The following is a 235656-nucleotide window of genomic DNA, read 5'->3' on the forward strand; positions in this document are numbered from 1 at the left end:
TTGGTAGTTCCTTGCTTTGCTGACAAGAAAGAGCCACAGAATTCAGCTGACAAGAATTCTGCATCTCTTTATTTCTATGCACGCATGTCCAGTTTAGGGACCACAAATGCATAACATCGATGGCCTTAACGATGAACTACAAACAGTGCAAAATGGTCCTTAAAAATCATTCTTGGAACCAAGCATGTCACTCACGTATCTACCTTCGCTGCGCTACGAATCCCAATCCCCTAAAGAACGCGTATACCAGCTGATGAGCAAATTTGAGCACTCTGTGCTTTTGTGCACTAAGTATCGCTTCCTAATAGCCCTTGTCGCTGCATTCAATAGTTAATTTTGTCAAGTGAATCTTGAAACAACCTACAGCATAAAAGAAAATTCTTCTTAACAGGAAATGACCCCGACAAGTATACTGATAACTAATTAATAATCCATTAAATAGTATGCTTAATATTTTATTCAGTGAACTTTAAAGTTTGGATCTCATAATTGAGAATCTCCGAATATTAAGTAGCTAAAATACCTCGTTGCAGGACGCTAGTGAGGTAAAACGTTATACAAAATAGAATACAGGAAATTGAGGTTAATGAATTTATTTTGTGGTCATCTCCCGCTTACTCTGCTATTTTGTTCCTTATATTATTATCTTGTTCGTTATTAATACCAGAATAAATTTAAATAAGATCTAATCGACTTGTTATATTTAAAAAGAAAGATTATGATTTAAAGTTACCGTAAAAGAATAAGATGAGCGCAATAGCGTATAACGGTATTTCAGAAACCTCCTTGCTGTTAATTGGGAAGTGGCACGCCTTTTCTTCGATAAGGTTTTGTTTTATTTTCAATAATATGGAAGATCGTTGTTCTGTGACACTTAACTAAAGCAGCGCGTTTGATAAGTGCCTGCCTGACATTCTAGACTCTTCTTAAAAAACAACAACTTACAAATAAGCTAAAAAAATCCTTTCAATTACCTAGCATTATCAAACAGTTCGTTGTAACGAAATGAAAGGAGCGACCCGGCTAAATAGTAATCGAAACTCTAAAAAACGGAATTTTTATACCACTAGATACATTAAAAGAATTTGATTTTTATGCTGATTTTAAATATATACGTTTCATCAAGTGTAGTCTTACCAATCAAAAGTTACGAGCCTGAAAATATCTGCTTTATTTTTGAAAAAGGGGAAAAAACCCTACAGTCATAGAATCTTAACGAAAATCACACCATCATATTCAGCGTATCAGAGAACCCTAATGCAGAAGTTTCAAGATTCTATCTGCAAAACTGTGGAATTTTGAATTTTTTGCCAGAAGAAAGATCACAGATGCGTGTTTTTTTTCAGGGGTGATCTTATCGACCCAGTAGTCCTAGAATATCGCGAGAGGGCTCATTCGAACGGAAATTAAAAGTTATATTGTCCTTTTTAAGTAAAAAAAAATTGAAGGGCAACTAGGCCCCCTCCCACGCTCATTTTATTCGGGGGGCATATATGAGGGGGGTCGCTTCTCCTCAATAGGTCGCTCTTGCGCTAAAGTTTTATTTTTTACTTCTAAAGCAGGGTATTATTCTAATTAAACAGCCTTTGTGATTCAGGAGTCATTCTTAAATAACTGGAACAAAAATTAAACTTAGGTTATTATTAGTTAAAAAAGAAAAATTAATGCGCAAATTTCAATTAATTATTCGTGTACGGTGAGCAATCTTCAGAAACTACATTAATTCAAAAAAGTTCAGAAATTAAATAAAAAAAAAAGTTTTTTTAACTGCAAGTAAGGAACTGAAAGTACAATTATTAAAAATTAAAAACAACAGAAATTATTCCGTATATGAAAGGGGATGTCTCCTCCTCAGCGCCCTGCTCTTTACTCTATAGTTTGACTCTTTCTTATAACTCTACTTTTTAAAACAATACAAAACTTTGGGGTAAAGAGCGGGACGTTAAGGAGAAGTCAGTCACTTTCATATACGGAATAATTTCTGTTCGTTTTAAGTTTTAATGTCGCTCCTTACTTTCAGTTTTAAAAAACGTGTTTTTTTATTTAATCCACAAACAGAAAGCTGAAATTCGTAATGCATTTACACGCGCTTAATGCGTTGTATATAAGTGTTTTAATGTCAGTACTTTTCCTATTTGAATATCTAATTTTATAAAATATTAGGTGAACTAAAGATAATTAGGTTAATAGTTACTTCTCAGGTGTTTTTGGCAGTAGTTAAATCTAGCAAATGTGTGGTATAAAACCGTTTAAGCCTTTTGGAAATCCATATACACCATTTGAGGCCCGGATTTTGGTAAAAGGGGAAGGGCAAGAATCTCCTCGTTAGTGAAGTAATTTAATAAAAAATATTTTGAATGTTGCGAGTATAGTTTTTCTTTACCAGTGATTCTTCAAAATTTTGCACTGAACAATTTATTGTTTAAAGTAAGTGGGAATAAACGATAGCTTTTATTTTTGAAACAATCTTATCACACCGAATTTGTGATAGAACATTCCTTATTGAAGCATTGACTAAAGAAGAATAACTTTACCGTACACTGTGTGAGCTAAGTGAGCGGTAAACCACTTTGGATAAATTTTTATTCATTTTAAGTGTTGATGCTACTCTTCACTTTTAATTGAATAAAATATTACGTTTTAAGTATAATTTTTGTTTCTTCCTAATGTATACTCAGAATTATGTTTTACATATCACCTAAATATCTGTCATCCTCTTCAACCCTCGCTGTTTACGATAAAGTTATCTGTTGCATAAGAGTGTTTTGAGAATAAGGACTGATTGAAGCGTCTTTTCCTTACACAATGAAATAGGATAAATTATATGAGCAGGGGCACATCTACAGTATTTTCATTGGGAGGGGGGCAAGAGGGGTCCATATCCGTAATAAAATATTACGTTTTACGTATAATTTTTGTTTCTTCCTAATGTATACTCAGAATTATGTTTTACATATCACCTAAATATCTGTCATCCTCTTCAACCCTCGCTGTTTACGATAAAGTTATCTGTTGCATAAGAGTGTTTTGAGAATAAGGACTGATTGAAGCGTCTTTTCCTTACACAATGAAATAGGATAAATTATATGAGCAGGGGCGAATCTACAGTATTTTCATTGGGAGGGGGGAGAGGGGTCCATATCCGGATATTCAAGGAGCATGGGCTATATAATATTTGTTTCTTCACATTATTGGAGGGGCAACGGCCCCCTCCCTTGTTCCTCCAAAACGACACCCCTGAATATGAGTTACGCTGACGTCCAATACCAAACCTAGACTCTTTACGCATGTCTTAACTCCTGGTCTGTTCGATATTTAAAAACTAATACTTTTTGTTAAAAAATACTCTTTCCACAATAAGAGGAGCCCTTTCCAGCACCCATATTACTCGTTTAGTCTAACTATATAGGCTACCTCCAAATATAATGAGTTCTGGGGTTGCATCCCCCGCCCAATCTGTGTTTATCAGCCGAAAGTATCATTGGAATACTTGGGGCAGAAAATTGACCCCGAAGACTTTAGAATTCTCCCCCATACTGATGCTTCCCTAAATAAGGATACACTCATACTTCCAAAATAATAGCTGGTGCATTACTTTGCAAATACGATACGACCACTAATATTACAAAATAAACATTTTATAATATCTATTTATTGTGTATAGATTGTAAATTATATGCTTTTATAGACAAAAAAAAATACTGTGCAGCAATGTGATCAGGGCAGGATTTAAAGCTTTGACGCTTCATGGCCCAAGCGTTTTTGCCGCTCCCCGAAAGTTCGGGGATAGGGGAAGCACTGAACAGAACGCAACTGATGAGCACAGTAGAGAGAATATATTCTCTTTACTGTGCTGATGAGCCAAAAGTAATGAAAGAGAGAAGTGATACCGAACTCTCAGCTGTTGTTCTTGTCTCTGGGAGACATCTGACAGTTAATAAGTGACCACGGAATTCCTGTCTTGTTTTAAAAACGTTTTTCTGTGGATAGGCAGTGCGGCGGCGGAGTACACCTGACACTTTGACGACAAATCCCATCAGTCCAGTTTTGTTAAGAAAAATTCACTCAGTGATAATTTATTGCGCCCCTGGGCCCGAACCTAGTGGGCTTATTGGCAAATCTCAGCATATTGATAGTTTTGACCATGACAGACTTTTTAGTAAATCTGACATCGTTTTCGAAGGGTTTCAGGCTTATTTTTGGGTCTGTTGCTCTGGATCTTACAGAATGCTGTTGCACTGGATCTTATTATTATTTTAGTCAACATTGCTGAATAAGTAAAAGTGTCATTTAGTGAATAACTGGACGTGGCAGTTAATTGATGTCACAAATATCTGAATAAAAACTGTTTTTTAGTTTTGTCATTTTTTCTCAATTTCTTTCTTCGGAAATCACTTTTATTGCTTCTAGTAATTTATAAAATAAGTTGCCACTTAGATTTTACATAAGTAGAGACCAGGTACGACATTAGCTTCTTTAGTTCAAAGAATATAGACTTCTTTAAATATTAAAAACAAAAACAAAGTTAATTGTCAATAAATGCGAATACAAGTAGAGATTTATATGAATTCTCCATTGCAATAAGTTGTTAAAACTCTTAGAATTTTTCGCCTTTTTCTTCTTTGTTTTCTCGGTATGAGACTAGGAAACGAATCTCGTCAATACAAAACAGCTTTGATATCTTTACTTCGAATTTCGCTAATCAGCCATTTTTGTTTTTAAAGTGATGTATTTTCTATCTAACTTAGCAAACATAGGTCACTCTTGGGGAGTTTTCCAGCCAAACTGCCAGTCTCTAAAGGCTTACCTGCGTTATTATGGATGTAGTCATTTATTTGTGGTCATAAGCTAAGTGGGTTATCTTTTGAGGGACTGGCAGCTCTGTTAAATACATCACATCCATATATACGTGAGTCGGTCCTTCTATTCGTTTTTCTTGGTAATGATCTATTTTCCTGTTATGAGTCTATGATTTATTAATTCCTAAACATTTTGACGTGTCTTACTCATTTCTGCCTAAAGGTCCAAAGAATTTCTTCTTAAAAATTAATTTTCAAGGAATTTTTAAATACTTTGACTCCAATCACTATTTGTAAACGTTTCGGGTATTTCTAACCATTGCATTTTTTCCCTAAATTGCGTTGAAATATAAACTGAAATAAACGATCCTCCCCGATTGACAATGCTATCCATCGTACGCAATCTCTTTCTGGACTCGGGTGAAAAACGTGATTTTTTAACGTTACCAGGTTCGTTGAGCGGCGTAGTCGAACGTAAAAGATAAAATAGAAAACATTTACTAGAATATAACATTAAGTTCAAGACTTCTATAAGCTTGATAGAAACGTCTAAATTTAAGCACTTTATCAAACAGTTCGTGGTAATGAACTGTAAGTAAGGAGCGACCCGGCTCAATAGTAACCGAAGAATCAGATTTTTATGCTGATTTCAAATATATAAGTTCTATCAAGTTTAGTCCTACCCATCAAAAGTTACGCGCCTGAGAACATTTGCCTGATTTTGAAAAAAAAGGCGAAACACCCCCAAAAGTTATAGAACCTTAATGAAAATTGCACCAGCAGATTCAGCGTGTCAGAGAACCCTACTGTAGAGGTTTCTAGCTCCTATCTGCAAAAATGTGGAATTTTGTATTTTTTGCCAGAAGAAAGATCGCGTGTTTATTTGTTTTTTTTTCCCCAGGGGTGATCGTATCGACCCAGGGGTCCTAGAATATCGTGGGAGGGCTCATTCGAACGGAAATTAAAAGTTATAGTGTCCTTTTCAAGTGATCAAAAATGGAGGGCAACTAGGCCCCCTACCACGCTCATTTTTTCCCAGACACCTGATCAAAATTTTGAGATGGCTATTTAGTTTAGCATGGTCGAAAATATAATAGCTATGTCTTTTAGGATAACTTAATCCCCCAAAGTCCCCGGGGGAAGGGCTGAAAGTTATGAACTTTACCAAATGTTTACATATAGTATTGGTTATTGGGAAGTATACAGACGTTTTAAGGGGGGGGGGTTCTGGTTCTGGGGGAGTCGGGTGATTCGGGGGTTACGTGGGAAGTTCTTTCCATGAACGAAGTTTTCATGGGGGAAGGGACATTAATATGAAGGAGGCGCCGGATTTCCCAGCATTATTTAAAAAAACGATCAGAAATTAAATAAAAAAAGTTTTTCAACTGAAAGCAAGGAATAACATCAAAACTTAAAACGAACAGAAATTATTACGTATATGATTGGGTCCACCCCTAGTCAATACCTCGCTCTTTAAGCCAGAGATTTTTTAGTAGTTTCATAGGAGCTATTTATTCTAATTAACGGCCTTTGTGATTAAGGGGTTATTTTTAAAGAATTGGAACAAAATTGGAAATTTAGCGTAAAGAGCAAAGTATTGACTAGAGGGCAAACCCCCTAATATACGTATTAAAAATATATGAACATAGAAGTTATTTACTAAAGTTAATTCGTATATTTATTACTGATAAAAATGTTCGTAAATAAAATTAAACAACTTTCGAGAAAACCATTTAATCAAATAAAAGTAAAACGAATATACAATTTTTTTTATTATTCATGTACGGTGAGCCAAAATAAAAACGTGCATTAATTCAAAAACGTTCAAAAATTAAATAAAAAAAACAGGTTTTTTAACCTGAAAGTTAGGAGCAACATTAAAACTTAAAACGAACAGAAATTATTCTGTATATGAAAAGGGCTGTCCCCTCCTCAACGCCTCGCTGTTTACGCTAAAGTTTTTATTGTTTAAAAAAAAGGTTGTGAGAAAGAGAATAACTTTAGCGTAAAGAGCGAGGCGTTGAGGAGGGGACAACCCTTTTCATATACGGAATAATTTCTGTTCGTTTTAAGTTTTATTGTCGCTCCTTACTTTCAGTAAAAAAAACTTGTTTTTTTCAATTTAATCTGTTTAAAAATGCGCCAGCTAAATCAATGCGAGAGTCACTTGGATTTCAGAAAACTATTTCTGTTTGTAAGGGCCACGAGCTTACTAGTAACACTAAAAAAAACATTTAGGCCTCTTCTATATTTCCTTACAAATTTGTTTACTTTTTCTAAGATTATGCTCGTGCAGTACAGCAGAAGACGCCTTAGGAATTATTCTCGAAGGGGGGAAGATTTGCGAACACAGCAAATTTTCGACATTTATAAGACAATGTGGAACAAAACGCAAAGCTATGATATTTCGGGGATAGAGTATAGACCCTTTTACCCTGCGCAAGTGTCTTTATAGCCTCACAACATATATATATATATATATATATATATATATATATATATATATATATATATATATATATATATATATATATATATATATATATATATATATATATATATATATATATATATATATATATATATATATATATATATATATATATATATATATATATATATGTGTGTGTGTGTGTGTGTGTGTTAGGACGTCTAATAATTTCTCTAACATTCTTCATAATATTTTGCTTTTGAATATAGTATATTCGGACTTTCCATGTCAATTCATGAGCTAAATCGATTAGTCCTACACAATACGCTATTTTTTATCGTTTCATAAAATAAGCCGTTCAGAAGGCAATCATCAACTCCAATTTCTTTACTTTAGATATAAAGTAGATGAGTTATCATTTGTATGATCTTAACTGTCGTAACACGTCTTAGTGATATCCCCCCAAAACAAGAAATAATCATAGGCAGCGCAATAGTGTTGCCTAAGTAAAGAGCGATGTGAGCACAATGTATTATGTATTTATTTTTTGTTTAGACCAGAGCACTTCGTATCGAGGGAGTGTTCGTAGAAACTTCGAAAACGGGCTCATTCGATTGGAAATTGAAAGAGCTAGTGCCCTTTTTAATAGTTGAAAGTGATTGGAGGGCAACTAACCCGCCCCCCCCCCATTTCCCCAAACAAATTCAATCAAAATTTTGGATAGCCATTTTGGTTAACATAGTTGAAAGATCACCCCCCCCCCCCCCAGGCCTCAGGGCAAGGGTTATAAGTTATGCCCTGCGGGCGTTTAAAGTTTGTAGAAAGCGTGTTCGTATAAACTTCGGAGGGAGCTCATTAAGTTAGTAATCAAAAGTTCTAGTGCCTTCTTTAAGATTCAGAGTGATCCAAGTGTGGATACCCCCCCCCCCACACACACACACACACTTCGTATTTTCCCGAAATGCATCTGATAGAAATTTTGAGATGGCTGTTTGTTGTCGTAGAAACTTTGAAAAAGGCTCATTCGATTGGAAATTAAAAGGGCTAGTGCCCTTTTTAATAGTCGAAAGTGATTATAGGAGAACTAACCCCTCTTCTACGCCCACCATTTTCCCAAACACATCCAATCAAAATGTTGAGATGGCCATTTTATTCAGCGTAGTTAAAAGGTCTGGAAATTATGTCCTTGGGGATGACAACCCCCCACAGCCGCCAGGGCAGGGGTTGTAAGTTATGCTCTGGGGACACATAAAGTTTTTATAGAAAGGATGGTCGTAGAAACTTGGGAGGGGGCTCATTGGATTGGAAAGGGCATATTAGGTTTATAAATAAAAGTTCAAATAGGGATAAAATCCTTTTAATAGGCAGTGATGATGATAACAGTGATAGAAATTCACAAAAATACCAGATATTTCGGTCACATAAGCAGTGACCGTCATCAGTAGTAAAACTAAACTAAAACAATTTAAAACAATTATTAAAATCTGATAATTTATTAAAATCTGATAGAGTAAAGTTCAATTTACCCAATGTAGTTAACCTCTGTCCAAGTGTTATATAATTGAACGCTAATGAACCGAATCCAAGAAATTATGTCGTTGGGGATGGCAACCCCCCACAGCCCTCAGGGCAAGGGTTGTAAGTTATGCTCTAGGGACAAATAAAGTTTTTATAAAAAGAGTGGTCGTAGAAACTTTGGAGGGGGCTCATTGCATTGGAAAGGGTATATTAGGTTTATATAGAGCGATCGTATAAACTTCGGAGGGGGCTTATTGGATTGCTAATCGAAAGTCCCAGTGCCCTCTTTAAAATTCAGAGTGATCCAAGGGTGGATACCCCCCCCATACCTTGTATATTCTCGAAATGTATCTGATAGAAATTTTGAGATGGCCGTTTGTTGGCGTAGAAACTTCGAAAAAACCTCATTCGATTCGAAATTGAAAGCGCTAGTGCCCTTTTTATAGTCAAAAGTGAATGTAGGGGAACTAACCCCTCTCCCTTGCCCACCATTTTCCCAAACGCATCCAATCAAAATGTTGAGATAACCATTTTGTTCGGCGTAGTTAAAAGGTCAGGAAATTATGTCTTTGAGGATGACAGCACCCCCACAGCCCTCAGGGCAAGGGCTGTACGTTATGCCCTGGGGGCATATACAGTTTTTATAGAAAGGACGGTCGTAGAAACTTCGGATGGACCTCATTGGATTGGTAATCAGAAGTTCTAGCACCGTATCATAGGCAGCGCAATAGCGCTGCTTAAGTAAAGAGCGATGTGGGCACAATGCATTATTATTTTTTATTTTTTCGGTTTTAGACCAGAGCACTTCATATCGAAGGATTTGCCGTTGAAACTTCAAAAAGGGCTCATTCAATTGGAAATTGAAAGGGCTAATGCCCTTTTTAATAGTCGAAGGGATTGGAGGGCAACCAACACCTTCCCATGCCCACAATTTCCCCAAAACAGTTGAAAGGTAGGAAATCTTGTATTTGAGGATGACACCCCCCCCCCTACAGCCTCAGGGCAAGGGTTGTAAGTTATGCCCTGGGGCATATAAGGTTTATATAGAAAGTGTGATCGCATAAACTTTGGAGGGGGCTTATTGGATTACTAATCAGAAGCTTTGGTGCCCTTTTTTGAGATTCAGAGTAATGGGAGATTAATGGATACCCACCCCCCTCCACCACGTATTTTCCCAAAATGCATCTGATAGGAAATTTTGAGATGGCCAGTTGTTGTTTAAGAAACTTAAATGGCCATTTGTTGTTTAAGAAAGAGCTCATTCAATTGGAAATTGAAGGACTAGTGCTCTTTTTTAATAGTCGAAAGCGATTGGAGGGCAACTTGACCCCCTCCCAGGCCCATTTCCCCAAACACATCCAATCAAAATGTGTACATAACCATTTTGTTCAACGTAATTGAAAGGTTTGGAAATTATGTCTGAAGATTACAACCCCCCCCATAGCCCTCAGGGAAAGGGTTGTAATTTATGCTCTGGGGGCATATACGGTATGTATAGAAAGTGTGATCGTATAAACTTCGGAGGGGGCTCATTGGATTGGTAATCAGAGGTTCTAGTGCCCTTTTTAAGATTCAGAGCGATCGGAGGGTGGATACCACCCCAAACACATCGATTCAAAATTTCGAGATAGCCATTTTGTTCAGTGTAATTGAAAGGTCCAGAAATTCTGTCTATAAGAATGACACCCCCCCCCCCACAGCCCTCAGGGCAAGGGTTGTAAATTATGCCCTTGAAGCATAAGTTTATATAGAAAGGGTGATCGTAAAACTTCGGAGGGGGCTCATTGGATTGGTAATCAGAAGTTCTAGTGTCCTTTTTAAGATGGAGAGTGATCGATGGGTGGATACCCCCTCAAACCTCGTATTTTCCCGAAATGCATCTGATAGAAATTTTGAGATGGCCATTTGTTGTCGTAGAAACTTCGGAAAAGACTCATTCGATTGGAAACTGGTCAAAGGTGATTTAAGGGCAACAAGCCCCCCCCCCCACGCCCGTCAATTCCCAAAACACAACAAATCAAAATTTTGAGATAGCCATTTTGTTCAGCGTAGTTGAAAGCTCTGAAAATTATATCTTTGACAACCCCCATACCTTCTCAAGACCAAAACATAATTTGCACTTAACTAAAAATAATGGCTTTGGATTGTCAGTTTAGTATACATATACTGATATTTATTCCTTAAAGTTTAAATAATTTTTTTTATTTATTAAAATTGAAGAAGTTAAAACATTAGAAACGTAATTAAGAGTCAAAAGTAAATTGAGGGACTTCAGCCCCCCCCCCCCCCAAGCCGATTATTCCCCAAAACATACCCGATCGAAACTTTAAGAGAGCTATTTTGTTAAGCATTGTTGAAAGGTCATTGGGGATGTCAACCTCCCCGCAGTCCTCAGGACGAGGGCTGTAAGTTAGGCAATTCGTTCATTGTTTACACATAGTATATGGTATTGAGAAAGGTATGCATGCTTGAACTTTACTTTCCAAGAAGACAAAGGATATTCAGGTGAGCCTTTCAGTGAATATTGAGGGGAGTGCTGAATTAAATCAAAACACATTATGTGTAGGCTATATGAATTGTCAAAAGGGTACAATATAGGAATAACTGAGTATATTGATTTGGAAAATAGAGGAAATAATATGGGAGATGATCAAAAAGGCAATATTTGCATGCTATCAATACTACTATAACTACCACACTACTCCATTTACAGTAAAGAGGACATTCAAACTAAATCAAAAGACGCTACATGCATGCCCGTTGTCAAAATAGCGTATCTCAAGAGTTGATTTGGGTATTAATTGGAAATTTCAGAGACTAATCAAAGGGGAAGACCATGTCGCCAAAAGGCAATATGCGCACACTACTGCTAATACTACTGCTACTGCTACATTTACTACTACTAGTTCTATTGCAACTACGTGTAGGGCTATGAGCATTGAGATGAAAATTTGAATAAGCATCTAAACGTACAGGTCACCGAAAGGATATATCAGCTATATCATAGCAATGGCTAATTGTATTAAGTTTAAACTTTCAGGACTCACGGAGAGGGATGATCAACTGACCAAAAGGCAATAGGTTAATACTATTACTGCTAGTAGTACTACCGCTATTCATACTTTTACTAGTAATACCAATACTACTGGTGTAATTACTATAACAACCAAGCCTAAGGGCATGAAGGTGAAATTTTAAAGAATTTTTTTTTTGGGAGGGGGGGGAGAGATGAACTAAATCAGAACACGCCCTCTGTATACAGGTTGTCAAAAGGGTGTAAAAGCAACATCTTAGGAACAATTAGGCGTGTGAAGTTGAAACTAACAGGGCTTGTTGTGAGGGATGTTGAGAACTAACCAAAATAAAATATTTGCATCCTTATGCTTCTGCTTCAACTCATACTACTGTTACTGTTACTAGTATTACTACTTCTATTGCTACTACTGCCACTAAAGCTTAGGCTACAGCAATTAACTCTATAGCTACTATTACTACTATTAAAACTAAGGATATTAAGGCGCTAAATTTGGGATACATAGAAGCTGTATGGAACTAAATCTAAACACACTATCTCCACACAGGTTGTCAAGTGAAAGCATAAGAAATCCTTCAAAAATAGCTGATGGTTTCTGTTAGACTGAACCCATTACCATGTGCTGACGGTAAAATTGAAGAAACCAAAAGGTGCTACGCGCAAGTTGCTACTAACGCTGCTACAACTATTACTATTGCACAAGCTATAGGTATTCAGGTGAAGCTCTTAAGGAATTTTTAAGCGGATGTTGAACTAAGTCAAAACAAACTATGAGCATGTAGACTTTCGAAATTGGTGCCAAAGTAATGTCTGAAGAACAACTTTCATTATTAATTTAGACCTTTAAGGGTGAGCTGTGGTGAATTATGAAATTGCCAGGTGGCATTATATGTGTACTTTGAATACTACCACCACAGTTAAAGGAACTAATGAAACTAATGGTTTTAAAACGAGAGTTTTAGGGGACATTTAGGATTTTCAATTAAAGGAAAAAACTATATGTATTCAAGTTTCCAAAAGGGCATACAAGCAATAGCATATGCAGCACCACTCTATAATAACTAGAAATATCATTGAAATTTTAAAGGAGCTAATACAATTCAAATTGAAAGTTCTGGTGCCCTTTTTGAAACAGCCATTTTGTTCAGCATAGTAGTACCGTCCAGCAACTATGTCTTTAGGGATATTAGGCAAGTCAACCCCCCACAGTTATTCAATTGGCCCAATATGCTTTAAAACTAAATGTAAAATAAATCAAAAGGAATTGTGTTTATGGTTGCCAATACGACACCTCAGCAATATATTGAGAACGACTTGGGCTAATAAGTTGAAACTTTTGGAGACACTACTATTATTACTTCTGCTCTTACAATTTAAATAATAAAAAGAGTGTAAGTGTATCCAGGTTGTCAAAGAGAATAGATAGAATCTTTTTGGAGTGCATTAAGTTTTTTTTTCAGGTCAACTTCAGAAGCTATAAAATTAAATTAAACAATACTGTTTGTGTCAGGATTAACAATTATTGAAAAAATTTATCCGACATACAAATAGCAACCCATAATATGGATTCTTATAGAAAAAAAAAAACGAAAAGATATAATATATTATTTTTCGCAAGAAAAAGACTGTCAATAAAAAAACGAACAAAAATTAATCTAAAAAACTTTTTCCACAAAACAAGTTTTTTATAAAAAAAGTAATGTAAAGAGCTCAACTAAACCAAGAATGAGCAGAAATAAAGTCAAATAATCTTCCAAGCGTAAAACTACCACAAAACACTAACAATAAATAAATGAAACTAAAAAAGAACAGAAATTACAATAAATAGCCAAGTCAAACTCAAAACGAGCAAAAATTAACATGAGTTGGACTGATAAACCCTATGCCTTCTCAAGACCAAAGCACAATTTGCACTTTACTGAAAACAAAATACGTTTGAGATGCCTTCACATTTCTTACTTTCATAAATAAAAAATTATCAAAACTTTTAAGGAATAAATGTCAGTATATGTGAATTAAACTGACGATCCATGGCCTTTTTTTTCAGTAAAGCACAATTGTGTTTTGGCCTTGAGAAGGCATGGGAGTTATCAGCCCTAATCATGTAAATTTTGCTCGTTTTGAGTCTGACTTGGCTATTTATTGTAATTTTTGTTCGTTTTGAGTTTTATTTATTTATTGATAGCGACTTTTTCGTGGAAAAGTTTTTAAATTAATAATAATAAAAAATGCGATTAAAAAAGGTAAGATAAAATTAAAAGAAACAATACATCTTCATTCCCACTCCGCTGTTTTGTTTTATTATGTTAGACGGTTTTGGTTCTAACCCCCTCCCCCCTCCTTAGCAATAGATTTAATTAAAATTTCAAAATGCAGAAATCTTTGTGCGAGCTTAATGCAAACCCACCAATCTTTCCAGTATTTAACTTAAGCTTGGTACATTATTTTTGAGGATTATCATGGAATGTTATCTTTTTAAAGCTTTTCAAAATAGATTATATTGCATTTATCTTATTTAAATAGATTATGAGAGTGCATTTATCTTATTTAAATAGAGCGAATCATGGCTTCAATCTAACGGCTATAAAAATAACCAAGATGGGAAGAGGATGAGATTTATCCAGCCGTTTCATGCTGAAGAGATGTATCTTCTCTCAGTTCTTAAGAATTTCATACAACACAAAAAAAGGATGCAGTTTTATCCTTTACCGATATTAAATTAAAAAAAGTTTTTTCAACTGAAAGTAAGGAGCAAAATTAAGACTTAAACGAACAGAAATTATTACGTATGAGGGGGTTCACGCCATCGTCAATACCTCACTCTTTATGCTAAAGTTCGAAATTTATTCCAATTCTTTAAGAATGACCCCTGAATCACAAAGGCTGTTTAATTAGAATAAATAGCTTTTTTGAAAGTACTACAAAAACTTTTTGAAACCTCTACAGTAAGGTTCTCTGATACGCTGAATCTGATGGTTTCATTAAGATTCTATGACTCTTAGGGGTGTTTTCACCCGTTTTTCAAAAATAAGGCAAATTTTCTCAGGTTCGGAACTTTTGGTGGGCAAGACTAAACTTGATGAAACTTATATATTGGAAATCAGAATAAAAATCCGATTCTTTTGATGTCTCTATTGGTATCCGTTTGTTATAGTTTCAGTTACTATGTAGCCGGGTCGCTCCTTACTTACAGTTCGTTACCACGAACTGTTTGATAATTACAAGAGTAAGAAAAATCTAAAGTAGATACAGAAAATGCTTTCATTAGTGTATTTTAACAAAAAATACGGTTCTTTCAGGACTAATAGGCAACGGCAAGGGAGTCTGAAAAGTATTCACGGTGTGTATTGCACAATACAAATCAACAGTTCCTCTAAAAAAAAAAAATTAAAGCTGAACTGTGGTTTATCCTTTTAAGAGATAACTTTCCAAACACTGATTTATCTTCTGAAGAAGAATGAATCCAACCAAGTTCTATTCCATTTGAAGGAATGGTTTCGAAACTAACTCTTTTTTTTTTAATCAGGTATGAGCTATTGCGCTGAGCGTTTTCCGCACCTTTTTATGGAAAATCGATCAATATAAGTCTATACAGTAATACAGTCGGTAGTCAAGCGTTCAACGTATTCGGTACAATTCAAATAAGCAGCCACCTAAAAGGTCGTTTGACTCCAGGTACTAAGTGTGTGATTGAAAGCGCTTTCATAATTTGTCCCAGTGAAGGAGAGGAGGCTAATAGGCCTATATGAGCCCAAGCTTGTTGGATCGCCATTTGGTTCTTGTATAGGAATGACATGGGCAAATTTCCGTCTTTACAGGAAGGTTTCTTAGCGAAAATAATACAAAAAAGATCCTTCTGAACAATTGCTGGCGCATAGGACGTCAAAATGACGGTTCAGTTGCTGGGTCTTTTTACAAGGACAAGTACCAAGCTTTTTACCCACCTTGCTGCAGCGGGAATCCATCCTTGGACCCCGTATTACCAAGCAGAGCATCAATTCACTGTGCTACCACAGGGTCCTAGCAAAAATACAGTCGGGAAGCATTGACAAACGTCCAGCTGATTCGGCACAGCAGGATATGCTTGGTCCCACTAAGAAGTATTAAAAAGTAAGCATAGGTCCGTCAAATATGACCGTTGACACACTAATGGGATAATAGGGATCGTTTACAAACATGACCACCAATAGCTAAGGAAAACAAAAAAAAATGTTAATTTTCCTGCTTTGAATTCTAATTTTAGAGAACTTTGGCTTACAGAAGGACGTTAATAGGATTTGACTCAAGAAGCGGAAAAACTACCAAAAACTTTGACAATTATGGCTATATCGTAGCGCTTGACCGGAAAATCATACTACTTGTAAAATATCTTGTGAATCTAAGACTTTTCGCTCTTTTTTACTGTTTAAAATTTTCACACAGGAACACAAGACCTCACTATTTCACTATTTTGCAACAGAGCTAATACAAGATTATTTTATATAAGAATATAAGATCATTAATGACCATTAACATAAGATCATTATCTTACAAAGAAATATAAAATAATTTTAAGGGATGTATTAAAGACAAAAAGAAAGAATTTATAAGCACTTGCAGCATATAACTTAATAATGTGGGTCTATTTTGGTTTAGAGTTACATGAAATTATACTCGGTAGTCCTTGAGCTAGATGTACTGAAATATTTATAGTCACACTCGCAAATGGTCTCTTCAACTCCTACGGATTAAATGCGTCTCAGCAAACAGGAGCAGTGGACCTCCTTCTCAGGAGGAGTCCTGAGAAGGGTTTAAAGAAAATAACAGCTTGTTTTCAAATTAGCTCTGAGATAGACCCTTTGCTTTTGAATACAGCGATACTATCTGTATTGAAATGAATATTGATACATGAGTCCTCGTATTTGTTCATAGCTTAATTTGGTTAAGAAAAAAGAAGAGCAACGAACCGCAACAATTACAAATAAAACATCCAATAACAGTATTTTTCAGGATTTATTCAAAAAACAAACAAAACAAAGTTTAAAGTGATGAACACTGAGTTTTGAGTTATAACAAAAAGATCTATAAGCTTCCATATTCATGGTGCCCCTTTCCAAGGCTAAAGTTCCGAAGAAAAATTTATCAAAGCTTTATTTATTTGCTTTTTAAAATTATTTTTCCTTTTGATTAGCGTTTGAAGTCCAGTTTATGTCCTGACACTGACTATGCAATATTCTTTTCTTTTTTTTTCTTTTTTATCCACCAGCCGTCATTTTACTTATTTAATTACCTACGAATAGGCTTATTTCTCTTTTTGCTTGAAAAATTACCACGACTTAACCTACAAGAAAAAACGGAGGCACAAAGCCAGCTCTGATTATCTGAAGGAGGAAGTGCTTGGGAATAAAGAATGGAAATTAACTTTGTTTGGCATGGCAAATTCACCTACAACAGTCTCTAGGGGATGGTTATTTATCTTAGAAGATTCAACAAAAATTAATGATTGAATTGGGCAAAGCAGTAGCAAAACACCACGCACTATCAATGTTTATGACAAATCCCAGACGTGTATTTAATTAATCATAAGTTCCGGAAGCGTTGAAATAGACTCTCCTAAAACTCAGCATTCGAAACTTGCGACCTTTAGATGCAGCAACCTGAATAATTAAACATTCGCTAAACCTCTGAAAACGGTTAAGAGAGTAAATTTAAAGGCCGCTGCTTCGGTGGCTATAGTCTCCCATCACTAGCTGTCTGTACATTGTATTCATCTTTTCCAATACGATGAATGTGAGCACGGTATGGGGTCCCAAACGGGCATAATATGGAGTGAATCCTTTCCAAAGAGAAAATATGCCTTCATTTTTGACAACTCTGCCAAGGACGTCAATAGCACCTTTGTATTCGGGTTTACCATCAATCATTTTCATGTTTTGGAGTCTGGAATATAAATAAACGTTAAAAAAGTACTTACAACTTATTTCTAGAAAATAGAAAATAATTCTTTGAAGATCTATTCAACATTGAAAATACAATTTCCAATTCGCAAAGTTTTTTTTTACAAAATAGTGAGGCCTTAATACATTATATTTTCATAAGTCACAAAAGGTTTAAGCTTACGTCAAAAGCTGTTCACAGTAGTATTAAAATACTATAGATGATAGCAAAATAGTTAACTGAATACATTTAACCTTAATATTTCATATTCCGAAGGTGGTTTTGTAATATTTAGGCTTTTTTTCTAATTTTCAAGTTTTTCTACGATCTACCATAAAATCAGTAAGGAGAGTTACCGGAATTGCACCATCCTATTCTACCTTATAAATACCAAAGAAATTAACTGAAGCGTGGAGCATTTGATAATTACTCTTATTGCCAAATACTCTTCTTCTAGATTTTTTTCATTTGAACCACACATGAATAAAGTGCAAAACTGTATTTCAAATCCAGCAGAAATAACTATATTCTATATAGGCTAGTCATTCTACATGAAAAAAGGGTCAAACCTGGAAAAGATTACAACACGAATGATTTTTACACCAAAATGTTAAAAAAAAATCTGGATAAAAAAAAACAACGCAAGAAGTCTGCAAAACCTGAAACCGGGAAATGGCCAAATCGCAATTAAAGGTCTGAAGTACAGTCCAAAAATGGAAAATAAATGCTTTAACTTTGAATGGGCTTATAAGGGTATTTTACTACACATTTCGATCTGCTATATCAGCTACAAAATTACTTTAGACTTCATTTTCACCCAAAAAACCACATAAATGCCAAATGTCACCAAAAAAAGCCAACAACCTAAGCTATATTATGGTGCTATCTGTGACAACTAGACGGTTTACTTGAGACAACATTTCGAAAATGTAGATGTTGTCTTTGTTGATACAGATGTGGACCTTCGCCCAAACACTGCTGTCATAAGAAAAGAACATAAGGGATCTCTGGCCGAGAGACCCACTTCGCACTTTCTATGCCTTTTCGGTTAACAAGGACCAACCTATTCTTGTCAGCATGTTCTTATAAGCATGTTTTTCTCTTACTGAAAAATTAACTTATCTTGTGAAAAATCACAAATGAACAGCTCAAAAATTGGAAAAAAACTTATGAAACCATGAGATATGAGATAAATTTGAAAAGAAGGTAAAATTGGCTTTTTTTTGCCACGTTGATTATGGAGAGATATGATGCCTTATCACAACACTTAGGAAAGGTTCTTTGATCTCTCAAAAAACAAGTAAAACTTCAATATAATGCTATGCAGTTTTAATTTCTAAGTTGGGTTTTACAAAATAGGGGTATGCTCTTCTACATAAAAAAATATACACTTTCAATATAATTACAACCTTTCGCATTTGCAATAAAACGCAGAAATTATATTAATTAAAAAAAAACAGAGGGAATTTGGACTAAGTACTACAGCCAAAAGATAAGAAAAGTCCGAAATCTTGCTGTATCACTAAGTGTAACCTACATTCTTATAGAGACTAAAAAGACGATGATTAGCGAATCAAAGATATAAAAAAAGAAGGTTTTTAATCACATTTGAACAACCATGAATTTAAAAATTGGACTGATAATTGGACTGAAAAAAAGAAGGTTTTTAATCACATTTCAACAACCATGAATTTAAAAATTGGGCTGATAATTCGTGTGTTTTTATCCATAAATATTTGTAATTATTCATACTGATTCATTTAATATCATTATTTTTAGACTGAACAATTTTGAACCAGGATAGAAGAATTGCCACCGAGAGCCAGGACCGGACCAAGGGCGAAAAACTCCTCCCAGGACCCCTCCTTATCACAGCATCCTTGAACTGAAAAAAAAAATGTCGCAAAAAAAACTCTAACGTTCAATATTTGCTAGTTCTATAAAAAAAAACAACTTCTGAACTAAACATTACAGTAACAAAATTCAAACTTCATTACATTCCTTTTTTTGTATTTTCTCTTCTAGTCAAGCAAATACGTAAGATTTTTTTCAGGGGGCAAAATCATAACTTTTTTTTTAGCAGGGTCTATGAAAAAAAAAATATTATTAATGTGAATAAGAAGTGCCCAGAAATTCAAAAAATTTGGAATTCTTTGGGGCCCGGCTCTCAAGAATCAAAAAGGCATAAAAGGGTTGGGATGCAATAAAACTCGAAACACAAAATTGATAATTTTGGTGCAACGGTCTCCTTCTATGCTTGGTGAGCCCACAGTTCAGAATATTCCTTCTTCTTGACTAAATAATGTGAAAATTATTACTTCATTAAATTTAGAAAGTTTCAACTTATTGAACTAATAGACTCGCTTCAAACTTAACTGCATCCAAGCCGCCATTCCCCTTCCTAATGCCTGGATATAGTCCTTGGCTATAAAGAAAAGTTTGTTTATTTTACACGTTAATATTATTTTTTGGACTTATAAAAGACACTCAAGATAACAAGAAAAAAATTCTGAAACGTAGGCTCTAAATCAGTGGTTCTCAACCGGTTATGGGCAATGCCCCCCCCCCCCTTAGTGATACATAAATTTTGTCATCCAAAATTTTGCGTGTATTTACCTGAAGGAAGCTTAAAAGGTCATTAACTTGGTATTGTTTTGGGTCGTCCTCTAGGCTTATTTTATACTAATAAAAAATATTGTCTGAATACAGCACCTTTTATACAATGTATGCCGTCATTGTAATACTACAATGTATCTTTATTGCTCTTTAAATGCATGTGAATGTGACGTTATTCACATGAAAAATGTTTTTTTTTCAAAATTAAGGCTCTAAAGCAGCGGTTCTCAAAGTTATTTAGTCCCTGTACCCCTTTTTACCCACAAAACATTATAGGTACCCCTTCTGAGGACCAGTACTAAGTAAACTGCCGCTTAAAATATAAAACAAATTTTAAAGCCTTAATCTTTTGAACTCAATTAGGCATCGTGTTTAAGTAAAAACAAAGAAATATTTTTTACAAACATTTTCATTTAAAAACAAACACACACAAAATTTAAAGAACAAAAAGCGCTTACTTTCAAAGAAATTAGTGAGAAGGATGAGCTTGTTTCCCTTTACACAGTTTATCGAAATGGGCTTCTGACTTAGTTAAATACAATCTTAAATCATCTTCAACATTGAATTTGTTTCTAGATTTGCTTTTAAGATAACCGACAGCTCTCTGTATTCCTTCCCAATACCGATCCAGAAATTTAACAATGTAGTACCAGCAGTCAAATGTTTATTTTTCAGTGTGGGATTACATGAGACTTCAGTGAGTTGCTCCTTTGGAAAGGTAGTGTCAGGTTAGTGTCCATAGCATCAGCATTAAATGGGTCACGGATTCAGTCTAACTACTTCTCAAAAGGTGGAAAGTACTCTCTTATGCGGATCTTCAATACATTCAAATGCTGGCTCATTTGGGTCTTGAGTGCAGTGAAATCAGATATGTTTTTCTAATTATCTTGCAAAAATGGATGTAATCTTTCAAACGGCTCGCAGTTGTTATTTTCTGTTTGTTTTTCTTAGCGAGTGATCTTTTTTACCATTGCATCAGTTTTTTTCTACATAAAAATATCAGAAACACTGCCCTGCATGGATAAATTCCAGATGTTGAAAAAAATATCCTTTAAATTCCAGTTTTTCAAAAATATCCCTTAAATAAGCCAACTTCAAAAGCTAATCAAAATCAGTAAGTACAGAAGACAGATGGGATTTGTAATTGGATTCTCTGTGGAGTCCAAGTACATGGGACACAACATTTCCCCGAGAAAGCCATCGTACCTTAGTATGTAGCAATAAGTTAACCCGGAGACTCCCCATTTCCTGGCACAGAGTTTTAAAGTAGCGAGATTTTTGAGGCCTAGTTTTTATGAAGTTCACAATTTTAACACTCTGATCAAGAACATAGGTTTATTAGGGAGGTTCTTAGCCACCAAAACCTCTCGGTGAAGTACACAATGAGTGAATTTACACTCAGTTGAAACCTCATAGCATTAGCACCATCCATACACACTGACACACAGTTTTTCCACTCGAGCTGGTTTTCGGGAAAAAAAAGAATCTAGTAACTTGAAAATATCTTCACCTTTTGTCGATGTTTTAAGTGTCTTACAAAATAAAATATCTTCAAAGTTTTCATCTTGAAAAATACCACGTACAAAAAACGATCAGTTAGGTTATGCCAGCGACATCCGTGGTTTCATCGAGTTGTATACCAAAGCAAGTACTACCTCGAATTACTCCCGACAAGTTATTCTTTTATGTCACAGGCCATGTCACTAATTCTCCTTGAAACTGAATCATTTGACAATGTAATTGTCTAATTCTTTTTGCCTCGTTTTCTCCAAACATGCAAGAAATAATTTCTGCTGCGGCAGGGAGAATTAGATTTTCACCAATAGCATGGTTTTTACCAATCGAATGACTAACTTGTTAAGAAGCTTTTACAGCACTTTCATTTTGTTCTGCGCCAGAAAACTGTTTTTTGATGCTTTTCCTACTTTTAAGATATTCCAAAAGACGTTCGAAGTACTGTAGTTCCTTTTTTTTTTTTTTACTAAATTCAAATGTTTGCTTTCAAAATTTGTTTGATTTCATAGATTCGTTTGATAAAATTTCAGAACAAACAACGCATTGTGGATTAGGTTCATCTGAGCTTCCAGTCCAAGTAAAACCTAATTTCAAGTACAACTCGTCATATTTTCTTTTTTTACTTTTAGATTCATTTGCCAGTTGTTTTTTTCTTTGGCTGTTCATTAGTAACAAGACGTTCAGGACTACTTTCATTCTGTGGAGTTGATGGTCTAGAACTTTTATTCAGATTTTCATGAGGCTTTATCTTTAGGAGCCATTTATCCACTGTTAATTTTTATTGTAAAATTCACTTGCATACCTGAATCAATACACTAACGTACTGTTAAAACAGGACTGAGTGTCCGCAGGTTAACACAACACACCACAAAAATAACACAGTACTGAGAGCGAGCTTGTAATAACAGGCAATACTACTGCAGTGCAGTGACACAAGAGACTGGACGGCCTACATAGCCACTCTGATGACCAAGCCTTAGTGGCGTGCGCACGTATACATGTCCCCACTAAAATCGCTCAAGAGGCAGAAAGGGACAATTCTGACAACTTTGCCAGTCCTAGAGTTAAAGGTTTTTTTTGTTGGCTGGCCGCGTACCCTCTAAAAATCTATGCGTACCTCCAAGGGTTACGCGTGCCACCGTTTGAGAACCACCACTAAAGCATAGTCAGTCGATGAGTACACGTCCTGTCCATGACCCACGAAAATATTAAAATGCCCCAATGGTACGGCCAGCGCCCCACGTTGGGAATTACGGCTCTAAATCCTTTCCAGACAGTTTCATTGATCTAACTCAACTACTTTTCAAGAGGGTAAAACACAGGTAAATACTTTAAATCATAAATCAATTCGCTGGCTGTTAGATATATTGACCTTTCGATCTGTCATTCAACGCTCTTTCCAAATGCAATAATAACTAACGTCGCAAATTCCTTTTCAAACCTTTCGTTGCTAGAGACAAACTACGAACCCCCTAAAATCTTTAACTTGGCCTATATATATCAAATTCTTTTTTATTTCGGATTCTTCTTTCCTTTATGGCATTTTTATAAAATAGACTATATCGTATTGACATTTCGGCCTAATAGTAGAAAAAAAATCTCTCTATTAGAAGGGTACGTGAAACTTTCCTGAAAAACAAAAAAGAATCTTTCCAGTTATGCTGAAATAAAGTTATAGTGTAGCCTATAATAAGGGTAATCAAAACACAATCTGGAATTCATCTATAGTGATGAAAATTCAAAAGATAAAAATTATACCTTAGACCTTTAAACCAAAATCGAATAAGGGCTTAGCAATGTCTGGCTTTAGCACACCATTGTTTTTACCATGTATCCCCCTCCCCTACCTGAGGAAGCTTTTTTCAGATTGTTTTTTGATTTCCGATATTTATTGACTAGTGTATCGTACTAAAAATTTAGTTGGATCAGAGGAAAATTTCTTCCCCAGAGAGAATAACAAAAATATAGTTTCAGAATCCCTGAGAGGTTTTTAATGAAATTAATTAAAAAAATACTTTTTCAACAAAATAAGTTTTTTAAAAAAAGTAAAGAACTCCAGTAAACCAAAATGAACAAAAATAGACTAAAATAATCTAATAAGAATACAACTATCATAAATAAGTATCAGACAATTAATGAAACCCAAAATAAAAAGAAATTAAAATAAATAAGACTCAAGATTAGAACAAGGAGAAATTATTATGAGTACGATTCTAAACCACAAAACTTTCCGAAAGCCAGAATATAATTTGTATTTTGCTGAAAAAAATTCTTTTAAAATTTTTCACTTTTCTAACTTTAAGAAAACAAAAATCAATTAAGATAATTATCAATTATTATCAATATCATAAATTATCAATTAGGAATAATTATCAGCATATGTATATTAAACTGACAATGTAGATTTTTTCAGTAAATTCATTTGAATGCTAAATCAAAACGAACTATGAGCATGTAGATTGTCAAAAGGGTGACACAGCAATATCTCAAGAACGACTTATATTATTAAGCTGGACGTTTAGGGTAAGTTGTGACGGATTTTGAATTAGCCAGGAGGTTCTAGGCGTTTTTTTTTTGTTTTTTGTTCCTAGGGGTGATAGTATCGACCCAGTGGTCCTAGAATATCGGGAGAGGGCTCATTCGAACGGAAATTAAAAGTCATGAGCCCTTTTTAAGTGACCAAAAAAATTGGAGGGCAACTAGACTCCCTCACCCGCCACTTTTTCCCAAAAGCGTCTGATCAATATTTTGAGATAGCCATATTGTTCATCATAGTTGAAAGGCCCAATAACTATGCCTTTGGGTATACCATGACAAAAAGATAGAAGTTTGGGAGAATTCGTTTAGAGTCATAATTGTGGAAAACCTTCTGGGGTTTGTCGTCTTTGGTATCTATGGCGAATGCGAAACTATACAAGATGACGAATGACTCGGAACACCTAAAGCAAAAAGCATGGAACAAGCGACAGAAGAATCACATTGAATTGAAACAAAAATCTTGCTCAACGAAATCTACGATTACAAAAAAAAAATAATAATAATACCATAATTACAATGGAACGAACGAACATGTTATTTTAGCGTCTGTGAAGCTTAAACAGGAAGCAATAATTGATTTCACGCCTTAATTCAATTGAAATCAGAGTGAGAATCAGCCCCAAGGAAATTTTAAACATCTTCTGGACAGCGTTTGTGCCGCTTTGTGATGAGAACGTGATCAATTTGATTTCGTGAAGTCCTTACAGGTGATGTCCAATTACATTTGTGTATATCGTGGTGCGAAAACCACGCTCCTCCAACAATTTGGCCTCGGCTGACGCAGCCATTAATTACAGCACTCCATTGTCATTTATCGCACCAAGACCGTGCCGACCAGTCACTTCTGGAGCATAGCTGTGATAACTAAAAAACTTTGGCATTAAACTCATCGCACAATACAAGATTTTCGTGGAATCATCATATTCATTCGTTGGGGCGTATGCAGCTATGATTGTAAATTTAGTCTAGGAACAAGCAAAACCAACTTTTAGCATCCTTTCATCACTTGACATAAACTCGAGCATCGACTTCTTAGCTGATTCGCTTACAGTTAGGACAAATCCAGCTTCACGTCTTCTTTCCTTTCCTGAGAAGAAGACTTCATTTAGAAGACTTCATATAATTGAACATTGTATGAGTGGATGGTCTTAATTACACCCTCAAAGCATCCAGGCTGGGTATCAGGATTAATAGCCCTTACATTCTAAAACGCAAGATGGGAAGATTGTTTCGCTATTAGAAAACGCGTCTGGGGGTGGTCCATGGTCACCATCTTTGAAGTCAAATTAATCGTTGTCGATTCGAAACTCATTTTTACGGGGATAGGTGATTAGCCCATTCCCAATCCTCCTGCTTTCATGGCTTGGGATAGGCTGCTCCCAAGGGCCCCAAAAAGAAATAATAGCCAATTGAGCCAAAATGAAAATTACTTTTACACGACGAAACAAGCCTGCAGTTTCAAAGGAAGAAGACATTCAGACCCAAAATTTAAATTTGCTTAGTATGGGGATAAGAAATTATAAAAACAATAAACAAAACCGAAACTTTAGTCCTAGCAAGAGGTGAATCAAACAATTCACTGGAATTTGATGTTGGTGACGAAATTATGGGAAAGCGTCTCTCTGACAATCAAAACAAGATGAAGAAGAAAAAGAATGAATCACACAATACAACTAAAGTTTAACCAACAAGAATCAAAATATGAAACGTTTAAAATCGCATTGGTTCAATTCTGTTTTATAGCAGGAGCAGTAGCTAGCCAAAAAAATTATATGAAATTTTCATTGCTGAAACAACAAAAAAATGTTTGCCATTAGTAAGGAAAATTGACTAAAGCTTGAAGATATGGTATTTACGGGATGAGGGAAGGCTATTTATTCTCTAATTCCCATGTTAAATGTTAGATTATAATCTGGATTTTCAAGTGTTGTAGTTCAGAACAAAGGTCCTTAAAATACTTAAGATTCGAAGCAAAATAAATGATTTGAATTCTAACCGTTAAATAATAGATTCGACGCATGATGATCCTTGCGTAGACACCTTTGTCGAATTATTAATTTAATTAATAATATACATAATTTTCAAAAAATTGAGGATTAGCTTCGTAAATATAAAGACCTATGGAGAAAAAGTTCAGAATTTGATAGAAATTTCTGATGCTATATGCATAAGTATTTTTCAGATTTAAACAAAAGTGCATGTTATTCCTATTGGCTATATATTTTTAAAGAGATTTCAGGAATTTTTCTGGCTTGCAATATACGTTGCTTGAAAAATTTCCCATACAAGGGCTTGAAATTAAATTTTACCAAAGATGCGCACGTGAGGACTGTCATAGTATATAAACCAACCAAATTGTTTCATATTCAGAATTCAAGTACTGTATTTACCTTTGAATCTTCTGTGCTTTCAGAAAAGGACAAATTGTATTCTAATATTCAACGCAGGAAGTGAGGTGGGAGGAGGGATAGATAACCTTATTTTCAAGATTTTGTTCTTGCTCTTCAATATAACGAAACATTTTTCTTCTTTTTTTGTAAAAACTCCGATCCAGGCATTGATTTTTCATAGGGCAATTTAATTTCTTGTGTAAAAGAGTGTTGTTGCTATAAAGCTAAAGGAATCTAAAATTTAAGAGAACATGACGTCATACCGAAAAAGATATAACATCATAAAAGTAAAGAATTAATGACGTCATCAACGATATATATATCGACTCCTCTGCATATGGTACCCAGTTTAAGTGAAGCTCACCAATTGAGAAAGTAAAATAGTATTAGAGATGTATTATCAAGATATACTAGAAATGTCACCCTCGCGTTTAGGTACAAGTGAATATGCTTCCCCCCATAGGGTAAGAGAAGAAAGAGTTCATAAGTTGAGTGTAACAGGTTCTATTCCAGAAATAAGCGAATCAACATCTCGCAAGGGAGCAGCAGGTTTCAATGTAAAAGATCCTCGGGCAACTAACACTTCAGAAAAACTCAGAATCATCAAAAGAAGAAAAACGAAACACATAGAACAGCTTTCATCATCTCTCTTCAAAAAGAAATATGATTTTGTTTTTCCAGAACGTGCAGTCTTTCCATCACGTTCCAGTAGGTGGGTTGAAGGTTTTAGAAAAACTGACCAACAGAAGATACTCATGAAAAAACTAAGGGATATAGACTTTAGGAAAGTAGAAGCAAATTTTTTGCAATGTGGTAAATCGGAAGTAGATGTTGGATTGCCGCTGGAAGTGATAATCTACAGAAAACTTCGGGGTTTAAGCTGTACTCTTGACTTCAAAGATTTCTATGACTTGGGAAATGTTGGCTTTCTAATTGCTGAGCATCCTGAGTCGGGTTCCGACTTCAATTCAAGGAATAATTATGGAATCCGAACGCTTTCAGAAAGAAAAAGGAAACTCTTTTGGCTGAGTTTGAATAATACACTTAAGCGTATAATGGAAAGAGGTGTCGTCTTCGATGATCTAGATCTGGAAAGTGTGTATTGTACTACAAGCAATCGTCCACTAATCACAAATTTTGATTTTGCTCGAAGTCTTTACAAAGGAAGGTCTCCGACAGACTATCCCAGTTGCTTGATTTTGAGGCTCAAGCGCCGATTCTCAAGACAGTGGAATTAGCCATGTTTCAACTCAATTTTAGCGCCAACCTGTTCCCAAACCTTTATGTTGTTTTTGCCAAATAACTGTTTCGGAAGGAAACTTTCGTCATAGAAAAAATGCTAGTCGTCGGTGAAATCGAACTAAAATCTTAATAAGTATTTTCAGAAAGGAACATATTTAGAAATTGCTTAAGTTTTCGTCGAAAATTAATGCAGGCTGACACTAACATCAAAATTGGCCTAGGACAAAATTGGAATGGCATAATTAACCACCTATTATACTTGCCAGTTACTAAATTTGTATTTTTTGTGCATGACCACTTGCGTTGACAAGTCCCAGTGGACAGATTTTGTTGCTAAAAATTATTTTACGTAATTAATGTGTGCTTTCTTGTTTTTTGAATAAAAGATCAATCTAGACCTGAAGTCCAAATTATAGTAAGAATAGAGAATGAAAAAAAGGGATTACATAGCTTTTGAACATTTTGCACCCAATACAAGTATCTGTTAGGTTTTTTCCCGTGTAGTTGAGGCTATACATGAAGCCTACGAGGATTGCAGACACACCTCTTTATCTATAAAAGAGGTCATTTCATGAATTTGCGTTGCATCCTTCCGCTTACTTTACTCAGGCCTTAGATCCTCGCAAATAGCTATCAGATGATGTCATTTTCAGTGTTCTTTTTTTCTGTAACAATTTTTTAGACTATTATAGCCCACAATAACACCCAGGGTTTCGAAATTATTTTGCGATATTTTTTTCTCGCTTCAATGGTTTAGTTCTCTACTCAGGAAATAGAAAGATAGCAACGCACACAGGCAGAAGGCAAATCACTTTGAAATACAGAGGAAAGACCCTACTTCCCCAGCTTTTCAGCTAATAAAAGACTGGCTTTTCTACATTTTTTTTTTGCCTCTCCACTCGCTATGTCCACAACCGTTTGCGGCTAAGGCCTTTGGCTCTCGCACATCGTGACATCAAAGTTCTAGTTTTTCAGTTAGTTCGTTTATTTTCAATGTATATTTTTTTGATTTTTATACTGTATGTCTGTTCTCATGGTTCATAGCTTATGTGCATTCTCATGTTCTGTACAAACTTTCACATTTCTACCTTGCATAGTTTAGCTGTGAATTCAGTGAACAAAAAAGAAAATATATAGAACTTGATCTCAACATACTAGTATGCAAGACGTAAGTTACCACACGGTAAGTTACCACTGGGTAACTTACCTGGCAATGGTAAGTCTTAGGTCAAACTTACTGGTAAGTTTCATAAGTGGTAGGTTTAAGTTTTTTATGAACAAAACCTGTTCATTATTTTCGGTTTTAGTACGAATTTTCTGGGCAAAAATATATTTTGTTCTCTTTACTTTTCACCCTCCCAATTATAACACTACTAATAAGAATTCAAAAAATATAAAAGTTTTTTCTTTTATAACTTTAATAAATAAAATAATATTTAAAACTTTGATTACCAAATATCAGTATATGTATATTAAACTGAAAATGCAAATTCATTTGTATTTTTTTCAGTAAAGTGCAAATTATGTTCTGGCCTTGGGAAGGCAGAGGAGTTTTGAGCCCTACTCATTTTAATTTCGGCTCGTTTTAAGTTTGACTCGGTTACTTATTGTAAGTTCTGTTCGTTATGGGTTTCATTTATTTATCGATGCTGATTTGTGGTAGTTTCACGGTTGGTAGATGATTTGATTTTATTTTTGCTCGTTTTTGGTTTAATGGAGTTCTTTACTTTTGTTTGAAAAAATTATTTTGCAGAAAAAGTTTTTTTTAATTAATTTCTGTTCGTTTTATACAGACATAGTCTTTTCAGAGAAAAAGAAAATAATTCTTTAAATCTTTTCGTTTTTTTAAGACCTTATAGTTTGACCTTCTATTTGTATGCTGGAAAAAATTTTCAGCAATTTTTAACAACATACACCCTTTTAAAAATCTGGAGACAAATAGTAGTGTTTAATTTAGTTTCATACCTTCTCTAATTGACCTGAAATAGAAAACTTGATGCCATTCGCAAAAGAAAATCTGTTTACTTTCTTTGATAGCTTGGATACACTTACGATATTTTGATTTGGTTAAGTTTTAAGAGCAGAAGTAGCCCTAAAAGTTTGAACATAATACCCCCAATCTTTCTTGGGATACTGCTGAAATGCCTTATTGAGAATTGGTATTAACACAGTGCATTTTGATTTAATCTTAAGGCAACATTTAGTTATTAAACATAATGTACAAATGGTAAGGTGGGGGTGGGAGTGGGACTATTTGCCCTTCAGTCAATTTCGACTATTAAAAAGGGCATTAGCCCTTTCTATTTTCAATCGAATGAGCCCTTTTCGAAGTTCCTAAGACAACTTCTTCGACACGAAGCGCCCTGGTCTAAACCAAAAAAAAAAAGTAATAATACATTGTACCCACGTGGATCTTTACTTTAAAAATGTCAAACCTTCCAATCACTTTTGACTATTAAAAAGGGCAATAGCCCTTTCAATTTTCAGTTGAATGAGCCCTTTTTGAGGTTCTACGACAACGCTTTCTATAAACACCTTATATGTCCCCTGGGCATAAATTACAACCCTTGCCCTGAGGCTGTGAAGGGGTTGTCATCCTCAAAAACCTAATTTCCAGAACTTTCAACTTCGTTAAGCAAAATCGTTATCTCAAAATTTTGATTGGATGTGTCTGGGGAAATGGTGGGCGTGAGAGGGGCGTCAGTTGCTCTCCAATCACTTTCAAATATTAAAAAAGGGACTAGCCGTTTCAATTTCCAGTCGAATGTGCCCTTTTGAAGATTCTACGACAACGCTTTCAATAAAGACCTTATATGCCCCCAGGGCATAACTTACAACCCTTGCCCTGAGGGCTGGGGGGGGGGGGGTTGTCATTCTCAAAGACCTAATTTTCATAACTTCCAACTACGTTGAAGAAAATCGCTATCTCAAAATTTTTGGTTGATGTATGGGGGGAAATGGTGGGCGTGAGAGGGGGGATAGTTGCCCTCCAATCACTTCTGACTATTAAAAAGGGCACTAGCCCTTTCAATTTCCAATCGAATGAGCACTTTATGAAGTTTCTACGACAACACTTTCTATAAGAAAAACCTTATATGCCCCAAGGCGTAACTTACAACCCTTGACCTGAGGGCTGTGAGGGGGTTGTCATCCTCAAAGACATAATTTCCGGACCTTTCAACTACGTTGAAAAAACTGGATATCTCAAAATTTTTGTTTGGATGTGTTTGGGGAAATGGAGGGCGTGAGAGGTGGGGTTACTTACCATCCAATCACTTTTGACTATTAAAAAGGGCACTAGCCGTTTCAGCTTTCCAATCGAATGATTCCTTTTTGAATTGTCTACGACAACGCTTTCTATTTAAAAAAAACCTTATGTAGGCACAACTTACAACTCTTGCCCTGAGGACTGTGGGGGGAGGTCATCTTCAAAGACATAATTTCCAGACATTTTAACAACGTTGAACAATAAGGCTATCTCAAGATTTAGATTGGATGTATTTAGGGAAATGGTGGGTATTAGAGGGGTGTTAGTTATCCTCCAATCACTTTCGACTATTAAAAAGAAGACCCTTTAATTTTCAATCGAATGAGCCCTTTCGAAGTTTCTACAACATTACTACCTATAAAAACCTTATATGCCCAAAGGGCAAAACTTACAACCCTTGCCTCGAGGGCTCTCAGGGGGATATCATACTGAAAAACCCAGTCTATAAAACTTTTAGATATGTTGAACACAATTGCCATCTCAAAATTTTGATTGAATCTGTTTGAGGAAAAAGTCGCCGTGAGAGGGGGGTTAGATGGCCTCCAATCAAATTTGATTACTAGAAAAGGCTCCATCCCTTTCAATTTCCAATCGAATGAGCTTTTTCGAAGTTTCAATGACAGCCCCTTGTGTAAAAACCTTATATGCCCCCAGGGCGTGACTTACAACCCTTGCCCTGAGGGCTCTGGAGGAGTGTCCACCTCAAAAACATAATTTCTATCAGAAAATCAACTACGCTGAACAAACTGGCTATTTCAAAATTTTGGTTGGATGTGTTTGGGGAAATGGTGGGCGTGGAAGGGGTGTTAGATGCCTTCCAATCACTTTTGACTATTAACAAGGGCACAAGCCACTCCAATTTCCAATCGAATGAGCCCTTTTTGAAGTTTCTAAGACAACTCCTTCGATACGCAGTGACGTAGTATAAAGAAATAAATAAATAAATAATACAATGTGCCAATATTGTTCTTTACTTAGGCAGAGCTATTGCGTTGTTTATGATTTGTGCCGACAATGATTTTTATGTTTGGAAAGAACCTTAAAGAACAAATGGAATAGCACATATTTGCGTATTGTCGACTTCACGCAATCTGACCAGGAAAATTGCGGAGGAAAAAAGGAGGAAGTGATGGCACGGATGGGCAGCAATGGTCATGCGGCTGAATTTTTAACACGACATAGCCAGTAGCCTACAAATACCTAAACAAAGCTGTTGAGGGTAAGATATCGGGAAAAAACTATAATGCTCAGTTGCTGGCAATTACTGGTTGTTACCTTATATTCACAAAACTATTTTATTTTTTTGGGGAGGTGGCTTTCGATATCCCCTTGCACATGGCTACATTCCACTAGAATTTAAAAAAAAATCAGAGGAAAATGTTTTAGACTTTTCAGGTCCCCTCTCTGGAAAAGAACTTTTTTTAGAAGTTAAGGGCCAAACCAAATTTTTACAGACTTGATAAAATTGTTGCCATAAAAAAGGTTCTAAAAAGGATTTGCGACATTTTTCTCGCGACACGGTCTCGCTGAAATTAGCGATCTCAAATTAAAGTTACAAAAATCACGGTTTGCTTTTTACTAGGCTGCAGTTACTGCTACAACTACGAAACGAAGAAAGACGGAAGGCACCAAAGTGACAAACACATTTCTAAGGAAATAAAAGAAGTAAAATAAGACCATAAAAAATTTGGTGCCATCCAGGATCAAAACTAACGTCCAGATTGTTGGTGCTCGACACATGACCAGCGCCAGGAAAGTACATATATTTCTTTGTATTTCGTATTCAAACAACAGTTTTAATCGCAAGCAAGCTGTATTTTCAATATGGGGAGGAGGAGTTTTCAAAATGGGAGATTGTGAGCCTCTAGTCAAGGATTTTCGGCCTTGATGGTTCTAACGGTCTACTTTTTTTTACCAGTCATTAACATTGGTATGCTGATGTTTAAATGGCGTTGTGTTAGCCTATCTCATGGATATAATGAGATATGAGAAAAGAAATACAGTAAGGTGAGCCCATGCGTTTCATCACGTGGCGGTAACCCTCTGAATAGCCTCCCAGACAGCGTTGGGGGTTCTGAATCCGTTTCTTTATCTAAGTCGCAGGTCAAAAAGTTTACTTTTAGTCGAGACGTAGGGTGAAAGTGGTTGCCTTGTAAAATTCGGGATTTAGTTGGGTTTTTTTTCTTGTTATTGTTGATGACGTGACTTAAATAATTAATTGAGCCACTGTGCACTGATTATTTGACCTTCTAGTAGTGGCTATGTTTATTTGTTTGTTTTTTTTATTTTTTTATTTTTTTTTTTTTTTTAAACTGATGGAAATAAAGGAATCTTTCGGCCTATAACTAATTAGCTTTCTATACGTATAAAAGGGAAAGAACATAGATGAGGACTTACTATAATTTATAGTAATAAAACTAAATTGAAAAATGTGCTGGTAAGGAAATTTATAATTTTTGCAAGATAGCAGAGTACTGATTTTTTTTTTTTTTTTTTTTTTTTTTTTTTGTGTGTTAAAACAAATAAGATAAAATGTTAAAAATTAATACTGTTTCATCACGTGGCGGTAACCCTTTGAATAGCCTCCCAGACAGCGTTGGGGGTTCTGAATCCGTTTCTTTATCTAAGTCGCAGGTCAAAAAGTTTACTTTTAGTCGAGACGCAGGGTGAAAGTGGTTTCCTTGTAAAATTCAGGATTTAGTTGTTTTTTTTCTTGTTGTTGTTGATGACGTGACTTAAATAATTAATTGAGCCACTGCGCACTGATTATTTGACCTTATAGTAGTGGCTATGTTTATTTGGTTGGTTTAATATATATATATATTTTTTTTTTTTTTGTCCTTTTCCTTTGTAAACTGATGGAAATAAAGGAATCTTTCTGCCTATAACCAATTAGCTTTCTATATGTATAAAAGGGAAAGAACATAGATGAGGACTTACTATAATTTATAGTAATAAAACTAAATTGAAAAATGTGCTGATAACGAAATGTATAATTTTTGGAAGATAGCAAAGTACTGATTTTTTTTTTTTTTTATTTTTTTTTTTTTTTTTTTTTTTTTATAGTTTTAAAACAAATAAGATAAACTGTTAAAAATTAATACTGTTTCATCACGTGGCGGTAACCCTTTGAATAACCTCCCAGACAGCGTTGGGGGTTCTGAATCCGTTTCTTTATCTAAGTCGCAGGTCAAAAAGTTTACTTTTAGTCGAGACGCAGGGTGAAAGTGGTTCCCTTGTAAAATTCGGGATTTAGTTGTTTTTTTTCTTGTTGTTGTTGATGACGTGACTTAAATAATTAATTGAGCCACTGCGCACTGATTATTTGACCTTCTAGTAGTGGCTATGTTTATTTGGTTGGTTTAATATATATTTTTTTTTTTGTCCTTTTCCTTTGTAAACTGATGGAAATAAAGGAATCTTTCTGCCTATAACCAATTAGCTTTCTATACGTATAAAAGGGAAAGAACATAGATGAGGACTTACTATAATTTATAGTAATAAAACTAAATTGAAAAATTTGCTGATAACGAAATATATAATTTTTGGAAGATAGCAAAGAACTGATTTTTTTTTTTTTTTTTTTTTTTTTTTTTTTTTTTTTTTTTTTAGTTTTAAAACAAATAAGATAAACTGTTAAAAATTAATACTGTTTCATCACGTGGCGGTAACCCTTTGAATAGCCTCCCAGACAGCGTTGGGGGTTCTGAATCCGTTTCTTTATCTAAGTCGCAGGTCAAAAAGTTTACTTTTAGTCGAGACGCAGGGTGAAAGTGGTTCCCTTGTAAAATTCGGGATTTAGTTGTTTTTTTTCTTGTTGTTGTTGATGACGTGACTTAAATAATTAATTGAGCCAATGCGCACTGATTATTTGACCTTCTAGTAGTGGGTATGTTTATTTGGTTGGTTTAATTTTTTTTTTTTTTTTTTATTGTTTTTTTTTTTTTTTTTCCTTTTCCTTTGTAAACTGATGGAAATAAAGGAATCTTTCTGCCTATAACCAATTAGCTTTCTATACGTATAAAAGGGAAAGAACATAGATGAGGACTTACTATAATTTATAGTAATAAAACTAAATTGAAAAATGTGCTGATAACGAAATATATAATTTTTGGAAGATAGCAAAGTACTGATTTTTTTTTTTTTTTTTTTTTTTTTTTTTTTTTTTTTTTTTTTAGTGTTAAAACAAATAAGATAAACTTTTAAAAATTAATACTGTTCCAGTAAAGTACAAATAATACTAGCCTTTAGAGGGCTTGAAGACAGACACGTTTATTTATGGTTATTTTGTATCCTTTTTATGTTTGTCATCCATTGTTGATTGTAATTTCTCTTTAGGACCATACCCTAAATAGTCCCTGGATAATAATGAGTCAAATGAGGTACAACAGGCCTATATATTCAGACTATGGGAGGAAAGGGGAAGGTTGTTGGGAAGGTACAAACAACCTCACTTTGGGCCCTTTTATCATACAGATCTAATATCCTTGTACGACTTTGATTTCAACAGGGTGTAAAATGTCTACTCTTTCAATCGAACTGTATCTAAGGAGCCTCTGTTTTATTTAGATTAGTTGAATAATTTGGGACCCTTGCCTCTGGGATTACAAGGATTATGTCTTCTCTGGAAGAGCCTTTTTTGTACCTTTCCACTGTTTTCGCTAACACAGATACATTGAAGAGTTACCATATACCACACATGATCCGGCACCATATGAGGTTCCAGAGGCATTGGGCACAAGGGGCGTTTAAAAGGCGTCAGGTTGCCGTCCGATCGGTCCTTGAAAAAAGTACCATAACTTTTAATTTGCGGTCAAATGAGCCCTCCCCAAGCTTCCATGGCCATCGATTCTTTCTACACAATGAGCCCGAAAAAGAAAAAATAAAAGACGAAAAACGTTGGAGAGACTTTTTATTTAGTCAACGCTATTATATTGACCATCATTATCTGCAATAAGACCCATAGTTTCGGAAAAAAGGCTCCTAGCGAAATGATAGGAAACTTATAGTTCTTTGACAACTTGAAAAATACAAAAAAAAGGTGGAGGGTGACTTACCTAGTTTTGGCAATATCAACTGGCATAGATGCGGCTGTTGTGACGAGACCAGAAATCATGGAAGCCCAGAAATGAAGCACAATATTTTCCTTGAAGTAACCTATAAGAATAATGAAAATTTTCTTAGAGAGATCTGCGTCCAGAGGTCTCAAAACCCGCGACCATCTGCATACTAGGAAAGTATTCTACCTCTGTGCTATGTCATCGCATAAAATTGTCTACAAAAATCCTTTATCACAAAAAAAGAAAAAGAGAAAAAATAAATAAAAAAAATTCAGGAGCCAAATTAAAAATTCACAGTGATGGAGATGGAAACGTGTTAAAGAAGCTGCAAATTTAATTATGTAAGGAGGAAGAGGGGTGGGCAACACTAAGTAAATATGCAGGTGTATGGAGTTTATAGGGATCCAGTCCCTGTTGATTAATTCAAAAAAAAAAGTTTTCGTAAAGTTTTTAAAAGAAAAAGTAAAGAGTCATATCAAAACCTAAGATCAGCAGAAATAAAGACCTATATAATTGAAACTTAAAACGGGCAGAAACTTCTATCAATTAATAAATAAAATCTAAAAACAGAAATTAAATTAACTACTCACATCAAACATAAGTACATAAGTACTAATCATATCATAACATAAGAAAAATTTAGTACTAAAACTTTTTTTTTCTATTCCTAGCACACCCCTAGGACAACTTGCTTTTGCAAGTTCATGGACAGGCTAGAATATTTAGTTGAATGACTTTGTTTTTCATGTATTATATATATAAATATATGCATTTTTTAAGTTTAATTTTTATTAATAAACTTAACATAAAGATAACAGATACTTCTAGAGTGAAATAAACGGATCCGAAAACGAATAATAATTAAAATGAATATCAAATCAAACTTAATCAAAACAGGAATCACCGCAAACACGAGTAGGGCCATCGCACCCAAAACCTTCTAAAGGCCAAAGCATCAATGATGTTTTACTGTAATTCTTTAAGATTAGGGTTCAATCGAGCTTATTTAATGCAAAAAAGGAGATAAACAAACTTTAAATACACTTGCTCTGCGTCAAAATGTACGTTGAGATCTATAAACATAAAAATATTCTTTACTAATATGCAGTATGGCTCCCACTTCCCTCTTCGACACAACCTTACGCCTCAGCAATAAATAAAACAATTAAATCTTAACACCACGGTTCCTCCCACCCTGCACAGACCTACAACCACGTTACTTAGGTAAAGTAAAAACAACAAATTTAATATTCAAAGTAAAATAAATTAAATGTAAAAATCAATCTAAACTAGCATTAACTTTTCGACATTTAACTAAATAATTCTTTAAATTATTCTTGAAAGACCTAAGGGAGCTCCTAAATATCAGCTGTTGTTGAGGCATATTCTACACTTCTATAATGAAAATGATTGTTTTTTTTTCATGAAAACAAATTGTATTTCGGGGAGTGTGTTTTTTGTTTGTCATGACATGAAAAACAACAAAGCAAAAATAAACAATATCATGGCTGGTCAAGGTTTACAAATAAGAGTAGGGCTACTTCCCCTCCCTCTCAAACCGTCTAAACGGCTCGAGTGTCATTTGTGTTTTATTCAGTGTGGTTTTTGTTTTCAAAACATCGTCAAAAAAATAAGAGATATAAAAATCATTATAATAATCAAGATTATGGGAAAGAGCTAATGAAAGTAGACTAGCCTGTTTAATATATTTTCAATGTATAACGTATTAACAATGATATTAATTCCTGGAAGTCTAAGAAAATTTGAATTTTTCAAAATTAGAATTATAAAAGAGGAAATGTTTGAAATATATTTGTTTTCAGCAAAGCGCAAATGACGCTATGGACTTTAGAGGATTCGGGGGGAATTAGCACAACTCTTTTTTTGTGGTAATTTCTGTCTGGTTTAAGCTAGAATTGATTATTTATTTTAATATCTGTTTGCGTTATTACCCGTTTATTCATCTAAATCTGTTATCTTTGTGTTTCTGTGTTTCTTTATGTTATCTTTATCTGTTATCTTTATGTTTGATGTGATTAATAATTTTCCTTTCGTTTTGGGTTTCATTTATTTATTGATAGTAATTTCTGTCCGTTTTAAGTTTAGACTATCATAGGGCTTTATTTCTGTTCTTCTCAGTTTTTAATATGACTCTTTACTTTTCTTTTTAAAGCTTCTTTCTATTAAAACTTCTTTAAACAAATTTTATTTGTTTTTAAATAACAATTTCATTGTTGGTTAGTATGATAAGCAATTGCGCTGTTTCGTCACTTTTTTTTTTGCTTTAGAACCAAATGTTGGATTGTAACTTAAATGTTGTACAAAAGTTTTGCTGTACAGAGGTTTTCAATCAACAGTAGTTTTGTCGAATAAATATTTAATAACAGTTTTACTAACATAATTTTGGGTGGGCGAAGAGTAACCCCTGAAGAGGAACTCCCGAGAACCCCCTGAAGATTTCAACTCATTCTCTCAAGCTGTTCCTGAGATAATGCAGGCATGATATTTTGATAACCTGGGTACACATGGTTTCTTTCGTTCTGCATCGTTACTTCGGAGGGAGGGGACGTAGTCCAAGAGGGGCTCATAATACAAAGAATTTTAAGCAGATTGAAGACCAATCTTCGGACTCTTCCCTTTGGCCTCTCCCCTCAAGTCAAGTTCTGAGGTCTACTCACCCTCCAAACACTCCCTAAAACTTTCAGCTTGATCCCCAAAGCCGTTGACAGAATATTACACAAACAAAGTTTTGATCACCTTGCAACACATAGCGTCTTTTGATTTACCTTACTACTTAACCGTGAATAGATTATAGGTCTACCAGGTGATTAAAGTTCAAAGGCGTTTAGATGGATTGTAGATAACATATTTTTGGCCCTCGCCCCTTCTGCCCCTCCATCCCAATCCAAAATATTTTAGATGCGCCATATTGATATTCTCGTACATATAGTCTTTGGATTAACCTCGCTACTTAGACGTAAACAAATTCTAGCTCCCATGGACACTTTTAGCACAGAAGCATTGATGGATCAAAGACAACAATTGTGGCTATCTCCACCTCCCAAACACAGAGTTAGAAGTCCTCTTGCCTCCCCCCTGTAAGCTTGAACTGCACCCCCCCCCCCCAATCAGTTCCCAAGATATTGTGAATGTGCTATTCTGATAGACTTGATACGCATACTTTCTTAAGATTTACCTCTGTCCCCTCCCCAAGTCACAGTTTGAGGTTTACTTGACCCTGAAATACTTCCTGAAGGTCCCAGCTCGATCTCTAGATTCTTGAGATATTGCAGATACCTTGTTTTGCTAACCAGAGTAAATATAATGTATTTTGAAATATGTTACTACTTCACCATGAATTCGGTGTGCAACTACATAATGTGGCTTTATTTGGGCATATACTGCGTATATCATTATCAGATAGTCATATATGCACCGCTTCCTGGGTAGTAAAAGCCAGCATTGTGAGGTTGAATTATCTTGCCTGCATAGCTGGGAGGACCTTGTATTAATTGGGTCTTTAATTCCCTCAAGGCATTGCCATCATTTAATAGCCATCCATCAACTTATCGCAAAAAATTATATTTTCAAGGTTATCTCAAACAGTATTGAAGCACCAGAGCACTAAATTAACAAGGCAAGGTTACCGTATGTTATTAGAAATTTACTTCAAATTCTGACTAATGTAGTGCAGAGATTCTTTAATTCCGCATTTTGTCCACTCTAATACTTGTCACAGTCAAGCGTTAAACTTTCCCTAGGTTCAATATACCTAGAAAATCGAAATTTAAATTGTTTCAATTTTTATTCCGATGAAGACCACAACGTGTAGTGTGTACTTTAATATTACAAACATAAACTGATTTAAATCACACAGTGGCAGTATTCCACATTACACTCCTCAAGGTGCATATTCGGAAACATCTTTATTATGAACTACAGATCAAAAGCGGTGAACAAAAAAGTCCCGCTGAGTGCAACTTCTTGGTTGTTAAGTGACTGTTGAAAACCCATATGATGAGGATAAATGCATTTAAAAAGCAGTTCGACTTATGCCCTTCTTACGTAATAACCCTTTTGTGTCGTAACAAAACGAGTTTGCAATCTAATTAAAACGCCAGAAAGTGAACTCTTTCAGTGTTTCTAATTATCTAATTATTTTTTAAACCATATTTCTTTGAAGGAGCAGAAGAAGATGCACTACATAATGGTAAGTCTCAATCCACTCCCTTACGTCTTCTAGCATCTTATCCTGGAAGCTAAAAGTATTTGGTTTATTCTCCACACTACAATTTGATAAAAGTGTAAAAATAAATACGATCCACTGGGTGCTATTTTCTTTATGTGTGTGTCGAAAATTTCATTTGTTGAGGATCCCTGACGTGCTTCTTAATGAATTACAGTTGTTTATTTACAACTTGTTTTCGACATAATTAATATAAGGAAACAACGTAACGAAACATACAAAATAAAACAGCAAAATAACGTTCACCTCCCCACCCCTTTTCTGGCATTTTACGAAGGAAGATAACGTTAAAAATTTTAAACTACACTCTGACAGAAGAATGCAAATAAATAAATCCATCGAGTACCCGTTTTGTTATGCGTTTTGAAAAAAAAAAAAAAACATCCCTCATAATTTCCCATAACTAATTCCAGTCCTTTATTTACAAGTAGCAACGGGAACCAAAATTAGTCAACAAAATTAAAATACATCAATTTCTGGGCTACTAGATTTTATCATGGGTTTTAAAGTCATCCGTGCCTTTTTTTTAAATATCGTCGATGGTATAATGGTAAAGTCTACGATCAAAGGATATGGAAAATTAATACCCAAAAAGTAAAGACCAGTGTCAAGGATTAAGCTGTATGGGCCAGTGTTGGATCGCATGTCTAATTGGAAACTCACGACTCTTCACGTTAACCAACAAATCACACATGACTAAACTGAAGTACAACATAAAGGGAGTATATACAAGAAATTTATTAGAATGTAAACATGAACTGGAGCTCACTAGTATAGTAGTTTCTTAAGAGTCACTACTAGAGACACTTATACTAGTTTTCTAACTATGCCATTTTCATTTGTTTCCTCTAATATCTATTGGCTCTATTTTGATAGCTCCACGTAAATATTTTTTTTACAACCAACCTATAGTAAGTTTTGTTGATAATTGGAGAAGGTTTGCTGCTTGTCACAAAAACGTGCATTGAGATCCCAGGGTGAGACTGGAAATCAATCCACTAGACAGAATAACCAGCAACATTGGTGGCTCTCAATTCTTATTGAAACTATGCTAAAACCGGACTTCGTAATATAACTAAATCCCGACTTCGTACAAAAAGAAAATGACGAAGCACTACAAAGAGAAAACAAATCTTGGTTCCCTGTCTGGTGGGGGGGGGGGGAGGGACAAACAGGTGAATTTTATGGCAGCTGGTTTTAAATTATTCTTGGAGGAAGGAGATAGAGGGGAGCCCTAGATATTTTTAGGCATGTTCATAATCATAACTTTTACTTTGAAGGGAGGGGTCAAACTAGGTAGATGAATCTTTTAGATATTGATCTTTTCGTCCACAAGGTTTTAGCCCTTTTGCCTCTAGATTAAAAATTATTTACCCTTAAACTTAAAAGACTCTTACCAGTAGACATGAGTACTTGTTTGGCCTGTGAGTAAGATGCAAGTTGAGCAGCATTGACTACCATTGCTCGGCCCATTGTTGGTATGGCTCCTCTCCAAAGGGTAAAAAGACCTTCTTCACGGACCATTCGCAAAATTGCATCAAAGACATTTTTGTAGTTACGTCTTTCAGCAGCGGGAAGTCGCCCATCAGCAGTCATTCTAATCAGCGATACCTTTTAAACAAAAACGTAATATTAGCGACGCATAAGAAATAGCTTAGTCTTTAAAGAAAGATTGGCAAACTAGCTTTTCAATAATACTGTAGACCTACAGTACTATAAAATAAGGCTAAAATATATTCCATATTACATGTACCGTAAAAATATAAACTACGATTAAAAATAAAGGCAAAACATAAAATTTCTTTTGAAAAATTTGCTCTAGTCTTCACGGGAAATATAAAGTGCTAGTTATCCTTTTAAGCTATGTCAAATAGTCTGTACCACAACATCATCACTGATAATAATACTTTCTCCAAAAATACTGGAATCCTATCATACATTGTTTTGTTTCAAGTTGCAGAATAAACTCATAAAGTATTACACTTCTGTTTCAAATAGCAACGAGCGGTTCAATATTTTAAGGGGGTATAGAGTAGACATGTCGAAAGGCCAAAAAAGTAAATTATGTGAAAATTGATGGGAAATTCCAGGAAATTTGGACAAACAAATTTGTTTTTTTCTGATTCTTATTGTACAACTAGAGGGACAAGGACAGATAACATTTTCTCAAATAGACCTGACCGAACTCCGATTTAATAGAACCAAACTCCGATTTAATAGAAGGAAACGCTTAATTTTCGATAAAAACTGTGATAGTCTTGATACATAATTTCTAAATGGTATAGCTTCCATGTGTGGAGAAATTAAACAACAATCTTCATATATGAAAAATGTTAATCTAGTTGATCAAGGTATACAGACCCCTCAATTACCTAAATAAGGCAAATTCCGAGCAATAGAAATGATAAGCAACATATACAGACAAGGATATAGACAAATAAGCCAGCAAAACTGTATTTGCGACCGGCAATGAAGTACAAACACTTCAAGCAAATTGGCAACCCAGCATCTCAGGAAACAGAAGCTAATGAGCGGGGTATAATTTGCAAAACACAACTCAAAGATTTTCGACAACAAACCTATTGAGACCAAACCATGGCCGTCCCTCCTCTTAAAAAATGTCGTCCGCCACCATTATCAATATTTGTTAATGATGGAAAAAAGTATAGCGAATATTTCCATAACAGTTAATTTAGCCAAGTGGAATAGTTTATTTTTATATGCTACATACACGGAACGTTAGAAATTATGTGTATATTTTGTTCTGTGCTGATCTGTTTCTTTGCTTTTTCTTCTTTTTTTTCTCCTCACATATTTTTTCTTCGTCGAATAGGATTATGTCTAAAAATTTGCAGTCCAGTTTTGTCGTGAATGATTTCATTGCTTTTAATCTATCGTCTTTCTTTTTTCTTCGTTTTTATAGCCGTTGATATTACCGGCGACAAAGCCTTGCGGCTGATAACCGATGGTTTAAGGTATTATATTGTCTGTCAATTTAAAAATCGATCCATATTTAATGCTAGCGTCTTCCTTTGGCTGCTGACTACGACATAAACCTATACCTAAACAATACCTAACTTAAAATTAGCTTCGCACTGAATACTTAAAGATATGTATTCAGTATTCTCCCACTAGGTAGTAGAAAGGCCTCAGGAGGTCCGAACATGACCACGTGGTCATGTCAGCATTTTTAATACTGACAGGGCTCCATATATGGGCATAGCCTCCCTAGGGAGAATGATTGCGTAATCGGTCAATGACCTCTTTTTCCAAGGTCAATTTATTTGATGTTTCTATGTGTAATAACTCCGGAACGAAGGTTGCACATGCGCATTGAATTCTAACGGGAACAATGTTATTGATCTAGGACTCGAGGGGGAAGTGAATTTCCGAGAACTTGATTGCTTAATCAAAGTGTGTCAACAACAACAACATCGACCTTGACATTCGCTGAGAGCGTGCACTTACAACAACAACAACATCGACCTTGGAACACCTGTGCTGTCGACCTCAATTCACCTATCGTGAATCAATAATTCCCCTTAGAAACAACAAATTAATCCCCCTTTCTTGACAGATCAATCAACCAATGACATCATCTGTCAGACTTTAAAAATTTTCGCCTAGAAACGATTCTCCAGGAATAAATCCAAGTCAATAATGTCTTTGCCTCGGAAACGACTCTTTTGGTCGAACTCCAAAGGATATTAATAGCCATAGGCCATGGAAACAATTCTCCAAGAAACATCTTAGCGATGAATTGTTTTAGCGCGGGAATCAGGTTTCTTATTAATTTGAAATGCATTAGCGCAGAGATGCCAAAAACAAAAGGAACACGCTGAATTACGTTTAGGGATTATTTGGGCGAAACTGTTTTAGACAGGTTATGGAACTATTTCGGCGAAACAGTTAGAGACATTTTAAAAGATGATTTTTGAAGAGATTTTAGAAGGGAATTTAATGGTGAAACTCTGTGGTCATTATAATACACAAGTTTCATTTGAACAATGTTGTGAGGTCCTCTAACCCAACCCCAAAGGGTTCCAATCCTCCTACCCCAACCCCGAAAGAAGCCACCGGTCCTCAAAGGCCCCCCAAGCTCCCAAAGGTCCACCGACGCCCCCAAAGGCCCACCCAGACCCCCAAAGGCCATCCCCGGGCCCCCCAAAGGCACATCGGGCTCCCAAAGGACCAACGGGGTCCCAAAGGCCCTCCACCGGTCCCCAAATGTCCCCCAGGCCCCCAACTGCCCCCCCCCCGGACCCCCAAAGGCCCTCCCTGTGCCCCAAAGGCCCTCCCTGTGCCCCAAAGGCCCTCCCCCGGCCCCCAAAGGTCCCCCAGCCCAGAGACGTGCTGTCGGGATGCGCCGGGGGCCAGGAAAGCACCTCATGATGCGCCGCACGGCTGCGCCGCGGGTCAGGACAGCGACGCAGGGGTGCGCCGCAGGGATGCGCCGCAGGAACGCGCCACAGGATGCGCCGCAGGGATGCGCCGCAAAAAAAAGTAAACTCAAAAGTAAAAATTTCGAAATGTTATCCCCCAACCGCCCTCCTCAGACCCCCCCAGGCCCTCCCCCGGTCCCCAAAGGTCCCCCCGAGCTCCCCAAGGACCCCCGGCCCTCAAGGGACCCACAGACCCTCAAAGGCTCTCCCCGAGCACCCGTCTTTCGTTGAGGTGTGTTGTCTGAAACCTATGATTTGGGATGTGTAGTTTGCTACTTCAGGCCTTTCTGAGCTAAGGTTTCCTAGTATTTCCTAGGTGAATGTTGTCTGAAACCAATAGTTTGGGATGAGTAGTTTGCTATTTCAGGCTTTTATGAGCTAGGTTTCTTAGCCTTTCGTTGGTGTGTGTTGACTGAAACTTATGATTTGGGATATGTAGTTTGCTATTTTTGACTTTTCTGAGTTGGATTTCTTAGTCTTTCATAGGTGTGTGGTGTCTGAAACCTATGATTTGGGATGTGTAGTTTGCTATTTTCGACTTTTCTGAGCTGGATTTCTTAGCCTTTCATAGGTATGCGTTGTCAGAAAATTATGATTTGGGATGTATAGTTTGCTATTTCAGGCTTTTCTGAGCTAAGGTTTTCTAGTATTTCGTAGGTGATTGTTGTCTGAAACCAATAGCTTGGGGTGAGTAGTTTGCTATTTTTGACATTTCTGAGCTAGGTTTCTTAGTCTTTCGTTGGTGTGTGTTGACTGAAACCGATGATTTGGGATATGTAGTTTGCTATTTTTGACTTTTCTGAGCTGGAGTTCTTAGTCTTTCATAGGTGTGTGTTGTCTGAAACCTATGATTTGGGATGGGTGGATTGCTAATTTTGACCTTTCTGAGCTGGATTTCTTAGACTTTCATAGGTGTTTATTGTCTGAAACCTATAGTTTGGGATGACTAGTTTGCTATTTTTGACTTTTCTGAGCTAGGTTTCTTAGCCGTTCATAGGTGAGTGTTGTCTGAAACCTATGATTTGGGATATGTAATTTGCTATTTCCAACTTTTCATAACCGGATTTCTTAGTCTTTCGTAGGTGTGTGGTGTCTGAAACCTATGAATTGGGATGTGCGGGTTGCTATTTTTTGACTTTTCTGAGCTGGATTTCTTAGCCATTCGTAGGTGTGTGTTGACTGAAACCTATGATTTGGGATGGTTAATTTGCTATTTTTGACTTTTCTGAGCTAGATTTCTTAGCCTATCATATGTGTGTCCTTTCAGAAAATTATGATTTGGGAGGTGTAGTTTGCTTTTTGGACTTTTCAGAGCTAGGATTCTTAGTCACTCATAGGTGTTTGTTGTCTGAAACTTCGAGTTTGGGATGAGTAGTTGGCTATTTCAGACTTTTCTGAGCTAAGGTTTCTTAGTATTTCGTAGGTGAATGCTGTCTGAAACTTATGATTTGGGATATGTAAATTACTATTTCGGGCTTTTCTGAGTTGGATTTCTTAGTCTTTCATAGGTGTGTAGTGTCTGAAACCTATGATTTGGGATGTGTAGTTTGCTATTTTCGACTTTTCTGAGCTAGATTTCTTAGCCTTTCATAGGTATGTGTTGTCAGAACATTATGATTTGGGATGTGTAGTTTGCTATTTCAGGCTTTTCTGTGCAAAGGTTTTCTAGTATTTCGTAGGTGAATGTTGTCTGAAACCAATAGTTTGGGATGAGTAGTGTGCTATTTTTGACTTGTCTGAGCTAGGTTTCTTAGTCTTTCGTTGGTGTTTGTTGACTGAAACCTATGATTTGGGATATGTAGTTTGCTATTTTTGTCTTTTCTGAGTTGGATTTCTTAGTCTTTCATAGGTGTGTGTTGTCTGAAACCTATGATTTGGGATGGGTGGATTGCTACTTTTGACTTTTCTGAGCTGGATTTCTTAGCCTTTCATAGGTGTTTGTTGTCTGAAACCTATAGTTTGGGATGACTAGTTTGCTATTTTTGACTTTTCTGAGCTAGGTTTCTTAGCCGTTCATAGGTGAGTGTTGTCTGAAACCTATGATTTGGGATATGTAATTTGCTATTTCTGACTTTTCATAACCGGATTTCTTAGTCTTTCGTAGGTGTGTGATGTCTGAAACCTATGATTTGGGGGTGTGTGGGTTGCTATTTTTTGACTTTTCTGAGCAGGATTTCATAGTCATTCGTAGGTGTGTGTTGACTGAAACCTATGATTTGGGATGGTTAATTTGCTATTTTTGACTTTTCTGAGCTAGATTTTTTAGCCTTTCATAGGTGTGTCCTTTCAGAAAATTATGATTTGGGAGGTATAGTTTGCTTTTTGGACTTTTCAGAGCTAGGATTCTTAGTCACTCATAGGTGTTTGTTGTCTGAAACTTCGAGTTTGGGTTGAGTAGTTGGCTATTTCAGACTTTTCTGAGCTAAGGTTTCTTAGTATTTCGTAGGTGAATGCTGTCTGAAACATATGATTTGGGATATAGTACTTCGTAGGTGAATGCTGTCTGAAACTTATGATTTGGGATATGTAAATTACTATTTCGGGCTTTTCTGAGTTAGATTTCTTAGTCTTTCATAGGTGTGTGATGTCTGAAACCTATGATTTGGGATGTATAGTTTGCTATTTTCGACTTTTCTGAACTAGGTTTCTTAGCCTTTCATAGGTATGTGTTGTCAGAAAATTGTGATTTGGGATGTGTAGTTTGCTATTTCAGGCTTTTCTGAGCTATAATTTTCTAGTATTTAGTAGGTGAATGTTGTCTGAAACCAGTAGTTTGGGATGAGTAGTTTGCTATTTTTGAATTTTATGATCTAGGTTACTTAGTATTTCTTTGGTGTGTGTTGACTGAAACCTATGATTTGGGATATGTAGTTTGCTATTTATTACTTTTCTGAGCTAGATTTATTATACTTTCATAGGCGTGTGTTGAATGAAACCTATGATTGGGTTGAGTGGTTTGCTATTTTTGTCTTTTCTGAGCTAGATTTTTTAGCCGTTCATAGGTGTGTGTTGTCTGGAACTTATGATTTGGGATGTGTAGTTTGCTATTTGAACTTTTCAGAGCTATGATTCTTAGTCCGTCATAGGCGTTTGTTGTCTGAAACTTCTAGTTTGGGATGAGTAGTTTCGCTATTTCAGGCTTTTCTGAGCTAAGGTTTCTTAGTCTTTCATAGGTGAATGATGTCTGAAACCTATGATTTGGGATATGTAAATTACTATTTCGGGCTTTTCTGAGTGGGATTTCTTAGTCTTTCATAGGTGTGTGTTGTCTGAAACCTATGATTTGGGATGGGTGGATTGCTACTTTTGACTTTTCTGAGCTGAATTTCTTAGCCTTTCATAGGTGTTTGTTGTCTGAAACCTATAGTTTGGGATGACTAGTTTGCTATTTTTGACTTTTCTGAGCTAGGTTTCTTAGCCGTTCATAGGTGAGTGTTGTCTGAAACATATGATTTGGGATCTGTAAATTACTATTTCGGGCTTTTCTTAGCTAGATTTCTTAGTCTTTCGTTGGTGTGTGTTGTCTGAAACCTATGATTTGGGATGGATGGATTGCTACTTTTGACTTTTATGAGCTGGATTTCTTAGCCTTTCATAGGTGTTTGTTGTCTGAAACCTATAGTTTGGGATGACTAGTTTGCTATTTTTGACTTTTCTGAGCTAGATTTCTTAGCCTTTCATAGGTGTGTCCTTTCAGAAAATTATGATTTGGGATATGTAAATTACTATTTCGGGCTTTTCTGAGTTGGATTTCTTAGTCTTTCATAGGTATGTGTTGTCTGAAACCTAAGATTTGGGGTGTGTGGGTTGCTATTTTTTTACTTTTCCGAGCTGGATTTCGTAGCCGTTCATAGGTGAGTGTTGTCTGAAACTTATGATTTGGGATGGTTAATTTGCTATTTCCGGCTTTTATTAGCTAGGTTTCATAGCCTTTCATAGGTGTATGTTGTCAGAAAATTACGATTTGGGATGTGTAGTTTGCTATTTGAACTTTTCAGAGCTAGGATTCTTAGTCCATCATAGGTGTTTGTTGTCTGAAACCAATAGTTTGGGATGACTAGTTTGCTATTTCAGACATTTCTGAGCTAGATTTCTTAGCCGCTCATAGGAGTGTGTAGTCTGAAACTTATGATTTGGGATATGTAAATTACGTTTTCGGGCTTTTCTGAGTTGGACACTTCTAAATTTTTCCACACACGAAAACTTACACACACACACGTCAAAACTCACACACACAAAAGCTTAGACACACAAAAACTTACACAAACACACACAAAAACTTACACCCACACGCAAAAACTTACACCCACACGCAAAAACTAAAATGCACACAAAAACTTACATCTACACAAAAACTTACACACACAATAAAAATTAAACACACGCACAAAAACTTACACACACACACACAAACTTACACACACACACGAAAACTTAAGCACACACACACACACACAAATACATACACAAAAAAAACTTACATATGCACACTAAAACTTAAATGCACATAAAAACTTACATGCACACAAAAACTTACACACACACACAAAATCTTACACGCACACACAAAAACTTACACACACACACGAACACTTACACTCACACAAACAAAAACTTACACACACACACACACAAACAAATACACACCCACACAATAAAACAAACACACACACACACGAAAAATTACACACACACACCAAAACAGACACACACAAAAACTTACACACACACACACACACACAAAAACTTACACATGCACACGAAAACTTACATGCACACAAAAACTTACATGCACACAAAAACTTACACACACACACACACACACACAAAAACACACAAAAACATACACACAAACACACACGCAAACACTCACACAAACAAAAAAACTTACACACACACACACACACACACACACACAAACTTACACATGCACACGAAAACTTACATGCACACAAAAACTTACATGCACACAAAAACTTACACACACACACACACACACACACACAAAACTCACACACACACACACACACGAAAACTTACACACACATGCCAAAACTTACACACACAAAAACTTACACACAAACACAAAGACACACACACAAAAAAAAAACTTACACATTAACATAAAAAAAAACTCACAAACACACGCACAAAAAAATAAAAACACACATAAACACACCCACACAAAAAACACACACACCCAAACGAAAACATACACACACACGCCAAAAAAAACACACACAAAAACACACACACACACACACACACACACACACACAAACAAACAAACACACACAAAAACTACACACACACACACACAAAAACACAAAAAATCTAACAAAACCACACAATAAAACGTAAACAAAAAGAAAAAATCTTCGACACACAAAAAATTACACACACACACACAAAAAATTACACCCACACGCACAAACTAACATGAACACAAAAAATAACATGCACACACAAACTAACATACACGCACAAACACTTACACACACACAAAAACTAAAACACTCACAAAAACTTACACACACACACACACACACACACACACTTACAAATTCACACGAAAAATGACATTCACACAAAAACTTACACACACACAAAAAAACACACACTAAAACTTACACACATACACTAAAAATCTAACACACACAAAAGCATAGACACACAAACACTAACACACACACACACACAAAAACTTACAAACACACTCAAAAACTAACATGCACACAGAAACTTACATGCACACAAAAACTTACACACACAAAAACTTAAACACACGCACAAAAACTCACACTAAAACTCAAACACTAACACACACACACTCTAACACATACTCACACACACGCAAACTTACGAGAACACACGCCAAAACTTACACACACACAAAAACTTACACACACTTACCATATCACAGTTACATTGTCTTAATTTTTCAAATTTCATTTTGAATTTCTGTCGTGAAATGCAATAGTTGGAATATTTCAGTAGTGACTTGTTGTGCTTTACCTTCTCATAGTTACATTCTCTTGATTTTTAGAAGTTCATTTTGAATTTCTGTCATGAAATGCAAGAGTTGGAAAATTGGGGTCTTAGTCCACCAACCCGAATGGTGGAAATCCACTAACTCAGTATTGGGATCCCAGTCCACCAGACTGAACGGTGAAAGTTCACTAGCTCAGAATTGGAGTCTTAGTCCACCAGTCTGAATGGTGGAAATTCACTAGCTCAAGATTGGGGTCTCAGTCCACCAATCTGAATGGTGGAAATTCACTGTTTAAGTTAGGTTAGGTTAACATAACATGAGCGCTCATGATAACTTAACCTAACCTTTTCCGGCGAGTATGGTTAGGTTAGATTAGATTTAGTTAGGTTAGGTTAAGTTAGGTTAGTTTAGCCAATGTACGGTTCACTTATGTTAGCTTTGTTTAGGTGAGAGACATGTAAAATGTTAGGTTTATGATTAGGTTAGGTTAGGTTAGATTAAGTTAGGTTAGGTTAAGTTAGGTTAGGCTAGGTTAGCCTACGTACGCGCGCGTACGTAGGCTAACCTAGCCTAACCTAACTTAACCTAACTTAACCTAACCTAACCTAATCATACACCTAACTTTTTGCCTGTCTCTCACCTAACCTAAGCTAACCTAAGTGAAGCGTACATGGGCTAACCTAACCTAACTTAACCTAACCTAACTTAATCTAGCCTAAACTAACCATACTCGCCGGAAAAGGTTAGGTTAACTTATCATGAGCGCTCATGATAAGTTAACCTAACCTAACTTAAACAGTGAATTTCCACCATTCAGACTGGTGGACTGAGACCCCAATATTGAGCTAGTGGATTTCCACCATTCAGGCTGGTGGACTAAGACCCCATTCTGAGCTAGTGAATTTCCACCGTTCAGGCTGGTGGACTGGGACCCCAATACTGAGCTAGTGGATTTCCACCATTCAGGTTGGTGGACTAAGACCCCAATTTTCCAACTCTTGCATTTCATGACAGAAATTCAAAATGAACTTCGAAAATCAAGAGAATGTAGCTGTGAGAAGGTAAGCACAACAAGTCACTACTGAAATATTCCAACTTGCATTTCACGACAGAAATTCAGAATGAAATTTGAAAAATTAAGATAATGTAACTGTGATATGGTAAGTGTGTGTAAGTGTTTGTGTGTGTGTAGTTTTGGCGTGTGTGTGTGTAAGTTTTCGTGTGTGTGTGTAAGTTTTTGTGTGTGTGTGTGTAAGTTTTGTGTGTGTGTGTGTGTAAGTTTTTGTGTGTGTGTGTGTATGTTTTTGTGTGTGTAAGTTTCTGTGTGTGTTTGTAAGTTTATGTGTGTGTGTGTGTGTGTGTGTGTGTGTGTGTAAGTTTGTGTGTGTGTGTGTGTGTGTGTGTGTGTTTGTGTGTGTGTAAGTTTTTGTGTGTGTAAGTTTTTTGTGTGTGTGTGTAAGTTTTGTGTGTGTGTGTGTGTGTGTGTGTAAGTTTTTGTGTGCATGTAAGTTTTTGTGTGCATGTGTGTGTGTGCATGTGTGTGTGTGTGTGTGTGTGTGTTTGTGTTTGTGTGTCTAAGTTTGTGTTTGTGTGTGTTTTTATGTGTTTGTTTGTGTGTGTATTTCTGTTTGTGTTTGTTAGTCTCTTTGTGTGTTTTTGTTGTTTTGTTTGTGTGTGTGTGTGTTTGTGTGTGTTTGTATGTGTGTATTTATTAGGGTGTGTGTATATATGTGTGTTTTCGTGTGTGTGTGTATTGTGTTTGTGTGTGTGTGTGTGTGTGTTTGTTTGTGTGTTTGTGTGTGTTTGTTTGTGTGTGTGTGTGTGTGAGTTTTTTTTGTGTTCATGTGTAAGTTTTTTTGTTTTTTTTTTAGTTTGTTTTTGTTTGTGTGTGTGTGTGTGTGTGTGTGTGTGTGTGTGTGTGTGTGTGTGTGTGTAAGTTTTCGTGTGTCTTAGTTTTTGCGTGTGGATATAAGTTTTTGTGTGTGTGTTTGTGAGTTTGTGTGTGTTTTTTTGTGTGTGTGTGTGTGTAAGTTTTTGTTTGTGTGTGTGTTTGTGTGTATGTTTGTGTGGGTGTTTGTGTATTCTTGGGTGGTCGTTTGTTTTGTCGTGTGTGTGTGATGGGCCGTGTGTGTGTGTGTAAGTTTGTGTGTGTGTTTGTGTGTGTGTTTGTAAGTTTTTGTGCGTGTGTGTGTGAGTTTTTGTTGTGTTAATGTTGAAGTTTTTTGTGTGTGTGTGTGTGTGTGTGTGTGTGTGTAATTTTTTGTGTGTGTAAGTTTTTGCGTGTGTGTGTAAGTTTTCGTGTGTTTGTGTGTGTGTGAGTTTTGTGTTTGTGTGTGTTTGTGTGTGTGTGTGTTTTGTGTGCATGTAAGTTTTTGTGTGCATGTAAGTTTTCGTGTGCATGTGTAAGTTTGTGTGTGAGTGTGTGTGTGTGTAAGTTTTTGTGTGTGTGTAAGTTTTGGGGTGTGTGTGTGTGTGTGTGTGAGTTTGTGTGTGTGTGTGTGTGTGGGTAATTTTTTGTGTGGATGTAAGTTTTTGTGTGGATGTAAGTGTTGGCGTGCATGTGTAAGTTTTTGTGTGTGTGTGTGTGTGTCAGTTTTTGTGTGTGTAAGTTTTTGCGTGTGTGTGTAATTTTTAGTGTGTGTTTGTGTTAGTTTTAATGTGTGTGTGTGTAAGTTTTTGTGTGTGTGTGTGTGTAAGTTTTCGTGTTTGTGTGTATTTTTTAGTGTGTGTCTGTGTAAGTTTTTGTGTGAGAGTGAAAGATTTTGTGCGTGTGTGTAAGTTTTTGTGTGCATGTAAGTTTTTTTGTGCATGTAAGTTTTCTTGTGAATTTGTAATTTTTTTGTATGTATGTGTGTGTGTGTGTGTATGTGTGAGTAAGTTTTAGTGTGTGTGTTTTAGTTTTTGTGTGTGTGTGTAAGTTTTTGTGAGTGTGTGTAAGTTTCAGTGTGTGTGTAAGTTTTTGTGTTCTTGTATGGTTTTGTGTGCATGTATGTGTTCGCGTGTGGGTGTATTTTTGTGCGTGCGGTTTTAAGTTTTTGTGTGTGTGTGTGTGTAAGTTTTTTTTTGTCTAAGCTTTTGTGTGTGTGTCTCGTGAATTTTTTTTATGTAAGTTTTAGTATGTGGAAAAATTTAGAAGTGTCCAACTCAGAAAAGTCCGAAAACGTAATTTACATATCCCAAATCATAAGTTTCAGACAACACACTCCTATGAGCGGCTAAGAAATCTATCTCAGAAAAGTCTGAAATAGCAAACTAGTCATCCCAAACTATTGGTTTCAGACAACAAACACCTATGATAGACTAAGAATCCTAGCTCTGAAAAGTTCAAATAGCAAACTACACATCCCAAATCGTAATTTTCTGACAACATACACCTATGAAACGCTATGAAACCTAGCTAATAAAAGCCGGAAATAGCAAATAAACCATCCCAAATCATAAGTTTCAGACAGCACTCACCTATGAACGGCTAAGAAATCCAGCTCGGAAAAGTCAAAAAATAGCAACCCACACACCCCAAATCATAGGTTTCAGACAACACATACCTATGAAAGACTAAGATATCCAACTCACAAAAGCCCGAAATAGTAATTTACATATCCCAAATCATAATTTTCTGAAAGGACACACCTATGAAAGGCTAAGAAATCTAGCTCAGAAAAGTCAAAAATAGCAAACTAGTCATCCCAAACTATAGGTTTCAGACAACAAACACCTATGAAAGGCTATGAAATCCAGCTCAGAAAAGTCAAAAGTAGCAATTCAGCCATCACAAATCATAGGTTTCAGACAACACACACCAACGAAAGACTAAGAAATCTAGCTAAGAAAAGCCCGAAATAGTAATTTACATATCCCAAATCATAGGTTTCAGACAACACTCACCTATGAACGGCTAAGAAACCTAGCTCAGAAAAGTCAAAAATAGCAAACTAGTCATACCAAACTATAGGTTTCAGACAACAAACACCTATGAAAGGCTAAGAAATTCAGCTCAGAAAAGTCAAAAGTAGCAATCCACCCATCCCAAATCATAGGTTTCAGACAACACACACCTATGAAAGACTAAGAAATCCCACTCAGAAAAGCCCGAAATAGTAATTTACATATCCCACATCATAGGTTTCAGACATCATTCACCTATGAAAGACTAAGAAACCTTAGCTCAGAAAAGCCTGAAATATCGAAACTACTCATCCCAAAATAGAATTTTAAGACAACAAACGTATATGACGGCCTAAGAATCATATATCTGAAAAGTTCAAATAGCAAACTAGACATCCCAAATCATAAGTTCCAGACAACACACACCTATGAACGGCTAAGAAATCTAGCTCAGAAAAGACAAAAATAGCAAACCACTCATCCTAATCATAGGTTTCAGTCAACACACGCCTATGAAAGGTTAATAAATCTAGCTCAGAAAAGTCAAAAATAGCAAACTACATATCGCAAATCATAGGTTTCAGTCAACAGACACCAACGAAAGACTAAGAAACCTAGCTCAGAAAAGTCAAAAATAGCACACTACTCATCCCAAACTATTGGTTTCAGACAACATTCACCTACGAAATACTAGAAAACCTTAGCACAGAAAAGACATAAATAGCAAACTACACAACCCAAATCATACTTTTCTGACAACACAGACCTATGAAAGGCTAAGAAATCTAGCTCAGAAAAGTCGAAAATAGCAAACTACACATCCCAAATCATAGGTTTCAGACATCACATACCTATGAAAGACTAAGAAAACCAACTCAGAAAAGCCAGAAATAGTAATTTACATATCCCATATCATAAGTTTCAGACAGCATTCACCTACGAAATACTATATCCCAAATCATAAGTTTCAGACAGGATTCACCTACGAAATACTAAGAAACCTTAGCTCAGAAAAGTCTGAAATAGCCAACTATTCATCCCAAACTCGAAGTTTCAGACAACAAACACCTATGAGTGACTAAGAATCCTAGCTCTGAAAAGTCCAAAAAGCAAACTATACCTCCCAAATCATAATTTTCTGAAAGGACAAACCTATGAAAGACTAAGAAATCTAGCTCAGAAAAGTCAAAAATAGCAAATTAACCTTCCCAAATCATAGGTTTCAGTCAAAACACACCTACGAATGGCTATGAAATCCTGCTCAGAAAAGTAATAAAATAGCAACCCACACACCCCCAAATCATAGGTTTCAGACTTGACACACCTACGAAAGACTAAGAAATCCGGTTATGAAAAGTCGGAAATAGCAAATTACATATCCCAAATCATATTTTTCAGACAACACAAAAATATGAAATGATAATAAACCTATCTAATAAAATTAAAAAATAGCAAACTAGTCATCCCAAACTATAGTTTTAAGACAACACACACCTATGAAATGCTAAGAAATCAATCTCAGAATAGTCAAAAGTAGCAATCCACCCATCCCAAATCATAGGTTTCAGACAACACACACCTATGAAAGACTAATAAATCCAGCTCAGAAAAGTCAAAAATAGCAAACTACATATCCCAAATCATAGGTTTCAGTCAACACACACCAAAGAAATACTAAGAAACCTAGCTCAGAAAAGTCAAAAATAGCAAACTACTCATCTCAAACTATTGGTTTCAGACAACATTCACCTACGAAATACTAGGAAACCTTAGCTCAGAAAAGCCTGAAATAGCAAACTATACAACCCAAATCATAATTTTCAGACAACACAAACCTATGAAAGGCTAAGAAACCTAGCTCAGAAAAGTCGAAAATAGCAAACTACACATCCCAAATCATAGGTTTCAGACACTACACACCTATGAAAGACTAAGAAATCCAACTCAGAAAAGCCCGAAATAGTAATTTACATATCCCAAATCATAAGTTTCAGACAGCATTCACCTACGAAATACTAAGAAACCTTAGCTCAGAAAAGTCTGAAATAGCCAACTACTCATCCCAAACTCGAAGTTTCAGACAACAAACACCTATGAGTGACTAAGAATCCTAGCTCTGAAAAGTCCAAAAAGCAAACTACACCTCCCAAATCATAATTTTCTGAAAGGACACACATATGATAGGCTAAGAAATCTAGCTCAGAAAAGTCAAAAATAGCAAATTAACCATCCCAAATCATAAGTTTCAGTCAACACACACCTACGAATGGCTAAGAAATCCAGCTCAGAAAAGTCAAAAAATAGCAACCCGCACATCCCAAATCATAGGTTTCAGACACCACACACCTACGAAAGACTAAGAAATCCGGTTATGAAAAGTCGGAAATAGCAAATTACATATCCCAAATCATAGGTTTCAGACAACACTCACCTATGAACGGCTAAGAAACCTAGCTCAGAAAAGTCAAAAATAGCAAACTAGTCATCCCAAACTATAGGTTTCAGACAACAAACACCTATGAAAGGCTAAGAAATCCAGCTCAGAAAAGTCAAAAGTAGCAATCCACCCATCCCAAATCATAGGTTTCAGACAACACACACCTATGAAAGACTAAGAAATCCAGCTCAGAAAAGTCAAAAATAGCAAACTACATATCCCAAATCATCGGTTTCAGTCAACACACACCAACGAAAGTCTAAGAAACCTAGCTCAGAAAAGTCAAAAATAGCAAACTATTCATCCCAAACTATTGGTTTCAGACAACATTCACCTACGAAATACTAGAAAACCTTAGCTCAGAAAAGCCTGAAATAGCAAACTCTACATCCCAAATCATAATTTTCTGACAACGCATACCTATGAAAGGCTCAGAAATCCCGCTCAGACAAGTCGAACATAGCAAACTACACATCCCAAATCATAGTTGTCAGACACCACACACCTATCAAAGACTAAGAAATCCAACTCAGAAAAGTCAAAAATAGCAAACTACATATCCCAAATCATAAGTTTCAGTCAACACACACCAACGAAAGGCTAAGAAACCTAGCTCATAAAAGCCTGAAATAGCAAACTACTCATCCCAAACTATTGGTTTCAGACAACATTCACCTAGGAAATACTAGGAAACCTAAGCTCAGAAAAGCCTGAAGTAGCAAACTACACATCCCAAATCATAGGTTTCAGACAACACACATCAACGAAAGACGGGTGCTTGGGGAGAGCCTTTGAGGGTCTGTGGGTCCCTTGAGGGCCGGTGGTCCTCGGGGAGCTCGGGGGGACCTTTGGGGACCGGGGGAGGGCCTGTGGGGGTCTGAGGAGGGCGTTTGGGGGATAACATTTCGAAATTTTTACTTTTTAGTTTACTTTTTTTGCGGCGCATACCTGCGGCGCATCCTGCGGCGCTTTCCTGCGCTGCCTCCCTTCACCGCCTCCCCTCAGGAGCGATCCTGACCCGCGGCGCATCCCTGCGGCGCATCCTGCGGCGCTTTCCTGGCCCACGGCGCATCCCGGCGGCGCTTCTCTGGTCCGGGGGACCTTTGGGGGCCGGGGGAGGGCCTTTGGGGCACAGGGAAGGCCTTTGGGGCACAGGGAGGGCCTTTGGGGGTCCGGGGGGCAGTTGGGGGCCTGGGGGACATTTGGGGACCGGTGGAGGGCCTTTGGGACCCCGTTGGTCCTTTGGGAGCTCGATGGGCCTTTGGGGGGCCCGGGGATGGCCGTTGGGGGTCTGGGTGGGCCTTTGGGGGCACCGGTGGCCCTTTGGGAGCTTGGGGGGCCTGTGCGGACCGGGGGCTTCCTTCGGGGTTGGGGTAGGAGGATTGGAACCCTTTGGGGTTGGGTTAGAGGACCTCACAACATTGTTCAAATGAAACTTGTGTATTATAACGACCACAGAGTTTCACCATTAAATTCTCTTCTAAAATCTCTTCAAAAATCATCTTTTAAAATGTCTCTAACTGTTTCGCCGAAATAGTTCCATAACCTGTCTAAAACAGTTTCGCCCAAATAATCCCTAAACGTAATTCAGCGTGTTCCTTTTGTTTTTGGCATCTCTGCGCTAATGCATTTCAAATTAATAAGAAACCTGATTCCCGCGCTAAAACAATTCATCGCTAAGATGTTTCTTGGAGAATTGTTTCCATGGCCTTTGGCTATTAATATTCTTTGGAGTTCGACCAAAAGAGTCGTTTCCGAGGCAAAGACATTATTAACTTGGATCTATTCCTGGGGAATCATTTCTAGGCGAAAATTTTTAAAGTCTGACGGATGATGTCATTGGTTGATTGATCTGTCACTGAAGGGGGATTAATTTGTTGTTTCTAAGGGGAATTATTGATTCACGATAGGTGAATTGAGGTCGACAGCACAGGTGTTCCAAGGTTGATGTTGTTGTTGTTGTAGTTGCACGCTCTCAGCGAATGTCAAGGTCGATGTTGTTGTTGTTGACACACTTTGATTAAGCAATCAAGTTCTCGGAAATTCACTTCCCCCTCGAGTCCTAGATCAATAACATTGTTCCCGTTAGAATTCAATGCGCATGTGCAACCTTCGTTCCGGAGTTATTACACATAGAAACATCAAACAAATCGACCTTGGAAAAAGAGGTCATTGACCGATTACGCAATCATTCTCCCTAGGGAGGCTATGCCCATATATGGAGCCCTGTCAGTATTAAAAATGCTGACATGACCACGTGGTCATGTTCGGACCTCCTGAGGCCTTTCTACTCTAGTTCAACAGTTTCATTTTCGAATAAAATAGTCTCATCTCTACTCTTTACTCATTCTAGTCTGTTTTTAACGATTTTCATCTGTTCTTCTTTTTGTATTTTTAGAGTTCCTTTGTCTTTTCAACTATTATTGACTACCGATATTACGGTATTGAAGCATTTGTATGCCATCATATGCTGGTGTTGAACTAAGAAGAAGAGTAAAAATCAAATACCTCTGCGGGTGTCCCAATAAAAGCCCCAGTCATCCCGGCAGCCATACCAATCGCAGCTTTCATAAAGAAATTAGGTGGATGTCCATCCTTAGTTGCCATCTCAAAAAGATAAGAATAAACCCCCAATCTAGTAGTTGTGTAAGTAGCTTGTCTCAGCAATCCTGCGGATAAACCAGAATACATTCCAGTAATACCTTCATTTTTCAATATAGATTTGATAACATGAAAACTAGTTTTGTGCTCTTTTGCTGCTCCTCCGACTCCACTTAGCTGCATTCTATTCTTAACCAAGTCCATAGGTTGGACGACACAAGTAGCAGCCATTCTAAAAAAAAACTTAAAATATGTAACATGTTACTTTAACAAACATAAAATTACCCTGTAACAGGGCCGTATCCAAGATTTATTTTTGTAGGGGGGGGATTACATAAGAATTTACTTTCGGCTGGGGGGGGGGGTACAAAAAAACTTTTAAAAACGCATTAAAAACCTGTTTATATTCATGTTTGTGTGGGTAGTTTGTACATTTTTCTTCTTTCTTTTTTTCAAGCTGGCATGTGTCACAACTTTTTAAGCATAAAAAAACAAAATGAAATAAATTAATTTTCTTGTCTTACTTGACTGATACATTCCATCGAATTTTTCTGTAAAGGTGACAAGAGTAAAAACATGGACACTGTCATTCGACTTTCATAGATTTTCAGAAGTGGTGGGCCCTATACTTAAACTTAAAATAAACTTATCGTTTCCCCTTAACCATTTTTTCGATTTTGGACAAAAAGCTGAAACTTTTTTACTACTGAAATTCGAAGATCACCCCTTAAATTTCCAACCCATTCTATTAACCTAATTTAAATTAATTATAGGTGCCCAAGGTCAAATTTAAGGAAAAGAGGAATGAAACTGTCAATTCACTGACTACCTATCCCCGATGGTCAGCCCTTGTTACGCATGTAATTAAAAAGAAAAGTATAAAGTAGTTAGAGGGCATGTACCACATTGGTGATATTTTTTCTAGAATGAGTTCTTTTCTCCGGTTTGAGTTACGAGTTTTTTGCTTAAAATTATAAAAGTATTAGGGTACTAGCACCTTTTTGTCAGTATTACATCATTTAACCATGATGATAAATAAGCACAACTAATAAGTAAATTTGACAGCACTTTTAGTCCGTAAAAATTCAGACTTTAAAAATCTGTTGACTTCCAAAGACAACTCACCCTCACAGGTCAAAGGAAAGGTACCCTTTCTTAAGCTGTTTGGTTCCATATGCTTTCAAATTATTTTTGCCGATTTTTCACCTTTTTTTTTTTTTTTTTTTTAGCACCCACTAAGCCTACTACCGAAAACTGCACAGTTACTTATGGAGATATTTGTCATTCAAAATCGAATTCCCGATTTTTCTTAATTTTTCAAGATATATATATATATATATATATATATATATATATATATATATATATATATATATATATATATATATATATATATATATATATATAATTGTGCAAATTTCAGCTTAACCAATTCAAATGACCCAATGTGATTTTCATTGTCCTTGGTACTTTAAATCAGATCAGGTTGAAAAGATCAAATATTTTGCGCCAAGAATTAATATAACCACATTCTCCTTCCAAAATTTATTGTCCTCGCTGAAGTTCCTAAGTCGACCCTGCTTACCCTAAAAGTTCCACTCCAATTGGAGAAAAACAATGTTTGCCCCATTCACAAATTAATACAACACTTTTTTTTCAAAGTAATTTTTCCACTTTGGATCGTTTTGGCTTAGTATAGATATCCAGTAAGTGAATAGCTGGTCAGAGACAGAAAAAATTGGAGTCTGTTTTGAGCGTCCTGAATTGATACATACCAGTTTTGTCTTCGTTGAGGTCTTAGCTCATCTCAGAATACAAAATCTGCTGGTCATGTTTCCATCGTTGCATATCCATACAGCCAATCTTCAAATTTTTCTTTCCTTTCATTGAGGTATATCTGGTCCTATCTATATGCCGTGTAACATGTGGGCCTATCAGAATAGAAATAACGGTTGGACCCATTTTTGAGCGTCAAAACTGATACTGCCAAAATTAATGTCAAATTTGTTTTTGCATAAGGGTCCACTTGGCGAAGAAACTTTGAATTGTCATTTTCAAGCTGATTGGAGAGATGAAATTAATGTTCCGAATCTTTTAGCATTTTGTTTGGGAACGATCGAAAATTTCCCAAATCGAGTAATTGGGCTGAACAAAAATATTACTTGTCTTAGGTGATCGGAAAAAAATTTAGGGGTCCATCTTTGGGCGAAGCCATTTTTTACATACACAGCTTACGGATATACATAAGTTTCAAAATTTTAAGGAAAAATATCAGTCCTTTTTCTTAGACATACCATTTTTTAGGATACAAAATGTTTTCGCACTTCCATCCCTATCCTTGGACTTAGCATTATGAATCCCCCACGCCCTCCCGAAATACTCCTTGAAATTTTGAAATTTATCGCCAAGCCGTCAAAGGGATATTATATATATGCAATTTTGAAAGCCAGGGTGAATATACTGCCTTTAGATTTACCTTACTACTTTTCCGTGAATAGATCATAAGATCAATGACTGTCTTCTGTCTGTAGTCCCATGTTCACTCACCTTCTTCTCAGAATCTTCAGGAAGTTGCGTCACCGTTCTCAAGACAACAAACTCATAGTACTATGGTATATAGGAGTGCTGCTATTGATGTTAAAAACAAAGATCACCATCTAGTAGTGTCTAGGGTTAATTTAAAGCTGAAATTTCTGAAGGGTAACTACCTCCCGGGAAGTTATTATGCTGGTAGACTCCAGGATGAGAATTTGAAAGAAAAATCTCCAGGAACAGTTGAATACTAAACTTAGAGTTTAAAATTTGATAATATGGAAGACGGTTGGAATAATTTTAGAAAAACAATTTTTTGAAGTTGCTGATGGTGTCTTGGGGATGGGATGAGTGAATATGTCCCTTTGCTTTCTCTTACCTATTGCTCAGCAGGTTTTGTGGATCTATTGAATCTTCACTTTGAGGTGCAGTCAAAATGACCAAAACAAAATTCTATGGAAAGATAGACCTACTAGAAAAACAGCTTCAATCGGGGAAAGCACAAACATGTGCAACTGTTTGCCAGCAGAGGGTATTTAATCGAAGCCATTTATTGGATTCCTCAAAGTGAAGATTCAACAGATGCACAAAACCTGATGAGCAATAGGTAAGAGAAAGCAAAGGGACATATTCACTCATCCCATCCCCGGTGCCAAAAAATATGTAGAGAAATCACATTAAAGAAAAGAAATAAGAGCAGTCATAGTTGCTGAAAATATCACGAAATGTCTGCCAGAATTTCGACTGGTGAATGCAACAGTACCAGCTGGTACTATAAAAGTAATATGTATATTATTCAGGAAAAAAGGTACAAAAATGATCATAGAGTTAGTTGCTCTGGTTGGGGTTGAGACGAAAGTTATTTCTTTGTAATTGGTTTTTAATATTTGAATTATTAATAAGTTTTTAATTGCTAAGACCTTTTTCTTTTTGCAAACAAGTTTGAAACAAAGTTTCAGTTGCTTTGTGTGGTCTCTGTTAAATTTTACTGATGACACATACCGCCTAAAAGTATTTAATTAAACCTAGATTTATCAAGGGAATCTGTTTGTATTACCACAAAAGCCAACTGGGAGGTGAAGATCTTCATTTCGTGATAACAAGGAGGTGAAATTTAAAATCTTAACTTCTTTAGGCTGTCAAAATGATATATAGAGATTGTGTGGTCACAACAGGGCTATTTAAACTTCTTTTTACTGTCAAAAATTTGCTTTCGAGTCTCACTGGCACAGAGGCGAGAAATTCATATTTTTATTTTTTGGCTGTTATAAAATTTGGGCTTGCTTTTTTTGCGAAGCGGGGTGGTTTTTACAACATCGTTGTTTTTTTTTAAGGGATTTGTATAATAGAAAGGAAACGTATGAAAAGTACAAACATATTATTAATTTATGTTTTGGACTTCGGTGAGCAATTAGTGGCCACTTTACTGCTTATTTCCGTCTAATTAAAGCTCTGCTTTATATGACATATCACCTCCTCTCTTCATCCTAAAACATTAAAATAAAGGCCAAACTCTTTAGAAATATCTAAACTTTAATAAAGCTTCGTCTAAGTATACACTTAAAACTGAGCATATGAGTTGAAATACTCCTTCAAAGGTCAGAGTAATCACTTAAGAAAAACAGATTTTCGAAAAATTGTACATAAAAAAGGCAAATAATTATGCGTAAATTTTTTTTTTTTTATCTAACCGGTATAAATGGGTCTCTGAATTCTCAGTTTGAATCAGTGGAATGACATTGTTTTTTTTTCAAACATTTACTGATGAAATGTAAAAAAGTGGAATTTCACATCACTTGAGTTAACACGGAATGCAACTACAATATTACTTCAGAATTTCGCACCTTCTCAATACCAATCAGTCACAAAATATAGTTATGTTTTTGTATAAGGGTTGCATATATTTGTCCATAAAATTGTATTAACTGATATAGATACTGCCGAGGATTTTTTATATTTATTTTGGTACATGCCCTCCAATCATATTTTCTCGATTAGTTGATTATAAATATTAAAACTTTTACAGGAAAGTTCTCTTACTTAATGCTAAATCTGAGCCAAATTTCAAATTTTATTTTTGGGCTCAACAGACATATCGAAATATAAACGTTTGAATTGAATATCTGAAAATCTCAAGATAGACAAAAAAAATAATTAGAACCACAGCTTGAAACCCTTAGGATCTAAATCACTAATCTATACCTATCAAATACAAAAATAACAAACACATAATTATTTGTTTTTTAAGGAGTATTTTGACTCATATACTTAGTTTGAGAGTTTCAGAGTTTTATTCATCAATAAATATAGGTTGGAAATACAGTATTCTTGTTCCCCCTCGAAAGTCTCCATGGCCAGGGATACAAGGGGGATACAAAAAAATACAATACAAGCAAAAAACAAAAAAGGAGAACAAAAGCCAAACAACATATAAAACAACAAAACAACATATAAGATTAAAAAGAGACCATACCTGAGGCCTGGGAGTCAAAGCACAGAGAAGACAACCATACACCATGAAAAAAAAAAACACTCAGGGGACATCAACTCCTCAGAGGAAAAGGAAAAAAAATGCTATTCTGTTTGATTCTTAACTAAATAGTCCTTAAGAATCCTTTTAAAAGTCCCAAGCGGTTGACATCTCTGTACTGAAGAAGGTATGAAATTCCAGACCTGTTGACAAGCACCGAGGGGATTGAAATCTGACCGTATAGTAGGGGTAAGAGGAATGCAGATATTATGTGAAGAAAGAAGGCTATATGGAGCTAAATAAGAAATAGACACAGGAGTTTTAGAAGACATTGGAAGATTGCCATGAAACTGATGAAAGACAAAAGAAGCACAAGAAAGAATGTCAATAGACTGAAGGTTTAAGAGCGGTTTTGGTGAGGAACGGTTGGTGCCCATAACCAGACGCCGTGCTTTATTATGCATGACAAAAATTGACCGCAGTATAGAAGGAAAAGTAAATATCCATACAATGGGGCAATACGAAACATATGACTGAACAAGACAGAAAAAAAGAAGCTTCAGAATAGATCCAGGAAATACGTGTCCGGGTTTTCGAATGATATCCAAACTCCGTGAGACCTTAACCCTAATCATGGCTATATGGTTTTTAAACGAAATGTTCTCATGAAGCAGGATACCAAGAAACGGACCACCTGATTCTCTGGTCTACACAAGGAGCCTTGTGACGCCTGAATGTGTAAGCTTAGGGAAAGCTATACCAATTCGAAAAAAAAATGTGAATTGCTAAAATTCAAGGCCAAGTAATTCGCATCAAATCATGAAATTACTTTCTCATATATTGCCACAAGGTTAGACCTGATATCACATTCTGTCTACCCGAGGGTCCCAAGAGTGGTATCATCAGCAAAAGGAACGAGACAATCTTCATTAGAAGTATATTGAAACACGAACGAACATCGTGATGACACAGCTTGCAGCATGCTAGAGGCCTGGTGTTTTTGACTGCTGAAATTAGATCATTAACATAAATCAGAAATAAAATAGGGCCAAGAACAGATCCCTGAGTGACGCCATAATCTACTTCAGAAGGGCTCGGGAAAGCGGATCAATTGAAATAAGTCAATCAGAAAGATTATTTAAACCAAGAGAAAGAATTTGATCTTATACCAATATGCAATGGTTTCCAAAGAAGAATCCGATGGGTCAAAGAACCAAAAGCTTTACGAACATCAAACAGGAAATCTTGCAAAAATTCTTTTGTATCCAGAAAACTAAGAAGCCTGGATAGCATAGCTTTCTCAAAAGTTTTGCTGAAAACAGATAGGAGAGAAATTGGCCTACGATTAGCAGGATCACTCCGAGAATCACCTTTATACAGCACTACAACCATTGCTCACTTGAGAGATCCAGGGAAAATTTCTATCTCAAAAGACAGATTGACAAGCTTAGCCAATGGTGAAAGAATAGCTGGCAGAATGGCACGGATAACCCTTGAAGGAATTCTCTCTGGCGCTGAAGACGAAGGTATTTTAAGAGTATTTACGATACGAGCTACCTCAAACTCAGAAACAGAGTTCAATGAAATTGACTTTAAGCATGAGGGTCCAAGATTGGCTCTGAAATCGTAACGGAAAGTTGCAGAGCTTGCACAGGAAGCATTCGTCTTCCCTATATTAGCAAAATAAGACCTAAGCTCTAGCTGAACATCCTCATCTTCTTGAATAGTTTTACCATTGACTATAAGCATTGTTGGAATTGAAGGCAGAGGGGAGTAGATCTGAAAACTAAATTAATCATATACCATGTCTTCCTAACATCCTTTCCACAGTGAGAAAATTTCTTATGATAATACTGAGACTTGGCCTTCCGACACAAATAATTAAATATATTCTTATAGGCCTTGAACTGTTGATGATGAGCTGCAGATGATGAAGCCTTGTAAAGCTTCCACAAATAATGTTTCCGTTTCCAGCTGTTATGGAGACCTGGAGCCATACATGGATTCAGTGGTGCTATCCTTTTCGAAGCATGAGGCGCTGGACTCTGATAGCAAACTTCAAGGATACCTTCTTTCACTAAATCATCAGATATCAAAAGAGCGATTAAAATCCAATTCAGAAACCAAAATATCCTATGGCTGATCAGTCAGATGAGAACTAAGTAGACTCAGCTCAGTATCACCAAAACAGAAAATGGGAGATTAGAGGGCGATGCTATAAGCTGCGCTTGATCAACACTCTTATATCGGGAAATAGTGGGAAAATGATCAAAAATATCACTAATCAGCACCGAATTATCAACGACATCTAGTGACGAAAAAATATTATCAATAAGAGACGCACGCGTCTCAGTAACACGGGTTGGTATACAAACTGAAGGTAGGGCTCTAAACTGACAAGACTAACCATTATAAACGTTCACCGAAATATTGAGGTAGGCATCGACCGTAAAATAAATAGATATGGCGGGAGTAGAAATAAAGAAATAGACCTTTTCTTATAAAATTGTGAATTCTGTAATTGAAGCAAAATTTATAAAATTTTAGAAAGTGGAAAGATACGCTATGTTGTTATGAAAAGTGAAATTTTGATTAGTAAATTTTTGAGATTCGTCGAAGTTGACACTGTTTATTAAAACGCTATTTTAAAAAAGAAATAGTGATTAGTTAATGTTTTAGTGCCTGTACTTAAAACCCTCGTTTTAAATGTTTTTTATGTTTTTCTATCTATGTTTTTGTTACATCCCTATAAAAACTAGTATTTAATATTTAATACATCTTTTACGAATATACAAGTTGTATCTTAATTCTCATTTCATACTCTTCATTACTATCCCAATTACTAGGCGATGCCACAAAGTTGAGTGACATGCTAAATGGTTTGACCTATACAAATAGTCACAAAGAATGCATTACCCCCCAAAGATGGTTCAAGACCAATATTTTTTGACAATACAAAGCTTAACTCGCTCGCTATAGTGGTCAGAAATGCAAAGGTGAGAAATTATGAAGAAAATATTAAATATCATATCTTTTTTTATAGATGGAGAACAGCTTTTTCTTCTTTTTTTTTTGGCGGGGTGGTTTTAATAATTGACTATTTTTTGTATAAATATTTTTATACTATTTTAATTTCAAAAGATTTATTTGAACTTTAGCCCTCACCAGATTTTAGATTAAATTTACGACCATTTCCACTACCTACCTACGACACATAATTGTCGAGGTTCCCTTTAAATTGCTGGTATTTCTTTGTTCACAAGTTTATCGAAGCAACCTATTATGCGCCCCCTGCTAAAGAAAATCCTGGATCCGCCCCTGCCCCCCTCTAAGTTAAAAAAGCATGACTGAAGTAATGAATCCCCTCCAGTAGAGGTAGATGTGATTCTGGTATGGTACATAATTTATGTGATTCAGGAACATTCAGGAATTTATGTGATATATCAACAACAAATTCTGAACAAAAATTAAAGTTTGGTTTTATTGCAAAGCTAAGAATAGGAGATAAATTTCAATTTTCGATCTTTTCTTAACATATTATGAATTATTCCTGAATAGAAAAGACCTAACCCACGTAGAAATAATCCAAAATTACAAGCCAAATTGATAGGCTGTAGTACATGACTTTATTACAATGATCATTACCAAAAGCTATGGTTTGTTGAGATGCAGTTTTCAGGCTTAGGATGGTTGTCAAGTAGTCAATCGAGTCTTGAAACCACATTGACAGTTGGTGAAGCTCATGGATTTGGTCATAACTCATAGGCTACTCCTGCCAGCAGTACAAATTGAACATTGGTGCTATATATTGCCTAAATCTTACCATTATTCTCTGTAAATTGGAATTTATTGATAAGATATTTGAAGCAATATCTGTAAGTACCTATTAAATAGACCACATTCTTTAATAGTAAACAAATACTGAAATTATGAATTATTCTAAATTATTAAGAATATGAACCTTAAATAGATATGTCCTACAGCTGAATGAATATGCTTAACAGTACCAAAAACTGGGTTTATAATTGGACATTTTTCTAAGTAATCATAGAAGTAATAGCTTAAATAGTTTTGTAGCAAATTTCTCCTTATAAGTTATTCTCTTCATTATACTCATGGAATAGATATACTTCTTAAATAGAACTACAAATATTACAGTAAAAAATAAATATCGAAATTCCAATACATATCTTTGTTTTGTATTTAATTAGTTTTTGTTTTCATGGTTTTGAAATTGTGTACATAGTACAATAAATAAACAGTAAAATTTAGTAGATTAGTCATAGAAATCAGAAAAAAAGACATACCCAGACAATCCTCCAAACAGAAATTTAACGTAGCTCGGCATTGGCAAGGGTTTGCTTTCAGCAGCCATCTTTGAATTTTTACTGCCTATTGAACAAAAAAAAATTAGCAATATTTAAATGAAGCTTAAGGTTTAATTGGTTACGCTAGAGCAGGGGCGCAATTTCCTATAGAGCAGGGGGCACCTGCCCCCCCCCCGCTGAAATTTAGTTTCTTCAAAATTCTTGTTAAAACTAAGATAAGCCTGTATAATTCAAGCATCTACAGAAACAGGTAAGTTTTCTTTAGTATATCTTTATCTTTATGGTACTATATGGCTCATTTTTTAGTTTTCACTGTCATTTTCACTTGATTTGGGAAAATTGGCTCCAACTTTGTCACCCCCCCCAGGATTTTGACGAAATTACCTCACTGGGCTAGAGGTGGGTAAGAGTATCTCTTTTTATGATACAATACACAACACACATAGGTGGCCATTTTTTCTAATTGTTAAGGCTGGACGGCATGAAAACCGAAAATTAGCTATGCAGAAGAGATTTTACTGTGCAAAAATGGGGCGGTTATATTTTGATGAATACAAACGGGTTTAGAAGGCGGTCCTTAACTTGGCTCTGCAAAATTTGAATAGCAGGGTGTCAAGCTCTCACCTGATTTTCAAAGACAAAATCGCAAAAAAGGTAAAAAGGGGATAGATATGTAGAATTTTGTTTCCCTCTCAGCATTAGCCTCTAGTAAAATTGAGAAAAGACTAGACATTTAAAAAAGAAGAAGGATCAATTAAAGAAACAGGTAAGGACGTTTACTCACTCAAGTTTACGCTGTGTAAAATTCGAGAACACATCGTTTTTTTTTTGTTAGTTTCTTCGTTACTTTAGAAATAAATTTGCGCTATAGATTTGCACATTAGGGGGGGGGGGTAAGTATAGCGGGTCTGCATGCAAAATGTGTTTGGTACAATTATTCTGCATATTAGATAGATAGACAAATAAGTGTATTTTTTCCGTGGGGGGAGGGCGTTTTTCGGGGGGTTAAACACCCTCCCCCTCCCATTCGCTATATTCATTTATGTTATTTTACTGTATTCATGGCCGTATATTTGGCTTTAAAATAGCTGATTCTTTGATTTAGTGTTATCAGTAGTTAGGCTCTTATACTTTCGTTATTGACAAGGATCGTTATTTACTTGTCATTCGTTACTATGAAGAATTTGATTATTTTTTTGTTGTGATTGCTAGAACCAAATTTTCTATCAAAAATGTTTCTGATAAAATATAAAAGGGTCACTCAGTCACAAATTAGAACTTGTATTTTCCTTATTAAGGGTCAAAATCTATTGGCAGGCAGCCAACATTGGAGCAATACACAATTTTTCCATGGTTTTTCTCTATCATACTCTCTTTCCTTTGGTTTCCTTATAATTACTTTATAGTACCAAATTTGAAGGGGGCCATACCACCCCCTTGCCGGTGCCCATATTATTTAGGGTAAACTATTTGACAATTCATAGATTATGCAATTTTTTTATTGTTTACACAGGATTTGTCATTAGGAAACGGAAAAATGTTCGAACTTGGTCGTTTCACAAAATTAGTAAGAGTCTAAATGTGAAACCTCATTGGATGCTTAGGGGCATTTCGAACTAAATAAAAATCCACTGTGTGCATCCTGGTTATATGGAAGCTAGAAATAAAATTTGAAAAATAATTATTTAGAGAAAAAAACGTAAGGATGATTGATAAAATATTGACAATAAAGAATATCGTTATTTTTGGCAAATTACTTGGCAATTTAAACTTATGCAATTTTTTGATTGTTTACACACAGGATTTATCACTAAGAAAGGAGGGAATGTTTCAAACCACATGTGTCCCAAAAGACTAAGGGTGTCAATGCGAAACGCAAGTAAATGTTGAGGGGTATTTTTTAACTAAATCAAAGGACACTATGGACAAATGGCTTATAAAAATGGCGTATCTGTAATACCTTAGGAATAGCTAAGGGTTTTAACTTGAAACTTTCAGGCCCCCTACTGCTGCTACTTTAGCAACGGCTGCGACCATTCATTAATTTGACTGCAACTACTTGCGACTGTGACCACTTCCAATTGCGATTGCTTTCAGGCAATTTTAAAAAGGTTTTTTTTTATCAACACCAGAGCATATAATTTGCATGTGGGTTGTTAAAAATTTCTATCAGCAATAGCCTTAGAAGAGCCGAGGGTATTAAGGTGAAACTTTCAGGGCTTGTTGAAAGGGATGTCGGAAAGTAATTGAGGGGAAGGGGGCTAAATACATGACAACTCAGATTCATATATCTGTTATGGTATGCTTCGCCCCCAACAGACCCTGGGGCAAGAATGAAAACTTATGCAATTTATCGATTGTTTCCATGTAGTATTTATGATTGAGAAGGGGGAAGGGAGGGGGCTATATCCCGAGTTAACAAAAAAAAAGGATGAGGATAGTACGGTGAAACTTCATGACGTTTTAATCATGTTGAATAAAATGGCTAATTTGGATAAAATGTCTTTGGAAGAAGGGTATCTAAAACGGGCATGGGAGGGAAACAAATTGGTATCAATCCCTTTAATTCTTATAAAAATCACTAAAACTTTCAATTTTCAGCTGAATGAGCACCTTCCAAAGTTTCTACGACAACTCCTTCCATGTCAAAAAAAGATTAATAAATTGAAACCTTATTGCTCTTTACTTATATTGCGTTTCAGAAATGTTTAATGAAAACCACCAACCATTTCTTCATTTCAACACAAAATTTAAAGAGGGCTAATTAAATTGTGATAAAATAAATTATTCTGGTACACAAAAACTGATCACAGTGAGTGGAGAGAAACAACACACCCTATAGAAATAAAAAAAACGTATTTCATTAGGCCGAAACAAAACATACTGCAAAACACATTTCATACCCCTTTCCCTACATAGCATGATCAAATAGAAAAAAATGTTAGTTACTTAAAAGAATAAATACTTTGTTAGTATCAATTATTCGGTATGGTATGAAAAAAGATACAGAAAAATGCAATTCATCCTTTCTTCTAACCTAAACACTTTACCAGCAAAATTCTTATTACACTCCGAAAATTTATTTATTGAATTTTTAGACCTGCTTCTAATTTAGCCTAACTTTGTCAAAAAAATTGTGAAAAATAGGGGTACACAAGCATTCTGCAGTTGAAAGTATCCCAACAGAGTTAGCTTTGGGAAAACATTTGAGTAACTATAATTATTCAGCAAAAACATGCTTTATGAATGATTATGAATTAGAAGAATCGTTCCTCTGCAAGGGCACAAGCTTTTTCCATTCTTGGCCTTCTTGAAATCTTTGCCTTTCACGAAATGTTAGTGTCTCCTGAGGTAAAATTCAGTAAACGTCTTCAAGCGGGACCGAGGGGTTAACAACTGGGCATTTTGAGGGACACCTGGAGGCATGAGGCACGCCGGAGGGATGCCGGAGGCATTAAAAATGGACAGGGAAGGAAACCATAAAATATTCCAAAGGGCGCAATATGTAAATATATACAGCTTGCCTGTTATTCGGTATCTGTCGAATATTTCAGCACCTTCAAAAGCGATCTTTTAAAACTTGGAAAAAATCATTTACGGGTTTATTTGGCAAGGAAAAGAACCCCCAAGACTGAAAACAACTGATATGTACCTAAAGAAGAAGAACGGAGGACTGTAAGTTGTTGATATCCATGCAAAAACTAGGTAACCCTACGATGGCACTGATGGTGTCACTTTTTCCTATTACACATGCAGCGTTGCCACCAGCTCAAAAATAAAATTCCGATTTTTCTTCAAAAAAAAATCCCGAAATTTCAAAAAAAATCCCGAAATTTCAAAAAAGAATCCCGGAACATGGTTTTTAAGTTATACAGCATAGGGCTGCGCGGTGATGACGTATAAAGCAAGGTGCGAAATTCAAAGTACCGTGAAACGTGGTTTCTAGTTGTAACTAACAACTGATTGTCAATATTCCTAGTATTATTTCGACGTGAAAACGTTCTGGTGGATTAGTAGGATCTACGACAAATATTTTAGGCCAAAACAATTTACTAAAGTTCCGAAAAAACGTGTCTACGCATCCACATTTCATCGTTATTTGGATTTCCCGCCCAAGAATTGACGTCACGCTTCGTAGCCCTATTCAATATGGCTTGGCCAGCGGTAAAAGTTGCCTTTTATCACGTCTTCACACGTCCCTTTCCCTTTTATCATACCTGCTTTTCTGTTTATTGGCTGTGCCAAGACGCACCCTTGGATCTCAGATTCTTCATTGTACTAAAAAAAAAAGAGGAATCTGCTGCTTTGACACGAAAGAATCCGGAAGAAACACAGATCCCTTTTTCCCAAATGTACTTAGAATCCAACTTTCTTGGTATTAAACCCAGGCCTTTAGGTATTTGAAGAGAAAACTGTAAAGCAACAGTCAGAAAAACTGTTACTACCGAGTTATTAGTAAAACGCGCTAAGTAAAGCAACCAACTAAAAAAAATAACTAGTTTCTCAGATATTTATTGGTACGTTTCAGTAATCATCTCGATAATCACAGCTCAAATGACAACGCTAAGATACTGGACAAATGAGCTTCATTAAATCAAACTAAGCTCGGTCAGCACAAGTATAAACACTAAGTCTTCTACTACTAAGTCTTCTACTGAGCATAACAAGTTTTCCGATGGTATTCCTCGCTTCCGCTGCCCAAGATCTCGGAATGCATTCGAGACTCATAAAATTATATCAAGAACTCAAGCGAATGGGGGACGAGGGGCACACGCACTTGATCTGGAAGGACCAGCCCCGCCGTGGGTAGCCTCCTCGTCCGTAGGAGACATGTTTCAAGATTCTGTTCAGTTCTGGGACCTCATGCACGTCAGTTTTAAGGTTATTTTTGGTTTTTTGTTGATGGGTTGGTTGTATTTTGGTTTTTTTGTTTATTAAGGTTGGTCGATAAAAGGGCTGAAAAAAAGAAAAAAAAATAATTACAAAATTTCAAAAGCAAGAAAGAGTTTATTGTGGTAGGAGGACGCCTAGTCTACGGGAGAGCAAATAGTTTTTTTGTGTTAAAAAATATTAAAGTTGTAAGAGTAAGCCTTTTGGAAGACCACCTTTAAAATTCGAATTCGTATTAGTGAAAATTGAAGGATATGAATTTCAAGAAATGGAAATTAAAAATGCCACCGGAAAAGCGCCTCCTAGAGGGGGAAGGACACCCTGAAACGGGGGGAGCGATAGATATTTGGCAAGAAAAAAGTTAAATGGTAGTGTGCCTTCATGTCCTTTAATACATTGACTGATATGTAATATATTTTTTTTTAAGTTTAGGTGATATGATAATGTATGAAGTTGTCAGATTTATATGTTTTTGTATTAAAATATTCTTGACTGGAGAGGAGGAGGGGAGGAAAAAAAAATAACAACTACCGCTAAAAAATGTTAAACAAAATTGCTTCTGTTGACATACAGGACATAGTATGGGTGGTGGTTATAGTCTTGAGGTCAGATTTAGGTTGAGATGCCATTTTTAACATGATGAATGCGATGCTGACGAGACATCAAAAAAGCGGAACCCTTTCTTCTGGATAAATGAATTCATCTTTGTGAAGACATCTGAGTCAAAGCCAAAGACAATGTTGGTGCCGATTTCCATAGAAACGGGTTCTGCTGAATGCATGACATACAGGCTGGAGTCACGGTAACCCTGGTCTACCAATGCGGCAGTTAATGTGAGATCAGCATTCAGCCGGAACCACTGGCACAGAATTCCTATGTCGTCAGGGAACGGTATCGCCATATTCTGCGTGTCAACAGAGTGGCATCTTCAGCCAGACAAGTAGCCAAACTGTATGACCCGCCCAACTAATACTCTCTTTCCCCTGCCAACCGGTCTGTAAACGCACTATTCACCGATACTCCATTCCGATTTCACACCGACCTCTGCATTGGTTTGTGGTGACTCACGTAGTCCTACTCGTCGGCCCTGGACCATCACCCGTTTTAATCGGTCACTACTCAGCTTCTCAGAACTTTCCCTCAGAAGCCACAACGGCGTGGATTTTTTTATTGGTGTTATGGAGCCGTCAGAAGTCTTGACGAGACAAAACTTAGAATTCTTAATGTTCGTCACAGGCTCACTAACCCAATTTTTCTCAACTTGGTGTTTCACACAGTGAGCAATATTTTGAAATTTACAGCCGACAGATTGTTTCTACAGCTGAATTGTAAGTTTGCAGATTTTTTTCTTTTTTTGCTGTTTTTAGATAAGATTTTCTTAATGTTTAATACTCAATTGTTGAACGCCTGAATGTTTAATACTCAATTGTTCGGAAGCTACCTCAAAAATATAACTCAAAAATAAAGTGCAAATTATTGCCTATAGAGGGGGGGATAGGGGGCTATCATTTTTAAGTGATAATACCTTATTTTTTTTATTGAAAGCAGGGATACCAAAAGGATAATTATTTTTTTTTCATTTAAAGTGGAGACAGAAGAAAATGATATTAAATTCCCTGGGGAATCATTGAAATATTTTGATAGACCTAGGGCCCCCCATTAAGGCTTGTTCATTGTCTTGGATATTTTGCGATTTCTCATAGGCTGCTGGCCTAGTTTGGCTTTTGTGTGTACTCCCTTTTAATTAGATTCTTTGGATATTATTGAATGCCACGGCGAATCTGTGGCTCAGTTTTCGAATAATTTGAGGTATATCTGAATAATTTCGACATTTTTGTTCTTATCTTTGTACCCCTTTACTCATACCCTCATTTTTTTTCAAGGAACACTAAGCTTTTTAACATTATTTTGCGTGCTTGTTTGAACCATATAGTGACTTAGTCAATTATCAAGTAACTTATTTTTCTAATAAAAGCTGAGAGGGTATCCTCTCCCTGTGGTATCCAGCGGGAGGGGGGTAGGGGGGTATTACATTTAAATGATAATATCTCGAATTTTTTTTTATTGAAAGCTGGGATCCCAAAAAAATATATTTTTTTAATTTAAGGCAGAGACGGCATTTTATCAAGGTGGTATCCAGAGGGGGGGAGGTACTGAGCTATCATATTTAAATGATAATACCTCGATTTTTTTTGAAAGCAGGGGTGCCAATAAGTTAATTATTATTTTTTATTTAAAGCAGAGACGGTGTCGTATCAAGATAGTATCCATAGAGGGGGGGCATAGGGAGTTATTATATTTAAGTGATAATACCTTGATTTTTTTTATTGAAAGCAGGGATGCCAAAAAATTGAAAAGTTGACAAAAATTAACAAGATTTTCGTGAGTTATACTTGATACAGCACTTGCATAATTTTATCGTCCAAAGGGAAAGGGACATACGCGTCCAACTCGTTTTTTTTTCTTATTGATGAAGCGGGTTCAATTTGAAGACATTCATTCATAAGTACCAGGCAGATTCACATTAAAACGAATTGGTGTGACGAAAGCGATATCGACATCCCCACCTAACGTTGCGCTCGAGTGACAATGGCGCCCTTGGTCCAGTGCCCAAGTTACATTAAAAGGCCAGGTCATAATAAAAGCTTTCAATTTGGGAGGTTCAAGGAGGAGTCTTTGACAATCTTGTGACCTCAGGGTACTAGATGTTGCAACGTTCTTACGTAACTACGGTGGTTTAAAAAATTCGATCACCCCACAAATGATTACCAAAAATATGCACAAATGTAACATTTGGAATATTACAACACTTTTTTCAAAGCTTTGAAGAAAAGCAAAAAAGGCTAAATACCGAATAATATCCAAAAGAGCAGCCAAAAGCAATAAAAAAAGCAGCAGTTCCACACTTAGCCTACATGAGATATATTCTATAAAGAAGCAAAAAAAATATAAAATGCATTTTTTTAAATTGTAATTAAAAACCAGTTTTTAAGGTAAGAAGTTTTTTTAAGAATCCAAAAGAGCAAAAAAAAAAACAATCAATATCAAATCCGCCCGTTTCAACTGTTTTAAGGGTGACAAGAAAGATATAGGCAAAGGGCATTATGAAAAAACTAAGCTTCTAAGTTCAAAGTTATATTCAAAGTTTTTACCCAGATAACTAGCGAATTTTGTGATACGGTATTTGAAGTTGTATATGCAGTAATGCTCGATGAAAAAACTGCTAATTTTGATAATTATTTATGTTAAGAATACATAACTAATAGATAATTCAATTACTCGTATTATGCAAGGGTTCTTAAACGCCACAGCTATTTCGTTTCTACCACATTTCTACTTCTCTTGATGAACAACGAAGAGGACCAGTTTCTAGCCAGCAACTTGTGAATTTTTGAACTCATGAATAAGCTCGAATCTGTTGTAAATTTAAGCTGTGATTTGAGAAAGAATAATGAAAACATTAATGTTTGCGGTCAACATTGATCACGCCGGCGGCGCGGCACGGCGTGCTGTTTTTGGCCCCGCCGCCGCCGGTCTTCCCTCATCGGCGCGGCGCCGGGGTCTAGTTAAAAGAGGGCTTCTTTGTTCTTCGATACTCAATTGGCTAAAAACTTTTAGGGATTGTTCCTTTATGGAACTGGAACACACATTTTTTCCAAAAGGGAGGGTGGTGTTAGGAAGCCCAGATAAGACCCCTACGTGTTAGGGATTTTAGGGGAAACTACTACTACTACTAACAACTCACCGCAGCACCATTTCGCCTGAGGCCAACACAGCTACGCACACTCCAGCTCCACCCCAATCTATCCAAAGCCTTCCTTTTAAAACCCATCCACGGAACTCCCATTTCCTTTAAATCATTTTTTATGACACCCTCCTAGCCCAAAAGAAGACAACCTGCTTTCTGTTTAGCCCTAGAAGGTTGGCCGAAAAGAACAATCTTCGGTAATCTGTCCTCCTTCATCCACACAAAGTGCCCTAGCCACCTCAACCTTTCTTTCATTATAGCCCTAGAGAGCGGTATTAAACCACATTTTTCGTATAGCCTACTGATTGAAATACGGTCAGTCAGCTGGGTACCCAGAACAATCCTTAAGCAATTTAAGGATTACAGAGAAAAGATACAGACTTTGTAAAAAAGAGAAGTGTCAGAAGAGGAGAATCACCAACGCTGATGTCTTGGTATTGAGGCGGGTATCCCAACACTTTCAGCTGTCTGGACTGTTATTGTACAAACTGGACATGCTACTTCCTCTATCAAAGCCAATTCAAACTAAATTGTTCATGTCTAATCCAAACTCTAAACAGTGTCTAATAATCTACTTTGCAAGACCTATGCTGGTCAAGTCATTTGCAATGTTGAAACGATTGCCTTTTGTTTGATGATTGCCATAGAAGCAGAAAACAAGAACAAGCTGTTCTTACATCATTAAAGTTATACATCATTAATCTCATCAACCAATATTGAAAAGCATTTTACAATTTTTGCTCTGTTCAAAATTGTGTTCCAAATGACACTGCCTACACTATTGACGATATCATTCTGCACTAGAGAAGATGCATGTTTTGTGCTTTTAGTGGTCTGTGGATGATTTGAAATGTTTCCACAATTTTGTGCTTCTGCAATCCATCATCAATTGCAACAACCTCTGAGTACCCCTTCATTTACAACACTTTGTAAAGAAATCACTTTTTTCATGAAGACCCCACAGGGCTAGTCCATAAAAACCACAAAATGGCAATAGCCTGTACACTTGATCTTAACTTTTCTCGGTTTTTAATCCTTTCCTTGTGATTTTGCAAATTCAATTACTGGTCAATTTGAATACTTTTTCCTTTGTGTATTTTGACAAGCATCATAGATTTTATTACTTCAGTACTATGATATTGTCTTTCATCATGATGATTGATTTCAGCGAGAGCATCTTTAAGGTCAGTATATGGCTTCAAAACTAAGCATCCAAGCGTCTGATGTAAGCCTTTAATGGTCTCAGATTTGGCAAATAGGAAGCAGTGTTTATATAATGCACCTTATTTTGAAGGGGTGAATATCAACCATGAATACTTTTGGAGCCATGTACTTAGAAAACGACTACGATTTATCACTATACCCCTGACATTCTGGTTAAAATCGAAGTCCTCTCCTGGTTTCCAGTGCCTATACATTAAGCTGAACTTTTGAGCACCAGAAATCTGGTCACGGTTATCAAAGGACTCGAGACTAATGTCAAGCAAGGTGATTATGAGCACAGCAACTGAGGTGTCTTCTGAATGTTGGTCTATCTCATGAAAGGGATTATTAATGCTTTGGATTAGAAGTTACTCTAATGTCTTAGGCAAGTTCACTTAAAAATTTGGTTTCATTTAAAATCTTTGAACTAAAGCATTTAAATATTTTTCAGAGATCAAAACACAAAATAGAAGATTTTTAAATCCAAAAATCAATAAGTTTTTCGTTTTCATGTGGCTCTGTTATTCAATATTATTCACATTTTTTTTATTCAAAACAGCCACAGACCTTCCTCCTAAGTCCTCTGCCCTTTCTGCTAATTCAACCTTTTTTTACACAAGAGTTCTGGCACCTTTTTTCTTTGGCCATGACCAAAAACGACATAATTCATATTCTTACATTGTATTGAAATTTAACTGTATTTCATAACCTTAAATTCCAAAATGGGTAATTCAAAGAATTTTGGGGTAACTCAAGGTTCAATTCTAGGCCCTCTGTTGCTTTTAGTTTATGTAAATGAAATTAGTAATTCAGTTGGGGATCTGGGGCTGACCACACTATTCGCTGATGACACAGCCTGTACAGTTTCTGGGGTTGATGAGGATAGTGTAAAATATACTTTAACTCTTGTATTTGATAAACTAGTAGCATGGTTTACGGCAAATAGGCTAGCTTTGAATACTTCAAAAATTAAATTTATGGCATATTCACATAGATCACGATCCCTTCCAGGTCTTAAGCTGATTAAATCTTCAATGTTAAGTAGAGAGATATCCCATGCTGATATCTTTTATTACCTAGGTATGCTGTTTAACTCAAATTTAAGTTGGAAGACACATATTAATAGTTTAAGATTGACGCATGGAAGGAACATTATATAGGTATTATGCACCATATGAAATTCGTTTTGCTTCTGGAAGCTATGCGTTCTATTTATGTTGCACTTGTTCATTCTTACCTAAATTACTGCCCACTTGTTTACTTGAATACTTTCAGATCCCATTTTATTCCACCCCAAAGACAACAGAATAAGATGCTTTGTATTTTAAAAGGCTTTCTTCCTTCCCCAGCATCTCTTCCAAGCAAGTCCTCTACAAAGAGTTTATATTCGTTATTGAACATTCTTCCAGTTGAACTGGCAGTTACTTGTCACTGGTTGTTATTCAAAGGTAAGCACAATCTCCTGGAACTACCTAGCTGTTTCTATTCTTTTGATTTGTCCCAATTAAAGTGCCATCTTTGTACCTAACTCGCAATACACGCAAACTACACCAGCCATTGATAATTTCAGAGAAGTCCCGTTTTTCTCTAAGAAATAGTATCGTTGCTGCATGGAACCAACATGAGTATGCTTTTGATTTGTCATTAGGAATTTAAAAAAATATGTTGAAGTCCTTCCTTTTGGATAGTCATTAGTTATTCTACTTTTTTATTTATCAATATTATTAATTTGATGTTTGTTTTGTTTTTGGGTCTTCATTTTTCTCTTGTTGTCCCATTGCTGGTTGAAGAAATTGATTTTTTGTTTGTTTGTTTATTGTTGGGTGGGATGTCTGCTGTGATGTGGTGAGTAATTATTATTATGTCTTTTTTTCTTTCTTTTCTTCTTATTTTAAGTAATTGAACATTCTTTCAATTCAAGAAGCTTTGAGCCTGGGTGGGAATCTAAGAAGAGTCTTTGAGTATTTTGACCACAGGTGACTTATTGTTGCAACTTTCTTAAATTTGGTAATTTTTGTGAGCATTTGGAAATCAAAGCTTAAACTCAATAACTGATATTAAGTGTCCTAATATTTTGCTTGGATTAAAAGTGACGAACTAGGATGAAAATCTCAACATCTTCCTGGAGCTACCTCAGTAGCTCCAGGAAGATGTGAGTAGCTCCAAAAAAGAAATCATCCATATATTCCATTATTTATTACTTTAATTGTTATATCTGTGCAAAACGAGCTTGTCTCTCTGCCAGATATTGGTATACTTTGAATGTTATCTATATATTATTTGAAAATAAATGAACCTGAAAAAAAAAATCTTCTACCCTTCATGACTGCATAATTTTCAGTCATGTTTCATATTTAGCTTGATTATTATGCTAATTCCAAGAGGAAATAGGGGAACTAACCTCAAAATCACAGTTCTGTTTTCTTTGTAGGCCTTAGAAGAAAGGGCTTGGTTCAAAAAATTAACCAAGCCCTCAGAAGATAGGGGACAAAAAATGCAACTATGGTTGTCCAACAATCTGTTCTTGCATACCTTGGCTCATCAATTATCTTCTTCCCTTGTTCAACAAGGATTTTATGACACATATTGTTGGTGAAAATGAGAAACAATTGTGCAAGCTGTTATTTTTCACAGTTTGAGTAACAAGATAAAAAAGTCAAGAGATTTAAAAACCAAGAAAAAAAGTAATGAAATTTATATTATAATTTATAAGGACAATTTATATTATAATATATATTATATATATATATATTCATATTTTTATAGTGTTTCCTTCTGAGTTTTTGAAAAGGCAATTTCATTCCTAGTTTACACTTACTCCTTCTCAAAAGGAAACACTGTAAAATTCTGAAAACAGCTTTAAAAAATTCTGAAATAATTACTTATATCATTCCTAGGTAAATATATACATATTCACATAACTTTGCTAAGACAAAAGTGGATCCATCACTTGATGCCTATTTTTATGCTCTTTCTAAATTCAATAACTGCTTCTGAGGCAAATTCCATCTTGAGCCCTTAATGGGGCCCCAAGATGTAACTTAATGCCTTGTCTAGATCTTTTAAAGTATGATGTGAATAAAAAATTATTTAAAACTAAATAAATATCAAAATTAAATTTTAAACAATACCTTAAAAAATTCTCTATGATGTTTCTATGTCCTGTTAGCAACAAAGAAAAAAAGAAAAAGAGGATGCATTAGTACTACCCATGCAAAAATGCTATTTTCCTTGTTGTTAAAGGTGGGGGCTGTAACTTTCCTATTTAGGGTTTTCAGTAATGGTATTCTAATGGTGTACTTTTTGTTTTCCTGTGATGGCATTTTTGAAAGATTTCATGTCCTTTTTTTTAAAAAGACTTTTTGGAAATTTGTTTTCAAATGCCAGTTTTTTTCACTACACAAGTTTATTAAGAAACACATTTTTAAACTTTTGGTTAGCCTACTATAGGCTGTTCTGAGCCCCTTATAGGGCTGAACATGGAATATGCCCAAGAAGTGATCACTTCCTTGCTAAATCATGTGAAAATGTATAAATTTACCCATTCCTAAAAGTGCTTCACTTTACTTAAACAGCACTCATCCCCCTAATCTGCAGATATATATAGCCTAAACAGATATAATAGCAAAGAAGCAATATCAACAAAATCAAGATTATAAGCCTAGAATTGGGGCTGTTAAGAAGGAAACATGTTAAGTAAACAATTCCTACTGGATAGTATGCAAAATAATGGTAAAAAAGATAGCAAATAAAACTTGGTAAATTGCCTTATAATTTAGCTAAGATGAAAGTGAAAATGTTATTTGATCATTTTCTCTGTGGTGAACCTTGGAACAAAGAAACAAATTCTTCAGAAATCATATGAAACAAGAGGAACTGGCGGAATTCAGTTCAAAAATGACGTATCCAAAGCAGAAAAGACTAAAAGAGCAAAACTGTAGGAAGAGATCCAAGCTTGGCAAGTAAATGGTGAGAGAGATATTGTGATCCAGGGTGACAAAACAGTATCAGAAAACTTTCTACCTTTTGCCTCTCCAACTCAGATGGAACTTTAAGTGGGCAGTCAAAACTTGTACATAGTTTCTCTTTTAGTACATTATTAAATATAAACAATACTTTTGCTAGCAGGGAGCTGGACAACAGTTTTTACAGCCCTAAATCTGAACAATCTAATGGGGGGAGTTGGACAACAGTTTTTTATAGTGATAAACCTTAACAAACCATTGAGTCATCAAGTTTTAAAAGATCATCAACCCCCTCTGATAGTAAAAGCTGTGAGAACCTTAGGTGCATTAGTGTTATCTTCAGCAATGTTGACTGTCTAACTTCTAAGTTTCAAGAAATTAAGTGTGTTGTTGCATCAGATACTTCAGATATTTACACCTTCTAAGAAGTGAAACCCAAAAGGACTACTATTCCTCTGACAGAACAACAGATACAGATACCAGGATACAAAATTGTTAGCAACCTATTCAAGCGGGAAGGAAGGGGAATTGTCCTATACATCTCAGAAACTTTCAAGGTAGGAAATATTGATATTCATTCTGATTATGAGCCTTGTTTAGAACAAGTGTGGATATCAATAAACCTCCTTGGTGAACCAATTCATATTGGTACGATTTACAGAAGTACAACTGTGGAAGTGGTGATTATGTGTCCAACTACTTGGCATCTTAAGCTACACAAGTAACCTTATAAATCAGGATTTAACAAAGAAAGGTGGCTCACAACAATTTTTTGTGCATAACTTTAGCAGTAGGCCTAGATCTATTCTATTTCTCAAGGTTTCACTTTAAGATCTCAAAGATTACAAAAAGTGAGTGCTTTCTCCACAATGTTAAGTCACAAAAGGATACGTACTCTTTTTAAATATTATACAACGTTAGACTACTTTAAAAAAATTTGCGTTCAATTATCCTTTCATAAAGATGTTCACGCGTCTGGTTAGTGGAATTGCGTGATATTTAACCGTTATGCACATAAGCTAGTACAGGATAAACTCCAGAAATAGCTGGAAAGATGAAATTGAACAAAATATTTAAGCTATGACAAGCAATTCAATACATTCAAAGACCGCTGACTTAAGTAACTTGGAAACAATCCATTTATATTAACATAGGATAAAGCGTAGCATTAATTGAGTTGTAAGGATCAAACGGGTAATTTAACTGTGTTCTGTTTTTTTTTTCTTGTGTCACCGATTTCATTTTATTTGTGAAAAGTGGTGAAAGTCTAACCCCTGCGTTTTATACGGAAAGTGTGAGCCTCAGGCTGAACTGTTTAACATGAAATTACCTTTCAGAAACAGCCTATCATTTTTTTTTTCTGGAGCCAACAATGATAGCTTATCCCATAGCCTACAGTATAATAGTTTAATTTTGAGTTTGTAATCAGTTTCAAAGAGGATTATTTGAAGTTTTTATTCTAGGATTCTTTATCCTTGTGCCATGACTCTAGTTTTTTAGTGGAAAGCTCTTTTTAAAAAAGCAATCAAGGAGACAGCAGTTTAAAATTGGAGATAAACGAAAATTTGAAAGTGCTTAATATGCCGGACATTTCCCTCGTTCCATCGCAAAAAAAAAATTCCTTAAAATATTACATTGAAACATTTAGAGATCTGATAAAGGTGTATTTTACTACGAGTTCAAAAGTGGTCTACTTTTACAAGTTGTCTGCTTTTCAGAATTTGGTAGTTTGTTATTTCACAATCTGCAATAGGGGCTGAAAAAGAACCCTAACATCACAAATACCTCCGCGACTTTTAGCTCCCTCACTACCAAATGAACTGCAGCTTACAATTTGCTCCTTTTTTAGCAATGGTATTTTGAAGTCGAACTATGAAGTAGGGGCTCTCATCTTTTGAACTATGAGGGATCATTTTTTTTTCAGCACTGATCAATTATTCTTGAAAAGGTATCAGTTATTTATTGTAAAGAATTAGTTCATAGTATGAACCATTTTCAAAAAGGCCTTAAAACCTGTCTCCATTTGGCAGATTCTGCAAATCTGCATCGCCAATCTGCAAATTTTATTTTAATGGAGACTTCTTTTCCGGCTCCGTATCGGCAGTTTGCAGATACTGCAACCATCGACGTTGCTTTTTCTGCAAGCAGAATCTGCCAAATGTAGACTGGCTTTTACAGTTTTCTCTTGCTGCGGTCCGTTTAAAAAAAACGAACTTAGCTCTAATTTTGTGAAAGACCATTTTATCTAATGTGAAACCGGCATAAGTCCATATTTTGTGAAAAAAAAAATCATCATCCCCCAGCCCCGTCAACCGTTAAGTAGAAAAGTAGGCAAGTTTTGAAGAAAAATGATGAGCATTTTTAGTATATAGTTGACTTATGGCCCCTCCGATATCTTTTCCCCTCTCAGGCTTCCCATCAACAGCTTTTTCTGAAGATTGATTTTAAAAAATTTTCCGAAGAAGAAGTTTTTCAAGGAAGAGTAAAGACCACAATAAATATATCTGCTGAAAGATATCTGAATATATCTAATAAATATGAGGCAATCAAGCCAGTAGCTCTGTAGCCCACAGAGTGAAACAGAAGTAAAAGGGCTAAATAGTTTTACTGAAAAGCCCGCCTGCTGTTAAATAGAAGAAGAAGAATAAATTTAAGATCAGAATGCACAAATATCTGTTAAAATTCAAACTAGAAATGACAAGAAATTAATATTAAAGAATAAATGAAACCCGAGACAAACATAAATTAAATAAACAATCATAGCAAAAAATACTTACAACAAGTACTAATATAAATGAATAAATTACAAGAAATTACTATTAAAGAATAAATGAAACCCAAAACGAACAGGAATTAAATAAACTGTCAGAGCAAGAAAACAAACAATAGGTACTAATATAAATGAATAAATAAATTTTAAAACGAGTGAAACTTAAACTGAACATGCAAATCAAGCTTGAAACGAACAAAAATCACTGCAAACTAAATTTTGGGTTTTGCCTCTTTCCTTCACTGTAAAAGTCTAAAACCTACTGCTTCATTGGCGCTTTACTGAAAATGAATTGTATTACAATTATTTTCTTTTGTACTTATTACAACATTAAAAATAAAGATAAAAACTAGAGTAGAATAAAATTTTGAAGTGATGAACTTTCAGCAATTAATATCATTATATATCAAACATTCAGTTTCGTTTTATTAGTTCTTTCCAAGACTGTTCAAGACAAATATTGTTTCACTTCAAACAAGAGTTTGGATGCTGCCCCCTTCCTTAACTGTGAAAGTCTAAAGCCTACTCCATCATTGGTGCTTCACTAAAAATGAATTATATTACGAATATTTTCTTTTCTTTATCAATTTGTTCCAGATCAGGCCACTTTTTGGGTTTTATTCGTCTAATAACAATAATACCAAAGTAGCGAAAATTTATATGATTTTGATGACATGAGAGAGAATGAGATACAGGAGCTTTCAGACCTAAAGGGCTAGGCACATGTAGCTGATTTCGGGAACCGAATTCAGCAAGGGGATACTCCACGTCGAGTGATTATAATTAATAATGCTAAGAGGCGGGGCTTAGTGACATTTTTCGGTGATTAATCATCATTAATTACGATTAATTTACGATAATCATTAAATACGAGCTCTAAAGCCCTAGCACTTTTCTTGTCTAGAACGTAATTAATGATGATTAATCACCAAAAAACGTCACTAAGCCCGCCTCTTAGCATCATTAATTATAAACACTCGACGTGGAATACACCCTTACTGAAATCGGTTCCCGAAATCAGCTACGTATGCCTAGCCTTTAAACGTACAAATTATTGCACTTAAAATTTCATATACCAAGCTTTCAGCCCAACCTACTTCTCCTCCAAAAAAAGTAATAAAAATATCAGTGAAAATTTCTTTTTCTTCTCATAAGTTTTGTCATAGTGGTTTTAAAAGTTGTTCCGCTTGTTTTACTGTCTGTTTTCATGTGTGACAAATGAAAGCTTTCTGCGTTCGGGACATAATTGATGAATAAATAAAATAATTAAATTAGTTCTAGACTAAACAAAATTCTCTGTTTAATATCTTTTTTAATCTTTCAGCGTATGGAACTCATAATTAAATATTTAGTTCTGCTAAAAAGCCGCACGCGACGGACAGAAGCGTCACTAGCCTTAATATTTTTTGGAGGAATAAAGGATTAAAGCAAAAAGTAATTCATTTTTACCATTCACTAAGGTAAAAGAGCCTGCTTTTTTTGTTAATGGACCTCCTGCCTTATAAAAAAGAAGATCGACTGAGTTGGGTAATATTTTTATCAGTATTATTTCATTTTTGTACTGACTACCGAATAAAACTAATCTTCTTTCATTCATTTTGCATGATTTATTTCCATCAGCCCATTTCTCCAGTAAAAAAATTGAGCCAATTAAATAAGAGAGCTTCGCATCCATATTTTACCGACTGCCTTAAATCATTGGGGGCATCGCACCTCTCCCCAAACCTTACACCCCTGATAGTAGAACAAAATATTTTACAATCTGAATTCTGAGTTTACAATCTGGTTTATCAGTGGAAAGGGCTTCCCATAACTGCTGCTTTTTTCTATGGTTATGATCAGAAACCTCTCTAATGTCCAAGCGAAAATTCGGATGTAGTTAATATTTTAACTTAATTTTGGGCGGAATTGGCAGCGGCGCCGATAACCCAGCTGATTTGGGAAAATACTGTACAATTAAGCCAGCTGATTAGCCTACTGTAATTCCTAACTTTGCACTAATTAAAGGTAATAGGATAGACATTTTTTTTGGGACTATAAAAAAGCCTTGCCTAACCTATAAGGTATATATGCCGGGTAAAATTCTACTTTAGCTACTTTTGGCTATCTTGGAAAGGAGTTTGGTTAGGAAAATGAAACTTTCAGGGATAGATCTACAGGCTAAAGTATGTCCCGGGAAGGTATTTTGAAGTACCTACCTCCACTCCTTCTCTCTCTAAAGGGTCCTGACCTTTGATGACCTTTAAAAATTGGTGTGTTATAAAAAGTGAAACCTTGTAATATAGATCTTCTACTTAAAATGAAGTCCAACAAAATTGTTTCCAGCTTCAAAACTTTGTTCAATCCTGATTTATAGAGTTTTAAAGATATGCAAATACATTTCCTAAATTTTGAAAATTAACATTGATATGGCTTAAAATACTACTCAAATAACAGGAATTGCATTTTCAGAACTAAAGCCAGAGAAAAAAGAAACTGACAACTGAAAATAAATGTAAAATATTGTTTTGTCAAAATTTCAATAGGTATAGACCTGTCATGTAGGCAAATTTAAGGACCCCCTAGAGGGAGAAAGAGTGGAGGTAGGTACTTCAAAATACTTTTCCAGGACATACTTTAGCCTGTAGATCCATCCCTGAAAGTTTCATTTTTCTAGCCTCACCCCTTTCCAAGATAGGTAAAAGTAACTGAAGTAGAATTTTACCATATGCCGTTTTAGCTTAATTATATTGTAGTCTCTTTAGGCCTAGGGTAGGCCAGTGCTGGATCCAGGATTTTTTTTTAAGGGGGGGGAGGGCACAAAACAGGTTGATCCAATAAACTTAGGTTAGGAGCAAATTTGATAAAACTCTACTTTAGCTACTTTTGGCTATCTTGGAAAGGGGTTTGGTTAGGAAAATGAAACTTACAGGGATGGGTCTACAGGCTAAGATAGCCTATGTTCTGGGAAGGTATTTTGATGTACCTAGGCTACCTCCAATCATCCCCCCTTCTATATAATGCAAATTATTGCACATTACTAGTTGTTTTGGCTCACATTTCATCTTATAGGGTAAGACACCCAGTAGTCGGCCACCTGCCTATTCTCGGACATAATCTTTTATACTATTTTAATCACTATTTACAATGAGCCGTTTGTATGTCGGAGTTTAGGCAGAATTGTCACTTGTTAGTAAATTCAAAAATAGGAAGCACTGTGCAAGTGAAACTATTTGAATTAGTAACCTACTTGTTCAGAAATTCTTCAGAAATTTTTTGATATAAATATTAAGTTTCTAGGTGATATAATACAGTAATTAGAGTAGTTTAAATGTCAAAAAGTTTTCAAAGTGATTAAAGTGTCCAACTACTGGGTGTCTTACCCTATTACTATCATAATTATAAATCACTGCTTATCTTAGGCCTACACAACTTCAGCTTTGAACCTTCTTTATTAAAATATATTCCAAAATCCTATTTCCATTAATAGCCATTTAATTTTCTTCCCATAGCTGACGATGGTGATGGTATAGTGGAACCAGGTTTGTGATGTCACAAAACATTGCTTATCATAACCCCTTAAGGGTAGCTTGCAGGTGTGGTGTTGATAAGCCATTTAAACTTTCTTAATTAGTGAAAGGATTTGACAAGAGATAGACCAGTAAAAAGATCTGAATCATGTTTACCATGGTTGCAACAGTAGCTACAACCTAGGCTAGAAGATATTTTTGAGGACTTTAGTGGACAAATTATATCATGGGATGATGTTTTTGAAATCCCCCTTTACTAAAACTCACAATTTCTACTTTAAAACTTTTTTAATATTTCTAAGGCACTAATAGCCTAGATAGAGTGCTAAAAACATCAGAATCAACTTTAGAGGACAAATTATGTCATGGGAAGATGTTTTTTAAATCCCCCAAAATTTTCTAGAATTCTACCTTAGAAGCTTTTTAAATATTTCTAAAGCACTACTAAATAGAGCACTACAAACATCAGAATCAACTTGAGAGGACAAATTATGTTATGGGAAGATGTGTTTGAAATCCCCCTTCACCCCAAACTCAAAATTTTCTAAAATTCTACTTTAGAAGCTTTTTAAATATTTCTAAAGCACTAATAGATAGAGTACTACAAACATCAGAATTGACTTTAGAGGAAAAATTATGCAATGGAAAGACGTTTTTGAAATCCCCCTTCACCCCAAACTCAAAATTTTCCAAAATTCTACTTTAGAAGCTTTTTTAAATGTTTCTAAAGCGCTAAGACATAGAGCACTACAAACATCAGAATTGACTGTATAGGACAATGTTTCATTGGAAGATGTTTCTTCTTTTTTACCAGGTTATTTTTCTTCTTTTTTTTTACTGAAGAATTATAACTAATTATAAATCCCTGCCTACCTTACACAACTTCAGCTTTTAACCTTGTTTGTTAAAATATATTTCAAAATCCTAGGCCTACTTCCATTAATAGCCATTTAATTTTCTTCCCATAGCTGACAATGGTGATGGTATAATGGAACTGGGTTTGTGATGTCACAAAACGTTGCTTATCATAACCCCTTAAGGATAGCCATTTAAACGTTCTTAATTAGTGAAAGGTTTTGACAAGAGATAGGCTAGGCCAGTAAAAAGATCTAAATCATTTTTAGAGGACAAATTATGTCATGGGAAGATGTTTTTGAAATCCCCTTGTCCCCAAACTGAAAATTTCTAAAATTGTAGTTTAAGTACTTTTTACCATGGTTGCAGCAGTAGCTACAACCTAGAAGATATTTTTGAAGACTTTAGTGGACAAGTTATGTCATGGGATGATGTTTTTGAAATCCCCCTTCACCCCAAACTCAAAATTTTCAAAAATTCTACTTTAAAACTTTTTGAATATTTCTAATGCACTAATAGATAGAGTGCTAAAAACATCAGAATCAACTTTAGAAGACAAATTATGTCATGGGAAGATGTTTTCAAAATCCCCCAAAATTTTCTAAAGTTCTACCTTAGAAGCTTTTTAGATATTTTTAAAGCACTATTAGATGGAGCACTACAAACATCAGAATTAACTTTAGAAGACAAATTAGGCTATGTTATGGGATCATGTGTTTGAAATCCCCCTTCACCCCAAACTCAAAATTTTCCAAAATTGTACTTTAAAAGCATTTTCAATATTTCTAATGCACTAATAAATAGAGTGCTAAAAATGTCAGAATTGACTGTAGAGGACAAGTTATGTCATGGGAAGATGTTTCTTCTTTTTTACCAGGTTATTTTTCTTCTTTTTTTTTTACTGGGGAAATGGGTTACCAGAGCATCATTAAGAGATATTTAATGGCTCATTTGAATGGAAATTAAAATTATTAACTTCAAACTGTCCAAATACTGTACCCCCCAGAAAAAAACACCCCTCCCCCCCAGTGGAAATAAAGGCTTTCCAAATTTGAGAATTTTATTTGAGTTTAATTTTTTTATTTCTGTAGGGGGAACTTTACTTGTGTATTATGGGTTCAAATATTACGCTAAAGTTCAAATTTTGTTCAAATCACAAATCCCCAAATCACAAAGCCTGTTTAATTAGACTAGATAGCCCTTTTGAAAGTACTAAAAAAAATCAGTGTAAAGAGTGAGGTATTGACTAGGGGACAAACCCCCTGATATACGTAATAATTTCTGTTTGTTTTAAGTTTTAATGTTACTCCTTACTGACTTACTCCTTACTTCGCAGTCTCTGTGGCAAGAATGTACACTTTTTTGTTATAGTGGATGCCTACATGGCTAGGAATATGCTGGAAAGCCAGTGCTATGTCAATCTTATATAGAGAATCAAGCTGTTCTCTTATCTCCTGCAAATCAGTGTCCTTTGCATTCCAGGTTAAGGTTTTCATTAGTTTAAGAGCAGTCTGAGAATCCGAGAAGATTGCTAATTTGCTGAAATTTAGAGGTATATTTTTGACTGCCTTTAGTGATTCAACTATTGCTGCCAGTTCAGCTGTCAAAACTGAGGAGCTCAGTGGAAGAGGCTTTTGAATCGACAGAGAGGTGTGTGGAATTATTGCTGCTGCGGTAGATTTATTCCCTACTAGGGATCCACCAGTATAAATGTGCAGATGATCTTTAAACTCTGTAGCCTTTTTTCTTAAAAATTCAGCTACAATTAGTTTACGAGGGATATTCTCTTTTTTTCATGCATAAGCTTTAGGCTGAAATTTGGTTGGCAAAACTTCCATGGAGGGGTAAACTTAAAAGAATCAACCTGAATTCTGATATGACCAGGTTGGACAGACTTCTGAAAAAGCTTGCCATGATGCAATCCATGATTTTATTCTGCTGCCTAGTGCTCCCATGACAAAGAGTGAAAATGGGATGCAGCTCTCCTCAGGATTGGATCCTGGTATAATATTTAACAGTGGCTTTGGCTATTCTCTCGCTTATAGGGACAACTCCTGCTAGTTTCCTGGCACAATCACTAGAAGTGTGTGGGTACAAGCCAAGAGCCAGTCAGAGTGCCATGTTCTGGATAGATTCCAATTTCAACATATTTTTTTTTATTGGTATGGCCATAAGCAACTATCCCATACTCCACAAAAATTATATGTTGTAAAGTCTCAGGCACTTTTAAACAAAATCTGTAGTGGGGATTGTTCCTTTTATTCCATTCATGTTCTTCATTTCTTAAAATCAGAGAGTTATTCTTCATCTTAAAATAAAAAAACATTAGTTTTGCAAAATGGGAAGATCAGAATAAGAGGTAAGAACAGTTTTTGAGGTATTCTGTGTTGGGTTGTGTCATTTAGAGTAAGAGACCTGGTGTTGATAGAAATGGGTGTATGGTGTATCCACTGTAGAATTTGCCAACAAATCAGCAATTTCAGTATAGTATATACCCTGAAGACTTGGAAAGTGTTGAAACTGGATGATAATATTTCTCTGTTGAAGGTCAAAGAGAAGGCTCTGAAGGTAATGCAGATATTAGTCCAGTGCTGATTTGTGCACTTATGAAATCAATTGTAAAGCTGACTTTGAGTCTGAAAAGACAATGCACTTTTTTGATAAAGGGGGTTTTGCTTTACCTACTTTAAGTGCCTCAATTATAGCTTTAATCTCAGCAGTCAGGATGGAAGCTCCAATTGGCAGCCTTGTACAAATATTCAAAGAGTAGCTTGGGATTGTTGTGGCTGAAGCAGCTTTGGACCCTTTTACGGAACCATCTGTGTAGATTTATAGGAAATCAGGGTAATCTTATAAGACTTTCTGTCTAAAAGCTACCTTAATCTGAGTGAGGAGAAAACTTGACTTCTTATCCATTATGAGCTCAGTGCATACTTGAATAAGATTAAACTTCCATTTTGGAGGCTGAAGATGTAAAATGCAACTCACTGCATCATTATTCCAGTTGTACACTATTTCAGTGAAAGGAATCCAAGAGCAGATATGCCAGATATTATTCATTGAATAATTATTGCTAAAGGTTTTTGAAAAAAACCCCATGCAATTGACCAATTGCTTGGATTTTTGTGTAATACTTGATTACCAGCATGTTCCTCCTTTCTTAAACAGGCAACATGCGAAATAATGCCCGCATGTTGTGATTGAGGGTATGGTTGTGAAAACAAAAGGCTATTTATATTGCTATATTTTGGAGGGTTTCCAACTTTGCTAAATTTGTTTTGCAACATCCTCTATATGCTTCAATACCATACTCAATCTTTGGCCAGATAAACCTTTTGTAAGAATCAAGCAGGACAGTTGGTGAGCTGGCCCATTTAGTAGCAGCTAAACGTTTTAAAAGAATAAGCCTTTTCATGCAAGACTTTTTAACAAAATCAATAGGGTTTTCCAAGTCAAACCATGGTCCAAATGGGTACCATGAAGTTTGGGAGAAGGGTCATAATCAATTTCATTTCCATTTATCCATATTTTGGGAGGAACAAATCCTTTACTTTTGTAATATATAGTTGCCTTAGTCTTTGATGCTGATACTGAAAGAGGATAAGCCATAGAAAAGGCCCATAGCTCTTTCATCATTTGGTTTAATTCTGTTGCCATATCATTTGCATTGAAGAGCTCCAAATCAAAAGATTGTCAACAAACTCTGCTTTACAAGCATTCCCAGAGCTGAACTTTAAATCTGACAAAAATAAAGTGAACAATGAAGGGATAAGTGATGACCCTTGCGGGAGTCCTTTATGCACTGCATATACATTAGAGTATTTGCTATGGACTCTAACTTTATAATGCCTGTTGGATAGGTTATTGTCTAAAAATTTGATAACCCCACTCTGGGAAGTTAATATTTTTAAGAGTTCTGCAGAGTAAAGTTTTATCAACATTGTCAAAAGCAGCCTCAAAATCCACCAACATGACAATTAAAATCTTTCCTTGCTCTGTGGATTGTCTAATAGCAGCTTCTAGGAGGACTATATTGTCCACAGCGGATTGTCCACACAGTGACGAAAACCTGATTGGGACCTTGGTAGTAACTGGTTAGATTTGACCAACCATGACAGTCTTATGGATTATTTTCTAGTAGAGTATGCTGAAGACTGGTAAAATATAGATAGGTCTATAAGACTCTGCTCTTTTGGTAGGGTTTTCTGGCTTAGGCACTGGTAAAACAATAGCCTGCTTGCATAACTTCGGAAATCTCCTACTCTGCCAAGATTGATTATAAATATGAAGTAGTTTGGTTTTAAAAACGTCACCAGACTCAATTATCCATTTATAACTGATTTCATCTTCACTTGCTGCAGATGAAATATTGGTTTCCCCTAGATTATCATTCAACTCTTTCATTGTCAGAGGCACCAATAAATCCTCCTTTGACTTGCCAGTATCATGGAGTTTGCAGCATAGGAGTTTCATTGTCACCAAAGTCTTAATTTTCCCAAAGCTGACAGCCAAAGCTTCTGCCTTTTCATTTTCAGTATGTAATAATCTGTCACTGGACCATAATGACCGGACTGTGCTGCTTGTATTTTTGTTACTTCCCATCATTTTATTTACAAAGGTATGAATCCTTGTTGAGGGGACATTTTTGTCTAATTCTAAGGAAAAATCATTCCATACTCCTCTTTTAGCTCTGTCTTTATGACCAGAAAATTCTGCTCTCCTCATTGAAATCATTGCTTCTTGGCTAGGGTGCTTTTGAAACCTATTTCTTGCCTTTTTCTTATCTTTGACTACCTTTTTGCAATCATTGTTCCACCATATTTTAGGATGTTTCTTAACTATTGCAAAATTAATTTGGTCAGAAATAAGCCCCATAGTCTTTTCAGCTGCTCTTTCTAAATGGTGTGAAATGAGGATAGCTTGACATTCTAGGTGATCTTCCTCTGTCAATGGCAAATAGTCTGCTTCATTTAAATAATGTTTGAAAAGATTCCAATTAGCTTTCCTTATGTTGAATTTATATCTTGGTGGGTTTGGGGTCGAGGATTCATTTGTTATGACAAAGCAGAGCAGTATGGTCAGTCTGAAGTTCAGGAACTCTTTTAATCTATATCTATGGCTCTAGCCATGTAGGTCCAATTTGCAAATCTATTGTAGAAAAGGAATTTCCTCTAACATTGTAGTGAGTTGGAAGCCTATAAGGAGTGAAAATAGAAATCGGCTTAGGACCAAGTATTAGGATTTCAAGAGAACTTCCTGCTTTGTCTGAAGAAGTACAATTTTCCCATAAGAAAGTATAAGCATTTAAGTCCCCCAGGACAATAGTATTGCCCTCAATCACATGTAATCTGTCATGTGTCAATCACATGGACAATCACATTTAATCTCCTGAATGATATCTGTTATATCATTATTACCCTTCGGGTTATAAAAAGAAACAATTTTCAGTTGTTTCTCAGCCTCTAGATGTAAATAAATATTAACAGCGTCTATATCATGGGGATGCTCCTTAGAAGCAATAAATGAATGGGAAATAAAATGTTTTATAAGGATTGCAACACCTCCAACTTTCCTCCGGGTAGATCTTCCCTTCCTATAAATATTAAAACCTGGTATATGAATACTCCTTAGGCTATGAAGGTTAGTTTCTTGCAAACAAATTATATCTACATGATTAAAAGCAATCTAATTTATCAGCTCATTGAATCTTAAATTATTCAGTGACACAACATTCCATTGAAGAATTTTAAAATTACTCACTGTTTGTGCTTCCTTCTTCCATCTGATCAAATGCAGAAGTTGTATCTCTCTTATCATCCATAGGAGGAGATTGCATACCTTTGCTTCTGGTTCTTTTTGCCAGCTGGAGCTCTTCCCTTTTTTAGAGAGTTGATGGAGAGTTTTTAGCTTTCTACTAACCTTATCCAGTTTTATTGCTTCTTCTTTGGAGCTGCTAGGCATAGCAATATCTTTCCTCAGTTTTCAAAGCTCCCTATTGGCAGATTTCCAGATATTCTTGTCCGAGCAATGGACCTTTGGACTATTGCATGAAGCTTTGTTGTTGTGGCCCAGCTGCTTTTACCTCAATTTATAAATATATTAATTGAGACAAAACAAAATGATATTGTGGTTTTTGCTTTTAACCACTACTTAGACGGCCATTTTTTGACGTCACTTCTCCTAGAAGACATTTTATTGATCAATTGCTACGCTTCATTTGCTGGAATAATTTTAATGTCAATTGCTACACTTCAATTGCTGGAATAATTTTAATGTGATGCATGTAGAATGTGTGGCCAATCAAAAAAATTCTATATTCTTTACTTGGTTGAAAGGTGCATAGCCAATGTCCAGTCATAGCCAGTCATAGTGACAATTGGAGCATAAGAAATCTCTATTATGAGAGTCACAAATCTCTTGAAGAGAGGAATTACAGTCTATAATTTGCATAGCATATCCTCTATGCAATTTACATGGATTGAATAGTCTACACTTTTCATTATTGTCTTGAGCAAAGGTACAATTCTCACATGATGACCATCTGCCTAATGTATACAAGCATAATGGACATGTTTAAAACATTTTCTGATGTTGACTGTCTCACTTCCAGAAAAAAAAAACTGACTCACAATCAATAAAATTTCTTCTAGGAGAAGTGACGTCACGAAATGGCCATCTAAGTAGTGATTAAAAGCAAAACCACAATATTATTTTTTTTTTTTTTTCTCAATTAATGTATATATATATATATAAATTGAGTAAAAGCAGCTGGGCCACGACGACAAAGTTTCATGCAATATTCCAAAGATGGGGAATCAGTTCCCATTATATCGTTAAGTATTTCACGAGAAAATATATTCCTTTAAATACATAATCCTAGAAAATCATCATGTAAAACTAACCACTTTTCTAAATTTAGTAGATTAAGTATGATTTTCTGGTTCTCAAATCCATTCATTTTAACGCTCTTACTGCCAATTCTAGAACCTCACTAGTAACAAACTCCTTTTTTTATATATTGTTCTCTATAATATATTTCGCTAACGCGTTTAATCCGTCTTGTAGTCTCTGTGTATGCACTATATTCACTTTAGCCACGAAGCATAAATGTTCTTCCGACTCAAATTTGCTTAATGATGTAACATCCTGCAAACATTTTGTCCCATTCTAGGGTTAGTCGGCAACCCCTTGTAATTTCCACTGCTACTTTAGGCATCCTAGGTTCCATTTTGCTAGCACTTTCAATATTCAATAGTGTATAAGCTTCCATTACAATATCCTTGATGTTGACACTCTGAGCTCTTTTTTAATACTGAAGAAATATTGCGTCATAACACCTTGAAACAGGTGATCACATTGCACAGGTTCGACGGCTTGAGGGGTTAGTAGCTCCACTTAGAACCCCTTTTCTGCTTGCTATTTATAGCGCCCCGGGTACAAAGGCTTTGCGTGGGACTTCTATTTTCAGCGCTCCCGGGACAAGGGAAGGAAAAATACAGAAATCTGGGTATCTTCCAGAAATTCAATCGAAGTCTAGACTCGTATATGGGGCTTCCATTTATAGTGGGAAGAAGGGAGGATAATACACAGGAACTGGGCTTCTTCCAGATAAAAAACAATAAACTCTATTACAAAAATGGCCATGACTCCTGACAAATGGCGTCTGATGTTGGTTAGTAGGGGAAATATTGTAACACCTGGAAACAGGGGATCTCATGGGAATCTTGCCAGCTAGAAACAGGGACTGGTCGTATTCTGGGGGTCTTCCAGAAATTCAATAGACGTCTAGACTCGTATATAGGGCTTCTATTTATAGAGGGAGGAAGGGAGGATAATACAGTGGAATTTAGCATCTTCAAGAAAAAGAATAGACGTCTAGACTCGTATATGGGGCTCCTATTTATAGAGGGAGGAAGGCAGGATAATAAACAGGAATTGGGACTCTTCCAGAAAAAACAATAAACTTCTTGCCAAAAATGGCCACGACTTGTGACAAATGGCGTCTGATGTTGGTTGCTAGGGGAAATATTGGAACACCTGGAAACAGGGGCTCTCATGGGAATCCTGCTAGCTAAAATCAGGGACCAGTCGTATTCCGGGGGTACTGGCCGGTCGAACTTTAAATGCTTATACTACTGTAGTATTAGTAGTCATAAAAGATCATGGTCGCAGTTGCTAGTAGCGGCAGTCGCAAGTAGTAGTAGTTTTAGAAGAGGTAGTACCACCGTTTAGTATTACTATGCACACTTGACCTTTTGACTAAATGGCAGTCTAAAATATTTGATCGGATGCCTTTTTGGGGAGGGCACCTAAAGAGGACGTGAGAGGGAGGCTGTTTGCCCTTTGATCACTTTTGAATTTTAAAAAAGGCACTAGGACTTTTAATTTCCAATCTAATGAGCCCTCTTCGAAGCTTTCACGAGCACCCCCTCCATATGAAGTGGTTCTTAGAAAAAAATTAAACATCTAAAGTTTATGGCCCTTTACTACAGACAACGCTAGAGCGTTATCTCTGATTATTGAAGGACCAAAGTTGGCCATGAATGGATTTTCTCAAAACAAAATCGTGCTCATAATTACAATTTGAATGATTGAATAACCTCTCGCTAGCCACCTCCGACGTTTCTCAATTGAAAAAAACGAACGAAGTTAATTTAAAAAAAGTAAAGTTTTTGAAAGAAAAGTAAAGAGCAATATTAAATACTAAAACGAGCAGAAATAAAGTCATACAATAATCTTCAAAGAAAGAGATATTGCTCTGAACGAATAGATGGAACCCAAGCAGTGGCGTAGTTTCGTTAAAACTCTGGGAGGGGGCAAAGTTGGAGCCAATTTTCCCAAATCAAGTGAAAATTACCGCGAAAACTGAAAAATGAGCCATATTGTACCATAAAGGTAAAGATATTAAACAGTTCGTGGTAACGAACTGTAAGTAAGGAGTGACCCGGCTGAATAGTAACCAAAATTCTATAAATGGAATTTTGAAACGAATAGATGCATCAAAAAAATCAGATTTTTATGCTGATTTCAAATATATAAATTTAATCAAGTTTAGTCCTACTCATAAAAAGCTACGCACCTGAGAAAATTTGCCTTATTGTCTAAAAAAGGGGGAAACACCCCCTAAAAGTCATATAATCTTAATGAAAATCACATTATAAGATGCAGCGTATCAGAAAACCCTACTATAGAAGTTTCAAGCTCCTATGTATAAAAATGTGGAATTTTGTATTTTTTTTTTGCCAGGAGAAAGATCACGGATGCGTGTTTATTTATTTAATTTTTTTCCAGGGGTGATCGTATCGACCCAGTGGTCCTAGAAAATCGAGGAAGGACTCATTCAAACGGAAATTAAAAGTTCTATTGCCCTTTTAAGTGACAAAAATGGAGGCCGCCTCCCACGCTCTTTTTTTCCCGAAGTCACCCGATCAAAATTTTGAGATAGCCATTTTGTTCAGCATGGTCGAAAAATACAATAACTATGTCTTTGAGGATGACTTAATCCCCCACAGTCCCGGGGGGAAGGTCTGCAAGTTATGAACTTTGCCCAATGTTTACATATAGCCTAGTATTGGTTATTGGGAAAAATTCAGAACTTTTCAGGGGGGATTTTTTCTGGTAGCTGGGGGGGGGGGGTGGATCGGGTGATACGTGGGAGGATCTTTACATGGAGGAAGTTTTCATGGGGGAAGTTACATATCTGTGAAGGGGGCGCCAGATTTCCCAGCATTATTAAAAAAAACAAATAATTTTTTCAACTGAAAGTAAGGACGAACATTAAAACTTAAAACCAACAGAAATTATTACGTATATGATTGGGTTCGCGCCCTAGTCATTGCCCCGCTCTTTACGCTGAAGTTTTTTTGTACTTTCATCAAAGCTATTTATTCTAATTAACGGCCTTTGTGATTAAGGGCTCATTATTAAAGAATTGGAAAAAAATTTGAACTTTAGCGTAAAGAGCGAGGTATTGACTAGGGGGCAAATTCCCTAATATACGTAATAAAAATTTACGAATATAGAAGTTCGTTACGTCAGTTACTTGTAAGTTGCGTCAGATCACAATTTTGAGAAAGTCATTTAGCCAAAAAACAAAAGAAGTAAAATTAATATGCAACTTTCGTTTTAATTATTCATGTGCGGTGAGCAAAAATCAAAGCTGCATTGATTCAAAAAAGTTCATAAATTAAATTAGAAAACAAGTTTTTTTTTTAACTGAAATTAAGGAGCGACATTTAAACTTAAAACGAACAGAAATTATTCCGTATATGAAAGGGGCTGTCCCCTCCTCAACGCCTCGCTCTTTACGCTAAAGTTTGACTCTGTCTCACAATTTTTTTTTTTACACAATAAAAAACTTTAGCGTAAAGAGCGAGGCGTTGAGCAGGGGACAGCCCCTTTCTCATACGGAATAATTTCTGTTCGTTTTAAGTTTTAATGTCGCTCCTTACTTTTAGTTTAAAAAAAAACTTGTTTTTTTATTTAGCACTAAAGGAAACTGACCCGTTTCTGTGGATGCTTGAATTATGCAGGCTTATCTTAGTTTTGACAAGTTTTTTTTAAGAAACGAAATTTCAGCTGGAGGGAGGGGGGTAAACTGGGTATGGGGGGGTCACGCCGAGGTCTGGGAGGGGCAGCCCCCCCCCCCCACCCCATGGCAAATTATGCTCCTGAACCCAAGAAGAACATAATTTAAAATGAATTTTAAGGTGAAACTTCAAACTACGGTAAGTGAAATTACAACAAATAAGGCTGGGGATTTCATCCTTAAAAACCCACCTGTATGTTAGAATGGCTTTTGTGCTTTACTGGGGATGAAACATATTGTGGACAGTTTTACTTTTCATTGCGATAATAAAAAATTAGTTACTACATGGGCCTTGCTACTCAGAATTGTGACTGAATATCCAGATGTTTCTGAAATTTTAAATTGCTACCAAATATTCTAGTTTTTAAATAGAAAGGCCAGAAAAGGCTAAAATGGCTAATACAGCTATACAGCTAATATGGTAAAACTATATCAATTAATAAAAACAAATAGAAATTAATGAAACAAACCGTATTCTAAATGAACATTTTCAAAGAAAAGTAAAGAGCAATAATAAAACTTAAATTAGAAAATTAATGACATATAATCCAGCCAAGTTCAAAACGAAAAGATATTACTACGAATGAATACATGCGACCTAAAACGAGCAGAAATTAAAATGAATAATCGAGTTAAATTTTAGATGAAGTGAAATTGCCACAAATAATTGTAGAGCTATCGTCCCCTCCTAACTGCTAAAATATAATTTATATTGCTGAAAAAGATATAGACCCTAGTGTCTACCATAACATTAAAAAATTGCACCCAGATAGAATTTTAAAAAATTCATTCCATAATTTTTAAAATAATCTGGTGGCGAATCAGTAAATGATTTGCCATTTCATTGATTTGGTTTTCTATTCATTTGAAAGGAATGGATTTCAAACGACGAAGTTCACTTAAAATTTATTGCATATTTTACTAAATGAAAATAAATTGATCGTTCAAATATTCTAATAGATAGTAAAAATAAGAATTCTAGGAAATTCGGGCAATATTTAATTTTGTAATATTATATTGAAGAGAAGAAATAAAATATTAAAATGTATTTCGTTTCCTGCTAAGCACAAGTGACACTCTAGCCTGTAGGGGATTTGGGGGATGGTAGCTCCACTCTTGTTTGCTGTACTTTTTATTAATTTTGAGTCCATCTTATTTAAATAGTCATTTCAATTTCTGTTCGTTTAGCTTTGTTTGTTCATTCATAGTAAATTCAGTTCGTTTCAAACTTGACCTGATTATTCACTTTAGTTTCTCTTTGTTTTAGCTTTCATCTATTCAATCATATTAGTTTTTTTTTGTTATAAGTTTGATCTGTTAAAAGACTTTATATCCTTGGACTTGTTGTGAAATTCTAATATCGCTATTTACTTTTCTTTGAAAGTTCTTTTATGGAGAATTTTTTTTTACTGATATAATAAATATGTTCAAAACAGTAACCAGTCCTTTATGTCCTTTGCTCGAAAAGAGGATTTTAATTCTATTCTGACATTGAACGCCCTTGAGTTCCGTCCGCTATTTTTTCAAAGAGCATGCGCAAGTACTGAGACAAAAATCGAATCATAAGAAAATCTCTCCGGCAATTCAGTTTTCGTGCAAGCAAGCATTCCAGTGGTTAGTTAAAAGTTAGTTTCAATCTTTGATTTCTTGTGGCTTACGTGACGAAAACTGCAGTACATTTTTTCTTTATCTGATGGCAATTTGGAAAAGTTCAGCCAAATCATATTATTGAGTTAGGAATAAAGTGAATACACCGTTCGATGCCTTTTTTTATGCTGATTACGAATATAATAATCATTTCTATTGGAAATGAATTTCAGTCCCCCTCTATATATACCAAATCCTGAATTGGCATATATAGGGGGGGGGGCTGAAATTAATTTCCGATAGAAATGATTATTATAATCTTAATCAGCATAAAAAAAGGCATCGAATGGTGTATTCACTTCAGTCCTAACTCAATAATATGATTTGGTAGAACTTTACCGGTAATTTTTTGCATTTCTATGACAATGAATTTTAATCTTTTAAAATAACCTAATCAAATTCAAAATTTGTTTTAGTGGCCTGGTAGCACCGTTAGGGGAGAAGAATATGAACTGCGAAAAAATTACCGGTATGGTGCAAATTCATGAGATCCAGGTGTCTTACACTTCTTGCTGTATTCATAGGCTACATTGTTTTAGAATTGCACAAGGTAGGCTACTTGAATTAGGTATTTTGAGTAGGCGACCTGCAGCCGTTCCTTCACTCTCCAAAGCGCATTGACCTTTTTTAACCTTTTACAATCTTCATGCTATAAAAGTGAACCTTGAGAAATAAATGTATTGCCGAAATGAGGCACAAACAAATTGTTTTCAGCCTCATACCTTAGCTATATCCTGATTTTAGAGGGTTTAAAGACTTGAAAATCTGTCTCTGAAATTTTGGAAAAGAACCTCAATGTGGCTTAAAATCCTGCTGAATAATAGGAATTGCATCTTCAAAAACTAGTCACTTAGAACGAGTCTGAAAACCGAAAATTAGGGTAGCCTAAAATGTTTGTTGTAAAAATTTAGATGGGTATAAAAGGCTTTAAAACTTATATAGACCTATGATAGCCTATATTCAATCTTCTAAGCACTGGAAATAAGGAAAGGGTAAAGATAGTAGACTAGCTTGATAACAGCTTTAGAGGGTAAATTTGGGATCTTGCTTCATCCATGAACGTTTCATTCCCTAAACTCAGCTAGCCTACACTCCGAGATAGCAAGAAGCCCCTCAACGAGAACTGTACTGAAAATATTCTCGCATAAGTTGGATAGAAAACTCCTGTTTTTTTAAACTTAGTTTTTTTTTGTGAAAATGGGCTATGGGTTGATATTTAAAAGTCTTGGCACCTGGTCTTGATTATACATTTGAAATCAGTAGGCTACACAATTCAATATTTACAAAATGCATTTAGAATCAACCTTTGCCTGGGGGAATTTTCAGAGGGGGCGCACTTGGCCCGTGCCAACTGGTGTACGTGATTCCTGAAAGTGGGGCGTCCCCTCGGAATTTTCATAATTGTTTTAGGCTATTAAGTTACCCTTCTAAAGGAGGCCCTAGACGGTCGATCATTTTTGATCAAACATTTAGCTTCCGTCAATCGATTGACCGTCTAGGAACCTGTTTGACGCTTGAGTCAAGCGTTGACTGTGATTGATAGAAAGTTTGAAATTCAAACTTTGAATGAGTCGATCATTTTGATCAAAAGTACTGTGTTAGATTAGCTTTGGTCGAGATTGAAGGCTCGACTGAAGATTGATTGAAGTACACGTCAATGGATTGACGAAAACTTTTGATCAAAATGATTGACCGTCTAGGGCACACTTAATACACTAGCATTAAAATTGCTTTCGGTAATTTTTTCGGTCCTGAAGGTAAAGAAAATTTTCACTGCAAGTTTCGTCACCAAGTTGAAAAACTGGTTTTGTTTAACTTTAAAAACGAGAACCAGATAGACCCGTTACAGCTGTTTTGTCATCCAATTAATTGTTATTCTGATAAGCCAGCAAGAATGGCAGTGACTAGATATTTTTTGGATTATATCCATACAAAAGAAAAATTTGTATTCATGTATTTGGCCAGGAAATAATTGCAAAAATGAGAAGTCAATCTTTATTATATAGCGCCAAATCAGATATGAAAAAAAGGAAATGTGTTTTTAGGTTTTCCACTCAATGCTCATTCGAAATATAGGCTAATCGCTGACATGATAATTGCGTGCCAGTTCTCACTAATGGGGCGAGGTATAGCCCTAGACTATAAAAATCTTGCTGTTTTTTTTTTCAAATTGGCTTTGTTTGGCATTCGGAACCAACTAATGGGACATAGGTACAAAAGTAAAGCAAATCCACAAAATCAGCAAACTTCTCTATACAGTCTAGGGTTACATCTGGTCCAGTGGGGGATGTTGGGGTGGTTTGGACGTGACGACTATGAATTTTACATTTGGCAAGAACATTGAATGAAAAATAGGTACTGTACTGTTAGCTGTGACCCACGCGAGAAGTGAAATTTGGTTAATGCTAATGAAATAAAACCAAATAGGATGAAAATATAATAGTTTAGAAATGAACTTGGGCTATATATATGCACATTAGGGGGGGGGGGGTAAAGCATAGCAGGTACTGGTGCGTTATATTTTCACTTTTATATATTGTACAAGGAAACCAGTCACGAAAAACCCGCCAGACGGGTTAATTGCAAGAGACCGCTGTACAGAAATGCAATGCAAAGCGTGGTTTTCATTGCGTCTACAATATTTAAACTGCTGGTTTTTGGATTTTAGGGGGAGAGGCACCTAGGTTAGGTTGTATTTAATATATGCTATGCTTTACCCCCCCCCCCCTAATGTGCAAATATATAGCCCAAATTTGTTTCTAAACTATTATATATTCATCCTATTTTATTTCATTAGCATTAACCAAACTTGAATTTTTAGAAGTGTCCATGTAATGCACCAGTACAGCGTAGCATATATTAAGCACGTAACCTAACCTAGGTATCTTTCTCCCCCTAAACCCCCCAAAACAAAAGTTAAAATATTGTAAACACAATGACAAACCACGGTTTGCAATCCAATTCTTTACTGAAAGAAACCTGTTTGTCTAGTTTCTTAAGCATGTTCGCTGTACAATATATCGCGTGGGTCCCAGCTAATAGAACAGTACCGACAAATCTAATGGTGTACTTCTTTTTTTTCTATCTGATTTCTTTGCTTTCCATGCAGCTTGAAACTTATATCCTTAAGTCCCGGGGCCAAGAGGCCCTAATGCACGAACCGTATTCGTGGTCATTTCTATACGTTTTAAGCTTGACTTGGTTGTTCATTTTAATTTCTGTTCCATTTTACGTTTGATTTCTTCACGCACAGAACTGTTTGTTATTTTTGGTTTTGTATGGATTTTGATTTTATTTTCTGTTCGTTTTAGGTTTTATTTATTCATTTATAGTCATTTGTTTAAGTTTGACTTAATATATGATTTTTCTGTTCTTTTTTTGGCTTTAATACTGCTGTTTGCATTTCGTTGAAAAATATTTTTTTTAGAACTCGTCTCTAAACATTAAGTTTACAAATAGGGTAATGGGCATTTCACACATGGTTGAAATTAGTGCCATGCAAGGATCTTGAATCTGCATAAATAAAGGGCCATAGGTCCGTGCCTGTTCCCGTTATTGATTAGAAATCGATTAGATGTATTGCTTAGAAATCGATTAGATGGTCTTTGATCTTTAAAATTCTTTAAGGTCCTAGTGTGACTGCCCTAAATCAAAACTCGCCGAGTACATTTTTTGCAAATTTGTACAGGTCTGTAATATTTTTGAGCTTGCTGACTAAGTCGGAGGAATATAGACTCCAAAAATCATTAAGTATCAAGCACATTTTAAGATTCATATCATAAGATATTTTAAGATTTATTTTAAGTGATATCATACCCTGTTGATATCATGCCCTTGTTCCCCCCAGCATATGTAAATTATTGTTTTGTTCCCCTTCCGCCTAAGGGTTTGAATTAAGCATGGGCACTGTTTCTGTTTTCTGTTCTGTTTTTAATGACCTGTTTTCTATTTACCTGTTCTGTTTCTGTTTTTATAATAACTATTTTGTCCTGTTTCTGTTTTTTTTTCTACCTGTTTTTCTTCTGTTCTCGATTTTATTTTACTGATTCGAGAATGAAATATTAAAAAATTTAGAACTTACAAAATAGTGTTGTAAATCATAATTTGAAATTTTAAAGAAGCGTGGTTACGCCCCATACAGTTTTTGGAATTGGAGCGTCAATATAAAGTAGAAGTGGCAGTAAAATGATGGCACTCAGTGTGTCTAAAATATCAAATGTGCTGCTAGATTATTTCAGCTATGCAAAATTAGGGCTTAGGAGTCAGATGAGAGTAGGTAGGTGTGTAAATGAGAGAACGGTAAAGTTGCAGTTTTGTTCCACTAAAACAACTTATTTTTTGTGTATATTATTCAGTCAATTGAGCAGCAAAGTCTCACAGATACTGTGTAGGTTAAGCAAGAATCAAACAAAGCACTTATTACAGCGGATCCTGGTTCTACTGGTAGTGCTTATTTATTCTACATTATATGTAAAGTAATCCGCGGCTTTAACCAGAAAAATTTTAGTTGAACGGTTTTCATAGAATTCATGCTGCTGGACAACAGTGACTTTCTATGATTACCATATTAAACTATACATGATAAATACCGATTATTAATTGCAAAATTTCTGAAATGTTTAGTCAGAGAGGAGTGTAAATGTATTGAAGTCTTGTCCAGTAGAAATATATGTATTTGCTGGCACGCTCTATTGCGTCAACATAACAAGATATACTTTTTTCAAGATACCAAATATACTTTTTTCTCATGTTAATAAAACAATCTCTAAATATAATCAATAGAAACCCTTTCAAGGAAAAGCCTAGAGTTAAAACAGTGGCCTAACTAACTGATTCTGGCCTAACTGGCCGAAGTCTTATAAAATGCTGATACACCTTTCTCATTCTGCTGGATGCCACCTCTTCCGGCGAATACGGTAATTTTTGCCATACAATACAATAAATTGAAAAGATTGTAACTAAGCAGTATATTATTTTTTGTATTTGTCGCTTAAGTACCAATTATAGACAAGTATTCCCCTAAAAATTAATGCTGTGCCGCAAATGGTCTAAGTTTGCAGTAAACCACAGTTAAGTGCTGTCATTTTTCTTTTTTTTTTGCCGACATGTTTTCTTAGGATATTGTGCAAACGAAACCGCTCAGGGGGGAATTGGCCCCTTTCCTCCTAATTACGCTACTGAGGTGAAAGAGGTCAGATATTTGGCTGGAGGTGCAATTTTCAAAATGGTAGGCTACTAGAAGGTGTTTCTAATTTGGTAAAAAATCCTAGAATCAACCTTGTTTTAAGACAAGCATGATATCATTTTCTAATGACGACTTGGATTCTTCAAGACATCTCTCTGGGTACCCTACGGAAAAAAGGAAGCAAAGAAAGTATTAGGTGCAACTTCTTAAGAGTGTTTTTAAGGGCTAAGGGAATCTCTGCCATAACATTCATATACTATGTTAAAAGGAAGCATACAATTAATATGCACAAAGATAAAGTATATGCGGCTGGAGCAGTAAATAACAAACCCAAACCAACTAAAAAAAATATATCAAGTCAGGCTGCTTCCCTTGAGAAAGCTGCAGATAGTAAAGCAAGTGACATAGATGACAATGGATTAGGGAAATCTGGAATAAGAAGAGCAGAGGTGCGACGGTTCTTTATTTCTAATCTGTCAAAAGAAGCTGCTCTGAGGATGCTCTGCTGCAAAACCCTGTTTAAGGACAAATTGTCAATTTCTGTGTTTGATAAGCCAGATATGAAACAGCTTGTTTAAAAAAACTGGGGGCTTGAAAGCACTACTTGGGGGACGTCCATCGTCACATAAGTTTTGCTGCCAGAAAAAAAGAAGTTCAGAAGGCTGCTTTAAGATCTGCCACTCAGACTAGCTTGACTTTCACTGCTGGTCTGCAAAAGGATCTGGTTTTATAGGTATCACTGTCTTTTACCCCAGGAAGATGGAAAATGAGCAGAGGTTTGCACCGCTATCTTTCAAATTTCAAGAGGCATAAGCATTCTCATACAATTACTAACATCCTTTCAGCAATCCAAGTTCCAATCAGGAAATTTTCAATGACAGATAAGATGTTTCGTGTTGTGACTGATTCTGGGAACAATATCACTGAAGACTGTAGGATATGAGCCCTTTCCTGAACTTCATGTTTTTAATATTGTCTTCATTCATCTGTTGCACGCGTTCTTGGATTTTGGTCCACTCGAAGCTTAGCCAATGACATCCCTGAAGAAGATTGCTTGGAATCATTTGATGAAGTCAAAATTTCGATCCAACTGGTGAAAGTGATTCAGACGGTCTTTCTGTTCGTTGCTCTGAAAACTCCGGAAATGAAGAAACGTTTGCTGAAGAATCTGAATAAACTGATGCAGTGTCTATGAAAGTAATGGGAAAGAAGAGTGGGGAGCTGGGAGTCTGTCAAAAACGAGGTTGCAGCACAGGCTATCTGAAGACACGTTACACTTGCTCAAACATTGATATTCAAGGTTGTCACTACCCCTTTTCCTTTGGGAATGGACCATGAAAACTTGCCTAAATAATACCCACTCGTATTCTTAAAACAAAAGTTTGAAGCAGTAACACTTTCTATAATAAACCAAGTGTATGGGTTGGAGAAAGTATTTTCTGCCGCAAAGCAATAGAAATTTTTGAAATAAGTTATCCAAAAGTGCAATTGTTCTTATATTTGCATCACTTTGAAAACCTATTTAAGAGAAGAGAATACTTAAAGAAAGTACTCTGTGGCAAATGGTCTAAGTTTCTTTGAAATTCAGAATTTGAGAAATTTAATTTTGCATATTTACTTAAGAATGAATTCGGTGGAGGGCCTAGAACATTATTTTCTAGCGCAAAGCGCCGTAAAAATATACGAAGTACACTTAAACTATTAATTTTCCTTTTGATTTTTCTCTCACACACATTGGCTAGGAAGTAACTAATCTTAAAAGATTGTTTTAAGCCATGAGGCAACGAAAATTGTTGACTTGGTGGTAAGAAGTGTCATTTTCCCGTGCATTTTTCTTCTTTAATACATTGTTTCAGATGGCTTCCAAACATCAGGATTGGGGAAGGGGAAAGCATGGTCTGGAGGGGGAGACTGTCCCCTGCCAAAGCAACTATGGGCTCTGCTTAAACACTAATGACTGAGCTGACTGCGCAATTTGACGAAGAAAATTATTGTATTTTCAAAACGTCTCAAATAACTAGTATGCATTTCTGGGAATTTCGAGGAGATTCCGTATAAACATAAAAGCGCATTTTTGTAAAAAAAAGAACGGGAAGATGAAGAAAATAACCATAAAAAAGGATGGTGATGTTGTGTGCATAGACAGTTTTTCAACTCTTTATTGAAAAACTGTTCTTTTTGGTTGAAAATGCTGCAATAGTACTGATAATAAACCAAAACGTGTCATTTACAATTTTTTCTTAAGCTTTAGGTGTTCGAAAAACAGCTGTTTAAACAGCTGTTTTTTGAACGAAAACAGCCGTTTGCTGTTTTTACCAAAAAACAAAACAGAAACAAGTCTTATGTTTTTTTGTTGACCTGTTCTGTTTCATTCAAGCCCTGTTTATTTTTTTCTGTTTCTTCCGAAAAACAGAACAGTGTCCATGCTTAGTTTGAATTGTGTCTAACTATACAATGATCCATAGGTTTTCGAAATTATGTATTTTGTCGTTCTTTTTTTCGAGTAGCCACAGGAAGTGATGTGGATCAAAAAGTAACTGTTTAGTTCCAAAATTTGTATAAGGGTATATGAACTTAATAAGGGTATATTATGGGTAACTTGAAATCATAAATAGAAATTCCAAGTTCATGCGTCGTGCCATACTTGAACTTAATGTATCGCTATGTATTTTATTTTGAAATAGGAAAAGTCACTTTTGTCTTGAAGTATCTTTTACTGTTTGTCTAGGTCTCTTAAATGTGTTATCTTTATTTTCAGCATAGTATATTAAATTCAACATGGCCAAAGTTGGTATTAATGGATTTGGGCGTATTGGTCGCCTTGTACTCAGGGCTGCCTTAGAAAAAGGAGTGAACGTAAGTCTTCTGTCTTATTTCAGGTATTCCCAGGCCCAGTTCATTCAAATTCAGTTAATATTGTCAATTTTAATGCATTCGATGTACGTCTAATGGACATACGAATTTCCATTTTAATGGAAGAATGGATTCTTTGCAAGGAGTTATCCAAGAATTAGATAAAGAACCTCCAATGATTAATTAATTGAAGCAGATAAAAACATGCTGGATTTATATGATATATAAGATATGACTAATTAGGATAAAAAGGGCCATTTTATCCTTTTTTTTAAATCCTGAATTTACTTCTTGGGTACTTATGTGTTATATAATACATACTTGAGAAGGGAAGTTTGGTAAAAGCTAATGAAATAAAACAAAATATGATGAAAATACAATACTTTACTAACAAAATTATGAAAACTACAACAAAGAATTAGGGAAGGGGTGCTGGTAATGTTATATTAGCTGGAACCCATGCGATATAATATAGGCCTATAAAGAAGATGCTTGAGAAACTAGTCGAACGGATTTCTTTCAATAGAGAATTGGATTGCAAACCGTTGCTTGTCATTGCGTTTACAATATTAAAACTTTCGTTTCTTGGGATTTAGGGGGGAAGGTACCTAGGTTATGCTAGGTTACGTATTTAATAAATGCTATGCTCCCCCCCCCCCAATGTGCAAATATATAGCCGAAATTTGTTTCTAAACTATTATATTTTCATCGTATTTTGTTTTATTTCATTAGCGTTAACCAAACTTCACTTCTTGCGTGGGTTCCAGCTAATACAACCTTACCGGGTTGCCGCCCAGAGCGCATTATATTAAATACGCAACCTAAACTAACCTAACCAAAATACCAACTAAATATTGAATTAAAATATAGCTATAATGTAGTTTCCCACCGAGCTGAAGCTAATTGTCTGGTATAAACACCGTGATAACCGGGTAGGTACTTGTTAAGAATCCAGTAAACACGCGGGAAATACCGCGCCGAAATCCCAAAGATGCTTGATGAAAAACAGGTTTTCCTGCATAGTGAGGTAATGCTCACTCCGTGACAAAGATATAAACTTTCGGTTTTTGGGGTTGAAGGGGGAAAAAGGTATCTAGGTTAGGTTACGTATTTAATATATGCTATGTTTTACCCCATCCCCATAATGTGCAAATATATAGCCCAAGTTTGTTCATAAACTATATTTTGATCCTATTTTGTTTTATTTCATTAGCATTAACGAAACTTCACTTATCGCGTGTTTAATTGATTCTTTAACAAGTACCACCGGGTTTTGTCTTATGTTCGTGATACAAGTTCTCGAGTGTGTATATATAACACATAAGAACTACTTCTTGCTCACCAGAGCAACATTACTAGTTGAATTTTCAAATGTTTCTCGACTTTATTCCTGTTATACCTAATTCTTATACCCTACAATTGTGGTATTGAGGGTAACTGGTTTACTAATGATTCCAGCCACTCAATGAAGCTTGTCATATGAAGAGCTAAAAGTCTTTAAAAGCATCGAGGTAAAAATTTAACCATACTCTAAGTAGCCTGTTATAACACTAGTTTTACTATTTCCAGTATTTCTTCAAAAAGTCACTTGGATATGCAATTTGATATTTTACATTTCCATATGTTGATGTTATATTTTTATAATTCAATAAGCCGTGCTTTTCCTATAAATATATGTGTGACTTGAGGTGGGATAATTACGCGTAAGAAGGACCTGAACGGTATTGTTCACAACATATTTTGAAAAATTGATCTATTTATATTTTGACTGAAGAGGTGTCATGAACCTGCTATTTTTATAATGTTTCCAAGCTATCCTGGTTGGTATCTATCCAAGAAGTTCTCCTTCTGTGAAAGTTGAGGTCGAAGTCGGCAAACGTACTGAATTAACATCTATACTCTTGTTATTCCCAAGTAAAAAGAGTATAGGGTCAAAATAAACTTTGATGGGTGTTTTGCTAACACCCTTCAGTCACCTCCAGAGTAATTAAAGGTTTTAGAAAAATGATGTCAGATATCTTCTTTCTGCAATTTCTCTGGAAGGAACTATATGGTTTTGCGGTTCCACATAACCTAGCCCTTTTTGAGGGTTTTGCGCACAGTTGTGCACAGGTTCAGCCTTCAGGGAGAGGGAATCATTGGGTAGGTGTAAAAAATAAGAACATGAATAATTTGACGCCAAAATTTTCCTATGAGACTGTCTTTCGGGTGAATATAAGGAGAAGTCCCCCTCCCAGCCCTTTATATTTAGACAATCATGCTGATAAAAAACAATGATCGCCCCCCTCTTTTCAAAATATTGGCCTATCTTGGCACTTTCAGATGCTTCAGAAAGTTGACCAAGGCTCTAGGCAAGATATGATTGGACTTCGGAAGTTGCTCTAAAGTTACTTATTAATCGATATTATCCGTTATGTAATTTTACTATGTGATAATTTAACCGGGTTAATTGGATTCTAGTATTTGATAAAGGAGATCTGATCAAGCTATTTTGATGTTAAAATATTTCTGAAACAATTTTGTAGCTTGCTTGGGTAAAGGTTAAAAATAAAAAAAAGTTTAAGTTGCGATAAATGGCAACTGCTCTCAAAATAAGTAAAATAAAAAAATAATTGAACCCAAATGAGGTATCAAGTTTTCAATGAGTGTTCATATATATATATATATATATTTACACGAGAGAAAGCTTGCGCCTTAAGCTGAATGTTTTTTGTCCTTTAAGATCAGATGAAGCGCATAGAATATTATTGAAGTCCTTAAAAGTTGCCTTGATTATTAACAAGTTTTGCTAAAAGTGCGAGAAGATTCTCGATTTCATTTTTTTTTCCACTCGACCCTGCAAGGTTGATGAAAAACCTAATACTCAGTAAAGAAAGGCTCATAACTTGTATTATGCTTTAAATTAGATTAAAAAGCTAGTCAACTTAAACAGACTGAAAATTGCAGCAAATATGGATTTAAATAGAATGGGACAACTTTTAAATTAGGACAGCCAAATATTTACCTATATGCAAACTGTCGATTACTCAGAAGTAACTAGCCTGGCAGGGCTTCACTTATTCTATGTGTTTGTTTCACCTAGGTTTCCAAACTTGAGATGGGGTTTAACCTGAAGTTTTTTAGATTTTTTTGCGGATTCACTTAGATGAAAACGAAGCTTTGACAAAATAAGATTAGTGCTATTTAGTCATAATTATAACTTTTGGAAACATACTTTAAAGGGGAGATTGTATAAATGGATGGAGTGATTGGTGCTACTTGACACGAAAGCCATCTCTTTACGTTTGAATACATTTCCTGTCAACCTTCAAGAATTTCCTTCTAACATTTCAGAAAAATCCTATGCGTCTGATCCTACCTTTAACGTAGAAATGATTCTTCTTTTTTATTTCCCAAGTCTATGGACGTAGATAGGGTTCCACCGGTAATTTGGTAGATTTTTTGCACATTTACTTTAAATAAAATAAACTGTGAGAAAATAAAATGTTTGAGCCAGATTTTTTGGAGGTGTGAATTGCCTCTATTTATTCCCTGAATCACCAGCATAAGCATCTACTATGTAAGACAAAGATTTTCAACAGCCCAAATTAACAAAATTTATGTTACTTTTATAGGTTGTTGCTGTCAATGATCCATTTATCAACCTGGATTATATGGTATACATGTTCAAATATGACTCTACCCATGGAAAGCACAAGGGTGAAATTGCTGCTGTTGATGGCAAACTGGTCATTAACGGTAAGGTTTAACCTTTAATTTTCATGTCCAACTACAGTTAGGAAGTTTTGCTAAATTAACGCAGCGAAGAATTATAAGGGCTATTCATAATGAGACTGAGCTAATGCTGAAATTGGGAATTAATTCGCTTACAATCCATTTAAAAAAAGGTATAGCTAGTATCCAGACATAGTTAGAGCCAGAATCGAAGTTTAATTTATTTGAATATTTTGCAAACTCGTTAAGGCTCAGCTAAAGTGGCGTCAATTCAAGGAAATTAGGAGGAGGGGCAAAAAAGTATTTTCCAAAATCCAGGTGGGTGGGCAATTCTATCGTTTTTCAATTTTTCAATTAAAATACCCAAAAAGTCATTTTCAATAAAAATACCGAAAAAAGTATTTTCAAAATCTAGGGGGGCACGCCCCCTACCCCTCCCATTAATTAACGCCATTGTTCAGTCCATTAGAGAACTCCATTATTCCTCCTCATCTGTACAGAAATTAACCGCAATAGTGGACTGAGAATTTATAATTGAAAATTCAGTGATTATAATTTTCCATGGGAACTACTTGATCGAATTGTTCTTAAAACTATATTTTAGGAATCGTAAGCTTTGAATATAACCATTAGCTAAAACTGAGCTCTAAAAATAGCCAAATCTTAGCTTTAGTAAAATTTCAAAATAAATAGGCCTTAAGTAAAGAAATGTTCATAACTTGTATTATGCTTTAAATTAGATTTTTATTAAGGTGGGCCAGTTATCGTCCTATTTTCTTGCTCAAAGCTTTCAATATTACTGTGATTATTCAGTTCCTAAATAGAGTTTATCTCCTGCTCTTAATTTTGAATTCGGAAATCGCTATCCGTTATTCACTACCGTTTGAAACATCGGAGGCAGCAGCACAACTGGAGTCCTTTAAGAATGAGATTCCAGCTACAGTTATCAGAAGGAATACAACAAAACACAGTCTTTTTTCACTTTAGACTAGCACATTTACGCTGAAAGATTGGAACAAAAAAAGTTTTTAGTTTGAAACATTGTGTAACTCAGAAATAATTTTTTTTTTTTTAGAAAATATCAAACGCTGCTTTGTTAAAAATTGTATTTTTAATTATTGCAATGTGAAAATAGACAAATTTAAATTTTATAGAAAGCATGCAACTCATAACTATTAAAGGACGACTTTCTGTGTCATGACAGCCCAAGTGTTTATTGTTAGTCTTGAAAAACCTTCAATTTTTCTAGGTAACGGGATAACAGATCAGTTTTTATTTTTCATTGTTTTTTAGATAAACATTTTTTTTTTTTAACTTCTTTGGATGATTTTTTAACTTGTAAATCCTGAAAGTGCTTGAGATGTGAGTCAATTCCTTGGCCCCTTTGCCAAAATATTTTCTTAGAATAATAACAAACTCAAAGATACAAAAAAGGAGCATTTTCCACGGGTCCGAAAGTGCTTCCATCTACATAAGCCATTGTTGGCCATTTCGGTATTATTCTCTGTATCCTTTTGTGTTTTCAAAACCCGATGAGATGATATCGTATGTGCCTTCTAAACTTCAATGGTTCTTTCAGTGCTAAAGAAATTGGAGCAAACTTGTTGCTTATCCATTGTGTTGTGATATTAAAAAGTTGGTAAGAAAATCGACTTCTAAACAAAAAATAAATGTTTATTGCTTCAGTTTTTATGTACAAAAATCCATTCATAAGATAAACCATCTTGAAAACTTCAGGGGACTGAAATCTTCATTGTTGTGGTACTCATCAGAGAAAAAAAAATGGATAAGGACAATACAAAAACGAGGTGAGATCTAATAAGCAAGAAGAGTTAAGCCTGGACTTTGTGCAAAAATAAACTGGATGCACAAAGTAGGCCCATGGCCCCTGCGTCATTCTCTCTCGCCCCATCAGGTTTTTAGCAGAAATGTAGGCATGTTGCACTTTGTGGACCTGTGCCCCCCCTCCCGTAAGGGGGGAGGTGTAACACCACTCCCTTGGCTTCCAACACCACCAAATTTTTGCACCTCGTTTGACTCGTAATCACACGAGGATCTTCATTCGGTATGGCTGGATATCCAAAGTGGGCCTGAGGCCCCTCCAACACCCCACCGAATTTTTAGCACATAGGAAAGCCTGTCATATCATGTTTGGAAAAGAATCATATAAGAATTGTTTATGCTTTTTACTGGAGGACGAAAGTGAGCCCATGGCTCCTCCAACCCTCTGACTCTCCAGGGTCAGGCTCCTAAAATCGATTAAACTTTCTGATTTAAGGTAGAGTCATGAGCAATAATCGAGGTAGCATCTGTTTTGATAGTGTTGTGTTACAAATCCTCAATATTTTTTTCTTCCTTTCTTGGAATAATTGTTGATTTTAGTTATGTCACTTCTGAACGTGTGCTAAACGATAATACAAGCTACGTTTTAGTGTGAATTATTCCTGCCTTTTAGGTCATGCTATCAGTGTGTTCCAAGAGCGTGATCCAAAGGCCATTCCATGGGGAAGTGTTGGAGTTGAATACGTCGTTGAGTCAACTGGTGTATTTACTACCATTGAAAAGGCTAATGTAAGTAACATTAATCATTTTGGTTGACTCATTTCTTTTTTTTCTGTTTGGAATGTGGTAGATTATCACTGGTTTAAAAATCATTTCTTAAAATTTCATGTACTCATTACTTGAGCCTGTCTTTGAAACTGCAATGGAGGAGTGTTCATCGTTGCATAATCGTTAGGAGACTTAACGCTGTGACAAGTTTCTAGTAGAAGTAGAGTTATTTGTCTTTTTATCTTGCTTCTTTTTTTCTCAGTGAATAAAAAAGAAATTCTAAAAATAGAAAATTAGTCCCTTTGGCTCATGGACTTGCACAACTAAGTTTTAAGCTGTTTAGAAAATAAAACTAGCTCTTTTTCGAACCTCAGTTTTGGGGGCCCAGTACACTTTTTTTTTCATTTTGTCTTGTGTATTATGTAGGAAGAACTTAAGGACATAAATGTTAAGCTTATCGAAAAAAAAAAATGTTACCCTTTGTGACCAAAGTAATTAAGGTGATTAAATATTTTTTTTTCTTTTGGTAGGGGTTCCGAGGGCTTACAGGTATAAGGTTCAAGTCGATAAAAATAAACGTTCGATCCAGTTCTGGGAAGAAGAGGGGAGGGTGTTGTGCGATAGGATCCCCTTGGCCCTAGAGTTTATGGGTGTAATTGTCTAGGCGTTTGAAAAAAATGTCCAGTTTTGGGGCCCATCTTCTGGGAACTAATATTTTCTTGTACATTGGGACCCCTCGAACTTTGGGCTGTAAATTTTATAAGCTGATAAAAAAATAAAGATATATGGCCATATTTTTGGGCCAAACTATCATTTCTTTTTCTGTTTTTATGCACTTTGTTCCCCAGCTCAATTTTGTTTTGTGCACCAGGATCTCCCGGGCGCAGAGAATTACGAGTTGAAGTTTTTAGTTGTTCTGAAATAGAAGTTTATGGCAGTTTTTCCAGTCGCATTTCGTGGGAACCGCTTTCTTTCCTTGCGCATGGGGGCAAAGTACTTGTGGATACAAGTTTTGAGCACATTGGAAAGAACCAATTCTATGGGGTCCAAAGTTTCTTTTTTGTATTTTACTTTCTCCTTTGCCCAGGGTCTTACGTCAATAAGTCATGAGCAACATGTTTTTTTTTTTGTCTTTTTTCCCGCCCCATTTAAAGTGAACCAAAATTTTTGTTCAATATTTTTTTTTTTGCATAGGAGTCTCCTTGACCCAAGGACTTGATAATAGTTTCAATTTGTGGTCCATGTAGCCCAGGGAACAGTCTCTGAAAGTTTCAAGACGATCGATACAGCTGGGCTTAAGCTTGCAAGCCTTTTACCACCATAAAACAAATCTGTAAACAATGGGTAATTCATATATTTTGGGGCTTTTAGCTCTGGGGCTACATGTTTTGTCATATTATCCTCAGGGTGATATTTGGTGGATCTTTTGAATTAGAGAAAAGTTTTTATCTGGAAATTTTGACCTAATCTCGGTGGGGGGGGGGGTACGGTGCCCGAGGGCAAAAAGGACATAGGTGAGGACTAGGGGCCGTGAAAGGGAACTACAGCATACAATTTCCAGTCGAATAAGCCCCTCCCCTTAAAGCATCTACGACCATCCCCTCCATACTAAGCGGCCAGGGGGAAAATATTAAACAAGAGGCACTTTTTATTCTTATTCAATGGTAATGCGTTGACTCTGATGATGTCTCTAATTTTAGACTATAATTTGTAGGCTCACTTGGTAGGTGGCGCAAAACATGTCATCATCTCGGCACCCTCTGCTGATGCTCCGATGTTTGTTGTTGGTGTGAACCACGAGAAATACGATCCCACAATGAAGATTGTCTCAAACGCATCTTGTACCACAAACTGTCTAGCTCCTTTGGCTAAAGTTATCAACGATAAGTTTGGCATCCTTGAAGGTCTTATGACTACAGTTCATGCTATTACTGCCACCCAAAAAACCGTTGATGGACCATCTGGTAAACTGTGGAGGGATGGCAGAGGTGAGATTTTAACTAAAAATTTAATTTTCATTGGGCCCTTTTCACATTTGAAAAGTGAATTTCAATACATTCTTACGGTAAAAAAAAGGGTACACAGAATATATCAAATACATTTTTTATAGCTTTAGTCATTCGATTGAATTCATCTAAGATTATTTAATGTTTATGAAAAGACTTCTGACAAATTGGGAAATGAATCATTATTTTCTCTTCGGCTGGGAAGATAATTTGATAATATTCCATTTTAATAGTTAAGCATTCATCGATAAACAGAGTCAAAAGCCTTAGTTCTGGTCACGTGATTTCACAATGGGAAAAGTATGAAACTTCCATGAAAATAGAATACAATCTTGCCCCATTATCGGTAATTTTTGTGCATTTTCATATGTTGTCCCCAGATTATTTTTAGAGATGTGGATCTTCAGATTCGTTTTGAGAGCGATGGCATTTCCGTGTATAATCCTCTTGTATACTGACGTGACTCCCCTCTTATGTTTGTGTTTAAATGACCTTTCTTTCCTCTTCTTTTTTTTAATCGGAATTGTAAATATCCAAAATTACATAGTTGTATTGATGTCAATAGCTGTAAATTCAAGTTCCATATGTTGCTTGAAGTTGCAGTATATATGATAAAAAGAAGATAAAGAAATTCGAATAAGGTTCTTTTTTTATTTTTATATCTACCAGATGTTAATCGATTTATTTATAAAAGAAAACTGTGTGCTTTTTAAAAACTTGGAATTTGAATGCGATTTTCATTATTCATAAAATGTGCTGCAAATAGACTCGACAATAAATTTACAAAGCGGAGGAGGGATAAAGGGATCCTTCTTAGGGGGGGGGGGGGAAGCTGATGCTTAAAATTGTGTTTTAGGCTCTAGTTTTTGAATTTTTGCATTTTCTTGCAAAAAATCTTGAAGAGAGTGTGGGTCTTTGGATGGACATGAGAAGGGGAGGGGCGGCCTCGTGGGCAAGAACAAATCGTTCAGTTTTAATTTATTTTTAGAGGATGAAATGGCGCCGAGATATTACAGTGAAAACATGAAATAAAGCTTGAAATTTCACAAAAAATAAAATAAAAAACGGATAGATCAAAGAAACAATCATGCCAAGCAAGTTTTCTTTGCCATTTTTATATACTTTATTTATTTAATCTAGTTAAATACTTATTTCTAGTGATTGAAAAAGATGTCAGTTAGAATAGAAATTGTTTAGTTTGTCTTAATTCACTTGGTGTTGATTGATGTATTATTAACCCAATTCTTTATTTTGTAGGTGCTGCCCAAAATATCATTCCAGCCTCCACTGGTGCCGCCAAGGCTGTAGGAAAAGTTATTCCTGAACTTAACGGCAAGCTCACTGGAATGGCTTTCCGTGTACCTGTTCACGACGTCTCTGTTGTTGACCTTACTTGCAGGTATTAACTGTTTTACATCTCGCCTACTTAATTAATTTTAGTTCACCATCTTTATAAACACAACAGATCGGTAAAAAATCAATTGATAAATTAAAAAAAAGGCATTCTAGTCATGAGTTAAAATGGGTGTTAATTATTCACAGCTCTATCCAAAAACGAATTTCCCCAGAAAATTCTTTCCTAGTAAATGACGCGTTTTATATGTTCAAAAACCAGTAGTACACATTCTTTGACGCCGGTTTGGTGTCTAATGCCCGTGCCACATCATAGTCACATCTATCGATAAAGAAAGCCAAATATCATGAATGACATGGCAATTTTCTTGATTTTAGCGTCACACTTGTATTTAAGAAGCAAAAAATTAAAATTGCAAGAAATTCGTTTAATGAGTTTGCACCAACAGCAATTTGTGTCCAACTGTTTTCTACTAATGCTGATCTTCTTAACTTTTGTCAGATTCCTCTCCCAGATGGATAAACCGCTGTTCTAAGTTTCCATCTTTTGTAGTTTTAAAAAGTGTGCCTTAAGTGTTGACTGATTGGTCAGTCAAAAGTTTATACTTGAAGGTTGAACAATGTTCAACTTCAAAAATTACGAACGGCAAACGTAATTGGCGCTGTAGTCGTGCGTAATTTTGAGTTTATCAACAAGTGTGACTACTTTAGCACGGGCATAAACCACTTAGTACCATCCTTTTAATTGTGTAAAAGATAACTTTAGCTGTATCTTTATGTCAAAAGATAATAGAGATAACACTTTTATTGGTTAAAATGTGGGTAACCGTACCCACAAAAAAAAATGAGACCCGGACAGTGGAAGAAGAGTGGCCCAAACTTGCACTTCTAATATTTTGACCCCCTTGGGAAAATATTCTGGTAAATTTTGAATCAAAATGCATTTGAACGCGTTTTGATTAACTGTTGTTCACTCTTGAAACCAAGAATTCTCTTTTGCTTCAAAAATTAAAGGAGCGTATTCCAAACTTTAGTTCCGGAATTTAATTCTAGTTCCTTCAGAAGGATGCCTTGTCTACCAATGGAGTCCAACGCTAAAAATGAAAAGAAGTGAATGAGGCGGTTCTAATCCATATTGATTAAGTCCATTGATTAAACGAAGGTTGGGTAGGATTATAAAAATGCTCTAAAATTGCAATTTAGTATTTTGATAACCGAATCTTAGGAAACACTTTTGATCTTATGTTTCATATAGACGTGGAGGTTGACGAATGAGGAATTATGGACTGCATCTCTGTATATAGTGTTCATTTTAAAAGAGGTCCGCAATCATCAGTGTTATGGTGAAATTTATTTAGAAATGCTGAAATATTTTTCCCTGGCGGGGACGTTAATATAGTAACTTTTCAAAGAGAAATATTACTTAACAAGTGATAAGTAGAAAAAATTTCTAGGGCAGTAATGGTAGCGGCTTCTATTTCATGTGGTGTATCTTTAAATTAAGCTAGATTTCACAGTTGTTTATTGTCAAAGTTACGCTTCGTTATCAAGACTTATGATCTCATACTTATATAATCATACTTATGATCTTATTATCATATAATTTATGATAAAAAAAAGATAATCACACTTATGATCGAGTTTCACGAGTTGTTGGTCCTTCTTTTTCGAATGTATCATGGAAGGGTTGCCAAAATTAAACGTAAAACTGAATTGCACGAAAGACTCTAAAAATGCGCTTCAAGGAAGCTTTAGAAGCAGAACTAGTTCTAAAGCTGCTATGTTAATAAAATAATGGTATATAGTAAAAACAATATAATAGTACATAATTAAGTATATAATTTATTCAGTCGATCTTTCGATTATAATATATCAGTTAATCTTTCCAGTAGTTTTGAAATAACTGGAAGCAAAGAGAAGAGTCGGTAACTCATCAGATCATTTTTTCAACTGTTTTAAAAAGAGGAACAACTAAATCCTATTTCAAACATGGTGAATATATACCATTTTTCATGCACAGGTTAATCAAATACGAAAGTTTACTAGATATGATGCAAAATATGGACGGAAATATCTGACCCTTCTGAAGTATTGTTCTTCGTTTCATTTAAAGGATTTGATAATTCAGCATAAGTTACAAGGCGTAATAACAAGAAACATCATCGTCTGGAAATTATAATAATATATAAGTACATAGTATATAGTAAAAGAAATAGTAAATGATAGCTTCTATTTCTAAAGCTATTAATCTAAATAAATTGGAATAAAACTATTGCATTAATTCTAATTTGTCTGCTGCCATTAAAAAACAGCAACAGCGGAATTTCAAGTAGAAAAGTTTTATAATAATTCATTATGCAATCACAGCTGTGACATTGAAGTCTAGATGTTAAATATCAAACTCTAATTTCTGAGCCCATCAAGTTCAATACCTTGTATAACTACAAGTATATATCGGATTTAAGCAACTATACATTGTGTATATAAACACTTTTTTATTGTAATTCATCATTAAACTTTAGATTAGCCAAAGAAGCCAGTTATGATGACATTAAAAAAGCAGTCAAGGAAGCGTCAGAAGGAGCGATGAAGGGGATTTTAGGCTACACTGAGGAAGAAGTTGTCTCAACAGACTTCATTGGAGACAATCATTCGTCAATTTTCGATGCCAAAGCTGGCATTCAACTTAGCCCAACTTTTGTTAAACTTATTTCTTGGTAAGTCGACATCTCTTGTTCAATACACATTCAAATTTGTTGATTTTAAATTTTTTCCTTTATACTCATCGGCTTTATTTTTATTTTTTTTCGAAAGTTCAGACAAGTAAACTGCCAAAAAAGGTAAATTTTCCAAACACCGAAAGCAGTTCTGGCATCTGTCGGCTGGTGTCACTCATTCTGTAAAGCGTCTGAAAATAATATCGTATGTGATAAAATACCCACATCTTATTTTCTAATTAAAAAAAAATTTAAAGATTTTCATTTGGTCGTGTTTGGCGCACTGTTCTTCTTTGGAACTTGAGAGCTATGGAGTTGATGAGCGGCTCTTTCAGATCGTTGTGGGTTTTCTTAGTCAAAAATGGTCATTAAGACCCCTCCATCTCTTTGGTAGCTACAGCGCCTCAAGTGCATCTGTATTGGGGTCTTTGAGCCTATTCTCTTCTTCCTGAATTCTAAAGATGCTCACGTTTTCCTCATATTTTTTTCATCTAGTTGGCCCACTTTTTTTTAACGACTCCCCCCGGAGTCGTTGCCAGAATGATGAATTCTGGCTTATGCTCATATAAAATTCTACCATTGGCTATCAAAATTTTGCACTACCCTTTTCGATGTTATATAAAGAGCTAAAAACTTTCTAATTACTGTTGGCCTGGATTGCGTTCGTTGATCTGGCGTGTTCTGTAATCAGTGCTTCCACTATCTGTTTTTCAGCTTTTGTTTATACTTCGCATTATTTTGCAAATAATATATGCCTAATATATTTTCGTAAAGTAATTATATTGATTTAATATCCCCAATGAAACTTCAGATTCTCGTAACGACGTTCTACGTGCACCATCCCTGATCTATGTGATTTGTCCCTGCAGAAAGAGTGTAGAGACACCAAAGTTAGGAAATAACTGGGAAAACAGCGTTGCTTACGCTGCTTATATCTATTACCACACAAGTTATTGTTACGAAAACACAGTTGGCAACTATATATATATATATATATATATATATATATATATATATATATATATATATATATATATATATTCATTATTTTGTTTGTAATCTATTTTCCCCAGCAATTGTTTTGATTGCTGCAATAAAACAGAGACTTTTAATTTTTATACTTTTACAGGTCAGTGAAAAGATTTTTCCAGTTATTTCGTACCTACTAATTTCGCCAATAAAGCTTAGTCAGATTTTATAACTTATAACTAAAATTCCTGTTCAGTAAAATTTGCGCATTTCACCCTTTGTCTTCTTAAAAAAAAAAATCGATTCGACTTCTTCCTGTTCTGGTATTTGTAGTTCTCTTTTGTCTTTGTAAACTTTTGTTCATCCACTGCCAGTCTTCATGGACGTTATTGTGTATACTTCATAAAAAATAATCGATCTTCCTTTCTAGGTACGACAACGAATTTGGCTACTCATGCCGTGTTGTTGACCTCATCAAGTACATGCACTCTCGTGCTTGAATTCTCTTCGGTTAGGATTCGCCCTACGCCTTGAAGCGTTTCAATATTTTGTGATCAGTCGTATAAATGTTTGATTAGAAACAAAAATCCTTGTGGCTAAGTTGCTTGATTCTAATGTTTTGGTCCATGGAATATGTAGAAATATTAAATTATGTTGAATTCACGTTATGCATCGTATCAGTAGGATATAATAAGATCGACTTGCAGTTAAGTTCTCGTTTGTAGTGTAGCTATAAGCAGCATTACAAATCAGGCAATTGTTAAGGAATTTATTCCGGGGAAAGGCAAGTTGGTCAAGAAGAATAGTCAATAATTACAAGGATCTAGGGAAAATAAGGATGTTTACGACTAGGATGCTTAACGTCTTCTCATGTGTCATATTTTTTTTATTTCTTTCAATCTACGTGTCCATCTCTTAAACCATGATGGTTTTTGTAATTTGAATATTAAGGTCATGTGACGAGTTAAGCTATTGCAGGGTTATGCTTACACTCCAACTTGTGAGAAAAGTTAAGTTGATTTTAAGACATTTTCAAACATAATTTTATACTCGTAATTGGCCTGTAGTAGCATTGTAAATAATACCTCTCGGCTAAATTAGCCGAGAGGTACTTACTACTACTCATCCCCCCTTCGCATTTCAGAATGATATTACTTTAGTGTGTGATTAAGATGTTTGTTGAGGGAGCAGTCACGGGAGAAGTTCAGACACGAGAAGTACCCTTGAAAAAGAGAGAAGAATGGTACAAATTCACACGTTTGAATTACAGAGAAAAACCCTTGCTGCGTCATAGTAGCAAACTGCTGAGTATTTGAATCTTAATCAGAATATGGTGCAGAGAGACGAACTGGTCAATTTCAGGTTTGGAAATACCATTGGTGGTTAGTTGTGTCTATTATGTCAACTTTTTAAGTTAGAGGATACCGTCTCTTTGTCTGAAATGTCATTCAGGAGGTGCATATTAAGGGAAAACTTACCCAATATACTACCGAAAAGAATTTCTTTATTCATATTTGCTATAGATGGTTACTGGAAGTTAGATTGTGTTTATACAAATAGTTTTTTTTTGCCTTACAGTAAAACATGTACTTTTTATTAAAAATGATAGATCATTGGCCTTTTCTGTGTGCTTGATGTGTGAATATTCTAATCTGTTGGACCGGTGATGTAATTTCGAACCACGTAGAAGTAATTGTTTTGAAAGAAATCCAGTTAAGTGATAATTTTGAAGCGCTATCAAATTTATAGTTTTTTGCGACATCCCGTATGTGCATATAAAGCTGCTGCTCGGAACTTAAACTTTGACGATCAAACCACAGACGTCTAAGTTTTATATTGTGAGCAGACTTGATCTGGCCAAATACTATTTTTAATGATTTATTGGAAGTCCAGTTTGAGGTAATCCCTATGAAATCCATGTTGGTAACCTTTGTCTTTCTTGTTCACTCTCCAACCAGTTGTGTCTGCAGAGCCACTTAGTATCTGACCACGTTCCTTCTGGCATGAACTAGGTGCGGATATATTTACCATCTTAACTCATCCTCCAGTAGCCATTATTATTCACCTTCTAATAAAATACCATATAATAAATCATACCAACAACCGGGGCCATTGTTGTTTTGCAGGTCGGTTGAAATTTGCAAGGATTGCTAATTTCTGGAATAGTACCAAACGGGTTGAAGAAGACAAAAATGGGCACAACTTTAAAGCCGGTCACTCAATGAACATGGAATATATATATATATATATATATATATATATATATATATATATATATATATATATATATATATATATATATATATATATATATATATGTATATATATGTATATACAGGGTTTGTCCGGAAAGTAATACGACTGAGTCGATCTAAAAACATTTATTGAGCCAATCGTTACAATTCTTTGAAAACTTTCAAAATAGGCTCTTTTTGCGTAGCAATGCCAGCGCGATTTCCAAGCATTGAAGGCGTCATGGTATGCATTCTCCGGAATAGCCTTGAGAGCCACGGTGCATGCTGCTTGGATCCTCTCTGTCGCCTCAAAATGCTTGTCTTTCATCGACCTTTTCAGGGGGGAAACATTAAAGGGGCCACATCTGGGCTCTAGGGAGGCTGCGGAAGCGTTGGGATGCTGGCCTTGGTCAGGTAGTTGTTTACGAGAAAGGCAGTGTGAGCCGGGGCGTTGTCGTTGTGCAACTTCCAGTCGGCTACGAGGTCTTGTCGGACCCGATTGACCTTTCGATTTAGTCTTTTGAGCGCTTCCAAATAAAACATGACGCTGACGGTTTATCCGGGAGGAACAAACTCATGGTGGACGATGACTTTGATGTCAAAAAAGACAATGAACATCGTTTTCACTTCGGATTTGTTCATTCTTGCCTTTTTGGGCGGAGACGCCGACGTGTGCCACTCAGAAGATTGTCTCAGGATCACGCTCAAAGATCCAGGACTCGTCACCTGTGATTACGTTATTCAAAAATTGGGGGTAACTTTCACAAATGTTCAAATTTTCTTGGCACACTTCCATTCGCCGCAGTTTCTGGTCGTCAGTGAGCACTTTTAGGACCATCTTCGTGCATATCTTGCACATTTTAAAATGCACCGTCATAATGTCATGCAACATCTGGGTAAACCTGCTGGATCATATCAAACGTCTGTGTCGCAAATTTACCGAGTTTCACACAGAATTTAATCGCGTACCTCTGCTCTAACAAACGCTGCATTTTCCGCTTGCACCACTCACAGAAACCACGCCACGCAAAAATGCCTGTCCTGACTCTCAAGGTGCTCGGAGACAACAAACCAGCCGCTTGTTAGCTAGGAACGCCTTCTACCGAATCCGGTTGACGCGAGCACGCTTCGAAGTACAGTCGTGGCGGAAGAAAATCAATCCTATTACTTTCCGGACAAACCCTGTATATATATATATATATATATATATATACATATATATATATATATATATATATATATATATATATATATATATATATATATATATATATATATATATATATATATTTATATATATATATATATATATATATATATATATATATATATATATATATATATATATATATATATATATATATATATATATATACAGGGTTTTTCCGCAAAGTAATAGGACTGATTTGCGCATACGCCAAGACTGAGTTGAATTTCTAGACACAGACCTTAGATGCAGGCCATATATTACTAATTTTTACAATGGCCAAGCGAAATAATATATTTAAATTTTTTTTATCGTCTTGTGACAAAATCATGCTGCGTTATCCCTCTCCTCCCTATAGTTACTGTTATGGATTTCCATAAATAATTTAGTAAAATTTTCGACTTTACAACTGCAACTGACAATTAGCTTCAAGAAGAAGCCCATAACGATGAATTCACTTTCCAAGTCAGACCTTACGGCTCCAATGCTTTATTATTATTTTTTTCCCAGAGGCACTTCATATGGAAGTGGTCGTCGTATAAACTTTAAAGGGGGCTCATTCGATTAGAAGTCGAGAGTTCTAGTGCCCTTTTTAAGGGTCAAAAGTGATTGGAAATCAACTAACACCCCTTCCACACCCACCATTTCCCCAAAAACATCCGATCAAAATTTTGAGATAGCCATTTTGTTCTACGTAGTTGATTTCCAGATAGAACATATGTTTTTGAGGAGGACTTTCCCCCCACAGCCCACCGGGCAGGGGTTTTAAATTATGCCCTGGGGGCATATAAGGTTTTTTATAGAAAACGTTGTCGTAGAAACTTCAAAAAGGGCTCATTAGATTGAAAATTAAAATGGCTGGTGTCCTTTTAATTGCCGAAAGTGATTGGAGGGCGTCTAACACCCCTTCTACGTTCACCATTTCTCCAAACACATCCACTCAAAATTTTTAGAAATCCATTTTATTCAACTTAGTTGAAAGATTTTGAAGTTATCTTTGAGCAGGACACTCCCCCCCCCCCCACAGTCTTCAGGGCAAGGGTTATGTTATGCCCTGGGGGCATATATGGTTCTTGTGGAATGAATGCTCGTATACACTTCAGAGAGAAATCATTTGATTGGAAATTGAAAGTTCTAGTTCACATTTAGGAGTCAAAATCTATCGAGGGATACACAGTACCTCCCCCCGCATGCACATTTTTCCCAAATGCTCCCGTTAAAAATATCGGTGTATCTATTTTGTTATAAATAGTTCAAAGATCATATAACAAAACTCTGGTGTCAACACAACGCCCCAGGGCCCGGGGGCAGGCGTTGTAAGTTATGCCCTGGGGGCATATATGGTTCTTATGAAATGGATGCTCGTATAAACTTCAAAGAGAGATCATTTGATTGGAATCTGAAAGTTCTAGTTCACTTTTTAAGAATTAGAAGAGATTGAAGGGCACCTAGCCCCCCGCCCTCCATGCCTTTTTTTCTGAAACCCATCTGATAAGAGTATTGAGGTAGCCAGTTTTTAAAAATAGTTCAAAGACCATATAACGAAAACTCCGGGGCCGACACAGTACCCCCAGGGCCCGAGGGCAAGCGTTGTAAGTTATGCCCTGGGCGAAAATATAGTTCTTATGGAAAGGATGCTCGTAAAAACTTCAGAGAGGGCCGATTTGATTGGAAATTGAAATTTCTAGTTTAGTTTTTCAGAGTCAAAAGAGATTGGAGGGCAACTAGCCCCCCCCCCCCCACATCCTTTCTTCCCCAAATCCATCCGCTACAAATTTTGAGATAGCCAGTTTTTTTTAAAAAGTTTCAAAAATTAGATTACAAAAACTCCGGTGTCAACACAACCCTCCGGGGCCCGGAGGGTAGGTGTTGTAAGTGCTGTCCTAGGGGCGTATATGGTTCTTATAAAAGGGATGCTCGTATAAACTTCAGAGAGGGCTCATTTGATTGGAAATTAAAAGTTCTAGTTCAGTTTTTAAGAATCAAAAGAAAACAGAGGGCAACTATCCCCCCCTACGCCCCTTTTCCCCCAAATGCATCCAATGAAAGATTTTGAGATAGCCATTTTTTTAAAAACAGTTCAAAGGTCAGATAAAAAAATCTGGGGTCGACACATCCACCCAGGGCCCGGGGGCAGGTGTTGCAAGTTATGCCCTGGGGGCTTCTTATGGAAGGGATGCTCGTATAAACTTCAAAGAGGGGTGATTTGAATGAAAATAAAAAGTTCTAGTTCAATTTTTAAGAGTCAAAAGAGATCGGAGGACCCCTAGCCCCCCACCCCCTTTTTCCCCTAAACCATCCGATACAAATTTTGAGATAGCCATTTTTTTAAAATGGTAAAAAAGATAGCCATTTTTTTTTAAACTAGAACTTTTAATTTCCGTTCGAATGAGCCCTCTCACGATATTCTAGGACTACTGGATCGGTACGGTAACCCCTGGAAAAAAAAAACAAATAAACACGCCTCCGTGATCTTTCTTCTGGCAAAAAACACGAAATTCCATATTTTTGCATATGGAAGCTTGAAACTTCTACAGTGGGGTTCTCTGATATGCTGACTCTGATGGTGTGATTTTCATTAAGGTTCTATGACTTTTAGGGGGTGTTTCCCCCTTTTTTCAAAAATAAGGCAGATTTTCTCAGGCGCGTAACTTTTTGATGGGTAAGACTAAACTTAATGAAACTTATATATTTGAAATCAACATACAAATCTGATTCTTTCGATGTATCTATTGGTATCAGAATTCTGTTTTTTAGAGTTTCGGTTACTATTGAGCTGGGTCACTCCTTACTTAGAGTTTGACTGTAAAAGAAATAATACACTGGTTATATTGTGTAAAAGAATCACAAAAAAAAATTCAGCAAAGAAAAGGGCTGAATCCAGATTGGTCTGTTGCAACTGTCAAAAGTTCAATTTTGTATGATCGTCTCAAGTTCGTAATTGTGCAAGCGGCGTCCCTCTTCGAAAAAAAGAAGAAAATAAATCATTCATATAAAAAACGGAGGCATTTACAGTATACTCAATCATTGTTTTGTTTTATTCTGATGGTTCAGATTTTGCTATCAAAAGGTGCACTTGGTTTTAAAGAATAGTATTTCAAGTTAGAATCATTTCGGGGAAAAAAGGAAACAGTTTAGTAAGTAAGGTACTACATAAAAGTTAAAATAAAATTTGACAAGTAGAATTTATTTATGATCAAACAGAACGTGCATATTAGCATTCTCGGAGTCATCCAAGAAGAGTGTAGAAAATATATTGTCATAAAAGTCAGGATAGTAATCACAAGCCCTTTCACAATCTGGCGAAAAATTAACTTCCAATAACTTTGGCTCTATTATCTTGCAGCCATTGAGATTTTCCCAAGAAAGCATCAAATCAGCAGCATACATAGCTCGAGATTGAGGATTGTGAGCTATACCTATGGGAGGGTCCTTCTCTGTGGCTGCTATTAACATATCTTTGAGCATATTAAGGATTTTTTCTTCAGTATCCGTCCAGGACACGTCAGGATATTGTTCTTGAATCTTCTGAATAAAATCATGGCAGTACATTTGACAAAGTTCAGTTTCGCCATAATTCATCACGGTGAAGTGCCGCTCATATTCTTCAAGGTGGGCCAATTCGAATGGTTTGTTCGAAAATCGGAGCCAGAAGCGATTGTAAACAAATGCCTTTAACGGTTTGACACTTTGCAACAGGACTAAATATCTCACGTCAAATTTCACATTCCCAATTTCGGGACGATTAAATAAAACTGGATCATGAATATATTTTTGAGCTATTTTTGGTCCTGAAAAGGGCAAACGAAGAATAAAACTCAAATTATTAGTCACATGAGTATCCAAACTGCGAGCAAGATTAAAAGGTTTGCAGATCCAATGATTATCAATTCCCTTGGATTCTCTTGCTTGGAAATACGCTGCAAATTTTTCTATTTCAGTATTTAAATCGAACGTCGCAGGTAGCCATGACGGATACGTTGTCAATGTTTCCACGTCACACGTTATGCCATTTGGTGCTTTTCGACGGCAAACAACTCCAAGAAGGTCTTTAACTGTCAAAATATATTCAAATGGAAATTGGTTTATTAGACGATTAGGTGCCTGAAGGCTCAGCGCCTCAAAATCTTTAAAAGCAGAAACATACCAGCAAATATTTGCACTACTCTCATCTTCAGTAATTTCAAACCTAGGGTCCCTTAAATTTTCTGCAATGAAAGGGTATTGGGTATAAACTTTCAAAGGCCTGTTTTTCCAGATTATTGGATCAGGGGCGTCAGCATATCTTAAAGTTTCATTTTTCCTTCCAGAAGTGAAGTAGCTTATATCAGGCTCCCTCTGCTGGAGAGAGATAGAAGTGAAATCAGTAGGCTTCCAAGGTAAAAGCAAAGCTTCTCTCTGAATTTCAGATTTAAACGGACCTTCGATATAGTCACGGGTCGCAACCCTGGATTGAGGAATGTCCTTAATTGGAAAAAGCAAGGAATATGCTGCTTGTTCAGTTATATAGAAGAAAGGTACAACTCTACAATTTGGTTGATCAGAATGATTAATCCTTGAACCAAACTCGTCCATTACATACCAAATAGGGACTTTCTTTTCGGGTTGAATTTCTCCACCAATACTATAGCAAGATGCATATTTCCATACTTGACTCATAACAGCATCTGCTAATTCTTCTGTATTTAGGTCGCCGTCAATTTCCATCAATATCCTCATTCTTGTACGAAGAGAATCAACGTGGATCAACTGATCTCTGGCACTTTCTGGCCTGAATGTCCAGGCATGGTCAATGAGATAAATGTGACTTGGGTCATTGCATTGAATTCCTTCTTCATCTGTTACCAAAACCGTAAACGACGGATCATGTTCAAGTTTTTCACCCTCTTCATACTCAATTTGCATAAGCCCAAAAACTGCCCCAGCATCAAATATATGTTTCTCAAGCTTGTAAAATAAGGCCTCCCATAGATAAAAAGGGACACATGATGATACTAGCTGCTCTCGGTGCAATGCAACAAACTGTTGATACAAACTGACTCCATTCAAAACTGCCTCGCTGGCCATTTTAAAGCCTGAAAATATAAATTTGGAATAAATAATAATAGCCTAATTTCTTTAGAGCATTTCTACAATTAATTGACAAATTACTACTACGAAAGACTAAGTGAATATTTTTTTTTAATGTGACTTCAGAGTATGTCTCACGAGATAAATTTTTCAATGCCTGTACAGGATGCATATTATCATAACGCAGTACTTTTAACTTAATAAAGAATGATGGATCTTTCACGTTTTTTTCCTGGCAATTTCGTATAGAAGGGATATCTTAGAAGCTCTGAAGGGTTTTACTCGATCATAAATTGAAAAGTCTAACGCCATTACTGAAGGTTGAAAGTGACTGCAGTCCTCCCCTTGTGCCTTTTTTCCCAAGACACCCATGGGACTGAATCAATATTTTGAGGTAGCCATTTTGCTGAGAATAATCAAAAGGTCGAAATATGCACCAAGAGAGAAAACTATCGATATAGCAGTAAGGTAAGGGCCTGAAGCTTAGCAACTGACCCACTGTTCATAGATATATTTATTTGAAAATGTGGGCATGTCACCTTTTTTAAAATTGGAATATTGCAAGGAATTTAAATATGTAGGATTGAAGGCATAAATTTGGCCCGCGAATCCCCCCCCCCCCCCAAAAAAAAAGGTTCAATACGCTAAGTGTCCCTGTATAACTCATTTAGGTCTAGATCAAAGAAAGAGACATTCATTTTGCTCACACTAGTCAAAAGGACAAAGAAAATACACGTCAGGGGTAACACCTTCACAGGCCAGGGCCCTAAATTAAGCAAACTGCATTTTTTTTTTCACATATAGGCTAAAGTAGAAAAGGAGAGAATGGTATATACTGTATACTGGTGTGTACCCTGGACCAATGGGACGTCCGCATACAACAAACTTTTGCCAAAAGTTATTTTCTTTGTGTCTGATCGACTTGAAACTTAGGGGTATGTGACCTGGGCCAACAGATCCTAATAGCACAACAAAATTCAAAATGAAAAGGGCTGGATCCATATATTGCCATCAGTCTTTAAAATGGCCCTTTTTCGAAAATCCAAAGCTAGCCATAGTACTACTATGATGTGGGATATCGTTTGGTTTACAATCAGAGAGAAAGATAATACTGGAAGTCTGAAAGCACTTGGTCTTTTGATTCCGAAGTTACATTGATTCAACATTGAAGAAATCGGGACTTCGAGCACTTGCCTCCAATAAACCACATCCTCCTGTTAAATTTCTGACAGAAGGATAGACATGCTACACCTAGGGCACAGAGATTCACAATCTGTTGTGAATCTCTGAGGCATATTTACTAGACCTTTTGCCTGTTTTGAAAAAAAAAATCACTTCAAATTTTGATCAGTGTAGAGGGGAGGGGCATCTAAAAAGGGCAAAGAAGGGATCTCGTAGCCCTCCAACCATTTTCAATATCCCCTGCAAGTTTCAACTTAATGTCCCCGGCCATTTCTTAGATATTGTTGATACGCTCTATTGATAGCTAGCATACAAATAGTATACACTGACTGAGTTCAGCATTACTCTCCAAGGCTGTGGCTTTGGAGATACCCATTGGCATAGTTATTTGATCATTAGACTATTTTAAGCCAGACGACTCTTTAAAAATTTTGATCGAATGTTTTTGGAGAGAGGGTAGCTAAAGAGGGCATTGGAGGGTTCGGCATTCCTCCCCAAAGCTGTGGAGTGTTATGCCACACCCATAGGCATAGTTGTTTGACCTTTAGACTGTTTTGAACGAGATGGCTATTTCAAAATTTTGATCAAATATTTTAGAAGAGAGGGCAGTTAAAAAGGGCAAGGGAGGAGGACTGGCAGCCCTCCAATCACTTTAAAACATCCACATCAGCATGTCCTGAAAGTTTCAACTTAATACCCTCAGCTTTACTATTATTCTTTACTATTATTGTTTTAATTTTGATAAGTTAGTAACTCTACTGATGATGACCGACTGTGTCATCGAGATATTTAGAACCTTTGTTTTATATTTTCGTTTCACTGTCTAATAAAAGGACCTATCCCTATTTGGAATTCTTATTGCTTTCGTAATACCCTCAGCCGTTCTTAAGATATTACAGATCCACCTTATTGATAAACTGGATGTACATATTGCCTTTTGATTTAGTTTAAGATACTCCTCAACATTCTCCAAAATTTCACCTTAATAGCCTTGACTTTTTCGGATGCACCCAGTGTCAAAACTTTCCCCTTTTCCTAATGGTAGATCCTGCATGTAAAAAAAAATGAATAAACTGCATAATTTACAATCCTTGGGGCTATGGGGGGCATGGCATCCCTGGAGGCATAGCTATTAGACCTTTTGACTATTTTGAACAAAATGAAAATTATAAAATGTTGACCATTCTTAGGGAGGGGGTAAGGAGAAGGGGGACGCTGGTTGCCCTCCAGCCTCTCTTCAACTCCCTCTTAACATCCATTGAAAGTTTCAACCTAATACCATCAGCCGTTGCTTATATTCCTGATATTGTCTTTTCACAATCAGCAAGGACAGAGGGTTTAGATTGTATTTGGCGTCCCTCTCAACATTTCCTGAAAGTTTACCTTGATATTCTAAGCCTTTTTAGAAGATCCAGGGCCAAACATGCCCTTTTTCAAACAGTTCGTGGTAACGAAGTATAAGTAAGGAGCTACTCGGCTCAATAATAAACAAAACTCTAAAAAACTGAAATTTAATATCAATAGACACATCAAAAGAATCAACTTACTATGCTGATTCCAAATATAGAAAATTCGTCAAGTTTAGGGTTACCCAAAAGCTACGAGACTGGGAAAATCGGCCTGATTTTTTAAACAGGGGAAAACACCCCCTAAAATTAAAGAATTCTTAGCGAAAATCACACCACCAGATTCAGAATACCAGAGAACCCTACTGCAGAAGTTTCAAGCTCCTATTTGCAAAAATGTGGAATTTTGCTATTTTACCAGAAGACAGATCACGGCTGTGTGTTTATTTTGTTCAGTATAGTTGAAAGATCAAACAATTATGTCTAGGTTTAAAATGACCCCGACCGTCGGTGGGGAGAGGCCTGTAAGGTATGAAATTCACCCATTGTTTACGTATAGAATTTGTAATTGGGAAGTACACGTACTTTTTTTTGGGGGGGGGGTGTGCTTGGGATGGTTTTCTATAGGGAGAATCTTCCTCGGGGAAGGAAATTTCTGGGGGGGGGGTGAATATTCCAGGGGATATGTTACACTGGGGGGATCTGACAGAATTACTATACGAAATTCTTTTTAATCGTCTTACATTATATTTGCCAAATTTTTCATGTGGAGATGTTCCGGGAGAATCATAGAGGGGCTTTTTTCCGCGTGTTTTGATTTCTTGGAAATAATTTCCAGGAAAGTGGGCATTTCTGGAGTGGACGAGAAACTGATTAGAGATTAAAGTCTTATTCAAATGAAATAATGCTAAGGAGAATTTTTCAGACTGAATCGTCCGCAAGCAATTTTACAGGAAGAAGGATTCTCAGCGAGGATGAAACTGTCTGGAGGGAATTTGACGGGGGGGGGGCTGTGCACTTTACGTTGGGTGAAATTTCTACGGAGGAGTTTTTCCTGATGGAGAGGGGTAAATTCCATAGAGGGTGAGCCAGACATACCGGCATTAATTGAACAACAAACGAAAAATATTCCAAATATGAAGGGTTCCCCCCTCCTCAATACCTTGTTCTTTACGCTAAAGTTTGACTGTTTCTCCCAATTTTTTAAAGCGTCTACTGAAACACGGGGACCGTTTAATTAGAATAGGAAGCTTTTCTGAAAGTGCTAACAGCTTTAGCGTAAAGAGCAAGCTATTGAAGGGAGGGCAACCCTTCATATACTGAATAAATCTGCAAAAATTAATATGCCAGTTTCGTTTTAATTTTTCATGTACGGTGAGCCAAATTCGAACTTCTGTTAGTTGAAAAACTTTCAGAAATTACATAAAAAAAAGTTTTTTTTAAACTGAAAGTAAGGAGCGACATTAAAACTTAAAACGAACAGAAATTATTCCGTATATGAAACAGGGTGTCACCTCCTCAACGCCTCGCTCTTTACGCTAAATTTTTTATTGCTTTAAGAAGTGGAGATGTGACAAAGAACCAAACTTTAGCGTAAAGAGCGAGGTATTGAGGAAGGGACAGCCCTTTTTATACACCGAATTATTTATGTTCGTTTTAAGTTTTAATGTCGTTCCTTACTTTCAGTTAAAAATTTTTTTTTTTTTTTAAATTTAATTCTTAATTAAAACATTATAGAAGAACACTTGCCAACTTGCATAGCTTACAGCTCTTGCCCCGGGGGCTCGAAGGGAGGTTGTCAACCCCATTGAGGAATGGTTATTTGACCTTTGGACTATTTTGAACAAAATGGATCTCTCAAAATTTCGATCGGTTGAGTTGGGGGTAAAGCTGATTTGAGGGACTGGTTGCCCTCCAATCACTTTGACTCTTAAAAAGGCACTAGAACTTTAAATTTGCAATCGAATGAGCCCCCTCCAAAGTTTATAAGGCCACCACTTCCATACACAGTGTCCCTGAGAAAAAATAATAAATAATAATACATTGAAGCCTTATGGCTCTTTACTATAGGTAACGCTATAGCATTGCCTCTCACTTAAACAGGTGAGTAGAACTTTCAGTTTTCCTTATAATGAGCATCTGAAATTATCCAGGAGGAATATGGGTGGAAATTTTCCGCACGGGGGGGGGGGATTTTCCATCGGAGAAATGTTCTGGGGGATTTTTCCCATAATTTATTGAATTCAGTATTTTAAAGTACCCCACTGGAATATATTGCCGTTATCAATCTCAACTCTAAAGATTTAGGAAAAAATAGCGCTTCTGTCACTGATTCATTTTTGAAGGGTTAATGACCGATGTAAAAATTGCAAGTATTCTCACTGCTTTATTTTGACGCATCTGTAAGGGTTTTACATGCATTCAAAAAGTATTTAAATGCGTGACTTTACAGTAAATTAAATAAGGTGCAAAGAAACAATGAGCAAATACTTTTAACTGAAAATAGAATAATGTGTTCAAAGATGCATAGTAAAAAATGTTGTCGAAGTTTTACACGTAAATGGATGCCTCAGACAGCTGTCAACGCCAAGGTACAATGATGGCCCGATGTTAGCAATACTTCCAAGTTTTGCTGATGATACTCAGTTTACAATGGCTGCGAAAACAGAAGCGGATTTGAAAAATGGCATGAAACAAGGAATTGTGCTAATCGAGAGGGAGGTGGATGCGAACGAACAAATTGCTTGTTAATCAGAAGAAAGCAATGTTCATACTATATGGCAGAAGTGCAAATTACTATCCATGGATTGAAGAAACTGAGTTAGAAAATGGACAAGTAACGGACAAGTATTGTAAAGTATCTTGGCGTCATGGTAGATGAATGCCTTAAAATGCCTAAGTAGAAAATTAGCCAAAAATGTTGGAACTCTGCGGAAGCAGAAAAATTCTTTCCCTAAAAAGGTTATTAGAATGTTATATTTTTCTCTTATTCATCCATATTTGTTGTACCGTGTTACAGTTTGGCCGTCGACGTTCACTAGCCGTTTATATCCACTCCGTGTGTTACAAATTAAAGCTGCAAGAGTTTTGACCAATGACTTGTCCCAGAATTTGGTAAGATCGAAGCATCACCAATTAAAAATTTTACCATTTTTTGGTTTGGTTAAATTATATGTAAATTTGTTCATGCATGATTTTTTTCTTCTAATTTGTTACCTGCATGTTTTTTGGAACTTTATAAAGAAAGGGAACATAGTTATGAAACTAGAAATGTTGAATTAGTTAGAACGCCGGTTCTAAATTACTACCAGATCTAAAATTTCTATTAGGTATATTGGTACTGAAGTCTGGAAAAGGCTTCCGGCGGAAGTAAAAGGCAAGAAGGCCCTTGAGGAATTCCGTGCTTCTTTGCGATATATTTGTTTTAACCAGTATTGTAGATATGGATTGAGTGACTGATTTGGGAGTGAGTATATGCTTGTGAGTGTTAAAAGAGAAATTGATTAGTGTGTTGATTGAAGTGAGTGTCGGTATTTGAAAGGAAGCATAATGAGTCATAAAGTATGAGTTTGCGATTCCTTAATTCCCTATAAAAATATATTATCTTTAGAATGTCGATAAATTTTTCAGTAGGGATGGGGGAGGGGAGGAGGAGTCAGATTTTTTTTTCGAGGAAGTGTATTATTGTATTAGTAGTTGAAGTGTCGCTTTTTCGGGATCGTCCCAAACACGCTAATATGTGTCGGGGCCTATTTTGATATTGTTAATATTATATGCAGTTTTGTTAGTATTATGTGGAGATTTCAGTGACTTCAGTTTTGTTAGTATTATATGGAGATTTCTCCATTTCTCCTTCATATCTCATGCTGACAAACTTTTAGATCCTGGATGAAATATTTTGACTGACATGTTTTGAGTGATTGGAACTCTAAAATAAATTTCGCAGAATTTGGTACTAAATAACTGGAGACAAACCATTAATTAACCAAACATAAGATAAGATAAGATTTATTCATAATCAATTAATCATACAAGAAAATACATTTTGCTAATCCCCCAAAGGCTCCTAGGCCTGTAATAGAGGGGGAATACATACCGTTTAAATCAATCGCTAGATGAATATAAAAACATTAAAATAGGCTTACATTAAATAATCCAATCAATACGTACAATCCAATCACAGCACTCCTAATCCCCCTCGAAAGGCTCCATGGCCAGGGATACAAGGGGGAATGAGAAAAAAAAGAAAAGAAAATACAATATATCCAAACAACCATAAAAAAGAAAAAAAAAGATATCAATCGCCAAACAACATATAAAATTAAAAAGAGACCATACCTGAGGCCTGGGAGTCTTAGCGCAGAGAAGACCACCATAAAACAAAACTAAACATTCAGGGGACATCAACTCCACAAAAAAAAAAAAAAAAAAAAAAAAAAAAAAAAAAAACTATTCTGTTTGATTCTTAACTAAATCGTCCTTAAGAATCCTCTTGATGCCAAACGAGTGGCATTTCTGTACTGAAGAAGGCAGGGAGTTCCAAACCTGATGACAAGCGATGAGGGGATTGAAATCTGTCCGCACAGTGGGAGTAGGAGGAATGCAGATATTATGTGACGAACGAAGGTTATATGGAGCTGAATCAGAAATAAACTGAGGAGTTTTTGAAGAGATTTTGGAAGATTGCCATGAAGCTGATGAAAAACAAAAGAAGCAAAAGAAAGATTGTAGATAGACTGTAGATTTAGACGGGGTTTTGTTGAATAACGGTTGGTGTCAATAACCAGCCGCCGTGTTTTTTTATACATTAAATAAAGCGACCGCAGTGTAGACGGAAAAGTAGACATCCATACTATGGGGCAATAAGAGACATATGACTGGACAAGGCAGAAAAAAAGAAGCTTCAGAATACATCCAGGAAAGGTGTGTTTGAGTTTTCGAATGACACCCAAACTCCGTGAGACCTTAACCCTAATCATGGCTATATTGTGTCTAAACGAAAGGTTCTCATCAAGCAGGATACCAAGATACCGGACCAACCAATTCTTTGGTCTACACAAGGAGCCTTGTGACACCTGAAGCTGTGTCAGTTGAGGGAAAGCTACACCAATCCAAGAAAAAATAAGAAAATGTAACTTGGCAACATTCAAGGCCAAGTAATTCGCCTCAAACCATGAAACTACTCTCTCAAATATTGCCACCAGATTATAACTGATATCACAGTCCAGCCTCCCTAGAGTCCCAAAAATGCTGTTGTCAGCAAAAGCAACGAAGCAATCTTCATTAGAAGTAGTATTGGTACACGAATGAACATCCGGATGACCGAGATTGCAGCATACCAGAGGACTGGTATTCTTGACTGCTGAAATCAGATCATTGACGTAAATCAGAAATAAAACGGGGCCAAGAACAGATCCCTGGGGGACGCCATATTCTACTTCCAAGGGCTCTGGAAAAGCGGATTAATTGAAATAATTCTACCAGAAAGATATGATTCAAACCAAGAGAAAACATTTGATCTTATACCAATATGCGATAATTTCCAAAGAAGAATCTGATGAGTCAAAGAATCAAAAACTTTACGAACATCCAAAAATAAAGCTGCCGGGATAAGACCAAAATCTATTGCCGAATGAATGAAATTCAATAGAGATGCGCACGCATGCTCTGTAGAGTGTTTCGCTCGGAGTCCGAACTGGAAAGCATAGAAAAAATGTTTGACATCCAGAAAACTAAGAAGCCTGGATAGCATAGCCTTCTCAAATATTTTTCTGAAAACAGATAGAAGAGAAATTGGCCTTTAATTAGCAGGATCACTCCGGGAACCACCTTTATGCAGCACTATAACCTTAGCTAGCTTGAGAGATTCAAGGAAAATTCCTATCGCGAAAGAGAGATTGACACGCTTAGCCAATGGTGACAGAATAGCTGGCAGAAAGGCACGGATAACCCTTGTAGGAATTCTGTCTGGCCCTGAAGACGATGAACTTCTAAGTGCATTTACGATCCGAGCTACTTCAAACTCAGAAACAGGGTTCAAGACCATTGACTTTAAACATGGGGGTCCAAGAACGGCTCTGAAATCGCAACGAGGAGTTGTAGAGCTCACAGAGGAAGCAGTCGTCTTTCCTATTTTAGCAAAATAAGACGTAAGCTCTAGCTGAACATTTTCTTCTCCTTGGACTTTTTACCATCAACTATCAGCGTTGTTGGAACTGAAGGCGGAGTGGGAGTAGGTTTAAGTACAGAATTAATAATTTTCCATGTCTTCCCAACATCCTTTCCACACTCAGAAAATTTCCTGTGATAATACTGAGACTTGGCCTTCCGACACAGAGAATTAAATATACTCCTATAGGCCTTGAATCGCTGATGATGAGAAGCAGATGACAAAGCCTTGTATAGCTTCCATAGATAATTTTTCCTTTTCCAGCTTTTATGGAGACCTGGAGTCATCCACGGATTCAGCAGTATTATCCTTTTCGAGGTATGAGGCGCTGGATTCTAGTGGCAAACTTCTAGGATACCTTCTTTTACTGGATCATAAAAGAAATCAAAAGAGCGGTTAAAATCCGATTCAGGATCCAAACTATCGCATGGCTGATCAGTCAAACGAGATTTCAGTAGACTGATCTCACTGACACCAAAACAGAAAAATGAGAGATTAGATGGCGAAGCTTTACGCTGCGATAGATTAGCAGTCCTATATCGTGAAATAGCAGCGAAATGATCAGAAATATCACTAACTATCACCGAATTATCTAAGACATCTAGTGACGAAAAAATATTATCATTAAGTGATGCATGCATCTCAGTAACTCGGGTTGGTATACAAACTGAAGGTAGAGTTCCCGCAGAAAGCATCATTGACGAAAAATCTGCAGCCGAAGCAGAATTTTGATCCAGCAGGTTAAGGTTGAAATCCCCCATAAGGATAAGTTCGCCAGGATGCTTTTGGACTAAGTCCAAAACCTCTTCCAGAATTTTCATAAACGAAGGAATAGATCCACTAGGGAATCTGTAAACCAAACCGGCAACTAAATCCTTACGACCTGACTTAATCTCAATAAAAAGAGATTCAAAGATTCCTTCCTCATTTCTACTCAAACCACTTCGGAAATTATATACAAGATGATCGGCAATATACAGGGCAAGGCCACCTTTCGCCATCTGTTTCCGGTTCAGCTTCTCCATCGTACATCTTGGCATATCTAAAAGCACATCCTTATTTGAATCCAGGAAGGTTTTGCATAATCCAATAATATCAGGAGTTCCACCACTGATGATCTTTGTTTCAGCTCATCAAAAGAGGAGCAAAGTCCCTGAATGTTTAGGTGAAGCACGGAGAAAATACCATCCCGTTTAGAAGAGGCAGAACCCTTAATTGCGAAACATATTTACTTTCAATAACCGATTTAGGATCAGTATAATTCCTATTTCTACTTCCAACTGAATTATTTATTATACTTTCTATATCTAAAGGATTATTTTGTAACTAAAAAAAAAAACGTTCCCCCAAAGAGTTGACATCACCCTGGTCACCAAAAGAATTAATCATTTTACTTACGGTGGATGGTAGATCCGCTCCGCGACCAAACTCCCAGATCAAAGGTTAACGACATCACAGCAGAGCTATGGCATCTATGCAGAAGAAAAATATTAACATCGAAAAATGACACAACCGAAGTAATAAAAAGAGAAAAAATACCGAAAAGTGTACCCAAAAATAAATAGAAACAAACAATATTTTTGAGAAAAATAATACAAAAAAGATTAAAAAAAAAACAGAGAAGTAAAAAATGAACCAAAAACTAGTGAATTGGTACAGAAAAAAAAAACAAAATGGACAATAAGCAAACAATCCATGAGAAAGAAAAAAAAAAGAAAAAAAAAACAACTAGATACAGTCAGCGAGAGACCTTATCTTTTTTTATTGGAGTCCCGTCACTAGGCTTTGCCAATATTTGACCCCGATCAGACCAAGCATTCCGCTGACCTAATCTGTCTTTCGCCGCATTCAGAATATCTCGTCTCTGCTTGGTCAGAGACTCAACAACAAAATTACCACTAGAGGCCAACTTGGATTTGGCCTTGAACACTTTACAAGCAACGCTTTTGCTCGAAAACTTCGCTATTATCGGAGCGACCCTTGGAGCAGATGGAACCGCCTGAGTTGAATCAGCTGTAGCAGCATTATTCAGTCTAAGTCTATACACGTTCACGACCTTAGTTGTACTAATTTCAGGCAAAGACATCTTCTGATTAATTGTTAGCAACACAGCAGAACGATTGTGAACACCAGTTTTCTGCCTAACACCTTGAAAAACCAGGCAGTCTAGTAGTGATTCTTGTTCATAACTATCCAACTTATTCTCAAGCCTGTTCAGTCTGTCCTCTAAATTTTCAAGTTCATTACTCAGTCCCTTTAGCGACTTTTCAATTCGCTGAAACTTGGGGTTAAATTCAATCATGAGAGCATCATAAACTTGACTAGCAATAAGCTCAGTCGATTCCTTAAGAGAGTCTGAGCTAGCCAGTTTTTCCGAAACTTTTTGATTTATACTGTCCATCAGGTCATTTTTGGTTTTATCCAGTTCAGCTTGGGTAGCTACAAGTTTCTGTTGTAACGGGCTAATACTGCTAGATAATGCTAATGCTGGGCCATTTGCTCTGCTCTTATCATTACCTCTCAGCGCAAGGTATGTTTTTGATAGTCTCATGTAAATATAAGGCGTAGTAGCAAGTTCTTCAAAAGCTTTTTTTGAAGCAAGAGCAGGCAAATTAACAATGGTAGGATCATAAACATGGATATCTGCAGCCACGAGTCGAAATTCATCATGCGATCCATAGCAAAATGCTGTATAAACTGGCTTGCCTCGTGTATCTTTACCAGCTTTGATTATTCTTACTGGCCAGAGGGGATAATCCTTGAACTTTGCAAGAGCAAGATCAAACTGTTTAAAAGCCATGATTATCAGTAGCAAGATAAAAAAAGAAGCAAAAGACTTATGTTTACGTGAGGCCAAACAAATTATTCCAAATAAATATTCAAAAAGTCCAGCGCCAGCCAGCTAATGTATAAACCAAAACAGGTATTCACTCGATTTTACGTCACCACGGAGGCAGGGGGGAGGGGGGTTAAACACCAGCCACCATTCACAATTGGGTTTTGGATGTAAGAATTATCCAAAATCTAAATGAATATCCTGAATCAAGGTCACTTTAACCCCCAGCAAAATGTTACGAAATAACAGTCACTGAATTAGCTACGGACTCTAATTGTAACTATCATCAAATTTTGAGTCAACGTAGACGTGTCCTTTGCCTTAAAAGTCAGTTAAAACAAAAAAGAACATGTAAAGATTATTTGGTACTTATGCATTATAACTAAACCAGCGCAATAGACTGTACAAGGAAACCAGACAAACGGGTATTTGCTAGATAAATTGATGGCAAAGTATGGTTTCTCATTGAGTTGACAATATTTAAACGATTGTTCTTTGGTGTTTAGGGAGGAGAGGTACCTAGGTTAGGTTACTTATTTAATATATGCTATGCTTACTCCCCACCCCCCTAATGTGCAAATATATAGCCCAAATTTGTTTCTAAACCATTATATATTTAGTCCTATTTTATTTTATTTCGTTAGCATTAACCAAACTTGACTTGTTTCATATATAGCGCTGGTTTAGTTATAATGCATAAGTATAGATTATTTTAATAAAAGGATGAAACAAGACACGTTTATATCAATTTCCGAAAACTGCGGGCCGAGTTGGCTTTGGCCCAATAAAATATTAAATATTATACAGATTTTAACTAATACGATTTAAAATCTTTTCCCCCATTAATCCTCATTTTCTTGGTAAATCTGATACGAAAATCATTACAAAAAACCAGAGCTGGTCAAAAATTTTGACTGAATATTCAAATTTTCCGTAAAGTTTAAATTTTCGACGTAATACCTTAAACTAGGTAAAGTTTAATTTGCAATCCAGCATTTAGTCTTCAAGCACAAAAACTGAAAAAACTTTACAAATATGTCTACGTTTAACACATAATAGAACTAGGTCCATTAAAAATGAATAGATATTACCTTTTTAAAATATTTTCCCCGAAAAAAAGTTGAGAAAAAGCAAACCGGGTATTAAAAGCTAAAACGAGAAGGATTAAAGTAATATGCTGTAGTAAGTTAAACCTAAAGCGAACAGAAATGTTGTTTATTTTTATAAATGTATGTTTTGGATGTGAGTTGGCACAACGAACCGAAAGGTTCTCTGGCTTTTACTTTTTGTAAATTTGCGTGTACATAATATGAGACTCTCGGGGAAAAATTAACATGAATAACTAAGTCCAACTTAAAATAACAGATATTATTGTGAATGATCAAGTGAACACGGATAGAAATTATTATGAATTAGGTGAACTTAAAACCAACAAAAATCACCACAAATATGTGCAAGACTACCGCCTCCTTCAATCCCCCAAAAGGGTACACTGTCGTTTGCGTCTTCTTGAAAACGGCACATTTTTCGAACAATATGGTATTTGCTAGTTTTGACATAAACAAAAACAACAACAACAACACAATTATTATAACAAACAAAATATACAAAAAAGAAAAACAAAAACAATTTCTTGGAATAAATACATTTATCACTTTCAATTTACTTTTATTATTTTCTGAGAACGCCTCAAAGATTCCATTCACTCAGATGTAGGAGGAGAATTGGTGCCGAAATAAAGCTTCGTAAATGACAGTTGGCAGTTTGTTAAGGAATCTATTTAGTTAGCTGAACTTATATTTTGGATTAGCAAATCAATAAATGTTTCACAATTGACTTTGCATACATTAGACAGGGGCACATTTAAAAATAAGAAAGCACTGATGAAAATTAATTGCATATTACATAATGAAGTTAGACGTATTCTTTAAAATATAGTTATCTACATGCATGGGTGCAGTGTTTTGCCAAGTACTTCTGCTTTTTACTTCAGTACAAGTACCAAGTACTCCAGGAAATTTTACTTAAGTATACATACCAAGTATTCTTCCGAAATTCTACTTAAGTGTTTTTCAAATTACTTGAGTACTTAAGTATTGAGGTACTGAGGTTTAACTTATAATCCATAAAGTCACCACTGTAGTATCTACTTGGTTTCGCGATAGGTACTGACAAAAGACCAAACGAGCCAGGTAAAATGTAAGGAATACCACCTGCAGTTATCTCACCGAGTTGACTACCAGAAAGGTTCCATGCTGACATTCGTTAGAAGAACTCCTATGACAATAGTTCCATATAGACTGTGATCAGGCTATGTTCTAGTTTTCACAAGTAAAATGCCTGTCCTCGGATATCTTGAGCCCTATCGAAAAGTTACCTAGCACAGACAATAAAAACTGTTTTTTACTTCGATTATAAGATACAGGAACTCTGATATAACGAAAATGCAAATGCAATTCATTTAAAATATCAGAATGCTAGATAGTAAAAACAATATTTAATTCGCTATTCATTACTTAATGCTACATAACAATTTAAATGGATTTCTTGCTTGATCCATGCAAAAGTATTGATTGTTCCATGTTCCATTTAGGGGTAAAACTTCCTCCATCAGCCAGAAACAGTCGCTTCGCGGGTGCAGACAAAAGCATTATGCAGTTATATTTCCCACAGACTTTCATTACTCTTGGGTAGTCTTTAAGCATGGTTAGTTCTTTTCTCCTACGAGCAACATAAGAAAAAACCTCTAATTTCACAGTGTTTTCATCCCGTTCACGAGTCACTGAATTGTTTGTTGTAGTTTCTCCGCCACTATTGTCAAAGTATTCATCATCTGAAAAGTAGCTACCTCTGTCAGTTCTGTCAGCCTCGGTAACTCCTTAGGAATTTTCAACCTTTCTTGCTTCTTCTATCAAGAATTCAATAACTACATCCCTACTTTCACTAGGGAACCACTTAAGTTTGAAATAAGGGTGACTTGAAGTGGCAATACCCTAATCTTTGATATGAAAAAAATCCTTCGCCCAGAATATTAGGGAGTCTTTCCCCCAGAGCCACAAAAAGAGGGGGGTTTGGATACAGGGGGGACAAGACCACACGTCCTATTTCTACTAATTTCAGGGGGGACAAGATCACAGCCAATCAGAGGGCTAGATTACTGCCAGTACAAGATTATACGCCTCTTTCTAAACAAATCACAGAGCCAGAAATACTGACGGGAGTGACGCAACTAATATAAGAAAGAATTGTCAGTATAGTTGATATTAGTATGAGAATAGAATTCAAGGAGTGAGAACACTTTGACTATACTCGTTTATTTATTTGGCAAGATATATATTTGCAATAATAAGTGGGAATGTTACACTATTTCAAGTTCATATTGGAACTGGCTACAACAGTGATGATCCAAGAGTATCAAGCATTGCGGTACAAATCACATGAGGATCTAGACTTTGTCTCGAGTGGGAAGAAGTATATGCAAGATACGTGTTATCATTGAGCAAGTTTAAATTGGAGGACCAATTATGCTTCGCTGCGAAAGTCAATATAGTACATATACATAGACTTCAAAGTGCTTTAAATGCAATAGTGAAGTATATTGAGGACAAGAAGTTATATCGGTAATTGTATATGTGTAGTATATTATTGTTGTAATTATGCTCACACACACATTAAAATTGTTTCAAAATCGAAAATGTTCCATTTCTTTTTGTTAGATTTTTTTTTAAGTAGGTTATCGAGTCTTCTTGAAGTAGAGCTAATTATGGTTAGTCTAGAGTCGGCAGTGAGAGTGTTAGGATTGAAAAATAAATGAATTTGAGAAAGAGAGAATTAAATCGGATCTTGTGATTATAGAAAAATGTTTAATTCTAGATGACGATTTTCTCGAGTTATCTCTTCAACGGAAGATATTTTCTCAAAGAACACTTAAAAATGTAATGGAGACTGATTCTCCCCCGTTAGATTATTTTATACAGCTTGTACGACGTTACTCAAATGCTTTTACTCAATTTATTGATATATTAATTGAAACAAAGCAGATCAATATCGTGGATATACTTTTGAAAACATTGTCATAGATTCTATGTAGATGACTCTCCCTTCAAAACAGGTTATGTAACGTCACAGAGTTACTCCTCTCTCTTCCCCCTCTGAATTTATCGAACGTGGATCAGTTTCTTTTTAGCTGTGAAAGAATTTGAATTGGAAACCAAAAAAATGTTCAATACATTCCCACTGTTTATGTACACTTTAGGACGTTGGTCATCATGTGAAACTTGCACAACTATTGATGAATATAATGAAAACTGCAAAATTATGCAATCCACATAAACTATATAGAGGATACGCTGTAGAAATTAAAGGCTGTAATTCATGCCTTTAAGAGATTTTCGATCCTCACTCCAGAGGATAACTTTGCTCTAACTGCCACTATGATAAATGTGATTAGTGGAAGAACACTTACCCAGGTATGATTGGGAAGAACCCTAAACGAGTTTTAGTTTATTTCTACGAGATTGGTATCGTAGTGGTTTTAAATTATTTTGGGAGGAAGAATCAGGTCTACGATTCAACTGTTGGGGTAACAAGACAATTTGGTTTCTACGTCATCATTGTGACGACACTGTCTATTATGACTATAAACCTAGTGTTTATTGGCTGTTACAGAATGTGATTCGCCACTTGAAAACACTGTATGTGATATTGTTTCAAATAGACAAATTGAAACACGGGAATTTCACAATATGAATGCAAATAGTATCATTGACTATACATAGAGATATGATAAGAGTGAAGTTACATTGTACTGAAGAAAATGTGACCCTAACTTTGCAGTCAATCAAGATCAATATACAGTGAATTCAAATGATCTACCAACATTAGTGGTTCTCGACAGTTGTCTATACAGTGAAGAAGAAGAAATCTAAAGTGTAGAATAAAGAAATTCCTGTTGTATGTTCATTTACTTTTAATAGACAAACTTACATATATTTTTGAGACACTTTACTGGTAGAGTACTAAAATCAATTTTGTACAGGTCTGAGAGGATATTTTCCACCACAATGTCATTCAGACGTGGGTTGTTTGCATAAATATTGAGAGAGTGCTTTTAAGTATAACCGCGACATCTGAAAATGAAATATAGTAGCGCTGAAAACCGCAACTTTTAGTCGTCAGATCCTGCACTCTCTTCTGATATTGAATAATAGTTTTCCCAATGCTTTCAATATAGTTGTTGATGTGTGGAGTGTATAATGTATAGGGTAGGCCGAGAGGATAAAAAAATTCAATAGTCTTCATTCTTTGAAAGATGCACAGCCAGTGACCGATATCCACAGTCGACGGACTGCTATTAGTAATAGTTAGGTATTTTTGGCACTTTGAATTTTTCCAAGGAAGTCCGATGGTAAACAATAGGATCTGTATTTGGACATGTAGGGGTCCATATTAAATACATTGATTATTTTACTAGTGTTCATGGTGCAAGGTCTAGTAGAACACTGCCTTCGGGAGTGACTTCCCAATAGGTTTCAAATTGATTTAACGAGATTAGTGTGATACTCTCAGGTAATGAATCGGTAAATGTACACTCTAAACGCACACTCCCCGTTCGTACTATACTCATATCTTGAGTGCCAGACAAGTTTGATACAATGATACCATGTGTTTTAGCGAATATTTCTTCGGTTATACCATTTTAAATAGTTGTGAATCATGATCTAGGGTTTGCATTGTCAAATCATACAATGTCCTAGAGGTTTTATCAAACGATAGATTATAGAGTGGGATACCATTTACTTTGCAGACAAGAGATGAAAGCCTAAACATCTCAAATTTATGTGGACAGCCACTCCATGATCCTATTGCACGACCACTTTTAATAAATGATAATTCTAATTTTGATGAAATTTCACCATTGTTAAGGGTAGAGTTGCTGAAGGTGTGTAAGCCTGTGGCACTGATACTTTGACTGGTGGTGGTATTAGGAATAAGTAGTTTAATATTAGTTCCACTGGCTCTCAGTTTTTCCTCTGCCAAAGCAACAGAACTCATAACCTGCTGCTTTCGTACATGTAGTATTGCCGAGGTGAGGGAAAGAGTTACATCAAGACTGGCAGGAAGTTCCTTTCGTAGAATGAGAATGGATGGACCAAGCGTTAATTTTGTATTCCTTTTAATATTTGGTGGTAGCCATTGGAGTACATTAAATATTTCATGATATATATTTCCAACTAGATTTAATTCACTAGTTGTAGCATTTTTAAGTGCATCTGTACTATCAGCATCTGTCATATATTCATATCTATTGGCGGTGCCTCTCAATTCCTTGTATGACTTGGGTGTCATCAACTTGAACTGCATATGGGTTGCATAATTTAAGAGACCGTTACTTGTGCTCACCAATGTGCCATTTATGTAGACACTTATTCGTCGAACTATCTTATTTAATGTGAAATTGGCACAGAGTATTCAATCGGCACGATCTGGAATGCCATTGTCAGCTATCAAAGCTTTCGTATGCAAATCTATAAATTTCGAAATTATATCCATAAAGTAGTTCTCATTGGAATAAATTGGAAAGTGGATATTATCAGAGAGCGTTTTTTGTGGATAGAATTGTTTATAGTAGCCATTTATTACACTCACATCAACATTTTCTGCATTGAATAGATTTAAAGATGAAGTGCTTGAAGGATGGGAATGCTTTTGAGGTGGATATGTCATTATTCAGTCTACGAAAAGAAGTCCAATTTCGATCCAACAATTCTCTTCCTAGGGCTTCTTCTTCTACTGCTGACTTTGCGTGTCGTCTTCTTCCTTCTTTTCTTTGACAGGAGTGATGTCTTTCGTTTCTGACCTGAGTAGAGACTGATGAGTGGTGCACTGTTTCTCGACCTTTTTAAACCTTTTCCATTTTGTCGAGATTTCAATTGTTCGCCAAGGATTCGCGCACTAAACCTAAGATTGTCCGAAGAACTTTTTTTTAAATCCCTGCCAGAGCTCCAATCGTAGAGTGTTGAGGATGTAAAATCTGTCGCAGCTGGTACAATATATTTTTTAGCCGGAGGTAGTGCAGAGCGAAACAGCTTAGCAAACCAACTGCCAAGACCATAGCCAAACATTGATGAACGACCTTTCTAATAGTTAATCCCAGTGCCCAGTGGTCTTGGGCCAAGAATATTAACATAGCAGCCAATATCAGGACAAATGAATACCACTTTTCTATTAGACATCTTGTTTTTTTTTAACACCGACAACAAAGAATCGAAAACGGCATGTAATCACAGCCAAACCTTTTGATATTGCTAGAGGATCACCTATCTTAGTTCTTAGTGCTAACTGACAGAGTTCTAAATAGGAAGTGTTTACGTGAATATACTGAAGATGCTTTATATTGTAATGATGAATATGATCTTGATTGGTTTTTCGTTCAAGAACTCGTAGGAGGGGAATATTGCTATTGCCAAATCTGGATGTTTCAAGAAATGAAGCATAAAGAAATATACAAATGTCCGTGGAGAAGGCTGGCGGGTAGTCATCAAAATAACATTAGTGTTTCCGGCACTTTTACCTTTGATTATATTAAGTTTAAAGCCAAGAACATCTTTTAGATTATCATTGAGAATAACCTTTTCATTAGCAATGGGTTAACTAGTAAAGAAATTGCCCTCTTCCTTTGAATTGTTGAAATGAAAGGCTCTTTTTTACGATCGGAAATTATTCTATTGATAGAACGACATAGATCATTCATACAAGTGAGTTCGTTATTTGGTAAGTCAACATATGGATAATCAATCCAATTGATATTTTGAATTCTATGTTGTTTGCTTATGATTGGCGGCCAAACACAGGGTTTGGTTCTTGTGTCATACTACGCAGTCCTTTCTTAAGTTATCATATGTATTCTTGAGGATACATTCGACTGGACTCACTTCATATGCGCTATCAAATTTGATGGTGGTAAAGAATTTTGTTCAAAGATTAATTGTTCCAATCAAGTCATTCTAGAGAGGGTCGGAGACATTGGACATGAATGTTACATAGATATCATTGGGCATTGTTGATGTCTTCAACTGCAATCCAAGAATCAAAGTCAGAGTTGTATCCTAGCGAGGGAACAAGCAACTGTTTCTTGCCCCTGTGAGTACGGCTATTTAGTGTCGTTTCAATTTGATAAATGTCCCTACTGTTTCTAACTTTTTGTAGTTCATATTCATAAAAACGCCGAGAATCTCATCATCTTTGGTGTCTCGCAGACGATATGTCGTGGGTTCGGTGTCTAGGATTTTGGACACTTTAAAAAGTTCATTGGACCATAAATAATTCCCCTTTTCAAAAATATTGGTGGTTCTAATAATTCGAACAGTATCGCCAACATTGAATTTTTTCTTCGCAATTTTTTTTTACTGGAATATTGCTTAAGAAAAGTGTCAAATGTATTTTCACTGCAATGAACTTCCTGAGGGCTAACATAGGACAAAGATCGATGAGGTCGTTGGTTATATATTTGCATTGTTTTATCTAAATCATGAATGAAAGCAGCAGTATTTTTCAGAGTACAATATCGCGAAATTAATAGACGAATCGTTTGTATCAATTATTCAGCCAATGCAGCCTTTATTGGGCCGCGGCAGTGATAGAGCTTTGTATTATATTTCACCAGAACCTTTTGCACATGTGGATTAACATATTCACTACCGAGATCACTTTGAATTTTTCTATAGCAATCTTGTTCAAGATTACTTTCTAAAGCCTGAGCAACTTCAACACCTCTCTTTGATCGCAAAGGAATAGCATATGCATAGCAACTAAAAACACTGATTGCAAGTAGAATATATTTGTAGGGTGTATTGTGACGTCTTTGAATCTCATCAAGAGTTAAAAGATCTGTTTGCATTATATGCAGTGGGAAAAAGGCTTTAGTTTGTCGATATTGTTTGCCACGAAGCCTGCGATTTCGATGTAGAGTGTAACTCGATTCATTGTATTGATACTTTTTTGCATTTTTTAAAGTGCTGCTGCTGTTGTTTCCACCGACGTCAGAGGCAACTTTAGAAAGTGTTGTGGGGGAACTTAGACTTCCTACTTCACCAATATTTTCATAGACATGTTTTAAGACTTCATCCATTTATAACGCAAACACGTAGTGTAACGCCCACTACCCTTTTACACACTGGAGGGTGGTGCTTGTGACGGTGAATATCAATGCGTCTTTGCTTTTGTGTAGCCGCTACCATTGTCTTCGTCGGTGTTATCAAATCATTGCTGCTGCTGCTGCTGCTAGGAGTAGTAGTATTTTCCAAGATTGATTTAAAATCTTCTTCTTCCTCTTCTTCTTCTCCTTCTTCTTTTCTTCTTCTTCTTGTTTGTTTTCAGTTCATTTATACTTCAATAGCAAAATTTTTTTTTTCGTTTTAAGCTTAATTTTCATATTCAATCTAAGCATTACTCTCTTTAAGATCTATTTACTTATTTATATTATTACTTTTTGTAAGTTTTTTGCTATGATTGTTTATTTAATTTCTGTAAGTTTTGGGTTTCATTTTTTCTTTATTAGTAATTTCTGGTCGCTTTTAGTTTGAATTTTAACAGGTATTTATATCTGCTGATCTTAAGTTTAAAATCAGCCTTTACTTTTCTTTGAAAAACTTATTTTTCGGAAGTTTTTTTTTTAATAATCATCAAGTAAAAATGTGAAACTAGGCTAGTTAAAGGCAAAATTGAAAAATGTTCTATGCTTCTTGTTTCACCATATTTGCTTAGGTAAATTTTTCCCCTGATATTTAAGGTGATTTTACTTCCAGTTCTATCAGTTCAAGATTAGATTATCATGTTTTAAAATTCCCAAAAGTAGAAATGAATATAACCATTACATCTACAAATAGGACAGAAATGGAATTATTGAAGAATAAGAAAGTAGATATACAGTGAATATAATTTCCTAAATGAAAAAGAAATCATTGAAAAAGAAAATAAGTCTTAGTGTTTTTATAATGATATTCGTACTATAACAAGACTAGTCAAATCGGTTGTAGTTTGGTCATAGAATTTGGTAGAGGGGTTTCTACTCCAGTAATAATTTAATTGTTTTAATTTTTATTTCCAGTATTTAATTGAAACTCTGATCCTCTTATTTGTCATTGAAATGCCTAATAAGTACTGATAATGTCCTATTCCTTACGTTTTGGATTCATATAGCCAACCATACTGACTTTTTGCAATTTTCGCTTTTCTAAATATTTCTTTTAACCAGCTCAAAAAAAAATTGACATAAATTTGCTAAGAATTATGACTGAAATTAGTTTCATTTCACACAACACCAGCAGCACTTATGGGACTTTTATCTCTGCAAAGTATGCTTTATACGAAATGTCTGCTGAGAATAAAATAAAGTGAATTTAAACAAAATATTTATATTTTTCTCCAAATTTTAAAATTTTGTGAGCACGTATAAGCGGTACTAAACCACTCTTTTTCTATTGTTCAGTTTTCTATTATTCAGCGTAACCCCCGTCCCCAAATGTGTACCCCGTACCCTGATTTAGACAAGAAAAACTTCTGTGTAATTTTTACAGAATTCGTACTTTTTTTGGCCAATATACAAAGGTGAATGTGATTGTCAAACTCTAGGAGTCAATTTTCCCTCCCAACTGGCATCCCTGGCAATTTTTAATTAATTTAAGATTTCTGAGGCAATGATGCCAAGAATTGTTCAGATTTCATGGATATTCTTTGTCAAACAGTGCCCAACAGATAAGTTAATAATTCTAACTATTTTTTAAATACTTTCAAATTTGAAATATGGTCGCTATTTAAATGTGATGGATATGTCAAAATATAATGTAACACAATCTGTGGTACCACTTTGACTTATCCTGTATCTTTGCTTAGATAGCGCTATTGCGCTGCCTATTATTCTTGTTTTGGCTTTGTGTGGCCCGCTGATATCAATGCTATTTTTAGGGAAAGTTTAGGAGTTTCAATTAAAGGAAAAAACTATATACATGTGGGTTTTCAAAAGGGTATATAAGCAATATCATAGGCAACACCACTCTATAATAGCTAGAAATATCATTGAAAATTTGAAAGATCTAATTTGACTCAAAATTAAAAGTTTTTGTGTCCTTTTTAAGAATAAAAAGATATTGGAGGGCAAACAGCCCTTCTCTCAAGCTCATTCATTTTCCAAACGCACCCATTCGAACTTTTAAGCCAGCTATTTTGTTCAGCATAGTAGAACGGTCTAACCACTATATCTTTAAGGATATTGGTCATGTCAGTCACCTAAATTTATACAACTGGCCCATTATGCTTTGAAATTAAATGTTGTTTTAAACTAAATCAAAAGACATTGTGTTTATGGTTGCCAATAAGACACCTCAGCGATATATGGAGAACACAGTTTATATAATTATCCAGTAAGCTTATCGCAGATCATTTCTGGTCTTCGTTCTCGGTGCGAACAAAAAGCTCCTCCCACTTCTTCGTGCAGGTTATGGTTAGCGGGTTTCCACTTGTTTCCGATTGTTTCGCGTCTGAGTGCATTATTCGTAATAGCAGGTTTCCACTTGTTTCCGATTGTTTCGCGTCTGACTTGTCTACCCGTGAAAAGATCTGATGCCGCTTATATTTCTACGTTCTCTGGAGCACTCGCACCCGGTCCGGGTTTTTATAATGGGTGAGATAGGGAATGATCATACTGGATAATTATATAAACTGTGATGGAGAACGACTGGGAGTATTAAGTTGAAACTTTTAGGGCTACTACTATTACTACTCCCGCTCTTACAATTTAAATAAATAAAAAGATTGGCTAGTATATCTAGTTTGTCAAAGAGAATAGATAAAACTAGGAGAATGATTTTAAGTTTTATTTTTAAGGTCAACTTCAGGAGGTATAAAATTAAATAAAAAAATACTATTTGTGTCACAGGATTACAAATTTTTGTAAAAGTTTCTCCAACATGCAAATAGCAAGCCGAACTATGGATTCTTATAGAAAAAAAGACAGAAAGATATAAAGTATGTTTTTTTCCATGAAAAAGACTATGTCAATAAAAACGAACAGAAATTAATTTAAAAAACTTTTTTCCACAAAACGAGTTATTCGCAGAAAAATAAAGAGCTACATTAAGCCAAAAATGAGCGGAAATAAAGTCAAATAATCTTCGAAGTGTATGAGCACCACAACTTACTATCAATAAATAAATGAAACTCAAAATGAACAAAAATTACAATAAATAGACGAGTCAAACTCAAAACGAGCAAAAATTAACATGAGTGGGGCTAATGACCACAACGACTTCTCAAGACCACAACATAATTTGCGTTTTACTGAAAAAAAAAAAACAACAACAAAACAATGAACGTGGATTGTCAGTTTAATTGACATACACTGATATTTATTCCTTAAATTTTTGATATTTTTTTATTTATGAAAGTAAAAAAAGTGAAAACATATAAAACGTATAGTTTTTCGAGATTAGTGTATGGATAGAAGTAAAAAAGCCTACTAAGAGTAAGACTGGGTTACAAATTGAGGACTCGTGTTTCGATCCCTATAAACCCGTGATTCCCAACGTGGGTTGCAGACCCCACCGGTCTGCATCGGTGGGCGCTAATTCTTCAGTAGCATAAAATTTGCTTACAGGACGACCTGAAAAAATACCAAATTAATGGTCTTCTAAGCTTCCTTCAGGTGTATTAATGTAAAACTTTGAACAATAACATTTTAGAAATCACGAAGGGGGCATCAAGGTCTTAGAAATGCCTAGGTGAGGCAGGGCCCAATTCTGAGTGGGAACCACTGCTAAAAACTATCAAGTTACACATCCTCCATGGTTCCGCCTCCCGCTATGTCAGTTAGAGTAATGATGAATTTGGTCTGATTCGTTATACTTCAGTTATTTGTTGATTATTTGGTACTGTTTTGGTGAGTTATAATATACACTATTTTCCCTTGGATTGTGAAATTCAGTTAGGTTTCCGCTATTTTTGGTATTGTAAGCAAATTTTTTCTCTTATTTATGTTCTATGTTTTTGGCTGTTTCTTTTTTTCTGTTTTAGTTTCGTTTGTCTAAAAAAAGTTCATTCTTCTGTTCACCTGGTTGTTGTTTGCATGCCATTGTTACAGAGATACCAAGCTGGGTGGTGACTGGCGCTTGATGGATGCTGTTTCGTAAATGATTTGAATTTGTCTAACTGATTTGAATAAGTTCAGGTGACATCTACTCCTTGGGTGAGCAACTACTTCAGCTTCAAAATAATCCAAATAATGTTCGTAATTTGATAAATAATTCAATAGGTCAGTCTAATAAATTTCTGTTAAATCCACATATTTCAGCTGCTAGGAAGTAAATTTTAGATTTATGACTGAGTGTCCAAATGAGACAAGGCCGCACCCAGGGGGAGGTTGAGGGGGTTTGAACCCCCCCCCCCCCCCGAAATGTTTGTTTGGCTCGTAAAAACACAACAAAAATGTATATAAACAATTTTTTATGTGTTTTTTGTGTAAACTCCCCCCCCCAAAAAAAAACTTTTAGTAAACCCCCTCCCCTGAAAAAAAAATCCTGGGTACGGCCCTGAAATGAGAGGGTAGTTTCTCTGTACTTCAGCTCAATGTTCAGGGCACAGTTCATATAATTATCCAGTATGATCATTCTCTATCTCACCCATTATAAAAACCCGGACCGGGGTGCGAGTGCTCCGGAGAACGTTTTTGCAGACATAAACATAAGCGAAGTCAGATCTTTTCACGGGTAGACAAGTCAGACTGTGAACTCGTCGGAAACAAGGGGAAACTCCCTATTACGAATAATGTAATCTGTTGGAAACAATCGGAAACAGACTAACCCGCATTCCCGCTAATGCAGAAATAGTTGGGAGGAGATTTTTGTTCGCACCGAGAACGAAGACCAGAAATGATATGCGATAAGCTTACTGGATAATTATATGAACTGTGGTTCAGGGCCTTTGTTCTTCATTTGATGAGTAGAAACACATAGTGCATACTGGCCACCCAATTTTATTGGTCTTGTGGAACTTCCCTTGATTGGGAAACTGAATCTCTATTGCATCACCTTGGGTATAAGATCGAATATTTGAATCAAAGTAGGATCGCTAAAGGTGGCCTAGCTGTTTAGGTAAATTTTTCGTTATTCATATTATTGACTTACGAATAAAGTAAACATACCACTCGGTGCCTTTTTTATGCTCTTTCCAAATATAACAATCATATTTGTAGGAAATGAATTTTACCCCCACCCCTATATATATATACCAATTCAGGGTATATATTTGCACATTAGAGGGGGTGGGGGTAAATTTTATTTCTGATGTAAATGAGAGGTAAGTTTTAACTTTCCCCCATTCCCCTAATGTGCAAATATATACCCTGAATTGGTATATATAGGGTGGGGGTAGAATTCATTTCCCACAAAAATGGATATTATATTTGGAAAGAGAATAAAAAAGGCATCGAGTGGTATGTTTACTTTATTCGTAAATCAATAATATGAATAACCAAAAAATTGGGTAAAGTTCTACGAAATCATATTATTGAGTTAGGACTAAAGTGAATACACCATTCGATTCCTTTTTTTTTGCTTTTTACGAATATAGTAAGAATTTATATCGGAAATTAATTTCAGCCCTCCCCCCTAGATAGGCTATACCTAACCTAACTTAACCCACCCGACCCTAACCCGGAATTGGCCTGTATAGGGGAAGGGGGCTTAAGCTCAATAATAATATAAATGATTATTATGTTAGTAATAAGCATAAAAAAAGGCATCGATTGGTGTATTCACTTTATTTCTAACTCAATAATATGATTTGGTAGAACTTTACCAAATATTGCCGCTGTTTATGTTTCAGAATACCTTCTGTACTTTGTAAAGCGTACTGATATATTTGAATCTCAAAAATACTTAATTATCCTACAATTTAGTAGGAGGGCCAAGTATTTATTATAAAGTTTATATATTACTTTCAATTGTAACTCCCATATGGTCTAGTGGCTAGGATAGCTGGCTTTCACCCAGCAGGCCCGGGTTCGATTCCCGGTATGGGAATTTTTTATTTAAATTTAAGGATCTTCAGGAGTATAGATTATAAGTCTACCTTGGGGAATAAAAAAACTTACAGTGGGTGTGCCCTGTATGCGTGTAACTGAACCACCGGGCAACTGGGTTAGGAGGGTTAGAACCCTCCCCCCTCCCGAAATGATAGTTGGACTCGTAAAAACAACAAAAATGGATATAAACAATTTTTTATGCGTTTTTTGAGGTTTTTTGTGTAAACCCCCTCCCCCTAAGAAAAACCTTTGAGTAAACCCCCCTCCCCTGAAAAAAAGTCCTGGGTACAGCCTTGAAATAAGATGGTAGTTTCTCTGTACTTCAGCTCAATGTTCAGGGTCTTTGTTCTTCATTTGATGAGTTGAAACACATAGTGCATACTGGCCACCCTTTTTTTTGGTCTTGTGGAACTTCCCTTGATTCAAAAACTGAATCTCTATTGCATCACCTTGGGCATAAGATCGAATATTCGAATCAAAGTAGGATCGCTAAAGGTGGGCTAGCTGTTTAGGTAAATTCTTTGTTATTCATATTATTGACTTAGGAATAAAGTAAACATACCACTCGATGCCTTTTTTTATGCTCTTTCCAAATATAATAATCATTTTTTTCGAATGAATTTTACCCCCCTCCCCTATATATATACCAATTCAGGGTATATATTTGCACATTAGGGGGGTGGGGGTAAATTTTGTTTCTGATGTAAATGAGATGTAAATTTAAACTTTCCCCCCATCCCCCTGAAGTACAAATATACACCGTGATTTGGTATAAATAGGGGTGGGGGTAATATTAATTTGTGACAAAAAGAATCATTATGTTTGGAAAGAGCATAAAAAAGGCATCGAGTGGTATGTACACTTTATTCGTAAATCAATAATATGAATAACAAAAAGTTTGCTGCTGTTTATGTTTCAGAATATCTTCTGTACTCTGTAAGGCGTACTGATACATTTGAATCTCAAAAATACTTAATTATCCTACAATTTAGTAGGGGGGCCAAGTATTTATTATAAACTTTATATATTACTTTCAATTCTAACTCCCATATGGTCTAGTGGCTAGGATAGCTGGCTTTCACCCAGCAGGCCCTGGTTCGATTCCCGGTATTCAGATTAAAAGATCTTCAGGAGTATAGATTATAGTTTACCCCGGGGGAATAAAAAAAACCTACAGGCGGTATGCCCGGTGTGCGTGTAACTGAACCACAAGCAACTGAACCCCTGTAACTGAACCACCGTGCAACTGAACCCCCATAAAACCGAACCCCTGTGCAAATGAACCCTCGTGGAACTGAACCACCGGGCAACTGAACCCCATTTAACTAAACCCTAGTGTAACTAAACCCTAGTGTAACTAAACCCCCGTGCAACTCAAACCCAATTAACTGAACCCCCATGTATCTAAACCCCCATGTAACTGAACCCCCATGCAACTGAACCACCGTGCAACTGAACCACCGAGCAACTGAACCACCATGCAACTGAACCACCGTGCAACTATACCATCATGCAACTGAACCATTGTGTAACTGAGCCATTGTGTAACTGAACTACTGCACCGAAGCAGGTAAGTAGCCCTTTTCATACCGAACAATAGACAACTACCAGCGTAAAAAATACCACAAAATGAAAACAACAAAATAAGCAAAATGGTAAAAAAAATTACAGTAGGTAGACGGTGAGAGCTGCCGTTTACCCCCCCCCCCCCCGCAAAACAAAACATCCTTTAAGGAAAATACCCCGCGGAAAATAACACCTCACGGAAAATACCCCCCTCCCGGAAAATACCTACCCGTGGAAAATCTCCCCCCCCCCAACAAAAAAAAATGTCTCTTGCGCTTGGTTAGTCTCCAATCACTTTCGGCTTATAAAAAAGACTAGAGATGCCTGGGAATTATCAAACAATTTCTGCCTCCATCCTCCTGTCGTCTCTCCCTTAGAACTAATTCTGTATTTATTTGAAGGCTCAATGACAGCTGAGCTGTTTTGGCATCAAAATGCACCCTTTGAGACATCTCCCTCTCTTCCTAGCTAGAAAACAGTCAGATAACCCCATTGCAGAAGTTTCAGTTCCTTTTTAAGTTTTTTTGATTTGTCTATTGCTTACAGATAGTATTTGTCATTGGGAAAAATACGGAATTTTTTTTTGTGGGGGTTTTCTGGAGGACCTTTCATGAGAAAAAAGTATTTACACGGAGGGGGGGGCAAGATTTACACATAAATTCCTCTTTTCCACTTCCCTTGGATCTTCTCAATTAAACTAAAAAGAAGATTTTTAATTAGACTAAAAAGACTCAAAGAAGATTTTTAATTTTGAAAACCATAATTTCCGCGAGGGGGGTATTTTCCAGGTGATGAGGTTTCCGTGGGTGGAGGAGGGGAAATGTCCCGCGGGGGAGGGGAGTAAACGCTTAGACCCGCAGAAAGTGACAGCGTGAATGGAACCCCAATTAACAGACATAAAAAAGAGAAATAAATCTGGATTTAAGAGTTTATTACGTCCAATTTTCTTTGTTTTTGTGACAACAAAACAGAGCATTTTTATAAATCATCTTGACAGTAATTTATATAAAGACTTAAAAAAGCAAACAATTCCAACAAGGTTGGACATGTAAAGATTCTAACTTGTGTTTTACCCAATGTAAGTACGGTGGTTGAGTTGCACGAGGGTTCAGTTTCACGGTTGTTCAGTTGCATGGTGGTTCAGTTGCACGGTGGTTCAGTTGCACGATGGTTCAGTTTTATGGTGGTTCACTTGCACGGGGGTTCAGTTACACGGGAGTTTAATTAAATGGGGTTGAGTTGCACGGGGGTTGATTTGCACAAGGCTTCAGTTAAAGGAGGTTCAGTTGCATGAGAGTTTAGTAGCACAAGGGTTCAGTTGCATGGGGGTTCAGTTGCACGGTGGTTCAGTTGCATGGTGGTTCAGTTACAGGGGTTCAGTTGCTTTGGGTTCAGTTACACGGTGGTTCAGTTACAATGGAACTGGTGTGCCCAGATGTTCAATGCATACTAAATACAGTATGTATTGGAGAGCTAAGTAGGCCAAAATGAGGAAAATTTGAGGCCAAAAGTAGGACAATTTAAGACCAAAATGAGTTAAATAAATACTTTATAAAAAAAAAACCAAAAAACTACATTTTACAGATGGACTAAAAAGGGGGACTAGCATGCTAAACCCCTGCATAGCTTGTGATTTTGGGGATTATTAAAATCGGCAACTGCATTGTGGATTTTGTGTATGTCTTTTTGTTGGTATTTTTTCTCCCCTGCTCCTTCTTGGTGATGGAGCTTTACAGGGGAGATTATGTTACAGTTGATTTATGTTGTAAATTTATTGATAAATAAAAGAACTCAGAACTCTTAGATTACAAAAGATTTCAAATTAATTTTTTGTACATTTGATAGGGTTATAAGGACCCAGCCAACATCAACTTCATTACCATGATAAGTGGCCAGTAGGGAAGAATAAGGCATACAACCATCAATAAAGATGGCAACACCACCTCCTATACAGAAACTCCTAGCTTTCATGTAACTCTTGAGGTATATGTCCCCTCTGAAAAAAGCGACTTTACAAGAAGCTTGCAGCTGTATCTTATGCAAAAAATGACAAAATACTTATATCATAGGGTTTATCACTCTCAGACCTACCGATTCACTGAGCCAGAATTATGATATTAATTAGACTTTCTCTGAATAAAGGATATTCTTTCATTAATATGTTAAAGCTGCAGAAGAGCAGAAAAACAACACACCAAAACTTTTACAGGTAACATAAACCTTAAACACAATCATTGAGTTTTTCTTTAGGCAATTCGTTTTTTTTTAAGTCAACCAACAATTATGTACTTATAGTCAGCATACTCACAAAGCATTACAAGTATTTAAATTCAAATGTACAGCACTCCGAAAACCTTGACAAGTAATCAACCATGATAATTAGAACCCCCTGTACTGATTTGCTTCGAATTTATTAAAAATGCTACAAATCTGAGAATCCATTTTCTTACTAATGGGTTTATGAAAGTAAATAGTAGAGGAGAGTGGTGCATACTGGGAATAATTCCATAGTAGACCATTGCTTGTTAATCCCATCTGGATTCCCCAAGCAGAACTTTAGGGTGCTTTTTCATACACCTATAAAAGGTATCAGTTCATTGAGGTATCAGTATATTTTTTGGGAAAAGTACTTAAAAGTTTTCCTATCCTTGAAGATCTCTGTTGACAGGTCAAAGGTTTTGATTTGAAAAATTTAAAAACATTTGTCATGATAGTGTAGCACCTGGAGGAATTGGTAAGAGAACACTTTTGCTTGAGGAGAGGGTTGTTGATTGCCTTTCCAAACCTGAAGATATCTATAGCTTGAATATATTTTCCATTTTTGTTCACTACGGTTTTCTTCAGATCATTCAATGAGATTTCTACAAGCACATTATGCATACCATAATAATTTCTGATAAATATTTAGTGGTTGGCCATTTCCCCCCCCCCCCTCCAAAAAAAAAAACATGGCAAAAAATTAAAGTAGGACCATTTTACTCCTTATTTTATTTCCAAAGACCATGGTGGCTTTTCAGAAAATACAAAGGACCCCCCACACACCTGATAGTCCTAGATACAGCCCTAGGAATATTTCAAAAAACTAAAGCAAAACTCTGATTCAATTAAATTCTTACTTTATAATATAATCAAATTGTCATGTTTCCTTCCATTGTTATTACCTTTTTAATTCATTTCAAATAATACTTCATCCACATTCCATTGCAACTTACTGAGGCAAAGCAAACTACCATTGAGTTGAGAATACAGAGCCCTGTTTTAAAAAAGAACCAATGACACATCTTAAAATTCACATAATGGAGAAATGTATTATTATGACTATATCTAGGACTACCAAAGGGAGTGAGATATATTGTCATAAAAGTGACTATTACATATGGCAAAAGCATAAAATGAGGAATTTAGTGACACATATTTTATTTGTTTAGCGTGTTTCCTTCAGATGCAGCCAACCATTAAATATTCACCCAAATTTCTTTTGAGCTCAGGGGGGCTTCCATGTTTCAGCTCTTATTAGAATGTTCCCAACTTTAGCTTTTTTTTAAATAGACCTAGCCAATAACATATAATAGTTATGGGAAAGATTTAGTTGATAAATTGATGAATAATTTTTTGCTGTCTTAGAAGGTAGTTGAGTTAGCTGAATGTAACTTTGAGGAATGAATCCAGGGCCTAAATCATACCCTAGGAGAATATTGTCCAACTACTACTACTGTCTCTACCCTTTCCTTGTTTTCTAGAGATTAAAAGATTGCATTGATAACAGGTCTGTACCTATAAAAATTCTGACAAATTAAAGTTATACCTGCATTTTGAGTTTTCAGTCTCTTTTTCATTGGCTCTAGTTTTGAAAATATAATTCTTATTATTTCAGCAGAATTTTAGCTGTATCAAGGCTTTTTTCCCAAGTTTAAGAAAGATTTACTAATCTTTCACACATTATATAGTCAGAACTAAACAAAGGCATGAGGCTCTAAACACATTCCTTCTGCCTAATTTGAGCAGTAAATCTATTTCTCAAGGTTTCAGTTTCATAGCACAAAGATTCAATGGCTAATGCCATTTGGAGGGGGAAGGCATGGAGGTAAGTATGTTATAATATTTTCCTGGGGAACACTAAGGCTCTTAAGCAGCATTCACAAGCGTGTCTAGCTAGAATCCTATGTCTAGACACGTGTCTAGCCAGAATCCAATGTCTAGGCAACCACCGTTCACATGTAAAATTCGGCGCTTAGCTAGACATACTAGACAAGACACTTGGCTAGACATTTGTGTTCTAGCCTCTAGAACTCAATATCTAGATTATTTAATCATAGCTAATCTAAATGTGTCAAGATCATCTATTTCCTTTATTTATGTCAATTCTTTTAAACTTAAATAAAATTTTTGTTTTCTCCTTAATTGTTTTTTCCATTTTAGGCAAATATGAAACACTAGATATAATAGTGAAGCACACTAAGGCAATTGTTTTGCTTATCTCATCCATTAGCTTGTGACAGTAAAAATAGGGATTACAATTTCGAAAGTTTTGCCTGCATAAGCTCTGTTGATTGGCTAGAAATGACAATTTGAAACTAAATTTGTAGTTTTAGCTAAGCACCGAATTTTACATGTGAATGGTCATTGCCTAGACACTGGATTCTGGCTAGACACGTGTCTAGACATGGGATTTCAGCTAGACACGCTTGTGAATGCTGCTTTAATCTAATTCAGAAAGCTCCAATTGCCTAACTCAACTACAGCTTATAATGAACAAAACTCCCTCATCAAGAATTTTACCATAGTTATGGACTGGGGATCATTTGAAGGAAATACTATGACACTCTGAAAACTACTCTTGAACATTCTAAGATACTCACTCTTGTCTAATCAGTTTGAAGAAAAGAATTGTCATATAAAAAATTCAGTGTATATACACAATTCAGGGTATATATTTGACAATTATAGGGGGGGGGGGGAGATAAGTTTACTGGTACACCTTAAGGACTGATATAAGTAAGGATTTTAAATGTTTTGAAGTAGTTCTCAGAATTTATAGAGTTTCCTTCTCAAGAATGGGAATGCTACATTTAGGTTAAAACAACCAAAATTACCAACTTACTTTCCTCGTTGTTTAAAAGTACACTGCACTACATAGTCCTAGTGTACAATTACTCTTCCTTGTCAGAAGAAAACACTACGAAATCTAAAATACTTCCTTATATCATTTCTAAAAGTAATTTGCTTTATTTTGCACTCATCCTCCCCTAACCTACAAATATATAACCCAAATTACATACTCTCTATGCACTGTTTTTGCATTTTTTGATTTTGTCAACATTGCTTCTTTGTCTATAAATCTATCTGAAGAGAAGAGTCATGCACAGAAAAATTACATAGAAAACATATAATTGTGTCAATATATTTGCACATTAGGGGGGTGGTTGGGGGTAAAGCAAAGTGAAGTACTTTTAGTAATGATACAAGTAAGTATTTATAATTTTTTAAAGTTATTTCTAGAATTTTATAGTGTTTCCTTCTGAGGAGGAGGACTTTAATGCATAATTAGGGCTGTTGAGAAGGAAACACTATGAAATTCTGAAGATAACTTTTAAAAATCTTCAAATATTTACTTATATCATTCCTAAAAGTGCTTTACAATACTACTGCTACTGCTACTAACAACTCACTACAGCACAAAGCCACCTGAGGCTGACACAGCTATGCATGCTCCTCCTCCATCCCAATCTACTCAAAACCTCCCTCTTTACACCCTCCTAGTAAGTTCAAATTTCCCTTCAACCTTTCTTTATGACATCCTCCCATGCTAACCATGGATGACCTGCTTTCTGTTTAGCCCTTGACGGTTGGATGAAAAGGACAATCTTCAGCAATCTGTCATCCTTCATCTGCAGAACATGCCCAAGCCATCTCAACCTTTCCCTCATTATAGCCCTAGAAAGGGGCATGAAACCCAATCTTTTGTACAGCCTACTGTTTGAAGCATGATCAGCTGGCTGGGCACCCAGAACAATCTGTAGGCAATTTCTCTGGAAAACATCTAGCAAATCTTGATCCACTTTTAGAGTGTCCATGCTTCAGAGCCATATATGACCACTTTCATCACTGTAGCTTCCAATATTCTAATCTTGGTTAGCTAACTTATCCTCCTATTCTTCCAAACTTTTTTTCAGCTATGAAAAACCCCCCTTAGCCTTGGCTATTCTACTTTTACTATCTTCACTGCTCCCACTGTCTTTACTAATAATACTACCAAGGTATGTGAAGCTATCCACCTGATCAATGTTTTTGTTACCCAACATTACTTTTTTGTCTTATTCCTAGCCTTAGCACCTTCTTAACATTAATTTTCAAACCTTTTCTAGCACCCTGAGCTTGTAAAACCTCTTTCATTCATTTTGGTCACACTTACCTAGTATGCTTAAATCATCAGCATAATCTAACCCCTTAATTTATCCCTCCATCCCTAATGTGTAGATATATAACCTATTTATAGAAATACAAATTATGTATTTCCTATGACTTTTCAGTTTCTTAATTACCATACATAATTATTAGGTTCAAATAGAATTAGTGGCAAAAAAGCAATGTCAACAAAATCAAGAATTGGAAAAAATGGTAAAGATGTAATTTGGGCTATATATTTGCATATTAGGGGCAGGTGAGGGGGGGGGTAAAGTAAAGTGAAGCACTTTTAGGATATCAGTAAGTAATTTAGGATCTTTTAAAATTGTTTTCATAATTTTACAATATTTTCTACTCAAAAGCCTCAAATGTGCATTGATACCATGCAGAGTAATTGTAAACTAGGACAGACCAATTTTACCTCCTCCCCTGATAGATAAATATACAGTCTGCTGTATAAATTACTACTATATTTTACAATGCCAAACAGTTATAATTCCCTGTTTATCTGTATCTTGCCATTGGGAAATACAACCATTCACCATAGTGAAATATTCTGGGGATATATGCAATGGCTGCATATTTATTCATTGGCTATTTGGGGGTAAAATAAAGCAACATGATTTTAGGAATGAGATAAATAGGCCTAAGCATTTAGGTAAATTTCTAGGTGGCCCTATAATTTAGCTAAGATGAAAGTTAAAACATCATTTGATGCCTTTTTTATGCTCTTTCATAATTCGATAATTTCTTCCGTTGTTAATTGCATTTTCTGCCCTTAAAGGGGTCCAAAGGGTTTTCATTTTTGTAACCACACAACGAAGTTATAAACTAACCTGCAAAATACTTGATTTTCAATTCAAACCATTTTCCTATGATTTCAAGTTTTTCAAATGCTGTTGGCAAAAATAGCGCTGAATTTTGCAATTTAAAACTTTGCCATCAACAATTCATGGTATATATTTGCACATAGGGAGTGGGGGTAAAGTTCATGGTAAATTTGCAGTGGGCCATATAATTTAGCTAGGATGAAAGTGAAAACATCAACTGATACTTTTTTATGCTCTTTCATAATTCATATAAAATACCTTTGAAGCCCCATTAAGGGCTCAAGATCCAATTTGCACCAGAAGCAATTATTGAATTATGAAAGAGCATAAAAAAGGCATCAAATGATGTTTTCACTTTCATCCTAGATAAATTATAGAGCCACCTGGAAATTTAAAAGCATTTAACCTAGGCTATGACTGTTTTAAATTTGATCCCAGGATTGTGTTCTGTTCTCATCAAATAGTCATCAGTCCTTAACTATTACCAATAATATTTAAATTTTGATCATTGGTTAAGATTCTAGTTCAGCTACTTTTCACTAGCCTACCTTGGAAAGGGGTTAGGTTAGAAAATGAAGGTAAAATTCTACTTTAGCTACTTTTGGCTATCTTGGAAAGAGGATATGTTAGGAAAATGAAACTTTTAGGGATGGGTCTACAGGCTAAAGTATGTCCAGAGAAGGTATTTTGAAGTACCTACCTCCACTCTTTTTCTCTCTAAAGGGTTCTGAAATTTGCCTACATGACAGGTAACCCCTTTCTAAGATAGCCAAAATTAATCATCATTAATTGCAATTAATTTACAATAATCATGCAATACAATTGATTACACGCCTAAAGATCCTAAACCCTAGTACATTCTTTGTCAAGAACATAATCAATGATGATTAACCACCAAAAAACATCACTAAGCCCTACCTCTTAGCTTCATTAATTATAATCACTTGACATGGAATACACCCTTGCTGAAATTGGTTCCCAAAATCAGCTATGTGCACCTACCCCTTAAGTGCCAAATTTTACTTGCAAATGGTCATTGCCTAGACATTGAATTCTGGCTAGACCCATGTCCGGACATAGGATTCTAGCTAGACAAGGCACTTGGCTAGAAAATGAGTTCTAGACTCTGGAGCTCAATGTCTAGCTAGGATTTTCAATTACAGCCAATCAGAATGTGTCAAGTCCCAATATTTTCATCATTTATGTTTACATTTGTAAACTGAAATTTAATTTTTGTTTTCTCATTAATTGTTTTTTTCATTTTAGGCATATATGCAACACCAGACAATAGTGATAAGGAGAGATAAGGCAATTGTTTTGCTTATCTTATCCATTATCTTGTGACAGTAAAAAAAGCAGTAAATAGTTACCAAATCATATTATTGACTTACAAACAAAGTAAACATACCACTTGATACCTTTTGGGGGGGGGTATATTTTATTTATGATGTAAATGGGAGGTAAGTTTAAACTTTATCCCCACCCCCTCCCCCCTAATGTGCAAATATATACCCTGAACTGGTATATAGGGGTGGGGGTAAAATTCATTTCAGACAAAAATGATTATTATATTTGGAAAGAGCATAAAAAAAGGCATCAAGTGGTATATTCACTTTATTTGTAAGTCAATAATATGAGTTGGTATATATTTACCAAAACAGAAATTACGGTAAATATCTACCAAATAATATTATTGACTTACACATAAAGTGAATATACCACTTGATGCCTTTTTTTATGCTTATTACAAATATAATAATCATTTCTATCAGAAATGAATTTCAGCCCCCCCCCCTATATATGCCAATTCAGGGTATATATTTCTACATTGCGGGGGGGGGCAAATTTTGTTTCTGATGTAAATGGGACATAAGTTTAAACTTTACCCCACCCCTAATGTAGAAATATATACCCTGAATTGATATATATAAATTCATTTCTGATAGAAATGATTATTATATTTGTAATCAGCATAAAAAAGGGCATTGCATGGTATATTAACTTTATCTGTAAGTCAATACTATGATTTGGTAGATATTTACCAAAATTACAATTTTGAAAGTTTTGCCTGCATAAGCTCTCTTGATTGGCTAGAAATGACTATTTGAAACTAAATTTGTAGTTTTAGCTAAGCAGCAAATTTTAGCCTACTTGTGAACAGTCATTGCCTAGATATTTAATTCTCAATAGACACGTGTCTAGACATGGGATTCTAGCTAGAGATGCTTGTGAACGCTGCTTTAGCCAAATAGAAAGTTGATAGAATTCTGTGTTACTGAAAGTTTCATTATCCTAATCTAATCCCTTTCCAAGATAGTGAAAGTAGCTAAAACATAATTTTACCGATTTCACATTCATGATAGGAGAAAACAAAGGCAAGTCACATAGTTTTTTTCTCGGTAAGACATGACTAATATACCATACTTTTCAATCTGATAAAACCACAAGGATTCAATGTTCCATTAATTTAAAACTTACTGCCTTAATTTCTGCAATATAATGTGAATATCAAAAATAGATGGCAATCTAAGTGGAATAGTTGACCCCTATTTTCATTTGACATTTTACAGACAAAGTGAATACCTAATCAGTAAATGAAGATTATTGTTTTCAGTCAAATTCAGACTTTATCTTTCAAATCTTAAATAAAAATAGACTTAATCAAAGAAAGTGAAAACAGAAATCTAGCACTAATAATTTTATCACAAAAAATACTGAGATTAACTATTAATTTTTTATAGATATGTGATATAGAATTGTTATATCGAAAAAGGACTTCTTTTCCTAGACTGAACAATGGCATATCTACCTTCTTCTTCTTCTATTTAACAGCAGGCGGGCTTTTCAGTAACACTATTTAGCCCTTTTCCTTTTGCTTCACTCTGTGGGCTACAGAGCTACTGGCTTGATTGCCTCATAATTATTAGATATATTCAGATATCTTTCAGCAGATCTTTCGACTCTAGGAGTTCAAATATAAGATGATAGATGTCGATTTCTATTATCTGTGTGCAGGTATAGTTGGCTAGGCTCTTGGCTGATAGTGGGATTTTGTGGTGTTTGAAGTATTTTAACAGTTTAGAAAGCAAGGTATGTTGTGCAGACGTCAGCATATTACATTCAAATAGGCAATGGTCAATTGTTTCATTATTCATATTACAATGCCTGCAAAGAGGGGACAGGGGAATTGAACCACTTGAATTAGAAAGCTTATATGAGAATGCAAGGCAATTTAGTCCATTTGTTCCAGAACGAATTCTATGATACATTTTAGAAAGATACTTATTGGGAAAGGGGGAAAGGATAGGATGAATCTTATTAAAATTAATATCTGATAGTCTCCATCGGTAAATATCTCTTATTGGGATTGGTCTCCCTCTTGGCTGGTCAATATTTATAGCATTTTCTGCTATTTCATCAGCCTGATGATTACCACTTATGCCAGAGTGGCTAGGAATGTACTGAAAGTAAGTTTTTATGCCACTTGAAGCAAGATTATCAATAATACTGAGACAATGATAAGTGACAATTTCCAACTTATATTGAGGAGCTGAGGCCAGCAACTCAAGGCTTGATAAAGAGTCGGAATAGATGATAATATTATTCGAATTTTCAATCAAAGATTGGTTTTTCTTAAGGTTTTCTAATGCCATGATTATGGCATTTAACTCAGCAGACATTATAGATAAATAATTAAATAATCTCTCGACCATTGCAATTTCCGGTTGAGGAAGGAAAACACCACTTGCAACCTTCTCATTCATTTTTGACCTATCAACAAACATTTGGAAGTGATTTTTATAGGTAATTGTATTAAGTTCGTCAAATTTTTTCTGAACAAAAGCAATGGGGGTTAAATCTTTATTCCATTTTGAAAATCCAGTATTTATTATGGGAAATGACCAATTCCATGGAGGGGATTGGGGGAAAGTAGGTGCAATAGACTTTGCTGGTACAGGGAATTTCTTTTGAATATTGGCATACTCATCTGCAATACCTCTATACATGGCTGGATTTCTTAACCAATTATGTAATGTGTGTGAGCTATTTGATTCAATTTTGTAAGATGTTTTATCAAGAGAAAGCTATGTCTCTCCCTTATTGTTGTTAATCCACTCTCCATAAGCAGAGACTTGGTGATTGTGGGTTTCCTAAGACCAAATATGAGACGTATTATATCATTTTGTGTTGTTTCAATTTTTTGCATCTAGGTCTTTGCACATGCACCATAGACAATGAGCCCATAGTCAATATGGGGTCTTATATGTGCTTTATAAAACTGGAGTAATGTTTTCTCCTTACAACCCCAGGGTGTGGAAAGAAGTCTTTTTAGTATATTTGCTTTTTTATAACATTTTTTTATTGTGTTTGAAATGTGGAGGTGGAAATTAAGTTTTTGTTAAAGAATGATACCTAGGTAATTAATATTATTATCTTATGGAATAGTTGTTTTACTTAGAGTTAGTTTTGCATTAACATGGTTTCGCTTCCTGTGAAATTGGATTATTTTTGACTTGGTGGGTGCAATGGGTAAATCTGAATGTTGAGAGAATTTTTCATACTGGAAAAGTGACTTTTGCAGAATTGACTGTGTTATCTGAAAGGTGCTGCCAGATGACCAAAGCACCAGATCATCAGCATATTGTAGATTTGAGTGAAGTAGGTTCATGTCCCAGAGATATAGGGCAAATGGGAGGCAACTGAGGACTGCTCCCTGAGGTAGGCCTTTGGTTATTGTCGTTTGGGGTGAAGAGGCTGAACCAACACAAACAATGAAACTTCGCACTTCTATGAAGGATTTAAAAAAGGATACTAGCTTGGGAGGTACTCCAAGGTTTGCAAGTTTATTTAAAAGGATTTGGTGGTTCACATTGTCATATGCTCCTTCAAAATCTAGGAAAGCTGCCACTAGGATATTATTTTTTGAGAAAGATTCATTTATTGCATTTGTTAGCAGAATGAAAGCATCTGTTGAGGAGTGGTATTTCCTGAATCCAGTTTGAGTGTGTGGGATCATGTTATTTTTCTCAACAAACCAGAGGAGTTTGTGATAAATCATTTTCTCCATTATTTTCCCCATCACAGGTGTAATCATTATGGGCCTATAAGACTCAGGGTTATCTTTTGGTTTATTTTTCTTTAGGATTGGTAGGAGGGACGAACATTTCCATATATTGGGGAACCTAGACGATGCCCAAGCGTGATTATAACAATTTAGCAGTTCTTGTTTGTATGAAGGTGTGAGATTCTTTATCCATGTAGGGTGTATATTGTCATAGCTGCTGCTAGTTTTGGACCTAATATGATGTATTGCATTATTCAATTCCTGGATTGAAAATGGATTAGTTATGTACTCGGATCCTGGGCGTGGTTGGTAACTAGGGTTCATAGGAATTGTGGACAGATTGCTTTGATTGTTTGATGTTAGCTTATTAACAAAAAGAGTTGCAAATAGGTTAGCCTTTTCAATATCATTGTCATAATGGGTATTATTATGCATAAGTTCATACAGGAGTGGGTTGGGAGAAGTCTTTTTCCCACATATGTGGCTTATGACTTTATGTATAATTGGCTCATGCATTTCTCTGGAGAGATTATTTGCAAAATTATTCCAGTATTTATATTTAGCATCTATTATAGTCCTTTTTAGATTAGATTCTGCTTGTAATTTTTTTAAATATGTAGTAGGTGTTGGTTTTTTTATGAATTCTGTCCTAGCTGCCTTTTTTATCTTCCATTTATTTAGGCACTCATTTGTCCACCATGCTTTAGGAATTTGTTTAGGGAATGTTTTCTTAGGTGTTGTCCTGGGGATAGTATGATTAGCTGTATTTATTAGTAAAGATGTCAAGGCTTCAGCATGTGTGTCAACTGTTGTGTTAGAAATGCATGAACTTTGGGTGAAACTTGTAATTTCATCATTTAGCTTATTTTGGAACATAGACCAATTTGCTTTAGTGTTGATATATTTGGAGGTATGAGATGAAGTTTCAGCAGGTTCATTTAGGGAGCAAACTATAGCAAAGTGGTCTGTACACAGACTATCAATTTTATTTATGTAAATTTTGTTCAAAAAATTTAAAGACACAATTTGTAGGTCAATTGTGGAGAATTTGGCACTGTTGGGGTTAAAATATGTATTTAGGTTTGGAGGGGTAGCAACAGCTAATTCATTATTATTTGAAGTCATATGCTCAATAAATTTACCAGCTTTATTTGCTGGTTTATTCCCCCACAAAAGGCTGTGGGCATTGAAATCACCACAAATAATGATGTTTTTTAACATATTAGAATTATTTATATAATTAAAGAAATCCTTGGCATCTGAAGTTTGGCCATTAGGGTTATAAAAGCTTATTATGTAGGTTTTTAAATTATTCAGCCAAACACTTATACCAATTACATCAACATCATTTTCAAAATCTGGAAAATTGATGCCACAAAATTTTATATTATTATTAACTAATAAAGCTACACCACCTCCTTTTCTCTCTGAAGATCTATCCTTTCTCAGGATAGTGTATCCCAGAGACTTAATTTGTTGATTTTGGGTTAAATGAGTTTCCTGGAGGCAAGCAATATTAATGGAATTATTATTCATAAATGATATTAGTTCATTTAGCTTATTTTCTGTGAGTGATCTTACATTCCATTGGAGTATTGATAAATGTTGTATTGTTGATTTATTCTTCATATGACTGTGTATCAATGTTCAGCTTTGTTAAAAGTAAAGCAAGATATTTTTTTGCTTGAATGAGCATATCATCTGGGATGTAGATTTTTGCCAATTCTGTAATAATTTTTGTTTTCTGTAGTAGATGTATGTTCATGGCCTGAACTGCATTACAGTTTAGAATGAATAAGCATATATTTGGGGATTGCATTTTTGGTAGTGCATCCTGTTTGTTGGTTAAGGGATTGATTCCTGGTAGTGTTTCTGGTTTGTTTCTTCTTGAAAGGGAGAGACAGGCTGGCCTCATCTCACCGGAAAACAAGGCTTGCTGGCTTGGTGATTCTTTCTGTTAGGGATTTGAGCTAGGGGGCTTAGAAGATATTGTTTTGTATGGGGTGCTTGATGCATTTGGGGCATTTGACTTGGGGGTTTTCGTTGGTTTCATTACAGGCTTTATTTGGTATTGTTGGGCAGCATTTGCTTCCATTGCTGCAAAGGGGTATGGGGTGGCCTTCTCTGTTGATATTTGGAGTGTTAGAGCTCTTTTCTTGTATGCAGGGCGTAATGATTTATTTGTAGATTCATGTGGACCTTTGCAATTGATGCATGTAGGCTGGGTGTTTTTGCAAGTTGTCAGCTCTTTAGGATGGAAAGATTTACAATTACTACACTCTTGGAGAATTTCATTGCATTTGTTTGTCGTGTGTCCCAGTTTGAAACACTTCTGACACTGAATAGGCTTAGGTTTTTATTCCTTGTGTGTTTTGGTTTGCACAAATATTAATAATTTTTCTGTGATATCAATTTTATCCTTCAGTGTGAATAAGAAGGATCTACTAGTTTTTAGGCCAGTAGAGTTAGGTTTTCCAAGTTGGGTAACATCCTCAACTGGGATTGTGTTACCAGCCCTATCTGAGAGGCCTTCTTTTAACTCCTGAGTAGATATCTCTGGGGGAACATTGTAAACTACAATTTTTGTTGGTGATTGTTTTGGGTTCCAATTAGAAGCAATAATTGGGATATTCAGAAGGGATTTAAGATTAATTATTGTATCTGCTGATTTCTGATCTTCTACAGCTATAAGCAGAGATCCATCACGGTTAATGTTAAGAGAGAACATTGATTTTAGCAATTTAAAAATTGCAACTCTTATTGCAGTGATCAATTTTATTTCAAAGGGGGTAGTGGGAGTAATTTTAAGGTAAATTCGTAAGTTTTTGGAGGGAGGATCTTGGGCAGGGAGAGGGGAACTGCTTTTCATTGGGGAGATTTTTTTCCTTTTTTTAGAGCTTCTAGAGAGGACCTCTTGAAACCCATTATCATCATTTATGGTTGCATTAGGACCTACAGTTATCATTGTCCTATTCTCCGAATCGGAGCCATCATTAGAACTTTCAGATAGTGTGCTTGACCAGCTAGGATGGGTATCTTTCACTATGGAATTTGATTTGGGATCTGGGGGTACATTTTTTTTTTGAGGAATTATGAAATATTCCGAGTTGAAAAAGCTTTAAAAAAAAAAATGAAAAAAAAAAAATAATGGAAAATAGATGATATCAAACCATCTGCACTATACTATGGGAAGGATAAACACCACAGTATAGCCCTGAGGATGACTTGACCAGGATAGGTTTGGTACAACTACTGATTAGAAGCGATAATAATCAAGAAAATATATTTCGATTTTCTTGTACGGTACGGTTTTCTTTCGATTTTCGTGTACGGGAATCCTACCGCACAAGGAACCCCATCCTTCAATCACATCATCTTTAAATCTGTTCAATGCAGAAAATGTCGATGTGAGTGCAAAATATGGATACTATGAACAATTCTATTTACAACAACCCCTCTCTAATAACATCTCCTTTCAAATTTATTTCAACGAATACTACTTTATGGAAATGTCTTGGAAATTAATAGATTTACTTGTGATAGTCAAGAAATCCTACAATACAATGCCAATTTTTGCCGATGGAATATCCTATGAAAATTTTGTGTGGTCTTGTACCAGTTGTATTCTAACCCCTATGATCCTGTACTGGCAGTATTCTAGCTCATTGGAGGTCAATGATCTTGTACAGTTCAAATGTTAAGAAGCTTCCCTATTAATGAAGCAAGCTGCAGAGAGTCAGAAAGTACTTAGGCAATCATGGAAAAAGTTCGTTTCCAGCAGCGTTTTTAAAAAGGGATAAGGCTAACTAACAAGCGTAGCAGCTGTTATGAGAGTCTAGGAAAGTTTTCTGAAAACAAATTAAGCCGCCATGCCAGTCGTGATTTTAAATAGTTTGCCTTTCAAAACGAGTATCAAGAAGAAGCCGAGAGAAAAGTAGAGATTTTTTAGCTTTAGGTTTGACACGAAATCGCAAAAAGAAGATGGCTAAATAGTACCAACTGAATAGCCCGCCTGCTGTGAATTAGAAGAAGAAGTTTAGGTTTGACACGAAATCGCAAAAATGAGAGCAATAGTTGCCATAATATCTAACGTAATCGAAATCTGATTTTGCAATGAATGGACCCTAATTTTTGCCCTGAATTCTTGGAAAATAACAAAATTTTTGTTTACTACAAATCATGACTTTTTACTGGATTTCGGGAAATTTACTAGATCAAAAATCCTGAAAATTCTTGTCAGCAGAACCGAAAAATCCTGAAATTTTTCCTGGCGGGAAATAGCTAGAACCCTGTATAGCTATATTGATTTTCCAGAGCAAATTCAATTTCTGTTCATATTTTAAAACATAAGATAATTGAAAGTCAGAAAAAGGAATAAGATCTAAAGTACACGTGTCAGTCTTGAAAAAAAGAAGTAATCCAACGTCAGCTGTATTGGTCTCCCTTTTTGTACGTACTTTTTGCAGCTAAATCCGATTTTTTCCCCTTTTTGCAGTTTAGCTACAATTTAAGGTAGTTTTAAAAATTCTTGTTCCTTTGATTTTTGTAATCGAACTGTGGAAGAACGAAATCTTATTTTTTACTAATTTCAATGTAAGCTGATTCCCTGGAATGGCGGGAAATAAGATTTTGACGTTTCATTACAGTTGGATTACAGTCTTTGTGAGTGGATCGTCGAACTCACTTTTGGTAAGGTTTCTTCCGTACGTATAATGAAAATCTGCAAATAGCAATGACCTTGAACTACCTCAGATGTTGTGTTTGCAAATCTTTTACTTTTCAGAACTTAATACAAAAAAGACCAAAAGATTGTCAGATATATAAAACATACCAAATTTGAGAGGACAAGTAGAAAAAACAAAAAAAAGAAGAGACTTCGAGGAAATCGGCTCAGACACATCAGCACTTCAAGACTGTACCATAGATAAAGTAAATTGACCAAGATGAAATCTCACACAAACCGCCAAATGCCACACCTCCCAAGATTTTTTGCTGTGCAACAGTGGAGGATAGGATGGAGAGGGCTCCTCCCCGTGACTCGTATTTTTTGGAGCCAATTCTGAGCTGAGTTTTCCATCTGAGTTTACTTTACCTATAGACTGCAGGCTGAGACTAATTTATTCAATCATATTCGTCAACTGTAGCGTTTGATTTCGTATTTTTCATTGTATCAAGAAGCTTTCTATCCAAGCACAACGAACGAGCTCTTTTCGGCATGTCTCATGCTGATTTTTGACTGTAAAATAGCTCTTAGCATAGCAGTTTTCACCTTGTTGCGCTTTTCTGTTTTCACGTTCTTCACGACGCTGAAAAATCTCTCAACAACAGCGATAGAAAAGGGCAAACCGAGTAAATACCTAACCATCCATAGAACATGCCCAAAAAGTGGTACCCAAACTGACGTCCTAACTGCCGCCACACTCGTTCAGAAGTCACTAATGTCATCTTTGTCGGCCATGTTTACCTGCATCATCCTCCATTTCTCAACAATTTGCTTGGCGTTCCAACTGGGCATCTTGTATTTTTTCAGCAAGACGACGTCCATGGCCTTTTCCGGATCTACGAGTTTGGCTAGCAAAAAAAATTCTGATTCAAAAACAAATCACATTTTTATCTAAAGTATGGCTTCAACATAGAACTTCCTAGCTGTTTCAAATATCAGTAGTACTGACGACAGTGAAGCTAGTGTAAGATCGTTCGATTGTAAAGTCTCGAGACTTTCATGAGCTGCAACACCAAGGTATGTTTCGCACATGGGTAAATATTCGTCTTCTAGCAGAGGATTCAATTCAAGGACGACTGTTCCCACTCTGCAGACATAGCTGGGTTTCATAAAGTTCATCACCAGTCTTTTGAGAAGAGTCTCAACCTCAGGTTTGATCTTGTAGAAAAGTGGTTTTTCACTGTGAAAAAGTAAGTTAAAGATGCAAAAGAGTTCAAGCACATTACTTTGAAATTCCATTTGGATCCTTAGTAAGAGGGTTTTCAAAGCTTGAAGGGCACGGTCATTAGCATGCGTCTGGTCTTCTAGAGATACTAGCTCAAAATACGACGCTAGAGCGTTCCACTGTTCCAAGATACTATCTACACACATCTTTTTGGACAGCTATCTGGTTTGGCCAGATGATAAGATGCTCCGCATGTCTGTCTGCCTGAAAGCTTGAAACTGCTTCAGGTCAGACCGGTGTTTGGAACTTGTAAATGGTTCTGCAAAGATCCTCTAGCTGCTTGGATAGCTGCTTGCAAGCGTAAGCGGCTACAAGATGAATCATATGGCTACTACCCTTTAAACAGGTGACCCATTGATACAGAGCTGTAATCCTGCTAACAACAGTGTTGTCAGCACCGAACTTAGCATTACAGGTGTCAGCACAAAAACCTATCCAGTTCTCTAGTGATATTTGTCTTTTGGTCAGAGAGTCCACCATTAAATCAAAAAGCGCCTCAGATCTTCCATCAGAACACTCTATGAGATCTAAGAGGTCAACCTATATATCAAGACTTTCCCAACACCACACAACTGCCATGGCAGTAAAAAGGGGCTTTTCTTCAAAATTTCAATAAGCTGCTCATTGCAATAAGGACCTAGTCCTTGGCGAATCACGTTAGTGACTTTTTGTTTCCCAAGTGACACATGAAAGATCTTAAGCCGAACTGGCCAACCATGACAAAAAACCAACAAAGAGAAAAATCTCAGTGAAAAAAAACAACAAACGACACTGCGGCCAGTGGAGAGAAAAGAAACTAAAAATGTAAAACAACGCAGATATTTTGCCTGTATCCAAACAAGGCGTCTTCAGAATGAAAGAAACTCAAGAGGAACAAGATAAAAAAAAAAAACAAGCTAAAACTAAAAACCAGCCTGAAGTAATAGCCCATCGCCCATCGCCCTGGCCATCACCCTATATTCAGTGTTGCCAAATTTTGAAGAAAACATCCCTCGCCGATCGCCCAATCTTTCAAATTGATTACAGTGTTGCCGAATTTTGTCCCCTTTAACCTAAAGTACTATTAAAAATACTTTAACAAAATTGACTCATCAGACAGATGAGACGTTTCAAATGAGCTGTCACTCGCCACAAATCGGAGAATAATCACAATTGACTCACAGCAGAGGAGATTCTTACGGGTCAGACACTGCTTTTTGGGACTAAACCTTATCTGCTTGACTAGTAGCTCATTTTAAAGCTCATTTATCTCTGATTTATAATATGTGCGTCCTACCGCGTTTAAAAGTCTTGAATTTATTTTAGTTCCCAAATAAAGTTTTTTTTATGAAATTCAAAATCCTTGTCTTACAAAAAGCGGGCGATGGCGTTGCTTTTCCTTGCTTTGGCTTATTATGTCCTATACAGTTCTTTTATGAAATGAAGAAACAATTTACCATAACTATACCATAAAATTCAACATTTCTTTCATTGATACAACTGTTTGTGACTTTTTTATTTAACCGGGGCAATTTTCTTATCGCCCTAGTCTGGAACTTCCAGCCCTAAGGTCAAGGAATGAAAAAATGTTCCCATTATTCTCAAAGCATAGAGTGCTATTATCAAACAGATGAGACGTTTCAAATGAGCTGTCACTCGTCACAAATCAGAGCACAATCACAATTGACTCACAGCAGAGGAGATTCTAAGGGGTCAGACACTACTTTTTGGGACTAAACCTTATCTGCTTGACTAGTAGCTCATTTTAAATCCCATTTTTTGCTGATTCATGCTATATACGTCTTACCGCGTTCAAAATTCTTGAATCCAATTTAGTTACCAAATACAGTTTTTCTTTATGAAATCCAAAATTCTTGTCCAACTAAAAAGCGGGGGATGGTGTTGCATTGCCTTATTTTGGCTTATTATGTCCTATACAGTGTTTTTATGGAACGAAAAAAAATTCACAATAATATTAACATAATACTATATATTTCTTTCATTGATACAACTGTGTGTGACTGTTTCATTTAACCGGGGTGATTTTCTTATCGCACTAGTCTTAAAATTCCAGCCATAAGGTCAAGGAATGAGAAAAAGGTTCCTTATCTTCTCAAAACGTAGAGTGCTATCATCAGACAGACGAGACGTTTCAAATGAGCTTTCACTCGTCACAAATCGGAGCACAATCACAATTGACTCACAGCAGAGGAGATTTTAAGGGGTCTGACACTACTTTTTGAGACTAAACCTTATCTGCTTGATTAGTAGCTCATTTTAAATCCCATTTTTTTCTGTTTCATAATATATACGTCTTACAGCGTTAAAAATTCTTGAATTTAATTTAGTTCCCAAATAAATTTTTTTTTAAGAAATTCAAAATCCTTGTCTTACAAAAAAGCGGGCGATGGCATTGCTTTGCCTTGCTTTGGCTTATTATGTCCTATACAGTGTTTTTATGAAGTAAAAAATAATTTACAATAACATTACCATAAAATTCAATATTTCCTTCATTGCTACAACTCTTTGTGACTTTTTCATTTAACCATGGCGATTTTCTTATCGCCCTAGTCTTAAAATTCCAGCCATAAGGTCAAGGAATGAGAAAAACGTCCCACATTTCTGATCTTAGAATAATAGTTACTAAATTTTATTACAATTAAATAGTTTAGTAATGTCGAAATGAAGATTATAAATCTACGGTAGTGTGTTAGAAAGAGATAGGGATTTAGAAAGAGGTAGGGATCAATGCAGACTGAGTGGCAGAGCGTCCAAACACAAATAGAGACGAGCCTTCCCACGTCACCGCCACCCATGGTCCATAACAAAGTGTTGGAAGTCTCAGACGACAAAATTATGCGAATTTTTTTTCAAACAGTTCGTGGTAACGAACTGTAAGTAAGGAGCGACCCGGCTCAATAGTAACCGAAACTCTAAAAAACGGAATATTGATACCAATAGGTATATCAAAAGAATTGGATTTTTATGCTGATTTTAAATATATAAGCTTTATTAAGTTTAGTAGTAACAATTAAAGGTTACGAGCCTGAAAAAGTTTGCCTGATTTTCGAAAAAAGAAAGAAAGACCCCCTAAAATTCATACAATCTTAACGAAAATCACACCATCAGATTCAGTGTATTAGAGACCTAAGTGTAGAGCACAGTTTATAGACAGTAAGCTTATCGCAGATACTTTCTGGTCTTCGGTCTCGGTGCGAACAAAAAGCTCCTCCCACTTGTTTCTGCCTTAGCGGATTAGTCTGTTATCGTCAATCACTGAGAAATGGTTACCAAGTGCATTATTCGTAATTGCGAAAGCAGAAAAAAACTTGGTGAGCCAGCCAAGTGGTTTGCAAGCGTCCCATCTCACAGGTATGAATTAAATTATATACAAATTATGACTTAATCTATTATTTACGTGGACTCAACTGATCGGCCTATGTAGGATTTTATAAAAAAGGGGGCGGGGGGGTTGATGAAATTTGTGAAAATAAGGAATTTTATCTTCTTCTAATAACTGGTGGAGTAGGTGTGATGGTTTCAGGGGCGGATCCAGGATTTTTTTAGGGGGGGGGCGCAAAATAGGTTGATCCGACAAACTTACGTTAGGAGCAAGTTTAATTAATGCAAACTTGCGTTAATTAGGTAAATTACACTACTTTAGACTACTTTACGGGGTAACCCTCCCCCCCCCTCTGGATCCGCAACTAGATAGTTTATCATTTTTTTTTTCACGTCGTGATATTTATTTTATCAGATTGTAGTTCCTATGATATTTGAAAATTCTAGTTACCTGTTTTGGCGGAGAGCCTAGATAAAACTAGTTTTGTTTTCAATCAATGTTTTCATATGAAATGGGCAGACCTTTCCACACGTGCATATTACGAAGTAAAATTTAAGAATCGAGAAATCGAGAGACGTACCTATCAAGGAAAATAAACTAGCAAGTAATTATTTTAGTTTTAGTAGTTTAAATATTTGATTATCTCTTTTTTTGAACAAAGGGGTAAATTTTTTTAAAATTTATTTAAAATAAAACTTTTAAAACTGAAATACTCGTATCAATGCGAAGCACCAAACATCATAATCAATTGTCATTGCTTTATGGCATTGTTCAAATAAAACTTATTTTTTACTTGATTATCGTCATAAATTTATTCCTTGTCTTTCTTTTCATTCTTAAACCAATGATATATTTACCTTTTGCATTAGTACAGCCGGCTAAATATACATTCATATAAATTTATATGCAGTGTTACAGCCATACCAATTATTCTCCTTTCCGTTTTCATTCTTTAATAATAATTTCTGGTCGTTTTGAGTTTGAATTATTGTAGGCTTCTATTTCTACTGATCTTAAGTTTAATATGGCCTTTACTATTCTTTAAAAAAAACTTTCTTTTTCGTAAAGTTTTCGTAGTATATATATATATATATATATATATATATATATATATATATATATATATATATATATATATATATATATTTATATTTATATCGGCGCGTACAAACAACTCCTCTCATTTGATCTGCCATTAGCGGTCCAATTACCCTGGAACACGTATTTTGGCAGAAACTTTCTCAAAATGCCTTTGAAACCAACTTGAGACTTCGAAACCTATTTTTAATTCCTAAAAACATCTAATAATAACATTACACTACTAACTACCGATTTTCATGTATGTATTGGAATAAATTAATTTAAAATTAGTTTCTTCAAAATTAGTGTTCCAACGTTGAAGCCAAGTTTCGCGTCCAAGAGAAATCTGACTTGTCTACCCGCGAAAAGATCTGATAACGCCTATGTTTCTATCTGCAAAAACGTTCTCCGGAGCACTCGCACCCCTGTCCGGGTTTTTATAATGGGAGAGATAGAGAATGATCATACTGCTAATTATATAAACTGTGGTGTAGAGTTTTCGAGCTCCTATCTACAAAAATTTGGAATTTTGTACTTTTTGCCAGAAGAAAGATCACGGATGCGTGTTTATTTGTTTGTTCTTGTTTTGTTTTTTTACCCAGGGGTAATCATATCGATCTAGTGGGCCTAGAACATTGGGAGAGTTCTCATTCTAACGGAAATAAGAAGTTCTAGTGCACTTTTTAAGTGACCAAAAAAATTGGAGGGCAACTAGGCCCCCTTCCGCGCCACTTTTTTTTCGCAAAATCGTACGATCGAAATTCTGAGATTGCTATTTTGTTCAGCATAGTGGAAAGGCCTAATAACTATGTTTTTGGAGATAACTTGACCTCCTACAGTCCCTGAGGTAAGGTCCTTAAGTTATAAAATTAGCCCATTGTTTACGTGTAATATCTGTATAGTATTAATATTTTGGGAAGTATGCATACATTTTTGGGTGGGGAGGGGAGGACGAATTTTTTACTGGGGGGACTTTGCGCGGGGAGAATTTTCTATGGAGAAGGAATTTTCCAGATGATGAAATTTTCAGAGGAAATTTGCCAGAATTCCTATACGAAATTTCTTTATGTCTTACTTTCTCTTTACTGACTAAATTTTACGCGTGGAGGTGTTAAGCTTAATTTTACAGGGTAAATTTTCACCAGGATTGAATTGTCCAGAGGATATTTCCGTGGGGAGGTTGATTTTTTTCCGGGGAGGTGGAGCCATATTTCCTGGTATTATTTAAAAACGATCATAAATTTATAAAAAGCAAGTTTTTTCAACTGAAAGTAAGGAGCAACATCAAAAATTAAAACGAACAGAAATTATTACGTATTTGAGTGGTATTACCCCTCCTCAACACCTCGCTCTTTACGCTAAAGTTTGAATTTTGTCAAGATTCTAAGACAACTGACTTCATAGTTCGTTCAGTAGCTATGATAATGCAACAAGAATCGTTGGAGTCGATAAAAGAATACTGGACCTGCTTAAGAGCACTTTTAACCGAAAAATATATTACAGATAAGGTAAAATCAAGAGCACATGATCTATTAAAATATGTAATTGAACCTTCTAGCCTGAAGTTCCAACCTTCTGTCTCTGAAGACAAGACTATAGACGGTTGTGAGTTTACTGGTAATTGCGACGCTGATGATGAAAATCCTTTTATATCTTTCTTTGCTTTTCATGATGAGTGCTAGAAGGATAATAGTAGGGACAAGGAATTAAACCGTTATTATAGTTTGAAAGTTTGTCATAGGCTAGAACAAATAATTATTAAACTCTGCCCCTTAACAACTGCAATAATGCTAAATGGTAGATTTACTAGGCATACAAATGCATCAGTAGAAAATTATTTCAAAATAATGAAAAAACAGGTTTACAGAGGTGGGCAAAGTCCCAAGGATCCTGGTGAATTTGTAGATACGAGTTATACAATTGATATGCCCATGGTTTCAAACAGGATTGCTTTCCTGAATATCTATCCCACTACCTCTTAAATTACTTGCTCAAGAAAACGAATGGATATTGATATGGAGCAACAAAAAGAGGAAGAAAAGGAAAAGCAATTCCCAAAAATGGATACTGTAAAAAAGGTCTGGAAGAAAAAAAAAACAATAAAAAAAATATAACTGGCTACAAATATTATGACCCGTCCCAATAGTTGGAAGTAGCATTGATGAATGACTTCAATTCACGGTACTTAAGGAGGGAGGGGACAGAGAAATGTATTTTTTAAAATCCAGAGAGGACAATTTTCTTGTGTTTTCAATTCCTTTTACAAAAATACCCAAGAAAACACGCTCATTTGCAATGAAAAAATAGACGTAACGCAATGCATTAAAATAAATTTCCGATGGGTTTTTAACTTTATTTGTACCTCTCCCTCCAAAATAATATTCTGGACACGGCCCTGGGGGAAGAGAGGAGGGAGAAAAGGAGTATCCTTCAGAATCCAGGAGGGGAATTTCGATGTCTTTTTAATTGCTTTAACAAAAATATGGAAACAAAAAACAAAAAAAAGCCCCTTTGCAATGATAATACCACAAAATGTTTTCTTGAATCTGATAGGGGAAATGCAGGAAAAAAAGTCTTGTAGGAAAATGTCCCCTCCTCCCTCCCCCCCTCCCCCCATTAAAGCTACTGGTATTCGCACGTGCTACTTGTTAATAATGCAAGTTATATTGTGACATGTTTTAATGTGCTCCAAATATCTACTCCATAGTTATCTTTTTGTGTGTATGTGTTTTTGGTTTTCTCAATTTTGTATTACTTGACGTCTTTACTAAAATACCAGTATTTTCCTATTTTCATCACTGGCTGAGAATTTTCCTCGATTTTTTTTTTTTTTGCCTAGCCAGTTTGATGGAGTTGTTAAGCATTCGACGAAAATTTGTCCCAAGATCGGCATTTTTGAGAGTTAGCAAGTTCTCTTCTGTTAAATCTATCTCAAGCAGTTCAGACACGGACAAATTTTTGAAACTTCCAACTTTTCTACGGAAAAGTGTTGCAGTAAGCGCGTCGAAGTCTCTAAAAAGCTTTGCAGAATGTCGTTTGAAATGAGAATTCAATTCTAACCATTGGTCTAGAATCCGCTTTATTGCAACACCACGAGAGAGCCATCGTGTACCTGATAACTGTTCTATACTTTTTGGCTCTTTATCTCCTGCATTTATCAAAAAATAGATTTTTTATATTCTTCTATTCTTAGTGGACTGTTAGAAAACCAGTTGTATGTTTCTCTGATCAGGAACTCGAGGTTTGTTGGCAGGACTTTTGATGCAGCTGAGACACAGAGATGAAGAGAGTGGCATATACACTTCACTAATATTAAGCCAGGAATGCATGTTTTTAACTTGGTATCTCTATACCAAGAATGAGCCCCAACCATGTTAGGCCTACTTGCTCCGTCACTCCCAAAACCAAACAAGTTCTCTAGCTTCAGGTTCTTTTCGATAAATGCTTTGACCCCTTGGGCTATACAAGTTTTCGGCTGTGGCACTGCTATGTAGCCGATGTCGAAGCCGGGACCCGGTCTTTGGCAGGTAGTAGGCATGCATATATTTATTCTCCGTTGTAATTAGCAATCTCAAAATGGGTGAGCTTTGTTTGGGTACTCGGGAAAGTAGAGGGCTCTCCAGGGAACACATAGAACTTAGAAAGGGTTTTTAATGTAACAGCTTAATTCTTTGTTTTTTATTCCATTCCTTACACGTTCTAATGCTCTCTTTCTCGCATTTGCAGGTAATTCTCATTGCCGCTTATCCTTTAACCGCATATTCCCTTGTTCTCGCTTTGGCATATCTTTCAGCCGCATATTTCTTTGATCTTCCCCTTTCTTTTTGAGTAGTCTTAATTCTTCTTGCAGCTTATCTTCGAACCGTATGTTACTCTGTTCTTTCCTTTTATTTTTACTCGTTGTAATTGTTGCTGACGGAAGTATTCTGACTGTATATACTTGTTCTTCATTATCGTTTATCATTACCTTTACATTTTTTATTTTCCCCGGACACCACCAAACCTATGAACAGCTCTGTCTACAGTTACAATTAAGCTAAATTACCTTATCCTAGTTTCTGTCTGACTCCAAGATCCTTCTCCGTGATTGAATTTTTCCAATTAACAAAATTCGCCCTCTCTGCTTGGCTAATTTTACTGTGATTCCAAAACATTCAGAATGCGAAGTTTTAGTAGAGGAGGGGGTACCAGCGCGGACAGGACATAATTTATGCATGTTTAATGGTTTTTGACAGTGAGAATTTGAAAAACAGGAACTATGTCACATTTATGGATGTCAACAGCAATTCATGTCTGTTTTATGGTTTTGTCAGTGAGAATTTGAAAAACAGGAACTTTGTCACATTTATGGATGTCAACAGCAATTCATGTCTGTTATATGGTTTTCTCAGTGAGAATGAAAAAACAGGAATTTTCTCACTTGGAAAACCATAAACCACGTGGTCCTGTCACGAGTAGCACCTGTGAATTTGATTTACATAATCGCTAGGGGACATTATTGATTCACGAAGGGGAGAATTAAGAAACATTAAGGCTTCTTTAATCTTAGGTCTGAGGGATAAACGTTCTTTAGGTCAGAGAGAAAAATTAATATTCTATTTTTAAATAGGGCTTCATTGATCTTTAGTGTCAGGAATTATAATTGACATCACTTGTTATCTTGGAATTATGCGGGAGTCTAAAGAGATAGAAATTCTATTTTTAAATACGGCTTCACGGAGCTTTAAGTCGGAGAGATAAATTGATATTCTAACGAAACCCTAATAGTTTAGCTAGGAAAATTTATGAGATGAAGAGATTAACGTAGGAAAGGGTTTCCTAGAATTTTGAAATGCGTTAGCGCAGAGATGCCAAACAAAAGGAACAGGCTGAAATTACGTTTAGGGATTATTTGGGCGAAATCGTTTTATCCATTTTATGGGATTATTTCGGCGAAACAGTTAGAGACATTTTGAAAGAAGATTTTAGGAAAGGTTTTAGAAGAGAATTTGAGGGTGAAACTCTGTGGTCGTTATAATACACAAGTTCCATTTGAACAGTGTTGTGAGGTCCTCTACCCCAACCCCAAAGGGTTCCACACCCCCCCCCCCACCCCCAAGGAAGCCCCCGGTACTCAAAGGTTCCCCAAGCTCCCATAGAGCCCCAGCCCCCCAAACGCCCTCCTCAGACCCGCAAAGGCCCACCTCTGGTCCTCAAAAGGCCCCACGGACCCTCCAACAGCCCCCCCGCCCCCCAAGGCCCTCTCCCCGGTCCTCAAAGGGCCCCCGGGCGCCTAAAGAGCCACCGGCGCCCCAAAGGCCCACCCAGACCCCCAAAGGCCATCCCCGGGCCCCCCAAATGCCCATCGAGCTCCCAAAGGACCAACGGGGTCCCAAAGGCCCTACACCGGTCCCCAAATGTCCCCCAGGCCCCCAACTGTCCCCCGGACCCCCAAAGGCCCTCCCCCGGCCCCCAAAGGGCCAATCGGCTCCCAAAGGACCAATCGGTCCTCAAGTGTCCCCCAGACTCCCAAAGGCACCCCCTGTGCCCCAAAGGCCCTCCCCCGGTCCGCAAAGATCCCCCGGGCCAGAGAAGCGCCGCCGGGATGCGCCGTGGGCCAGGAAAGCGCAGGGATGCGCCGCAGGGAGGCACCGCAGGAAAGCGCCGCAGGATGCGCCGCAGGGATGCGCCGCAAAAAAAGTAAACTAAAAAGTAAAAATTTCGAAATGTTATCCCCCAAACGCCCTCCTCAGACCCCCAAAGGCCCTCCCCTGGTCCTCAAAGGTTCCCCGGGCACCAAAAGGACCACCCGGCCCTCAAGCGCCCCCGGATCCCCCAACACCCTCCCCGGGCCCCCCCAAAGAGGCCCCTCTCCCTTTTTTAATACTTTTTTATGGCTTTATTATATCTTTTCAGAACAAGTTCCAGAACCTATTTTCCAGATCCACTTTTCAGAACAACTTCAGAGCAAGTTACTTTCTTAATGTCCCTCCTAAACCCATTTTCTAACTTGAAGTACTTATCTTGCTCACCCACAACTATACTTTACAGATTTGGATACCTCAACACCAAGAAATATTTTTCAAAAGTCATTTCAGAGCAAGTTGCTTTCCTAATGTCCCTTCTAAACCCATTTTCCATCTTGAAGTATTTATCTTTTTCACCACAACCAGATCATACAGCTTTTTGGATATCTCAACACCAAGAAATACTTTTCAAAGAACATTTCAGAGCAAGTTACTTTCATAATGTTACTCCTAAACCCATTTTGCAACTTGAATTACTTATCTTTTTCACCCGAAACTATACTTTACAGCTTTTTGGATACCTCAACACCAAGAAATACTTTTCAAAGACCATTTCAGAGCAAGTTACTTTCTTAATGTCCCTCCTAAACCCATTTTTCAACTTGAAGTACTTATATTTTTCACCCACAACTATACCTTACAGCTATTTGGATACCTCAACACCAAGAAATACTTTTCAAAGACCATTTCAGAGCAAGTTACTTTCTTAATTTCACTCCTAAACCAAGTTTCCAACTTGAAGTACTTATCTTTTTCACTCACAACTATACTTTACAGCTTTTTGGTTACCTCAACACTAAGAAATACTTTTCAAGGACCATTTCAGAGCAAGTTACTTTCTTAATGTCCCTCATAAACCCATTTTCCAACTTGAAGTACTTATCTTTTTTAACACAACTATACCTTACAGCTTTTTGGATACCTCAAAACCAAGAAATACTTTTAAAAGACCATTTCAGAGCAAGTTACTTTCTTAATGTCCCTCCTAAACCCATTTTCCAACTTGAAGTACTTATGTTTTTCACCCACAACTATACTTTACAGCTTTTTGGTTACCTCAACACCAAGAAATACTTTTCAAAGACCATTTCAGAGCAAGTTACTTTCTTAATCTCACTCCTAAACCCATTTTCCAACTTGAAGTACTTATCTTTTTTCACCCGAAACTATACTTTACACCTTTTTTGGTTACCTCAACACCAAGAAATACTTTTCAAAGACCATTTCAGAGAAAGTTACTTTCTTAATGTCCCTCCTAAACCCATTTTCTAACTTGAAGTACTTATCTTTTTCACCCGAAACTATACTTTACACCTTTTTGGAAACCTCAACACCAAGAAATACTTTTCAAAAACCATTTCAGAGCAAGTTACTTTCTTAATGTCCATCCTAAACCCATTTTCCAACTTGAAGTACTTATCTTTTTTACCCTCAACTATACTTTACAGCTTTTTGGATACCTCAACACCAAGAAATACTTTTCAAAGACCATTTCAGAGCAAGTTGCTTTCTTAATGTCCCTCATAAACCCATTTTGCAACTTGACTTACTTATCTTTTTCACCACCACCAGATAATACAGCTTTTTGGATACCTCAACACAAAGAAATAATTTTCAAAGATCATTTCAGAGCAAGTTACTTTCTTAATGTCCCTCCTAAACCCATTTTCCGACTTGAAGTACTTATCTTGCTCACCCACAACTAGACTTTACAACATTTTGGTTACCTCATAACCAAGAAATACTTTTCAAAGACCATTTCAGAGCAAGTTACTTTCTAAATGTCACTCCTAAACCAATTTTGCAACTTGAAGTACTTATCTTTTTCAACCACAACTATACTTTACAGCTTTTTGGATGCCCCGACACCAAGAAATACTTTTCAAAGACCATTTCAGAACAAGTTACTTTCTTAATGTCACTCCTAAAACCATTTTCCAACTTGAAGTACTTATCTTTTTCACCCGAAACTATACTTTCCACCTTTTGCATACCTCAACACCAAAAAATACTTTTCAAATACCATTTCAGAGAAAGTTACTTTCTTAATGTCCCTCCTAAACAAATTTTGCAACTTGAAGTACTTATCTTTTTCACCCGAAACTATACTTTGCAGCTTTTTGGATACCTCAACACAAAGAAATACTTTTCAAGGACCATTTCAGAGCAAGTTTCTTTCTTATTGTCCCTCATAAACCCATTTTCCAACTTGAAGTACTTATCTTTTTCATCACAACTATACCTTACAGCTTTTTGGATACCTCAAAACCAAGAAATACTTTTCAAAGACCATTTCAGAGCAAGTTACTTTCTTAATGTCCCTCCTAAACCAAGTTTCCAACTTGAATTACTTATCTTTTTCATTCACAACTATACTTTACAGCTGTTTGGTTACCTCAACACCAAGAAATACTTTTCAAAGACCATTTCAGAGCAAGCTACTTTCTTAATGTCTCTTCTATAACCCTTTTTCAATTTGAAGTGCTTATCATTTTTACCCACAACTATACATAACAGCTTTTTGGATACTTGAACAACAAGAATTACTTTTAAAAGACAATTTTAGAGCACGTTCCTGTCTTATTGTCCCTTCTACAGTCCTTTCCTAACTTGAAGTACTTATCTTTTTCACACGAAACTATACTTTACACCCTTTTGGTTACCTCAACACCAAGAAATACTTTTCAAAAACAATTTCAGAGCAAGTTACTTTCTTAATCTCCCTCCTAAACCCATTGTACAACTTGAAATACTTATCTTTTTCACCCTCAACTATACTTTACAGCTTTTTGGTTACCTCAACACCAAGAAATACTTTTCAAAGACCATTACAGAGCAAGTTACTTTCTTAATGTCCCTCCTAAATCCATTTTCCAACTTGAAGTACTTATATTTTTCACCCAAAACTATACTTTACAGGTTTTTGGATACCTCAACGCCAAGAAATACTTTTCAAATACAATTTCAGAGCAAGTTACTTTCTTAATGTCACTCCTAAACCCATTTTCCAACTTGAAGTATTTATCTTTTTCACCCACGCCCATACGTTACAGCTTTTTGGATACCTCAACACCAAGAAATACTTTTCAAAGACCTTTTCAGAGCAAGTTACTCTCTTAATGTCACTCCTAAATCCATTTTCCAACTTGAAGTACTTATCTTTTTCACCCGAAACTATACTTTACACCTTTTTGGTTACCTCAACACCAAGAAACACTTTTCAAAGACCATTTCAGAGAAATTTACTTTCTTAATGTCCCTCCTAAACCCATTTTCCGACTTGAAGTACTTATTTTTTTTCATTCGCAACTGTAGTTTACAACATTTTGGTTACCTCAACACTAAGAAATACTTTTCAAGGACCATTTCAGAGCAAGTTACTTTCTTAATATCCCTCCTAAACCCATTTTGCAACTTGAAGTACTTATCTTTTTTACCCACTTTCTCAATGAAAAAGAAATTAGTTTTTAATCAATTCTATTTTTCCAAATAATATAAAAATTTACCACTTTGGTTCAGATTTTTCTCAAAGGTATGAAAAAATTTAAAAAAATTTTCCAAATTTTCTCAACAAAGTGAAGAAAAGTTTTTGATCTCTTCTGAATTTTACCAAAGAACACACTTCAATGCTAATTTCTCCAAAGAAAACAAAAATCTTCCAATTCAGTTCTTTATTTCACAAAGACATAATGAAATTTAAAGTTCAATTCTAATTTTTCGGTGGAAGATAGAAAAGTAATACCAAACTTGTGAATATTTTCATGGAATATGAACAGTTCTATTCCAATTTAAAATTTTCTCCACGAAGTGAAGAAAAGTTCAAGTTCTCTTCTGAAAATTACCAAAGAACAAACTTCAATTCTAATCTCTCCAGAAAAAATAAAAATCTTCCACTTAAGTTCTTAATTTCTCAAAGACATAAAGAAATTTAAAGTTCATTTCTAAATTTTTCGGTGGAAGATGGAAAAAGTAATACCATACTTGTGAATATTTTCCCGGAAGATAAAAAAGTTCTAGTTCAATTTACAATTTCCTCAACGAAGTGAAGAAAAGTTCAAGTTCTATACTGAATTTTACTAAAGAACACAATTCAATTCTAATTTCTACAGAGAAAACAAAAATCTTCCACTTAAGTTCTGTATTTCACAAAGACATAAAGAAATTTTGAGTTCACTTCTAAATTTTTCGTCGGAAGATAGAAAAAGTAATACTATACTTGTGAATATTTTCACGGAAGATAAAAATTTCTAGTTCAATTTACACGTTCATCTACGAAGTGAAGAAAATTTCATATTCTCATCTGAATTTTACTAAAGAACACAATTCAATTCTAATTTCACCAAAGAAAATAAAAATCTTTCACTTAAGTTCTTTATTTCACAATGACATAAAGAAATTTAAAGTTCATTTCTAAATTTTTCGGTGGAAGATAGAAAAAGTAATACAGTACTTGTTAATATTTTCATGGAAGATGAAAAGTTATAGTTCAATTTAAAATTTTCTCAAAGAAGTGAAGAAAAGTACAAGTTCTCTTCTGAACTTTACTAAAGAACACAATTCAATTCTAATTTCACCAGAGAAAATAAAAATCTTCCACTTAAGTTCTTTATTTCACAAAGACATAAAGAAATTTAAAGTTCAATTCTAATTTTTGGTGGAAGATAGAAAAAGTAATACCATACTTGTGAATATTTTCCAGGAAGATAAAAAGTTCTAGTTCAATTTACAATTTCCTCAACGAAGTAAAGAAAAGGTCAAGTTCTCTACTGAATTTTACTAAAGAACACAATTCAATTCTAATTTCTCCAGAGAAAACAAAAATCTTCCACTTAAGTTCTTTATTTCACAATGACATAAAGAAATTTAAAGTTCAATTCTAAATTTTTCGGTGGAAGATAGAAAAAGTAATACTATACTTGTGAATATTTTACCGGAAGATAAAAAGTTCTAGTTCAATTTAAAATTTACACAACGAAGTGAAGAAAAGTTCAAGTTCTCATCTGAATTTTACTAAAGAACACAATTCAATTCTAATTTCACCAGCGAAAATAAAAATCTTTCGATTCATCTCTTTATTTCAAAATGACATCAAGAAATTTAAAGTTCAATGCTAAATTTATCCATGGAAGATAAAAAAAGTAATTCCATACTAGTGATTAGTGTGCCGGAAGATAAGAAATTCTAGGTAAATTAAAATTTTCTCGAAAAAGTGAAGAAAAGTTCAAGTTCTCTTCTGAACTTTACCAAAGAACACAATTCAATTCTAATTTCTCCAGAGAAAATAAAAATCTTCCACATCAGTTTTAAGTTCCCCAAAGAAATAAAAAAATTTAAAGTTCTGTTCCAAATTTTTCATAGAAGATAGAAAAAGTTATACATTGATTGTGAATATTCAACATGAAGATATGGAACTCCACTTTAATTCAGAGTTTTCTCGAAGAAGTGCAAAATATTCAAGTTCTCTTCTGAATTCTCTTAAAGAAGAGAAAAAAGTTAGCTCAATTCTGAATTTTACCCATGAAAATGAAAAAACCTTCCACTTCAGTTCAAAATTTCTCAATGACATAAAAATTTAAATTTCAGTTCTAAACTTTTCTGTAGAAGATAGGAAAAGTTATCCTATGATTGTGATTATTTTCCAGTGAAGATAAAAAGTTTCACTTTAATTCTAATTTTCTTAAATTCAGTTCCGATTTTTTGCAAAGAGATGAAAAACTTAAAGTGTGTAATTTAGGTTATGTTAACTTATCATGAGTGCTCATGATAAGTTAACCTAACCTTTTCCGGCGAGTATGGTTGGGTTAGGCTAGATTAAGTTAGATTAGGTTAGGTTAGGTTAGCCTATATACGCTTCACTTAGGTTAGCTTAGGTTAGGTGAGAGCCAGGCAAAAAGTTAGGTGTATGATTAGGTTAGGTTAGGTTAGATTAAGTTAGGTTAGCCTACGTACGCGCGCGTACGTAGGCTAACCTAGCCTAATCTAACTTAACCTAACCTAACTTAATCTAACCTAACCTAACCTAATCATACACCTAACTTTTTGCCTGTCTCTCACCTAACCTAAGCTAACCTAAGTGAAGCGTACGTGGGCTAACCTAACCTAACTTAACCTAACCTAACTTAATCTAGCCTAACCTAACCATACTCGCCGGAAAAGGTTAGGTTAACTTAGCATGAGCGCTCATGATAAGTTAACCTAACCTAACTTAAACAATTAAAATTTTTCATCTCTTTGCAAAAAATCGGAACTGAATTTAAGAAAATTAGAATTAAAGTGAAACTTTTTATCTTCACTGGAAAATAATCACAATCATAGTATAACTTTTCCTATCTTCTACAGAAAAGTTTAGAACTGAAATTTAAATTTTTATGTCATTGAGAAATTTTGAACTGAAGTGGAAGGTTTTTTCATTTTCATTGGTAAAGTTCAGAATTGAGCTAACTTTTTTCTCTTCTTTAAGAAAATTCAGAAGAGAACTTGAACATTTTGCACTTCTTTGAGAAAACTCTGAATTAAAGTGGAGTTCCTTATCTTCATGTTGAATATTCACAATCAATGTATAACTTTTTCTATCTTCTATGAAAAATTTGGAACAGAAATTTAAATTTTTTATTTCTTTGGGGAACTTAAAACTGATGTGGAATATTTTTATTTTCTCTGGAGAAATTAGAATTGAATTGTGTTCTTTGGTAAAGTTCAGAAGAGAACTTGAACTTTTCTTCACTATGTCGAGAAAATTTTAATTGAACTAGAACTTTTATCTTCCGGGAAAATAATCACAAGTATGGTATTACTTTTTCTATCTTCCATGGATAAATTTAGAATTGAACTTTAAATTTCTTTATGTCCTTGTGAAATATAGAGGTGAAGTGGAAGATTTTTATTTTCTCTGGTGAAATTAGAATTGAATTGTGTCTTTAGTAAAATTCAGATGAGAACTTGAACTTTTCTTCACTTCGTTGAGTAAATTTTAAGTTGAAGTAGAACTTTTTATCTTCCGGTAAAATATTCACAAGTATAGTGTCACTTTTTAAATCTTCCACCTAAAAACTTAGAATTGAACTTTAAATTAATTTATGTCTTTGTAAAATAAAGAACTTAAGTGGAAGATTTTTGTTTTCTCTGGAGAAATTAGAATTGAATTGTGTTCTTTAGTAAAATTCAGAAGAGAACTTGACCTTTTCTTCACTTTGTTGAGGAAATTGTAAATTGAACTAGAACTTTTTATCTTCCGGGAAAATATTCACAAGTATTGTATTACTTTTTCTATCTTCCACCAAAATTTATAATTTAAATATAAATTTATTTATTTCTATTTGAAATTAATAAATTAATAGTAAGATTTTTATTTTCTCTGGAGAAATTAGAATTGAAGTGTGTTCTTTGGTAAAATTCAGTAGAGAACTTGAACTTTTCTTCACTTCTTTGATAAAATTTTAAATTGAACTAGAACTTTTCATCTTCCATGAAAATATTCAGAAGAATGGTATTACTTTTTCTATCTTCCACCAAAAAATTTAGAATTGAACTTTAAATTTCTTTATATCATTGTGAAATAAAGAACTGAATTGGAAGATTTTTATTTTCTTTGTTGAAATTAGAATTGAATTGTGTTCTTTAGTAAAATTCAGAAGAGAACTTGAACTTTTCTTCACTTCGTTGAGGAAATTGTAAATTGAACTAGAACTTTTTATCTTCCATGAAAATATTCACAAGTATGATATTATTTTTTCTATCTTCCGCCGAAAAATTTAGAATTGAACTTAAAATTTCTTTATGTCATTGTGAAATAAAGAACTTAAGTGAAAGATTTTTATTTTCTCTGGAGAAATTAGAATTGTATTGTGTTCTTTAGTAAAATTCAGTATAGAACTTGAACTTTTCTTCAATTCGTTGAGGAAATTGTAAATTGAACTAGAACTTTTTATCTTCCGGGAAAATATTCACAAGTATGGTATTACTTTTTCCATCTTCCACCGAAAAATTGAGAATTGAACTTTAAATTTCTTTATGTCTTTGTGAAATTAAGAACTTAAGTGGAAGATTTTTCTTTTCTCTGGAGAAATTAGCATTGAAGTGTGTTCTTTGATAAAGTTCAGAAGAGAACTTGAACTTTTCTTCACTTCGTTGAGAAAATTTTAAATTGGACAAGAACTTTTCATCTTCCATGAAAATATTCACAAGTTTGGTATTACTTTTCTATCTTCCACCGAAAAATTAGAATTGAACTTTAAATTTCATTATGTCTTTGTGAAATAAGGAACTGAATTGGAAGATTTTTGTTTTCTCTGGAGAAATTATAATTGGAGCTTGTTCTTTGGTAAAATTCAGAAGAGATCAAAAACTTTTCTTCACTTTGTTGAGAAAAATTGGAACATTATTTTAAATTTTTTCATCCCCTTGAGAAAAATCTGAACAGAAGTGGAAAATTTTTATATTATTTGGAAAAATAGAATTGATTAAAAACTAATTTCTTTTTCATTGAGAAAGTGGGTGAAAAAGATAAGTACTTCAAGTTGCAAAATGGGTTTAGGAGGGACATTAAGAAAGTAACTTGCTCTGAAATGGTCCTTGAAAAGTATTTCTTAGTGTTGAGGTAACCAAAATGTTGTAAACTACAGTTGCGAATGAAAAAAATAAGTACTTCAAGTCGGAAAATGGGTTTAGGAGGGACATTAAGAAAGTAACTTTCGCTGAAATGGTCTTTGAAAAGTATTTCCTGGTGTTGAGGTAACCAAAAAGGTGTAAAGTATAGTTTCGGGTGAAAAAGATAAGTACTTCAAGTTGGAAAATGGTTTTAGGAGTGACATTAAGAAAGTAACTTGCTCTGAAATGGTCTTTGAAAAGTATTTCTTGGTGTTGAGGTATCCAAAAAGCTGTAGAGTATAGTTGAGGGTGAAAAAGATAATTACTTCAAGTTGGAAAATGGGTTTAGGAGTGACATTAAGAAAGTAACTTTCTCTTAAACGGTCTTTGAAAAGTATTTCTTGGCGTTGAGGTATCCAAAAAGCTGTAAAGTATAGTTTCGGGTGAAAAAGATAATTACTTCAAGTTGGAAAATGGGTTTAGGAGGGACATTAAGAAAGTAACTTGCTCTGTAATGGTCTTTGAAAAGTATTTCATGGTGTTGAGGTAACCAAAAAGCTGTAAATTATAGTTGTGGGTGAAAAAGATAAGTACTTCTAGGTGCAAAATGGGCAAAGGAGTGTCATTTAAAAATTAACTGGCTCTGACATGGTCTTTGAAGAGTATTTCTTGGTGTTGAGGAAACCAAAAGGGTGTAAAGTTTAGTTGATGGTGAAAAAGATTGGTACTTCAAGTTGGAAAATGTGTGGAGGAGGGACATTAAGAAAGTAACTTGCTCTCAAAGGGTGTTTGAAAAGTATGTCTTGGTGTTTAGGTATCCAAAAAGCTTTAATGTATAGTTGGGGGTGAAAAAGATAAGTACTTCAAGTTGGAAAATGGGTTTAGGAGTGAGATTAAGAAAGTAACTTGCTCTGAAATGGTCTTTGAAAAGTATTTCTTGCTGTTGAGGTAACCAAAAAGCTGCAAAGTATAGTTGTGAATGAAAAAGATAAGTAATTCAAGTTTGAAACTGGGTTTAGGAGGGACATTAAGAAAGTAACTTGCTCTGAAATGGTCTTTTAAAAGTATTTCTTGTTGTTTATATATCCAAAAAGATTTAAGGTATATTTTTGTTGAAAAAGATAAGTACTTCAAGTTTGAAAATTGGTTTAGGAGGGACATTAAGAAAGTAACTTGCTCTGAAATGGTCTTTGAAAAGTATTTCTTGGTGTTGAGGTATCCAAAAAGCTGTAAAGTATAGTTTCGGGTGAAAAAGATAAGTACTTCAAGTTGCAAACTGGGTTTAGGAGGGACATTAAGAAAGTAACTTTTTCTGAAATGGTCTTTGAAAAGTATTTTTTGGTGTTGAGGTAACCAAAAAGGTGGAAAGTATAGTTTTGGGTGAAAAAGATAAGTATTTCAAGTCGGAAAATGGGCTTAGGAGTAAAAAATTAAGAAAGTAACTTGTTCTGAAATGGTCTTTGAAAAGTATTTCTTGGTGTTGAGGCATCCAAAAAGCTGTAAAGTATAGTTGTGGGTGAAAAAGATAAGTACTTCAAGTTGGAAAATTGGTTTAGGAGGGACATTAAGAAAGTAACTTGCTCTGAAATGGTCTTTGAAAGGTATTTCTTGGTTTTGAGGTAACCAAAATGTTGTAAAGTATAGTTGTGGGTGAACAAGATAAGTACTTCAAGTTGGAAAATGGGTTTAGGAGGGACATTAAGAAAGTAACTTGCTCTGAAATGATCTTTGAAAAGTATTTCTTGGTGTTGAGGTATCCAAAAAGCTGTATGATCTGGTTGTGGTGAAAAAGATAAGTACTTCAAGTTGGAAAATGGGTTTAGTAGGGACATTAGGAAAGCAACTTGCTCTGAAATGGTCTTTGAAAAGTATTTCTTGGTGTTGAGGTATCCAAAAAGCTGTAAAGTATAGTTGTGGGTGAAAAAGATAAGTACTTCAAGTTGGAAAATGGGTTTAGGATGGACATTAAGAAAGTAACTTGCTCTGAAATGGTTTTTGAAAAGTATTTCTTGGTGTTGAGGTATCCAAAAAGGTGTAAAGTATAGTTTCGGGTGAAAAAGATAAGTACTTCAAGTTGGAAAATGGGTTTAGGAGGGACATTAAGAAAGTAACTTGCTCTGAAATGGTCTTTGAAATGTATTTCTTGGTGTTGAGGTAACCAAAAAAGGTGTAAAGTATAGTTTCGGGTGAAAAAAGATAAGTACTTCAAGTTGGAAAATGGTTTTAGGAGTGAGATTAAGAAAGTAACTTGCTCTGAAATGGTCTTTGAAAAGTATTTCTTGGTGTTGAGGTAACCAAAAAGCTGTAAGGTATAGTTGTGAGTGAAAAAGATAAGTACTTCAAGTTGCAAAATGGGTTTAGGAGGGACATTAAGAAAGTAACTTGCTCTGAAATGGTCTTTGAAAAGTATTTCTTGGTTTTGAGGTATCCAAAAAGCTGTAAGGTATAGTTGTGATGAAAAATATAATTAATTCAAGTTGCAAAATGTGTTTATGAGTGACATTAAGAAAGTAACTTGCTCTGAAATGGTCCTTGAAAAGTATTTCTTTGTGTTGAGGTAACCAAAAAGATGTACAGTATAGTTGTGAGTGAAAAAGATAAGTACTTCAAGTTGGAAAATTGGTTTAGGAGTGACATTAAGAAAGTAACTTGCTCTGAAATGGTCTTTGAAAAGTATTTCTTGGTGTTGAGGTATCCAAAAAGCTGTAAAGTATAGTTGTGGGTGAAAAAAATAAGTACTTCAAGTTGAAAAATGGGTTTTAGGAGGAACATTAAGAAAGTAACTTGCTCTGAAATGGTCTTTGAAAAGTATTTCTTGGTGTTGAGGTAACCTAAAAGTTGTAAAGTGTAGTTGTGGGTGAAAAAGATAAGTAATTCAAGTTACAACATAGGTTTAGGAGTAACATTAGGAAATTAAATAGCTCTGAAATGGTCTTTGAAAATTATTTCTTGGTGTTGAGGTATCCAAAAAGCTGTATGATCTGGTTGTGGTGAAAAAGATAAGTACTTCAAGATGGAAAATGGGTTTAGAAGGGACATTAGGAAAGCAACTTGTTCTGAAATGACTTTTGAAAAATATTTCTTGGTGTTGAGGTATCCAAATCTGTAAAGTATAGTTGTGGGTGAACAAGATAAGTACTTCAAGTTAGAAAATGGGTTTAGGAGGGACATTAAGAAAGTAACTTGCTCTGAAGTTGTTCTGAAATGTGTATCTAGAAAATAGGTTCTGTAACTTGTTCTGAAAACATATAATAACGCAATAAAAAAGTATTAAAAAAATGGAGCGGGGCCGCTTTGGGGGGGCCCGGGGAGGGTGTTGGGGGATCCGGGGGCGCGTGGGGGCCGGGTGGTCCTTTTGGGGCCCGGGGACCCTTTGAGGACCAGGGGAGGACCTTTGGGGGTCTGAGGAGGGCGTGTGGGGGATAACATTTCGAAATTTTTACTTTTTAGTTTACTTTTTTTGCGGCGCATCCCTGCGGCGCATCCTGCGGCGCTTTCCGGCGGTGCCTCCCTGCGGCGCATCCCTGCGCTTTCCTGGCCCACGGCGCATCCCGGCGGCGCTTCTCTGGCCCGGGGGACCTTTGGGGACCGGCGGAGGGCCTTTGGGGCACAGGGGGGCCTTTGGGAGTCTGGGGGACACTTGAGGACCGATTGGTCCTTTGGGAGCCGATTGGCCCTTGGGGGGCCGGGGGCGGGCCTGTGGGGGCCCGGGGGGACAGTTGGCGGCCTGGGGGACAGTTGGGGACCGGTGTAGGGCCTTTGGGACCCCGTTGGTCCTTTGGGAGCTCGATGGGCCTTTGGGGGAACCGGGGATGGCCTTTGGGGGTCTGGGTGGGCCTTTGGGGCGCCGGTGGCTCTTTGGGAGCCCGGGGGACCTTTGAGGACCAGGGAGAGGGCCTTTGGGGTCCGGGGTGCCCTTTGGGGGTCCGGGGGCCCTTTGAGGACCAGAGGTGGGCCTTTGAGGGTCTGAGGAGGGCGTTTGGGGGGTTGGGGCTCTATGGGAGCTTGGGGGACCTTTGAGTACCGGGGGCTTCCTTCGGGGTTGGGGTGGGGGATTGGAACCCTTTGGGGTTGGGGTAGAGGACCTCACAACACTGTTCAAATGGAACTTTTGTATTATAACGACCACAGAGTTTCACCCTCAAATTCTCTTCTAAAACCTTTCCCAAAATCTTCTTTCAAAATGTCTCTAACTGTTTCGCCGAAATAATCCCATAAAATGGGTAAAACGGTTTCGCTCAAATAATCCCTAAACGTAATTTCAGCGTGTTCCTTTTGTTTGGCATCCCTGCGCTAACGCATTTCAAAATTCTAGGAAACCCCTTTCCTACGTTAATCTCTTCATCTCATAAATTTTCCTAGCTAAACTATTAGGGTTTCGTTAGAATATCAATTTTTCTCTCCGACTTAAAGCTCCGTGAAGCCGTATTTAAAAATAGAATTTCTATCTCTTTAGACTCCCGCATAATTCCAAGATAACAAGTGATGTCAATTATAATTCCTGACACTAAAGATCAATGAAGCCCTATTTAAAAATAGAATATTAATTTTTCTCTCTGACCTAAAGAACGTTTATCCCTCAGACCTAAGATTAAAGAAGCCTTAATGTTTCTTAATTCTCCCCTTCGTGAATCAATAATTTCCCCTAGCGATTATGTAAATCAAGTTCACAGGTGCTACTCGTGACAGCACCACGTGGTTTATGGTTTTTCAAGTGAGAAAATTCCTGTTTTTTCATTCTCACTGAGAAAACCATATAACAGACATGAATTGCTGTTGACATCCATAAATGTGACATAGTTCCTGTTTTTCAAATTCTCACTGAGAAAACCATAAAACAGACATGAATTGCTGTTGACATCCATAAATGTGACATAGTTCCTGTTTTTCAAATTCTCACTGACAAAAACCATAAAACATGCATAAATTATTTCCTGTCCGCGCTGGTACCCCCTCCTCTACTAGTTTTATCACATTTTTCGATAACTTTTCATTCTGAATTCTTGCGTCTAGCATTCAGAAGCCTGAATTGGATGCTCAGAAAAAAGGTGTCAGGGTATTATCCGTATATATTATGTTTATCGGTACGGTAGAGTAGACGTTTTACATACTTTTATTTTCAAGGAACGTTGATGAAGATATGGGGTAGCGTACCCACAAATTAGAAGGGGATAACCACAGTCAAGACACATTACATTTATATTTTGGTTCAAATCTACAAAGAAGGTAAATGACCAGATAGGTAAAATTTTCAAACACGATTTTTTTTTTGGGTTTCAAGTGAATTCAATTTCTAGCCCAAAAGTAGCGAGATTTAAAATTTGGCCTTGATTTTGAATTGAAGTTATCAAGCATTTTGCAGTAGGTTGTAGTAGGTTGCATCAAGATATGGCTAATTATAGACATAGAAAAGCCAAGACAGATAGTCCTTGTAACTTTTCTAAGTCCTTTTAGTAACTTGTCCCGCGAAGGTGAAAATTATAGAGCCCAATTGGCGGGAAATATCCAACCTGGCAACACTGCCGAGAATCGATAATTCAACAAGGATTGTTAAAGAGTTTATTAGAATACAAGTAACAAATTTTTTGCAAACTTAATTTTGGTTGCAATGCTCAAATAACATTCAATTTACTTATTAGTTTGTCTTTAGATTTTTATAAAGAGTATAAAACATTTCCGATAATATCAAAGTTTATTTCAAAATTTTAATGGTAAATGGAAAGAGAAGATAGGCCTTAAATCAGAGATATATGATCTTTGTCCTTTAGTTGACAATAGTTGGAAGTAGCATTGATGAATGACTTCAATTCACGGTACTTAAGGAGGGAGGGGACAGAGAAATGTATTTTTTAAAATCCAGAGAGGACAATTTTCTTGTGTTTTCAATTCCTTTTACAAAAATACCCAAGAAAACACGCTAATTTGCAATGAAAAATAGACGTAACGCAATGCATTAAAATAAATTTCCGATGGGTTTTTAACTTTATTTGTACCTCTCCCTCCAAAATAATATTCTGGACACGGCCCTGGGAGAAGAGAGGAGGGAGAAAAGGAGTATCCTTCAGAGTCCAGGAGGGAAATTTCTATGTCTTTTTGATTGCTTTAACAAAAATATGGAAAAAAAAAACAAGCCCATTTGCAATAATAATACCACAAAATATTTTCTTGAATCTGATAGGGGAAATGCAGGAAAAAAAGTCTTGTAGGAAAATGTCCCCTCCTCCCTCCCCCCCCCCCCCATTAAAGCTACTGGTATTCGTACGTGCTACTTGTTAATAATGCAAGTTGTATTGTGACATGTTTTAATGTGCTCCAAATATCTACTCCACAGTTATCTTTTTGTGTGTATGTGTTTTTGGTTTTCTCAATTTTGTATTACTTGACGTCTTTACTAAAATATCAGTATTTTCCTATTTTCATCACTGGCTGAGAATTTTCCTTGATTTTTTTTTTGCCTAGCCAGTTTGATCTCGATAACAATTTTACCAATTTTACTTACTAAGTGTTTATTTTACGGTAATTTTACAAAACTGTTCTTTCCCCTAGTGTGCAAATGATGAACCCAATAAAAATTAGCATTTAAAGCAAATGTATTAACAAGCCTCTTTGGCGCTCTTGGCAAGCAATTGGTTTAGACGCCGTAACAGGTCTCATCGAGGCAGGGTTTTTTTTCGAAGTCCATTTCCAGAGAGTTCAGCTCTATAGGTCAGTTTTAGGATTTTTTTTTTAAATTAGTGTAAAAATGTTTTTCCATTTGCCTTGTCACCTACATATATGATAGTCCCCTTTGAAGAGCAGGTGAATACAAAAATAGCTGTATTTAATTACTCATGATGTATTCCGCTTTAGCTTCTTCTTTGTTTCCGTAGATAAGTATAAATTATAGAAGATTAATTATAATAAATTTTCACGAGTCGTATAATGTGACCAAAGAGTGGTTTAAATTATGGGATCACATCCCCCCCCCCACTGACCTTGGTCCTTCGAGCCATCCCTACACCTCCCCCATCATGTAGCCACGAATTTGACTACTAGCATTTCAGTAGCTACGAATTTCATTTCTAGTAGCATTTAATAATACAGCGTAACAAAACCTGTTTTGGTTAATATAGGCTTCACAAATATACACAATAGGGGTTTTTTGGTCAGTGTTTCTATTTTCGAAGTCTTTGACATTTTCCTCTGTAATGTACAGATTTTTAACTTAACTTGCCTCAATGTTTTTAATCCGCTCCACTCACCCAAAAAAATAAATTTATGTGTACATGATTGCTTAACCGATCTAATTGTGCCCTTTGTGGTTACTGCATATGCATCCACTGAATATTTCTTGAGAGAAAATCAGTTTTCTTTTACTGCCCAATGAGAGACAATAAATTGGAAAGACTTGAAATGTATGTTTTTCCTTGGGTTGGTAGTACCTGATGTAAATATTCTTCCTTGAAATTTTTTTATCAACGAATGAACGAAATTTCTTTTTTTTTTCCCTCTTGAATGTATTCATGGGCACGTACCCTTCTCCCCCAAATGTGTAATTCCCAAAAATTGCAAGATTGTTAGAATTCTTTCCTGAATTTTCAGTACACATTCATAGAATTCCTCTATTTTTTCCTAACTTTGGCTCCTCGCCTGAAAAAACAGAGTGCATATCTGTCAAGGACTACTGAGATTATCTGTGTTATCCAAAATTTATCGGTATGGGTAAAAATTTACCCATAAGTTTTTGCCTGTTAAATTTATTGTCATATTGAGGTTCTAGCAATATATCATTTATTATTTTCAGTACTGCCTCAATTTTTTATTTTACTTTGAAGTCCCTGTCAACTTCAACTTTCTGTGTCTTACTGGCAAATTTAGGTTCTAGTAATTGACCTTCTAATATTTCCAGTGCTGGCTAAACTTCAAACCTCAATTTATACTTCACTGAACTTAAAGAGGGGATCAAGTCCCTGTCAACTTCAACTTTCTGTGTCTTACTGGCAAATTTAAGTTCGTTTAAACTTTATGTAAAAACCCCATCGAATTGATCCTTGTTCTTTTTTTAATAAATAAAGTAGAAATGAAGAAAAGAGTACTACTATTATAAAATGCGATCGCAGCGAGGGTGCCTACATTAGAGTGGAGGTAGGGAGTATCCATCACCCTCCTGGTGATCGGCGACTTTAAAGTCATTGTGAGAAAACCATAGGGAAGAGAGCAGAGTAGGGAAAAGGCATGGATAAAATGTGTGTCAGGCCATAGTCAGCTGCGCACCAATAGATTTTAACCTTTGATAGGGAAAATATGAGTTTTAATTTGTGACTGAATTAGTTAAAATAATGTTTTTTGCTGGATTTCCTTTTAAAACCTTACTTTACACATGCATGTAACATTCATTGCTCTAGAACAAATTAAAATATTATTCATGTCCCATGCATTTTATTTAAAAGTTTTGTTAAAATATGCTTTATATAAACAACGCAGAAAGCCAACAAGAAAAATTAAAACCCACAATTGGAAGCACTGATTATCACTGAACAATATAGGATGCAGTGATTTTTCTGAGCTGACCTAATGGCAATAACTTACCTAGGGAATGAAAGAATTTTTACCAATTCAGTCATTTAATTAGTACTGTGCTCGTACTATTGCTTATTCAGAATCACAGATATTGGCAAGTTGTTCGATTTTGAGATTATGTTTATTGGTTTTAAAAATTTTTAATTTCGCTATTTTTTTTGTTTGCTATTTGTGTTAGTTCTTCGCATTGTTTGTTTTATAACTCTTCAAATTCTGATTTTCATTTGTTAAACTGTGTTGGCTTCCACATTGTTTATCTTTATTCAAGTTGCTTCTTTCACACTTTCGTTCCGAAACGTTTCCTTCCAAGTTTGCTTAACGCGTTTCCTTCTAACTTCCTCCTGTATCGCTAAAGGAAGGTGGTTGCCCTACCTAAATATTCGTTTTTTCGTCTAGTATTTTCGTTGGCCCTAAAAAAATCATTCTTGATCCTTATTCTTTTTAGTGTTTTTCAACAGAGAACTGAAAATTAGAGACGAATAATCAATATATAAGAAAAGATGCATCAATTCATACAAGGAATCACTATTCACATCAAAGAATATAAATAATACATCTAATACAAATAATACGTCAAATAATATATCTATTCGTTAATAATATATCTACACCACAATTAGTTGTCGTGAAAAATTAATTCGTTTCATTTAGTTTTCATTTTGAAGCCCACATGTTGCATGTTTTCCGTTTAACACAATTTAGACCCAGGTCCAGTGACGGTCCAAACAGTAAATGCAAGAGCGTCATCTATTTTAAAACAGAGATAACTTTTTCAAGATTTAAAACAGAGAATAACAATGTGGTGTCTTTCTTGCCACTGATAACATTGTGTTGTTTATTTGTAGCATTCCGTTTTGGACATTTTGCTAGACAGCTTAAATCCCCGCTCCTATGGGGCTGTTTTGCCCTTGCATGTAAAATGCTGTTAACAATAAAGCCCATATTCCGTTTTAGTTTTGTCTGGCATCTACAATTTTTTTAAATATAGCTTTAGTCCAGGTTGAGCCCCCTCAAAATACCTTAAAGTTTCATTCTAACACCTCAGCCGTTCCTTATATATTGTCGATATTCTCTTTTCACCGCCAGCAAGCACACAGTTTGTTTTTATTGTATTCGGTATTCCTGTCAACGTTTCGTTAAAGTTTTTCAATCATTTTATTAATACTAAAACACTATTACAAACGTAAAAAATTTATTTGGTCCAACAAGCTTGGCTTGTTGTGGGCCATACAACACAATAATAAAGCACTAAAAGAACCACAAATAATACCCTAAATCAAACAAAACATATGAAATAAAGATGAAGGAGAATAGACACTAGCATACAATAGAAAAAAAAAGAAAAAAAAAGTATTATAATAATAACGATAAATAAAAACTAAAAAAGTAGAAAAGCAGGAAAAAGAGGATATATCAATTGGGAAAAAATACCAAAAAGGAGAAACAATAGGAAAAGAGAAAACAGAGAAAATAAACATTTTTAACCTTTTTTGCAGATCTAGAATCGAACATGCCCTTTTTTCTTGTAAACCTTGTACGTTACCAATGGTCAACTTACACAACTTATGGCCCTTGAACCAGGAGCTGTGAAGGTTTTTGTTGACCCTTGAATTAAAGGTATTTGAGTTTTGGACTATTTTGAATGAAATGACTATCTAAGAATTTTGATCAGATGCATTTGCGGGAAAAGGGTATGGGGGAGGGTAGGTTGCCCTCCAATCACTGTTGGACTCTGAATTAGGGCAATATAACTTTTGATTTACAGTTGAATGAGCCCACTCCAAATTTTATACGACCAACTTTTCCATAAAAACATTATATGTTAATGATGGACAACTAGCATGACTTGCAGCACTTACCCCGGGGGCTGGAGGAGTTTTCGACCCCGGAGGTATAGTTATTTTGCCTTTTTACTATTTTTAACAAAATATCTATCTCAAAATTTCAATCGGATGCATTTAGAGAAAAAAGCGTATGGAAGGAGGCTGGTTGCCCTCTAATCAATTTTGATACAAGCGTGCCTCGTGCCTAGTGCCAGGGTCTGGGCGAAGCCCGGGCTTCAGGTATTATTTATTTATGGTCGCATTTTTCCCCAAAGCGGCTTGATAATTTCTTCTGGAAATTGACACTTTAAGATTGTCTGGCGGAAAAAAAACGATACAGATGGGTCACGACTTTGGAAAAATTCATTCTGTGCCTTAATTTTTGAAAAACAATTTTTATATAAGTGACGTCCCATTCATATGCATTTAAAGAGTGACTTACATTGTAATATTGCAATAACGTCGTGTACTAATATAATCACAAAATGTATAATTTTTCATAATATACAAGCCTTGTTAGCTCTGCCTTTAGAGCGTAGGTCTCTTAATAATATTCAGTCAACATGGGCTAGAGATTATTCTTTACTATAGCTTTCCTGAAAGTTTCATCTTCCTACCCTTAGCAACAGTAGTAGTAGTAGTCGTCTTAGTAATAACGGATTACAAACAGGATAAAGCCTAAGGCTTTTTCTTAGTTGGAATAGTAAGACACGATCCTCAGTATAACACCATACCCCAGATAAGCAACATTCAAAAGATGCTTGTATTATCCTATTTTTAGTCACTATGCGCTGTAGTTTTTTCTTTACTAGGTTTCAGCTATATCCATTGAAACTTACATAGTCCCTATTTATGATGAACTGTACGGATCCATTATGTATGTCTTATATTATCTTGTCGAAAGATAAGTGTGTATAAATATTACATTTACTTATTAATTCATATAAGGTTACTACCAACGATTATTTCGTCATTCATCAAGATTGGCCATAAAAATGCAGTTTTTAGTGGAAAAATTGATTCTATTTAAAATTAAAAAATTAATTGCAAAAGGCACTAGATCTATTAACTTCCTTTAAAATGAGCCATTGAACAACTCTCGACGATGTTCCAGTACTATGCTATCTGTGGAAAAGAAAAAAAAAGATACTGTTTAGACAGAATGCTGTAGTATCTATCACTTTTATTGATTTTCAAGCCAATATATTTCCCTTGTTGTTGAACACAAGGGAAAATGAGGGTTTCGAACAAGGCGGTTCTAATAGTGTACTTTTTGTTTTGATCTGAGTCTATTTTTGGGAGTTATGGGTTATCATATCGTCTCTTACTAGGTTGCTAGTTACCGCTGCAAGAGTCTGAAAAATAGCTTTCAAGAGTCACTTACATATAAGTAGCTAAAAGAAATATATTTACGAATAAGTCTTATGAATATTTAATTCAAAGTCGCCATGTTATTCAATGACTATACTGTTTTAATTAAAAATTTGGAACTTACTTTCTAATCACAGAATGTTTTTTTCTTTTTGCGAAATACAACTTTAAGTTGCAAATTAAAACGCCACCTTCTAATTTATACAACATTTTTCTATTTGTCTTGTATAACTTAAGTTTAAATTATAAAGATTTAAATATCTAATACAAATTTTAAAAAATTTAAAAATTTGCCGTAAGTATGTATAAGATATTTTGAAATATAGCCTAACGAAAAATGTTCATGTAAATATTGCAGAGGCAGCTAAGTTTGTAAAAAAAAATATGCAAATTTCTGAAAAGATTAAAAATAACAATTTTGCTTCTAAAAATCAAAAGGATAATGGTTTTTGTTAGGGTATTTGCGGATGGTTTTGACATTATATAGAAGAAATGCACTTTACTGATAAAAAAATCGTAAGAAAACAGAAATGCTTCTAAAACTTTATAAGATAAAGGTTCACTAAAGGTTTGGTGGCTAGGGAAGTATCTGCAAAAAGGGGTAGTGCAAAGACCACCTCAACGAAGTGTGCCAAGAATACATCTAGATGGTTCATTTTCATGTTGAACATTTTGCATTGGCCTGAAGTTAAATTACAAGTTCCTATCTGAAATAGTTTTCTCTTTCATTTACAAGTGTTCTAGTTATGTGGTAAATATTTACTTCACCCGACCAGCTACATAGCAAAGAAATCCGACCAGTTAAAGCTAGGAGACTGTAAGTTCTCTGAATAGGGTTTTCAGCCTTGGGGATTTCAAGGGTGTGCTTTTTCTTGCAACCCAACGCCATTTTTTAGGGTTTTCAGGCAATTGTTTGAAATTCCCTTAAATTTGTTTTTAAACTAAAATTTTACTATTAAGACCGATTAGAATTTTACTATTAAGACCGATTAGATAATCCTGAATCAGCTATAAATGGCAATTTTTTCTCTCTTAGCAGTTCTTTAAACGGGCTTTTATTTTTTATTACTCTGGACCGTGGTTCGTCCTTTACTATGTTGCAGCTACCGCTGCAAACACATTATTTTTATTTGCAGGCATTGCTTGACTTGAACTCACTCTATATTGTTTCATTTATATCATTTATTCTATATTATATCATTTATATCATTTATATCTATATTGTTTCATTTATTCATTTATATTCATTTATATCTTTCATTTCTGACAAATGTTCATGCTTTAACAATATCTTTAAAGCCCCGTCTTAATTGGTGTAACAAGGGTGTTAAGGATTTTACGGCTTAGGAAGCTTATTCACAGATTATGGAGGGTAGATTTCGCCTTGTCTTAATTACAGTGTAAGACGATTAAGAGTGTAACAGCGAGAAATTCAAAAATAAAAAATGTGGGCTAGCAGAAAAGTGTCTTTGACTTTTGCAGCTCTTACCTCTGCAGCTGCGTTATTGCTTTTGCAGGAGGAGGAGGGCCAAGTGACGCAAACTGAAGAGCGTCCCCGAACCCGAAAAAGAAAAATTAGTCTTTGGGCACAACCAAAGGTCAAACCATAGCCAGTATATCAATTGGTTTGCTGAGGTTGGTACAGACCATGAACTTTATAATCAGTGGGCCCGAATGAAAAAGGAGAAATTTGAAGAGTTGCTGGCCAAAATTGCTGATCATCCCCTCATGAAGAAAAAACATTCAAATTTCAAAAGACCAATTTCTCCTGGGGAAAGGCTGGCATTAGTTTTGAGGTAAATACTTCCAATATTTGCTGATTTTCTTCAGTTTGTAAAGCTAAATCCATCCTTATTAAAATATAGACATGTAGCTCTTGTTTTAACTTCTATTACATCACTGGTTTTAATTGTGATTTTGCCTACATGTTATCCCTCAAATATGAAGTTCTGAGAAAGGTGTCACAGGAAAAATAGCATAACTTTAAACAGGCCAAGCCTTCAGTCCCATAGTTTTTTTTTATACTCAGCACAAAAAAAATACAATAAGAGGGTTCTCGCCATAGAGTTTGACTCTAGTAGCACTAATGCATAGTTGTTTCCCATTAGAAATAGGCTGCTCTACTTTGACGGCAGAAAATGCCTATAATTTTTTCCTAGTTATAAACATAATTAGCAATATAAAAAATGTAGATATTTTTCCCTGGGAAAATTTGTCTTTGGGTACAACCAAAGGTCAAACCATAGTCAGTATTTTAACTGGTTTGCTGAGGTTCATGCAGACCATGAACCTTATAATTAGTGAGCTCAAATGCAAAAGGAGAAATTTGAGGAGTTGTTTGCCAAAATTGCTGATCATTCCCTTATGAAAAAAAAGATTCAAATTTCAAAAGACCAATTTCTCCTGGGAAAAGGCTGGCATTGGTTTTGAGGTAAATACTTCCAATATTTAGTGATTTTCTTTATTTTATAAAGCTAAATCCATCCATATTACAATACAGACTTGTAGCTCTTGTATTACCTACTTTTACATCACTGACTCCCTACTTTCAATTGTGATTTAGTCTAAATTTTATCCCTCAAATATGAAATTCTAACAAAGGTGCCACAGGAAAAATAGCATAACCTTAACTAAGGCAAGCCTTCGCTCCCATAGGTTTTTTTTATGCTCAGTATAAAAGTAAAACAATAACGGATTTCTAGCCCTAAAGTTTGACTCTAGAAGCACTAATGCACAGTTGTTTTCCATTAGAAATAGGCTGCTGTACTTGGATGGTAGAAAATCCCTGTATTATATTCCTACTTATAAAGAAAATCAGCAATATCAAAAATATAGATATTTTTGATCAAACCAAATTTTGAGTAAAAGTCAGAAAATATAAATATTGTCTGTAGTTTACTTTGTTTTGAGGGTTGCTGTACCACCTTACATGAAAATAAGGAAACTTTAGGTTTGCACCTTTCTATGCTTGAATTGTTCTCAGCAATTCTGGAACTATATAATCCAAAAAATAGTAATCATTGAGAATCTGTGCATGGACGAATAAAGATTGGGCAGAAAATGGATTATAAGTTTTCAATTTAATGTCAGCAGGGGATTTGTGCTGACAATGCATTAAAGGTACAAAGGAATGATTTACTCTTTAGCTTGTGCTTTTGTATATGTGGCAAGTAATTGCTTTATTTAAGTGACATATTTAAAAGACACTGCCTAAATATTTCAGATTTGTTTGTCTTTTCTATTTTGACACATGTTTAACTTTGATTTTAAGGTCTTTAGTCAACATAACAATCTTAGCTGTAATTCTGCTGGGCTTTTCTAAATCTGCAAAGCTAAGACATTTTGAAAACATCTCAGTTAACTATTTACCTGCAAGTCCAGTGGATATTGTTGTTCATAAGTCAACCCATTGTGATTCTAGTCAGCTTTTTTGGTTGGCAAAACCCATATAATGAGAACAATCTCAGTTGTCCATTCAACTACAAGTCTTTTGTACATAGTTTGTTATAGACTTTTGAAATCATTTTTGGTCTCCAATTGCCTTAAAATGGCTCATAGACCTGAAAGACTGTCTCAACTGATAGACTATAATAATTTTTATTCAACTCTGGAAAAGTTGGCCCCAGCAGTTCATCTCATTGAGACTTTATGTCTTAGTTTTACTCTAATTAGGCTAATTAGGCCTTTCATCACTTCCACAGTGTCAATAAAATTTGAAAACCAATAGCTATTGGGAAAACTCATGTTTATTGATCCAGCAATATCAGCTATCTCAATTACAATCTTCACTTTCAGTGAAACATGGTGTAGCAAATCACCAGCTCACAACTTGAGTTTTCTGTTTAAACAATAAATTTAAAGATCTAATACTTCAAGACAATATAAGAAAGGATATAACTTAAAAAATGTTAACCTGCTTCAAATTAGTCTATTAAATTGTGTAAAGTAAGAAACAATCCCATAGAGCTCAAGTTAATCATTTCTTACTAGAAAAACTCTAATCTCACTGAAACTATTTCATAAGAAATGTGATGTTTTCTATTACTGAATTCCATGAAAATATAAGAAAAACAGAAGTTTGAAATGAATTATAAGGAGAGATATAACACTAACTTTTTTCTTGCTTCTCATCTTCAGCTGCATTCTTATTTCCTGTCAGGTGGTTGAAATAACCTGACCTGCTTAGTTTTGTTACATTGTGAATAGAAAAGCTAATTATTTACATTTATTTTCAGATACTTAGCAGAGGGTTGCAGTTTTGGGACACTTAGTGCTGCCTTCAGAGTTGGAAAATCAACCTGCAGCACCATCATAAGAGATACTTGCCAGGCTCTAGTAGAAATATTGGAACCAGAGTATCTGAAGTTTCCAACTAAGGATGAATTCAGGACAATAAGCAATGAATTTTACCAGAAATGGAACTTTCCTAATTGTGTTGGAGCTATGGATGGGAAGCATGTCAGGATACAGGCACTTAAAAACAGTGGGTCTGAATACTACAATTATAAAAATGATTTCTCTGTTGTACTATTTGCCATATGTGATGCCAATTATAAATTTACTTATGTTGACATTGGAGGTTATGGCAGTGATAGTGACTCTGGAATGTATTCATCTTCTCATATAGGAGCTGCCCTAAATGAAGGTATGATTGATTTGCCTGAGCCAGAGCCATTACCAAATCTAAGAGAAAGTGCTTTCAAATACCTTTTTCAATTTGTTGGCGATGAAGCCTTTCCCCTTAAGCCATATTTGGCAAGGCCTTTTGGTGGAAGAACCCTCAATGTAGAGCGACGCATTTTCAATTATAGATTATCTCGGGCTCGAAGGGTTATTGAAAACACCTTTGGAATTTTTGTTTCAAAGTGGAGGGTATTTCGCCAGCCCATAAACCTTAAACCCTCAACAGTAACCACAGTAATTAAAGCAGCATGCTGTCTCCACAACTATCTAATACAGTGTGATAGTAGCACAGGAATGCTTCCTTATGTAACTTCAGACTCAGTTTATTCTGGAGATGTGTCTAATGGGAGCTGGAGGAGTGATACATATAACTTAGCAAATTTTACAAATATAAACAGAGGATTTGCGTCAAATCACCCTAGTGAAAATGCAATAAGGATTCGTGACTATTTGTGTAAATACTTTAGCTCATCTGCAGGAAGTGTTTCCTGGCAACACGAACACATTCAACAAGGTTCATTTTAAAAATAAATACAGATTATTATAACCTTTAAAAATTGACCTTAGTTTAGCTGTGTTTGTTTTATTATTTATGAGTTCATAGATTATGACTGTATGAAAATAAAAATAAGTTCTGTTAATCAAATTCTCCTGTGTAGGGTATGTAAAGTCTACAACAGGGCAAAATGATCAAAGAAAACAATTTACTATACTATTTTCATGATCCTAGTTAAAACATAAAATACAAAGCATTTGAACTGTAACTACTTCAGATTTGCTTTTTATCTTTGTCAGAAGTAGTGAAAAGAAATTGTAATACTATATAGAAAAATATGATATCAAATTTAATACATGAAGCAGTTAAAATCGTCAAATAGAATCACATTTTGCAAATAATGTTGCAATATTTTCATTCTTGCTCTAAAGCTTTCATTTCTTCTTCAAAAATAAGGTCATTTATATTTTTTTCAATTAAGATCTGAGACTTTTCATTGAACTGTCTCAATTTTGCTGTAACCAATTGGTACAAGGAAAATGCCCTGTCTCTCTTCTCCTCACTTCCCTTTAAGAGACTCTCTGCCCTTTCCATGATCTGCATAGCAGCTGAAGCAGCACCAATATGAGGCATTGCTTTAAAAGTTATCTCGGGTCTTTGCTCATCAATAACTGAAGTCTCCCCACTGATCTTTCTTTTTTGCTCTTGATTTCTGTTCAAATTTTTTATTGGAGTTTTATGGTTAGCATCAATTGGCTTTTTTCTCTTTTCAACTCTTGTTGATGTTTTTTTATTGGGTATGTATTTTCTCTTTTGATTATTTTCTTCATTTTGCTTCTTTGTTCTACCTGACAAAATTGACTCTAAAGTGCTGTCAATTGTGTCTTCATCAAAATCAGCACTTGTATAAACAGTTTCACAAGCACTTCCATCATCATAGCTGGTATACATGGTTTCTTCAACACTTCCAGCTTCATAGCTGTTGTCAACAACAGAGAAGTCAGTCTCAAAATCTGGAAAACTAGGTAATGCAGTAAAAATTCTTTTCTGTTCTCTGTTTCTTTCTGCCATATAGTCTGAAACAAACTCCATAAGTTTGAAGAGGCACCACTTATTTTCTTTGCTGCAACTTCCATCACCACTTTTCCCTTTTAGGCTTCTCTCTTCCCCAAATTTTCGTTTTAGGGATTCCCATACTCTTTTTGCTTCTTTGCCTGAAAAAGAAAGGTTTTATTTTGGTCCAAAAACTATGGAACTTAGTATATCTTTAATAATATTATTGTTAATCAACAGGCACATTTTCACTGTTACAATCTTACTTGATTTTGATCAGATATTTGTTTTTACATAATCAAAGTGCTAAGATCTGTTTCTGAATGCTTTTCTTACCCTAAGTTCCCACACTTTGGAATTGGTGTTAAACCTTCTCTGTTACTTTTTAAATTATAACACATTATTCAACCGCCATCTGTTATTTCCATAGTTAATGTGCCTGAGTTTGCTTGTTTGCTGTTAATGAGATAAAGCTATCACATTACTTTGAGGTTGTTTTCCTTTTGATCTTTACCCTCTATGGATAGATTTATAGTTAAATTAAATTGAGAGATCTTGTCCAATTCCTAGAACAGGTCTTTCCCTCTGGGTATTTTCGCCAACGCCATCTTTTTTCTGAAGTAGACTGGCACGCCATCTATATCGCCAATTTCAACATCAGTGCGTTCATATTATTAAATTTTACTAATAAGCGAGCAGAAGAGGGGAGTTTCTTGTCGCAAGGGCCGTTGTACCTGCCGGGAGTGTTACTCCCTTAAACTGCGGGGATCAGGTAGCAAGAAACTACGCTTCCCTCGCTTATTAGCTTAAATAGCTCTGTATTCTGTAATTAGCAGAATTCGTCAGTCGTGCGCGCAACATCCCATGCTGCTGTGCATAGAGCTTGTTACGTCATGATGTTTGAACAGAGTGAGAATTTGCATTATTCGCCCGTGTTGAATTTCGTTCAGCGAAACAAGGAAGAGGGAATAGATGATGAGACTATCAAAAGATTTGGAGCGGAGTTTTTTGATTGCGAAGTGATTGTGATCGCAAAGAAATGGCTGGGCTTGAAGCTGGATCCTGATGCGCTATTTCAGAAGCGAAACGGAACGAAGGCACCATCTAGTCACCTAGGTGATATCTTGGAAATGCTGAGAAAAGGTGATTCAGATTGTTTTACAATTCCGACTTTCGTCATTCGAAGCCCTTCGGAAGTGCCAGTTATCCCGGCTTCGGCTTACTCGGCTTTGCTCTCGAAAGTCAATGAACTGAACTTGCATCTAAAAACTATATCCAATCAGTTCGAGTCTTATTCAGCCAATTTTCCACCGCTACCCCAGCCTGGGGATGCTGCTTCTTCACTATCGAGTAGCCATGCTACAGTGATTGTTTCAAACCTTCCGCAAACAGTTTGCAACCCCAAAAGTCGAAAGGAATTCTTAGACCAATTGTCAGGTCACGAGTCAGTTTCCAGTGTCCGCCCACGAGGTGACAAGTTGTATGTCAACATTGAGAAATCTGTTATTTCGGATTTCTGCAATTCGATTAGTGCAGCCGCATCGGGTGCTACCACTAAAACTGTGCTTAAGCGTCACCTTGGGATTGCTAGAGGTATCCCTGAGGATTTTGACATTGCTGGACTAAATTCGTACCCTGGTGTGACTGAAGCCACTCGTTTCGGCTCTTCACAAACAATTAAGCTAGAGTTTTCGGATACATTCGCAAAAGGCAATGCCATCAAGAACGGCCTGAAAATAGGTTACGAAATATTCCGTGTGTACGATTTCATCAGTGTACCCCGTTGCTGCTTCAAATGCCGATCCCCAGATCACATGATGAAGGATTGCACCAGTCCTGTTGATAAATGTGCTCGTTGTGCCGGTAATCATACTGCCACTAAGGAAACGCCTTGCCAAAATAGCCCCAAATGTGCGAACTGCAACGGTGATCATACATCCTTTAGTTTGAAATGTCCAGTGCTCAAGTCTCGCGTTTCGAGTAGTGCCCGAAAATGATGCAGTCCCTTTCAGCTGTCTCGTACAACATAAATGGTACCAGAAGAAAAGAGCATGTTATTGACGAACTTGCATGTAACTATGACATTGTCTGTTTGCAAGAACACTTATTATCGTCGGCTAATACAAACCTGCTAAAAAGAAGTGCTAATCACGTCGTTTTCGTATCGGCGGCACGAACTACTTTCGGACGGCCGTCGGGTGGGCTTGCTTGTATATTGAACCGAAATAGTGTTGCTTGCTACTCGCCTGTGCTTTTTCACAGTGATCCTAACATTTTGGCCGTGCGGATTAACGATTTAGTGATCGTAAATGTTTACTTGCCTTGTGACAGAAAATCGGTTCAGTCTCTTAACAGATTCGCTAAGACTTGCAGTGTATTACAGAAACTTTTGGAATCCGTCTCAAATCAAGGTTATCGTTTTTTGATCGCTGGAGACTTTAACGCTGACCTGCTGTCATCGAATATTCGCTCGGATTTGATATTTGATTCGCTGCCGCAGTTTAAGCTGGTTGAAAAAACTTGTATATATTCTTATCTTCATCATTCCGGTAGTCAAAGTAATATTGATCATGTTGTTTGTTCTCCGGGCCTACCCGTTTCTACTGTAACTGTTCATGAAGATCATTGCGATTTAGATCACCTACCGATTTCGTTTGTTTTTCAAATACCGATTTGTACTAATCGTAATGCTTTACAAGCAGGACGAAGATGGGTTTTCCGTCGAAATTGGAATAAGATAAATTTATCGCTGTATATTTCTACGCTAGCTATGCTACTTGCTACAATTCAAGTTCCTTTCCACCTTCTACAGCTTAGTTGTAAGTCTTCAAATGATAAAAATACTCTAAATGATTATTATCTAAAATTAGTATCTTGCCTTAAAACAGCTGAATTGACAGCTGTACCACGGGAGCGAGTCAGGCGAAACACGCGTAAACCGGAGTGGTCGTGGGATCCTGAATTGAAATCGATTAAAAATAAAGCAAAGTTTTGGTTGCGGATTTGGGTTTCTTGTGGTCGTCCGTCTGAAGGGGTTATTCATCAAATAAAGCAAAAGACAAAATTAGAATATAAAAATTACCTGCGCTCGACTAAATCAAAAATATCGAATTTCCCGTTAAGTAAATCTGATTGGCAAAAGGTAATTAATTCTGAAAAACTTGATGATTCTTTTGCTACAAGCCCGATTAGTGCCGGTGGATGGCATAGTTATTACAGTAAAGTTTTTAGTTCAGTGAATTATCATGTCCATTCGGTTTTTTCGAAACTTCTCATTGCCGCACTTCCCGTATCGCTGAGCCAAACTCAGATTTTGTCTGTTGAGCTCTCTGTGGTTCAGCAGGCAGTAAAAAGGTTGAAATCAAATTCCCTCGATTGTGATGGCATTTCTGCCAACCATTTAAAAGTTGATTGCCCACTTCTTTTTCAACACCTGCAGGTGCTTTTTCAAATGTGCTTGTGTGCGTCTGCGGTACCGGATAGCTTCCTATGTGGGTCTGTAACATCAATTCTTAAAAGAGGAAAACCTCCTAGCGATTGCTCGTCGTATCGGCCAATAACTGTGTCATGCACTCTCAGTAAAGTTTTTGAATATGTTCTTCTTCCGTCCATATCGAGTGCACATTTTGGCGAAAATCAGCTTGGATTTTCGTCTGGGGTGGGGTGCCAGCAAGCCCATCGGGTTCTAATTAATCTTCTTATCGATGCGACTAAAAAGGGATATGAACTCCATCTTTGCGCCTTGGACCTTTCCAAGGCTTTTGACAGCGTCGTCCACTCACAAGCTCTGTTTTCCCTTTTTAGTCATGGCATTAATCTTTCTCTGGTTTCTCTCCTTCGTTATTGGTATGCCAATTCTTTTCTACGAATAAAAGCTGAAGGGGTTATTTCCGAGTCTAAAATTCCGGTTCGGCGTGGTGTCAGACAAGGTGCTGTCCTTTCCCCTTCTATTTTTAAACTTTGCATTTCTTCTGTTTTATCTTCTATCCCAACCACTTGTATTTTTCAGGCGATTAATCTTTCTTACATAGCGTATGCTGATGATATACTTCTAATTAGTAGGACTAGAAAAGGTCTTTCTGTTTCTGTATCTACAGTTGCAACAAACCTTAGTAAGATTGGTCTATCACTGAATTTTTCTAAATGTGAATATCTTTCGTTTAATAGTAATTGTAACTCGCCTTTAGATTGCGCTTCTTTTTCTGTCCCATGTGTTTCTTCTTTTCGGTGGTTGGGTATAAACATTGCTAAAAATCTTAAATCTCTCCGAGAACAAGCCGTGGCGAATTGTAAGAAAAAGATCCAAGTATCTTATTCCAAAATTGTTGCCAATCGGGGGAAATACAGTAGGAAGACCCTTGCTAAATTGTATTCTGTTTTTACTGATCATTCAATTTTGTTCCTTTCTGGTGTTTATCCCATTCTTGGGCGAAAAAATACCCGGTCATTACGTTCTTATTATTTTCGGTTCTCGCGTTTTCTACTGTATTTGCCTCCATGGTACCGGAACCGTAACCTTGTTTCAGTTTTTGGGCTTCCAGATATAACTGAAAAGCTAGTTGAGCTTGCTGACAAACTCCCCCAGACAGTGAAGGCTCTCCCAGCTCATCATGGATTTGTACGCCTCCTTCACTGATTTAGTGTCTTTGCTGTGTATTTAGTCGATTTGTATGTATTTTTTCTTTTCTTTTATTTATACTCCGCTTTTGTTACCTTAGCGGGTTAAAATTAAATTATTATTATTATTATTTGGGTTCAAATAATGGACAACAAGAAGGAAAGTCATATTTTACCCATTTAAGGTCATATTTGCTCCATAAAGGCATCCTATGTCTTTATCTATGTCTTTTGTTTTCGTTTATTAGTTTATCTATGTCTTTTGTTTATGTTGTTGTCTAGGATGTTGAATATGATGTTGTCTCTGTTAATATTTCTCTATGTTGTGTTCTGTTTTTGTTGTTAATGTAATGTATATCAGATGAAAATGTTAAGAATGTGTTTTAGATGGTTCACATTTGTTAAAATGAGCCCTTAGGGGCTGGGGGGGTGGTAAAAAGGTAACAGAACAATCAAATAATTTAGAATATATATAAATTAGCAAGGAGCCTTTAGGATTCATTTATAGATTTAAGGAGGGACCCAAGGCCTCTTGTGAGTACTATTGATCAGATTTGATAACATGAAATTTTTAGAGAAGAGGAAAGGGGACATTTTCTTGGTAAAAAATTTAGAAAAATAAAAAAACACACGTCCGTAACTTGTATGGAGGAAATAACATATAATTTTCATATTTTCTACTGTATGTGCCCCTGTGGTACTGGAACTGTAACCCTGTCTCAGTTTTTGGGCTTCCAGATATTATTTAAAAGTTTGTTGGGCTTGCTGAAATTATCCCCCAGATAGTGAAGGCTCTCCCAGCTCATCATGGGTTTGTCCGCCTCCGTCTTTAATTTCGTGCTTTTACTGTGTATTTGCTGTGCTTTTACTGCGTATTTAGTGTTTTATTGTGTATTACTGTGTATTTAGTCGCTTTGTATGCATTTTTTGTTCTTTCTTATATCTATACTCCGCTTTTGTTAATTTAGCGGGTTAAAAATAAATTATTATTATTATTATTATTATTATTGGGATATGCTTTAGTAAGAGATAGACAGCATTAACAATGGATAATTTTAATGAGTGGAGAAACAATTTCCTTGGAAAACTTCTTTCAAACAGTCCAGTTGACCTTCTTTCAAGAGAAGGGCAACATGTAAATCAATTTAAACTAGCAAAAATTAAACAGGTTAATAATAATAAAAAGATAATATAGTCTTTGTAACAGAGAATCACAATTTAGTAAAAAAAAAGGCTGAAAATAAAATTCAAAATTAGTAAAATTCTTTACTCAACAAGCTGTAAAAAGACTGTCGTGTGGGAAAAAGAGGTATTTACTTTTTTAGCATATCAATTATGTAGGGGAATAGGTCTTCTGTATCCTATGAAAATTGTATTAATATGAAAATATAAGTTTTGTATAATAAGGGAGGACAGATTGTAGAACCAGGGAGGAGAGATTGTAGAATGGCAGGCCAATTCACTAGGTAAAAGTTAATTCACTCAGGGGTTTTACAGGACAGTGTTGGAAAAACAAATCTTTCTTCTCCTTTCCTTGAGAGTAGCCATAATGGCTCTCTGAAGAAGGGAGATATAAGAGGCTATACACTTTTTGAGAAGTTAATTCACAGGCACCTTTTTGGACTGCCTCTATTCAGTCTAATGATTCCTTGGATAGAATTCCCTGGAAGATTGAGTCATAACAGCCTTGTAGGGTAAGCCAAAGTTGCAAGATCATGTATAAACTTTGCAGTACAACAATAGACCAATTCAGGGGCTTGCCTGTCACCTTTTTTCAAAAACTAGCAAAGATTAAACAGGTTAATAATAAAAATATTATATAGTCTGTTACAAAAAAAAAACAGAATTTAGAAAAAAAGGACTAAAGGGGAAGAGAGATTGTAGGGGGAGGAGTGAATTCAATTGGTAAAAGTGAATTTGCCCAGGGGTTATAGAGGGTGGTAAATAAAATACAAGTAGGACAAAATCCTTTTAATAGACAGTGATGATGATAACAGTGATATAAATTCACAAGAAACCTCTATTACTCTACTACCTCTATTAAATCTAACGATTTCTTGGAGAAAACTCCCAGGAAAATAAGCATGTCAGCCTTGCAGGGTAATCCAAAGTGCCAAAGATCATGCATGCACTTTCAAAGGCAAATTCAATGGCTTGCTTGTCATCTGTGTTTGCTTCTAAAATTCTGGTTTAAATTTTGAAAGCTGTTCTACCAGCCAGAAGAAACTTCCAAGGATAAATCTCACTGAATCTATCAAATTTATTTCAGAATAGCTTCTTGTTGTGTTGGTGTGAAATAGCTGATATGGGAAATATATTAAAGATCTTTTTGTGTTATAAAAGATAAACCTTTAGAAATAGACTTACAGCTCAATTGAGGCACAAGGAAAGTATTTTGAGCCTCATATCTAAGTTATATCTTGATTTATAAGTTTGTAAAGAATTGAAAATCATGCATTTCTTAAATTTAGGAAAAGATCCTTAATATGGCTTAAAATCAGGTGCATCATTTAGGGGGGCAGGGGAGACAGCCCCCCCTCATTTTGAAAAAAATATATATTTTATGCCCCTTGATTATCTGGATATGGACCTCTCTTGCCCTCACCCCAAATAAAAATGCTGGAGATTTGCCCTTCCTTAAGATAGGCCTACTGCAATAAAAAGAGAAATTACATTTTCAAACATTACAGACAATAAAAATGAGACTGGAAACTAAAATTGATATACAAAATTTTTTTCAAAGTTTAGATAGCCCTAAAATTAAGGAAAGGGTAGAGAAAGCAGTAAATATCTACCAAATCATATTATTGACCTACGCATAAAGTGATATACTGCTTGATGCCTTTTTTTTATGCTGATTACAAATATAATAATCATTTCTATTGGAAAAAAATGTCAGCCCCCCCCCTCCTATATATGCCAATTCAGGGTATATATTTCTACATTAGGGGGGGGGGGTAAAGTTTAAACTTACCACCCATTTACATCAGAAACAAAATCCCCCCCCCCTAATGTAGAAATATATACCCTGAATTGGCATATATAGGGGGGGGGGGCTGAAACTCATTTCTGATAGAAATGATTCTCCTATTTGTAATCATCATAAAAAAAGGCATTGAGTGGTATATTCACTTTATGTGTAATTCAATAATATGATTTGGTAGATATTTACCAAGACAGCAGCTTTATAGAGCATTACCAGGTATATTTTAAGCCTTGGAAACTTTTCTGAACGTTTTATTCACCTATCTTAGCTGCTTTCCAAGATAGCTAGAAGTCCCTCAATTAGAACATTATGCCTACAGCAGATAAAAACCCTTTGGTACTGAGGGATATCTACATTTTGTTTCCTAGCCTTATTATTTTTCTTTGACCATCCATCAGTTTGAATAGCTAATAAAGAAATAATTGCTCAATAACAAATTATTTATCCTAGTGCATTGCTTCATTAGGCTAATAGCCTAGGCTATATTTCAAATCCTGTTTTGGGAAAATTCAGTAAGCCTTATCAAAACAAATAGCCAGGACCATACTATAAGTATACACATTTAGATTAGTTCTAGGTAGCCTATAGAAAATTTAAAAATAGATTTATGTAGGTTGACTAGAATGATGGAATAAACTTTGAGGGCTTACCTGTCATACTGCCATGATTAGCTTGAGCCATTGCTGATCCCACATGACACCAGGTTATCTTCACAGCCTCTCTATTGCAGTATAATGGCTCTGATTTTACATACAAATGCCTGTTTGAATGTACTAAATCAATGAACATTTCCCAGTAAGAAAATGATTTTCCATTCCATGCCATTTTATAAATTTCTCTGATTATTCAATGCAGATGAATAAGAAAAATAGAAACGTGTTCTATTATAGTCTTATTAGCGCAATTCTGCTTTTATACGCTATTGCTCAAATATAACAGATCCTTATTACCACTATCTGTCAATTAAGACAAGCCAATACACCAATTAAGACGGGGCTTAACATATCCATGCTTTAACAGCTCAACCGGTCAACAGACTGTTTCAGCTCAACCAGTCAACCAGATTGAGCTCTACTGACGTTTTTGCGAAAAACATTGACAAACCCAGTTGTCATGAAAACTATTTTTGCGTGAAACAAGAGACTGGTTAAAGCTGTGGTTTAACCAAAACTGGCACTGTTTATAAACCTATGTTTGTAACCGTTTGCATGAACTTTCGGCATATACTTTAAACTGTATGGTGTTTGATATTGATAATCTAAACATCCAGTAGGCATAACAAATTCACCAAGAGTTGAAAAATATTTAGCTAGGCTATTTTTTTGGATATAATGTGTATAAAATTATCAGAGCACTACTGAGCTATATTTAGAACTCCATATATTACATTAATCAATTAGAGTTTGACGCTGATCAGAAGAGTTAACTTGTAGGCTAATCACTTTACATAATTTGGGATTCTTTTTATTTGTTCAATCGTCTAGGTTGTAGATCCTTAGGTGTGTCTATGGTTAATATTTCTGGTAAATTTGCAGTTTGCAACATAATTAAGCTAGGATCAAAGTGAATACATTTATTTGATGCATTCTAGGTAAAATTGTAGTTTAGCTACTTTATCCTCTGTTGGAAAAGAGTTGGGTTAGGAAAAGGAAACTTTTAGGGATGAGTCTACAGACTAAGTTTGTCCCAGGAAGGTATTTTGAAGTACCTACCTTGGCATTTGCCTAGAAAACTAACTGGAGAAAAGAAAACATGTTAAGAAAATAATTCTTTCTTTAAAATAGTCAACCTTGCTGTACTTTATCCTCTGCCTCCCCTTATGTGCAAATATATAGACCAATTTGTATCTTAATACATTCTGCCACCTGTAACTTTTCTTCCAGTTATTCTTTTATCACAGTTGATTCAATTTACAGGAGCAAGGGTTAAAAAAACTGAGAGACATTGGAAAATTGATAAGATATCTATAATTTGGTCTATATAGTTGCACATTGGGGGGAGGGGGTAAGGTATAGTAAGGCTGCATGCAAAATGTGTTAACTATTATTATTCTGCATATTTTGAAATAAGAATAGTTTCCCAAACATGTTTCCTCCTCTCCAGTTAGCTCTCTAGCCAAAAACCTTTACTCCCCCCTTTAGAGGCAAGTGACCTTTGATGTCCTTTATAAATCTGTGTTTTATGTAAGAATAACCTTACAAAACATTTCTTCTGCTTAAATTAAGTACAAGAACTTTTTTCAGCTTCACAACTTTGCTCAATTTCAATTTATAAGGTTTCAAAGATCTGCAAATAATCTTCAGAAATTTAGAAAAAAACCCATTGATATGGCTAAAAAACTTTACTGAAATAACAATAATTACATTTTTAGAACTAAAGCCAGAGAAAAAGAAACTGATCTTAGAAAATTAAGGTAAAATGTTGTTTTGTTAAAATTTCAATAGCTAATTGACCTGTCAAGTAGGCAAATTGCTAAGACATAGAAATCAGATGAGAGTTAACATGGAAGCTTGGAAATACCTTCCCAGAGTATGTTTTTGGCCCAGAATCAATCATTGAAAGTTGTATTTTCCTAACCGAACCCCTTTCCAAGAGAGCAAAAAGTAGTTAAGCTAGAATTTTATTGCCTTTTGTTATGCTTTTTCAAAATTCAATAATCACTTCTGGGGCAAATTCCTTTTTGAGCTCTTAAAGGACTAAAAATGGCCCATAGTCACCAGAAGCTTATAAGCTTGTTTTATAAAATGAAACTGGCTAATGAGAAAAAATTGCCATTTGTAGTTGATTCAGGAATATTTCTTTAGTCTTGATTATAAAATGTTATTAACAAAACAAATTTGAGTTTTTATTTCAAAGATAGCCTGAAACCCCTCAAAATGACATCACAGCAAAATTGAAATTATTTTTGTGGGGTTTCTAGCTCTTTTTAATTATTTTGTATAAATTTGTTTTCAAAATAACATTTTACTATTAAGTCTAAAAAAACATTCCCAAATCAGCTACAAATAGCAATTTTGTCTCACTAGCCAGTTTTCCTTTAGAAACATGCTGATATAGTTTTGGTGACTAATGCGCTGTTTTGAAGATGCAAAACAAATTTGCCCCAGAAGCAGTTATTTAATTATGAAACTGCATAAAAAAGACATCAAGTGATATATTGACAATCATTGTAGCTAAATTATGTTGTAAACTGCAAATTAACCATATTTTCTTGTAACATATTTCAGGCAATATAGCATTAGCAATAAATAAAAATTCAATTTCAGCTCAGTGCATGGGCTCCCAGAAGGGGGGGGGGGAGCGCCTCCCCTGGCTGTAGGATGTTGCCTTATTTTTATATTTTTGTTTTGATTTTTCTATTATATAGCATTAAAAGTGCCAATTAGACAAGGTTTGTCCCCCCCCCCTTGAATTCATCTTATGGGCACCCATGGCTCAGTGGATTCTTACTATCTTGAGAAGTAAAAGAGTTATGCAAATATAACTTTCAAAAGTGAATCCATGACCAAAAATATAACCTTAAGAGGCATTGCCAAGCTACTATTTCTACCTTTTTCTTCATTTTTAGGGCCTAAAAAAATCTATGCATGACAGGTCTTTTAATTAGCTTGGTAAATTTACAGGTTTCAACATAATTTAGCTATGATGAAAGTGAATACATCACTCAATGCTTTTATTATGGTTTTTCCTAATTCAATACATGCTTCTGGTGTAGAATATTTAATACAAACTTTGGGGATATTTTTCTGTCTGATTTTTGCAGCTTAGCCCAAAGTCCTGCTGATTTTTGTTTTTTTTTATTGCATGATGAGTCACCTAATGATGAAAATTACTTATAGAGTAAGAAGTAATTATAAATCATCAAATGTTTGTTTATAATCTGTGTCTGTATCAAGGCATTAGGGGGGCAAGTGTACATGATATTGGCTGTTATGATTAACATATTGTAAAAACATTGAATGTAATGTTTCTTTTTATTGTTTTAGTTTTGCATTAGTCAATAGTATAAGCCAAATAGTAACTACACATGGTTACTATTTTAATTGATAAAGTTGGAGTTTAAGTGTATGTTGTTTTTTTTTTGCTGACTTTGGTTAATGTAACTGTCTGTACCTTTCTGAATAAAACACAATAGTAAAAATATTTGTGTATAATTTTATTGTTAAAATTTCTAGCTATTGAAATTATTTCTAAATATTTCTATTTTTTATCTTTCATTCTGCTAATTAAGCTTTTTTTTAATCAGCTTCAAGGATGTAGAAATAAAAAAAAAAACAGTTGAAAATAAGATCTTTTGAATAGTACAAAATAAAAGTCACCAATATGATAACTCCAGATCAGTGTTTTTCTCTCCTTATACACTGATCAGTATCATGATTCTCTGACGCTGTAGTATTTTAGTGTTTTTTATGTGGATAAAATCCACACTCTCTTGCAGCTCTTAATTTTCATTGCCATACCCCTTTTTTCAGGGTTGTCAATTTGGGGGGGGGGGCGGTTTTCCATCCTAGACTTTGAAAAATACCTTCTTAATTCTATTCCATTGCTATTTTCTATTTAATCATGGCTAACTTGTTGTTTTTGCCACCCCTCTCCTCACCCTCCCCTAGATTTTTGGGAATTGGTTTCACTTCCTTTTCTTATTGTTTTGGTTGATGTTAAGTAAATAAGATATGCTGCAAAATATAGATGTTTTTACCAGAGATTATAGCAATGTTTTTGCCAAATATTATAGTCTTTAGATTATAGCAATATAAAACTATATTGATTTCAATGTAGGGTCTTAAAAAGTATGCATGTATTCTGACAGAAAAATTCATATTATAATTGTAAAATAATTTTTGAAAATTTATTTCAGTCCAACAATGGGAGGTTCTAACATGTCATTGTAGATTTTTTCTACTATCTTTGATAGCTTTTCATCTGTTGACAGTGATTCTTCAGAGGAAGAAGACTTGCAGTTTCTACAGTTTTCTTGGGAACTTGAAAATTTTTCAAATGTATTGAACCTGAATGCCATCCTGTATTAATTTTTTGGTTGACTACTTATTAAGACATACTGCCCCTTGTTTTTGCTAAGTTTCTGATTAGATGCTTTACATTTGTCATTCAAAACTAGCTTTTTTGAACCTTTTAAGTATAAACTAAATTTTTTTACATCATATTTTTTTTTTTAATGAAATGAATTTGAAAATAAAGTTAGAAATTTCTGTGAAGTAAGTATAAAACTGTATGATATGAAGAAACAGTTCACATGCTCCCAATGGCTTGATTGCTCCCATTGTAGCGGGTTGAACTATATTCAATATTGTTAAAATTTTAAAAGACTAAATGATAAGACAGGACTGCATAAGGGGGAAATAGCTAAATTTCATTGATTAAAAATTATTTAACAAACTTCAGAAAAATTCAAATAGGGTTTAGTTTGCAATTATATGTCTACCAAAGCAATTGCTAAGAGGAAAAGTTTCAATCTTTCAATTTAGCTGGAATATTTAAGCTACAAAAATAGCTTGCCAAATAAACTATGTTTCACATAAGGCCCTGCAAGAAAATATTTGTTGTATATAACATATATATTAATCCCATCTGGAAAAAACAGCATTGCAAATTTTATTCTTGGACTTTTTTTTATAAAGGTTTTATTCTTTTCAGTTCTGCAGATGATAAAGTGTACCATGGGGGACAAAAGTCCCTTAATCTGAATGAGTCCCTTATCATTACCCTGACTTATTTGGCAAATCAGGGAGCAATCCGTATTATTGCTGAAAAGTTTGGTCCGTCTCAATTTGCTGTCTGGACAGCAGTTGATTCAATTTGTGACAGTATATTTGAAAACTGCAAACAAGTAATAAAGTGGCCAGAAGTTGATTCTCTCTCAAATATTGCATCTAAATTTAAAGAACGAGCTGGCTTCCCTGGAGTGATTGGATGTATTGATGGATGCCATATACTTATTAATGCTCCAGTTAAGTGTCAAAAGGACTACTTAAATTACAAGCAATTTCATTCAATAATATTATTAGCTGTAGTGTTTCCAGATTAACGTTTTTCCTACATTTGTGCTGGTTTTCCTGGAAGTAACCATGATATTTATGTATTTCAAAGATCTAATTGGTATAGGCAGACCACATTAGATCCTCAAACTAGATTTTCTACCATGGGAGATTATCACATTCTAGGGTGACAATGCTTTTCCTATTCAACCTTGGTTACTAGTGCCTTTTAAAAAAAATGAACATAATCTCAACAGAACCAAAAAAAGGATAATAAAAAACTTTCTCAAACGAGAATTGTAGTTGAACATGCTTTTTGGGACATTTTGAACCGATTCCGACGTTGCTCAAATATTTATGTTTCTGTAACAAAGGCAGTGAAAAGATTGTTACAGCGTCTTGTTTAATTCACAATATGTCAATAGAAAATGGGGATTTTATTTGTGATAGAGATCCTACACTTGAAATTCGCCCCAGGGTGAATAGTACTCTACACCACTCCTCCAGAAGTTCATCACAGAATGGTTTTGAAAAGAGAAACCTAATTTCCTCTCAATTGTAGTTACATGTGAATTATTTTTTAATTTATCTTTTTTTTTGTTATTTACAGTTTGATAAATTTGTATAAGATATTGAAAGGATAGACACTGGTTTTGAGCAGCAACAGTCTCTCTTATTCAGTATCCCACATATTTTTTATTTCTATGGACATATTGTTCATTTCTATGAAATATACACATATATTTCATTTCTATGTTAGGTTTAAACGCTAAATCATGAGATTTTGACCATATTTGAGAATAAAATAAAATTTAGTATGTACAATCTTCAAGGGTAAAGCTTGTAAAGATAAAAATGAGTTTATTAAAGCGAAATGAAAATATATAGATTGATAAAGTGAAACCAAATGTATTTTTTGGTCTTTCATTTCTCTTTATATGCTTCTAAGAATTTTATTTTTATTTCCAAGTTTCCTTGGTGTCTGCTTTCCAAATCTCTTTCTCTTCTTTTGTCTTCGTTGTGGGGACAGCTATGCCTTTGGACCTAAGAAAAAACGAAACCTTCTAGATTATAAACAGCAAAAGACAAATAAAAAAATCAAGAAACTAGATATCCCTTAAACGTCGGTACAGATCTGAGGGAAATTAATTTTTTTTTCCAGCAAAAAAGATGCTCTTTTTACAGATGAAAATACCTTTTCTTTTACTGCCAAAGGGGCTAGAAAGTTCCATACCGCCCTGTACCATTGCCCTGGAACTGTTAAATCTTAAATCAATTTGACAATTTCAATTGGAAATGCGAGTATCTCGTGTCTGGATTAATACGTTCATTTAATTCCTTGTGTACTCTCCAAATTATTTACTTCGTGGGATTTTTAGAAGAAGAGTAAAATTTGTGATTACCGTAGCTGCTGATATTTTTGAACACGTTGTATTTAATACAAGCTTATTCGATTATTTTGGCTCCCATTTCTAGCATTTATCAGACCTATCTTAGATCCTCATGTGCCTCTAGAGACACACTAGGGTATTGTATAAAAATTGACACCAGTCATCCCATAAACATGCTGCCACTATTTTCCATAAATGACATCCTAGCAAATGCGGTGGACTGTTCTTTTTGCTTAGGTTTAAAAAAAAAAAAATCTTTGTTGAGCAATTGATGTTTTTCAGCATTTAGAAAGTATTAGGGTACTTTAGCTTGATTCAAGGGACAGAGCCTGTCATGTGTTGTTTTTTTTTCTGTTGTTTTTATATGATTATTTAATAAAAATATATTCAGTGGTTTATTTTTTCTTCTTGTTAGTCATTACATAGGAAGGGCCACTTGAAAGTGATCAAATGTATCAATTTAATATGATAGCAGCAAAATAAAACGTGTGCACAGCGTTTCAAACTTTAAGTTCGAAACTATAACTTCAAGCAGTAGTTCCAAGTGATAAAATATACTGTATTAAAAACTGATAGAGTTAAATTATTATTTTTAGTCTTTAATATGATTTATCTCCCCAAGCAGTATTTTCAATTTGATTGGGGATTTCAGTTGTAAATACACACGTTTAGTTACTAAGACGTGGTTCCATAGTTGACGCTCCTGAGTCATTAGTAATAAATTAGAATCAAGCTTAGTGGGAATTACTAAGGATTGGGATTTGCTGATTCCTAAGGAATTGCTATTTTACTATTTGTCGTGAAATAGCTTTTAATATTTATAGTTTTACACTACGTAGTCTTTAATGGATTAACTGAGATTTTAAAGCACCGTTTCCATTTAATATTTAATGCAAAAAATGGAGAGCAAATAAACCAATGGGAAATAGTCTTTTGATCAAAATTATTTTCTTGCAATGGTTTTCAGAAGCAACCACGATAGCTGTTTTTCAAAACTTTGATTGGTATAGACAGACCACATTAGATCATCAAAGTAGACTTTCTTTCTCGGGAGATTATCACATTCTAGGTGACAATGATTTTCCTGTTCAACCTTGGCTACTAGTGCCTTTTAAGAAGACTGAACAGAATATCAACAGAACAAAAAAATTATAATATAAAACTGTCTCAAACGAGAATTGTAGTCGAACATGCTTTTGGGGACACTGTTAACAGGTTGAGATGTTGCTCAAATATATATGCTCCCGTGTCAAAGGCAGTGAAGATTGTTACAGTGTCTTTTTTTTACTCACAATCTAATTAATCTATAAAAAGGAAACAGTGATTTTATTTGTGATAGAGACTCTACACTTACAATTCACACCAGCATGAATAGGACTCTACACAACCCTTTTATAATCTCACAAAAAAAAAAATGGCTTTGAAAAGAAAAAACTCATTTGTTCTCATTTGTAGTTAGATGTAACTAATTTGTAACTTATCTCTTTTAAGTTTCAGTTAAATCAACTTGTGCTTTATTGACAGTTTGATGCATTTCTATTCGATAATGAAAGGATAGACACTGGTTTTAGGGAATGATAATCTTCCTTATTCAATATCCCATATATTTTTATTTTCTATGCACATATACAACTATTATTTTCACACTTTGCATATGTTTGTCACTTTGACCTCAGTATTGAAAAAAAACTTTCTGGTAAAATGTACTCTGTTTTTTCTTTAGAATGGAAATTGAAGTAAACATTTAATCATGATTTTGTGGCCAACTTATAAGTAAAACTGTGATAATGTTAAGTATGTTTACTTAGTCCTGAGATTTTGACCATATTTGAGAAAAAAAAAAAACTTTAGATGGTTCAATTTCGGAAGATTAGGCTTGTAAAGATAAAAATGAGTTTATTAAAATAAAAATACGTAGATTAATATAGTCAAACCAAATGTATGTTTTCTTGTATTTCATTTCTCTTTATATGCATCTAAGAATTTTCTTTTCATTTCCAAGTTTTCTTGATGTCTTCTTTCCAAATCTCTTTCTCTTCTTTCGTCTCTGCTCTTCTTATATTCTATGAAAGCTCGCATTTACTCCTTGTTTTCTTCAAGCAGCTGAAATTTTTTTTTGACTGTTAGTAGCTCTAGATGGCTTAACTTGCTGTGGAGACTAGTATGTCGTAGGACCTAAGAACAAAAGAAACATTCTAGAGTATAAACCATAAAAGAAACAAAAAAATCTCCACCTCAGCCAAATTTGCTTCTTTTTCTTTCCCGTAAGGCTTCTAATTGTTTTAAATTTATCTTTCATAAGAGTTCTACATACATTTTTCTACAAATTGATACCTTCCCTTGCATATGTTTTGATTTATACTCGCGTTTAGTATATTTTATACCCTTGCATAGACAAAGAAAAAGTCAAAGCTTAGATGTAAAACCTTTTAACTTTGAAACCTCTAAAATTATCAACAGTTTTTGTGGTACCAAACTGTAAGTAAGGAGCGACCCAGCACATTAGTAACCAAAACTTTAAAGAACGGAATTTTGATACCACTAGATATATCATGAGAGTCGGATTTTTATGCTGATTTCAAATATATAAGTTTCATCAACTTTAGTCTTGCCCATCAAAAGTTACGAGCCTGGGAAAATTTGCCTTATATTCGAAAAAAGGGGGAACACCCCCCTAAAGGTCATAGAATCTTAATGAGAATCACACCATCAGAATCAGCATATCAGAGAACTCTTCTGTAGAGGTTTCAAGCTCCTATCTGCAAAAATGTTAAATTTTGTATTTTTTGCCAGAGATCAGAGATGCGTGTTTATTGGTTTTTTCCCCAGGGGTGATTGTGTCGACCCAGTGGTCCTAAAATATTGCGAGAGTGCTTATTTGAACGGAAATTAAAATTTATAGTGCCCTTTTTAAGTGAACAAAAAATTGCAGGGCAACCAGGCCCCCTCCCACTCATTTTTCCTCTAAGTCACCACATCAAAATTTTGAGACGGCCATTTTTCCAGCATAGTCGAAAAATCTAGTAATTATGTCCTTGAGGATGACTCAATCCCACAAGTCCCTGGGGCTGAAAGTTATGAACCTTGCCCATTGTTTACATATAGTATCAGTTATTGGAAAGTATACAGACGTTTTCAAGTTTTTTTTTGTTCGTGTGTGTGTGTGGGGGGGGGGGGGTCGGGGGTTACGTGGGAGGATCTTTCAATGGAGACATTTTTCATTGGGGAAGATATTTTTTCCATGCGCCGGATTTCCCAGCATTACTTAAAAAAGGCCAGAAATTAAATAAAAAAAAAAAAATTTCAACTGAAGGTAAGGAGCAACATTAAAACAAAAAGAAATTATTACGTATATGAGGGGTTTCACCCCCTCGTCAATACCTCGCTTTTTACACTAAAGTATTATTAGTGCTTTCAAATTTATTCTAATTAAATAGGCTTTGTGATTCAGGGGTCATTCTTAAAAAATTCGAACTTTAGCGTAAAGAGCGAGATATTGACGTGGGGGCGAACCCCCCTCATATACGTAATAATTTCTGTTCGTTTTAAGTTTTAATGTTGTTTCTTACTTTCAGTTGAAAAAACTTGTTTTTTTATTGAATTCCCAAAGAATTGAATTCTGAACATTATAGCTAAAAAAAAAATCAAGATTTATGCTGCAAAGACAAAACAAATTTCCAACTTAAAAAACTACAACAAAATGTTAACTTTGATGTTTATGTAACCTACATCTTCAAAATCATCAAAAATAAACTGACAACAGATATTTTCCTTTATTATGGTTTGTGCACAACTAACATAGTACTGCAATCACAAAGCAATATTAGGTATTCATTTTTGTACACAAAAAATATACAAAGCCTTCAGATAATTTTTACAGCAGAAAAAATAAGCACATTGTGACAATTTTAAATGGTTCGTATTTCCTTACATATATATATATATATATATATATATATATATATATATATATATATATATATATATATATATATATATATATATACATTTTTTCTGGTTTGAAAGTAAAATTTATAACCAAGATTTTTTAACCATCTCATAAGTAAAACTTGGTTGGCAAAGTTAAGAATATAAATTAAAACCTGAAATTTTGATCATAGCTTGAAAATCTGTGTAGTACTAACAGAAATAATCATAATTTCAAAATATACATAATAGTCTATTAGATTATCGTTTTGAGTACTACTAAACCACGTTTTTATTTTTATGAGTTTTTAAGGAAATTTGCCAGTTGCCAAGGATTCTGAAATACAAAAAAAAGGTAAATAACAAACCAATTAATTCATTCTCTAAACCTTCTTGCATAGACGTACTTTCTTCCCCAGGACTCTCGGCTTCACAATGTGAAACATCTAATGTAGTGTCTTTTTTCCGTTTTTTGGTAAAACTACTTGATGAAAATTCTTTGGGGTCATACCCACAAGCATCTGCCACAAATGTTGGATGAACAGAATGGGCCTGCCCAACTATTTCCCTTATCTTTTCAATAAAAGGGGTGCATCCTCCAACTTGTTTAGCTCAGCATAGTAAAGTATATCTTATAGAATTTTGTCATAGGTAAATTTTCTTTTACAATTTAAATAGCCTAGGGCTACAACATAGTCCAAAGTCTTACCCAAATAATTTAAACAGAGATCAAGGATTCCAAATCCAAAGAAAATTACAGTACCGTTTATTCTGTCTTATCTCTGAAACTAATGACAGAAAGGAATGATCTATCTTGCAACTTCAGCCAAAACTAGTTTGTTACAAAACTAGGTCACTAAACTTCTAATTAGTAGTCACTTCCTATCAGTTTAAATAAATAAAAGTAGGTTAGATCGTATCTAAATTTAGTCTGACCTCAAACTCCATGTTGATTTATGTTGAATTATGTTTATTTGTAGTTTAAGCTACAAGTTCATGTTTCAAAGTTTTAAAACTAATTAATGCTGTCTCTTTTTTGCTTAAGAACAACCGGTATTTTGGCGAGAATGTTTCGTTTGATCACAAAATTTTTTTTTCGGTTTCAAGCAAGTCTATTTTTGCGACAAACATTCAAACTGGTAGAACCAATTCTGTAATTGGTTAAACCGACTGGTGCACGCAAAAAAGCGCCTTAAGTAACGTACTGCCAACCATCGTCCTCTACTTTATTTTAATAAAGAAAAATTTCAAAACTACGAAATGA

General features: G+C 35.5%; 3 protein-coding genes, 1 non-coding gene and 1 pseudogene across 11 annotated transcripts; 3 read left to right on the forward strand and 2 right to left on the reverse strand.

Annotated features, from left to right (window-relative positions):
• Nucleotides 1-16755: 16755 nt before the first annotated feature.
• LOC148956370 (mitochondrial 2-oxoglutarate/malate carrier protein-like) lies at nucleotides 16756-96207 on the reverse strand. 3 transcript variants are annotated; one of them, XM_089107582.1, is made up of 6 exons: nucleotides 96120-96207; nucleotides 69240-69324; nucleotides 59838-60162; nucleotides 41971-42184; nucleotides 36325-36424; nucleotides 16756-17701 (listed from the first exon to the last, which is right to left on the reverse strand). In XM_089107582.1, the coding sequence occupies exons 2-6, from the start codon at nucleotides 69305-69307 to the stop codon at nucleotides 17470-17472; spliced, it is 939 nt and encodes a 312-aa protein (XP_088963708.1). In that variant the 5' UTR covers nucleotides 69308-69324; nucleotides 96120-96207; the 3' UTR covers nucleotides 16756-17469. The 3 variants fall into 3 exon arrangements, with proteins under 3 accessions (XP_088963708.1, XP_088963667.1, XP_088963740.1); XM_089107541.1 differs by lacking the exon at nucleotides 96120-96207 and adding an exon at nucleotides 83962-84062; XM_089107614.1 differs by lacking the exon at nucleotides 96120-96207 and adding an exon at nucleotides 83913-83922.
• Nucleotides 87786-124445, forward strand: LOC148956371 (glyceraldehyde-3-phosphate dehydrogenase-like). Of its 2 annotated transcripts, none has more exons than XM_089107451.1 (8): nucleotides 87786-87843; nucleotides 110379-110476; nucleotides 114088-114211; nucleotides 116643-116758; nucleotides 118452-118725; nucleotides 120001-120142; nucleotides 122619-122813; nucleotides 124213-124445. In XM_089107451.1, exons 2-8 carry the CDS (start codon nucleotides 110399-110401, stop codon nucleotides 124280-124282), a joined length of 999 nt encoding a protein of 332 aa, XP_088963577.1. In that variant the 5' UTR covers nucleotides 87786-87843; nucleotides 110379-110398; the 3' UTR covers nucleotides 124283-124445. The 2 variants fall into 2 exon arrangements, with proteins under 2 accessions (XP_088963577.1, XP_088963616.1); XM_089107490.1 differs by lacking the exon at nucleotides 87786-87843 and adding an exon at nucleotides 102383-102413.
• A 5635-nt stretch (nucleotides 124446-130080) lies between these two features.
• TTLL12 (Tubulin tyrosine ligase-like 12) lies at nucleotides 130081-170200 on the reverse strand. Of its 5 annotated transcripts, XM_089095057.1 has the most exons (3): nucleotides 170128-170145; nucleotides 142389-142462; nucleotides 130081-132298 (listed from the first exon to the last, which is right to left on the reverse strand). In XM_089095057.1, exons 2-3 carry the CDS (start codon nucleotides 142441-142443, stop codon nucleotides 130410-130412), a joined length of 1944 nt encoding a protein of 647 aa, XP_088951183.1. In that variant the 5' UTR covers nucleotides 142444-142462; nucleotides 170128-170145; the 3' UTR covers nucleotides 130081-130409. The 5 variants fall into 5 exon arrangements, with proteins under 5 accessions (XP_088951183.1, XP_088951197.1, XP_088951188.1 ...); XM_089095071.1 differs by lacking the exons at nucleotides 142389-142462; nucleotides 170128-170145 and adding an exon at nucleotides 170182-170200; XM_089095062.1 differs by lacking the exon at nucleotides 142389-142462 and having other exon boundaries at nucleotides 170128-170158.
• On the forward strand, nucleotides 158829-158900 carry TRNAE-UUC (transfer RNA glutamic acid (anticodon UUC)). Its single transcript has one exon. It is a non-coding gene; the product is annotated as a tRNA-Glu (tRNA).
• A 47268-nt stretch (nucleotides 170201-217468) lies between the features above and the next one.
• LOC148956374 (uncharacterized) lies at nucleotides 217469-229636 on the forward strand (annotated as a pseudogene).
• Nucleotides 229637-235656: the final 6020 nt, after the last annotated feature.

This window comes from Artemia sp. Qi Xiang Cuo, chromosome 1 (genome assembly GCF_049724085.1).
Source record: "Artemia sp. Qi Xiang Cuo chromosome 1, ASM4972408v1, whole genome shotgun sequence".
NCBI lineage: Eukaryota > Metazoa > Arthropoda > Branchiopoda > Anostraca > Artemiidae > Artemia > Artemia sp. Qi Xiang Cuo.

What these genes read in the sequence shown, in the direction of transcription:
- LOC148956371 (XM_089107451.1), top strand. Translation starts at nt 110,399, where the DNA reads ATGGCCAAAGTTGGTATTAATGGATTTGGGCGTATTGGTCGCCTTGTA. An exon ending in GTTGTTGACCTTACTTGCAG is followed by an intron (nt 120,143 to 122,618) that starts GTATTAACTGTT and finishes ATTAAACTTTAG; the next exon opens with ATTAGCCAAAGAAGCCAGTT. An exon ending in TTTGTTAAACTTATTTCTTG is followed by an intron (nt 122,814 to 124,212) that starts GTAAGTCGACAT and finishes CTTCCTTTCTAG; the next exon opens with GTACGACAACGAATTTGGCT.
- TTLL12 (XM_089095057.1), bottom strand. Translation starts at nt 142,443, where the DNA reads ATGTCGTTAACCTTTGATCTGGGAGTTTGGTCGCGGAGCGGATCTACC. An exon ending in GAGCGGATCTACCATCCACC is followed by an intron (nt 132,299 to 142,388) that starts GTAAGTAAAATG and finishes TTATATTTTCAG; the next exon opens with GCTTTAAAATGGCCAGCGAG.
- LOC148956370 (XM_089107582.1), bottom strand. Translation starts at nt 69,307, where the DNA reads ATGGCTGCTGAAAGCAAACCCTTGCCAATGCCGAGCTACGTTAAATTT. An exon ending in CTGTTTGGAGGATTGTCTGG is followed by an intron (nt 60,163 to 69,239) that starts GTATGTCTTTTT and finishes GTTTTTTTTTAG; the next exon opens with AATGGCTGCTACTTGTGTCG. An exon ending in GTTGATATTGCCAAAACTAG is followed by an intron (nt 17,702 to 36,324) that starts GTAAGTCACCCT and finishes TTTATATTCCAG; the next exon opens with ACTCCAAAACATGAAAATGA.